Below are 244,246 nucleotides of genomic sequence, written 5' to 3'. Positions count from 1 at the left end.
CCCATTTCCTCCCTCGACGCCCACCCCTCGCGCGGTCTCTTCCTTCGCGGCTCACAGAACAAGGTGCCCGGGCCCCGGGACACGAGTTCTGAAACGGGAAGGAGGGAGAGGCATCGAGAACTGGGAGGGCAACGGGGAAAAGAAGACCCTCCCGTTTAGAAGTGGGCGCGAGGGGACTCGAAAGGAGTAATATTCTCCCCACTCCATCCCGGTGAGGTGAAAAGAGACCCAGGATGAGATTACTTTTCCCTACTGAAACTGCCCAGAAGGGGAGAAGGGATGCGCGCCTGTCCTAAAGCCAAAGGAAGGAACGGGGAAGAATGTTATAAACTGTCAATTTGGGGACATGTTAGATTCAGAGAGGGCATGCGATCTTCTGGGCAGCTCTGCGTTACAAACTCAAATTGGTTTCATACTTTTAACTAGGCTGGCCTCCCCCGATGAATCGTGTGGATTTTTGTTTAGTGAGGGGAGATCCCCTATTTACACCTGCAGAAGGGTTATCAGGATTTACTGGGAAGAGGGACTGGCTGTTAAACCAGTTTAACACTTCAGTGCTGAAGTGACCTCTAGGTATAGACAGAGCTTAGCCAATCCTTGAGGCTTAATATGAGCCAAGGGTCAGCCCCAGAACCTGCTTTCAAAGCCAGAGGTCTGTTGGTCCTGGAATATAAGACATAACAATAAGGGAATGCTTCTAAAGATAGGCACACTGCCTTTGCTTTCATTTTGGAGTAACCACAGACATCAGGGGTAGGTGGGTCAGGGGGATACATCAGACAGCCCACACATGCCAGGGAATTTGAGGGAAGAGCATCTAAGGGAATGGTTGTGCCTTCACAACAGCTTGAGGCTTTCCAGTTCCCAGCCACTAGACAGATTTGCAAAACATAAGTACTTGCAGCCCTTCCCTAAACCATGTCACAAGGGCAGAGGGGTGGGGTGTTCATTCCTACGCATTGCAAGGAATCATTGCTGTTGAGTCCCTCTAGAACAACCTTCCCCAACCTGGTGCCTGCCAGACGTGTTGGACTGCAACTCCATTGCTGACTGGGAATGATGGGAATTGCAGTCCAAAACAGCTGGTGGGCACCAGGTTGGGGTAGGTTGCTGTGCACCTATTCAAAAATGACAAGTGTGGTCTGAACTTTAGAAACAGTGCAGGTATGTGCAGTATTGTGGCATGTGCCTGTTAATTGGTGACAGAGGGAAAATGGTGGTGGAGGGATGTTAACAACTTTTTCCTGTTGTTGTTCAGTCGTTAAGTCGTGTCCGACTCTTCATGACCCCATGGACCATAGCACGCCAGGCCTTCCTGTCCTCCGCTCTCTCCCGGAGAGTGCTAAAGTTCATATTCATTGCATCGGTGATGCCATCTAGCCATCTCATCCTCTGCCGTCCCCTTCTCCTTTTGCCTTCAGTCTTTCCCAGCATCAGGGTCTTTTCCAGTGACTTATCTCTACACATTAGGTGGCCAGAATATTTGAGCTTCAGCTTCAGTATCTGTCCTTCCAATGAGCACTCAGGGTTGATTTCCTGCATTCCAATCCCCTATGATGAAAAGGACATCTTTTTTTGGTGTTAGTTCTAGAAAGTGTTGTAGGTCTTCATAGAACCGATCAACCTCAGCTTCTTCAGCCTCAGTGTTTGGGGCATAGACTTGAATTACTGTGATGTTGAATGGTTTGCCTTGGATTCGTACTGAGATCATTCTATCATTTTTGAGATTGTACCCCAGTACTGCTTTTCCCACCCTTTTATTGACTATGAGTGCTACTCCATTTCTTCTAAGGGATTCTTGCCCACAGTAGTAGATATAATGGTCACCTGAATTAAGTTCGCCCATACTTGTCCATTTGAGTTCGCTGATTCCCAAGATGTCGATGTTCAATCTTGCCATCTCATATTTGACCACCTCCAGCTTACCTTGAGTCATTGACCTTACATTCCAGGTTCCTAAATAATATTGTTCTTTACAGCATCGGACTTTCTTTTCACCACCAGACACATCCACAGCTGAGTGTCCTTTCGGCTTTGGCCCAGCCGCTTCACTCTTTCTGGCGCTACTTGGAAATACCCTCTGCTCTTCCCCAGTAGTATATTGGACACCTTCTGACCTGAGGGGCTCATCTTCCGGCATCATCTCTTTTAGCCTTGTGATACGTTCCATGGGGTTTTCTTGGCAAGAATACTAGAGTGGGTTGCCATTTCCTTCTCCAGTGGACCACATTTTGTCAGAACTCTCTGCCATGACCTGTCCGTCTTGGGTGCCCCTGCATGGCATAGCTTATGGCTTCACTGAGTTACGCAAGCCCCTTCGCCACAACAAGGCAGTGATCCATGAAGGGGAGCTTTTTCCTAGAAGGAGACAAAAGTGGGTCTTGTACTAACATCTTTGAGATGGGGATGAAGACAACATATGCAAGCATCATTTTTCAAAGGGGAGAGTGGGTAAAGCAAGTACCACTCTTTGGGGGTTGGACACTAGCAACATGGCAAAAGGAGGGGAGAAGGCTTGAACCAATGTGACTGTCCCGAAGGCAGTACTGCACACTTCCATCCTGTAGGAAGAATGGCAGCATTTGGGTAACTGAATCTATTAGGTTGTTGCCTGTAAAAGTTCAATAGTCAGATCAAACTGGAAGGGACTGCTGTGTGGACGTTGGAGGAAGTGTAATGGCCAGAACACTATACTGATGGGATCACACTCATGACAGCTTTGGATATTGCCAAAGTGAACTGTAATTGTGCAGACATTATGCTGTAAAGCTTATAAAGGCAATTTTTTCTGCAAAGATACACAAGCTGTATATGTACCTGAATATTGCATGTCTGTGCTGCATACATTGTCCAGGCATTATCAAAGAAGTGGAAGCATGAGACACTTGCCCATTGGCTTCTCTAACATCCAAAGCCAATTGTAATTTTTTACCTGGGGCCTCATACATATGATAACAAGAGGAGGACCAGATAGAACCTTGCAGAAGTCTACAAGAAATAGGCTATCAACCATTTCAGTCCTCTGGGGCATCCTTGCCAGAATGGAGCAAAAGATCAATAGTATCAAAGTCTGCAGAAAAATCAATAGGGTGAAATGCTTCTTCTATGTCTATGTGACAGATGCAGTTTAAGAATCATATACGACTTGAAAGCTAGACTCTAGAAGATCAAAGACATCCAGGTGCAGGAGTCAAGGTAAAAAAAGGGGGGGTTGGTTCAACATCTCACCCCATCCCTGGGCCGATCTACATTGCGCCCGCCATCACAATGAAGTTGGCGTACTCTCGGGTTAAATTCAATCGCATTAAAACGTGATTATCCACACTCACCCCATTTCCCAGTTCCAGTACTTCGTCGAATGCACAAGCACGGTTCACACTCCGGTGCCGCGCTGTTTTCCAGCTCTCCAGCGAGGCGGCTCTCATTGGAGGAGCGGCAACTTGTCCTGTTTTAGCTGATCCTCCATCCACCGTCCCTCTCTTCCTCTATCCCTGTGTGTGTAGGGATGGTGCAAGTGTCCTGTTGGGGCTCAAAGCCCAGCAAGAAGTTGCCAGCCCCCCCCCCCCCCCAGACACCAGTTCCCTCAGCAAGAAGAGGGGAAGAAGGCAGTGCCTCTTGTCTACCCCCCATCATTGCTACAGTGGCAGTGGCGCAGGAGAAGCGGCTCGTTCTCCGTAAGTTCTCCTGGCCTTAGGGGAAACTATCAGCTTGTCCCTCGCTGCTGCCACTGTAACAGGTGGGGGTGGAGGGAAGAGGGAGGCACCCAACCTCTTCTCCCCCCCACACCTGCTGGAGGCCAGGGCGAGAGGCTGGGGGGTGTCTCCTGATGCTCTTTTCGCTGCACCTGCCCTTGACAGCCAGCATGAGGAAGAGGGACAGCAGCGGCAGCACCCAGCGCTCAGGTTGGAGGGGGGCTGCTAGCGATTTCAAAGACTGCCCTATGTTTGTCCGCCGCTCATGAGATGATGCTAAAATTGTCCACGGACATTTTCATTATCTTAGTCCATGAGTAGTGATGACTGTCTGCCTGGATATGTGTGTGTGTTTCTTTCCATGCTGTGTGAGCATGATGGGGACCGTGAAAAAAATCACACCTGCCTGGGCTTGCCCGGGCAAGTGTGCAGAGAAATCGTGCTGAAGAAGGTATGATTCTTCGAAGATTTGAAGATAATGCCTTAATTTTTATTTTGTTTTAAGGCAAAGCAGGGGATTGAAGGAGGTAAAACTTAGTGTCATTTGAAGGGAAAGAACAAGCCCCTGCTCACTGCAGGAAGCCTGATTCCCAGGCAGTCGCCCATCCAAGTACTGACCAGGGCCAACCCTGCTGAGCCTCCAAGATCAGACAAGAGCATGTGCCTCCAGCCATTTCCTTGCAGGTGATAAAGCTTTGAGTGCTGAGGAAGCTATGCAATCAGTATCTGGAAGACTGCATGGGAGTGTTTAGAGCTGTGATTGGACAGGAGAGAAATACAAACACCGCCGCATGTGGGCAGGCGTGGGAGGGGACTATGACGTTATACAGTGACGAACACGGAAGAGCAGAGTACATGAATGGGAAATATCAGAATTTCAGGGTATTGAAAGCGGTAGCAGGGAAGCGGGAAATTGTGGTTCCAATATGAGGTGGGGACAGCGTAACGTGAAAGACGGAGGGCATAAAAAAACCGTAAGTGTAGACACATCGGCCCAGAGCAAGGAAGCAAGCTTCTGGCTATCAAAATGGATCTCTCCCCCAACTGATCTCAGAGTATAAAGTACATCAGTCTGTATTCCAACCAATATCTCCCAATTCATGTAGGACACGAGCCATATTTGTTTGCACAGTTGGTGGCAAATTCAGGGGATGGCTTATTGTCCAAGAAGAGATAACCAGCCTGTTCATTACCTGGAGCAGCTGCATCAGTTGCAGTCAAACTACACATTACGTGAATTAGTGGGTAGCTGCAGCTTGTCTTTTTTTCTCCTAATGTAAGTGCATGTGGCACTGATTCAGATCAGGATCACCATGCTTTGGGAGGGGAGGGTTAAACCTCCCCCCGTCCCCCCCCACAAATCCCCCCTCCATTAAAATAAAAGAAAATGAAGTCTCTGTTGATAGCAATGGGTTTTTTCTTTTTAACCCCTCTATGGGGGCGGGGGGGAAACCATGGCTGGAGGCTTAACCCTCCACTCCCAGAGTGGAGTAGTTCCAGTCCTAATTGGAGCCATGTGTGCTTACTCTAGAGTAAAACAGAGAGAGAGAGTGCTCAGCTACATGCTACGCGATTAGCGTAATGTGTAATTTGGATCTCAGTAGAGCAGCAAACATTTTTTTCACCACTGCCACCTCACAGTCTCATCTTTTTAGGCATAATTAAGAAAGAAATGGAAAATAAAACTAACAATGCTGTACTTCCCTTGTACAGATCTATGTTGTGACCACAGTTGGAATACTATGGACACTTCTGGTCACCACACCTAAAAAAGGATATTGTAGAGTTGGAAAAATGCAGAAAAGAGCAACTAAAATGCTCAAGGGGCTGGAGTGACTCCCCTATGAGGAAAGGTTACAACATCTGGGAGTGTTCAGCTTAGAGAAACGACAAGTGAGGGGAGACATGATAGAGGTGTACAAAATTATGCATGATATCAAGAAAGTGGATAGGGAGACATTTTTCTCCCTCTTTCATAATACTAGATCATCCCAAGAAGCTGATTGCTGGGAGATTCAGGACAGATAAAAGGAAGTAGTTCACACAGCACATAGTTAAATTATGGAATTTGTTACCATAAGATGTAGTGATGGCCACCACTTTGGATAGCTTTAAAAGGGGACTGGACAAACTCATGAAGGATAAGGCTATGGATGGCCATTAGTCCTGATGGCTATATGCTACCTCCCGTATCAGTGCCAATGGACACTAGTTGCTGGGAAACATGGGTGGGAGGGTGCTGTTGTACTCATGTCCTGCTTGTGGGTGTTCTGTGGGCAGCTGGTTGGCTGCTGTATGAACAGAATGCTGAACTAGATGAACCTTAATCAGCTTCAGGATCTGTTCTCATCTTTTAAAAAACAAAAACAAATGTGTGCCACGATTTGTTGCCTTCGGCAACGGATGAATGTCTCCAGTTCTCTGCTCATCTGCCATCCCACTTTATCCACCTTAGAGTCTTCATATAGAGATGACCTACATATTCAGAGTAATCGCATGCCACAATCCTGTTGGTCAATGGGCCTGGTAAGGCCCACAAATGTTCCCCATCTGGCCTGGCAACTTCTTACCCTGACCCCACCCTGTCTGCCACAGTGAAAAGCTCTTATACCTGGTCAGCAGCTGATAGAAGATAAGTGCTTTCCCCTGCTTAGCACTGAAAAAGGCTTCCTTTCCCAGTGCTTAGCAAGGGAAACACTTATCTGTGATAAACTGCTGATTGGAAAGGAGAACTTCTCCCTGTGGGACAAAGCCGGCAGGGGCAGGGGTGGAAGCTGCTGTTTCAGTCCTGCTTTCTTCTAAGCGCCATCCTGCAGACATTTGCCCTGGTCACTTCTGTGTAGGCATGCAGAGGCTTTCCCTGCTTACTTGTTCATAGACATGATGCTCATGCTTACTTCTGGGTAGACATGTTTGCTACAATTATTTGTTAACAATACAATGGGGGGGGGGGCTGGATTTTTCAGTCCTGCCCACTTTTACTTTGTGCATCCCCCCACACACACTGCAATGCAGTTCTTGAGAGCTTCTCTAAAATGGAATTTGCACTTGGGCTTGTCACCCCTGCTGTAGGAATTGGTCCTCTGGATAAAAAATATACCTGAACTTAGAACACTAGCACATGGAGAGGGAAAAGTTCTAGCCCAGCTCTCTTCCTGGTCTTCCAGATTTCTGTGTGCAGGGCCTTCTGTTTTTGTTTTGTAATGAGGGGGAGCATTCAAACATGAAATCACAACCTACATTCTGAAGCATTACAGGCCCAATAAGGCTCTGCTACATTATTATTGTATAGATTATTTTTTGAGTAGACATAGAAGTGTGTTAATAACATCTTCCAGAGAGTTCTGGAATTCAACTGGCTGCAACAGTGTCAGAGAAAGGACCATCATAACGGTTGACTTTGAGGCCCCCACATTGAGAGGCTATTCCACAAAGAGGATATAACATTTGATAATTATCCATCTTACAACCCTTATCCATCGTACATTCTTTGCTGGCACTGGTGTCGACACTCGGTCTGCAGTTTTCAAATGTTACAGACCCCAGAGGGTGCTCCTACCAGTTCATTTCCAGTGGCCTACAATTTGGGTTTTCACAACAGAACGGGCTGTAACAAGTCCACCATTCTGACAAAGTGCTAGGAGGGTGGCAGGGATCTTCACCTTGGACTTGGAGCCCTTGCTGGACCGTATATATATTTACGAAATGGCTTATCCAAAAGCATAAAAGGGTGGAATCCTATGCATGTTTAGACAGAAAAAAACTCCTGGCTGGCTGAAGAATGCTGGGAGTTGTAGGACTTTTTTCTGTCTAAACATGCATAGGATTTCGCCCTGAGGAGTCCAAAGTGAAAGCAATATGGACACAGAAATTGAAATGGGTTGCTGCAACCATATCATAGCAAAATGGTTCTGAACCAGATTGATGTTTCTGGGCCCCTTTTTTCTTTCTCCCATTCCAACTTTTGTCCTCTCTACCATGTTTCTTTCTATAGCTAAAACAGTTTCCACCTCTCCAGCCAATTGCTTCTCTTCCTCTTACTCATCCCTCAAAACTGCTTGTTCTACAAAGTCAGTCTTGAGCAGCCCTATTGAAATGTAATCAGTTCCCTGCTCCTATCTCCATTGTTTTCTCAAACCCTGAATGGCACATTTGCCTTGTTCTTCTCACTACTGTACTTTGCAATGCCACCAATATGCAGTATTTGCTAACATTTCTGTTCTTTGTTATGGATTGCGGATGCCTCCTTAGCAGTTTGACAGAGTAATCAGACAGAACTGCTAACTGATGATGGAATGGCTGACCTTAGACTTGTACCTGAATGCCCAGCAGCTATGGTTGTGATGTATATGTCTGAAGTCTTAAACTAATATCAAGGATTTGGGCCAGACGTACTTGATATGCAGTTCCAAATCTGCTAGGCATTCAACTTATTAACAGGAAGATACCAAGACTGCTTACAATCTATATTCTCTCACTTGGAAACCCTTCCTCTTAGTGCCTGATATAAAGGGCTGGTGATAACAGAAATGCACTCTGCAGACATCCCCAGACACACTCCTATTTTTACTCCACATGCTCCAAGGCTGATCCTTCACATTCGAAATAGGTTTTAGGCTCAGCCCTCCTGAGTCTTCGGGCCCATCTACATGGGAGGTTTTCTCCAATGCTGCTGTGGCTTAAAGTCATTACGGACACATGATGTCACAGCCACTGTGCAGCCACTCCAGAGTTTACCTGTGGGGAAGCTGCATTTTTGCAGAGTACTTTCAGTCTGTTGTTTTTCTTTAATGCAGCTCCCCTGCAGTTCAACTGCTGTGTGTCCATCCCTCCACTTTAAATTTGATATGATAGGGGCTTTCCTAGGGGTGTGGCCATACCCTCAATAACCTAGGTAATTACAGAAACTTACCTGCCTTTCCTACACATCAAAGCCCTAGAGCACTCTGAGCCTTCAGAATTGCCCTGCCCCTCCTTTTCCCCAGTAGAAGCAATTAGCCTCAGTTTGCATTACTTCTTTGATGTTATGTAAAGTTGCTTCTCTGATGCTGTGTAAAGTTGATTCTCCACTTTATTGCAGTACCAATCTGGCAAGGCCTTGGATGGGGCCTACATTTGTGAGCAGTGAGGAAGTGCCCAGAGAAGGAGAGGGGGTATATGTGGAAGCTAGAACTCCACAAGAGTTTGCTGGAATGGGGCGAAATTGTGTGTGGGGGGATGTTCTTAGGGTGCATCTTCAGATGCTGCACTCAGGAATTGGGGATTTTGGCTCCTCAAGGCAAAAGTGCGCATATAGGGGGAAATGGGGTGGGAGCAAGCACTTTGCGGCAGATTGCTGGAATGCAGCAAAATGTGGGGGAATGCACTAATAGGGAGCCTTCAGATGCTGCACCAGAGAACTGGAAATTTTGTCTTCTTCAGGGAAATCTGCACATATTAGGAAAAATTAGTTCACCATAATAATGTAGTAGTGGGGAGGAGCCTGGAGCAGGAAACAAGCCTCTCTCATTTGTTGAGCAGCCCTGTCAATCTGATGACATTCAGTTCTACTCCCCTCACCCCACCCAGAAGTATGTTCCTTTCAAGCACTATGTGACCCCTGTAAACCGGATTTTAAAGGTACAGTACACTCATCTGATTTCATGTGTTCCTGACGAACCAAAGCTGATTCCATGAAAATCCAGATAATACTCCAACATGCTTCTCATTCCATTGTCGTGAAGATCCCCCCCCCCATTGAAATTAAGGGTGCTTCTAGAAGGAAAGCTCTAAGCGCTAGCAATTAGAAGGTGCTGTGCAGCAATTCCATCCTTTTTTCCTTAACAGATTTTCTTCAGAGGAAAAAGATAGAAGAAGCAATAGGAAAACACAGGAGGGCTGTGAGTGAAGACAACAGTGTCGGGACCTCCTGTAAGGGCTATGATGAGATAAAAAGCCTCATCTGGAAACATCCTATGACCTGATTCCTCCTCTTCTAATGTACTTGATGGCCACTGCTAAAGACAAAATGTTATGTGAGATGCACTGTGGTTCTGAATAGGCTTAGGGGAATACAACAGGATTTCTACACTCCACTTCCAGTTGTTACAGAAATGCCAGATCAGTCAAGATTCCAAATTACCAGGCCTCAATGAGGACAGTTGCATTTTCCTGCCCTTACTGCCCTGTGTCAAAACCCAATTTGCTATTCTCTGCTGCCACTACTAAGTTAGCAGCAGCAGTAGTAGTTTATTTTCAACAGTCTACTGAACACATACATAGAAATAAAGAATATGCAAATATAAAATGCATATAAAAAGATATAGTACATTTTTAATAATTTTATTGTAACATTTCAACAAAACAGAGGAAAGGGGAAATTTAGTTACATAGATTTGAATACATCAGTTTCAATGTATGCATATGATATATATCTATATCTATATCTGAAAATTCAGCTTTCTAAGAATTATACATAAACTTCAACAAAAGCAGACCAAATATCCATATATGTGTCCATTTGCAAGTGGCATCTATATACCACCCGTTCAAATGTTGAAAGCGTTGTTAGGTCCTCCATCCAGTGCATTATAGGAGGTGAGTTTATCCTTCCAATGTTGCAATATCAGTCTTTTAGCTGTTGAAACGGTGCAGAAAATCCATTTGCGTTGACTGTACACTAACTTCCTGGAAGCATGTACATCAGTAAATATTAAAGAGTGTGCCACTACAAAGTTTATCTGTATAAGAATCTTCTCCCCAAAACAGAGAACTATTGGGCATTGCCAAAACATGTTTAAAAGAAGCATTAGCTGTATTACGCCTCCAGCAATTCACCAACTTAGACGAACCCTTATTAAAGAGATGTTGTAGCATCCAATACACACTGAACAAGAGTTTTTGCTGAATAGCACATAAACCAAGATCCATAGACACTTCAGATAAAGATGCTGATGCGGTGATCCATTGGTTAGACAAGATGGGACCATTTCCCTATTCCATTCCTGCTTAAGAGTCTGTTTCCTGCCTCCCAGCTGAGCAGAGCAGAGCAGAGCAAGCTGCTCCAGCTGTTCCAGGGACTACAGAAGCAGGCAAGCTCCCAGAGAGCGAGCGAACAGGGGGAGCAAACAGGGGGAGCAAACAGGAGTTGGCCAGGGGAGTTGCAGTGGTTGAAGAGACAAAGGAGACAAAGGTGACAGAGGCTAAGAGGTAAGTGGGTTGCAGGAAGCCTAGGGGGCTGCCCTTTATCCTTCTGATTGGCTGTGAGCTCACCAGGTGCTTCTGAGAGCTCCAACTGAATTGGAGGGGTGTGGCCTGAGTACTCCCAGCAGCTGACTGGGCGGGAAGCTTCAGTCTGTTTCCCGCCTCCCAGCTGAGCAGAGCAGAGCAGAGCAAGCTGCTCCAGCTGGTCCAGGGACTACAGAAGCAGGCAAGCTCCCAGAGAGCGAGCGAACAGAGTGAGCAGACAGGGGGAGCAAACAGGAGTTGGCCAGGGGAGTTCGGCAGGGGAGGTCAAGGGGGAGGCCCCTAACATTTTTTTTAATTATTTTTATTTTTTATTTTAACTAACTTTTTTCCATTTATTTGTCTTGTAACACACACTTTCACACCAGTGGGACTCTGCTTTTAACCTCTACTGAGTAGAGGAGCAGGCACAGGCTAGTCTAGAACAATCACAAAGCTAGACACAAAAAGGGAAAAGAGGCTATGGAAGGACAAGACTCTCCAGTGGTGGTGACCTGCAAGGTGTGTACCATGTTTGTTTTCTTGCCTGAGAACAACATGGCCTACACCTGCAACAAGTGCAAGTTGATCATGCTGCTGGAGGAAAAAGTAAGTGGACTGGAGCAGCGACTGTCGACCTTCTGGGGAATAAGAGAACACAAAGAGTTCTTGGACAGAATGGGGGAACTACAGCAGCAAAGGGCAGACCAGAAGCTTGAAGAGCAACAGCAAGATGAGGCAGTGGGAAATGCTGAGGTGAAGAAAAATGGAATAGAGGATACTCCTTGGAAAAGGGTGACAGGAGAAGAAGAACTAGACGCCACTCTGCACCAGTGGAAGCAGTGGAGCTGTGGAACTGATTCCAGGTACTTGCGGATGAGACTGGAGGACAGCCTGCAGAGGAAGAATCACAGGGGAACCTGCATGAGAGTGAGCAAGAGGCTAAAGGTCAGTCAAACAGAGGCGATGAAACCCAGGCCTACAAGAAGAAGAAGAAGAGAAGAGTGGTAGTAGTGGGAGACTCCTTGCTGCGTGGGATCGAGACCCAAGTATGTCGCGAAGACCCATGGATTCGCCAGGTATGTTGTCTCCCGGGAGGACAGATTAGAGACGTGACTGAAAGGTTGCCTGCACTCATAAAGCCCACTGACAGGTATCCCTTTCTTTTCATCCATGTGGGAACAAATGATACCGCCAAGCAGAGCTACAAAGAGATCATGTCAGACTTTGAAGCTTTGGGAAGGAAACTCAAGAACTTTGGGGCCCAGATAGTTTTCTCATCCATCCTTCCAGTAGTTAGAAGAGGGATAGAAAGGGAACGAAAAATACTCCGGGTGAATGACTGGCTACGAAGGTGGTGCTGACGAGAGAGATTTGGATTCTGGGACCACGGGCTATACTTCCTGGAAGATGGGCTGTTGGCTAGGGATGGGTTGCACCTCACAAAGGATGGGAAGAATGTGTTTGGCCACAGCATGAAGAACTTCATCAGGAGGGCTTTAAACTGAATCCTACGGGGAAGGGAGATGTAATGTTGGGGGTAACAATGGACATAGGCGCATGCACTGCAATGGAGAGAACAGCTCTGATAGCGCCCAATAATAGTCTTCAGACACATGTAGGAAGAAAGCCAGACTATGAAGCACATGGTCTTCGATGTCTATATACTAATGCCCAGAGTATGGGAAACAAACAGAACGAACTGGAACTCTTAATACAAGAGGGAAATTATGACCTGATAGGTATAACTGAGACTTGGTGGGATGACTCTCATGACTGGAATACAGCAATTGAAGGATATAACTGTTCAAAAAGAACAGGAGGAACAGAAAGGGAGGTGGGGTTGCACTGTATGTGAAAAATACATATCTCTGCACAGAAATACAGGAGGAGGAGCTTGGTAGCCCCATCGAGAGCATCTGGGTTGAAATAAATGGAGCAAAGAATAAAAGGAACCTGGTGGTTGGAGTCTACTACCGGCCACCCAATCAAGGAGAAGACAAGGATGAAACTTTTGAAAAGCAAATAGCCAATGTTTTAAGGAAGCATGATGTAGTAGTAATGGGGGACTTCAATTTCCCCGATATTTGTTGGGAGACAAATTCTGGAAAACATGGCCCCTCCAGGAAATTCCTGACTTGTGTGGCGGATAACTTCCTCCTACAGAAAGTAGAGGAAGGAACTAGAGGATCGGCTATCCTTGACTTGATCCTAACCAACAGAGATGACTTAGTGGATCAAGTAGCAGTTACAGGAACTCTGGGGGAAAGCGACCATGTTGTACTTGAGTTCTTGGTTCTAAGGGAAGCAAAAGCCGAGTGTAGTCAAACGCGTACCCTGGATTTTAGGAAAGCTGATTTTCATAAACTCAGAACAATGATCAGTAAGGTCCCATGGCAAGCGATGCTAGCGAGAAAAGGAGTCCAAGATGGGTGGGAGCTTTTAAAAAAGGAAATTCTCAAGGCACAATCACAAGCAATTCCAACAAGAAGAAAAGGTGGAAGACAACAGAAGAAGCCAATGTGGCTTCACAAAAAGCTTAGGGATGACCTGAAAACAAAAAAGGACACATATAGGAAGTGGAAAGAAGGTCAAGTAACAAAGGAAGAGTACAGGCAGATAGCACAGAATTGCAGGGATGGCGTCAGGAAAGCTAAAGCTGAGAATGAGCTGAGGTTAGCGAGGGATGTTAAAAACAACAAAAAGGCTTTCTTCAGCTACGTGCATAGTAAAAGGCAGAGGAAAGAAATGGTGGTTCAGCTATTAAATAAGGATGGAAAAATGATAACAGATGACAAAGAAAAGGCAGAGGTGCTCAATTCCTACTTTGGCTCAGTCTTCTCCCAAAAGAGGGTCTATGACCCCCCCTGGCAAAGGCAAAGTACAGGCTGAAGGGGCAGGATTGCAGCTTGAGATCGACAGGCATATGGTCAAGGAACACTTCATTACTTTGAATGAGTTGAAATCTCCAGGGCCAGATGAACTGCATCCTAGAGTAATAAAGGAACTGGTAGAAGAACTCTCAGAACCGCTGTCTATTCTCTTTGAGAAATCATGGAGGACGGGGGAAGTGCCAGATGACTGGAGGAGGGCTAACATTGTCCCTATCTTCAAAAAGGGTAAAAAGGAGGAACCTGGGAACTACAGACCAGTCAGTCTGACATCAATCCCTGGGAAAATTCTGGAGCAGATCATAAAGCAATCCATCTGGAAACACCTTGACAACAACGCCGTGATTACTCGACGCCAACATGGATTTGTCAAAAACAAGTCCTGCCAGACAAATCTGATCTCATTTTTTGATCAAGTAACCTCCCTTGTAGACCGTGGGAATGCTGTAGACATCATATACCTCGACTTCAGCAAAGCTTTCGACAAAGTGCCCCATGATATCCTGATGAGCAAACTAGCTCAAAGTGGGCTAGATGAAACAACGATCCGGTGGATCCACAGTTGGCTACAGAATTGGACTCAAAGAGTGCTTATCAATGGGACCTTCTCAAACTGGGGAGAGGTAACAAGTGGGGTACCGCAGGGCTCACTCCTGGGCCCAGTGCTCTTCAACATTTTTATTAATGACTTGGAGGAGGAGGTGCAGGGAATGCTGATCAAATTTGCAGATGACACAAAATTGGGCAGGATAGCTAATACTTTGGAAGACAGAAACAAAATTCAAAGTGATCTGGATAGACTGGAGCGCTGGGCAGAAAACAACAGAATGACATTTAATAGGGACAAATGCCAAGTTCTGCACCTAGGAAAAAGAAACCAAATGCACAGTTACAAGATGGGGGATACGTGGCTCAACCACACTACAAGCAAGAAGGATCTTGGAATTGTTGTCGATCACAAGCTGAATATGAGCCAACAATGTGATGTGGCTGCAAAAAAGGGAAATGCTATTTTGGGCTGCATTCATAGAAGCATCGCTTCCAAATTCCGGGAAGTACTAGTTCCCCTCTACTCAGCACTGGTTAGGCCTCATCTGGAGTACTGTGTCCAGTTCTGGACACCACACTTTAAGAAGGATGCAGACAAACTGGAGAGGGTTCAGAGGAGGGCAACAAAGATGATCAGGGGACTGGAAACAAAGCCCTATGAAGAGAGACTGAAAGAACTGGGCATGTTTAGCCTTGAGAAGAGAAGACTGAGGGGAGATATGATAGCACTCTTCAAGTACTTGAAAGGTTGTCACAGAGAAGAAGGCCAGGAACTCTTCTTGATCATCCCAGAGTACAGGACACAGAATAATGGGCTCAAGTTACAGGAAGCCAGATTCCGGCTGAACATCCGGAAAAACGTCCTGACTGTAAGAGCAATACGACAATGGAACCAATTACCTGGGGAGGTGGTGGGCTCTCCCACACTGGAGGCCTTCAAGACGAGGCTGGACACCATTTGTCAGGGATGCTCTGACTTGGATTCCTGCACTGAGCAGGGGGTTGGACTCGATGGTCTTGTAGGCCCCTTCCAACCCTACTATTCTATGATTCTATGATTCTAAGACCCTGTGTATCATATTTCTTCACCAATAATAAATATTTATAAACATGTATCATGGGTCGATATAACTGATGGGCTTCAATAAGCGCTTCCAATAGCAACAGAGACTCTGAATCTGTAAAAGCGGCAGGGCCGAACCTAGATTCTAACAAATGTTGCAATTGCAAGTATTGCCATTCAGCCATAGCAGGCAAATTGTATTTGTCACACAAAGCTGAGAATGACAAAATGAATGTCAGTGACTCATCCACTAGTGGATCCAAGGTAAAAATCAACTTATCCATCCAAGTCCACCACAAAAACATTTTCTTGCCAATTTTTAAATCTGGGTTTCCCCATAGAGTCAATTTAGCATGAGAAAATGGATTAAAATGTAACTGATGGACATTGTACACCACATGTCTCTAACAGCCATAACTATGGGAGGAACCCTATCCATTTAATGTGCTGAGAACCTAATGCCATCCATTTAGAGAGAGGATCCAGGCAAGAAGATCCCAAAACTGACCAAGGTGGAAAATGTAATGTAAGTGGAAAAAACCGAAATTTAGTATAAGTAAAAAAATAGGTCCGTGATATAAGGCAAGATACAGAAAGCCAATGAAATTCTTTAATTGCAAGTTGCATCCTTTTCAAGGATATTCATGGTGGGCAGGAACCACAAAACAATTTACCAGACAGAGCACTGAGTTTTTGAAAATATTTGCCAGGTATAGATAGAGCAATCCCGCGTATAGCATAATCAGTCCAAGATATAATATTCATCTTGAGTGTACATAAAAATTAAGACCAGAATCATGAAACAATCGTAAAGGGCCTAATCCAGATAGCTACATTAAACATTTAGCAACTTGTTCTGTAGGTGACATTAAAACCCTCAAAATAATCTACAGGGACTCCACCACTACTAAGGATATGATGGGATCCCTGGTTAAACCTTCTTAGAAGACTAAGAACCACTTAAAACTCTTCAATTACACACAGAGACCCATTTGATGCTTTCCTTGCCTACTCACCCAAGAGCCAAGATCAAGCAGTCGGTTGGGAGTCCAGCCATTTTGATACAAACCTACATACAATATGTGTCCACATAGTTACCAAACCCAAGACAAGATGGTCAGTTTGGTGTTTGGGAAAGATCTCATAGCATGAACTTGCTTCTAGTCTTTGGGATACAGAGTTCAAAGATGGGCTCGTGATAGTCTTTTATATCACATGTGTCTTCTGAACTACCATGCAGTAAGTTCACCTTTTGATTAGAGTCTTGCTGTCCCTGTTTTGATGGCTAACAAGCAAGACAAGTGCAGAACAGAATGGATTCTGAATCCTAGTGTGCTAACTATAGCTTAATTTACCACATTGCTCAGATACAAAGCAGCCATGGCACAATTTAGGCTATGCTCAGGGATGGTTGCAGATTTCAAGGGGGGGCAGCAGGTCCGTTCCCCCCAGACATACCAGCACCACAAACCACAGTGGGCAGCTGTAAGTTGTCTATGGTTATATATCTGTGCAGCATCATTCCAGGGCATCATGGGAAATTTTAAATGGTGGGTGGCTCATAGCGATAAGCCACCAGATGCTGCTCGATCAGGGAGGGTAGGTGGGCCCAGGGAGGACTCTGCTGTGGTGCTGGGACACTGGCAGCTGCCCAAGGATGCCAGGGGAGGTGTCGACACAGCCTGTCTGTACCATACAAGGCTGCTAAAAGCAAAGAAAATGGGCTAATTTATTTATACAGTACACTGCTTTCTGAATTGGCCATTCCCCTTACAATATGGCTTCACAAATTTTATTCAGAATTGCAATGTTAAGGTGGCAATCCTATAGACCGGGGTAGACAACTGCAGGAGGCCATTTTTGCCCCCTGGGACACCCCCCCCCCATGGGCTGCACCCCCTGTGAGCCCTGGAAATCAATAAAATAAAACTAAAACATTAAAATGATGTCCATAGTGGCTACAGAGCACCTGAAGTGTCAACATTAGCTTATTTCCAAGCTAAATTTGACCCTGTGGACACTCTTTGGCAGCTACGGAGTGCTAAATGTGTCAAATTTAACTTGGAAACAAGCTAATTTTGATCCTTTCAGTGCTCTTCAGCTGCTACTAGCACCTTTCTTTCATGGGGGAGTCCCCCCATTTTGGAGAGCAGCAGGAGGTGGGGGTGCCACATGTTGTCCTCCCCTACTATAGACACTTAGAAGTAAGTCCCATTGAACTCAAGGGACTTCTTGTAGTGTGAGACTACCATCCTAGATATATTTACTTGGGAGTAAGCTCTGTTGAGCATGGTGAGATTTCTGAGGAAACATGCCCAGGATTGGGCACTATGCATATTTTGTGTTATTTATTTTCATGTTTCCTACTTGTATTTTACAAGTAAAATACTCAACCTTATTTTCAAGGCTATGCTCTTTGCTCATAGTTATTTCCTTATACAGATACTATTTTTCACCTTTATTATTTAAGTATTATATAAAGGTGTGATAGGCCAAGACATGTAATACTTTTAGGACAGTGATTGCTTATTATGTTTAGTGGAGATGTGCACATTTTCCAGTTTGCAGTGGGAGAGGAACATGGGTTCATGTTTCATTTCTTCTCTGTTTGACAGCTTGTGTGGTTAAATCCAAGATTGTCACACTTGCAGATATTGGAATGTGAGATCCAAGTTATATTATTATATATACACTGGCAAATAAATGTAACATTATGGTAAAAAAAAAATCAGACTAAGCTAGGCCCTTTCTGAGAATATGAGTTAGAGGCTGGAAGTAATACAGAGCTAATCTTAGGAACCTGCTGAGGCCATGTCTGTTTGTTAGCTTAGCAAATAGAGTTGTATCTTCAGCCAAAACATTTTTCAGCCCTAAATCAATCATCAGCTGCTTTGTAACTATCATTAAGCCAAGAATTTCTACAGAATTTCCATTAAGGTGTCTGAGGAACAAAGTGTCTGCAGTATATATTTTGCCGGAGAAAAAAGGATGACAAAGAAACTCAAAGTTCCTGAAACTTGAAAACAATGAATATGTAGACATTTACTGACAGTAAATGTTTACATATTCTCTCTCTCTCTCTCTCTCTGTATTATATTATATTCAAACAAAAAACATGCCCACAGGCTTACAATCTAGTGTGTGTGTGTGTGTGTGTGTGTGTGTGAGAGAGAGAGAGAGAGAGAGAGAGGAGGGGAATGTCACAATGGGCAGGTTCACCTGTAACAAGAAACCATGGTTTGGTGTTATATAATTAAACTTTGTGCTCACACACTCCTTTATCCTCCTTCCCCACTGCCCACCTGTCATAGCACACTCAATAAATTACTCCCTCTTCAATACAAACCATAGTTTCTTGTTACATCAGAGTCAGCAAACTATGATGTGCATTTGCCCTTTAAAGAGTAAGTAATAAGATGCTGTCTTGAATGGGTAAGTTAAAGCAGGACAGCACCAGTTAAAGTTAAATGAATACATTAAAGCAGGACATTAATATTGGATAGAGTAGATGTTTAGGTGGCTTGTTTGTCATGATTTGTTTCCTTAGAGAAGCCAAATCTGTACTATTTCCAACTGTATTATCTTGTCACAATCATCACTGCCAGAGGGACCAGTACTTTAGAATCATGGCATTGCATGCAATAAATAAAGAGAGCAAGAAATGCAGGGAGGGACAGCTCATAAATGTTTATACACAAAGGGTTAGGAATTACAAACACATGTTGAGGGACAGGAGTCACTAAACAGGTCAAAGGTTAGAAGAATAAGGGAAAGAGGAATGCAATAATAAAGACAGCCACTGTAGTTGTCTCACTACCTCTTTTGGAGATATTTCCACATAGCTCTGTTCTAAAAACCAACATACAGATATAAGGTATTTCTACAAGAGTCTGGGCTAGTTACACCTAATGTAGCTCCCAGCACAACTAGCTGTGGCTGTTCCTCAGATCCAGATGCAAGTTTGACAGGAGCCTTAGCTAAGTGCCCTCACTCAGGCTTCTCTGATGTAGTAGGTCTCCCTAAGGTTCACAGGGGACTTACCCTGTAGCACAGCAGAGCAGCACACTTTTAAAAATCTCCTTTTTTAGCTGTAAGAGTAGCAAAGCCAGGGCCATCTTCAAGGGAAGGCATGATCAAGTACCTGCAGAGGGAGGGCCCACACCCCAGCAGGGAGAGCCCCCTGAAGTTACTGCTCTTCATCCTTGCAAACTGCTTGCTTGCCTACCTCTTGCTCTGGCAAAGGCAGTGGTGGTGGTGAGAAGGAGCTCCCACTGCCTACTTGCTGGCTGGCTCTGCCTGTCAAGCCAGCAAGTGGTATCAGTGATGAGAAAGAAGAGAAGGAGCAACAGCAGCAGGTGATAATGGCAGTGACAAGGTAGACCCACTAAGGAGGGGAACACACTGAAGGTGTCTTGTCCAAGGGCCCTCAAAAACCTGGAGCTGACACTGAGCAAAACACCTGTGAATGGCAACCACTGAGTGTCCACCACTTTTTTCTCTCACAATGCCCCAGACCAACACAACATTGGGACATTGTGGGGGAAACAAAATGGTAGCCACCATCCACATTGCAACTACTGGAGCTCAGACTCAGTACTCTTGTGGGCAGGGAGGGAGGGAGAGAAGGGAAGCATTAGAGGGGTGTCCCCCCCCCCACACACACACACAGCAGTTGCCCAAGAATGCTGCATGTTGATGCTGGGCCTGCTGTTCCTTACAGCCTTTTATCCCAGAACTAATAGGACGTCATGAATGGCATACTGTATTGAATATTCATTCAATATGAATGGCATATTTGTTGTTCAGTTGTTAAGTCATGTCCGACTCTTCGTGACCCCATGGACCATAGCACGCCAGGCCTTCCTATCCTCTGCTCTCTCCCAGAGTGTGCTCAAGTTCATATTCATTGCATCGGTGATGCTATCTAGCCATCTCATCCTCTGCTGTCCCCTTCTCCTTTTGCCTTCAGTCTTTCCCAGCATCAGGGTCTTTTCCAGGGAGTTTTCTCTTCGCATTAGGTGGCCAAAATATTTGAGCTTCAGCTTCAGTATCTGTCCTTCCAATGAGCAGACAGGGTTGATTTCCTTTAGGATTGACTGATTTGACCTCCTTGCAGTCCAGGGGACTCGTAAGAGTCTTCTCCAGCACCACAGTTCGAAAGCATCAATTCTTCGGCGCTCAGCCTTCCTTATAGTCCAGCTCTCACAGCCATATGTTACTAGTGGGAAAACCATAACTTTGATTATACGGACCTTTGTCATCAAGGTGATGTCTCTGCTTCTTACTATGCTGTCTAGGTTTGGCATAGCTTTCCTTTCAAGGAGCAAGCGTCTTTTAATTTCATGGCTACAGTCACCGTCTGCGGTGATCTTGGAGCCCAAGAAAATAAAATCTGTCACTGCTTCCATTTCTTCCCCTCCTGTATATCCACAGGAAAGTTCTAAACATAGTAGTGTTCATGCATATTTGTAATTGATAATATTTATGTTTCTAATCCATCAGGTTGTCTGCCTGGAACCTACGGTCTTGGTCTCAGGCAAATATGCCACCTTTCCCCATCTTAGAATTTCATGAGAATTCAAAGTAATGAGAGTATTTGGGATAGAGCCTCTATGGCAAAACAACCATTCACTAGGATTTCCCACTGCTAACATCCACCAAATGTAGAAGGACCACCCTTGTAGGGTATCCCACCACTAACATCCACCAAATGTAGCATAACCAGGTAGGTTTTCCACCACTATTCCTTTCTCAAGTACTTTGAAACTTGGGTTTATGGAACTCCTTGCCACAAGCCCATCTCAAGTATAAGAACTCTTAGTCATAAAGCTTCTGCCACCAAACCCTTTGTATCTTATATTCCTCTATAGCCTAGCCACGGCCAGCATCAAGGATAAGCGTAACTGGGTTCCTGCAGGGGCCCACTTAGGGATGGTGGAGAATTCCACCACGGACTCCAGTGAGGAGTCCCCCAGAGTCCATGGCGGAATGGACCAACTCCCATCTGCCACCCTGCGAAGTTCTCCCGGACGGACCCTACCTGCTGCTGGCCGGGCCCGGGTCCGTCCGCTGAGTCCACAGCCATCCACTGCCGGTCTGTGGACGCAAATGGCGTCTGGCATGGCGGACGCTATTTGCGTCCCCGCTCTTTTCATGATAGGCTACTTAAATCTTTACGTAGCCTATCATGGCAAAGAGCAGGGACGCAAATAGCATCCGCCACACCGGACCAGACATTATTTGCATCCGCAGCCCAGCAGCGGACGGCTGCAGACTCAGCAGATGGACCCGGCTGGCAGCTCCGCGGACTCGCTGCAGAGTGGAGCCGGCTGGGGAGGATTCCGGGAGGAGGAATGGATCGCCTCCCCCCCCCGCGGACCCCCAGGTGGACTGATGAGTGGGGTTCATACACCCCTTGGCCCACTAATAAGAACTCCATGGACTTGTTCCTTCTCTTCACCACTGCAACCTATTCATCTGCCTCTCATTCTCTGGCCCAGAGAAAAGTGATGGTGAGAAGGATGAGCAGTAGATGCAGCTGCCTTCATGCTTGCTGGTTCTCTGCTTGCTAAGCAAGCAGGTGATAACAATGGCTGTATTCAAACAGCAGGATAACCGACACTCAACGGTTGAGTGTGGGTTGTTGCTGAACCATGGGTTATTATGTAGTCTGAACCCAGCAACAATAACAAACCATGGTTTGTTAACTATAAACAATCCATTGTTTGTTCACAACCCAACAACAAACCATGGGTTCTCTTCATGGGTTGTTTGTGCTTAACAAATCATGGTTTGTTAGCATGGCTGGATGATAACTGACGTTTCAACAGTAATCCATGGTTTCACAACAACCTACACTCAACCCTTAAGTGTAGATTATCATGTTGTCTGAATCAAGTCAATGATAATGAAGAGGAGGCAGTGAGATTGTAGACTAACTGAGGGGACGGGGTTGAGGTTGTCTCAAGTGTATTGCAGTAGTCTAATCGGGAAGTTACCAGTGCATGTACTACTGTGGCTAGGTTATCCCTGCCCAGGAAAGGCCATAGCTTGTGGATTGTCCAAAGCTGGCCCCAAGTACTCCAGGCCATGGAATCCACCTGGGGCTCCAGTGACAGGGATGGATCTAGGAGTACTCCCAAGCTATGCACCTGCTCCCTCAGGGGGAGTGCAACCCCGTCCAGGATAGGTCACTTACCCAATTCCCGAATTTGGGAACCACCAATCCACAGAGCTTCCGTCTTGTCAGGATTTAGCTTCAGTTTACTGGCCCTCATCCAGCCCAATACAGCCACCAGGCACTGGTCCAGCACCTTCACTGCCTCAGCCGACTCCGACAACAAGGAGAAATAGAGCTGAGTATCATCAGCATACTGGTGACACCCCACCCCCAAACTCCTAATGACCTCCCCCAACAGTTTCATATAGATGTTAAACAGCATGGGGGACAGAATAGAACCCTGTGGCACCCCACAGTTTAATAGCCATGGGATAGAATAGGAATCCCCCAGTACCACTCTCTGGAATCGGCCCTACAGGTAGGAGCGGAACCACTGTAGCACAGTGCCCCCAACTCCCATCCTGCAGAGTTGATCCAGTAAGACACCATGATCAATGGTGTCAAAAGCTGCTGAGAGATCCAGGAAGATCAACAGGGTAGCACTCCCCCTGTCTTTCACCCGGAGTAGGTCATCATTCAGAGCAACCAAGGCAGTTTCAGTGCTGTACCCTGGCCTGAAACCAGACTGAAATGGGTCCAGATAATCAGTTTCCTCCAAGAACATCTGAAGCTGCCCAGCCACCACATGCTCAAGCAGCTTGCCCCAAAAGGGAATACAGATTCATAGAATAGTAAGGTTGGAAAGGTCCTATAAGACCATCAAGTCCATTTTAGCAATGGGTTGATAGTTCTCACATATCTCTGGGTCCAGGGAGGTCCTCTTCAGGAGAGGGTGCACTACAGCCTCTTTCAAAGTGGCAGGCACCACCTCCTGACAGAGTGAAGCATTTACCACCCCCTGGACCCCCCCCAGTCAATCCACCCCTGCTAGATCAGATTAGCCAAGATGGGCAAGGGTCAAGCTTACATGTGGTGGGATGGGCTGATTCAAGCATCTTATCCACATCATCAGGTGCAGAAATTGAAACTGATCCCAGGAAACACAACCAGGTGGATCACTGGACACCTCCCCAGACTCTGTGATAACTGTGGTGTCAAGTTCTGAGCGAATACGAGCGACTTTCTTCTCAAAGTGCCTTTAACAATATAAATGTTAACAATATTACGTATTAAGTGTTTCGATAAACTGAACAGTATAATTAATAAAAATGAACAATAGTAAACAATAAACAAAAACTAGACAGCTTTCTAGTTCTACAAAATAGTTAACATTATTAATATATTATATGTAGATGTAAAGAGGCTGGGGTTTTTCCACCACTCTTGCCTGCTGCCTCTGTAGCCTGGCAAAATAACCCATGAACAACCTACAATTCTGGGTTCACATGTAACAACAACCCATGGTTTAAACAACCATGGGTTCTCTTCATGGGTTGTAATGACAACCCATGATTCAATAAACCATGGTTAATTAAACCAGGGCTGTGTGTTGGTGGGGGAAGTAGAAAACCAGGAAGGAGGGGGAATGGAATGGAGTATTCTGGAAGAGTGCCTGATGAGTTGGCTTCTGAACAGGACCACTCCACAGCAGATCATTTTGTTGCTGGTTCCATTTATGAATATATTAACATTATAATATTAAGAGAAAAGGTTATTTAAAAAATTTACCACCCCCTGGACCCCCCCCCAGTCAATCCACCCCTGCATCGATATATCCATTTATGAATATATTAACATTATAATATTAAGAGAAAAGGTTATTTAAAAAATTGTCAGGGTCCTGTGCTCACTACTTACTTTCTTGTGGCTTGAGTAAATTCCATTAAATGTTCTAACTTTTTGTTATATATAGCCTTGTACTTAAAAAGCTTTCTTCTCTCCTCTATTTCAGGCTCATCTGAATTAGCTTCATCTGTCCTAGTAAAATTTACCAACTGTGTGTTCAGCTTTTAAAACGATTCCTTTCCTTTTGAGACTCCAGAACTGTTTTTGTGGTGGTGGGGAATAGAATTATCACATAATATATATCCCACCCCACCCGCTCTTCTTAAATTATGGAGCCAGGAATATGTCATGCCAGGGCATGCATTAACTTCTTGGTATGCTGATCAGCTGGTTGAAAAAATACTCCAAACTGTTAAATTTGCGTTACATCAGATTTGCAGTATAAGCCAAAGGGAGCTGCTTTTTCGCACGGTACCACTGCAATGTTATGTTTGTATGTTAGCAAAACTCATGTTGTGTACTGGTACAACTGCCATAAAAGGTAAGGAACTACATCATACAGAAATGCCTGAAGGTAACTAACTAAGCACCAGGGCAGGTACTGTCTTATATGCTCTACAGCCATATAGGCTCCATATGCTAAGGTCAGAACTGCAGAGAGAGAGAGAGAGAGAGAGAGAGAGAGAGAGAGCTCGACTGGGTGAAAGGATGTTTTTACAACCTCATGCATGTTCTCTTAGGAACTACCATCTAGAGAGGAGACTGCAAGATAGAGACATGTATCACTGAACAACAGGACAAAAGAGTACCAGATCTGCATAAGATTTGTACAGGCTAATTTATATGTATAGATGCACATTTATAAATAAATACTATGATTACAATAGAAATACAATACATCTCTCCCTAGTGGGGGAAACTGTGACCGGGTGACCTGTGTGCCTGTTCAGCCAGGTGATGACTGGCAACTTCAAGGCCCCTTCTGCTCCCCCTCCTTATGGTTCTTTATCTTCAAACTGGACTTGGACTGGGCAGCGCTTCAAATAGAGGCCACCTTCAGGTAGAAGCCTATCTTATAACAGTCCTTCTGACAGAGGACTGCCCTCTGCAAAGTAGGACACATGGCTATCCTAGGAGAGGTAGCAAGTAGGACAAAGATCTGCTCCTACGTAGCCTGGTAGCATCAACTGGCAAAAACTGCTATATTCAAATGCATCTGTACTGCCATCACAAGAAAATTATAGGTTTGGCTAATTTGATGTCACAGTGTTCTGTTCATGAGATTTCGAGCAAAACCACTTATCAATCCCCACAGAGAAGTCTATAAAAATGTAGACATTCAGATAGCTATTTTAGTTCTTCCTAATTTTTTTAAAAATAGAAATATTGGATGGAGCATTTATTTACAGACATTTACCAAAAGATGAAAATACTTCGGTTTTTGGGAACCAACACAATAATTTAAAAAATAAAAGAAAATACCATTTTAAATGTAAGGAATTATGGATGCAGTGGAACCCCAGTTAGGCATGCAATCCTATACAGGTCTGCTCAGAAGTAAGTTCCATTAACTTCAAGCATGTGTAGGATTGCAGCCTTAAGTGTAATTAGTTTCAGTGAGATAGTTAAGCACATGCTTAAGTCAGCAGTCCTATGCACACGTGCTTGGGAGTAAGTCCCACTGAACTCAAGGGATTTACCTCTCAGTAAAGATGTATAGGATTTCACTGCAGTGCACATTTCTCTCACTGAAATCACTGGGCCATATCCATTCTTAATCTGGGCTAGATCAGGCTGTATATCTTTAAAGTAAATTTGTTAAAGAAAGGCAATTATTCTAATATTCCAGCCTCAGGCCATTGAGGGTTTAAAAATTAAAACCAGCATTTTGAATTGAGGCTGGAAACCAGCAAAGATTTTTCACCATGTGAATAATATGTTCAATGGCAGTCAATACTACTTAACATTCTGGACACCGTGTCCTGCATCAGTTGCAATTTCTGAATACTTTTCAAAGGCAATTCCTCGTCCAACACATTCCGGTAATCTAGTCTGGATGTTACTAGAGTGCCAGCTGTAGCCAACTGTAGCCATCTCTCCTCAAGAAGGGACACGGTTGGCAGTATGGTGATTGTAGTTGATGAAGGGCACTGTGAGATATTGATATGACCTATGCATCTATCATCAACGCTAGGTTGGGTAATCATTTTCATGGGAGGCTTAGAGGACACACCAGTCAAGAAGCTAGAACTTTATTGTCTCTTTCCAACAAGAATAGAACAGAAACAGGAAACTCCTGACTCAATCCAGATACAGCTAAGCCCCGTGCCACCTAGTGACTAAACTATATAGCAGCTCTATCCACACAGCAGCAACCCCTAAACCAGGGGTCTCCAACTTTTTTGCACCCGTGGGCACATTTGGGAATTTGAGAAACTGTTGTGGACAGCACCACAAAATGCTAATCAGTGGATGGATGTTTTGGTATCTACCTGTCGCATCTGTGGATCTCCGACTGAATCTTGTTGAGCAAAAACTTCTGTTTCATGTCTACTGCACACTGCAATGTCTCTTTAATAAGGGATTGTCTAATTTGACTAATTGCTGCTGGTGCCATACATCTAACACTTCTTTTAAACATATGTTTTGGCAATGTCCAGTCGTTGCTTCTTTTTTGCGGGGAGATTATTACACAGGAAAATTTTGTACTGGAGCAGTCTTTAATATTCACTGATCTACAATATGCTCTTTTAAATTATTTACCTGCTTCATAGAAATTAACAAATGGTCAGCAGAAATTGATTCTCTGCACCCTTTTGACAGCTAAAAGACTGATATTACAACACTGGAAGGATAAATACTCACCTCCTATAAGGCAATGGATTGAGGATTGGGGACCTTGCGACATTTTCAGTATTTGAAAGGGTGGCATACAAACATCATCTTCAAATGGATACTTATTTCGGTATTTGGGCTACTTTTGTTGCAGTTCATCTATAACTGCTAGAAAGTTGTATGCATTCCATACAAATCCATATATGTATATTACAAATTAAAAAAAATGAAAATAAATTACAGGGGCCACGGACACCACATTGGGGACTCGCAGGTGCTATGGCACCCATATATGTATATTGTACCTGATGTTTAAGGGAGAGTGCCACCCCATCCAGAACAGGCTTGGTAAACCATTGACAAAATAATATCTTCCCATCACACAGACAAGACTTTGAATCACACTTTTATCTATATCTATATCTATATCTATATCTATATCTATATCTATATCTACAAGATGCAACTGCCTGCTGATGGTCTCTTTTAGCAACAGGCCTAGAATACATGGCTTAAGCCAGTGTCACTGGAGTTGGGATCACAGCCCTAGTAAATATTCATAATCCAAGAACTACCTATGCACAAGTAGCTCATTGATGACTCTTGAGTAGATGGTTTCAGGGCTGCACCCCTCAGTAAATGCTTCATTTTCTAAAGTACCATCCACCTTGATTAGTACTGAATCAATTGAAATATGAAAAGCTAAATAAATAAGCTATTCTGATTGTATTTCCGGCACGTAGAGCAGGTTGCCTATCCAGTCATTAACAATGTGACAGGTTGTGGGATTTGGAGAGGCTTGGAACTGATATACTGGGAGAGTGGGTTGTTGTTGTTGTTGTTGTGCATGTTTTATTGATTCACAGAAGAGCAATAGCCACAACATAAAGTGTAACTGCACCACCTTGTGAAGCAATATTGTGGTTTCAGGTGGCGTTTTCTGGGTGCAATTTGGCCTGTACTCTTCCTCAATGCAAGCGTTCTTATTTATAAAGCTAGGGAATCAACTGAATGGCAGTGGGGAGACATTTCAAGCAGCTGTATCATGATGTTTTATGAGGTTAGTTATTGGAAATTCCATCAGGGTACTTGAAAGCATTTGCTTGTGTTTGTTGCCTTCTTGCAACAATCATAATTTCACCAGCACAAATTGAGGAAAGACATTAAAAAGCTCTTAGAAATGGGGATCTCTTGCAACAGTGTCTTCCCTCTCTGGCAAAAAAAAGAAACCCCCGTGCTTTGAGGTTCCCCGCCAATAATATTTTGAATGCTGAAATGAACCAAATACTCCACAGAAATGGGAAGATCTCTGGGGAGAAACAGAAAGGGACTTGACTGATCCTTTTTTAATGTTTTCAGAAATTAATGCATCTGGTGTTTATGCATTATTTCCCCCTCCTCTTGTCTGGGACTTGGATTCTTGCCCTAAGGTGGTTGCTTGTTTTGCATTGTCATAAGCAAACATAAGTTTTAAACTGTTTATCTGTACTGTACTGCAAAACAGGAACTCAATTAATGTTACAGCTCCCGCAGGCAGGCAGGCAGGCAGGCAGGCAGGCAGGCAGGCGTTCCGTCTCCTCCACCCGCCTTTCGTTCCTCCAGACTTGTTGCCGCTCATTCTAACACTGCACATTAGCAGCCATGCCGCCCTGTACTGTCCAGGACTGGGTCTGTGGTAGAGCCAGGGCTTAATTTCAGCCAAAGCGTTAGCTATGAAATTGTGTTTGAATGTCAGGGCTCAGCTCTGGAACGTGTGATGTAATAAAAGAGAATTCCTGGGATTGAAGGGAAGGACTCCCAGAGTTGTGCATCAAACCATGTTCTTTTGGCCACAATACTGCCTGTTTAAATTTAGAGCTGAGCTGAAATTTCTCAGAAGACATTGGTCTGAGAAGTGTCTGAGGTGTTTTTCTATTTCCCACCCCACTCATTAAAAAAAGGGCACTTTGCATAATTTTCTCAAAATATCCTCCTCCATTATTTTATTTTTTGTGGCTGCCATCATTTTAGCCCAAGCTCCAAGGCTTTCTCTAGAGGTAGTGGGGCATGCTGGTGTAGCTCAATACTGTGGCAAAGGGAGAGAATGAAAAAGAAAAAAGGAAGCTGCTACCTAACTCCAGGGCACCTGGTAATGCTACAGTCCAGTCAAGCTTTGTATCGCATTAAACTCTTTTTGTCTGTTCTGCGCCGTGCATTTCCATTCGGTGTGAGAAGTGTTAATATAAAATAAATAATTCAGAAAATTGTTGGGGGCCTGTGGAGGGAATGTTGTTGGAAGGGAGTATATGGGATCCTATATTTGGGCAAGTACCTCTTCACTCTCGGTTCGCCTCTAGCTGTAGAATTGGCATGCCAGCAACCAGGAATACATTTTTATAACTGTATGGAATAAATATGTTAACTAAAGATATTCAGGTAGAGCCACGTCAGACTCTGATGGGAGTCATTCTTGTAAGTAACTAAAAAGAAAAAAAAATCCATCTCATCTCAAAATTCTCAGGTTTTGGGCAGGCAGAACCCAACTTTAGCATCCTCCTGCCCCCCCCTTCTCATTCTCTCACATAATACCATAAGCCACTTAACCTCCGAAACGTGCCTGGGACTGTTTAGCTGTTACACTACCCAGTTATTTCCCCCTCTCACCTCAGGCATATAAGCTGACTCTCATCATGCTTAACCTATCTTAAAGGGATGCAAGATAACACCCCATTTAGACTATTGCACTGTATTGTACATAGGGATGATGACAGTTCAGAAACTACCACTTGTACAAAATACAACAGGTACATTAGTAACTGGGACCACAGGACTTATTGGGGACATCTCACCAGCCTAGGAACAGCTGCAGTGGCTCCTGGTCCATTTCTGGGCCCGATTCAAGGTGCCGTTTTTCATTTGTTAAAGCCTAAATGACTTGGCACTGTGATACCTCAGGGACTACCTCCTCCCACATGAATCTGCTCAGGTATTCAGCTCCTCACCAGAGGCCCTTTCACAATCTCTCCCACCCATGCACTGACCCCACCATCTGAGGTGAAGCAGGTAGCAACCCATAAAAGGGCCTTCTCTGTTGTGGCACCCTATGTTTGGAACTCTGTTCTGAGGGAGGCTTGCCTAGCACCAACTTAAGATACTTTGGGGCACTGGGTGAATATAAAGGGCTTCACCCGGGACCAAATTGTAAGGTGCCAGGCGAGCCTTCCTGGGGAGGCTTTTTCACAACTGAAGTGCCACTACCAAGAAGGCCCCCTTGCCGGTAGTCACCAGTCTCACTTCACTTTCCAGGGACACATGGAGCAGGATCTCTGAAGAGGATGTTAAGGTACACCTATGTCTATGCAGGAGAAGGCAAACTTTCAGGTAATCTGGTCCTTATCTGTTTAGGGATTTAAAGATTAAGACTAGCTGGAGTCTGGGAGCCAGTGCAGCCAACATGGTTCAGGCATATTATGATCATAATGCCCGGTCCCAGTTAATAACCTTGTGGGCCTGTTTTGAGCCAACTGCAGTTTCTGGACTGCTTTCAAAGGCAATCCCACATAAAATGCATTACAGCAGTCTAAATAGGAGGTTACTAGAGCATGGGTAACTGTAGTCCAGCTATCTCCATTGAAGCTGATAAAAGGTACTTTAAGCCACTGAGATCACTTAAGCCTCTAGTGACAATGCTGGATCAAGAAGCAACCCCAAACTGCGAACCTGATCTTTTATGTGGATTGCAACCCCTTCCACAATGGGTTGAACCAGGGCTAAATTATCCATTAGGCACAATAAGCACAGGACCTCATGCCACAAAACTCTCAAGGGCCTATGAAAAATGTTGGGACCTACAAAAAGATTCAGTTCAATTAAAGCAAATTATTATTTGATTTGGAAGTTTACTCATACAGGTGTAATGTATGTAAGTACAGGTTACATATATATGAAGTAAATATAAATTAAGCATTAACTATACGGCTGTTCTACTAATACTAATACTAATACTAATACTAATACTAATACTAATACTAGCTATGGCAAACCTAGACAGCATAGTAAGAAGCAGAGACATCACCTTGCCGACAAAGGTCCGTCTAATCAAAGCTATGGTTTTCCCAGTAGTAATGTATGGCTGTGAGAGCTGGACTATAAGGAAGGCTGAGTGCCGAAGAATTGATGCTTTCGAACTGTGGTGCTGGAGAAGACTCTTACGAGTCCCCTGGACTGCAAGGAGGTCAAATCAGTCCATCCTAAAGGAAATCAACCCTGAGTGCTCATTGGAAGGACAGATACTGAAGCTGAAGCTCCAATATTTTGGCCACCTAATGCGAAGGGAAAACTCCCTGGAAAAGACCCTGATGCTGGGAAAGACTGAAGGCAAAAGGAGAAGGGGACGGCAGAGGATGAGATGGTTAGATAGCATCACTGATGCAATGAATATGAACTTGAGCACGCTCCGGGAGAGTGCACAGGACAGGAAGGCCTGGCGTGCTATGGTCCATGGGGTCACGAAGAGTCGGACACGACTGAACGACTGAACAACAACAACATACGGCTGTTCGTTAGCAAAGATTACATCTTTACATGTGTTTTTTCTTCTTTTTTTGCAAAAGCTCATTCTCAGTTGAGAGCAGTGCAAGTGAAGATGGTCGTTCCTGTCCCATGGTTGACCTAAGGCAGTTCCTTATACGTTTCGGCTTTGAAAAACACGACTTGTTCCAAAAATGCCAAGATACATTCTATAAGCAATGTCGACATTTGGAAAACGTGTCACCAATTTGTTCATTATTTGTGCAGTGATCACTTCTGCCACAGACTTCCTGTCTGCATGCATACATGACAAGACAATCTGTGCATGCACGTTCAAGATCTGATGGATAGGTGTCTATTAATGCCCTTGCTCTAGAGGCCACCTCATCCCTGGACATAGACCTATCCACAAGAAAACTAAACCTTTCATTAAGTGTGGCACATGCTCCTCCCATCTCCTTATCTCAATAATAAGTTATTTCATTATAGGAAATAAGGACCGTGTGTGGAATTTGCCACTGGCACTTAAACCCGAGTCAGTATTATCCGTGCTGACTTCATTAAAACAAAACAAACAAAAAACAGGTTCTCAGTCATTTGCATTGTGTAGTCTCACTGTAGTTAGATAGTATGTGTTCTTTTGCAACAGCATTCTCACTGGCTTATGGTTAGGCAGGACTTTCAGACCTTAGCCTTGCCAAATTTTGTTAAGGGTGGGGTGGTGCCATATGACTGGTCCGAACTGGTCAGTGTTCCAGCCCTTTTGCAGACTGACTGTAGAAAAAAAGAAAAACTACCTGGCAATTCTTTGCCCTCCTGGGGACAAGGGATAGGACTAGAGCTGTGCGCAAATGCCCTTTTGAAATTCTCCACCATACTTGTGGGCAGAGAAATTTGGGAGACAATTACATCTAATTTCTCCAGGGGGACAAGAAATTCTCAGCAGTTTCTCCCAGAAAGGGATGCCTCTCCGCAGGGCTCGTAGCACAACTTCTTTCTTTTTTGGTTAGGGTTTGCAGGGTCTTCATGCTGCAACAGCATCAACTGTGTTGGCAGGCTGGCCTCCATTTGCATCCACTGCAATGCAGGTGGGGGCAGTGTTGTGTCCAGCTCCAGGAGTTAGGGCTCTTCCGAAATCTGTCCTCCAGTTTCCTGAAAGTTTTCTCCCCCTGTCCATGAAAGGGGCTTCCATTGTTCTGCCTCATTTAGGATATTTTATAATTTATTTTTGTGGTGCTTTTGAGCTTTCCTAATCACAGCTAGCCTCCCAGGCTGTCTGCAAGTCCTAATCTGAAAAAGGCCTGTGGGAGGAATTACCTCATGGTGCCTTAAACTGGGCTTTAATTGAAGTGTAGAAAGCTGAGGAGGCTACAGGCAGCCAGAGAGGTGATTGTACAATGAAAAACAGGACGCTTGTGCTCACTCCTTGGCCACTTCCTAAGTAAGGTAAACCCAAGAAACCCAAGCCCATCCCATGAAAATTTCGCCGAAATTTCTTCACCATTGAATTTCTTTTCGAAAGCAATTTCTCTTCTATCAGATTGAATGAGAATGCTTGAAAAAAATGTGGGCGATATTTTCAGCACAGCACTATATAGGACTAGGACTGTACCCTATTTGGAGCTTTGGAATCAGCCCTGACCTGCCTATACCCAATCCAGAACCAGGCCAACCTGCTTTGGCCTTGGGATCCAAAGCAAGATCTGGACAGCCGAATGGCCTGCCCCCACTGCCCAGCCACCCAGGCCCCACCCTCCACCTGAGCCCCCCACCTGAATCCCCTGCCCTCTGCAGCCAGCCGCGTGAGGTCCCTGCTCCCTACGTAGACCTGTGGGGAGCACCTGCGGCCATCAGCCTCCTTGAGGGCATTGCAATTTAAAAAAAAAAACATGAGTTGTCTTCTTCCTCTTCTTCCATAAATTAAATCTTACGAAAATGGCAGCAGTAAGGCCATCATGTAAGCAATATTACAGGCATAAATGGCCCATTTACACCTGTAATATTACATACATGATGGCTTTATGGTCGCCATTTGTGTAAGATTTAATTTACGGAAGAAGACTTGAAAATCGCAACTCCCTCAAAGAGGCTGACGGCTGTGGGTGCTTCCCACAGGTGAGGTAAGGAGCAGGGGGCTCAGGGGGCTGGGTGGGTGTCCAGATTGGGCCAAAGCACTCCGAAGCACTCTGCTTTGGTTTGGGATTCAGAAGATTCAGAACTGAAGCAGTGCACACCTCTAGATAGGACCTTTCTAGGCCACCATAGCAACATTTCTGATAAGCCCTGGTATGTAAGAGCAATTGGTTGTAACAGCACAGGTCAGGAGAAAGATAGAAAAGTACCAGTATGTTTAAAAGAAAATATATGAATGTGAAGGAGTATCTGGGGAATCTGGACTATTGTTTTGGGTTTCCCTGAGGAAATTTTGGAAGCTAGAGTCATCCCATGGTTGTGCCCCACTACCCCAAGGTAACAAACACATACTGCCCTGGCCGTGTGTATAGGTCTATGATTATGCAACCTAAACAGTGTAAATATTTATCTTTGGATCTATCTTCGAGGCCTACAATTATAAAACTGCACCCAATCATGTCATTCTTTTCCTCGTGGGCTCTTGCCCTGCTACAGCTAATTGGCTGATTGCTTCTGTGTTCTCTTCTCTCCCCCTGCCCCGCCACCTTACAATTGATGAGCAGAAGGTATCTTGGCTCCCCACCTAGAAAGCCTCCTCCAGAGGCCCAGATAACAGCAGCCGGCCCACCCATCGCTAAAGCAAAGGCAAAGCTAGAGAGCCCCTGCAGAGAGCGAGCAGCTACTGCAAAGAGGCAGAGGCCTGGTTCACATGATCAGCAGGCAGTCAACAAGCCACAGTGGCTTGTCCACTATGCTGCAGGTGCCAGTCATGTCTTGGGGAAGATTGGCATAGTTACCCTTGGTGGCGCAGCTTGTTGTGTCATGCGAACCCTGCAGGGTGGCTTGTTGCCATGGGTAACTCGCCACCCAGAACCCTACAACAGCCCATGGGTTCTGGGTGGCTTGTTACCCATGGCAACAAGCCACCCTGGCGGGGTTCGCATGACACAGCAAGTTGTGCTGTCAAGGGCAATTCCCCTGGCACGCAACTGGCACATGCAACATAGCCTAGAAGCCACTGTGGCTTGTTAACTGCCTGCCGATGGTGAGAAACTGATCTTTGAGAGTGAATGAGAGAGAGAGATGTTGAGAGCTGCGCTTGAGGTGATGGGGATCCGCCAGTGACCCTCGGGCCTTGCAGAGAAGACCACTGATTTAGACCTTCCTTGGATGAAGCATGTACAAAAGAATACAACAGTCTGAGAAAGCTTTACTTTGGGCTGCAGGCTGCGTAGTGTCACTAGGTGGCAGGCGTGCAATACAGATCAAATTAAGGAAAAATGGCTGAGAGTGTATTGTTTTAATCTTTTCCTATTTCCCACTAGATGGCAGCAGTGCAACCCTCTTAAAATTTTCAAATTATGGCCTTAAAGATGAAAACGATTTTTATCCCTACTGTCAAACACACAGAAAGAAGATCTGTTAAGAAATGCTCATTATTGGCTGCTTTCCTGGAAACTACAGAACTTTTGCTTTTAGGTCTCCACCCACCAACCTCAGTAATGTATACAAATACATTTATTTTTATGTTGCTTGCAGTCCACTTAAATGTACCAGGGCTGAGGGGGGGAAACCAGTTAAGCAGTTATTTTTAGTGATAATTATTGTTCCATAGTGTGAAATATTTACTGCCTACAATTCCACAAGGCATCCCAGTGGGGATTTTAAGCTCGTGCATTGTGACCGGCTTATACACCGCTGTATGCGATAGTGGCTCTTGTTAGTTGTTCAGCACTGAACATATTATTTCACCATAAATTATTCCTGATCTCCTTTGGTGTGGATCTGCTCCAGTTTCTGGTGTGGAATTCGAATGTCTGTTCCGCATGTTTTGCTCTGCTGTCTTTGATATACCCTGACCACTGGTGTTTTAACACAGCACAACATGTGTCAGAGGTCAGTCCCACAGAGGCGTGCATAAGGCTAACGTGGTTTGCATGTATTCAGAAAACACATGGCACAACTCAATGGACGCCACCCTTGAGCCATTTGCATCACCTCATACATGCATCAGAACGGTGTTAAATGCATTTCTCCTTGAAATCCCCATCTTAAAGCCAAGACTGTACTCTAGTCATTTACAGACAGAGCCACCAATGTACAGTATAAATGAATTAATCCATATTAAGACATCTTGAAGAATTTCTTCCGAAATTTCAATTCACTCTTCCAATCACTCACTCTTGTGAATGAGACAGAAAAAGGGCTAGTGTTTCTATTCAATTAATCCAAAGTAAAAGGAACTGACCCCTTCATGGATCACTGCCTTGTTGTGGCGAAGGAGCTTGCATAACTCAGTGAAGCCATAAGCTATGCCATGCAGGGCCACCCAAGACAGACAGGTCATGGCGGAGAGTTCTGACAAAATGTGGTCCACTGGAGAAGGAAATGGCAACCCACTCCAGTATTCTTGCCAAGAAAACCCCATGGAACGTATCACAAGGCTAAAAGAGATGACGCCGGAAGATGAGCCCCTCAGGTCGGAAGGTGTCTGGGGAAGAGCAGAGGGTATTTCCAAGTAGCGTCAGAAAGAGTGAAGTGGCTGGGCCAAAGCCGAAAGGACACTCAGCTGTAGATGTGTCTGGTGGTGAAAAGAAAGTCCAATGCTGTAAAGAACAATATTGTTTAGGAACCTGGAATGTAAGGTCAATGAATCAAGGTAAGCTGGAGGTGGTCAAACATGAGATGGCAAGATTGAACATCGACATCTTGGGAATCAGCGAACTCAAATGGACAAGCATGGGCGAATGTAATTCAGGTGACCATTATATCTACTACTGTGGGCAAGAATCCCTTAGAAGAAATGGAGTAGCACTCATAGTAAGCAAAAGGGTGGGAAAAGCAGTACTGGGGTACAATCTCAAACATGATAGAATGATCTCAGTACGAATCCAAGGCAAACCATTCAACATCACAGTAATTCAAGTCTATGCCCCAACCACTGAGGCCAAAGAAGCTGAGGTTGATCAGTTCTATGAAGATCTACAACACCTTCTAGAACTAACACCAAAAAAAGTTGTCCTCTTCATCATAGGGGATTGGAATGCTAAAGTAGGAAGTCAAGAAATCACCGGGATAACAGGCAAGCATGGCCTTGGTGTACAAAATGAAGCAGGACAAAGGCTAATAGAGTTTTGCCGAGAGAACACGCTGAACATAGCAAACACTCTTTTCCAACAGCACAAGAGGCGACTCTACACATGGACATCACCAGATGGTCAATATCGAAATCAGATTGATTATGTCCTTTGCAGCCAAAGATGGACAAGCTCTATACAGTCAGTAAAAACAAGACCTGGAGCTGACTGTAGCTCAGATCATGAGCTTCTTGTTGTAACATTTCAGCTTAAATTGAAGAACGTAGGGAAAACCACTAAACCATTCAGGTATGACCTAAATCATATCCCTTATGAATATACAGTGGAGGTGAGGAATTGATTTAAGGGATTAGACCTGGTAAACAGAGTGCCTGAGGAACTATGGACGGAGGTCCGTACATTGTTCAGGATGCAGCAACTCAAGCCATCCCAAAGAAAAAGAAATGCAAGAAAGCAAAGTGGCTGTCTGAGGAGGCTTTACAAGTAGCTGAGGAAAGAAGGGAAGAGAAAAGCAAGGGAGAAAGGGGAAGATATATCCAACTGAATGCAGAATTCCAGAGAATAGCAAGGAGAGACAAGAAGGCCTTCTTAAATGAACAATGCAAAGAAATCGAGGAAAACAATAGAATGGGAAAGACTAGAGATCTTTTCAAGAAAATTGGAGATCTCAAGGGAACGTTTTGTGCAAAGACGGGCATGATAAAGGACAAAGACGGCAGGGACCTAACAGAAGCAAATGAGATTAAGAAGAGGTGGAAAGAATACACAGAAGAACTATACAAGGAAGATCCTAATGTCCCTGATAGCCATGATAGTGTGGTCACTGAACTTGAGCCGGACATCCTCGAGAGTGAAGTCAAGTGGGCCTTAGGAAGCATTAGTAACAACAAAGCTAGTGGAGATGACAGTATTCCAGCTGAGCTATTTAAAATCCTAAAAGATGATGCTGTTAAAGTGCTGCACTCAATATGCCAACAAATGTGGAACACTCAACAGTGGTCACAAGACTGGAAAAGGTCTGTTTACATTCCAATTCCAAAGAAGGGCAATGCCAAAGAGTGTTCAAACTACCGTACAATTGCGCTCATTTCACATGCCAGCAAGGTGATGCTCAAAATCCTACAAGCTAGGCTTCAGCAGTATGTGAACCGAGAACTACCAGAAGTACAGGCTGGGTTTCAAAGAGGCAGGGGAACTAGAGATCAAATCGCCAACATTTGCTGCATCATGGAGAAAGCAAGAAGAATTCCAGAAAAATTTCTATTTCTGCTTCATTGACTACGCTAAAGCCTTTGATTGTGTGGATCACAACAAACTCTGGCAAATTCTTAAACAGATGGGAGTACCAGACCACCTTACCTGTCTCCTGAGAAACCTGTACAAGGGTCAAGGAGGAACAGTAAGAACCGGAAATGGAACAACTGATTGGTTCAAAATTGGGAAAGGAGTACAACAAGGCTGTATATTGTCACCCTGCTTATTTAATTTATATCCAGAGTACATCATGAGAAACGCCGGGTTGGAGAATCACAGGTCGGAATTAAGATTGCCTGGAGAATTATCAACAACCTCCGATATGCAGACTATACCACCCTAATGGCAGAAAGCGGAGGGGATCTAAAGAGCCACTTGTTGAGGATGAAAGAGGAGAGTGCAAAAGCTGGTTTGAAACTCAACATTAAAAAAAAACTAAGATCATGGCATCTGGCCCCATCACTTCCTGGCATATAAAAGGGGAAGAAATGGAAGCAGTGACAGATTTTATTTTCTTGGGCTCCAAGATCACCGCAGATGGTGACTGTAGCCACGAAATTAAAAGACGCTTGCTCCTTGGGAGGAAAGCTATGGCAAACCTAGACAGCATAGTAAGAAGCAGAGACATCACTTTGCCGACAAAGGTTCGTATAATCAAAGCTATGGTTTTCCCAGTAGCAACGTATAGCTGTGAGAGCTGGACTATGAGGAAGGCTGAGTGCCGAAGAATTGATGCTTTTGAACTGTGGTGCTGGAGAAGACTCTTACAAGTCCCCTGGACTACAAGGAGGTCAAATCAGTCAATCCTAAAGGAAATCAACCCTGAGTGCTCATTGGAAGGACAGATACTGAAGCTGAAGCTCAAATATTTTGGCCACTTAATGTGAAGAGAAAACTCCCTGGAAAAGACCCTGATGCTGGGAAAGACTGAAGGCAAAAGGAGAAGGGGACGGCAGAGGATGAGATGGCTAGATAGCATCACCGATGCAATGAATATGAACTTGAGCACACTCCGGGAGGGAGCGGAGGACAGGAAGGCCTGGCGTGCTATGGTCCATGGGGTCACAAAGAGTCGAACACAACTGAACGACTGAACAACAACAAAAGGAACTGAATTTAACACTTAGGTTATGATTAATTTCCTGCCAACCTAGCAGTTCGAAAGCAAGAAATTGCGAGTAGATAAATAGGTACCGCCTCGGCGGGAAAGATAACAACGTTACGTGCACCTCGGTATTCAGTCATGCCGGCCACTTGACCACGGAAGTGTCTTCGGACAGCACTGGCTCTTCGGCTTAGAAATGGAGATGAGTACCACACCCTAGAGTCAGACACGACTGGTTGGGGACACCTTTACCTTTACCTTTTTATGATTAATTGTTTTTTTCCTAGTTTGCACTTTGTTCAAGCCACTGCAATTGCACAGCAGTTTTATCTGAAGTGTTCCCATGTGCAGCTGCCATTCTCACAAGCAGCATCTCTGCATGAGTAGAGCCCATCATAAGTTGTAGATCCTTCACTCTTGAGTGGTCTTAAGGTATGTGTGAGTCAGACTAATGAGTTCTAAAGTTTTTTTCCTGTTGTTTTAGAAGGAGGGATGCGATGCAATAATGTACCCATCTCAAAAAGGTAAGATGAAAATCATAATTGCTGGAAAAGGTGCAAAAAAGGGCAATCAAAATGATTAAGGGATTGGAGCACTTTACCTACAAGGAAAGGCTAAAGCATTAATGCAGGGATGGGGAACATGTGACCCTCCAGATGTTGTTGGGCTGCTACTCATATCAGTCCTAGCCAAAGGTGAGGGATAATGAGAATTACAATCCAGGAACATCTGGAGGGCCACACTTTCCCCGATGAATGGCTTTTGAGTTTAGAAAAAGAAAAAAGAACTGTGGCGGGCAGGCGGGGGGAGAGATGATAGAGTTTTATAACGTTATGTATGGTTTGGAGGACATGGATAAGTTTTTCTCCCTCCCCCTAAAACTAGAACTTGGGGCCATCCAATGAAATTGATGGGCAGGTTCAGAACAAATAAAAGAAAAGACTTATTCCCAGCATTTGTAGAGTTCATTACCACAAGATGTGGTGAAAAATCCAGGTTTAGGTGGGATTAAACAAACCCACAGAACAGGAGTAGACAATCTGCAGCTCTAGGGGTGTATGTAGCCCTGAGTCTAACTTAAAAGGCGCTAGGTCAGCATGTCATCAGTTCAGATTTTTGGCAAGAGCAACCTGTCCCTTCCCTGGCATCCCTCTGGGTGGAAAGGAAGAGGGAAAGAGAAAAAACAGGGTGGCAGAAAGAGAAAAGGGCCACCCACCTCCTTTTGGCTCCAGCCCTGCCCAACAATGGCTTTAGTTCTGCCCAACCACTGACAGGTCCCCCCCGCCCCCACAGGGGGATGCAGCCCTCAGTGGGAAAAAGCTTGCCCTCCCCTGTCACAGATGGCAGGTCTATCAATGGCCATTAGCCAAGATAGCAAAGAAGGAACCATCATATCCAGGGTCAATAAGGCCCTTGATATCACTTGATGGGGAACTACAGTGTGAGTGAGCTATTGGTTCCATGTTCTGTTTGTGGAGTTGGCCGCTGTGGAAAACAGGATGGTGGACAAGATGCCCCCATGGTCGGACTGAGTGAGGCTCTTCTTATGTTCTTAATGCAAAAATCCTCACGTTTCTGAGAACGTTTGTATCTTAGAATGTCTTTAGAGGCACAGAATAGATTGGCATTTACTTCTGCAATATAGGCTCTATTCCAAGCTGTCACTGAGGAGAATGAGTCGATTGTTGAGTAACATGCACTAGACAGATTCCATAAGAAAAGTGTCCGCTCAAGCTGTAAGCTTAAAGCCATTACACTCAGTAGGTACCTTGCTGTTGATTTCAGATATGGACTGCAATGCTGGGACAATTGTAGCTTGCAAAGAACAGCTGAGTGTGCTGTGGGATGTTTCTAGCCCCTTGATGAAAAACAAAGTATAAAATGGGATCCGGACTGAAGTTATATGCACTTAGATCCCACTGAACTTCAGTTAAATCATGACTGATTTGTTCTATTGGTCTCAGTGAAAACGAGATGCAACTACCTAGATTTGGATCCAACCCATAGTAATAATAACATTTCAATTTCAATATAATATCAAAAAAGGAAAGTATTGCCCCAAAACATGTATTGGCTGGATTTGGCTGTGTCAGGTAAACAGAATGCCAGCAGTCACTGTAGCGATCAGGATGCAAACCACCAATACCAGGAGCAGTGTAATGAGACAACATCTGGAGCGTTCTCTCTCTCTCTCTTTCTTTTTCAACAAGGTATCATATCCTGGTGTGTAAATATCTTCCATCCAATACTGTATATCATTGGGATTTTCCTACAAAAAAAAATTAATGGGGTTCTTTTTGGTGTTTAGACAGAAAAATACAGAGAATTGATTATAGTTTGCAGGGCCAGCCCTACCATTAGGCAGACTGAGGCAATCATCTCAGGTGGAAGATACTGGGGGGCAGCCGTAGCAGCCTCCCGGATGTTCCTCCTGGACTCACCAGCTGTTCCCTTCTGTTGGAGGACAGAGCTGGGAATGCAACACAGCCTGTCCTGGGCCCCCAAAACTAGCCCCATGTGAGGTGGAGGGCATTATTCCATTACCAGTGTTTCAATTGCAGCCAGATTGTATACATGGGATGGGGAGGGGATGCCATCTTATCCTTTGCCTCAGGCAGCAAAATGTCTTGAGCTGGCCCTTGTAGTCTGGCTACCACTGTTCACTTAAGAATGAATTTCAGCCACTCTGGATACACCTCACATATATGGACATATGTGGCACAAATCAGAGCCTCTCTCCTGCCTCCTGCTTCTATTTAAGAGCACGAAGGCCCTGATCCATGCCAAGAGAGGCGCAAGGTGCACATCAAACTCTGTGTCACATACTTACTTGCAGAACTTTGCAACCAGTTTTTAGCCCAGAGGCTCATAGAGCAGCTAAAGATAATTAAAAGAATAAAAACTCATTGGCTTAGATTCTAACTTTTTGCCCCATGAACAGAAGCTCCTTCCATTCATGGCGTCAGGGTTCCCCTGTTGCCTACTGAATATTCAATAGCCAAATCAACACTCAGACGAAAGGGCTGCTTTCCAAGGCTTTAATTCCATTTACCCGAATGAGGCATACAGATGCTAATTGCTAGAGACTCAGAAAACTACCAAGGAACAGCCATCTAGGAGTTCAAAGGGAAACTATGTTAGTTGATCTCTGTTTGGGAAAAGGGCGGCAATTCTCTGAACTTAAGGTGCGGGAGGGGAAGATCTCATCTCCCCCTCTCCTGCAATGCTTCTGGGCACAGCTGTTGCTGTCGAGCCAATCGGGCTGAGCACCGAAGCTCAGCCCCTGTGATCATTCGCTTGTGCCTGCGTCTGCTCCTTGTGTCTCAAAGTTCAGGTTGTCCTTCCCTTTCCATGCCTTGTTCGCTGTCACTCCCAGGGATGTGGGGGGGGGCTCCCCCTCCAGCTGCGCCTCTGAAGTCTGGGGAAGTTCCTCCCCCACGAATTGCCTCTCTTCCTCAGAATTAGAGCTGCTTTGGGACTCTATGGGCTCAGATATAACCCTGACACATGGAAAGACCCCTTCCTTGAGCAAACCCCCTTCTATTTATGGAGCAAAAGGTAAGGATCCAAGCCAGTGAAGAAACATGCTAAAAGAGCAGGGAAGCACAACATACATGAAGAAAAATCCAGTGTCATGCCAAGTTAAAATGACAATGTTGAAAAGAATAGATCTAAAAGGCTTGGCCGGTGAAAAGGTGCTCACCCAAAAGACATTATGGTTGGAATCAGGTAAGCCTCCCTGAGGGAGAACATCCCAGCGATGGAGCAGCTCCAGTGAAAACGTCCTGTCTTGGGTCTTTTCCACATGCCTCACTGCTCAAGGGAGGGGGACCTGCGGAAAGGTCTCAGGCAGAGTTTGAAATCTAGATGGGCCTCTTAGCCCCTTTGCACACCTGATGACATCAACAGGCATGCAAAGAGGCTTTGAGACCTTTGGTGCATTTGTGACCCTTTTCAGACATCTCATGATTTGATTGGCAGTCCAAAATGGGTCCGAAATCATCTGGCCACCACAAATTTGGCAACAGAACAGCCAGATTTCACTAGCATCTCTTACTACTTTTCTCACATGCGTATGTGTTTATTTGCCTACATAAATGTATCCCAGCCAGCCCCAAACAGGTGCCTTCCAGGTGTTTTGGATTAAACTCCCATCACGCCTGGCCATCTCCATTCCCTGTCCTTCCACTTTATGACTCTCCTTTGCTCTGAAATTCTTGCCCTATATTTGATTTTCCCCAAGGACTTGGCCGGTGTCTCAAGCCCAAAAGCAACAATATTGCAGCTCCATTAGGGAAGGTGTAATTTTGTGGGATTGTACCTTTAGATAGTGAGCCAGGCTAGAGTTTAGGGAATGCCGGTCATAGTCTTGAACCGTCCAAGACGGGTTGTTTTTCCTTTCCTCCCAGCTATCATCGGTGAAGACATCACTGTACAGAGGATTACTCTTGATGGTCGATCTCAAGGTGACAGGCGTAATGTGTTTTCCAAGGGCTTTGTCAATCATTGCTGGATGCAGCTCACTGACTTGCACAACAGGTTGCTTGTGTACATTCATCTTTTCTCTCTACAAGATACACCAAATAAAAGAAGGCAGTCATCACCGTTCATCTCTGAAAAGATTCACTTTCCCACAGACTGCATCGTGGGCATAAAGCCCTTAACAGTAATTATCAGCCAATCCTTGTAGCTGATCCCTCCCTCCCACTCTCTGCCCCCCGCTCCACAGACACACTGCTATTGAGAGAAATGGTACAGTCTCTTCATGTGATATGGTTAAATTACTATAAAAATATGAATGGCTCTTTCATAACCTTGTCACAGGAAACCCTTGATGATGATGCAATGACTGTTCATGGAATTCAGATTAAAATTCAGAATGAAGACAAAGCAACTCAATGCCAAAATATATATTTTAAGAGAAATTAACCTACACATCTAGCCCCAAAGCTCTGAGAAGGCAGAAACATTTCAGTATTCATCACCACCATCGGTATGTAGAGTAGGCTGCTATTACCTCCATTTTCAAACAAGGAAAACAGAAACTGAGTGTGGTTTGTCTAGCAGTACTCCATGGGACCATTTTGGAGATAGAATTTCAATCCAAGGCTCCCATTTCTAAATTCAGAGCTTTAGGCACTGGGCCATAGAAGGCAGGAATAGTGAATTTCACAACAGAGAGTGAATATCACAAGCGCAGATGTAAAGATGTAAGAAGTAAAGATGTAAGCTGAGAATATGATTTGGGGCTTTTGTAAAAGTGAAGGGGAGAAGGAACAAGTAGGATGAATCTAAAGGAAGAGGTGCTGAGTGGATGATACAGCTGCCCATATGATGGACTGCCTTGTCCATCTTGTCCACAGACTTGTGGAACAATAGATTGGAGGAATCATGGAGTTGAAAGTGCTGGCTGATTCCACCACCTTCAAGAGAAGATGAGACATTGCTGTCAATTCCAGGAGGAGAGGAAATTTCCACACACACACACACTGGTAGAGTCACTCGCTACTGTTGCCTATACAATGTTATGAGAGCATGGCACCCTGTGCCTCTCTAATATAGAAGGGTTAGAAGACATCACATGCTACTGTGTTACCTGACACACCCGTCTGCAGAGTTTGCTGCTGGAGTGGCCTGCTGGTCCAGCTGCTGACCTCACTCTTGGGTTGGGTTCACTGCTCTGCTGCTGTCCTAGTGACTAGGTTCCAATGATAACATAGAATTCCCCACAGATTTCTGTTATTACTCTGTGATAAGCCATAGCTGTCAGGGCTGGGTGGGAATGTCATGTCAATCCATTTTTTAATAAGGGTTTACCAAATTTGCAGAGTTCTTGAAATTATTATTTTTTAAATGGAATATGGGAGAAACCAAAACTGACAGATTTGTCCATCCCAGCCCAGGGCTCTGAGTGCCTAGCTTTTGAAAGTCTGGCTTTGAGTCCCTGTGCATTCAGTTACGGTTGTGGTGCTGAATTAGGGTTGCCACCCCTTGGGGAGGCAGGTTCCTCATGTTCAACGGCTGCATGGCAGGCAGGTACCTCATGCTGGGAAGAGCTGTACCTATTGAATTTGGCTTTTGTTTCTGTTCATTTTCGAAAGGAATTTATGAAAATGTGCAAATTTCTTCATGTTTGGGAGAAAAGGGACTTGAGATTTTTTTAAAAAAATCAGAGGTAAGAGAAAACAGAACTGAGAGATTCACGCATCCCTCTGTTGCTCTATTGAACTAATGTGGGCAATTAATACTTTACGGAATGGGATAAGAAGTACTGACATAAGATATTTGAATTAACTAATGATTCTCTCTCTCTCACTCATTCACTCACAAATGTATGAAAGATAGGACTAAAAACAGAATATTAAAAATATATTTTAAGCCAAATGTTTCAGCTTCCGCCCTCATCAGTAGCTGTGCCATTAACAGCACAGCAACTGATGAGGGCAGAAGCCAAAACTTTTAGCTTAAAATATATTTGTAATACTCTGTTTTTATTCTTCCTTTCTTATACATTTTACCTGGCTGACAGCATCCACAGTGGATCCAGAGCCTCCTTGTTGCTTTGCTGTTGTGCCACTTTACACCAAGCCTCCCCTCTCTGAGCAGTTTGGATGGGGTGGGATTTGGTGGGTGGTAACGCTTCCAGGCTTTTTCCACCATGAAAAGTAGCCTCCCTATTCTTGTGTATTTCACATGGGGTAGAACTGCCTTCAGAAGAGCCTAACGTATACTGGGATGGATCCAGACCTCGTCATGCTTAAAGAAGACCCATTGAAATCAAAAGGACTTAACCTTCTCATGACTAACTTGTCTAAAGGCACAATTCTATGCATGTTGAGTGGGGAATGGTGGGAGCAATAGGACTTTTTCCTGTCTAAACATGCATAGGATTGTGCACTAATTGATTTTAATGGATCTACTCGAAGCAAGTCCGAGTCTGGATCCAGCCCTTCATCTAGTACCCCAGGAACTAGATAATCAAAAAGTTGTGGGGGCGGGAGCTGGAAAGACCCAGTTGCTGCCCACGTGAATTGGCAAAAGAGTTGTATCTGGAGGCAGCTCCACATGGCCAATTGGGAGTTTTACCTCTTCCTGAGAATTTAACCGTTCCAATCTAAGCACCTGGAGGAGATACATTCAGGAGAAAGTATTTGCTTCTCATTTTTACATGTAAACTTGAATAGTGGCGATTTCATAGCAAGGTTCACAGTTCAAGGCAAAGCTATGGCCATGAACAGTTTTGCAATCCTGTATTATGAATTATGATAAATCCACCTTTTCTTCACCTCGGAAGCAGAAAATGAGATCTCTGAAGGAATATGCTCCAAAAGATTTTCCCGTGCTGGAGTCATGGTTGTAAAAGTAGCACGGGCACAAGGAGGTCTGAGAAGGCTGGTTCTGCCAAGAAACAGCACTTCTCGGGGTAAGTCAGACGAAGGAGCACGTGGGCCATGGACAACTGGAGGCAACTCCACCCTGAGTCAAACAGTGTGCGCGCACCCCCCCACCCCTACAATGTTCCTCAACTAGCGCTGGAGAGGGAATTGCTCTGCAGTGCCTGCCAGCTCCAATTTTAGCTCCTGTCAGTTTCTGTATGTCATTCCTCAGCCCTAACATATCCACTGATTATATTATCTTGCATGTCATATTCGTGGATAATATTTAGGGACCTCTGTTTTATGAGCCTGATTGAAAGTACATCAGCATTTTAAATGCTGGTGCCTTCATTTCATTTTGTTACGTGTTTTAAGTTCTTCAGTGATGCTAATGATGTTTCAGGCTTGCTAGCTGGATGAGGAAGAGGAAAGCTATTTTACCAGTGGTACTATTTTGTGAAATTAATGCGACTTAACTTAGTAACTAAGTTGTCCCATTTCAGTGGGACTAAAGCATGACTGACTTAGTATGGATCTGACCCAATGTGATTTGATTGTGACCATTATTATTAAGCATTGCACACACACACACACATACACACATTTAGAATTTACTCTAAGGGGCAATGTGGGGGGCAATCTTAGGTGGCACATGGGCTCCCAGTGCCCACATAATGAGGGGTCACCGTATCTCAGTGGTAGAGCATGTGCTCTGCATGCCGAAAGTCTCGGGTTCAGTCCCTGGCAACTCTAGCTAAAGGCACAATCCTATGCAGGTGTAGACAGTAAAAAGTCCTACAACTCCCAGCACCCCCCCCAGCCAGCCATGGTGGATGAGGCATGCTGGGAGTTGTAGGACTTTTTTCTGTCTAAACATGCATAGGATTGCACCCTAAGGGGATCCGGTCCCAGGTGATGGGAAAGATGTCCTTCTCCCATCTTCTCTCTTGTCTGGGGGCAGATTAACAATATAATAAGCAAACAAACAAACCTATTGGATTGGGGAGCAAGCTGCTGATGCATACCATATGCCACATTTTAAAAATAAAAAAAATTGATTGGTGGAAACATGAATGGAAGCATTGTGCGAGAACCTGCATTACAGTCAGTCTTCACCATGACTACTACATAGACAAGGCACATAATTACTTATTATGGAAGCCAGATGTTAAAACTAGGTGATCAAGCAAGAAAGGGAAAGAGGAAGTTTACCTCCATCACAAAATCCTCAACCTGGACTTCTGGCTGCTTGCCACTTAAGGGAAAGCCTGCAGGCAATTGTTTGTTTGAGGACCAGACATCCTATAGGCAATGCAGCTTTGGGGTTTGCTTATGCAGTGCATCTGTAAATTCATCCAGACTATGCGTACAAACCGATCCTACACATTTTCCTGGAAGGACATTCCTATATCTATTGGGGCTTACTGTGTAGTGTTTACGGTAATCGTGAATGTTCTTTTAGTCCTTCAGCTCCCTGCGGTCATGTGTGTTGGGTGCTTGTGATGTTCCAGGTCCACATGGCATGGGTTACTGTACTCACTACAGGGATGGCCTGTCAGAAAATCTATTCTCTTGAAATGTGGTGCTGGCTCAACCGGGTGTGCAGAAGCTGCTATCTGGAACAGTCCTAAATTGGGGGTAGACAGAGTTTAGCTGATGAGTGCAGGAGAAGCAATTTTGTTGGCCTTTGGTGTCTCACACAAACTAAAGTGGGGGGGAGACAAACAACGGTTTATTTGGTTTATTTGCTTTTGTTTTGTTTTGCAGCAGTTCATATAAAATCCACCAAAAGGCAGAAGGTCCATTGCCAAAAATGTCATCTTATAGGCACTCTCAGAAGAATGCAAGGAATTATGTATGTCCATTAAGCCTGCCCTAGAAAAGAGAATACCTGACTGAGACAGGAGCTATGAGTTTAAAAGAGCTCTAGAGCTGGAATGGGGGATGCGTGGCCCTCCAGAGATTGTTGTACTGCAACGCTGATGATTGGCTATACTGGCCAGGGCTGATGGAAGTTGCACTCCAGCAGCCTCTAGAGGGCCACATGTTTCCCACCCCTGCTCTAGAGTTATCCCATTTATTTCGAGTCACACCTTATTTGACAGCTACAATGATGGATAGCAATGCCAGTTTATAGATGATTCCCATAGTTATTTAGGCTGAATGTTCTTTTTATAGTGCTAGACCTATTTTTCCATCTCCTTCACATTATTTGTCTATATTACTCCATATCAACGCACGCAGAACTAACACGGTCATTTGAGAGTGTTGTTTTTAAGCTACGTTCGGTTATGATTTGCGGCTGTTTCTGCAGATTAGAGTAGGTGGGGAAGAGCCTTTGCTTGGTAGTAGAGCACATGCCCTGGATACAATAGTTCCCAGGTTCCATCCTGGCATTTCCAGATACATTTGGTAAAGACACCTGTCTGAAATCCTGAAGAGCTACTACCAGTTGAGTCAAAGCAGGGGTGGGGAACCTCTTTCAGCCTGAGGGTTGAATTCATTTTTGGAGAAGCTCTTGGGGCCCCCATTCCAGTGATGGGTGGGGCCGAAGGCAAAGGGGGCGGGGCCAAAAATACCAGCTTATTATAGTCAGAAGCTCTTAAAGCTCCACCTTAGGAGAAGCACTCTGGTCTTTTAGAATGGAGGAAAAACTGCGCAAAAGCCAAGAAACCACCAAACCGCCAGTGCTTGGGGGAAAGAGGATGGGCCCAAAGGAAAGAGAATGGGGTGTGGCCTTCTGGGAAACCCCAGAGGGCTGGATTTGGTCCCTGGGCCTGAGGTTCTCTGCCCCTGATTTAAACAACACTAGATGGATTTCAGTGGTCTGAAATCATTTCAAAGCAGCCCCCAAGAAACCAAATCAAGTCACCTTAAAAACCTTTATCACCTTTTCTAGCTATTGTGATGCTCTACTGCAGAATGATACTTGGAAAGGGAGAGGGCCTTTTCGGTGGTGGCTCCCCATTTATGGAATAATCTCCCTGATGAGGCCTGCCTGGGGCAAACATTGTCATCTTTTCGGCACAAGGTTAAAACTGCCCTCTTCTCTCAGGCATTTGGCAGCGTATAATGAGTCTCTTGATTGTCTCTGGCTGTTTTAAATTGTTTTAGACATATGTTGTTGTTGTTGTGAATGGTTTCTTATGTGAATGGTTTTTATACTTTATATAATGTATTTTAATTTTTTTTAATTTTTGTGAACTGCCCAGAGAGCTTCGGCTATGGGGCAGTATAGAAATATAACGAATGAATGAATGATTAGCCAATAAATGCCATAAATGTGTTGTTTCATAAAGGGAGTCATTCTGTGAATGCCTAAGTGATACTGCACAACTGTGGAATTCGTCTTGGACTGTAAGGGTGCAATCCTATGCATGGTTAGACAGAGAAAAGGCCTGCAACTCCCAGCATGCCCCAGCCAGCATGGGCTGGCTGGACATGCTGAGAGTTGTAGGCCTTTTCTCTGTAGGGATGTACGAATCCCTTACCTGGCTTCACACCGGGGCAACCACGGTGGGGGGAGGCACTCCGTCCCTCCCCCCGGAATCCTCCCCAGCTGGCTCCACTCCGTGGCGGTTCCGTGGAGCCGCCGGCCAGGGTCGGCCAAAGCCAGAGTTCCGGCCGTAGCCAGGCTGCTGCAGCCGCAAATGGCGGCTGTCGTAGTGGCTGCCATTTGTATCCTTGCAAGCAGCCGTGATAGGCTATGTAAGTATTTACATAGCCTATCACGGCAAAGAGCAGGGAAGCAAATGGCAGCTACTACACCATTTGTGCCCCTGCTCTTTGCCGTGATAGGCTACGTAAGTATTTACATAGCCTATCACGGTAAAGGCAGCCACGCAAATGGCGGCCGCTACTCCATTTGCGTGGCTGCCTTTACCATGATAGGCTACGTAAATACTTACGTAGTCTATCACGGCTGCAAGAACGCAAATGGCGGCCACAGCAGCCTGGCTGCAGCTGGCCAGGAGACCAGCCGGAGCTGCCGCCGCTGGAGCCGCTGCCACCACAGCTGGAGCTGCCCCAGGTAAGTTCCATCCTGGGGGGATTCCGCGGGGCGGTGGGGGGGCAGGAGGCCATTCCGCCACGGATTCCGGGCGGGTGGATTCTTTAGAATCCGGCCTCACTGAAATCCGTGGCGGAATTCTCTGACATCCCTATTTCCCTGTCTAAACATGCATAGGATTGCGCCTTAAATGTGGCTGTTCCTTGTACATGTGGCGATTGAAAGAAATCCATTCCTTGATCCAAGACAGCATTTCAGAATGCCCTGAGATAAGAACTACCCTGCAAGGACAAAAGGTGGATTCTAGAAAGAAGTCTTTTTGTGGCTTTGTGCCAGGAAAGAAACTGAACATTAAACTCTACATCTGTAGAACTTATTCTGAATCCAGATTCTTATTTTACTTCCAAGAATCCTAGGCCCTCTGATTACATCAGTATGGTATTGTGGAGTGGACCTGAGAGCCGAGTGCAAATCCAGTTTGAGCTATAAATCCATTGGGTGGCCTTTGGAAAAATCACTATCTTTCCCATCCAGTTTGCCATCTGGAACATTAGGAGAACAGCTCACCTTCTTTCAGGTTTCATGTACATGAACAAAAGTTGTAAAAATATTTTTAGGGAAAAGTGCTATGGAGAAGGTTAATCATAATCACCCTAGTCCAGCTAGTGGCCATGTGCTTGGAAGCAGACTTCCCACCAGAGAGCTAATTGTCGGGGTGATTGGTTTGCTAACAGGGCTCTGCATGCACAGCCCCAACATGTGCACATAGTTGGATCAGGGCCAAACAGCTAAAGCGTGTGTTGTAGCAAAGAAATGGAAGGAAGCTCTCGCTCAAGCAGGGCAAACATTATTTTAAGTGTAAGTGCCAGTAGAACTTCTGTTGCTTTATGGATTATTTTACCCTCCTATACCTGATGAAATGAGAGGGGGAGAGAGGGAACAGACTGCCCCAAAGCAGCTAAATGAAGTCAAAAGAAAAACAGTCTGAAATGCAAGTTACTTGTCATACTGGCATCTGAATATAATGGAAATAAATGAAAACACTTCTAGGTGGAGGAAACGCTTTCATAAGCACATAAAAGGAAGGGCACATTCATCTGAACGATCTCTCAGTAAAGGTTCTGACAGTGTCACATACACAGCAGTGAGGTGGTGAGTCCAAAGAGGCAACTATTTGTTAAAATAAAATGAATTCCAGGGCGGAGAATTTAGGTTGATCTCAAGGTTTAATGACTTCAGGAACCAGGAGGTCACTCACATCTCTTCTGAAAAGGAACACACAACCCCTCCTATTCCAGTATTAACTAACCCTTAACCTCATTAGCCCCTTCGTCCTGAAACAAAACATGCTATTCATCAACCATTTGCTCTACACATTGTACATCATGTTTCGTTTAATACCTGGAACTTGTAATCTATTCAGTTTCTCCTTGTTAGAAGTTTGTTTGTTTTTAAATTAAGTCTACAAACATAAACATATTTATTTTGAAGTAAATCTTGCTGAAATCAATCAGTAAGCATGCCTGGGACCAGGCCATATATTTTGGTTCTCTATCAGAATTTATTTGGTCCACTAAGGAATGTTTCTGATTTATTTTACATTTTAATAGTACATTCTCCCAGAATGCTCTTTGAATGTTTAAAGTGATGGGGGGGGGGTGTTAATGGATCTCATGGCTTTTAAAATTATTTTGCTGGGTTGCACAATACTTTCTTCCACTTGTTTTAGAAGAAGAAAATCCTCTGAGCTTTTTGAAGGAAAGAAGGATGGATGGATGGACAAATAGATAACCTCTTATTGGGATTGGGAGTGACGGAAAAGAAGCTAATCTGAAAGATGTAGGAGATGACCATTTTGATGATCTACAAAAAACACCTGTTGGAAGAAAGGATCCCTAAAAATACCTGTACCTGGAAAGTATCAAAAATCAAACTTGAATATAGTTTTGCCTTCATGTGTTTTCGAAGGGTGTGTGGCTGCTGTGGGAGAACACTTGAAGTCTGTACTGGATGTCTCCCACCACGTAGCAGGCCAGTCTTGTTCCCCTACCACTTGGTGCAGGATCCAGCACATTGGCAAGCACTGGGAAAATACTTACCAATGACTGCTGAAAGCTGACTAGTGGTGGATGTGCATACCTGGCTTGCAATGGGCTGCTGGCCAGCACACACAAGCTTCTCCTGTACCTACAATGGGTTGTGTGATAATAAGCTTCAAATCTTGAATGCTGGAAACCAAGAATCCTTACACATGTGTCCTAAGTGTTCATACAATTAAAGTGAGATGAATGAAGATAGCATTCAAAGAATCTCCACTGTTAAAATTATTTCTTCTTTTTCTATCTTTTCTCTACTAATTCCATAACTACTTAAAATGTCCCTCCACCCCAAACAGCAGCCTTGTGAATAGCACAATTCATAATTAAAGTGTACTGATGATTATTTTGAAGTGGCAATAACGGGTTAACAGTGGACAACCTCTGTTTTCAAGATGTATATTTCCCTACTCTTAGACAGACAGACAGACAGAAAGTTTGTCTGTGAAACACTCCGATTATAATGCCATCTGGCAATATGTACCAAGATTTTATAAACTATTGTGCCTTCATAAGTGCAGTTATTAAATACTGGATAGCAAAAAACAAAGGAGCAATACAGATCAAAAGAACCCTCTTGGAATTTTCCAAGATGAGATATAGAATTTTACAGTCTGTGGGCATTCTCTGTAGTAGCTACAACAACATAATGACTGGGTTCACATGACACAACAGCGCACCGAGCGTATTGAATTGTAGACAGGCAAGTTTGGTACTCATGGTACTTACCTGTGAATAAACTCTGTTATGCCACTGCTGTGCCCCAGAAAGATGTGCTTCTGGAATATTTGCCAGCCAGGTTTGCAAAAAGGCTGAAGTTTTTGCTAAGGATTTTACATCTAGCTGAAGGAATTTATCAGGATGGTTGTTGTTTGGCAATACTGAGAGATCCATGTTTCCCTCTTACATATTCGTGAAAATGAGTTGCTGTTCCACAGAGCAACTACTCTATTCTTCTATAATTAATGAAATGAACAACGATGCTGCCTTTCTCTTACTTGAAACTGTAGCTGACCCTGTTTAATGTCAGGCAGGCTCATTTCCTATTGTCTGCACATGAAAAGGATTAACTCTGCTGCTCCCTTTCATGGGTTAGTTTATGTTTTCAAAAGCAAGTTTGAATTGCAAGGACAACTATAAATGTACCCATTAAATGTGATTGTCAATAACTGGATGCCTGTGTCTTTGAATGTAAAGCAGCAGTACCCAAAAGTAGCCTTTTGGGTTTCAAAGGAGGTTAAGACAATTTAAAAGCAGTACATTTGATCAAGGAATATAAAAGGAGGAGTTTTCTGTAGCAAGCAGGCATAACAGTGCCACTGTGATTTGCAATGTGATGTTTAGAGTTTTTGTGTGTTTTTTATAATTTATTCTATTGCTAATTCAGTATCTTTGATGTCCATTGAAAATACTCTTGTGATAATCTAGACTGCAGTCTGGCCTGGTAAATGGTGTTACCATGGCACTCCCACAACATGGGAACTAAATGAGTCACAATGGATAGTTCCTTATTTAGGCTGGGGTGGGATGTAGAGTCCTGGGCAAGGTATAAGTAGAGGATCATAGGCTAAAGTGCTGAAAAACCCAACCAGATGCATGGGATGCTGCTGTCTGGATGAGCCCTGGGATAGCCAGATTCAGCATGGAATGGTGCAGTGTGGCATTAGTAATTTAGAATGCAATCCTATGCATGTTTAGGCAGAAAAAAGTCCTACAACTCCCAGCAGTTGTAGGCCCTTACAGTGCAATTTTACACATGTCTGTTCAGAAGTACCATTGAGTTCAGTGGGGTGTACTCCCAAGGAAATGGGTATAGGATTGCAGTGTACTTCTCAGAATAAGTTCTATTCAGTTCAATCAGATGTACTTCCAAGTAAAGTGTGTATAAGATTGTAGCCTTCGTGGACCTTTTCTTGGTGCTTTTAGAAGGAGTCACCATTCCTCTTCCATGGCTTTTCCTGAATATTCCATAGTTCTGATCAGATTGTTACATCAGTGTAACAGCTATGGTCAAAACTCAAAAGTATGTCCAACAGATGGCTCCTAGCACTAATAAATCAGAATCGCAACTGACTTTCAGACTATTTGGGGATAGTTTGCATTTTCTGTGTGTACATCTATGTTCTGTCCACACTAATGCCCTTAGCGGTACTCCGCCTATTTTAAGGGGCATGGTTTTGACATGGATACTAAGCAGCTGAACCTATCACAGCTCAGCACACATTCATTATACTGTCTGGGTTGGGTGCCATTTTTATCACTCATTAATTTTTTAAATCAAAATTTTTAAGTAACTCTAAGGCACTTTTACAGCTATACATATATATTTTTAAAGTAAACACGGGGCGGGGGGGGCTTTCCAGTCACCGCCACTTTAGCATGGTGGTTAATGGACAAAGCGACTACAAATAGATTTTTTTAAAATTAGAAGTATAAGAGCTATAATCTAGAATCACAGAGTGGGAAGGCACCATTTAGGCCATCGAATCCAACCCCCTGCTCAGAGCAGGAATCCAGTTTAAATCATCCCTGACAGATGGCTGTTCAGTTTCCACTTGAATACCTCTCCCCTTAGGAAGTTGGTTCCACTGTCTGACTGCTCTGACCATTAGGGTGTCTTTTCTGATGTTCAACAGAAATTTGCCTTCCTGTAACTTAAGTCCATTATTTCATGTCCTACAGTCTAGGTTGATCGAAAACAGACTGAGGCCCACTTCTGTATGACAGCCCTTTAGGTACTTGAAAAGTACTATCATATTCTTTCTCTGTCTTATCTTCTCAAGGCTAAACATACCTAGTTCCTTCCATCTTTCCTTGTAGGACTTAGTTTCTAGTCCCCTGATCATTTGTTGCCCTTCTCTGTACTCATTCCAATTTATCTGAATCCTTTTAAAAGTGTGATGTAGCATTATTCTATTTTTTAAAATAACTTAAAAAAAACCCTTTCCAGTCACCATCATTAACCACCTTGCTAAAATGGCCATGACTGGAGTTTAGCGGTACTTAATAGACTTTTTTTTTTAATGGGTGAAGAACATTGAGCCCACTGCAAAGGTTTAATGAAGTGTGTGCTGAGCTAGGATAGGTCACTTCCCACTATGTCTCTTAAAAAAGACACAAGAGTAGCTCCAGTGGCATCTTCACCTGTGGAGACTGTGTTACTTTTCCATCGTTTTCAGAAAGTTCAACTTTCTCCAGTAAGAAAAAAGATGGATGCAGCACTGGAAAAACACAGAAGAATTACAAATGGATGACAACACTGAGTGGACACCCCATAAAATGTGACTGAATGAGCTATGGAGATTCCAGAATAAATCCACATCTAGAAGCAGCCAAAATGAGATTCATTAGCCAAATCTGTTTTCTAGAATTACTATTAATTACTCTGGGGTTTCTTCCACACTAGGATCCTTTAGCATTTGTGAAGCATTGCTTTTACACAGTCGGTTGGGAGTGGACACTACATATAACACTGTATTGCCCATAAAAATCAGATTGCCTATTCCCGTGGGCAAGATGTTTACTCAGAATTAAGTCACATTCAACACAGGTACACTTCTCTCTGCAACTGCCCCTTTAATTAGTGGTTTCCTCCTTTCTATTCTCCTTTAAAGCAGCTAATTATTTGCTGCCTATTCATTTTTTGTGGGTGCAAGATTCCTGAATTGGCAATTCCTGTTCCCTTTGATGGCAGGGGGTGCTTTAATGCCTGGTTTCTTCTTTATAGCCAGAACAATTCCTCATTAATTGCAAGATTCTATGCAAATAAAAAAAAGAGCAATTGTTCTGGCTGCAACAAAGAAATAAGAAGTTAAAGCTGCTCCCTTTGCAGGAAAAAGGTACTGACAATTCAGGAACTATGCTTATAACACTTCTTTTAAAAAATCAGTCAAGTCTATTAATAGTTTTATAGGACCTAAGAAAAGGGAGGGACCATAAACTGAATGAGGCATACAGAAGGTCCCTGGTTCACTTCCCAGAACCTCTAGTTAAAAGGAACAGGATTGGGAAAGACCATTGTCTAGGATCCCAGTTAGCGACAGCCAGTCAGAGAAAATAGTATTGTGCTAGATGGACTAGTGGTCTTAGGGAGAAATCCTATGGCCACTAGACAGCAGCTAGACGGCCATAGGATATGTCGTTTTCCGGGAACCAACCTCGGAGCCCACGGTCCGAGGTCAGTTCCCAGAGAACCGACCTCTACCCACTTCCACACTGCCTCCAAGGCAGCATGGAACAGCCCCGTCCTCCGCACGTGCAAGAGGAGCATGGAATGGCCGAAAAGGGGCCTGGCTGGGAGTGTTCCGGGGCTGGGAGGGCGGAAATGCCTGTACGATACAATGTGTCAGACAGCCCCCCCCCCGCTCTGCGCCCCCACTCCCCGCGGCTAGACAGCTGAAATCGGCTATCTAGCAGAAAATGCAGGGCAGGAGAAGTGCGGAGGGAATGATCCCCTCTGTGCTTCTCCTGCCCTGCATTGGATAGGCGGTCACCTCCGAGTTCAGAGGCGGCCGCCTATCTGAATAGGACTGCGCCATAAATCAGTAAAAGGCAGTAAGTGTCATGTGCTAAAGGTCTGATCTTCTCCATTGCCTTGTTATTGTCAATAGAAAACCACCAACACAAGAAAACAGGAAAAAGGCACACACATTAAAGAATTTATATATAATATATATATATATTTATTGAAGATGTAAAAATCAAGTGACTCATGTACAATATTTTCTCACAAGGAAAATGTTGTCTTGTTCACATTTCACAAAACTGTAAAACTGCATCTTTATAAAGATCTTAAAAAAACAACAAAGAAGACATTATCTTCTAAAACTTTTTTTAAACCTGAAAAGTTTAGCCCAATTCATGGTAAGCATTAGATTTCTCCTCACTGGTCAAACTCCAAGAGGATACGCATGAGCACAGAGAGCTAGGTATGGATCTCTTGTTTAAAAGACTTAATAGCAAATGCCATGTTAAAACAGTACAGACTTCTTTCATAGGATGTTATAAGCTCTAGAACGGTGTTTCTCTATACTACATCAAACAGTGCAACAGAGATTCAGTGTAAATCTTTACAGTGTTTAATTGATTCAATACTTGTGTTCAAGTATATGTTCATGCACATGATTAAAATCCCCTACTTTGCCATTTTGTCTATTTTTGTTCATAAAAGTTTATAAGTTACAGTAGATCATTTCCTACAGTATGTTTCTAAGGGCATGGAGAAATCCTACAAACATGAGGTGTCCCAACCGTCCTCAGGGTGCATTCATATGGAGAATGTACAATGTGATGCAGACTGTTCATGCAGGCTGTCCACAGCTTCCCAGAATTGATCCCCTTGACTACTTTGGTTGAAAAATGTGCTGCTATGGTTATGAGAAGCTGAGGCTATATCCAGAGATGTTCTAGGTCAAATATTACATCTGCCAGGCAAATACATCCCTTGGAACGGTTTTGAATGTCTGATATAGCCCTTAGTAAAATAAGAATTGATTTCCCAATACATTCTGTAATATAACCTGTCCAATGTTGTTAGCTTAACTCACCCCAAAACCTGTTGCAAAAATATCTGAAGTCAATCTGACTCTGAGCACCAAAAAAATCACAATAAAATTAAGTGAACTTCACTTCTGTATACAGCAAACCTATTCATCTAAATAAAAAGTAAAGTCAGGGTAATATGATGGCTTATCATCTAGCACAATGCAGTGGCCAGTTAAGTGTGTTTAATTCCCATTAACTTCAAGTGATCAGGCCTACAAACTCAACTGTGTACAGTATTGTGCTAATTATTTCTCTATGAGGGTGGGGGGTGGGAGAAAGACAGATTACCCTAATGAATATAAACATTTAAAATAGTAATTTTAAAAAATTCTGATAAATGTATCCAAAATAATTCATATAAAAATTAATCATGGAAACTCTGAGCATAAAACAAAAACACCAAAAAAGCTATTTAACCAAAACAAAAAATGTATGGGCAGGCAAAAATAAATTAATTTGATTAAATTATATGTAATCTGATAATATTTGGTCTGAAGAAGCGTGCCGGTGTGTGTGTGTATAAATAATGTGACTGTGAACTGCTGAAAGCCAGCCAGCCTGCCTGCCAGGGGTCAACTCTTCTGCTGCATTTTCTGCGCATAAAAGTCCCTGCATGTCTCACAGCAACGCTGATACCATCTCATGTCCTGACAGAGGTTCTTCTCTCGTATCACTCTGCAGTATACAGGCCACTGGTCTCCCAGACACTTGAAGGTTAAGGCAGCTGTGAAACAATACAAAACCAAACCAGTGATATCAGTGTGTGTATTCACTGAAGACCCGAAACTGCATTTCCAAGGTGTTATAACTTAAGCTTATCCATACAGCGGGTGCATAGATTGATACGTGGTATGGGAAGTCTCTTATCACATGCACAATTAAAACGCACACACAATTTAGGAATCAAATGAAGCTAACAAAATTCCAAACTCTGTAGCAGCAAAAAATCAAAAAGTGTTTTGGCATTTAGAGACTGCAATCTCTAAATAAAATCTCTAAAAAGGCTGCAATCCTAAAAGGCTTCAACCCTAGGGAACATGCACCATTGAACAGAACTGGATTTACTTCTGAGTAAATATTCATAGGGTTTCACTGTAACCAATTTATTGTGGCATGACCTTTAGGTAAGAACTCTGGAACATTTAGACAAGATACATTCCTGAGAATTGGAATCTTTATATATGAAAATATAGCAGATGGTTTATCATACCATGATCTCCCACAGAGGTCCCATAAGGTGCAGACCCTGCCTCTGTCCCATGTAACCCCCAAATACATTAAACAGTGCATATAAGTAGAGTTGCACAGAGTCTATGGGGCAGTTGCTTGAAGTCAGATGGATCTAGAACACAGGCCTACCATTCCTCACCCCCACAATGAGCTGAGGTGGACGGAAGCCAGGGGCTCTGCAATTTTGATCTTAGAAGAGTTGGGGAAACACAGCTATGCCTATGAAAATGACAAGTCAGGACTAGAATGTCCGTTCCTGCATGACAGCGCAATCACTTACCTAACCTAGGAGACGTAATGGTATTCACATTAATTTTTTCATTGCAGGGCTGCAGGTGACAGGGTCTGTAGGCTGCAGGTTTTTCCGAGGAGAAACACTCATTGCCATGCCGTCCTGTGATCTTGTGCATGCACTGGATGACTCGTGACTGCATCCCTTTGCCACAGGTGATGGAACACTGCAAGCCATGTAAGAGAGGTAAATAAGGGAAATGCTTTTGTGTCCACAAACCCACACTTCACTCAAGCTGGGTATTATGAAATTTTAATTAAGCCCTCAACTGATTTTAAAACAATCAGAAAATATCATAGGCCCTAATATGCTGAGCAGCAGTATCAAACTAGGCTTATGCCACTTATCCCATTCCTGGTATGCCTGTGACAAAAAGTATAAGTGGGACTTATACACCCAGCTTGAATGAAGCTGTGGATTAAAAGCTAATGAAAGAAAAGCTCTAAAAGCTTCCTATCACTTTCTTTTTGCAGAGCACAGTTACACTTCGTCACTCACACGGCATTTCTACACCAGCCTAAAATCCTGCATTTAAAGTGGGGATTTCTGCTTCCATTTTAAATGCAGGATCACAACTGACTCCCTTGACACGCACTCCCTTTCCCCCCTCCTTCCCCCCCCCCCCCCCCGTAGCTGAGTCTTCCATTATCTTTCATTGATCTCTCTCCTCTTCTTCCCACTTTTAACTCTTTTGAGGAAGAAACTGAAGTGGAACACAACGGGGTAATTTGATAGCTCATTATCTGTGATCTATTTAAAAATGGAACAAAAAGGAATTTAGTGCAGGAAACGCCCTAGAGGTTCACAGCATCATGTAAAGAGCCCACAAACTTCCGTGAAGGAGCAATTTCATTTGCAGGATAAAAGCCCGGTGTAAAGGAGCCCACTATCTTGTTCGAACGTTTATGTAAAAATGCCATGTGAATTACTATCTGCATATCTGCTTCTGAAAGAAGGACTGCAAGCCCTGGAATGGCTTCCAGAGTGTTGCTGTTGGCATTTCCCCACTCAGACACATATCACTCCCTCTATTAACAAACTCAGCTTCTGACTTCCAACAGGAGAGCAGCCAAAAAGGGGCCACTATGAAGCATGAAGGAGTTATCAGCATGCTGGGTTGTGGTGGGGGGGGGGAACCCCATGGTTTGCAGAAGTACAAATGTCTTGAGGAAAAAAAAAAAAACCTTAACGGGGAAATAATCCTAATACAGCCCAAAAGAACTGATCATGCCTGCTGGCCATGGAATGCCATGTGTAATACATATGCCCAATAGTTGAAAATGAACACTACTTGCTCATCATAAATTCTGCAAATTTAGTATTTTTATGAAAAAGTGCACAATAGTTATATGTTTTATACCATGCCCAAGCAGCAGGGTTGCATACATGTGTAATATTAATAGCAGAAGACAGCAGACTGTTCCTTAATAACATGGAAGGTTGTATATACAAAAATAATTCATTTCAGTGTTTAGTATAACCAGTTGGAAATAATCTTGTTCCTTGCCCTCTCCTCATTGTCATTATTACAAGTGTAGGGAACCTTTTTCAGCCCTAGCCACAAATTCCCATGTGACTACCTTTCCGAGGGATGAGGTGGCACATGCCAGCAATGGAGAGCTCCCACCAAAATGTGGGTTGGGCCAAAGCAAAAGTAGGCTAAAGTTGGTGGAGCCACCCACATTCTCTCACATAATCCTCTCGCATCCATACACACCCACACATAACACATACGATTCTCACACTAATCCACATCAATTCATTCACACATACCCATTCTCCTTCTCCCTCCCTCCCTCCCTCCCTCCCTCCCTCCCTCCCTCCCTCCCTCCCTCCCTCCCTCCCTCCTTTTCTCTCACACAGAGACTCATACACATACACTCACACACCCATCCAGCCACACTCCCCTATCCATCTCTCTCTGCCTCTCTTTCGCACACTCACACAGCTGGGTGGTGGGGAGATTGCAGGGAGGGAACGCTTAAATCTCCCCTTCTCCCGATCCTGCCCCCAACTGCTCAGAGGATGGGAAAATACCTGAGCAGCGGTGAACGAGCAGCTGCTCCGGCAGTAACCTTGTGGCGGGCAGCTGAGGGGAGCCTTTGGGAACCAACACTTCAGGCAGCTCCAGGTACTATGAGGCATCAGTGCCTGACAGAGCAGGTTTCCTCACTCCTCATCTTTCCCATCAGGAAAGAAGAGGGAAGACTTTGGGAACCACAGCTTCAAGGTTCCCCAGGTGTCTTGAGGTAGCTGCTCCTGATGGAGCTGGCTTCCTTCTCCCTTCGCCTTTCCAGGGGATGGGGCTTTGGGGAGGGCGTGAAGCCTTGGCTAGTTCCTCTGTGGGGCAGGTGGGGAAGCTCCACCCATCGTTCTCTAGTGTTAGAACCGATGTGATATGGCAAAAGAACTATCAGGTGTCTCATAAAGAATCTCGAAAGCCAAAATGTATGGACTTCTGTTCTTTTACTGAACACTACATTCAATAATAATAATAATAATAATAATAATAATAATAATAAGCCAGCTTAAGACCAGATTTAAGTCTCACGTCTGCTCAAGCTCCGCAACACCACGAAATTCAAAATTGGAAGCTGATACCTTAACTGACGGGCCCGGTGATCAGTGATGATGTTGTGCGATGTCACAAATTGTGCTTGCTTACAACTTACCCTTACCAGTTTTAAACCAGCAGGTTATTCGATCATTGAATTTCTCTGGTTTCAAAAAAGAAATGTATAATGATAGTGTTGGCAGATAGTGTTGACAGGGAGATACCCTCTCCCCAATGTATTTTAATCTGATTTCTTGAAAGATTTATTATCACCTATTTGATAAATGAGATTGCAAATACTTAACTAATGGGAATCATGATTTCATTTCATGAATAAGGATTCTAACATTTCGAGGAGAGCTTCCACAGACAGAGGAGGCTGTCCTCTGAAGGCAGCTGCCCTCCACATGTAGGAAGTGATGAAAACAGCAAGGGAGGGGGTGGAACTAGCGAGCTCATCCCTGCACACATGATGAGAATAACTGAATAGGGTTACATGCTCACAACCATCTCAATGAGCGTACATAGAGTGTGGATGCACATTCAGTGTAATCTGTGAATACACCCCTAGTGAGATACATAATCCTTCCATGTCCTTTTGCTGCTGCACAGAAAGTAAGAGCAAATATCAGAGCGCTTGTGCTGCTGCATTTCTGCTTCCAGAAAAGTGGTGTGAGGCTCTGGATCCTTCAGTCCCCGTCCCCCCACTCCGCGCCACACACACACACACACACACTTGTGTATTCCATCCCCAGCCCTCCCAACTTCCGCATGTTATTTCAAACTGCACATTACTTTAAAGATGTAGCTAGTTTGTTGTTGCTGTTTCATTCAAAAGTAAGCTCATGGGACCTCATATGGATCAGGACCCTTAAGTGGTGAGTAGAATTCTTTAATCCTTTGCCCTATGCCTGCAATTTACTTTACAACTGGATGCCATTTTAGTAATGTATATTGGAGGAATAGGGCCCTGATTGGTTTGGGACCACAGCGGGGTGGGGTCAAAGTCTTAAAGTCTCCCTACCCCCCCCCCCCATAGGATCCCAACCTGTATAGTAACATGTGAGGTCACCTTGTGAGGTCTCATTACATTACTAAAGGAATAGGCCTTGCACATAGACACCCTGTGTAATAGAATTCCATTAGAAAACACTGGGATACTGGCAGAATTCTAGCTTCAGGGTGAACCTGAGCATGCCCGACAAAACTCTGCCAGCAATTGCTACCACAGGCTTTCATGGGACAGAAAAAACTTAGTAACTTTTGAACTGCTGCTCAGAATTTCACCAAATCAATAAAAAGGCACACCTCCCTGACAAGCCAGAATAACGTACATCAGTAGTTTTTATTAACATTTGAAAGAAATATATGATATGCTGAGTTGCAGCTTGGAGAAAAAAGTACCAATGTGTCAATGTTCAGCACTATTTAATTTGCTGTACCTGTGGTCATTTTTATTGGATCAGTTTGAAATTTTGCACAGTTGTAGAACGTATCAGGTAGATCATAGATTCCAAGTTTCAAATTATTAGCTTAACAGGTGTCATTTTTATAAGTAGTAGACTTTTGAGGCTTATAATGGCAGAACCCCCCCCCCCTTTGTGACTAAGGGTGCAACCCTATGGGGATAGGCGGCCACCTCCGAACTTGGAGGCGACCATCTATCTAATGCAGGGCAGAAGAAGCATGGAGGGGATCATTCCTTCCGTGCTTCTCCTGCCCTGCATTTGCGGCTATACGGCTGATTTTGGCGGTCTAGCCGCGGGAAGGCGGAGCAGGGGAAGAGGCTGCCAGATGACACATAGGATGTGTTGTACCGACATTTCCATCCTCCACGCCCTGGAACGCTCCCTGGAATACCCTGTTTGGGCCGCTCTGCACTCCTCTTCTGAGTGTGGAGTGTGGGGATATTCTAAGCTGCCTGCGAGGCAGCGCGGAACGGGGGAAGGTCGGTTCTCCAGGAACTGACCTCGAAGCACGGGCTCTGAAGTCAGTTCCCAGAAAACCACATATCCTATGGCCATCTAGCCACTGACTAGCGGCCATAGGATTGCTCCCTCCCTCCCGTGCACCTTTAATGCTCCATTGCATGGTAACTGGGATAACTGATCCAGAAATGACTTTCCTACTGGAGCGCCATCAATGAAGTTGCCTCACAAGCAGAAACCTACATGGATGGTTGTATATATGAAGTGTATTTCAACTTGCTGCTGCAAAAGTATGCTTGAATCAAATTTTGACAAATGTCTGGCAATTCCATATGATGCGAAAACTACCTCAAATCCATCCTTGAATTGATTACAGGAGTTACACAACAGGCTTACAACAAACTTGCCTCTTGTGAGTTCTGCTGAATCATTCAGTTATAGTAGGTTATTTTATATATAATTGAATTGAGGTGTGTGGTTTGCAATTTGCCTACTTAAAAAAGCAACAATCCAGGTAATCTAGAACATTTTTTAAAGTAAACTAATGACATTAGTTATCACTTATGGTAAAATGGCAGTTTGCTCCAAACTATGATTTTACCATAGGTAGGTAGAACATGAACTGATTTTAGTAAATCAGATACAGAGTGCACCATCAACAAAAATGTATCACATATGCACATAGTGTACTTTATTATGCACCTCGCTTAAGAGTGTAGCTGATTAGCAAGAATTCCTATACAAAAAACAGATGTAAGTATAGACAAAACGTTCTAATCTGTAGCCAGATTTTATTTTTAATTAAAAAAAAGAAGCAAAAGCTTTGCTGTAAATCTCTGTCCTAATGGTACTGTAAAATTGTTCAAGCACCAAGTCAAGCAGAACATTCTAGTCAAAGACTCTACAAAAATGAATCCAGGATAAAAATACTTGAAAGCCATTAAAAAAGAAAGATGGGTGGTAATTTTCTGCAAAAGTAGTGGCAATCTGTTTCAATTCTCTCCTTCGACATAATTCAAAACACTGAACTATAAACACTTTATCAAACAAACCATCTTTCATCTTGGCACCCATAACTTTTACCCAAGATTCTCTCTTTTCTCTGCCTGCCAGGGACATATATTTTGAAGTGAATACACAATCCTTAGACCAACAGCTGAGGAAGGTGCTGTAATGCCATAGCCACTTCCAGCTGGCCTCAGTAAGAAGTAAATTAAGGGAAAAATTGTCACTGGCAGAGAGCAGCATTTAAACTGTGTACTTTAGCCAAGATAATAGGCAATGACTGCTGAGCTTGATAAAAATCTGCAATTGGAAGTGCCAATCTGAAACAGTGTTAACAACATAGACTTGGACAACTTCTTCCAAGAACAAATGATCATTCTGGTTGCAATCCACAAATCATTTGTTCCAGAATGATTACACAGAGAACATAAGAAAAACAAGTATTGCCTTGCTGGATATCACCAAAGGCCTCCTGAACACAAACCAGAACAGAACCTTAAAAAAAAAAAGGAAGTTGCTGCAAGCTTGCCTTAAAGGGGTGGAATCAAAAAAGAAAAGAAGCCTGAAGTTGTGATATGCTTTCTGGCCGCAATCAGAACAAATCATAAGCACATAAAGCAATTATCTGAAAGGATTTTAAAATACATGTTGAGTTTGTCCAGGCTTCTGTATTCTGCTATGTTCAAAGGCTGGACAGCAGCAGGCAGGATGGAGCCCTGCTGCTATAAGTCTGTAATCCACTGCAAAGCAGACTGTGATGATAAGGGGGGAGGAAAACATTTCTGTGCCCTGCAGACTGCCTCCCACATACTGTAATGCTCAGCGAGTCTCTGGAGTTTTAAAAATTATTGCTGAAACCATTTCTTTCTAGGTTTGTACCTCAATGCCAGAATATGCATCTCCCTCCCTCCCCCCCCCCCTCTATATATTTAAATAAGCTGCCTCTGAGTAGGAATCTCACAATCCCACATGAAAAGAAACCCCACCTTCCTTTACGTAGAAAACTAGGATGTCAGTGAGAAGGGTGGGCTAATATATTTCTCTCCAACATGCTCTCTTTCCATCTTTATGAAGTTTTTCTGATGTATATGGAAGAGGGAATCACATTCTGTACTAAAATCACAAAAACTGTATCTCTTATTCTACTCTATATGGAGGATATTTTCACTGAAGGGTGTGGGTTGTCTAAATTTCAGAGAAATCAGATAAAAATGGCTGAGTTACAGGAGTGAAAAAACTGGAGGCAGAAGAGTTTTTACCCCACCCCACACACACCTTTTTTCAACCGAGTTTTTTTTGACAGGGTAAATATGTTTTCACGTTATCTGTCTGCAAATGCAGATGATAAATGTTTCAGACAATGTAATTTTGCTGCCAATTTTCAGTTACTTCTTTAAGTTTTTGGTGTACTTTACCATGATTTTCAAATTCAGTGAGAAAGATGGAAATGGTAGGTCCTACATGCACAATGGCAGCTGTCACAAGGTGCAGCGAGTCTGATAGTAGAAGGCAGCTTCCTATGTTCCTGAGTCAGACCTTTGGTCCATCTAGCCCAGTATTGTCGACACTGACTGGCAGCAGCTCCACAGGGTTTCAGACAGAAATTTTTCCAGCCCTACTTGGAGCTGCTGGGGATTGAACCTGGGACCTTCTGTGTACAAAGCACATGCTGTACCACTGAGCCACAGCCCCTCTCCAATCTACCTAGCTTCCCCACAGTCCCCATGCCTTGCAGCCTTTGCCCTATCCTTCCACACCTCACAATTAACTAATACGAATTAGCATATAATGCGAATTAGTGCAAATATAACAAAAGTCTGGTAAAAAAAGTCAGATTCCATCGATGAGTGGATGATGGAATGAAAGATGCCTGGTAATCCACAAAACATAGATGGAACGTACAGACAAAATCTGTAACAAAATCTGTACATCTCGAATTGGCATTGCTGGTTGCATCTCTGTAATTTAATTTTAACAAATGACACATTCTTATTAAAAATGTATAAAGCAGGGATGCCAGGTATGCCCTAGGAATCATCAGAATATGACCAAGGAGACCCAGTATCAAATGCCCAGTCCGCTATGACGTTAACTGGGGGACGGTGAGCTAGAAACGCTCAGCTAGTCACCCTATCTCATAGCGCTGTTATGGGGACAACATGGGGAGGACCCCTGAGCTCCTTGTATGAAGGGTGGGATAAAACAAATGAAGTGGGTACGATGTGCAAGAAGGTACAACAACATTATTGCTTACATGGCACAGAAGTGAAGGCTTTAACTTTAAAATGCTGGTAATTACCTTTACATCCCTAAAGTCAGCGGCTAGATGGCCACAGGATATGTGGTTTTCCGGGAACCAACCCCCCCTTCCGCGCTGCCTTGCAGGCAGCTTAGGATGGCTCTGCGCTACACACTCAGAAGAGGAGTGTGGAGTGGCCCAAACGGGGAGTTCCGGGGGGGCGCTTTGGGGTTGGGAAGGCAGAAATGCCAGTACAACACATCCTAGGTGTCATCTGGCAGCCTCCTTCCCCACTCCGCCTTCCTGCGGCTAGATATAGATAATCCCCTCCATGCTTCTTCTGCCCTGCATTGGATAGGCGGTCCGACACCTCTGAGTTTGGCGGCGGCTGCCTATTCCCCACTTGCCCTAAATGGCTTGGGACAGGACTGAAGGACTGTCTGCACCATGCATGAGCCTTAAGATCAGCCACGGAGACCCTACTTAAGGACCCACCAACAAGGTTTATTAGGATGTTGGCCATAAGAGACAGGCCTTTCCTGTGGTGGCCCCATCTTTATGGAATGCCCTTCCTCAGGATGTGCACTTGGCACCCGTCCCTGTTGCTTTTAAAGACCTGTTCCCTTAAAAAACTTGGATGTCCCAGTCGACTTTTAATTTTAACTGTTGCTGATATTTTTATTTTGTTTTATATTGAAATCGAATGTTTTATGCTGCTGTTTCAGTTAATTATATTTATATCACAATTTTTATGGGATTAACTTGTAAAGTGCCTTGAGATCCTTTTGTCTTGAAAGGCGGTATAAGATATTTAAAATAATGAAGAAATGTACAGTTTCCATGTTTTTTGAAACAAGAGTGAATTTTAGGAGATTTCTCTTAAACATTTTTTTATCTTAGAATACAAGCTTCTTTTAAAGATGTTTTCCTATATCATATTCCAATTTTCTCTTATCGTTCTTAAATTACATAGCACTTGCTATACTAATTTTCAGTTTCATTATAAACTAGCTAGGAATCTATCTTGCTTTTGTGTAAGTTCCTAGCATTCAATTAAACTACTTCTCATAGTTATAGATGTTCTTTCAATTTAAAAGCTGAAGTGTCTCCTACAGCAACCTTTGTATTTATTCTGATTGCCTTACACTCTTCTCCTATATTGTTTACACAGAAGTCCCATTGGATTCAATTAGATGTTCAAGTTACTATGCTTAGGCTTGAAGCCTAAAATTTCTTTTTTCAAGCTGTTCCCAATTTTCTCAAAGTTCATTCAGAATTTCTCAAAAATCAGATGTCACAGGTTTACCAAATTAGTATTCTTCCCTTGCAAATACATTATGCTTGTTTATACTTTGTCACTAAAATTAACTTTCAGCACCATGTTCTTTACTCGATGTATCTCCATTAAGCAGCTGGATGCCTCTTTGAATGAGTTCTACCAGCTGTTTCATTGCTTCAAGATGGGATGCTTAATCTTGCTCTGATCAGCCTCTTTAGAAACCTCCCCACTGCCAACAGTTATGGCAAAGCCTTGTTTCAGTTCTACGTATATTGCCACCTACCACAAGCTGATATGAATTACAAAAAGATGGGGTTTAAAAACATAATCATCATACATGTAAAACGGTTGAGTTAACTGGGCAAGCAAAGAGCTGCTCTGGTCTAAACATATGGTGCAGTATGTTAAATGAACAATTTATCTGCTATTAACAACGAGTACATGGCTGTGCCATCTAATTGATCACCATATTAGGATGCTTAGTCTTAGTTCTACTGCTTCATGGTAAAAGGTCTTCGTAACTCTGTGCCTCCTTTAAAAAAAATATTCTGCTCCCTTTGTAAAGTACATCGATGGGGGAACAAATGTGTTAACACAGGCTACAAATTCTACTGAAATATCTTTACTGGGATACATTCTTTAGTAAATTTCTTCAGTATCTGAGCCCAGTACCATGAGTCTGGTGTCTGTAAAGGAATTTGCAGTTGTTATTTGTACATAGTAGCCTTGAGGGCTTAAGTTACTTTGTGTATTAATTAAATGAGCTCCATTAATTTGGGACAACGGCAATGTGAGCAACATTTTATTTTTTCAGTGTAGCTCTTCCCCACTTGCCATTAAAATCCATTTGTCCTTCAAACATCCTTACTACCAAAATAAGGTTTACAGAGGCAGGGTTTCCTGCACTGTGAGTTTGCAGACAGCCATGGAAAAAACTAACACACTAAGGGTGCAATCTTATGGCCGCTAGTTAGCGGCTAGATGGCCATAGGATAGGTCAGTTCCCGGTGAACCCACCCCCACCCCCTCCCGCACCGCCTCGTAGGCAGTGCAGATCGGCCCCACACTCTGCACTCATAAGAGCAGCGCACAGTGGCTAAAATGGGGAGTTCCCAGGGGCGGGCTGGGGCGGGGAAGTCAGAAAACTGGTACGACACATCCTATGCGTTGCCCAGCCGCTGCTTCCCACTCTCCGAGGTCCCATGGCTAGACAGCTGAAATTGGCTGTCTAGCTGCGAAAGCAGAGCGGGGGAGCGAGGAGGAGATCCGCTCCTCACCACTCCTCCCGGCCTGCACTGGATAGGCAGTTGCCTCTGGGGTTGGAGGCGACCGTCCATCTTGATAGGATTGCTCCCTCCAGGTAATTCAGGTGGGGTCAGGAGGCATTTTGCTTCCTACCATCTCCCAAGTTGCCTGAGCTTGGTGATACTTTGACTCATTCCTAATCAGAATAATCCATATGTTTTTTTTCAGAACTCAGCCAATCTGTATGCAGAGAAACAAGGCCATATACCCAGGCATCATTTCCTGAATATAGATATGTAGGTTATTTGATAAAGCTTAGCACCCTCAACCAATCCTGCTCCCAAGGTAATCACTAGAAGCTATGCTCAACTAGAAATGCCTGCCAACCTGTCCCTTCCTTGCTATTTTTGCAGCCTTCCCAGCTGGGAGGGTAGCAGGAACTGGGTAGATAAGTAAGTCGAAGAAATGTTATGGTGTAGTGACGTCTAGGCCATACATTAGATTATGTTCCAAGTAGCCATATTTAGGTCTCAATCCAGTTCATACATAAAACTTTTTTTCTGTCTGTAACTATGATCCATTAGTGCTCAAGGCCTTAAGAAGACATTAGTAATTCTTTTTTCTAAATGGGAAGCATGCAAATAAATGGCTTCATACTGAAATGAAGATAGGCGTATATGGTGTATATCAAGCAACTGGGTTCACAGAAAAGCTTGGTGTTTAAAAACAAGTATGCAGTAATGTGAATGCATAGAGGTATGCGCACATACACGTTTGTGTGAGAGAGGCACTGGTTTGTGCACTGGTTAGGCCTCATCTGGAGTACTGTGTGCACTGGTTAGGCCTCATCTGGAATACTGTGTCCAGTTCTGGGCACCACACTTTAAGAAGGATGCAGACAAACTGGAGAGAGTTCAGAGGAGGGCAACAAAGATGATCAGGAGACTGGAAACAAAGCCCTATGAAGAGAGACTGAAAGAACTGGGCATGTTTAGCCTTGAGAAGAGAAGACTGAGGGGAGATATGATAGCACTCTTCAAGTACTTGAAAGGTTGTCACAGAGCAGAAGGCCAGGATCTCTTCTTGATCATCCCAGAGTGCAGGACACAGAATAATGGGCTCAAGTTACAGGAAGCCAGATTCCGGCTGAACATCAGGAAAAACTTCCTGACTGTTACAGCAATACGACAATGGAACCAATTACCTAGGGAGGTGGTGGGCTCTCCCACACTGGAAGCATTCAAGACGAGGCTGGACAGCCATTTGTCAGGGATGCTCTGACTTGGATTCCTGCACTGAGCAGGGGGTTGGACTCGATGGCCTTGTAGGCCCCTTCCAGCCCTACTATTCTATGATTCTATGAGAGGGTGAGTGAGAAAGTGTTCATGTCGATTGCTCTGGGTGAAGGAATCAGTTGCAGATTCATCCCTCCATCCTTTCCCCACCAGCATGAGTTATCATATGCCATCACTTATGGATGGAACTGGAAGCTTCTACCCTCTCTACTCTTTTCTCTATCAAATGGCTGGTGCAGTTTCCTTATGCAACTTCCTTCCCCAGTGGACTCTATTAGATGTGCCTCAAAGTGCATAAGCATCTTCCTGGTTTGTCTGTTTTTTGAAGCAGGGGTAGATGATGCCCCTCCACAACATATACCATCCAACTCACTTATTTCTAAGGTAACATAACAAAATAGCAGGCCTGCCCGCCCAAAATCTTTATCTTGGCAAGTTTTAGTAGAATAAATGATATAGTGCCTTAGATAGATATTTAATTCTTCAAGCCAAGTCTTTTTTATATTAAAAATATAAAAGCTCAAGTCAATAAATATCTAAATGCTTTACTGTCAAAAAATAAAGAGAAGAGTTAATTATGTCTCAAACGATGGATATTTACAAAATAAAGAGCATCTGATTTTTATGTGCAAAATAGCCAGTTTAGTATATAGTTCTTTGAATTGTATCACCATACAAGTCTTCAAATTGAAATGAACAGCATTCACTAATAAAAGAGCTTTCTGCCTGACTTGAAACAAGTCTATACTGATTACACAATAATTTCCACTTAGATCAGTACTCCAGAGTTTAATCACTAGTGTCAGTCAATGTCAATTTTAAGGAATGACAGCCTTGTTTGGAAAATGAAAGACTTATTAGACGGGTTAGCCTCTAGAGAGACTGAAAGAACAACTCAGGATTTGAAAGCTAAGTACTATACACCTAGATTACAAAATACTAATAGATACTAGGGCTATTCTAAAATGGCCCCCAAATATTCAGGCCCCATTGGTGGGCTGTGAATTTGGAGGGCATTTATTCAATTTTTGGAGGAAGATTAAGTTATGAAATTCACCCCTTACCTTTTGCCACAGTGGCCAGTGGAGTCTCTTCAATTTTTAAACACTTTTTAAAAAATTCACCATTGTCTTGTTTCCCCCTAAAATGCTGTGGAACTACCCCATGTCCAGGTCATTTGCTGGGGTGGTGCTGATGAAAAAAATGGTCAGTCTAACTAGTTGCACTGCTGTGACCACCACCATAGGCAGTGATGAGGGAAAGTTTTTAGAAGTTTTTTTTTAAAGGTTCTGGCCTAGCCACCAGAATATATGCTGAGTCCAGCATACAACCCTTCCAAGCAACAAATTTACCCCCATTCTGGAGCCTGAATTCAGTTTCCCCTACAGGGATAGCATATCCACAATCAGGGGGATCCACAGCTGGCTGCAGAATCGGACTCAAAGAGTGCTTATCAATGGGAACTTCTCAAAATGGGGAGAGGTAAGGAGCAGGGTACTGCAGGGCTCAGTCCTGGGCCCAGTGCTCTTCAACATTTCTATTAATGACTTGGATGAGGTGCAGGGAACGCTTATTAAAATTGCAGATGACACAAAATTGGGCGGGACAGCTAATACCTTGGAAGACAGAAACAAAATTCAAAATGATCATGATAGGCTGGAGTGCTGGGCGGAAAACAACAGAATGAAATTTAATAGGGATAAATGCCAACTTCTGCACCTAGGAAAAGGAAACCAAATGCACAGTTACAAGATGGGGGATACTTGGCTCAACAACACTACAAGTGAGAAGGATCTTGGAATTGTTGTAGATTGCAAGCTGAATATGAGCCAACAATGTGATGTGGCTGCAAAAAAGGGAAATGCTATTTTGGGCTGCATTCATAGAAGCATCGCTTCCAAATCATGTGAAGTACTAGTTCCCCTCTACTCAGCACTGGTTAGGCCTCATCTTGAGTACTGTGTCCAGTTCTCGACACCACACTTTTAAGAAGGATGCAGACAAACTGGAGAGGGTTCAGAGGAGGGCAAAAAAGATGATTGGGGACTGGAAACAAAGCCATATGAGGAGAGACTGAAAGAACTGGGCATGTTTCGCCTTAAGAAGACTGAGGGGAGATACAATAGCACTCTTTAAGTACTTGAAAGTGTGTCACAGAGAGGAAGGCCAGGATCAATTCTCGATCATCCCAGAGTGCAGGATACGGAATAATGGGCTCAAGTTACAGGAAGCCAGATTCTGGCTGAACATCAGGAAAAACTTCCTGCCTGTTAGAGCAATATGACAATGGAACCAATTACCTAGGGAGGTGGTGGGCTCCCCACACTGGAGGCCTTCAAGACGAGGCTGGACAGCCATCTGTCAGGGATGCTCTGACTTGGATTCTTGCATTGAGCAGGGGGTTGGACTCAGTGGTCTTGTAGGCCCCTTCCAACCCTACTATTCTATGATTCTATGTTCATTCAAATGATACATTTGATAATCCTTGTCTCACCCCTGTTAGATGCTAGCATCGACAGTCATTTCTTACAGTGAATTCCCATATTGTATTCTTGTATACACAGGTCCACTCACGTACTATGTGTTTTATAATAGTGACATAGCCGTGTATATTTTTCCTTCAATCCAGTAGCACAACCATTCATATTTTACAATATACATGCATTGTTGTATACATGTAAGCTACTCCAGTATCCAAACACCTGGAAAGTAGTGAAAAAAGATCTGATTTGAAGTGGAGAAACAGCAGATACCACTTTGCAACTGTTCAGTGGAGACCTGGAAGATATGAATGTGCATGTGTAATCCTGCTTTATGCTGCATGGAGCAAACTAAATCTGCAGCAATGTGTGCCATTTAAAATGGCAACTCCTGTGATACAACTCAGTGTACCATCTTTGTTATCTGTACAATATACTATGGAGAACAAATGGCAGAACCACTTTCTGATGTTGCCTTCTCACTCTTGAAAGCTTTCATTTCATTGAGATGATTTCTAGAATGTATAATACACTATATTCATTGTGGCTATAGGATTCTTCTACTAACCTGTGGTTCCCTGTACCTGTATGATGCATCATTTCATTTCTCCTCAGTCCTTTTCAGTCAATCTATTCATTCAGCTTTCTTCTATTTTCAGTTAAAGCCCTTTCTTTTTAACTCACCATGGCAATTATTTAAGGCAAAAAACTAACGAGTTTCTTTTGAATCTGTCTCTAGGGAATCTTTGTTTGAAGCAAATTATGCTAATTGTATAACATAAACAAACAACTCACACTCTTCTGACTACACTGACAGTTCACACATAATTTGCTCATTCTTATTCTCTGGAAACAATGATACACCTCATTGCTGGAACCAGGCTGTTTTATTAACATATATATTATTAAAATTACACTAGGAATATTTTGACTTCAACTACTTCACGAATGTCATGTAATCTTTATGAACATATATCTACCCATTATGTCACTTAGATATGTGCTCTAGTAAATTATGTTTCCAGAACTGAAAAGAGCTAATAATTTAAGATTAGAAACCAAAGAACTAAACCAAGGCTAATTACCTTGTCAGTACTTCTAATGTCAAATTATGTTTCCAAGCTTTCAATTTCCTTTTACATGTCAGTTGGATGAGACAAATCATTTGCAGCTAGTCCACCTAAAGTCAAACTCCCTGTATGACTGAATAGTGCACTTATTTATTTTTTACCCTTGTTTAGCTACAAGATCTGTTGAACTGACTACACGAAGAAGCATGGATGTGCAGGTAGTCACAAATTTTGTGTAATTTGAGATTTTAAAAGTGAGAACATAACAGTATGCTTTTAGGCTCATACCTACAGTTCATTAGAAATTGTGGCGGGAAGCATGTGTCTGGGCCAGTTCACATGTAACAACAGCCCAGGACTTAAACAACCCATGGGCTGTTGGGGATGAGCAGGAGAGAGTGGGAGTATTGCTTGCAGTGCTCCCGCCACTTCCCCTTTTACACAGCAACCCCTGAGCAGCTCTTTCGTAGGTTGCTAAATGTGGCGTACAAACTCAGGCCGCTGGGTTGGTTAGGGGCTTAACAGCAGTTAACCCATGATGTGCTGTTAGCTGCAGACAGCACGCCCACTCTCTCCCACTCATGCATGACAGCCCGTGGATAGTTTAACCCACGGGCTGTTGTTATGTCCGAACCAGGTCTATGTGCATTATCATATGTTCCTATTCTGCAACCGTCATTGACAACCTGGCTAATAATTATGAGACAGGAATGATTCCCACCATTCCCTAATAATCTTGCCTGTACTAGACAGGAAATTATAATACTGCAGCCTATGAAAATTTTTGGATTAGGGACATAAGAAAATGCATCTGTTTTCTTATTTGAATGATGTGTGTTTAATCGTGAACTTCTGTTTTGGGCAGCTATAAAAACAGAGTTAACAAATAAATAAATATTTTATTCTTTGCATGGAAGGTCACTTGGAAGGACCCATTTTTCTCTTCTGAGGTAAGGAAACAAAGAAGCAATTTGACATCAGCAGTCCTCTTGTATTGGCAGCTTTGTTTTCAAAGCTCTCTGCTCTAATAGCTCTCTCTAGACCACACTGCTTGTTCAGTGACTCCCCAGGTGACTGTCAATTGTCAGGATGCATTTAGTCTCATATGTTCAGTGTTTTCCTTTGACACTAGCCTCAGGCATCTGGAATGCAAGAAAGGTATGGTCCTGTGAAGTTGCTGAAATTGCAAAGGGAATAATATATTTCACAAGACCCACAAAAGAAAGGAATTGCAGCTAAGCTGCTTAACGATACGCATATTTTTCCATCAACTGGTAAGCAGTTTACCATTGCCTAATAAAGATGCTGGGGTGGTTTACAAGCCACCCTGAAACCGTAGCTTGTTCTAAGGTTTCAGGGTGGTTTGAACACCACCCCAGCCACCCACCATCACAGGGTTTGGATGTCATGACAACCTGTGCCCAGCAAGTGTAATTATGTTAATTAAGCAGCTTGTGACCAGCACATATGGGGAAGGAAAATAAGCCGCCATAGTTTATTTTCCTTCCGTGATCGTGCGAACCCGCCCTATCGGTTGTATCCAATATAGCACCAGCAGGAAAAGTACAAGAGATCTCATTGTTCCCCTAGTGGTTTCACAAGTGCTAGTAAAACTAGTGCTAGCAGCACTTAGCATAATCAAGTTTAATGAGTTTGGAAAGTGCTGGTGCAACAGTTCGTGCACTTAGAATCAAAGTATTGGATTTTACACTTGTGCAAGGATGAGAACAAGGTTGCTACAAACAGTAGAAGCATTGTACTAGCACAGGGATTCCCAGCATTTTGGGGCTGGTCGGCACATATGGAATTTTGAGAGTGTGCTGTGGGTGCTCTCACAAAATGGCTGCCGTGGGGCTTGTACATTCACAGAATGGCTGCCATAGTGGGAGTAGCCAATTACAAAGCATTCATTTCCCAGAAGGCAAACTGCTGAGGTTAAAATAAAAGTAATTTGCCCCAAAACCTAAGTACAAGGCAAAGGTGACGTGTGACATCCAAAAATCAAAGCCACTTCTTTGAACCCACAGGTTTCTGCTTCAGCACCCAATTCACAGAAGGCAAACGGATGAGGCTCAGAGACGAGTACAAGGCAAAAAACAAACAAGCAAACAAAAAACCCTGGCAAAACAAACTCCCCCCCCCAACAAGCAAAATACACCACACAAAAAAACCCAAGCACAACAATACCACACTAAAACCAGCTAAAGCACACACATTTAAACAATAACAAACATAGCAGGCAAAATTCTCTCTCTCACACAGAGAGAGAGAGAGGGAGAGCGCACAGGCAAAACACACTCGTTCTCTATCACCCCCTCTAGTCCCCAGGATGCTCCTTACCACCACCGCCCACCTTGCCCTTTTCTTTTTTTCTAGGCAGCTGGGCATGCTTCAAAATAAAGTACTGGGCTGCAGCTGTCTGCCATTTTTATTTTCTAAGAATGCCTCTGGGGCTCATGTGGAGCCCAGGTGCATTCCTAGGAGTAAAGAATGAACTTCACTTTGCAGCATTCCAGCCTCCTGTTAAAAAGATAAATCAATGTTCTTTTTAAAATTGGGAGGGGGAGGGGCCTAGTGGGTGCCAAGGGAGGGGCCCAGAGGCACCACGTTGGGAACCCCAGCACTAGCAGAACCTTTGGTTAACCGATACACTTAACTTTAGTAAATTCTCTGCCTGAGGCTGCAATATTATGCATACCCCCCAAGTCAGTAGAGAGTAAACCTGCTTCTGAGTAAACCTGGTTAGGATCAGAATGTTAGAGTTATAGGTATTTGGTATAACTGCTATTTGCGTAGAAAAAAACCCTGCATATGGTATAACAGGTATTAGCACAGAAGGAATTTCACGTTGCCTTCTAATGTATCAGCTTTCAATGTCTTGAAACTATATTCCCTCTGCTAGTTATTACCTACAGGTTTCAGATAAGGATAAATAGCAATTACTTGAGTCTTGTATATGAATCTCTAAAACCATTCGCAAAACAAGGTTGGTAATTGGATCTGCTCAGTACTACCTTTCCCATTGCCCCCGTGTCTTTTGCATCCTGCTGCCTGACATCACTGTAGGTACCATTTTTAATTTTGTGCACAATAATCCACCTGCAGATAAATAGCCACTGCATGTAAACAGACATGGCAGCAACCTTTATGAGAAGTGACAATGGGAGGTACAGCAATAGGGCAGGGGACAGCACAAGAAGAGAGGGCACCGATGCCTCCGGCTTGCTCACTTCCAGCCCTTCTGTACAGCCCTTTACTGAAAAATAATAAGCTTCATGATGATGCCTCCCCATTCCACTCAGCTCACATCTGTATGCCCATTTAAAAAATAAATACATCTGAAATATTTGTCCTCATGAATGTGAAAAAGCATCCCACCTCTAAGCTCCTTCCCGTTCTTTCTAGCCCTAAACTCCTAAGTAAATCTCATTTATACACTGAGTTCTATGTACATTGTACCCCACAGTGGCCCATTTGATGTAATGAATGCTAAACCAGGACAACTGTTAAATGCTTTGCTTTCTCTTAGATTCTTCACTGCAGTCATTATGACAGGCACAGAACACAGACTGACACTGGTTCCCACATTTACTCTTTAGAGCGACTTTGTTTGCTACTAGCATCACTTAAAGACCTGCAGATATAATGTCTAAGTTTTAGTGAAACTGACAGGTCCGCTGAGCCTGAGGAACTAGTGATTCTGTTTAGTACCCATTTTATGCTGTTCCTATTTTACTGAAATGACAAACAATGGAAAAATAATCTAGGTTATATATATTCTCTGAAACATTTAAAATCACATTTAATCTCTGGTTTGATAGTTATATTGTCTTATGTATTACTACTCCCCTAGTTCAGATTTAAAACATTTCAGTTTCTTTGCTTAATTGCAGATACGTTACAATGTATGCCATGTCTTCTTCAAATTCCTATGTACTAGTCTGAGAGCGGAACAGTGTGGTTATGGACAGAAAAAGATTGGAAATCCAAGCACAGTTGAAGATAAACTCATTTCTCTGTAGAGAAATTAGAATACATATTGCTTTGATCTAAATCTTGGAAAATCCCAACCGTACATGCCGCAATGAAGTGAAATATCCATGTAAGTATACTTATAAGTATACTCATTTCTCTTACAGTCAAAATACTTGTTTGCACCTATTTCATAAGCGACAGCATAGCAACTCTATAATGTTATACACTGCTTTTGTTGGTTTTTTAAAATGCAAATGATACATGTTCATTTAATGATTTTTTTGCAAGTATCTTTTCGTCATTTCTAAAAGAGCAATCTTTCTATACATAAAATAGGGTTCTGAATTATGCGTGTGTGTGTGTGTGTGTGTGTGTGTGTGTATACACAGAAAGAGAGAGAGAGAGAGAACAGACTGGGATGTGTTGGTTCCATGCTAGAACGGAATCTGCCAGTTAGCACAAACTTCAGTATACTGAAAACCTCAGCACATTTCTAGCTCTTATAGTGGTGAAGACAGACCTGAAAGTGTGTCAACAATACCAAGTAAAATCTCAGGAGCTGGGCATTGACTTGAGGTGGGCTGAAATGGCACATTTTGGGTGGGGGGATTTTCATGGGGTAATATATTCTGAAACTTTGGGGAAGGAGGGGTGGTGCTTACCTTTTCCAAGCTTTAAAAGTGTGCGCTTGGTCCCTCTCTCTGTTGCAGAGAGAAAGAACTTCTCAGGAGATCAGGCTGCAATTGTCTCCTTAGAAGGTGTCAGAACTAGGTCTTCATGCAATATGTAGCATCTCGTCCATCTGGAAGGACAATAATGGTGGCAGCAGCTAGCCATTGGCCACCCTGACAAGCTCTATGTCTCCACAAGAGAGAGGCAGAGTGGCTTCTCTGTCTGTCTGTCTGTCTGTCTGTCTGTCTGAGAGAGACAGAGATAGAGAGAGCACACTTTTTAAAGCTGGGAAAGGTAAGTGCACCCAAAACATTTTGGGGCATATTCCCTGCTATTGCTAATATGGAGAGCGTACATGCGCATCAATAAAATCCTGCACAAAAACTATCTTTATGCAATCATATGTACAATCACATCAAGCTTGCTTCTTTGCAGTGTTTTATCAATGCACATCAGCAGAGTAGATGGAGTGAAAAGTGCAAATGAATTGAACTAAAAGCTTCAGCAAACTGCATATTCTCCAATTCCAGAATTAGATTTTAGACATCCTCCCAGTTGCACAAATGGTATCCCTAGCTTTTCTTCTTTCTTAATGGCTGAAACACCAACTGGGAGGGAGTGAAACTTTCGTCCTGCATATATGCCTAAGTACATGGATCCTAAAAGTTGCATCAAGAGACATGGCCAGTTCTAAGCAAATCTGCAAACAGAAGAACTTAAAATAAGTAGTGAAGGAGATTATGTAGCAGAAGTAGTCTCTACAGCATCCAGGAAAGATTTCCCCAGTTACACTTTGGGAGCAAAGTTCCTTGAAACCACAATTTTGACAAGCACAGACAGAAGTCTTAATTAAACAGTGAAAGGTCATCCCAGCATTTTTAGCAGCCAGGGCTGTGGAGCAGGTGTCCTAACACAGGAAAAAAAGGCGATGGGGGACACAAGAAAGCCAATCACTTTGGGCATCTGTCTTTCTCAGGTCTGAATAAAGCCACCCTGGGGGTCCTTTTCTTAAGGCAGGCAGCACCTACATAGGGTCCCCTCCTCAACAAGATATATCTTAAACCAGTTTTCGTCCATGTTTGCTTGTGGCACTTTCAGTGCCTTCTTGAGCACTGAAAATTAAGCTTAACATTTAATAAATAAATGGGCCTTATATACATTATAATACTGTTTAGGACTCAGACCTGAAACTATGTAAGCACAACAGTTTATCTATGATGCCTTATTTTTCTAATGCAGTGTTCCCCAACCTAGTACCTTCCAAGAAGGCTGTTCTGGTTGTAAAAGGCTATTCTTGCCTGTAGTTAAGAATTTAAAATTATTTTGTATGCTGCTGCTGCTGCTGCTGCTGATCTTTTATTGTTTATCTTGAAACTCCAGTCATCAGTTCTGGCTTTGATGCAGTTGATTAGCACTTTTGATAATTTATCTGGCTATTCAATTAATGGGTCAAAGTCTAAATTGATGCCGACTGAGATACTATATCTCATAGTATATTAGCTAATTAACAATTTTAATGCTGCCCAGATGTTATTACTTATTTGGGAATACTTATTACAAATAAAGAATAAATACTTATTTCCAAATACATATCTCAAATGATTAGGCTTAATCTGAATAAGTTGATTAATGAGTTCTCATGGGATTTAGAGAGATGGGCATCTTTAAAGTTGAGTTTGTGGGGTAAAGCAAATACATTCAAGATGAATACTTTACCTATGATTATTTATGTTATACATGGGATTCCTTTATCTATGCCTGGCAAATATTTTCAAAACCTCAATGCTTTGTTCCTCACCACAATGAATATCGTTGAAAACGATGCAACTTCCAATTAAAGAAAGTGGGTTTGGCTTTCCAGATCTTGCTTTATGTCATCGGAACTACTTGTTAACTTGTACTAAATTCTGGGCTTTACCACTTAGATCAGAGGTTCCACCTTGGTCAGCTTTGGGATCTTCTTGTCTGGATCCTCTCTCTAAATGGATAGCATTAGATTGTCAGAGCTTTAAAAGGATAGAGTTCCTCCCACAATTATGGCTGTTAGGGACGTGGCATATAATGTCACATCAGTTACATTTTGATCCATTTTCTCATGTTAAATTAACTCTATGGGGAAACCCAGATTTAAAAACTGGGAAGAAAATGTTTCTTTATGGTGGACTTGGATGGATAAGTTGATCAAATAGTGGGTGATGATGAGTTTTTGTCATTGTAGGCTTTACAGGCCAAATATGACTTGCCTGCTACGGCTGAATGGCAATACTTGCAATTGCAACATTTGTTAGAATCTAGGTTTGGCCCTGCCGCTTTTACAGCTTCAAGGACTCCTTCACTATTGGAAACACTTACTGAGGCTGATCAGTTATATCGACCCAATACTTATTATTGGTGAATAAATATGATATACAGGGTCTTAAGCAGGAATGGAATAGGGAATTGGATTAACCTATTTTGCCTAATCAATGGATTGCCACTTTAGCATCTCTATCTGAAGTGTCTGTATCTGAAGTGTCAATGAATCTCAGGTTATGCCTCATTCAGCAAAAACTCTTGGTCCGTGTCTATTGGATGCAACAGCATCTTTTTAATATGGGTTTGTCTAAGCTAGAGAATTGTTGGAGGTGTAATACAGCTAATGCTTCTTTCAACCATATGTTTTGGAAATATCCAATAGTTGCTTCTTTTGTGGAGGAGGTATTATACAGATAAACTTTGCTCTGGAACACTCTTTAGTATTTACTGATGTACTTGTCCTTCTAAATTATCTACCTGCTTCCCCGACATCAATGCATGGTCAGCGCAAATGGATTTTCCATGCCTTTTTGACAGCTAAAAGACTGATAACGCAACATTGGAATGATAAATGCTCACCTCCTATAATGCATTGGATTGAAGACCTTACAATGCTTTCAACATTTGAACAGGTGGTGTACATGCCACCTGCAAAAGGATACTTATTTGGATATTTGGTCTGCTATAGTTCAAGTTTATGTATGATTCTTAGAAAGCTACATTTTCATATATATGCATTCATTCACACACACACACACACACACACACACTTTGACTTAGATTCCTGCACTGAGCAGGGGGTTAGACTCAATGGTCTTATAGGCTCCTTCCAACCCTACTATTCTATGATTCTATGACACACACTTCATAGGTATGCGTTGAAATTAGTACATTCAAATGTTCATAGCTACAATTTTTTTCCTTTCCTCTTTTTGCTGTGTTGAAATTTCACAATAAAAAATGAATTTTAAAAAAGGCCTATAATCTGCCTTGCCACAACTTCCTAGTCTGTACTGGCTTTGACCCTCACTGGAGATATACTGCACTATATTTGACAATGTGAGTATTGAAAATGTCATACAGTTAGTATTAAGCATGCTGTACCTTAGACCAATCTCCCATTCTCCAGACATAGCATTTGGAATAGTCTTCACAATCTTCTGCTTCTCTGGGTCTTGTAGATAAAACACACTTCTTCCGAGGATTGGTGCACCTTACAGTCCGATGTCGTACTCCTTTGCCACATTTTACAGAGCACTGTAGGAAGATATTAAAAATGATAAAAGGTAGTACACACTACACATGTAGTTATTTCACACAGGGACCCATATCTCCCCCCCCCCCCCGCATAATTAAAAACATCTCTTAGGGAGCAATGCTATGGCTGCTAGACAGTGTCTAGACAGCCATAGGATTTTTCGGTTTCCCAGAATCCTCACTCCCTGCCACTTCTGCTGCTGCCTTGTAGGTAGCGCAGTTCATCCCCGTCTCTGCATGTGCAGAGCAGGCATAAAAGGGGAATTCCCGGGGTTGGGGAGGGGAGGAGACGCGGAAGTGTCATTACAACACTTCCTATGTGCTCTCCACCTTCCCCCACTCCTGTTTCAATGCGCCCCAGCTAGACAGCCGAAATTGGCTGTCTAGCTGCAAATGACAGCTGGAGTGCAGAGGAGAGGATCCTCCCCATGCTGCGCCCACCCTGCACTGGATAGTCGGTCGCCTATCGCCATAGGATTGCGCCCTTAAAGAGACATTCAAATGGGCAAAGTGCAGATACAAAAGGAACATTGCAGCAGCTAGCACACCATACAAAATAATAGTTACTCTACAATAACTATTCCTGTTTGCTATGTAACCTAACAAAGTTTGCCATGCTTTGATCCAGTAAACTTGCAATGGTTTTGAGCAAGGCCTGGGAAACACTTCTGGGGCCAGCTAGCTTCATCTGTTCAGGGGCTAGTTGGTCTGAAGGCTGACATTCTGGCTTCCCCGCTAACTGGGACAGCTAATATACATGTGAGGGAAACAAGCATTTATTTTGTTTCCCTCACATGTTTATATTGCTGGCATATTTATATGCCGGTTTTTCAACCAGAGGTATGCTGAATGAATTTCATTCTCATGCTGCGTATACAAAATTATGTACATTACCAAGTAATATTTACAGATAAACCAAAAACTCAGCGAATGGCCCAGCTTAGATGGTCAAATCCTGGTCTAATAAGCCAGGATATGCATGAGCTTTGTACGCCTGCATGCAACCTGTTCTCTTTCTTTTCACTCATCCCTTTGTGAGCAGGGAAACAAATTGGAAAACTAAAGTAAAACATAGCTTCCTGCTACATCTGACCCAGGAAACTATGGTTAATAGTTTCCAAACAAGCCAGAATGTGAAGCCAGAGTTTAAAGTTGGCTTCCAAATCTTGTTTAGTAGCCATTAACCATAGTTTCTAGTTTGGAAGTAATGGGAAGTGATGGCTAACTGCAGCTTCATGGCTTGTTTCACTGCTTGCATGAAGGGATGACCAAAGTAGCTGCATGAAGCTTATGCATATCTTCATGCTTACACATATCTGGGCTTATTATGTCAGGATTTTACCATCCAAATGCAGAATTTATGTTTTCCCTTGGCTAGTTGCAAACACAATCCCTGAATGTGGACAAGATAAACAAACAGGAAAGAGAGGGCCTTTCCTGCAGTAGTGTCCAACTGTGGAATGATTGGTGCCGACTTTACAGTCTTTCCAACCCCAGGTTTTGACCTGTTTAAAAGGCCATGTTGTCCCAGTCTTCTTATAGTTTTTGTAGTCTTTTTCTGCCTTTTAGTATGTAATTTTATGAAGGATAATGCTTTTAAAAAATTTTATGTCTTTTGAACACTGCTCTAAAATCCATTGGATGAAGGGCAGTTTAGAAATATTTTAAAACAAGTAAGAAATGCCAAACAATGCATTTACTGCACCTCGGACCACACTCCAGCTTCCCACACCGTCATGCAATCTTGGCCTTCACACCGCTGTGCTGAAGTGGGTTTTGGACCAAGACAGTCTCTCTCACGGGCTCGGATTAAGGTCCCGTTTCTGAGTTGCTGAGTACAGGCTACCTGTCTATTCTGGGTCCCCTTCCCACATGTCCTTGAGCATGGAGTCCATTCTGTCATCATCCATCTACATTAAAAGAAAGAAAATGCTAATTAAAGATTATTACCCTTTCCTGCCAATGCAGAATTATTACTTTTGGGGCAGTATCCAATCCTGCCCATCCATGTGTGAGGCCAACTGCTGTTTTCATCCCAAAGGTGGCCAACGCCATCGATTCCATTGTGCAAGTGGTCCCTACCATGAGCATAAGTGAGCATAAATGCATAAATGAGCATAAATGCTCATTTCTAGAACGGGGCAGGTTGGGAGAGTTCCTTTATGCAAGCTCCCTCCCCATTTCCAGAAATGAATGTTTTTGCTTGTTTCAGGTTGCCCTGGAATTGCTAAATCACAGTTGCACAAGTTTGGGGGCTGCTTACGCAACAGAACTGGTGAGACTGGCCACACATGGCTGCCCACCGCTGGGTAATGCCCATGATATTTCCTAGTGTAGTTTGATTTTAAAGTATTTACTTTTGAGGCTATGAAATTGTAACTTTTAGGCTACAGTCTTCTTTCTACACATAATTAATATTATGTTATTTTTATAATACTATTTCTGTCATCTAAGAAACAAAGCATCTGTATATTCTGTAGGTTTGTAAAGATATTTATTCATATTCTCACTTCTGAGATCGTCTGGAGCAGATCTGAGGAACATGTGAGGGTCTGCAGGGAGGAGGAAGGGATGGGAAACACCTGTTGCTAGAGAGGAAGCCCACTCACATAAGGTTTGCTTTAACCCGATGATCTTTACCTAACAGAATTCATTTGATTTTATGATTACATATTTTTAGCACTGATTAGAACTTCTGATTAGTTTTTATTTGTGGCACTTTGCCAAAAAAAAGATGTCTGCATAATTATCAAATATAATCTTGCAATCATCAGCTCCAATAGTAACACCAGTTTAAAAGCAAGTAAAATACTATTTATGATTGCTCTGCCCATACAGCAAAATTTCATAATGAGGACAACAGTGAGGAATTATTTATCAACATCCACATTGTTTTTCTGGTTTGATGAGTACGTAGTATTTCCTATCAAATATGTCATCTTTGCATTCCATAGTGCTGAAGAACAAAGATTTTTTCATTTCATTTTCATTTCTATACTGCCCAATAGCCGAAGCTCTCTGGGCGGTTCACAAAAACTAAAACCAAACAACACACAATAAAACAATTTAAAATATATAGAACATTAAAACCACAATATAACAATACAACCACAATAAAACCTAGCAGCAGTACAGGAGTTTAAAATACAGATTTAAAACAGCAAAGATAAAAATTTAGAAAGCTAAAATGCCTGGGAAAATAAAAAGGTCTTCACCTGGCACCGAAAGGAGTACAATGTAGGCGCCAGGCGAACCTCACTAGGGAGCTCATTCCAGAGCCGGGGTGCCACAACAGAAAAAGCCCTCCTCCTAGTAGCCACCCACCTCACTTCCTTCGGCAGGGGTTCACGGAGAAGGGCCGCTGATGATGATCTTAAGGTCCGGGCAGGCACATATGGGAGGAGGCGATCCTTCAGGTAACCTGGCCCCAAGCTGTTAAGGGCTTTGAATGTTAACACCAGCACTTTGAATCGGGCCCGGAAATGGACTGGCAGCCAGTGCAGCTGGAAAAGTACTGGCGTAATATGAGCTCGCAGGCCAGTCCCTGTTAACAATCTTGCTGCCCTATTTTGGACCAGCTGAAGTTTCCGGACCGTTTTCAAAGGCAGCCCCACGTATAACGCATTGCAGTAATCCAGACGAGAAGTTATCAGAGCATGGATAACTGTAGCTAGGCTATCTCTGTCCAGATAAGGGCGTAGTTGGTATACCAGCCTAAGCTGATAAAAAGTGCTCCGTGCCACTGAGGTCACCTGTGCCTCAAGTGACAGTTCTGGATCCAAGAGCACCCCCAGACTACGAACCTGATCCTTTAGGGGGAGTGCAACCCCCTCCAGAACAGGTTGAATATCACCTAGCCGGGCAGACGAACCACCCACTAACAGTACCTCCGTCTTGTCTGGATTGAGTTTCAGTTTATTAGCCCTCATCCAGTCCATTACCGTGCCCAGGCACTGGTTCAGAACAGCCACTGCCTCACCTGGTTTTGATGAGAAAGAGAGGTAGAGCTGCGTGTCATCCGCATATTGATGGCACCTCAGCCCACACCTCCGGATAACCTCCCCCAGCGGTTTCATGTAGATGTTAAACAGCATGGGGGATAGAATAGAGCCCTGTGGAACCCCATGGCACAATTGCCATGGTACAGAGCAATAATCCCCCAGCACCACCTTCTGGAATCGGCCATCCAAGTAGGAGCGGAACCACTGTAGTGCAGTGCCTCCAACTCCCAACCCAGACAACCTATCCAGAAGGATACCATGGTCAATGGTATCGAAAGCCGCTGAGAGGTCCAGGAGAATCAACAGGGTCGCACTCCCCCTGTCCCTCTCCCGGCAGAGGTCATCCCACAGGGCGACCAAGGCAGTTTCCGTTCCAAAACCAGGCCTGAAGCCCGATTGAAATGGATCTAGATAATCCGTTTCATTCAAGAGTGCCTGGAGCTGTCCTACAACCACCCGCTCAAGCACCTTGCCCAGGAAGGGGATGTTGGCCACTGGCCTATAATTGTTAACATCCTCTGGGTCCAGGTTAGGCTTTTTCAGGAGTGGTCTAATTACTGCCTCTTTTAAAGCAGCAGGCACCACTCCCTCTCTCAAGGAGGAATTTACAGCCTCCTGGACCCAGCCGGACAACCCCTCCTTGTTTGATTTAATAAGCCATGAAGGGCAAGGGTCAAGCATACAAGTGGTCGATCGGACTTGGCCAAGCACCTTGTCCGCATCCTCAGGCCTCAGTAACTGAAACTCATCCAATAAAACTGGACCAGACGGTGCTCTGAACGCCTCTACCAATGGAACTGCATTAATGGTTGTGTCCAATTCATGACGAATCTGAGCGACTTTATCCTCAAAGTGCCGCGCAAACACGTCACAGCATGCTACCGAGGGTTCCACCGTCTCTCTCCCTGGCCCAGAATGTAACAGGCCGCGAACCACTCGGAAAAGCTCCGCCGGATGACACTGAGAAGATGCAATGCTGGTGGAAAAGAACTGCCTCTTTGCCACCCTCACCGCCACAGAGTAGGCTCGATAGTGGGCTCTTACCTGTGTTCGGTCAGACTCAGCACAAGTTTTCCTCCACCTGCGTTCTAGCCGTCTCCCCTCTTGCTTCATTGCCCTCAGCTCAGGTGTATACCAAGGAGCTGGCCGGGCTCTGCTCAGAGGGAGAGGGCGCTTGGGTGCGATCATGTCAACCGCCCGAGTCATCTCTGCATTCCACAGAGCGACCTGGGCTTCGACAGGAGCACCAGCCATACCAGCAGGAAAATCCCCCAGAGCCCTCTGGAATCCATCGGAATCCATTAATCTCCGGGGGCGGACCACTTTAATAGGTCCCCCACCCTTGCAGAGGGGAAAGGCCGCCAGAAGTCTAAACCTCAGCAGGAAGTGATCTGACCATGACAAAGGGACAGATGTTAATTCCTCTACTTTCAGATCACCATCCTCCTGCCCAGTCGAGAAAACCAGATCAAGCGTGTGTCCTTTTATATGCTTTGGGCCGATGACATGTTGGGACAGCCCCATGGTTGTCATGGCGGCCATGAAGTCCTGAGCCGCCCCGGATACAGCGGCCTCGGCATGGAAGTTGAGATCCCCCAGGACCATCATCCTGGGGGTCCTCAACACCAAGTCCGAGACCACCTCCGTCAGCTCAGGCAGGGAGTCTGATGGGCAGCGGGGTGGGCGGTACACCAACAGAATCCCTAATCTGTCCCGGGTACCCAACACAAGGTACAGACACTCAAGATCTGCACTCGAATGAGCAGGAAGCCTGGAGAGGGAGATTGAATTCCTATAGACCACAGCAACCCCCCCTCCCCGACCCTCAAGTCGGTGTTGGTGCTGCACTGAGTACCCAGGAGGGCACAGCTGGGAGAGAGTGACCCCTCCCAGTTCCCCCACCCAGGTCTCAGTAATACATGCCAGGTCAGCCCCCTCATCCACAATCAAATCATGGATGAGGGAGGTCTTATTTTGGGCCGACCTGGCATTCAGCAGCAGCACCACCAGACCCGAGGGCAGACTGGTAAGGCTGCCAGGAACCATCAGGTTGGGGGAAGAACCAGAAGAGGGGACAGCTGTAAGGTGTCTAGCCCCTCTTCTCCTCAGCTGGCCTGTTAATCCCCCAACGATTACAAGATAGTATCTATAAATAACAATAAAGCTCTGAAAGGCCATTTAGAGACTACAGGCCACAGCCAACTCCCCGCCCTCCGCCCCACTCCAATTTTTTTGCTTCCCATGCACAATTTCGTACATAAGCTTCCAGGTTGGGGTGGCTGGCATCCCCTTTCAGTGCCAAAGGAAAGAATATCCCAGAGATCTCCGAGCAATTACAAGACACTTCTGGAGCATCCTTTCATTTTATCTGGGGTGCCCACTGAGTCAGAAGTGGGCACTCTGTACAGTGTTCTCTCTGAACCTCCATTATTTGACTCACTATCACCTTGTCTGGCATGGCTGCTCATTGCACTTTCGTATTTGTGGTTCAGGTTTTGTTAAATATTTGCATTTCTTGTTGTCCACAAAACTGATATTCTTATTCAAAATCTTTGTGCAGGACACCGTTGTCTTTCTTTCTCCTGATAAAGACACAAAACAGACGTTTGTGGACCTAAAATAAACTTTTTTTAAAAGGTTTCCTCAGGCAACTGTTTTCATTAAAATGCTGGCCAGGAGCCAAATAACTACTTCATGCATGGCCAGGCACAGCTTCCTTTGAATGGCAGCTCCTCTTGCCATATCATAATCTGATTTTTGGAGGTTTCAAAAGTGATTAAAGCAGAGAGAGCTAGTCTCAAGATGCTGAAAAAATAGTTTTATCCTTTAAGAAGCCCAACACATTTCAGCCCAATATATTATTAACGGCCTTCCTCAGGGGCTATAAAAAGAGACAATACATTTGTATGTCATTAATAAAATTGAACAAATAATATAAAATAATACATATTGCAAAAATTGCCTATGTATACTTACAATTCTTTAAAAAGAGAACTCTGCCAGGGCGGTCTCACACATTTGAAGATAGGTGGGTGAAAACATAGTTGAAGGTGATACATTATATATCATACAATAGAAATTATCAATCTGCTACACAGGTGTTAATCATAACTTGAGATTAAGTGTCAGGGACGAACTGGGTGCTTTACTACCCAGAGGGGGAGCGTCTCTAAGTGCATGATCTCCGTTACATGAAGGGGAAAAAAGAACCCATCTAGTCATTGGGGCTTTGTGGAGCTACAGTCTGAAGTTCCAAAATCCATGCTGTTCCTTTTCTGCTCAAGATCTTACCTTTATCTACGTACATCATTTCTAATACCCAGCATTTCACATATATAGCACTGTGTTTTTGCTCTATAAAGTGAGTGACAAATGGGGTGCACATTCTTTTATTCCTGGTATTAGAAAGGTGCTCCCCAATTCTCTTCTTGTGAGCTGTAGATATCTTGCCCATTTAGAATTTTCTACATGGGCACTGGATTACATATGCCATATTTCTGGTGTTGCATGTGGTGAATTGGCTGAAAGAATGCCCTTTTCTTTGGTCAGCTGTTTGACCTGTAGCTTCACATTCAATTATGTAACTAACAACTTACAGGAAAACATAAACAAGTATGGCACATTCTACAAGATATACCAGGCTTATACTGACAAAACCACTGATTTCCTTTAAAACAACTCAAAACATAAGGGATTTTCTAGTCCAGAGTGAGTTTGATGAGAACAAACAGACTCATGTGAATGTGTTCTCAGGAACAACAACACCTATAGGTCATAATCCCTGTGGACACTGTGTATTCTGAAAGTATACTTGTAAAGTGACTGGATCTGAAGATTTTCTGAAACAAATTTTGTCTCTAGTACATCGGATCACAACCATTTAGGTCTGGGCTGTATGTATATCCATGAAAGTTGATGGGGCAGAAATTTTAGTCATAAAATCCAATCCAAAGTCCATGCATACAAAGTTTTCCCGCATTCTTCTGTGAAGGGGAACAATTTGCACATGCATTCTATTTGCACAAAAGGCATTATCTATCATGGAAAGGTATAGGAAAGGCCCTGTGTCCACGAAACTTTGTGCATGCTTTAGAGATGCTGGATCTTATCTAGAATTTTAGGTTGAAAGATATGCAGCAATTTTGAGTTCCTTTTCAAGAACTGTATTTCTGCTTTAAGTAGACATACATGCCTATATTGCCTAGCAGTAAAAACAACAACAACAACAACAACCCTCCTGTGATTGTAACTATTTTAAGCAAGATAAATCATTAAGTTGCATACAGTGGCTGGAATCCAATGTTGTATGAGCAGACGTCAGTTCAGATGATGGGACTTTCTTCTCCCCTTACACACCACCTGAAAATCTGCTCTAGAGCAGATTTTGAGAGTGCACAGGGGTGGAGGTTGAATCCTTCCCTAGTTCTGCTGATGGGATAAGTACCATCAGCAGAAAAAAGTCATTGGATACCACCCAGAGTTTTGATCTTTCCATGACAACAATATTGTCCAAATAGCAATAAAGACAGCACTAGTACATTAGCAGCAGCAGCAACAAATCTTCAAACATTAACCAAATGAATATTTACTTATGCCACAGATTTTAGAAGACCATTACCTCCTCCACATACAGCATCACAGTCCTCCCAACCTGAGTGTGTCCACATAAAAAGTGGTTCAGATACTTTTGAGCTCTGATTCTCAGGCAAGGGGTCCAAGGGAATAGTGTATTCATAGTGTAGCCCATAATTCTGATCTTGAAAAAGCAGGACCTGTAACATATACAGAATGGAATTTCTGTGTGGCGAGAGGGTATAGCTCTGTGGCAGAGCACACACTTTGCATACATAAGATGCCAAGTTCAATCCTCTGCATCTATGGTTAAATAGATTTCTGGAGCAGAGCTAAGAGATGCTCCCCCTTGAGTACCTCAGCAGCAATACACAGTTTGGGAATAGATGGATGAATGGTCTTAATCAATATAAAGTAGCTTCATCTGTTCATATGAACAAAGAAAAATTACTTGCACTGTTCACAGTCTGATCAATGGCGGAGAGTTGCTATTCATTCTGACATTCACAAAAAGACATTAAATAGCATGTTTAAAATCTCATAGGTAAAATCAGAGGACTGCTACACGTGATGTTAAACTTCTGTCTATGCATGGAGGCACTTTTTGAAAATGGCTACTGTTATAGATCATTCCACATAAACCATAGTTAACTTCCTGTTCATTTTAACAGCACTCAGAGAGAGACAGACAGACAGACAGACAGAGAGAAGAGATAAGACAGAGAGAAATGATTGTCAATAGGATTTTCCTAATTTTTGGATTATGATTGTCAATAGGAAAGAGAGATAATTATTTGTGTAGGTATCAACTCCAAAGCAATATATCCTCTCCAAACAAATCTAACAAGAAGAATGTGTATATGCATTACACAAAGTTTAGAGATGTCAGGAGAGCTTTAGTCATACGGATACTATCTGCAATAGTCATTAAAATGCAAGAATATAGCAGAAGTGTAATGTGGTTACTTCTAGCACAAGAACGTAAAACATCCAGTAAGCATATATTTATAGAAATACATTTTTAGAAATAAATTTGAATCATAAAGTAACTTTGCTTCATGAGTAAACTCCTGCTACACTCCAATCAAAATAGCAGTCAGCATTGTTTGGTTATAGGGAAAGCCATAGTTTAGACAATGGTTAACACCATCACCTTAACTAAACTTCATTTTTTCATTTTATCAACTCCCTTGTGCTCTTCATACTACCCCAAGAATATTCCACATATCACAAACATATCTTCTCTGTGTGTGAGTTCCCATTTACTTAAATGGGAAGGGCTTATTTGCATAGATTTTGCACAGTCTGGCTTCTTCCAGTGAAATGAAAAGTATTCAAAGTGGAAATGTGTTGTGGGAAGATGTTTTGTAATTTCACATGTGCTCTGAGCACAACAATATAGAAATACCTTTTATCCAATACTACTAGGGTATGATGAGCATATCTGGAGCTGTGAAGATTTAAAAATAATCTATATGTCCCTAAACTATCCAGATTCTTGCAGAAATATATGTGACTTTGATTACTGGGTTAATGGATAATATCTCAAATTGCTGACATATTTGATTGCAAATGTGTGTGTACATGCATATCTATCTATCTATCTATCTATCTATCTACATACACACACACAACACACATCTATCTATCTATCTATCTATCTATCTATCTATACACATCTATCTACAGTATCTATCTATCTATCTATCTATCTATCTACACACACACACACACACACACACACCGAGAGGTTTGGATCCTCTGATCATGTGACAGGACTTCCATGTCCTCTTCTCTTCCCTGCAGACCTCTGTGCATGCCCCAGTTCTGCTCTGGAGGCTTCCCCAACTCTACGGAGCAGATCTGAGGAGTATGCATCAGGAAGGGAAAATCCGTTCTGCTGGTGGAACAGCACCATTGGATATAACATATAGGCACCAACTTTGATATATTATACTTTACAGAGTAAAACAGTTTAAAATTATTATCCAGGCTATCATACCAATAAATGTAAGGGAGATGTGGTTGGACCTTTGGCAGAGATTTTCTCCCATAGACCTCTCCTAACATAATGGACAGTGGTACCAGCAATATTGAATGTTCCAGAATGTTCTATCCTCCAGTCGCTATTAATAGACTGTTTGCTGGCATCTCGAAGAGCTGCAGATATATTAAGAAAAAGTATAGAAAAGAATGGTTGATTTTCATTTTCCTGCTTTACTGTCAGAATGTTTTTTCATGCTGGTGGAGCCACAGCTTACAAATTAAAAAGCTATTTATTTTTAAGCATAATAAACAAATCTCAGCAAGAAAACATTTTGTCTGTTTCCCAGCTGGAATGAATGACAAAAGCCGTATACATAATAATTATCAGAATTCTGTCTATATTCAAGACAGAGTTCATTAAATAATGAGTGAAATAAAGGGCTCTACAAATTAGTCCATAATTATACAATATGGATAGTACAAAATATACAGTATCAATTTATTGGTTATATTACATGAAGATTCTTGGCCATATTTTTAATAATACTGACAGGATCTAAGACAATACAAGTAGATAAAAACATTAAGAAAAGCTATGTTGAAAAGCCCATCTAGTTCAGCATTCTTTCATACACTGGCCAACCAGCTGCCTATGAAAGGCCAACAAGTAGGAAAAGGGTGCAATAACACCCTCCCAGCGTGTTCCCCAACATCGAGTATACCAATTGTTGCCAATTGTTTTCTGGTTCCAATTAAATGTGTTGGTTTTAACCTTTAAAGCTCTAAATGGCTTAGGGCCTTGCGAACCTCTTTGTTATTAAGATTAGCAGGAGAAGCCCTTTTGAAGGCCCATTTGTCATGCAGGTGGGAAAGGGCTTTTTCCTGCATTGCTCTCAAACTCTGGAACACACTCCATTTGAAACTTGGCCTTTTAAGTTGTTATAGTTTTTAATGTTGTTTTTAATGTTTTACTGTGTTTTATATGACAATGTCTTCTATGTTTTGAATTTTTTGTAACCACCTTGGTTGCCTCAGAAAGGTGACATAAAAATACAACAAACAAACAAACAAACTAAGGCATACTACCTCCAGTACTGGAAGTAATGTATAGCCATCATTCATGACTAATAGCCACTAACAGCATTATCTTCCATGATAAGCGGCAGTCGTTACATTTTGTAGTAGTGAATTTCATAGTTTTAACCATGTGCTGTGTGAAGAAGTACTTCCTTTTATATGTCCTGAATCTCCCATCAATCAGCTTCATGGGATGGCCCTGAGTTCTAGTATTATGGGAGATCTAATGTCATACTTCCAAAAATCACTGCAAACCTCCTGTGTCAATATAGCTAAATCTTGAAAATCCTCTTTGAACAAAACCTATTGACATAAATACTAGAACTCTGAAATTGCGAACTACAGAAATATGTGGTGATAACAACTAGCTTAGATGGCTTTTAAAAAAAGCCTAAAGACAGGGAGTTGGATTAATAATTATGGTGTATGTGAAACTCCATCTCTCACATCTACTTCATTTTGCAATAGACCTCATCCTACACTTTATGATCTTGGCACTCATTGAGTTCTCATGACTGCCAGGTCACAGAACTCCAATGACTACAGAAGCCACGCTTAATGCATCTTAGGGATGGACTTAATCCTGCAGAGTTTAGTTAGGCTAAACCATTCAGCAAAGTGGTACTACTTTAGCAACTGACCCCCTCACACAACTTCAGGTCCACCTGGTTCTGGGCACATTCCAGAATTGCTTCATTTCATACTGGTGACAGTTGCATTGCATGCTGAGCCACCTGGGTCTGTGATGTTGAACCTCGCAGCTTCAGAGGTTCAGTCTCCAAATCTTCCCATAATGGCATGCCCTAGAGTGCTCCCCACAGTGGAGTTCACTGTCACACCTACAGCTGTGGTGGCCACCTGATCCATCAAGCAAGGGGGCAGGAGAAGCCACTACTAAAGCAGGAGTGCTGGCTACAATAGGAACATAAGAAGCTGCCTTATACTGAGTCAGCCCATTGGTCCATCTAGCCCAGTATTGTCAACACTGACTAGCAGCCAGGGATTGGACCTGGGACCTTTTGCATGCAAAGCATGTGCTCTGTCACACTGAGATACTATGGTCTCTCCCCAATGGTGGTGTGTGCATATGGTGGTGGTGCAGCACATCACAATGGTGGCACATTGATGGCAGGTGACACCATCCTGTTCTTCCTCGGCATAATTGCAGTGGTCCTTTCTCTCTTCTTGAGTTGTTTTCTGTTCTCCACAAGTAACATAATTTCCCTTGTATGCATTTTGTAAAGGTACAGCAGCCCTATCAAGCTGTCTGTAGCTAGCAAAATTATGTTCCCTGGCTCATATTCTCAAGCCCTCTAAGCCTCTCTTGCCTGTGCACTTCCTTATGTGTTCATTGGCGTTTTCTTTCATAAACTGTCTGACTTCTCTTCCCTTTTCCTCAAGCCTCCTCCTCTGATATGTTCCTTTCCATCAGGCTCCCGATTATCAGTCCATTGTCTGCCCTGAATGTTTTGTTCAACCAGTCTGCTTCCTTGCACTATGCCTGTTTGCTTCTCCAGCTTCTCAGAATTCAGCCTGCCACACAAAGCTATTCCTGCCCCAAGGATCTGTGTGAGGTATTAATCTCAGGCAAATCGACAACTTCTCCTTCCTCCATAGTTATTGGAGTGCAAACAGTGTGGCGACTTTGTTTCCTGAGAAGCTGGAATGTTTGTGAACACTGTATACCAGCTCAGCCAACTGATGTTAGACTTCACTGCTGGAAATCTGATACATTATAGAGCAGACAAATTCACGGGGGATAAGCCTATCAACAGCAATTAGACATGATAGCTGTTCAAAACTCCCATGTTCAGAAGCAGTATTAAGTGCAAGGGACAAGTAGCAGGAGACAATAATCATAGGACTAGGAACAGTCATACTCTTGTTTTCAGCTTCCCAAAGGCACCTCTTTGGCTACTGTTGGAAACAAAATCTTGTATTGGTTGGAAGTTGGTCTGCTCCACCAGGGAAGCTCTTAGACTATAAGAACTGAAAAATGTAAAACTCTGTTTAACTTTGTTCCATGTCTATTTCAATTCACTTATCAGGAGAACACCTAGCAAACTGTGATTCAATTGACATGGCCTGTTTTCCACCATCAGTGTTCTGACAGCAGTACATCCAAGCTCCGAGCCATTGACGTGAATACTTAACAAAGTCATTTTTAAACCATTTTTACACCTGTGCCTGATCAACAACCTGTGGGATCTGGATGCTTGCAAAATTGTTAAGAACTTGTTTGATAATGCTGTCTATCTGCATTTAGGTTGGTGTGATGAGTATGCCTACAAATACATGATCTCCTCTTGCCTCAAATGATGTTCAATGTTTGCACTATATTTCTAGACATTTCTAACTGTGGCTTTGCAAATAGACATTAATTTGATCTTTGAGGCCAGGAATAACTTTTTTTGGCTGACTCTTTTCCATCCCAGGCTCAGTCAATCCCCACAAGCATTTAATGAAGTCAAGTTAGATACACTACAAGGAACTGAGGTTATACAACTTTGTCATTACTGATACATGATTCTTCATTTTTCACCCTGTAATGTGAATTATGAATTTCTCAGGCCCCTTAATCAGATATGTGAAGTCAAATCAGCTTGAAGTCATCTTCTGGACAAGGTTGCCCTAAACATTCTTTTTCATCGAAATTTCATGCTTGGCATCAGTGATGTGAAAGGGCCTCAGCTACTCCATCCTTGCCCAAATCTCTTCATAAAGTTGTATGTTAATGTGAGTCATTCCTGGCAATCAATTCCTCTCCTATCCATATTTGTACTGTTTTGTTATGTTTCTATGGGAAACAATGGCAATAGCACCATCAACTGGAAATAATACAACTACATTATCCAACAATTATGCATGCCAATAAGGCATGCAATACAATGAATCCAAATAGAGTGAAATGCTCTATAACAAGGTGGGGAACCTCTTTCAGCCCGAGGGCCAAATTCAATTTGGAGAAGCTCTGGGGGGTGGCATTCCAGTAGTGGGCAGGGCTGAAGGCAAAGGGGGTGAGGCCAAAAATACAAAAAATATCAGCATACTGTAGCTTAAAGCTCTTACTGCCAATAATCAAGCCATAGGAAAAGCCTTTCAGCCTTTTAGAATGGAGGAAAAATCTGCACAAAATCCAGGAAATCACCAAAGAATCGATGGTTGGGGGAAAGGGAGTGGGCTATGGGAAGGAGGTATGGCCATTTGGGAAACCTAGAGAGCCAGATTGGGACCCGAGGCCTGAGGTTGCCCATCCCTGCTCTATAACATTCTTGCAATGTCCATTAATGTTACTGTTCTAAGAGGACTTTTTCCTGCTGCAATATCTCAATGTTTTAAAGTATTCAATTTAACAGTTGAATAAGAGTAGACAGTCCTCCACCCAATGAACAAACATTATTGGAACATCCACTAGAGAACATAGAACCCAGCAGCTTGTTTTACAGGTACAGCATTTTGTACCACCTTCGGATTCTGTACAGTTGTCAAAGGAAGCCACAGATAGAACATAGTTCATTAGTCAAGTTACAAGTTCAAGAACCTGGTCTTTTAGAAGGGTCCATCATTGTTCTGAGAGCAAAACATCCAGTTGGGATATCAGATACTACTAGGAAAGGGCACTCTTTGCCATAGCTGCAACCTGCATATCTACTAGCAAAGCTAGATCCAATTGTACCCATAGCTGTGAACCTGATCTTTCAGGAGGCATGCAGCCCCTTCTACAACACACTGCACCACCACTTCCAGACCTCTGTTTAACCCTGTCCAGTCCACTGCTTCTGGACATGGAGAGCAGCTCACTCTGGGGTGGCTGGGTTGTCCATATGGGTTCAACAACTGGAACTGATCAAAACAAATGCAACAAGAAGGGGCCATGACACTTTCCTCATAGAGTCCACTACAAAAGGAGCACCTAAGTCAGAGGAATGCAAGTGATTTTATCTGCAAAGAGCTTATGTGTCTGAAACATCCCCCACGACGTACCTGAAACAAGGATGTAGAAATCCCATTAACGCTCAGGACAGCTCAGATAGATGACATTGCATGGATATAATTGTGGCAGAGAAGTAAGATTTCTTAACCAGCTGTAAGGTATCTAAGGAGGAAACCCACCTAGGGCCTGCTGCTAGGGAACAGCCAGAGGGTGAGGCACCTCTCTATAGTGGAAGCTGAAGCCAAAAACAGTTGGAGGGTATGATCAACCTGCTAGGCAAACTAATTAATAAGACATGGGTGGGTGCAGGTAATGGATTGCTGGATGAGAAGGATTATAAGGCATGTATGGTAAGTGATTTAGGATACAAAAGTACAGGGGAAATAGCCGGAGGGGAGGGGAGCGGAGTTTGGGAGATGGAGGAATAATTCTCCATTGTCAACAACCTTATACATTGCTAGACTGGAGCTGTCTCTCAGTGTTGGTGATTGCAAGGAGATGGTGGCAATGCTGGGTGAGTGCTGGAAAGCCCATCCTCACTCTAGAATGAGCTTACGAGCTCTGAATTGTCTGCGTACTCTTCGCTCAGCTGCATGTCCTCCATATCCTCCTCTCCTCCTTACACTTCCAATTGGGGCACTACATCCCTCCCTGTCAGGCCTGCTGTTCTCATATTGTGCTAAACACATTCCCATACTGCAAACAAAGCAATACTCTATTGACATAAGCAGATATAGATATTATATATGGACCGGGTCAGTCCACATCTTCCTTTACGAATTGTACAGTTGGGTCATATATGCAAAGAGTTCCATTTTAGGAAACTGTGAAAAACGTCTTGAAACCTTCCTGCATCCTACAGTTTGTGAAATTCATCATGAAATATCTTAAGAATATGCTCTTGTACATTACGTCCCCAGAGCTGTAAAGCAGGGTTGAAGAACATGTGGCCCTCCAGATGTTGCTGGACTGCAACTTCCAGCATCCCTCACCATTGGCATTGCTGGCTAGGGCTGATGGGAGTTGCAGTCCAACAACATCTGGAGGGCCACATGTTTTCCACCCCTACTGTAAAGAATGCATTTTAGTTTTAAAATGTTTTAAAGCAAATAATTTTCTTCTGCTCTGGAAAAATGCTTGGATGCGATCAAGCCCTGCAGGCAGCCTACTGAACACTTTTGTGAAAAGTAAAATTTTAGCTGACCTTGCCTGCCTTACTGGTACACTGTCACCCAGTCCAAAGGCAGCTCTTTATTCCTGCTCAACTGACTTTGACCCCTGAAGCCATAATGGTGAAATAGTGGTTGGATTAAGGCACACTTTAATCTGGGTGTGTTTTTTTTAAAGAAGCAACACACAGTTTTTAAGGTACCACCATGTGGGGTTACAATATGTTTGCATTTATGAATTTAGAGCCTATGATTACATGGACTAATTGTGTAGATATTGCATATATAACATCATAGGTAAAAGGGCTGTCATCATATTCAGATCCAGTAGCATGGGAGCCACTTCCTTGTGGTGCAACTCCCCATTACTGGTTGCACCATTCTAAACCAGCTGAAGTTTCCAAATAGTTTTAAAGGCAGCCCCATTTTATAGTCAAGATGTAACTAAGGCATGTGTCATCATAACCAGGTCTGATGTTTCAAGGAATGGGCACATTTATTTATTTTAAATGTTTCTATACCTCTGTACGATAGCATCACCGATGCAATGAATATGGACTTGAGCACACTCCGGGAGAGAGCGCAGGACAGGAAGGCCTGGTGTGCTATGGTCCATGGGGTCACGAAGAGTTGGACACGACTGAACGACTGAACAACAACAACAACACCTCTGTATATCCAAGGATTTCTAGGTGGTTTACAAAATATAAAAAACCCAAAATGTTAGAGCACTAGCCTCAGCTGCATGTAAGGGCTCCTGGCCATCACCACTACCTGGCAGTCCAAGCTCAAAGACAGATCCAGGAGCACACCCAGTTTGTATCCTTTCTGTCAACTGGCTCCCACACTGGTGTGTATGTGTATGTGTATGTGTGAGACAGACAGACAGACAGACAGACGTGAGCTAAGGACAAAGCATCTGGTCACACTAATTCAGTCTTTGTTAAAAATAATCACACTCATTCAATCTATGTTAAAGTGTCCTCCTTTAGTAATAATTCTAACTACTTTACAAAGTATTATATGGGCCCAAAGTTTTAGACTTGCAGACTGATCCTATGCATATTTACTTGGAAGTAAGTCCCACCAATTTCAAGAAGACTCACATACAAATAGCCAACAACAGGTTTGCAGATTTTGTGACTAAAAAGGAATATAACTGCCTTGTATCACCTTTCAATTTTCGGTCTACTGCTCTGGAGAACATAGATCCCACTAAATATTTCCATAAGGCATAAGCAAATATCAATTGAGCATGACAAGCCTTAATACTCATAATTCTGGATATTTTCCAAAATGAGTTTTCAGTTGCTGTCAGTTTACCTATTTTGTGAGTGATTAGAACTAAACTGGAAGCTGAGACTCTGACTGCCAGTTTTCTCCTCCAATATTTCCTTGATCCTGTGATTGATTATTAAAGACAGCAAGCCCCACAGAGACTTCTTTGTTTCCATGTTTTACAAAAACAATTTGCAACCCTTTAGTCATGAAAAGATCCTATAGATCTTTGCAACTTTTGAATCAATCATTATAAAATGGCAAAACTTAACTGCTAACAGCTTGCAAAGAATAAACATCAGCTAATTCTTAAAAACAAAAAGATGCTAATGCTAAAATTGCACTAAAATTGTTTGTTTAGCAAATTTATTCTCTGCTTTCAACAATTGTTCTTAAACTGGGTTGCAATTAAAAGTAAAATAAACTACCAATGGAATTACAGCCATAACAATAAAATATTATAACATGAATAGATTAAAAACAGAGATCTGACAATAAAACAATGTCTTAGTCATAAATGGCTTGGCTGAAAAGAAAGGTCTTGACAGTTCACTGAAAAGGGCCAAACTCTCGGATCTATTGTACAAACTTGGTAACTGCAGGCCAAACTGCATACAATATTAAGCATGTGGTTTAACATCACATATATTTTTTAAAAACTACAAATAGCAGCTGCTGGAGATCAGGACTACAGCAGGCAGGGAAGGGGTGTTTAATACTTTGGGAGATAGCCTGAGGCTTTTCGAGGGGGATTTGTGTACTTCAGTATTTTGCATGTTTTTTGACCTGGTGTTTCTGTACTGAATGTATTTATTTTACAACCAGTATTTGTAAACCATCCAATAACTGACATTCGCCTGACAGTTAATAATAAAAGCAATACCTAAGTGATACACTTTAGCAATGACCCTAAAACCAAGGGTAGCAGCCAAGATGGCTGACACCAACGCTTTAACAGCATATAGTTACGCTTGGAGCCACATCGCTTAATCAATTTCATGAATTTTTGAGACCAAGCTAATATCAGGCCTCATATTTTAAGTGATCAGAGTTACCAAAGGGATTCCCCCTGCAAGCCCCGGCTGAGTCCCTTTCCATGTCCCTTGCTTCCCCACTCTATGTAGAGAGAAGCACAGTAGTCCGTGCCTTAGTATGGATAAAGAAAGTGACTCACCCCAGCTAAGTCCCTTCCCATGCCATTTGTGCCCCACCTGGAATGCGACAAGTGTAGGAAGGAGGCACCTGATTCAGCCAGGTCTTGCAGGATCTGGTCCTGCAAGCCCCTGCTGAGTCACTTTCTCAGTGCAGAGAGGCATGGAGCTCCGTCCGTCTGTGCATAGAGAAAAACCAAAACACACAAAATTAAAAGGGGTGGGTTGGACTCAATGACATCACAGGAGGGAGTGGAGCTTGGGGGGCTCCATCCCATTGCCATTACCCAGCCTGCTGCCTTAACAGCATATAGTTGCCCTTGGTGCCATACAGTTTAACCAATTACATGGATTTTTGAGGGCAAGCTAATATTAGGCCAAATATTTATCCAGTCACAGTTCCAGTGAAAAGCACAGCTACACAACTGGTATATGCTTTGGAAAGGAAGTTCCCATTGATGGAAAAGGGATCTTCTTCTCTAATGCAAAAAGCAGTTTTGCAACTGCAATTTCTGCTGGGACCACAACAGGGCGGGAAAGAGTTAACTCCCTCTGCCTGCTGCAGTCTTTATCCTAATCAGCCCCCTCGGAATTTAAAAGGAAGCAAACATAATATTAAATCACATGTTTAATGACTAGGGATAAGTGAGAATTTAGTTTAAGTTCAGCTCTGGTAAGAATTTACCAAAATCCATAAAGTTCACCATATTCAGGACTAAAAGAATTTGAGATTTTTCAAAAATCTCCGAACTGACAGTTTCATCTATCAAGACCCAGGGCTTCTATTTGTTTGTTTGTTTATTGAATTTCTTAATCGCCCATCTCGCCGGTCACCTGGCCACTCTGGGCAATGTACAGCAATAAAATTTTAAAACAATAAAATTCCACTTTAAAACATAATATTTCTAAAAATACCCTAACCCACCCCAAATGCCTGCCTGAGCAACCACATTTTTAATGCAAGGCAGAAGCTCATTAAAGAAGGGGCATGGTGGAGTTTCCTAGGGAAGGAGTTCCACAGAGTGGGGGCCACCACAGAGAAGGCCCTTTCCCTCGTCCTCACCCTCGTCCTAGCTGATGGGATAGAGAGAAGGCCATTCGAGGCTGATCTTGTTAAGCAGCCTGTCTGGTGTTGCTGGAGGCGGTCCTTAAGATAGGCTGGGCCGGAACCGTATAGAGTTTTAAAGGTCAAAACCAACACCTTGAATTTGGCCCAGAAAACAACTGGTAACCAGTGCAACTCCTTCAGCATTGGAGTGATGCCATCATGCCGGTGGCTGCCTTTAATCAGGCGAGCCGCCACGTTCTGCACCAGCTGCAGCTTCTGAACCGTCTTCAAGGGTAATCCCACATAGAGCACATTACAGTAGTCTAAATGAGAGGAGACCAGGGCGTGTACTACCGATGGGAGCAGATGGTCAGGAAGGTAGGGGCGCAGCCGCCATATCAGATGGAGTTGGTACAGCGCTGTCCGGCTCACAGCTGACACCTGAGCCTCCATGGACAGCTGGGATTCCAAAATGACCCCCAGGCTGCAGACCTGGTCCAGGGTAACCGTACCCCATTCAACACCAGGTCAACATCCCCCAACCTCCTCTTGTCTCCCACCAAATGTACCGCGGTCTTGTCAGGGTTCAGCTTCAGCTTATTCTTCCCCATCCAGCCACTCACCGTCTCCAGACATTTGGACAGCGATTCTACAGCCGACCTTGGTGAAGATTTAAATGAGAGGTAGAGCTGCGTGTCATCTGCATATTGATGACACTGCACCCCAAACCTCCTGATGATAGCCCCCAGCGGCTTCACACAGATGTTAAATAGCATCGGGGAGAGGATGGAACCCTCTGGCACCCCACAAGTGAGCGGCCACGGGTCCGAAACCTCCTCTCCCAGTGCTACCCCTGGTACCTGCCGGAGAGAAGGACCGGAACCACCGTAATACGGTGTCTCCAATGCCCAACCCCTCCAGGTGGTTCAGGAGGATACCGTGGTCAACGGTATCAAAAGCCGTTGAGAGGTCAAGGAGAACAAGGAAGGAGCATTCGCCCCTATCCAAAGCCTTCCTCATATCATCCACCAAGGCAACGAAGGCTGTTTCTTCTCATGCCCAGGCCTGAAGCCCGATGGAAATGGATCTGGATAATCGGCTTCTTCCAAGCGTGCCTTCAACTGGATCACCACCACCTGTGTGCTTTGGTCTTAAAAGTATGGGTTTGAATTCCTGTGTATTGAACCATTGTTAGTGCTGAATTAGGGTTGCCGCCTCTTTTTTCTGACAGACTCCTCATCTTTAGGGATATTGGAGAAATCCTCCATGAACCCCAATGAGGCCGGATTCTATTAAAGCGGCAGATGCAAGCTTTGATGATTTCCTCCTTCCTTTGCAGCCCCCAGTGGCATCTCCCCCAGTGTTCTGGAGGGGAGTGAAAGGGGAGGGGGGAATCAATGAAGATCACCACTGCCTCCATTCCACTAGTGGGATTCTTCTGCTGGATCAGAAGCCCCCCGCAGTCAGAAGGAGCCCTTATAAATCTGTGCAGTGTTGACTCTTCTGCTCTCAAAAAGGTAAATCTCTGAAAGGAGACTTAGTGTGAAAGAAAAGTCAAAGTAATGCACTTAAGCGCTGCAAATGCAAACAAAGAATTTTTCTCTCCATCTTGCTATGCAGAATGAAGATTTTTAAAACTATAAAGTCATCACACGGTTATATGCTATTATACATTATTATTAAATCTTTATGATGGTAGATTGTGTCAAGATCTTGTATATTATTGCCGCCCGAGTTTCAATGAGTTTTAATGGATTAGATATCCTAATGACTAAAGTTTGCCATACTGGTATGGTCTTCAGCAAAACTGGATATTTAAAATATCCAGAGAGCCAGTGTGGTGCAGTGGCTAGAGTGTTGGATTGGGAGCTGGGAGATCCGGGTTCTAGTCCCCACTCGGCCATGGAAGCTCACTGGGTGACTTTGGGCCGGTCACAGACTCTTAGCCCAACCCACCTCACAGGGTTGTTGTTGTGAGGATAAAATGGAGGAGGAAGAGGAGGACTACGTACGCCGCCTTGAGTTCCTTAAGGAGGAAAAAAGGCGGGATATAAATTTAATTAATTAATTAATTAATAATATAGCAGTACAGCAATTCCATAAAACATTAAACTGACGACATGTTACCAATACTTTTATCTTAATTAAAAAGGAAAGTTAATAAAATCTCACAGAATCAGTTTTAACATGATCATACCTGAACTGGATGTAACTGGGATGTAACAATCTTAAACAATCCTGAACTCCGTTTAGAACACTGTACTTTTTAAAGTAATTGGATTTCAACTGAAGAAAATGCTTTTGTCTGAATGAAACAATTCCCTTTTTATGTCTGTGAATATTATTTCTATCCTCTCACACGAAAAACATGCTGAATCAGCATTTAAAAACACGTACAGGTATAATATTACATAGCTAGTGATAATATTACATAGTGTTATTATTACATAGCATTTATATAGCATAAGTGTTCAACTCACTTCCTGTACATGATTGTGCAGGGCAATCCTTGACATTTCTACTCAGAGATTATTCCCATTGAGTTAAAAGGGACTTACTCCCAAGGAAGTGGCTTATAGGATTGCAAGCCTGTAAAATAGGTCAGTGTTATTATCCCCATAATAGAGATGCAACCCCTATACCCCGATCTGATTGAGGCCGAGCAATTATTGTCTTGCCAAAAGCTATCTAGCAGTGATAGTTGAACTGGGGCATATTCCAGAATCTCTGCTTTTGCTTTAAATCTATTAAGACTTAAAATAAAGTCTATTTTTCAATTCATATATTTAGTTTTAGTCAGCTACAAAGTAAAGTTATGACCAGAACACAACTTACCCAAGTAGCTGTGAGCAGGTTTTTCTTCCACAACTTTGATTCTTCTTGCTCCTGCAGGTATCACCAAAGCCTCCACGTAACCTAATTACAAGGTGACATATCCCATGTGACGTGCATAACCAAATACTGAACAATTTTTTTTAAGGAATTGCAATAATGTTCATGTTTGATTTGACTCTAGTTGTTCATGAAGTCTTGAAATCATACTTGCCCCTGGATCTGTAACCTGCTATTTGAACCTAGGAATTTTGTTCTGACTTTGGGCTTGGCATTATTTTCTCCTTATTGAAATCATTCAACATCTTATTGAATGTTCTGCTTGACTTGGTTGCAGGGTTTGTCTCTAGGACTGGTTCCATGGAGGATAAGAGGAGGAAAAATCTTCACCCTTTATGAACATTTTTCATGAATTACAGTGGTCGTGAATGTATTTGCCAAATCCTTTTTATCCACTTAAGCTATAATTATCCAGAAGAACTTTCACAGGCCAACTTTTCCACTCTTAGGTGAGGATCCCCTTTGTGCAAGTGCTGGGGACAGAGGAGATTATAACTGCTGGGGCTGCACATCTGGCAGCTGCTTGAATTGGGGGCTTTAGGCCAGCTCCACAATGAGCTGAGAGCACCCCACTCTCCAATCAGCCAGCACAGGACCCAAAGGGTGGCCAAGGTAGACCAAAGTGAAGATTTCTCTCTGGTCTGTGCCTGAGAATAAACCAAGACACAGGGACTTCAAGGATCTGTGCTTCTACACTAGTCACCATGTGGACTAGTGGCCAGCCATACTCCCAGGATGGTCATGGTGGGCAGCTTGAGCCACTCACACCATCTGCTGTCTTCCTCCTGGTTCACCCAGTAAGCAGGCAGGTTGTCAATAATACTGGCATTTTGCTGTCAGCACAGTGCAAAGTTCTTGAATTCTGCTTTAGGTTAAAAATTTGTGGCTTGTTCCATTCCAGTTCTGTGCATATTCCTGTCCTCTCTGCCCACCCCCACCCCACACACTAACTGTGGCTATGTGAAAGAGTAATTAAACCTGAGATTTTAAATCTGAGGGGTCTCAATTTAATTCTCCTAATGCTTGTATTTCAGAAAAGATCAATTCCCTAATGGCTTTCTCCAGACTGCTGATGAATTAATATACTTCTAATGTATTATCCCCTTTCAACAACATTTCTACAAATATTATTGCTTATAGCCAGAGGCCACCACAAGCCAAAAGTAAAAGGAACAGCAACAAAGCATCTTTGCTTTGCATCAAAGCTGTTGTAAAAACCACATTAAATTATCAGTATAGATTTCCTATTTCTACTAAATATTTTTGCCAGAGTATTGCCTAAACTGCACATAGTATAGTTGATTTGATTTGAGTAACAAGTATGGCATTTCTTTTCTATGCTAAATACCATGATATTCTAATTAAACAGTAGAGCATTCTGCAACGTCCAAGAGACACACAAATGATATTCTCACTCATCTCATTCACAAATGTCACAAACTTCACTTGGGTTTATTCACATATTTTAATCCCCTTCAAGATCAGGCCACACACATCCAGTGTGTCTATGAGAGAACATAATGCCCAAGTGCATTTAATATTAAGAACATAAGAAGAGCTCTGCTGGATCAAACCAACATTCCTGTATCAACAACAGATTTCACAGATAAACTTCAAATGTTTACTTTTCTTCATTGTGGGTGGGGAGGGGCAAGGAAATGGGGCTCCCAGGTTTCCTTCCCGACTCATCAGAAATGACTTGGCAAATTCTGAGTAGCCATATCCAAAATAAACAAGTATATAGGCAAGTGTGTTATACATATATACAATGATCTACAGTTAAATGAACATAACAGAGTAAGTAAGACATTCCTTCAAACATTTCTTTAGGCAGAAACCACAGCTATGATGCTGATTCAGTAAAAACAAATAGTGCTTTATCATTAAGACCACAGATAAGCGCTGTGGTTGCAAATGTCCACAGAGTTATGCATGCATAATTCTCCCCCCAAAATGAATGGGATTTGTATCTGTATAAGCAGGCATAGATTGTACTCAGTGTTTTTATAGTCCTTTAAGTTCATTCCATTGAGTAATATGTACATGGATCTGACCAGCAAGCTATTTCTGAAACTCAGGGGAGGGGAAAGGCATCACAAACAGTTTGGCTAGAATGCTGAAATGCACAGAAAATCCTGGGTGTTCAAACACAATCCCTTTTGTGTAAGTAAATAAGCTTGCTTGATCATGGCTAACATGCTTTAAATTTGAGGTCTACATTAGGAGGAATTTCTGAAAAGGTTCACATTTCAGTTATTAAAAACAGGAAAACATTGCCCTGTATAATTTTATGTAGTTGACAAGCACTCAGCCACAGAACTGTAATGATTTAAAAATGTTTGCTTATTGATATTTGTCACGTTTCATTTGGAGGTTTAAACTTTGTATATAATTTAAATATTCAGTCTCTCCAACTTTCTGTCCTGTTAGACCTTCAGACCCATTTGTGTTTTTGCTTTCTTTATCTTAATTTATCTCCATCCTAGGACACAGCCACATCCAAAGATTCAAAACCTGTCTCTAATTTTCCTTTCTGAAGTACTGTTTGGTTTAGTATAGATTGTGATGTTTATTGCTTTTTAAAATTCTCTGCTTCTAATTAAATTATTTGTACTAGATTACTTACTTTGAAGCCTGAAATTTAACAATTCTGAAGGGAGAAGTTTAAATTATAGCTCTGCAAGTGTTTTCCTCCTTGTTTCCGAAAGATATACTGACAGTTGATGCTTGACTTGCTAAGATTTGGGAAATGCTGAAATCAATTATATTTATATATCCCTTTGCATTTTATGCAGGACAGAGTAAAAATCCTAAACTGAGTGGAAGCCTGCGGGAGGGGTCCATGGAGAATGAATCCATGGAGGATGTTATTTCCCCTAATATGTTCCCTGCCTAGCACATTGGTTTATTTTAAAATCCCTCCAGTTGTCACCAATGGAAAGGAAAATCAGTGCCAGCTCCAGGCTAGTACAGTGTGAGGCCCGATACATGGGCATGTCGGGAGAATGCGGGGGCTTTTTTATCCAAGTCCACCCATGACACACATCCATAATGCCCATTTTTGGCCGTACTGCCAGCGGAAATACCACGGGCATTATTTCTGCACTCATGGAGAAAGGAGGCCTCCAAGGTGAAAGTGCCATCCAGCTTGCAGAGAGGCACTTCCACTGCATCCAATGATCCTTCAGCCTGCCTTTTGCAGGGGTTTGGATTCGTCTGTAATTTTGTGGATTTTTATAATCATAGAAAAAAATCATAGAAAAACTGAGAGAATATTTGAATATTAAGGTTATATATGAATCTTGCTTATTGATTAGAGATATGTGTTTTATGTCTATGTGCATATTTCCCCTTTTAAATGAAAAATAAAAATTGCTCTTCTGCAAAGTAAAATACATCAGAATTTGTACAACTGTTTAGCTTCTCAACTATTTCAACTATTTCATGCTAAGTATAAATACTGAATCAATATAGGTTTAATAATTTTCTTTGGATATATGATATTTTCTTATTTCCTTCATTTAAAGTTTCAGTGTTGGTAAGATGCTAATCCAGATAAATATTTATGTTGAAGTACAGTAAATAAACCTGAGTATTGTGTATCAAAAAGTATGCAGAGGGGTTTACTAAATACTTATTCCCATCTGTTCCTAATCACCCTTGTCTCAGCAATAATAAGTTTGAGACTGGGTAAAAGTACAAGTAAAGTGATTTTCCTCACAACCACTTCTTGCCATGAACGTTGTTCCATAATTCAATTAACATAAAAGTTGGGAAACTATTAAACCATTTCTTCACTCTGGAGTGCTCATAATATTTACAAACTTTGCAGAAGCATTTGTTAAATTGAAAAGTGGTTTACCTGCTCCTCGAGTATGATTAAAATCTCCTTTAACAACTCTACATGATTTCCCATCTCCATTGCAGACACCACAGTGATCTTCCCATGCCAAAGATCCCAAAATGCCATCACATCCAAACTTCTGAGGTAAAAAGGAAGCATCATAATATTCTTATGAAAGGCTCTAGTATGTCTTAATGTAGCTTGCAGTGAAACAAAAGCTTAACATTACACTAATTTAATCCATCTCAGGAAAACACCACAAGACTGTGGTCATGGTAAAGTGGAATGGCCTGTGGAGGTAGTCACCTATGTTCGTTTTGGCAGTCACAGACCTGGGAAGCCATTTTTGTTTCCCCCTCTTTCTATACTTTTGGGGACATGGCATCCAGCAACATAACCTTCAGGGGCAAAGTCCAACCTAAGTCTAGTTACAGAAGAACATTTCAACAACATACCAAGTTAGCTTATAATCAGTATATTATTTTAATTATTCATAATTAAAGTTCAAATGTAGTCATTTGTTTTAAACTAATTTTGTATACCTGGAAAATAAATGGAATCGAATATATATATTCTTATATACCAAAATGTTATCAGTTAGTTCCTGAGAGGTGAGCTTTACTATATACTTCTTCAGAGCTGTAATTCTCTACTACCTGACACAAAAATTACAATTTTATTAGCCCCTTCTCCTCATTGTTCTAAATCTGCAATGTCAGAAACTTAATATTCACCTTCAAGACAGCCCTGATCCCACTGGGAGGTCCAAATAAACTATTTAGAAACTTTTATCATTGCTATTTCTTCATGCATTTAAAGGAAGGTATGCTACTAAATGGAATGCTTTTAAGGGATTGTCTGGACCAGCTGTTTTTAACATGGCATGTCACTTAATATATTGAAAACAGCTGGTACAGTCCATGCCTTATCTCTGTCCCTTTGGGAATCAAAGCGATGCACTGTTATTCTTCCTGTCAAATTATGTGAAATGATGTAGGGCAACGTAATATTCAAATCCTCCATGGGGCATGCTGCTTTGCCTTGACTTGAGTAAATTTATTCAAGAGGAAGTACAGCAATAAATACAACAAACAAGCCCTGATGTAGATGTATCCTGAGCTAAAAAAAAACAAGATGTAGATGGCGGTCATAGTTAAGTCACTTCCACACTGTGAGGAAAGCAAGCTAGCAACCATGCTTTCACAGAATCATAGAATAGTGGGGTTGGAAGGGGCCTACAAGGCCATCGAGTCCAACCCCCTGCTCAATGCAGGAATCCAAGTCACAGCATCCCTGACAGATGGCTGTCCAGCCTCGTCTTGAAGGCCTCCAGTGTGGGAGAGCCCACCACCTCCCTAGGTAATGGGTTCCATTGTCGTATTGCTCTAACAGTCAGGACGTTTTTCCTGATGTTCAGCCGGAATCTGGCTTCCTGTAACTTGAGCCCATTATTCCGTGTCCTGCACTCTGGGATGATCAAGAAGAGATCCTGGCCTTCTCCTCTGTGACACACTTTCAAGTACTTGAAGAGCGCTATCATATCTCCCCTCAAGTCTTCTCTTCTCAAGGCTAAACATGCCCAGTTCTTTCAGTCTCTCTTCATAGGGCTTTGTTTCCAGTCCTCTGATCATCTTTGTTGCCCTCCTCTGAACCCTCTCCAGCTTGTCTGCATCTTTCTTAAAGTGTGGTGCCCAGAACTGGACACAGTACTCCAGATGTGGCCTGACCAGTGCTGAGGAGAGGAGAACTATTACTTCCCGGGATTTGGAAGCTATGCTTCTATTAATGCAGCCCAAAATAGCATTTGCCTTTTTTGCAGCCACATCACATTGTTGGCTCATATTCAGCTTGTGATTGACAACAATTCCAAGATCTTTCTCGCTTGTAGTGTTGTTGAGCCACGTATCCCCCATCCTGTAACTGTGCATTTGGTTTCTTTTGCCTAGGTGCAGAACTTGGCATTTATTCCTATTAAATGTCATTCTGTTGTTTTCTGCCCAGCACTCCAGTCTATCCAGATCACTTTGAATTTTGTTTCTGTCTTCCAAAGTATTAGCTATCCCACCCAATTTTGTGTCATCTGCAAATTTGATCAGCATTCCCTGCACCTCCTCCTCCAAGTCATTCATAAAAATGCTGAACAGCACTGGGCCCAGAACTAAGTCCTGCGGTACCCCACTCGTTACCTCTCCCCAGTTTGAGAAGATCCCATTGATAAGCACTCTTTGAGTCTGATTCTGTAGCCAACTGTGGATCCACTGGATCGTTGTTTCATCTAGCCCACTTTGAGCTAGTTTGCTCATCAGGGTATCATGGGGCACTTCATCGAAAGCTTTGCTGAAGTCGAGGTATATGATGTCTACAGCATTCCCACGTTCTACAAGGGAGGTTACTTGATCAAAAACTGAGATCAGATTTGTCTGGCAGGACTTGTTCTTGACAAATCCATGCTGGCTTCGAGTAATCACGGCATTGTTTTCAAGGTGCTTCCAGATGGATTGCTTTATCATCTGCTCCAGAATTTTCCCAGGGATTGATGTCAGACTGACTGGTCTGTAGTTCCCAGGTTCCCCTTTTTTACCCTTTTTGAAGATAGGAACAACATTTGCCCTCCTCCAGTCATCTGGCACTTCCCCCGTCCTCCATGATTTCTCAAAGAGAATAGACAGCGGTTCTGAGAGTTCTTCTGCCAGTTCCTTTATTACTCTAGGATGCAGTTCATCTGGCCCTGGAGATTTGAACTCATTCAAAGTAATTAGGTGTTCCTTGACCATATGCCTATCGATCTCAAGCTGCAATCCTGCCCCTTCAGCCTGCACTTTGCCTTTGCCAGGGGGGTCATAGACCCTCTTTTGGGAGAAGACTGAGCCAAAGTAGGAATTGAGCACCTCTTTTCTTTGTCATCTGTTATCATTTTGCCATCCTTATTTAATAGCTGAACAACCATTTCTTTCCTCTGCCTTTTACTATGCACGTAGCTGAAGAAAGCTTTTTGTTGTTTTTAGCATCCCTCGCTAACCTCAGCTCGTTCTCAGCTTTCGCCTTCCTGACGCCATCCCTGCAACTCTATGCTACCTGCCTGTCTCTTCCTTTGTTACTTGGCCTTCTTTCCACTTCCTGTATGTGACCTTTTTTGTTTTCAGGTCATCCCTAAGCTTTTTGTGAAGCCACATTGGCTTCTTCTGTTGTCTTCCACTTTTCTTCTTGTTGGAATTGTTTGTGATTGTGCCTTGAGAATTTCCTTTTTTAAAAGCTCCCACCCATCTTGGACTCCTTTTCTCGTTAGCGTCGCTTGCCATGGGACCTTAGTGATCATTGTTCTGAGTTTATGAAAATCAGCTTTCCTAAAATCCAGGGTATGCGTTTGACTACACTCAGCTTTTGCTTCCCTTAGAACCAAGAACTCAAGTGCAACATGGTCGCTTTCCCCCAGAGTTCCTGTAACTGCTACTTTATCCACTAAGTCATCTCTGTTGGTTAGGATCAAGTCAAGGATGGCCGATCCTCTAGTTCCTTCCTTTACTTTCTGTAGGAGGAAGTTATCCGCCACACAAGTCAGGAATTTCCTGGAGGGACCAGGATGTAACTTTTCTGATTTTTCAAGTGTAACTTTTCTGATCCTCCAGAACTGCGGTATGGAGGATTGGGAATAAGCCTTATCCTTGCAGTTTCTTCCTCCCCTCGCATGCTCAGAATCAATGTTACTTCCTAGTTTCTTGAACCAGCTGTCAATACCAGCAAACTACAGTTGCATTTGCCCTCTAAATGATTGTTTGAAAGTCGTTTCTCATCTTGGTTTGGGGGGCAAGCACAAATAGTTTGCCAGTTTGGACAAATTATGGCTTGTTCCAAAGCTGAAAAAAACAGATCAACTCCAATGGACAGACTAGAGGTGACATTAATCATGTGACTGGCTCTTGTGTGCTTATTTAGTCTTCATTAAATAGCAGCCATGGGGGCGAGGGGATTGCAGTAGGGGGCGATGTGGGGCTTCAACCCTTTGTCCCTACCATGGTTCCAAAGCTTCCCTTGGTTTTCCTCCCAGAGCAGAAAAGCCATGGGGACCCCAATCCAAATTGGAACCACTGGAAGGGGAAAGGGTTAAAGCCCCTGTCAGGAACTAGTGACTACTGCACTACTTGGTGAGCCGTATCACTGCAGCTTCTCCATGAAGACCTTCAGGGAGAGCAACCCTATGGTCCCGGAAAGCATTCCAAGAATATCAAGAAGATAGAATTTTATATACAATGTTTATATTGCTCTACCTCCTAGCTCTACCTCCAAGCTCAAACTACACTCATATGGGCTGGGGTAAGCTCACAGAAAGTATATAAAATGCCGCAGGCTAAGCTGCAACTCATTCAGGAAGGAGCTTCCCAGAGCTTGGTCAAACAAGCCTGACATTGCACAGGTCCTTTCCTACCAAGACTTGGGAGCTTTCCTCAACTCTGCCTTGTGGGCCAATAGCTGTGCCCTGGCAACATTTGCTCAGCTCTGTCTGAGCTCTAATTAGAGCTCAGGATTTGAACAAAAACAGACTTAACCAAGAGCTGATTCATGGCAACCTATCATGGGCAGCCAGGCATGGTTGGCTGTCGTGTTGTCTGAACCCAGTGTGCTTTCTGTGGGGTGGCTTATTTTTCAGGGACAAGCCACAATGAGAACCTATGGTTTGTTGTAGGGTTATTTTCACCCCCAATGGGTTGTTATGTTGTCTGAACCTGGGAGACTGAATGTATCGTGGGTTGCAGCGATTGGCTACAGAGTCGCTCAGCAAGAATAGTAAAAAAGCCTGTGCCGCTAGCTTTTCGCAATCTCACAGTGACTGTCAGGGAATCACAATAACTGCAGCAATAAGTGCTCCAAAAAGGAGCCACAAAAACAGGAGAGGGTTAATATCTCCCCTTTCTGGAGTAGCTGGAGAATAAGGATAGTGCTGAAAAGGTGGAAAACACTGAGAAGTGTCAGTCCAACACTTAAAATCAAGAGGATCACATCACTAAGGGGGAGATATTGTCATCCCCCCTTTTGGTTCACTTACTCTTTTTTTCCTCACCCAATTTTCAGTGCTTCAGCCTGCTTCTTAATTACAGTACCAAGTCTCTTCTTCCCCTTAGTATTAGGGCTCCTTCACAAAGAGCTTTTATCCTGCTATTGAGATTGCTCACTCACAAAAGTTTGAGGGCCCTTTAGATGACATTGTGAACCTCCAGGATGTCTTCTGCATTAAATGAGCTATATTCCGATTTTAAATAGATCAGAGATAATGAGCTATCAAATTACCCTGCTTGTGTTCTGCTTGAGTTCCCTCCGTGAAAAAGAAACAGCTGCAAGAAGAGGAGCGAGATCAATGAAACATATGGAAGACTCAGATAAGGGGGAGGAGGAGGGGAAAAGGAGAGGGAGAAAAGGAAGCGCATGTAAAGGGAGTCCATTGTGATCCTGCATTTAAAATGGAAGCCAAAAGCCCAGTTTTAAATGCAGGATTTTAGGCTGGTGTAGAGATGCTCTTATTTCTCTCCTGGTCCTTTGCAACTGTCACAAATCAGCCAGTAGGCAACCTCATATTGTCAATTTCCTTGTTACCTACTCCCCTTCCCTGCTCCCTTTGATAGCTGAAACAGACAAGGAAATTGACCAGGCAAAGCTCCACATATCAGACAGCTGTAAGTGCACCCTTGCGCACCCGCAAAAGACTGGTAAAAAAACCCAATTGTGATCCTAACTGCACATTTTCAACCAAAAATAATTTTTAAAAAGCCGGGGAACAAAAAGGGATAGCGATCAGAATGGAAAGGGAGAGACAAGACAGGTTTTGCCACAAAGTCCCCTGGGATATGTGCTGGAGCTGGCTGGAGGGCTGAGGGGAAAAGAGGGGCAGAACAAGCCATAGCAAGCCCAATCATCCCTTGGGCATATCATGGGTTGTTTGGTGAAAAACCCGCACCGTAGGTTATTTGCAGGGTGGCTTAGCATGATGTACAAACCTGCCCAAAGGTTCTCCCTCTCTGAATATGCCTGAATACAGCTTTGTCAGTACATGTACAGAATCTCATTTTACATTCTGAGTTGTAGAAAAATAGCTCAGGTAAATGACATTTGATTCATGATACATCTGAACAGTGCAAGACAGACATTTGAACTGGGTATTTATGAACTGTGACAACATAATAAAATAGTTTGGAGGCTTGCAAGGCCTGTTCCCAGATAGAGGCACGTAGACGAGTAGATCTGCTTTTACATGCTTGCTTTATCCATTTTTGACAATATGAGTACAACCCTTGTATTCCTTTCTTAAGGCAAGAGGGAAATAATTGTCTATCAGTACTTGGCTGTCCCTATAACCCTTATTAAACAATTGGGAAGGGGAAAGGAAAAGTTCTGGATAAAATAAAAACAATCCTGATGGAAGTAACTAGAGCAATTGAAATGAAATACAAGGAAAGGTGTCCCTGATTGTATAACAGAAAGAGATTAAGGGCACAATCCATGCATGTTTAGATAGAAATAAGTCCTAAAACTCCCAGCATTCCCCATGCTGGCTGGGGAATGCTGGGAATTGCAGGAATTATTTCTGTCTAAATATGCATAGGATGGCACCTAAAAGGCCTATAAAGTTCATTGAAGAATAAAAATTCCACAAAGAAAGTTTTTATTATGCTGCTGCTATTACTACTAGTATGTGGTCAAAAGAGAACTGGGCAGGTTATTGCTTGCACTCCTCAAGGCATGCAGATGAGGTACAAATTCCCTGCTCAAGTGGGAGGGGCTATAAGCATTAATGTAAGCCTTAGCTCTAGGAAGTTTTGATGTTATATTGCACAGGTGCTGCGTGGGATACGCTTACACGTAGACCATGAAGAACACATGCTTGGTACTAGTTTATCCCCACCCCCAAAGGTAGAATAAGTTTAAAAGCCGAGTCTAGGGTCTTAAAAGTCTGAAAAAAATAAATAGATATTAGAAGTTGGCTTTGAAAGGTTGATTTACCTGACATCTGCCATTTGCACATATATCCAGTTCCTGGGGGCCACATGAAGTTCCATCCATCACTTTCTCTGTTACTAGGATAGGCTGATCTTTTCCATTTGGAGAGCAAAATAATGCACAAGGTTTTTCTATATGAATAAGTGAAAAGAACGTGTCAGCTTGATAAAACTGTTTTCACAGAAGCACAATTCTCCCTGTTCTAGTTGACACTCCAAGCTATACTCCTGCTATATTCCAGATAGTAATTACTGATATATTCCAAAGGTAATTTCACTTAGATATGCCCCATTCAAATAAATGGCAGTTATATAAGACTGTGAAGTCATTTTAATAGGCTGTGCAGAAGACAAGTTCCCCTTTCAACCAGAACTTCTAATGAAGGACATATGTCAAAATCTTCCTTGTTTTCCTGCTGAGAGATTGGATGGGTTGAGATATACAGAACGGAAGTGTTTTGCACAGTGAAAGAAGGTGAGGGACTCTTCCTGAATGAAAACAAATCAGGGATACCCTCTACCAGAGATATATAAATGATGGCTTGGCTTACTAGCCAAACATTTTTTTGGCAGCCACCCCAGCAGATTTCTCTAGCATCTGCAATGAGGCTTGAAGAAAGGCAATTCTTTTCTGAAGTACACTGCAGCTAACAGAAGGTGAGAAACAGGTGTTTCTTCTGATCTGCTACTGTATCTTATCTTATCCAAACCTACACACAGATGAGAGAAGACCCTGCCTCTCTCTCAGCCCTATAGCATGTGTAGGGCGCTTGGGAGAAAGGTGATGGTTGATCTTGCATGTACACTGCAGTTTCCAGGAATTAAAAAAAAAACAGTGCAAGTCTCTCCTGTTGCTCAAAATAAACTCCTACCATTTCATTTCACCTTGTGCAAACTGAAATGCAAATGAGAGCTCTGGGGAAGTGGTTTGTTCAGCTGGTGGGATTTCTGGCTGTCCTGTTCACCAAGGGCATGCCCCTTGCAAGCTGGCAAATTTGAAAGGCATTTCAAGCTTATTCAATTTACCTTAAAGATCTTAAAAGGATAAAAAGTCATTTCCTGACCTGAGAACTAAAATTCTGTTTCTTAAAAACTATATTTGAATATCCCACCTACATAATATTAATATCATTAAGGGTGCAATCCATTAAGGTTGCAATCACCTATCGGGATAGGTGGCTGCCTCCAAACTCGGAGGCGACTGCCTATCCAACACAGGGCAGGAGCAGCACGGAGGGGATTTTGGCGGTCCAGCTGTAGGAAGTCAGAGCAGGGGCCAGGGGGACGCAGGACAACACATAGGAAGCATTGGAACTGCTCTTCCGCCCTCCCCAGCCTACCCCCAGGAATGCTCCATTTGGCTTAATGCTCTTACGAGTGCGGAGGGGGTAGAGGTCAGTTCCTGGGAACCGACCTATCCTATGACCATCTAGCCACTGACTAGCGGCCATAGGATTGCACCCTAAATGCATAAAATAACATGCATGTTGCAGGAGGCTAACATTCTGGCAGGAATAGGAATACATCTTCTCTGTTTGCTGGTTTTTCCACACACCCCATTCATAAAGGTACCAAAAGCTATCTATAGAAATAAAAGGAAAATATAAAAGCTATTTTGAGCAACCCACAAAGAGCAGGTGCATGCACTGCAATGCCCAGAATTTAAAGTAAAATACTTTAAAATGTATTTCTATTCTTAGTATCATGAATATATCTTATATCCAAGGTTCTTTGTGACAAGATAATTTTTGAAAATGGACCATGAAAAATGATGGAATACCAGTATTTAATAAAACAAAGAGCCCCTGATCTATAGCTCCATGTGTGGTCTGGGGTGTGTGTGTGTGTGTGTGTGTGTGTGTCTATCTCTATCTCTCCTATCCTCTCCTTTCATGTCAACAGATGAATCAGATCCCCCTCCACATCCCTTTGTTCCATTATTAAAGTGACAAAAGTGGTCATTGCCATAATCCAGGGGATCTTTCAAAGTATAGGAACTCTGCACAGATGGAACATTCATGTAGAACTCCCACACCCAGAAGAAATTCAAGCAAGTTATAACAGAGGGAGGTGACAGAGCCATTCCACCAGCTCAGTTGAAAGATGAATTACTTTTCCCTTCTTCACTTCTGCTCCCTTTTTTTCTTGTATGTTTTTTTAGATTGTAAGCCTGTGGGCAGGGACTGTCTTGTTTAATTGATTATATGTAAGCCGCTCCGGGATCCTTTCTGGCTGAGGAGCAGGATAAAATTACTTTAAATAAATAATAAATACATTAGTATTTTGAAAACAGAGAGGATGCATATGCCAAATGCATCAGACTTTTCCATAATTACACTGATGAAAATTTAATGATATTTATTTGCAACAAACCTCTTATCGAACTTCAAAAGGTGACCATTTTTATCTCATTATAATTAATGGAATTTACATGGCATATTCTGATACTGTGTGAAAGTAACAAGGCAATATCAACATGGAAATCCTATCCTTTTATTGAGTATTTGAGGCATTTGGGGTTTAAATCTTTTACTTTTTGAGTAAGAAACATTTTTGTTGGCATAGTCATATTATGCTGACTGTCCCATGAATTGTGTGAATTTCTGTTTCAAATATGTCAGCATTTACTATTTGTTTCAGGTTATTATAGGAAACTGGTCTAAATATTAAGCACAGAAGAAACTGTAACCAAATGAAATGGCCTCACATTTGTGTTTAATACAAATCTTAAAAGTAGTTAAGTAAAATATAATTGTAGGTGGAATCTACATTTCATTTAATGAATGGCTGGTTAACTTACAACTAGGGAGTTGTACTTAAGTTGTACTTTATGATTTTAATTTCTGTGAACCGCCCAGAGAGCTTCAGCTATTGGGTGGTATAGAAATAAATAAATAAATAAATAATATAGGGATGTCCATCACTGGGAAATCCAGCTCCTTTTGGCCTGGCCGGATTTCCATGGCACTCCTGACTCAGCTTGCATTTGCAAGCCGAGCCACAGGTTTTCCTGGAAACTGGAGAACTTTGAAGTTTTTTTTTAAAATTAGCATAGACATTTGCGCAAATTGCAGCCTTCTCCAAACCTTAATATAAATGAGAGTTTGGGAGAGGAGAGGATCTGGGTACTACTCAGCATCCAGTTTGCCCTTGTCCTGGCAAGCTGGTGGATGTCAGGTAGTGCTTCATGCAATATTCCAAGGCTTAGCTTGGCCATCTGTTGATACTGGATTTGAAAGAAAATGTTCCATGGTCTGTATGCATTAGACTTGATTGTGCAGGGTATGTAAAATAATTAAATGCTAAAAGCCATGCTCCCTTGTCCTCCTTTGAAAATAAATGTCCGCACTCTTCCTTATGCATTACAAGGATTCACAACAGTATTTCCTTCTCTTTGTTTCTATTGCATTGACGGGTATGTAGTGTAGTTGGACTTTGTGCTAAAGAGCTAAACTCAGGTCCTGTTATTATGTAAACTGAAATGTTTGGGTACATTACAAAGAAGAAAAGATAAAAACCTTCAGGCTTAAAAAAAAAAAAGAATTGTTAATCATCGACAACGATATAACATAAAAACACAATGCTCGTAGTAGGAATGTGGGTCATGCTTACCTTCGTCTATAACAGCCTGCCATTGGTGTGCATGTTTCTGATATGATGGCCTGACACCGAAGACCTGACACTGCCAGTCCCTGAATGCAGGTACTCCAGGAGGACAAGAGGGATTCTCACATATTTTATACTGTACTCTGGAACCATGGCATTCTCCCCCTTCATGAACTGGTCTAGGGAAGACAAAAATAAAAACAGTAACTGACACCTTGCTGAATTCCTATAGCTTGCACAGATTATGTTTTACCCATTGGCTGTTGTATCACTGTATGTTTTACAATTCCATACAACGATCACATATGAAATTACTTCAGTTCTAATAACATCTGAAGAACTACAAGTTAATGCCACGTGAAAACTAGAAACAAATATAACTCATAGAAACAAATTTCTAACATATACTCAGATTTCCTATCTGAATCTATCCACAATCCGGAATATGAAATTGTTTATTCACTTGTTTGTTTACTTAAGAACATTTCTATACCACTTTATATTAAGAAATATATAAAGCAGTGTACAAAATAAAATTATACAAAAATCGGCAACAATAAAACAAAATAAGCACCCAAACATTTAGTAATAAATATGCTACGCAATTTGGTGGTAGTGCATACTAGCACTGTCAATGGTGCCACTATCAATGGTCCTGGATCGACTCCATGGGATGGGTATCGGAGGCACTGTGTTACAGTGGTTCTGGTCTTATCTACCGGTTTGATTTCAGACAGTAACCTTGGGTGACTATTCCTCAGCCCCTTGGCAATTGAACTATGGGGTTCTGCAGGGCACCATCTTGTCCCCAATGTTGTTTAACATCTATATGAAGCCACTGGGAGTGGTCATTAGGGGATTTGGAGCTAAGTGCCATCAGTATGCTGATGACATGCAGCTCTATCTCCCTGTGACATCTGAATCAGGAGAGGCCGTGCAAGTCCTGGATCAGTGTCTAAACTCAGTAATGGGCTGGATGAGGGCCAATAACCAAAGCTGAATCCTGGCAAGACAGAAGCCGTGTGGCCGAGTGGTTCCTGAGTCTGGGAGATAGGTACATTGCCTATTCTGGATGGAGTTGCACTCCCTCTGAAAGATCAGGTTCCTAGTCTGGGGGTACTCCTAGATCCATCATTGTCACTGGAGGCCCAAGTGGCCGCTGCAGCTCGGAGTGCCTTTTACCAGCTTCGGGTGGTTCTCCAGCTATGGCCTCTCCTGGACAGGACATAGTGGTACAGGCATTAGTGACCACAAGACTGGATTACTGCGACATGCTCTATGTAGGGCTGCCCTTGAGGCTGGTCTGGAAGTTGGAGCTAGTGCAGAATGCAGCAGCTCAGCTGTTGTTGGGAGCTGCCTCTTTTCAGCATGTAACTCCTTTGTTGAGGGAACTGAACCGGCTGCCTATGCACTACTGGGCCAGGTTTAAGGTATTAGTACTAGTGTACAAAGCCCTAAACAACTTGGAACCAGGATACCTGAGATAGTGTCTTCTTCTTTACCAACCTGCCCGGTCACTGAGGTCATCGGGGGGCTTGCTCCTGGTGGTTCCACATGGACCTATGGCCCGGTTGCAGTCCACCAGGAAGAAAGCCTTCAACGTAGTGGCCCCTGCCTTTGGAGGTCAGGCAGGCGCCAACGTTGTGTTGGTTTCGGTGCCTCCTGAAGATGTTATTATTTTGAGAGGCTTTCCCCGGGTGACCAGCAGCAGTTTATTATGTTCAGAATCTGTTCTCTTAAAATGTTTTAATTATTTGAATTATGGGGTTTTATTCTTTTATCTTGCTGTTCATTGCTACGAGATCTTTGAAGTGGAGTGGCGTATAAATATTGTCAATACATACATACATACGTACATACATATCAATGGTCAGAAAATGCCCACTGAGATGAATATGCTTCCAGCATGCAGCAAAATGATAATACCAGTAACGCATGTCTTATCTCCAAGGCGAGGCTGTTCAGAATGTAGGTGTAATAAGGGATCGTTTGTGTAAAAGACCAAAACTTCCTCTACACTACAAGGTGTAAGACAGTGGCTAAGATACTGAACTACAAATCAGGAAGTCCCTGGTTTGAATCTGGCCTCTGCCATGCACTCTCAGCCTCAGTATCCCCACCTGCAATATGGTGGAAAATAATATTAACATACGTTACAGCAGGCATGGTTATCCTTTTTCAGCCTGGGAGCTGAATTTCAATTTGGGAAGAGTCTTGGGGGATGCATTCCAGCAGTGTGTGGGGCTATGAGCACGAGGCTGGGGTTAAGGACAGAGTGAGTAGGTCCAAAGCAAAGTGACTGGGGCTGGATGTAATTTATACCAATTTGGATATTTTCTCACCAAGCACTGCTCAATTCTCTGCATTTCTACTCGGGAATAAACCCCAATGCAACAGCTTTTAGGCATACAAGCCACTTCTAAATTCTAAAATGTAAAGGTATTTAAACCTTAAATCCTGAGCAAAATATTGAAAGTTTAAATGCTTTTAAATCATGGTTACCTGAGTGGGGTTTCCTTGCACTGTGCTGAAGAAAGGCTGTCTTTATTGGGAAAAGCCAGCTGAGATCAGATCGGTGACTGAAGATAAGAGCAGGGGATCCCTGAACAGAGCTGGAGGGAGAAGCGGCAGGGCCTGAGGAAGAAGCTTGCAGGCTCAACAGGGAACCTCTGCAGTTCCAATGTGGCCTGTGGGCTAGAGGTTCCCCATCCCTGTCCTACTGAGTTGTGGTAAGTATTACAACTACATAATGCATATGAAGAGCTCTGTACACTTGAAAGAGCAATACAAATGCTAATTATGATAAGGCGTCCAGTTTGTATGAAGTTTGTGTCTCCACTGTAAGACTTGCTCATATGTTACACATCTCAGCACAACCAAGTTGAAACAGAAAGAAATATAAGAAATATTACAAGTACAAAAAAGGTAAGCTGTTGTTTTTTTTACCCAGAGCATCTACGCTGTCGACTGCTGATTCCAGTGTTGCAGGTTCTGCTACAAGAGCTCCATGTACTCCATTCCACCTCCATGTGTCCAGCGAAAGATGTCTTACTGGTGCATTCTCCAGCCTTACACCACTATTGTAAAAGTCAGCTTTTAAGTTAAAATATTTGAGGTACATCCAAAATAGTTCATTGTGTTATGTATTCAAACAAGCAAAGATTGAACTTAATATACATGCACATTTTACTACCCTCCTACTTCAAATGTACTGTTCGGACACAGCTTGTAATACTTCATACATATTCACTAAACTGCCCTATCCCTAAATTCTGTGCATTAGGGACAACTGTCCCATTTTCTTTTTTTTAAGTCCTGCATGTTTCCTGCTAGTGCTGAAAGATTGCGCTTACCATAGATCTAGTACTAGTAGCATAATCCCCTATGGGGAAGGAGAGATAGCTGTTTTCCTGTTTGCAGCTACTTTTATTAGCAGCATGTAGTCTTCAAAGAATGAAATTAATTAGAAAAGCACAAAAGGCCCACAAAATGGTAGGGCATTACTGCAGGGATAAGTGAACTCCTCTTGCTGGTATTAGATGAGTGCTCCTGTACAGAAGTGGTACAATGGGAGAGAACTTACAGATTACAGTGTAAACTATAATCATCTGCTAAGGCTCTAATAAATATCAATGGAATATCTTCCAGAAATAGATCGTTAACATACCACATTTAGAGCAGAACAGTTTGGAATGAGTTACATATAATGTAGGTATGGACCAACTATCATTATGTTACTTTCAACCTACTGTAACTCAGTTATGCTCGAGTACTTCAATCTGAGTTCCATTTAATACATTATGCAGACAGCATGACTGCCATTAAAAACTATTTTTGTGCGGTGAGAGCATCATATGAGTACCACAGCTCATATAAACAACCTACCTTATGAATTGGCCCTATCACATGAAAACAGAACCAGCCCAAGGCATTTTGTTGCAAGAAGCAGAACAGCAAATAGCACTCCCTACCCCAAGTCAAGGGGCGTAGTTTTCAAGGCAGGCCAAGTTATTCTGGCACTTTAGAAGAAAAATCCTACAAGCATTTCTCCATGGGAATAATAGTAGTAATACTAATTTAGATACTAACAATTTGCTCCCCTTAATGACACTCTGCTAGCTGAGGTGGCTGCCCCACTCTGCCTAATGGTAGGGCCAGCCCAAGTCATCACACCAGGACTGCACCTTCTTCTTTGACCACTGACACTGCCATGAAGTTTTTCTCAGCAACAGGGCCCCATCTATTTGGCTGACTACTTACACATCTTATGGCAGCCATTTGAAACCCCTGCTATGGAATTCTGGATTTCAACAGCAACCATGTTGCCCTTATAACTTATGAAGTGGATCTACATTGACTAAACTGCATGGAGACTTAGCAATAACAGTTGCTCTAGTTTGGAAAGACAGAGAGATAAAACAGGCACCATGCTTGCAATTTCTTCCACTTGGAGCAATTTGTTTCCACTGAAAATATATCTGGATATTCTTTCAGTCGCTTGGGGCTAATGCAAATACAATTTCTATTCTATTCTACCTGGATTTTCTACACTGGGTCTTCAACCCCACTACTTTATGATTACACATAGTCAAAAGATATTCACAGCTTGGGCAAAACTCATGAATATTCCTTGTTAAAGGGGTTATTTTTATGCTACTGTTTCCAAGTCAGTTTTAATAAACCATGACAATAATTCAGGAGGAATAAGATGGTGTTTTTAGTATCCTTAATAGGCACTTGAGAATCATTTGGTAACACAAGTTTTTAAACATATTTGTATTAAAAGACAAACAAGTGCAAAATCCATCAGACAGACACATTATGAGGATTTATAATATTCTGGGTGAGGCTTTGGGACTAGAAAGCAATGAACTGATTACAATAATCCAGAAATAAGTTTTTTCCCCTTGTCAAATGTATGTGACCAACAACAAAATTCCCATTGATTTTTATAGTTTTGGATTTCAGACAATGCTATTATTTCACTCCATTGCTTTTGCCTTCTGAAAATAAGGGTCTCAGTTTCCACTACTGGATGTGCTTCACAAGGGAATAACAAAATGAGGTGCCAGCTTTTATCCTGCAGCATGACTATAAATCAGTATTTTTATTCTGTTATAAAACATAGTTATATGAAATTGCCATGCATAATACACATGCAGAAACACTTGAAATTACAGTAGGTCCTGAGTAAAGAAAGAATACATTGTATGCACAAAGGACAACCCATGTCTTGTAGTCTAATAAAGTTTGAGATCATGAAGTTCTTCTCTTATGCTTTTTCATCATAGGCCCATAGCTCTCTAATTAAGAAACAGCTCCTTCTAAGAAGGCAGAAGCACTTGCTGGGGAGAGATAAAAGTGTCCCAGAATCTTTGTATATTCATTAGGGCTGCAATATCAATTAACTGGTACATTACGATCTTTTTGTTTTAAACAAAAAAATAAGATGGATATTGAAGGGCAGAATTAAGGTCACAACAAAAACAACTGTTACACATATTCCACTTATTTAGAATAAGTGGTGTTACAGTGTACCTTTCCGGTGTCACAATCAGTTCCATCCATTGGTGGATCCAGCTTAGTTTTACATTCCTTCTCTCCTTCTACCTTACACCACAACCCAGTGCAAATAACATGCTGGAAAGAAACAGGCACTTATCATGTAAAAGCTAGTATATAAATACTATATTCTTCATCAATTTCACAAGTTTTAAAAATATAATATGAATGAATTCTGCCAAGCTGAAACATCAACAACATGTATACTTGGCTACAGAATAAACCCTCTTTCCATGCCATCAGTCATGGATGCTATAGAACAGTGTTCAAAATGAGGAAGGATTTCTCTGACTAGCCATGTCATTCTTTCTCCTTCCTAATTCTAGCACACGAAGGATCCAGGCATAATGATGATAATTGGCCAGTAGTCCAGTGCCCAAAGTCAGCCTTCCCCAACCTGGTGCCCTAAAGATGTTTTGGATTACAGGTCCTAGAATTCCTGACCATTAGCCATGCTGGTTAGGGCTGATGGGAGGTTGAAGTCCAAGACATCCAGAGATCACCAGATAGGGGAAGGCTGCCCTAAGCTGATCCTGGCAGACTGAAAGGAGAGGGTGTTCTTCAAGTCTGAAGTTGCTGTGAGAAAAGATGGCTGGGAAATTGAACGTTTGGGTTTGGAACAGAGAAACGGAATCAGAGGCTCAGAGCTGCACATGGAGCAGCTCCAACCCCACACAAATTTAAAAAGTGGACTTTCCCCATTCCTCTTGTAGTTACACATATGGATTTCTTGCTCCATGGGGTCTCCATAGCTAGATTAGGAGGCTTTAGGGGACTATGGGCTATTAACTGATTATACAGTTTCAACTATAGTTTTTTAATAATAAAATTATTATTATTATTATTAATAATAATAATAATATATGCTAACTCATTGATTTTCAAACAACACAGGAACTAAGTGGACTAGATGGACCAGAGATATGTTACATCCTTAACATGGTCTCAGCATGGAAGAACATGAGTTAGTATAGCCTAAATCTGGGGTGCAGAACCTCTTTCAGCCTGAGGAGATGCTTTCAGTGGTAGGTGGGGCAAAGGCAAAAAATACCAGCATTTCTTAGCTTAAACCTCACGGAGGTTCATCACACGAGGCTGAAATCCCACATCCTTACTGGGGCGTTCTGCTTCCGGATTCTTTGCGGAATTAAGATTTGCTCCTTTACACGGGCAGACATGTGGTTTGAATCGAGGAAAGTCCTTTCTCGGCAAGTTCTATATGCTTCTGTACATTTCATTTTACAGCCACTAGATGGCACTGTGATAATAGCGCTTTGCCATCATTACAATTTTTACAAACAGCTGATAGAATGGATTAACATCCCTTGTTGGTTTATCTCCGATCTTTTTAAAAGCAGGATAAAGGGGGGAAGTGCAGGAGACATCCTGGAGGTTGACTACATCAGGTAAAGGACCCATAAACTCCCGTGAACAGCCAGTCACGAGTGTGCAATAAGTTGCTCGTGTAGAAATGCTCTTAGTGCCAGTCACTAAGCCTTAGGAGAGGCACTTCAGCCTTTTAGAGTGGAGAAAAAACTGCACAAAGCCAGAAAACCATCAAATGATTGGTGGTTGGGGAGAGAGAGGTGGGACTAGGAAAGTGGGTATGGCAATCTGGGGTACCCTAGAGGGCTGGACTGGGACCCAGGATGGCTGGATTTGGCATCTGGGCCTGAGATTCTCCAGCCCTGGACTAGACAACAGCATATATACTATTAGTATAGCATATATACTGTCAATATGTGGAAGTTTAAAAACACCCTGCTAAAGAATGCTGGACTAGATGGACCCTTGGTGTGATCCAGCATAGCTCTTCTTATGTTCTTATGTAATGCTAAATGAAACATACATGGTTTCTGTGTCCTAGACTGTTTGGGCTTCCTGCTATTTTGCCTGACCAATTGTCTGTTCCAATTACATTCCTCCCCTTGGAACATATACCTACTGTGAGATATCATGCAAGTATCTCTCTCTCTCTCTCTCTCTCTCTCTCTCTCTCTCTCTCTCTCTCTCTCTCCCTCTGACTGATGTACACAGGTCCATAATCCAGTTCATGCATCAGCTTCCTTGGGGCAAAACAAGCATTTGTAGCAATATTCACAAGTGATGGTGTGGATGCCCCCCCCCCCCCGCCCCTACACTAATATCTCCTAAAAAAAGATAATTGTAAATTGATCTTTTCCACAGTGACTGGGAAGAAACTGGTTGTCTGAAGGGTACATTTTATGCCCACAGTATGAATTTAAGACACACACAAAGACACATGACATTAGAACACTAGACAAGAACACTGTAGAGAAAGAATCACCAAGGACTATGACAGCAGTCTAAAGTCATTCCTGGTATATTTTTAACACAAGTAGTGCAGGCTCCCTAAGGGTTGTTGTTGTTGTTCAGTCGTTCAGTCGTGTCCGACTCTTCGTGACCCCATGGACCATAGCACGCCAGGCCTTCCTGTCCTGCGCACTCTCCCGGAGCGTGCTCAAGTTCATATTCATTGCATCAGTGATGCTATCTAGCCATCTCATCCTCTGCCGTCCCCTTCTCCTTTTGCCTTCAGCCTTTCCCAGCATCAGCGTCTTTTCCAGGGAGTTTTCTCTTCGCATTAGGTGGCCAAAATATTGGAGCTTCAGCTTCAGTATCTGTCCTTCCAATGAGCACTCAGGGTTGATTTCCTTTAGGATGGACTGATTTGACCTACTTGCAGTCCAGGGGACTCGTAAGAGTCTTCTCCAGCACCACAGTTCGAAAGCATCAATTCTTCGGCGCTCAGCCTTCCTTATAGTCCAGCTCTCACAGCCATACATTACTACTGGGAAAACCATAGCTTTGATTAGACGGACCTTTGTCGGCAAGGTGATGTCTCTGCTTCTTACTATGCTGTCTAGGTTGGCCATAGCTTTCCTCCCAAGGAGCAAGCGTCTTTTAATTTCATGGCTACAGTCACCGTCTGTGGTGATCTTGGAGCCCAAGAAAGTAAAATCTGTCACTGCTTCCATTTCTTCCCCTTCTATATGCCAGGAAGTGATGGGGCCAGATGCCATGATCTTAGTTTTTTTAATGTTGAGTTTCAAACCAGCTTTTGCACTCTCCTCTTTCACCCTCAACAAGAGGCTCTTTAGATCCTCTTCGCTTTCTGCCATTAGGGTGGTATCGTCTGCATATCGGAGGTTGTTGATAATTCTCCCAGCAATCTTAATTCCGACCTCTGATTCATCCAACCCGGCATTTCTCATGATGTACTCTGCATATAAGTTAAATAAGCAGGGTGACAATATGCAGCCTTGTTGTACTCCTTTCCCAATTTTGAACCACTCGGTTGTTCCATGTCTGGTTCTTACTGTTGCTTCTTGACCCTCGTACAGGTTTCTCAGGAGACAGGTAAGGTGGTCTGGTACTCCCATCACTTTAAGAATTTGCCACAGTTTGTTGTGATCCACACAATCAAAGGCTTTAGCGTAGTCAATGAAGCAGAAATAGACGTTTTTCTGGAATTCTCTTGCTTTCTCCATGATGCAGCGAATGTTGGCGATTTGATCTCTAGTTCCTCTGCCTCTTTGAAACCCAGCTTGTACTTCCGGTAGTTCTCGGTTCGCATACTGCTGAAGCCTAGGATTTTGAGCATCACCTTGCTGGCATGTGAAATGAGCGCAATGGTGCGGTAGTTTGAACACTCTTTGGCGTTGCCCTTCTTTGGAATTGGAATGTAAACTGACCTTTTCCAGTCTTGTGGCCACTGTTGAGTGTTCCAGATTTGTTGGCATATTGAATGCAGCACTTTAACAGCATCATCTTTTAGGATTTTAAATAGCTCAGCTGGAATACTGTCATCTCTGCTAGCTTTGTTGCTACTAATGCTTCCTAAGGCCCACTTGACTTCACTCTCGAGGATGTCCGGCTCAAGTTCAGTGACCGCACTATCATGGCTATCAGGGACATTCAGATCTTTCCTGTAGAGTTCTTCTGTGTATTCTTGCCACCTCTTCTAATCTCATCTGCTTCTGTTAGGTCCCTGCCTTCTTTGTCCTTTATCATGCCCGTCTTTGCACAAAATGTTCCCTTGAGATCTCCAATTTTCTTGAAGAGATCTCTAGTCTTTCCCATTCTGTTGTTTTCCTCGATTTCTTTGCATTGTTCATTTAAGAAGGCCTTCTTGTCTCTCCTTGCTATTCTCTGGAACTCTGCATTCAGTTGGGTATATCTTCCCCTTTCTCCCTTGCTTTTCGCTTCCCTTCTTTCCTCAGCTACTTGTAAAGCCTCATCAGACAGCCACTTGGCTTTCTTGCATTTCTTTTTCTTTGGGATGGCTTGAGTTGCTGCATCCTGAACAATGTTACGGACCTCCGTCCATACTTCCTCAGGCACTCTGTCTATCAGGTCTAATCCCTTAAATCTATTCCTCACCTCCACTGTATATTCATCAGGGATATGATTTAGGTCATACCTGAACGGTTTAGTGGTTTTCCCGATGTTCTTCAATTTAAGCCGAAATTTTGCAAGAAGCAGCTCATGATCTGAGCCACAGTCAGCTCCAGGTCTTGTTTTTACTGACTGTATGGAGCTTCTCCATCTTTGGCTGCAAAGGACATAATCAATCTGATTTCGATATTGACCATCTGGTGATGTCCATGTGTAGAGTCGCCTCTTGTGCTGTTGGAAAAGAGTGTTTGCTATGATCAGCATGTTATCTTGGCAAAACTCTATTAGCGTTTGTCCTGCTTCGTTTTGTACACCAAGGCCATGCCTGCCTGTTATCCTGGTGATTACTTGACTTCCTACTTTAGCATTCCAATCCCCTATGATGAAGAGGACATCTTTTTTTGGTGTTAGTTCTAGAAGGTGTTGTAGGTCTTCATAGAACCGATCAACCTCAGCTTCTTCGGCCTCAGTGGTTGGGGCATAGACTTGAATTACTGTGATGTTGAATGGTTTGCCTTGGATTCGTACTGAGATCATTCTATCGTTTTTAAGATTGTACCCCAGTACTGCTTTTCCCACCCTTTTGTTGACTATGAGTGCTACTCCATTTCTTCTAAGGGATTCTTGCCCACAATAGTAGATATGATGGTCACCTGAATTAAATTCGCCCATGCCTGTCCATTTGAGTTCGCTGATTCCCAAGATGTCGATGTTCAATCTTGCCATCTCATGTTGACCACCTCCAGCTTACCTTGATTCATTGATCTGACATTCCAGGTTCCTAAACAATATTGTTCTTTACAGCATCGGATTTTCTTTTCACCACTAGACATATCCACAGCTGAGTGTCCTTTCGGGTTTGGCCCAGCCGCTTCACTCTTTCTGGCGCTACTTGGAAATACCCTCTGCTCTTCCCCAGTAGCATATTGGACACCTTCCGACCCGAGGGGCTCATCTTCTGGCGTCATATCTTTTAGCCTTGTGATACGTTCCATGGGGTTTTCTTGGCAAGAATACTGGAGTGGGTTGCCATTTCCTTCTCCAGTGGACCACATTTTGTCAGAACTCTCTGCCATGACCTGTCCGTCTTGGGTGGCCCTGCACGGCATAGCTTATGGCTTCACTGAGTTACGCAAGCCCCTTCGCCACAACAAGGCAGTGATCCATGAAGGGGTCCCTAAGGGTAAAGCTGCATTAATAGCCTATCAAATGAATTGAAATACACAAATTCTAAGAGCAGATAAGAGTTGAGGCTAAGGTAGCAGTAATGCACTAGCTGAACTTAATTTAGCCTGTGTCACGTTGTTCAATACTACAACTACAAAAATACAGTACAGATAGCACAGGGGTAGTCGTTTTAAAATTAGTGAAGCCAACTGCTTAAGTTGGGCGAATGAATGATACTTTGGTACTTAAGAGCAGATATTTTGAATGGAAACAGATGTTGAAAAGGCTCGGAGCTAGACACGGGCCACCTTCCCATGGCTTACATTGAATTGGATTGGAAATTAACTTAAGCCATTTCCCCCCAAATTGGAAAATAGCTCAGCCAATTTCTGAACCAGAATGAATTTGCTAAGAGTTTTCCTGGGTGCAGCCTTTCAAAGCAGCCTCTATGCAGACAGATCAAGATAGCACACACTTGCAGGAAGCCTAATGATCTCAGACTCAGACAAAGAAATCTTGCATGTTTCATTAGCTCTTCCCCCACCCCAACAGTTTACAAGGCAGCAGCCTCTTTTATTTCCCTGATAAAATCAATGAAGAGCTCATTCTCGCTTCCAACAACATTTAGGCTGCAATCATATACACTCAATAGGAAAGACTTCTGTGTATAGGATTGTTAAAGTGGGTGCAACCCAGAAAACAGCTGGTGAGAGGCAAACACTAACCCATCACTGAAGATCCTCTTTTGCCAACTGTCTTCACATTTCTGTTTGACTCCACAGTGTTTGGGGGCTGAGTGGGTAATGTGCTGGGAAGTTTTGTTTTGTTCTCTTTTACTCCAAGGGGGATAAGAATTCAGGGGCTTCTAATGCTGACTGTTCTTTAAGGTGAGTATTACCGAGCCCTAAGAATGAATGGCTTTTGTTAAATCCATTCTGTCTTTTGCTGCTTATCCACTCATTGACTGATTCAAATCCTCCCCCACCCCCTTCCTTGGAAAAGTATACAAAAAATCGGCCACAATTTAGGGAATTTTCATCGGCACGTAACATTCTGCATATGAGCAGCATGCACAAAAAAAGACTGCTACACAGCAAAGGCTGAGGAGAGGGTGAAGAGAAATCAGAGGTGTATACAATGCATTTTTAAAAAAATTTAAATGATATATATATTCACATATTTCCAGCAACTTTTGTATTTTTGTACAACTAAAGTGTATACAATTCTGGAAAGTAAAAAAATGGGAAAAGTGGGTTCATTCTGAAATCTGTGGATCGGATTCATAGAAATCCGAAGTAATTTGAATCCATTGTGGATTTCGCTAACATCCCTACTGAGCCCCAAACCTAGGTTTAGTCCTCAAGTATGCCCCAGCTTCACTGGCATCTCTACTTGGAACACAGACACAATGGGCCTGTTTGCATGTAACTGCAGTAACTGAGGCAAATCATGGGTAACATTAGGATGTCCAAACCTAATAATAGGTTAACAGTAGGTTGTTTAACTTACAATTAACCTATAGTATCTGGGTTCAGATGTCACGTCACAACCTCTGATCAGCCTGATTGAAGGCTGAATATGCAAAATGGCTGCAGAACATGCCTGGCACATGCTGTGGCAAATCATGGGTTAATTAATTAACCCATGATTTGCTCCTGTTACATGCAAACGGGATCAGAATTATAACCTTTCCTTTTAAATTCAGTTTTCATTTCTTTACTTGACATGGTTTTACCTCTTCCAATATTTAAAGTTTACTACATATAAACAAATCATAATTGAGTATATACCCAAATAAAATCTCAGCTTTATTCAAAATGCAAATTAACATCTATTATTTTGTGAATAATGTACAAAACCTTCAGATCACGATTACGGTCTGACAGAAATGACAACAATTCTAGTTTACTACAGCAGCCTTGTTTTCTAAAACAATAAGATCAGGAGAAAAATTAATATCAAGTCAGAAATGTATAACTTTTAAAATAAATGTACATTAAATGAGCTGTAAGAACACAAGACAGGAATACAATTACATGAAGCTGCCTTATACTGAGCAGACCCCTTAGACAATACTATGCTAGATGGATATTCTAGTAGTAGTGATAGTGACTAGTAGTGACAGAGTCTCAGGTAGAAAGAAGGTCTTTCCTATCACCAGTTATTTGATCCTTTTAAACTGGAGATGTCAGCATTAAACCTGGGAACTTCTGCAAGCAAGCCAAACATGAACTCTGCTACTGAGCTATAGCTCCTTGCTATGATGGTGATGGGTGGGGGTTATTCTATCCCTGAGCTGTCCATACCATATGGTCAGTAACATTCCTTTGACCTTGTATAATTTATTCCAATTAAGAAAACCCATTCAAAGTTCAAGTCCACTCTGGAAAACAAAGGAATATTTTATTTATTTCTTCCATTTTGTACAATACAAATTTATGAGACTGTAGTTGACAAATTACATGTTTCCTTGTGGAACAGTAAGAATTTATCCATAGATACCCAGCCAGCCAGAAATATCTCTCTATATATTGCTTCCTTTCAGACATCTTATACACTGTATGAAGCTAAGTTTATATACAGAGATAGGTACTACAGATGTTCAGGTACTAATATAGCTCCTTCCATGTGTTTTGCTCTTAATAATCTTATCCTTCTGACCTGAAGTAAGATCAGCTGTGATATTGGATAAAGCTCTTAATATATTTTCTCACAATCTTACCCTGGGCCTTATCCAAAAAAACCCAGGATTATTTCCCCAATGACAGAAATTCTAGATCAGTACAGCAGCCTTGATTTCTAAAAACAATGGAATTTGGGGACGGGGGATAAAAGAAATGTAAAATATATTCCAACCTGGGAATATGAAATCTTGCCGTGAAACACATGATCTTAATGTACAGAAAAACCTGAGACAGGATGGAAACAATTTGGGATAGCTTGGGCAGCTAAGAGTGCAACCTTGTACGTATTTAGACAAAAAAAGTCCTACAATTCCCAGCATTCCCCTGCCTTTTCTGTCTAAACATGCATAGGATTGTGCACTAATAGAACAAACACTGTAGACACACTAAATACTTCCTTAATTCTTTGATCCCTCATTCTTCTTTTTCTATCATACAATGCAAAAAAGTAACACCTGGATTTATTGTGGGATAAGTTAAAATATTTCATTATTTTTACCTGCATTTCTTGGCAGAAAGAGGCTGTTGGTCCAAACAGAATCTGACACTGTTCATCTGCAGTGTATGTCATCCCTGGCAGCTTTGAAGGAATAATCACGGAATTGAGGCTCTGGGGATTTGTTTGCAGTAAGCAGTTACTGGCCTTTGACCTAGCAACATACAGAGGTTAGAAAATGGTGAATAGTGACAGAGGCTGGTTATTGCACTGACATATAATGTATATGTACTACATAGATCTTAAGATGAATGCTTAAAATAACCATGAGGTTAAATGATTCAGATGTTGTTTAAATTAACAAGTTATTAAACATAAAGGAGGGGGCAGAAAAACTAGAACAAACAAAATCTAATGGAATAAATTTTCCTTTTAATGAATCAAATTCATCCAGGTACACATCTGCATTCAATTCCAATTTTACTGCACACAGTCCCTAATCTAATCCAATACTAGAAAATGCATGGGCAGCCTCGAATCCTACCAAAGAATTCATGCATGCAGTACTATGTGGATCTTCCTTGCTGGATTGGACCAATAGCTTGTTCTTTACTATTCTAAAAACAAACTCTGAATGCATTTGCTGTGTCTTTTTAATTTCTCACTTTTTCATTTTGAACACAAGTCTCTTTGCACACCTAGAATTTTTAAAACACCAAAAAAGTAAAAAAAAAATGTAGCACACTACAGCCTTGGTTAACTTTTCTGTGTTGGCAGAGGGAGACTGCAGCCTACATTTAAAAACAACAACAACCAGTGTAATCTTTTGTACCGCTAACACTAGGCTTACCAGTTTTTTGAGTGTCAGGTGGCTGCACTTGTTTGATCAAACTTCCAGTAGCCTGTACTTTGGATTCTGTTACCTTCCTATGAAAGTGTATCATTTCTCAGATAGTACAACTGCCCAAAAATGGTGGGTTTTGGGGAAATGTAAAATAAGTCCATAAAATAAGTTCTAAAATCAGATTCAGAAAAAACAGTAGACCACCTTGTAATAAATTCAAGACCAAAAAGTATAATATAATATACAGTTAACAATCTGTATTATTTCCTAGTGCAAGAAAGCCAAAGATCAAATGTGCTGTACTCTTCCAAAAATTCATTGATCATTATGATACCATTTAAGGTTTTAAATAAACAGAGATTTTGATTAGCCACCACAAAAGCATCTGATCATATTTATGCTCAGGTGACACTGGCAGCTTCTTTGTAAAAAAAAATAATAATAATACCCCCTCCCCCCACCCCAAAATCCTGGATGTATTCAGTCCTGTTGACCAGTCTGAGCCATGAGTTTCAGATGGCTTCTTTGATAGTAGCAGTAATAGTAGTAGTAGTAGTAATAAACAATATTCACACATCCCCAATACTGGATGTATCAGTCCTGCAGACTAGTCTGAGCTATGATATTTTCTTTAGAATAGCTATCTAATAGAAAATTATGCATTATTGCAGCCAAATGCCTCTTTGAATTATGATGGGAATTTGCTAAGCTTCTCCTGGCCACATCTCTGGAAATGTTCTCTTCCTGAAAGACAGTGACTGGGTTCTGATAATTAGTAGAGGAAAAGAAGCCACCATGGCTTCTTTTCCCCACCTCGCATGTGCCACTCATGCACCCGCCATTTCCTTAATCACCCTGCTGTGTCGTCCAAATATGGCAAGAGGCATATCAGGGGTTGCTTCCAAACCACCCCATAAGCCCTACAATAAGTCATTGGTTGCAGGGGGGTTTGGAAGCCCCCCCTGCCATGCACCTCACAGTGAGGGTAATTAGGGAAATGGTGGGTGTGCAAGTGAAATGCACAGGGTGGGGCAGGGAAAAGAACCCAGCATGGCTTCTTACTCCACTGGTTGTCCAAATCCAGGCAATGACTGGATTCACACATCCTGGCTTATTTAAGCCCTGATGAGCTGCAGTACCCATGGGCACCATACTGAATATTCAGTTCATGGCCATGGGGACTGAGGGATATGCAAGAGTTAATTTAGTTTGTATCCCTGCTGGCACTTTTCTCTTTGAGCAAGTTTGGACAATCAGCAGGGAAAACAACACAGTGTTGGTCGTTTCCCCCACCCCTGCCAGTCACAACATTACCCTAATTACCCACGCCGTGTCATGGGTTGCCATGTCATCCTAACTTGGAGCATGGCATGGTCATAGCTCATTTTCACCCACCCTGCAACCCTAGGTACAAGGCATGGGTTGTAGGATGGGTGAAAATCAACTATGCCAATGCCATGCACCAGGTTCGGGCAACATAGCATGGATAATTATAGTAATCCCAGTTGCGCAACCAGTGCACGGGGGGGGACTGATGTTGTGTCATTTCCCCTGCTGACCATCTGAACCCAGTCTTTTGAGTGTCAGTCCCTCCAGCCTAAATGGGGGAACAACTGAGACATCTTTTTTTAATTGTCTCCCATTTTTTCAAGCAATTTTAAGGATCCCTAAAGTTCAACTTCAATCTAATTTTAAGCCTATATACATACATACATATATACATACATACGTGTGTGTGTGTGTTCTCTGTAAACAACCCTCTTTACACCCCATTGTGTATCTTTATGTAGTTTTTAATATGTTGATGGAAGTATGTATAGTTTTTAATCTGTTGCTGGAAGGATTCTCAAAGTCACACAGGTATACATGGTGTTCCATTTCCCTGCTACTCCTGTATTGTTTAGGAACTTAGGAAGCCACCTTATACCATGTCAGACGTGTATATATATTTATATATTGAATACAGCATTAACAAATGTCTGTCTAGCTCAGCAGTGTCTACACTGACATGCAGTTGCTCTCCAGAGTTTCTTCCCCATGGAGAAACCGCTCTACCACTAAGCTATGCCCCTGCAAAGAGATGCATTACAGACATCTCTTGGAGCTCAGACATGAAGGGGTACTTTCCTTCAAGTAGCACTTGAAGGAAATATAATATTACCTTTCTCTTCAAATTGTAAGTAGATCTGTCGCCAGCACCAAAATGAGAAAGCCCCGTATTCATTAGGGCCATACTGTATGTTATGTTAAATCCATAGTGTGCAACTGCCCTTCTACTTTTTACTTGCTTACAAGCAAGGGTGTGGGCTCCCAATCCATATCAGGACCACCACATGAAGGGAGGGGAGGTTTAAATCTTTCCCTCAAGTCTTCTCTCCTGATAGCCACTTCCCTATGTGGTTCCCCCGCCCCTTTATTTTAAACAAGTGCTGGGGTACAAATATCAGGAAGGTAGAAGCTGCAGGAAGGTTTGACCTTCCTCATGTGTGGTGGTCCTCCTGATCTGGATTTGGGCCCCACATGCTTACTTGTGAGTAAGTAAAGAGTAGAGAAGTAGCTGCATGCTACAGAGTGAATATAACCTTGGCCCTTAGGAAGAGTTATACAAATGGAATTCTCCCCAGTTTAAGGTGTTCCATATAAGAGAAAAGGATTTACAGCATATGCAGAAACAACCAGAAATAGCATTACTCTGGAACATCAATAAATAGCTTTTCTTTGTTCTCGCAAGTTGTAAGATTTTCCTTAGTTCTGTACCTAATTCTGTACCGGATTTTTGTTGTAATGACCCATCAAGTTCTGCTAAAGCTTGCAGGTGGAATTACTGTGCAATCTTATCAGATATTTGTACCTTCTCCTCTCCCCTACTTTTCTACTTCATTGGAGATCTATGGGCAGTATCCAACTGTGTCATTCTGCTAGCACAAATGACATTGCACTTGCAGAAACTAGGTTCCAAACTACATGCGAGGGGGTACTCCAACTAAAGTTCCACTTGTTCAACTACTTGTGCAAGAGGTTGCACAACCATTTGGGATATTCATTAACATTTTGCAGAATATGTCCAACAACACTGAAATCAGAGAAGATACACTTTTAAAAACTGTTGCTTCTGCCTGATCAACACCAGCCAGTAATGTTGTTTCTGGGGAGTAGTAGGTAACCTTCAAGAACAGTTCCTTTTAAATCTGATACAGAAGCTGCTGCAAGGTGCTGATAACTTGGCATATCCGAAATTTACAGCCATCAAGAAAAATAATGAATAAATGAAAAGGTTGACATTAAGCAATTCCACTTCTTAAATGAATTACCTGAGAAATCTTTCCAGATCTTCTCTGCTGCACCGGGACCATGAAACATCTCCAAGATTCTGCCCTTTGATCCATTCTCCAGACATGATATGGAGACCATCTGCACAAGATGGGTGGTCATTGTCATGATTTATTCCCATGCTAAAAATGTGAAAGTATTGAAAATAGAGCTTTTTTTAAAGAGGGGAAAAATGTAAGAATAGTTTTTAAAATGCTCATAGGAAGGTAGCATTTTCCTCCCAATATAGGCATACTTCCCAGTAAGAGACACTAACATGCACATTAAATTTAAAGAAAAACTTGGCAAATAGTATTATTTTTTGACGAGAGTTTGAAGGTGAAAACATACTTATTGACACATAAATGAAGTCTAACATATCTCCTTCATTCCTGGCAACATGTTTAAGCCATTCAACATTATTTAACTACATACAAAGCAATGGTTTTACCCAAGGAAAAACCCACTTTACATATTTGTGCCTGTTTACTCAAAAGTAAGTCCCACTGAGTTAAATGGCATTTATACCCTGGTAGGTGTGCATAAGATTGCAGCCTTTGTTAAGCAAACCTAACAAGCTTATTGGCTGCAGTCCTTCTCACAAATTAGGCTGCTTAAATTTCAAAGAAGTCTCTGAGATATAAGCAAATTAACCAGTTTAGGATTGCAGCCAATGTTGGCTGCTCTCCATTGTCACAGATAAAAATCAGTATTAAAATATTATTCAAATATTAAGAGTATGATCTGTTTACAGTAGACTCCTGCTTTCAGAAATGCACAATGTCTGCATGACATTTTTTTTTCATGGAAAGATCATGTTGGTGTAAATTGCAAGGTGAACCTCACACACATTCTCATACTGGGTTCTTTAATTCAGAATGGCAAGTATTCTAAATGAACTGTTGTTTTTAAAGTTACAGGGCCTCAGTCTAATGGCAGCAGCTTGGAAATCCAGGAACCTCCCTTGAATGGGTTCATTTGCTCTTAGTTTTAATCTGTTTCACATCATTTCTAAGATTTACCTTGTTTTCTTGACAACAATGGAAATGGATATGGTTTTAGCTGAACTTTCTTACATAAAGTCTAACTTGTAAATCTTTTGACTAACATAACTACAGAAAAGAGATATAATTAACACAGAGTGAAATATGGATCAAGACTGAACTCAAACTTGACTTGATTTGTGAGATCAGTAAAGAGAGAGAGAGAGAGAGAGAACAGAAACTAGGGATGAGTGAGCAGTTCCCCTCAACAATGAATTGGGCCCTTAAGGGTTCTGGTCAAGGGAGTGTTTTAGGTGTTTGGAAGAATGATCAAAGTGGCCAGATTCCTTCACCACTACCCCTTCCTAATCCCCAAGGAGGAAAGGCTTGCCTTGGAGCCAGGATGGATAGCAGGCCGTGGTGAATTCTTCAAATACAAGGGAGGCCTGCTGGGCTTCTCCTCTTTCTCCCTTCTTTCTAAACTGAAGACACTTGCTGGCATAGTGACTCCACTAGCATATTTTTCTTCAGTTATACAACCTGTATGATCCCTGGTGGAAAAATGACACTGGCAAAATTGAAGCAGGAAGCCTGCTCAGCCTAGATTGTGCTACATGCCCTGTTTCTGTCTGAAGAATTAAAGTGGAGGAACTCATATGTGAACACCCCTACTCAATTTTTCATAATAATCCTAAGGAAAAAAAATATTTAGGTTGCAATCCTATACCTGGTTTTCTTGGGAGTTAACTCCATTGAACTCAATGGAATTTACTTTTGAGTAGACATGCATGGTTATTCTTACAGTGCAATCCTATACATGTCTATTCAGAAGTAACTCCCATTGATGTCAATGGGACTTACTCCCAGGTAAGTGTATATAAGATTACCTTACAGAGCAATCCTAAGTGGGTCACAGTTGGGGTGGGGAGTGATGAGGCAGCTCTACTGTCTCATCCAGAGCTCTGACAGCTCATGCCAGCCAGGGGGGGATGTGTTTTTCTTTGTGTCCTTGCAAAGTGGGGTTTCAAAACCGTTGGTCACAATGGAAGGAAACGTCCTTGTGCCAGCTCCAGGCTAGCAAAGATGAGGTTTTGGATCCAGTGGACTCAAAGCTGGCTCCAACTCATCCCAGAACAACATTGTGAGGCTTTTTGCCTGCTACTACCAGTGATAACTTTCCACATGTGCAGTGGAACCCCCCCACACACACACCAGCCGTTATTCTCTCCAGGGGGCCATCTCGATGACATCTTAACCCCCTCCAGTCATTAAGAAAGTGGGTTAGGAGGACTACTCTCTTAGTTACCTGCCAGCATGGGCAGAAAAAAAATTTTCCATCTCTGAAAGGCTAATATCCCATAATTGTTTGGTAGAGGAAAGAAAGAAGGAAGGTTGGAGGAATGGAGGCTTAGGAAACGAATTGGATAAGCAATGTAGCTGAGGTAGTATATAATTATTATATGTTGTGTAGGTATCTCAAATTACATAAACAAATAATCTAAGGTTGTGGGAGCAATGCAGTTATTAAGGCATTGATTTAATGCAAATCTCTCTCTTTTTCCTCTCACACACCCGGCCCTTGCAACTGCAGCCCACTGGCCTAAATTCAAAGTATGTCAATTCTGTACTTTCCCTCCTCCAGAGCAAACCAGCTCCCCTTCCATCTGCCAAAGAGATTTTCTTGCCAGGCTCTTTAGGCCCATCTTTACTTTAAAACATCCGCAAATGACAGCATAACTAACTCCTATCACTCAAGAATCTGGCTGAAGCGAAAGAAGAACAAAACTGGTATTGCCATCATGATACAGGTATATCAGAGTGGTTGCCACTGACTGTTTGTAAAACATTTTTACCCCTCTTCAGCTGAAAAAGGATGCCAGAGTGGCATACAAAGTGCAATAATAGGACAGTCACTGTTCTCAGACCTACCAACTAAAACAGGGGTGGCCAACTTCTGGGGGTCAGATGGCTGTATTGGCTTCCATGGACCCCCTGGGGGCCAACCCCTGCTGAATGTGCAGGAGCACAGTGGTTCCAACAAAGGGATGATTTTACTTTTAAGACAAGTCATGTCTTGTTTTCAAGCAAACTCGTGTTCTGGCAGAACTGCTTGCCCTGATATATAACCCACATGTAGGGATGGCGGTGAATTCCGCCACAGACCCCAATGAGGCCGGATTCTAAAGAAGCCCACCCCCGGAGTCCATGGCGGAATGGAACACTTACCTCCACCTCCCCGTGGAATCATCTTCGGCCGGATCCTCTGGCTCCAGAGCACCAGCGATACGGCCGCCATGCTGTATCACTGGCTGAAGGGGATTGATTGCAGACGCAAATGGCGTCCCGGACGCCATTTGTGGCCGTAAAGGTCTTAGTTTAAGGTAAATGCAGCCATAAATGGCTGCATTTAGCTTAAACTAAGACCTTTACAGCCACAAATGGCGTCCCGGATGCCATTTGCATCCCTGCTTTTTTCCCATGCAATTGGCTACGCAAATATTTGCATAGCCTATCACTTAAAACAGGGATGCAAATGGCATCCACTACGCCATTTGCGGCCCCGTTTTTTCACACAATAGGCTACGCAAATATTTGCGTAGCCTATCGCGTGAAAAAAAAGCAGGGACACAAATGGCTGCATTTAGCTTAAACTAAGACCTTTAAGGCCGCAAATGGCATCCTGGACACCATTTGCATCTGCAGTCAATACCCCTCAGCCAGCGATACAGCATGGTGGCCGTATTGCTGGTGCTTTGGAGCCGGCTGGTGGCTCCGTGGAATCACCGTGGAGCGGAGCCGGCCAAAGAGGATTCCAGGGGGAGGAATGGATCACCTCCCCCCGTGGGCAGATTCCCTACAGACCAGCATGTAGGGAATCTGCCCATCCTTACTCACATGACAAAAGTATTAAATAATACCCAAATACACATTAGTGTAATATGTTTATTAGGACAATTACCTTTGCATTTTGTATTAACAATAGCTGATTATACATCAACAATTTGGGCAGGATGAGGTACAGCAATCAGTCTAAATGCAATCAATATCTGACCTTTCTCTGGAAATACCTCATTGGGACTTTGACAAGTGGAGTACAGCAGCATAAAGTAAAATATCAATGACATTTCTTTTTTAGCTGGTAGCTTTTATTTAAGTCACACTATTTATATTAGGAGTGTTCAGGTAAGTCAGAAATATTTAATCAATTACAGTATGGTCTGGTAAGATTCTATTCATGGTTAAGTAAAGAGAGCCTTTAAGACCTTCAGGCATCATGGAGAGTTAAAAACTGCCCAGATATGAGGTGGCGGGACTCCACTGGCAGGCCATCCCAGCAGGGGCTTCCCCAAAGGGGGGGCACCCCTTTGGTTTGCCCTTTTGGCTTGCCACGAGGGCAACGGTGCCTCTTATTGTGTCTTTCCTCTTTGGTTTGTTGACTTCCTGCTTGATCTGGTTTTTGCGCCAAGTTGTGAGACAGGTAGTCTGAAGATTGGGGTGGGTGGATTTCCAAGTAAGCCCACTGTCATGGTCAGACCATTTCCTGGTGAGATTTGAACTTATGGCATTACTCTTCTCCTGGGGGAGTGGGGGACCTATTTGGAAGGTCTGCTCCAGGAGACTGATGGAATCCAATGGAATCCAAGATTTCTGCTCTTGGGGATTTTCCAGTGGAGAGAGTTAGTGATTCAGCCAAGGCCCTAGCCCCACTGTAGAACAGTAAGATGTGGAGGGCCATCAACCTGATTGCAGCTGAGTGCCCTCTCTAGCACTGTGGAGCCCATTCTGCTGCAGTCAATGAAACAGGCTGGACATCAGCTGGAGCACAAATGGCACAAGACTCAAAGTGATGATGACTGGGCATCCTCTAGAGCACATAATTATGCCTATCACATGGCACTGCGGGCAGCAAAAAATGTTTATTGTGCTGCCTCCACTGTGTCCTCAAGTAGCCATCCAGCAAGGCTCTTCTAGGTGGTCTGGGGGATGTTAACATCTTCCCCAGTAAATGAGGCCCTGACCCCATCGAGGACCTGCTGTGACCTCTTTGCATCACACTTCGAGGACAAAATCACTTGTCTCCACAGTGAACTTGACGCTGTTGTTAGTGCAGTTCAAGTAGAGGTGTCCGATGCCACCATCTGCCCAATTTTGTGCGACCTGTTGATGTGGACAAGGTGCTTGCAGCAATGGGACTGACCACATGCCATCTTGATCCCTGCTCCTCATGGCTAATAAAAGCTAGCCAAGGGGGTGTGACTGGGTGGGTCGAAGGAGTGATAAATGCTTCCCTACAGGAAGAGGTGGTCCCTGCTATCCTTAAGGAGGTGCAACCAGTGCAACCACTCCTAAAGAAGCCCACTCTGGACCCAATGGTATTAGACAACTACTGCCCAGTCACAAATACCCCTTTTTTAGGGAAGGTACTTGAGAGGATTGTGATGGAGGAACTGCGGGCACTCTTGGATGATACTGATTATCTAGACCCATGCCAGTCTGGGTTTCAATCTGGTTATGAGACTGAATCAGCCTTGGTTGTCCTGATGGCAGACCTTTATCAAAAGAGGGACAGGGGAAGCAACCCTGTTAATTCTACTCAATCTCTCATTGGCATGTGATACCATCGGCCAAGGTATCCTCCTGGATCGACTCTGTGGGATTGGTATTGGAGGCACTGTGCTATAGTGATTCTGGTCCTATCTACGGTCTGATTTCAGAGATTAACATTGGGTGACTATTGCTCGGCCCCTTGGCAATTGAACTATGTGGTTCTGCAGTGCACCATCTTGTTCCCAATGTTGTTTAACATCTATATGAAGCCGCTGGGAGCAAACATTAGAGGATTTGGAGCTAAATGCCATCAGTATGCTGATGACACACAGCTCTATCTCCCTGTGACATCTGAATCAGGAGAGGCCGTGCAAGTCCTGAACCAGTGCCTACACTCAGTAATAGGCTGGATGAAGGCCAAAAAACTGAAGCTGAATCCTGGCAAGATGGAAGCCCTGTAGGTGAGTGGTTCCTGAGTCTGGGAGATAGGTACATTGCCTGTTCTGGATGGGGTTGCACTCCCTCTGAAAGATCAGGTTTGTAGCTGGGGGTACTCCTAGATCCATCATTGTCACTGGAGGCCCAAGTGGCTGCGGTGGCTCAGAGTGCCTTTTACCAGCTTCGGGTGGTTCACTAGCTATGGCCTCTCCTGGACAGGGATAGCTTGGCCATAGTGGTACAGGCATTAGTAACCTCAAGACTGGATTACTGCAATGCACTCTATGTGGGGCTGCCCTTGACGCTGGTCTGGAAGCTGGAGCTAGTGCAGAATGCAGCAGCTCAGCTGTTGTTGGGAGCTGCCCCTTTTCAGAGTGCACCTCCTTTGCTGAGGGAACTGCACTGGCTGCCTATTTGCTACCAGGTCAGGTTTAAGGTATTAGCACAGGTGTACAAAGCCCTAAACAACTTGGGACCATGATACCTGAGATAGTGCCTCCTTTCTTACCAACCTGCACTGCACTGCACTACACTGCACTGCAGCTGCACTGGCTGCCAGTCCATTTCCGTGCCCGATTCAAAGTGCTGGTGTTAACATTCAAAGCCCTTAACGGCTTGGGGCCAGGTTACCTGAAGGATCGCCTTCTCCCATATGTGCCTGCCCGGACCTTAAGATCATCGTCAGCGGCCCTTCTCCATGAGCCCCTGCCAAAGGAAGTGAGGCGGGTGGCTACCAGGAGAAGGGCTTTTACTGCTGTGGCACCCCGGCTCTGGAATGAGCTCCCTAGTGAGGTTCGCCTGGCACCTACATTGTATTCCTTTCGGCGCCAGGTGAAGACCTTTTTATTTTCCCAGGCATTTTAGCATTCTAAATTTTTAGCTTTGCTGTTTTAAATCTGTATTTTGAACTCCTGCACTGCTGCTAGGTTTTATTGTGGTTGTATTGTTATATTGTGGTTTTAATGTTCTATATATTTTAAATTGTTTTATTGTATGTTGTTTGGTTTTAATTTTTGTGAACCGCCCAGAGAGCTTCGGCTATTGGGCGGTATAGAAATGAAATGAATAAATAAATAAATAAAAAAACAAACAAACAAATAAACAAACAAACAACCTGCCCAGTCACTGGGTTCATCAGAGGGCATGTTCCTGGTGGTTCCACATGGACCCATGGCCCGGTTGGAGTCCACAAGGAAAAGAGCCTTCAGTGTGGTGGCCCCATTTCTGTGGAACTCCCTGCCTTTGGGGGTCACGCAGGCGCCAACACTGAGTTCCTTTGGCACCTCCTGAAGACACTGTTATTTTGAGAGGCCTTCCTTGAGTGACCAGCCACGGTTTACTGAATTCGGCCTTATTGTAACTTGCCTTTTAAAACTGTTTTAACATGGTGTTTCATTCTTTTATTTCTGCTGTTCACCACTCCAAAAACTTTTGATGTGGAGCAGTATATAAATATTGTAAATAAATAAAATAAATAAAGACAGGAAACATGAAATATTTATTTATTTATTACATTTCTAATCCACACAATAACCAATGTCTCTGTGTATACATGTGGGAGAAGAAATCATAAGGAATAATGGATTCCCACTCCCTTTCCCCACAAATCCTTGGGCAGATGCAACTAGTGTCAAGGACACTACACCATGCTTGGCCATTACCTGAAGTAAGAGGGCTGTCCATGCCTCCCATCTTAGAACCAGTAGCCTTATCCCTCCCCCAGGGTCCCAGTTCTTAATTTGGCCCTGCTAAGCCCAATCAACCACTGAATTCAGCAAATACAGTGGACATTGACTAACAGCAATGTAAAAGTTCAGCTCTGTGCAAGCTGCTTGTAAATTCTGCTGAAACATAAGACCTTGGCACCTAAGTTCATGATAAGGATGGGAACAACATCATATATTATAGGTGGCCAAGAATACCATTGCCAGGCAACAGATGGTGAAACCATAATTTTGAAAAGGTGCTGATAAGATGTGTCTGCATGATTTACATGACTTGCATGCCAATGGAAGGCAATGGCAAACTGCAGGACACCCATTCCACTTTCCAAGGAAGATTTTAGGCATGTATGTAATACGGAACAGCTAATAAACGTAGGATGCCTTTAAACTTGACAAGCTGGAGGCAGGAGAGAGCGAGAGAGAGGATAGATAGATAGATAGATAGATGATAGATAGATAGACAGACAGACAGACAGACTTTCTCTCTCTCTCTCTCTCTCTCTCTCTCTCTCTGCTGCGTTAACAGCACAGCTACTGTTGAGGGCGGAAGCCAAAATGTTTAGCTTAAAATCAATTTTTAATACTCCATTGTTAGTCCCACTAAACCCACTAGACTGTAGTTTTGAATCCAGATTAACACCGGTATGCAAGTGGCTCATGCTCTGAGAAATTAAGGGATAGGAGAAACAATATGCAAGAAAAATAGAAGGCTGTTTAGAAAAAAGCAAAAGAATGATAAATATTGCTGATCTGTGTTACTTTCTTGGGAAGTTACAAATTTTGTCCACACTCTTGGTCTCCAAATCAAAGTACAAAAGAGAACTGCCAGAAACAAACACACAAAGAACAACCTAGCAGAGAACTTTTCATATTTTAATTCCTACCATTTGTAAGTCGTCTGGATGATATAACTAGGACACTATACTCCAGCATTCATAAGCAAAACAGAACATTTAGAGTTTGGTATAAGTAGATTATAAATTGTGACAAATACATGGCCCTTTTGTGGATTGTTAAATTAAGTATCTAGTACATGGAAAGCAAAACAGGCAAATAAAATGCTAATGCCAAGTTGTGTGAGCTGCCGTATTGTAAGATAAACTGTTTGGTTTAAGGTTTACATCCCATGTCCTAATGCATAATCACATAGCTATATTTTCAAATGACAGGTATTGAATAAATAGAAAAAATCGGGGCCATTTGATACTCTGTCAATAATAATAATAATAATAATAATAATAATAATAATAGATTGCTTCCCAGTAGATTGCTGAATGGGGGAGTAAGATCGTTAGGTTTATTCAGCAACCTCCACACACAGACCACAGCATTTAAATTCGCCCTAAGAGAGGGTTTCTGTGAATACTTTTAGAGACACAACAAAGAGAAGCCCATTCTGTCATTTCCATGTTAATTCCACACAAATGATTGCATTTAAATACTATTTTAATGTATTTTCCCACATATGCATTTCTAAATTATTTTATCTCAACATAAACATTTTAAATGCATTTTATACATTTTGTGAACTGAAAAATGTATCGCAAAATTCAGAAGTGTACAAAAACTGAATTTGCACTTTAATCCAGGAAGTGTGAAACACATCAGTTCATATTAATTCACAAAGATTGAATCAGACTTATACTTACTTGGGAGCAAGTCGCATTGAACTGAATGGGACTGGCTTCTGAGTAGTCATGTATAAGTTTGTACTGTATGCTTATACAGGTACCAAGACACAGAAATATTTTGAACCTCCAGCTTGCCACTGCAGAAGATCTATTTGTTGCCAATTGAATAGCATTACTTGTATAAAGTAGCAGTTAAATTTAACTGAAAGGAAAACAGAAGATGAAAAGCCAAAGTCTCATTTTAAACAGCAATTTAGCTGTTAAATGGGGAAGACTGAAACTGGCCAGAGTTAAAAACATCTGTTCAAAAGGTCAATGAACATGGAAAACTCTAGTGAATCCCAGTTGACTTGTATTTCACTGTGTCATTTGTCAGAACAAAATGTGTGAATATTTGTGGCTGACTAGAGAAGACTATATGACTGACTGAAGATTTATAAAGAACCTGAACAAGTGATGACCCCACAACCCCGGTTTGTATAATTCCAAAAGACATTTGTCTGTGTTATGTATTTTACAGTGTACTCTCATTCTGCTGGTTTTTTTTAATTCCAGGAGAGTTTGCTGGATTTAGACAGGGCTATACTCCCCTGAAGAACCAGGTGCACAATGTGGGTGTGCGGCTGGATCTGGAACTGTTACCAAATGGCTAGGTTGCAGCAGTAATTTTTTTTCACTTACATCTCATTGGCCAGGTATGCCCCGTCCTGGAATACAGGGTTGCAGACACCAACATTTTTGCTTTGTAGCTCTGGCTTCCAGGATGCTGCCAAGCACTAGTTGTTTCCTCTAAATCCCTAAACTGTCTGGTCACAGTCTACCTTAAGGACACCTACTCCCACATCAACCTCCCTGGTCATTAAGGTTTGCTCAGGAGGCCCTGTTGAGGACTGAACACTAACGTGAGATTCAGACTGCAAGTATATGATGAGGAACCTTCTCTGTTGTGACACCACAATTACATAGTTCACTGCCTAGGCAGGCCTACCGGGTATATTTCTTAGGAGCATTAAGAAATTAGTAAAGAATTTCCTGTCCATCTAGGTTCTACAGTGAATCATCAGCAAAGTTATCACTTCTGATGATTGCTTCTTGGGGAAGGATCAAATGGGGGCCTACCGTTGGCAGCCATGATGTAGCATTTCTATTTCTGCTCATTTCCAGGCTTGCCCCTGGAAGCGCTACATCGCAGCCACCAGCGATAGGGCCCTTGCATGCACCGGGGCTGGCTAAGCACGGAAGGCCTCTATTGGATCCTGCCCTTGATCTTTTGTTTTTATCTGCTGACTTGCTTTATGTGCTGTTTTACTTTTTCCAGTTTTATTGGGAATCTGTTTTGTAATCTGAAATACTGTCTGCTAGAATGTTCCTAAGAATGATTCTATATTTATTATTCACTATGTTTCAACATATTAAGGTGTAAGTCTTTTGTTTGTGTGAAAGAGGGGTGCCCTACCTCCCACCCTCCACACATACACACACATGTCCTGATCTGGATCGGGGGCTCCACAACTACTATAGAGTGAAAATGGAAAAAAAGAAGTAGCTGCTAGGTACGTATTTAAAGTGATGTCTATTTTGGCCCTTAAGACAGTCTCCAAAGTAAAAAGCAGTCAGGACCACATATAGGTTAAACACTTCAATAATCCTCAGTCAACAGCTTGAAATGCTCCCCCGCCCCCAGCACAGAGAGATTGAGAGAGACAGAAAGAGAGAGAGAGAGAGAGAGAGAAGAGAGCCTGCCTCATTGTGCTTTCTGTTCATCTCATCTAGGATAGGGCTGAAATGTATTATTTCTCTAGATTGGTGATATAACTTTCCTCTATATTTAGGATCTTAACTTAAAGGGATACAAGCATAGAAATAACACACAGAAATAACTAAGCAGGTAGCCTGTTTTCTGCTACCTTGTCTCACAGCCTTTTGTAACATCCAGTGTTCTACTACTTGAAAACCTGAATTTGATAAACTGAACAGGATTAATGGGTAGTTCTAATTGCTGAGAAGATTAACAGGAAATAAAGATCTGGGATAACAGCCATGTCAGCTATACATAGTGTAAAGTGACCCTTATTTTTCACATTTTTAAACATTTGTATATTTATTTATATGACATTATTACATTTAAGAAATGTGTTATTTCCCGAGATTGTTTTCTTTTTCAATTACAGTTGTCTTCTTGATATCTATTATTCCCTACTTCATTTAAATCCACCTGTCAACTTGGAGTATTTAACATTTCCTGTTTCATTATTTCCTTCTGAAAAGCCAGACGTTACACAGTCTGTGTTTTAGCCTGCATCAAGTTGCCCACTTGTTGATTACCCATCCAAGGACACAAAGCCAGAACTGTACAGATGCTAAGGAATTCATATCCTGTAAACCAACTCAAATGAAGATATAAGTAACAGCTTCTGAAACATATGTGGTAGTATTCACCATACCATACTCTTTTTTACGGCTGTTCATGTTAGCATGGTGAAACCTCTGTGGTTAGCTGCTATATACTTGAACAGGTTCCAATGCAATAGCAACCAGCATGTGAGTAATTAAAGTGGCCTCCTTCACAGGGTAGCCATAGCACAAGCTTTTAATCTAGTGGGTTTAGATATATTTTATTTTTTTTACAGAATCCCACATGAAAATAAGATTTCAAATACTGCCATATTTTTAGTTTGATTGCATGAAGAATGCTAAAAAAAACACACCTTGGTAATGTACTGACTACATGAACCAGCCTTTTGGCAACAGCATTGGGAACTGGATGAGCTACACAGTGACACAGTACTGAAAACAAGATTACAAGGTCTGTTTTTCTTCACTTTTGGGGCTTTTCATCATAACTATTTTTTCAAAAAAATTAAAATGTTCAAATACAGAGATACTAGTTCAAGCTAGTATTCACCCACATTAACTGAAATAATACTTTTATAAAACAAACTTGGTAAATTTAATACATGCTGACATGGTTCCCTTGACTCCCTCCTTCCTCAAGCACTCACAAACACACAAAAAGAGAGGCTTCAGTCTCATGCCTTTAATTCATTATTCACAGGTTCATTACAGATGCAAATCCTCGAAGACTCTCTGGCTACAAAGAAATGCCTCCAGGGGATTCAAATGGGAATAAACAAAAGTTGCATGCAGCTTGAAAGGGCGGCTGTTTGACTAGGCTAACTTAGAGAGGGAGGTTCCGCCCCTCGCCTGCTGCTCCCCTGCATAGCCTCTCACGCATTGCTAACCGGTTTGAACATCTAAGCTCCACTCCTGACGTTTCCCTCTTAGCTCTGCGTCTCCACCTGGCACCCCTAAGGTCACAAACCTCAAGCTCTTCCTCCTCCTCCTCACTGTTTCTCACAGAGGAAGTGAGGATGAGGTTTCATGCCCGGCCACCTGGGAGCTGGTAACCTGAGAAGCACGCCTATCCATATCTGAACTGGCCTGTGAAAAAACCTCCCCCAGTTCTGGCTGCTCCTCTTCTGAATTTGAGCTGCTAACTATCTCCCTGCGCTCAGAATCAATCCTGACACATGAACTGAGAATCTAGCAAAGTGGCAACATACTTTTGAGTTTATATTTTTCCATATACAAGGTAAGAATTACAGAGGCGCAGAACACTCTCATTTCCATGTTCCCCTCATAATACTAATGCAGGGATCGTATGCACTTGCAGGGAATAATTGGTGGACAAGAGGAGGTATTTAATTCCCACCTGCACAATTTCCTGGCCACTTTTTGACCCCCACCTCACCCCAGTCAGGATCTGAAACAGGAAGTAAGCCCAGGTAAAGGCAAAATACACAGGCGGAAGACATTTGCAGGATAGAATCTTTGGGTAACAGAGGCTTTAAGAACCCCTTCTTCCTGCCCACTCATATTCTGATCTCAGTGCCCCCACATTCACATTGGGTGGGTTCAAATGTCATGCTAAGCCATCCTGAGAATAAGTCACAGTGGGTCAGTTGTTCACAGAGGAACCCACGGTATGCCTGATAGATAATTGGGCTTGTCATGGCTTGTTCTCCCCCTCCTTCCCCCTCAGTCCTCCAGCCAGTTGTGGCACATATCCCAGGGACTTTGTGGCAAAAACCATCTTGTCTCCCCCTCCCAGCTCTAATCACTACCACTTTTCATTCCCCAGCATTTTTTTCACCTAATCAAAACTGCACAATTGGGGTTGCTCTGATCGCTACCCCTTTTCATTCACTGGCTTAAAAAAAAAAAAATTATGTGCTTCAAAAATGCACAATGGTGGAATCACAATTTGTTCTGTTATTTTTTGTCAGTCTTTCGCAAATACGCACTTATGGCTATCCCATATGCGTAGTCTTGCCTGGTCAATTGTTGTCTGTTCAGCTGTCAGGAAATTGACCAGGATATTGACCAGGCAAAACTATACATATGAGACAGCCGTAAGCGTGCACTTGTGCAAGACCAAGAAAAATAATAATTGAAAAAAATTACAACCCCAATTGCACCGTTTTGAGGTACTGAAAAAAAAATTAATACCAGGGAACAAATGACAGTCCTTTCAAAGTGCCATTTGGGCATCTGTGGAAGAGTAGTCACTGGCAAGCAAGTGGCACAGGCTGTTTTGCCACTCTTGTTGAGAAGCTCTGTAGCCTCTCACCACAACCCACAATAAAATTGGTCTCCTGGGTTCAGATGACATGACAACCCATGATGGGCATGAATAACCCTACAATAGCCAAGGGATATAGGTGTGGCTTGTTCCTGAAAAATAAGTCACCCTGTGGAAAACATTCCAAGTTCAGATGATACAACAACCCACCATAGATGACTGCCCATGGTGGATTTTCATGTCATGCAAACTCAGTTCAGACAACACAATAACCCACACTCAAGGGTTGAGTATGGGTTGAGTGTGGGTTGTCATTTAACCATGGGGTGTTGTTGAAATGTGAGCTATTGTGTTGTCTGAACGCAGCCATTATCTTGACTCACATGGGTTTGAGAATTCTCATACGGCCAGAAAATATCTAATTCCAGGTTCAGAAATTTTAAAATATACTCATTTTTTGTGAAATGTATTCCTTATCTTCTTTTCTAATCAGATGTGTCAGTTTTACTGAATGTTAAATATTTCAAGCATTTCTGAGCCAACTGCCAATTGACATTTCATTTGCTTTCTATTTCATTGCTAGTGTAATTCTAGTTTTCCATTCCTAATATTCTATTAAGTTATTCATTGAATTATACTTCATTTTTACAACAAAGATTAGGATCTTTTCTATATCTCTGACTAATTACTTTCACATAATAATCAGATATTAAAGAACAGTACTAACTATAATTACAAGAAATCTGAGTGGGGTGTGGGAAGAAAGGGTTTCTTTAAGTAAATGTTTACACATCAATCCACATCCCCAATGTCAAACAATCAGAGCTTGAGTTTACTGCCAGGATTAGTGTATGCCAACATAAAGTTAGATATTGTTTGTTTCGTTTACTTACTTGTGGCCCATCTCATGGGCAATAGTAAATGCAAGATTCAGGCCATTGTCCTCTGCGATAATACATTTTCTTTTTTCACTACACATCCCATTCAAATATGCTATACCTAGAAAACACAGCAATCACAATTAATCACTCCACTTCATATTATTATTATCATGATCATGATCATCATCATCTTATATAGTATCTTATATCCAAGTGCTCTTTTAGAATAGGATCTTCAGCAAATCTGCAAACATGCTGGCTTGACTTTATAAAAGGCAATGTGCAACAAAGGAGGGTTGATTCCTGCAAGTGTGCCAGTGAGTTCACCAATCATATATCTTGTTTGTGAACCTGAACTTTCTCCACTGAAAAGTATTTGGGGGCAAAATCCAGCCAGTTAAGCATTTTTTAAAAGTTAAGCATATGAACAAGCATACTGCCTCTGAAGAAATATAAACTAAAGAAATAAGTTCAAAAAAGTGTCACTCACTATATGAATTGTGAAACTCACTATATTACAAATGCTTTGGATACTCATATTGTTGTATTCCACACCACATTTTCCCAATTAGAAAACAACTTGATTTTAATACTTGGAAAATGCAATCCTGCAATGCGAATGCAGTCTGAGATGTTGTGTAGGCAGACAGCAACAAATGGGAAAATGCCCATTAATAACAAATCAATCCATTACAGCATGAGAGCAAGTATCTTTTCTCAGTGATCCTTACTTTATTTTTGTTGAGATCTAGAAAAAGAGGGTGTTTCATGTTTATCTGGGAATGAAAAACTACATAACCATTCTTAAAAATACAATTTCTGCTCCAGCAGGAATTCAGCAGCTGATTTGTGCATCTGCCAATGGCTGGAATCACACCAAACTAGAGAGGGAAACTCACCAGAATCTAGAAGGTTGCAGTGTGGGTCTGGAAGGTTGCAGGTTCAATGTACTGTACATGAACCAACCTGGCAAAATGACATCATCACAGGAAGCCCATGTGCATGCATGCTGCTGCCTGTAATATCCCTGAAGCCTTCCCTGTTCATCAAAATAACCGGATTTAATATAAAAAGCAAGGTGTTGGTGCGTAGGGGAAAAAATCCAAAATCCATCTTAGGGCAATATCATTATTAGGGCAGCAAATATTTCACAAAATATTGTGCAAGATTTAGAATTTTCTAGAACTCTTCAGCTGGATTTTACATTTTCAAAAATGGGGATCAACCATTGTTCATCCTGTCATCCTGGCAGTCCTAGGGACAGTCCTAGGTGTAACCTGAAACCTGCATAGCACCTCATAGAGCCTTATTCGAATATCTGCTACTGCCTCCCAAATTCCATCTTAAGACTGTGATCCAGTTCGGTGTCACAACTACCCAGGAATCCAGGATATGTTGAAACTCTGGGTTTTAAAAGGGGAATTTTTGTGATCAACTCCTTCACTCTAAACAGGAAGGTATCTTCACCTTGGAGATTGAGCATGCTCTCATCTGCAACTACTAGTCTTTGACTATTTGAGCTGTAACTTTCCTTTTTTATTTGTTAAAAGTTTTGCATCTGATAGTTTGAGCAAAGGGCTGGATATGCCTGATCTCGTCTCATCTTGGAAGCTAAGCAGGGTCAGTCCTGGTTAGTACTTGGATGCCTAACAGTTCAGGTAAGACATTTTTGAGATGCTTCTGACATTTAAAATGTCCTCACTCACTGTTTTGGAAGAAATTACTTTTCTGGAATCTAAACGTAAGCAAAATATCAAATGAAATCAGAATTTTATTACTTTATTCCTTATTAAACAAAGTTGACCTTGGACTTGAAAGCCACATCAAACACTCGCTACTGAATGTAAATCAGCCAGCTACCAGTTGTGAACTAGTTTCAAGTCTTGTCCTTTGTTATTAATTTCATGTGTTAAGAAACAGAAACTGGCTTCAAGTGAGCAGCTGCTCCTGCTTAGCCATCACAGTGTTAGGTAAGAGAAAGATTTTCTTTAAATATACATATATGTTCTCTGCTTCTTCCTGTGGCTTATTAACACAGCTGGAACAGTTCCAAGGTTAAATCCATGAAGGAGGGGGAGTGAACAATTGATCTTCTGTAATGGTTAAACCTTTTCCAGTCAATCCTATAGATTTTCTACAAAACTGCAAATTAACACACTTTCCCCATGAAACATCTCTGCTTGAAATCAGTGGCAGCATTCCACTGATAATTTTTACAAAAACAGCAGTGGTGGGGGGTTGAAAGAACTCGTGGTTTCTGTATGCCAGAACATGAAGCAGTACTAAAGATATAAGCCAAATTCTATGGATGTTTACTCAGAAGTGACTCTCAGTGAGCTCAACAGGAATTGATCTCAGATAAACGTGGATAAGATTGCAACCTTCATGTGTGAAGAAAGCTTTCACTAGTAAGAACAATATCTGAAAGTTTTATCCAAGTACAAGAATAACCTGAAAAACACATACAAGTTGATAAAACAAACTGTTTTGTCAGCTTATAAATACAGATTCATTTACATTTACAGATCCATTGTATATCATACGTAGTGGTCATCCCTGAGCCTCAGAGAAAGGGGCAGAATACAAAAACAAAAAGGGCCCAGTTCCTCAAATGCTGCTGTCCTTGTCTGTTTGCCAGGTCCATTTCTCCCTCATCATAAAAGTAGCACTGCTGCAGTTGCTCTCAAAAAAGTGGGCCTGGCTGAGTTTCCTAGATTTTTTTTTAATTTTTATTTGTTGCATTTATACCCCGCCTTTTTTCCTCTTGCAAGGAACCCAAGGCGGCTTACATTATCCTCCTCCTCTCCATTTTAGCCTCACAACAACAACCCTTTGAGGTGGGTTTGGCTGAGAGTCTATGACTGGCCCAAAGTCAGCCAGTGAGCTTCCATGGCCGAGTGGGGACTAGAACCCAGATCTCCCAGCTCCTAGTCCAACACTCTTGCCACTATACCACACTGGCTCTCTACTACACTACTCACTACACCACACTGGTGTAGATTAGCATCAGAGTGGATTTTGCTTTTGACACCGGCCAATATGCCATCAAATATGCTGCCCTTTCAACCAATAAAGAATGCAAATATGGATAACATTTGGTCATTGTCCAAAGACTCTTGGTTTGCCTTGATCAGGGATGGGGAACTCATGGCTCTCCAGATGTTGTTGAACTATGGCTCCCATTATCCCCGACTGGCTGGGGCTGTTGGAAAAGCTACAAGTTCCCCACGCCTGGCACTGATAACATTTAGAAATCAATGTTCAAAGAAATCAAAAGACTTGTTTTAGATATTTGCCAATCTGCTACAGTCAGTAAATGTCATCCAGTTCTAGTGCAAAAGCAGCCCAAATTAACAACCTGCACATTAACATTTAGATTGTCTACCTAATTACTTGAAGCTCATTACTTCTGACACTAATACATGCTGGATGTGCCCTTTGTGTCCTAATGCAATGTTTGCCAAAGTGAGAACAGACAGGGTAAATAGGAAAAGTCTTGAGAAAAGTCTAGGAGTGAAAGGACAGGAAAGAAGGTTATGGAAGACAGAAAGAAATAGTGAGCCTGTTCACATGTCACAACAGTCCACCATGGCTTAATTTACCCACAGGGGCTATTGTGTTGTGCCGGGCGCCCATGAGTGCCATTTTTACATGGCCCCCGCGGGTACCCGGTTTGTTGTGGCTTGTCATGTCATGTGAACCCAGGTGAAAGGGGTTATTTCTGGGTTAGACAACCCTCAAATAATCCTAAAACAAGCCATGGTGGGCTGTCATGTCATGTGTTAACCAGGTCAGTGTCTCAGCACACCTAACACAACAATCCAAATGGGGATTAGTGGTCACTGCTGTGTGCAGCACAGTAGCACAGCAACTATAGTGTAAAAAAATGACAATTTCAGTGTCAAATTCCTGTGCAAATTGAGATTCTTCTCATGTGATGCTATTTTCTGCAACTTCCTGTTTACTGCTACAATTGCTTCTAGTAGCCCAGGGAAACTGCTACCTATACAGAGAATTGGAGATAAGAGACTAGACACAAGTTGACAAGGTAGATGTCATTGGCATAGAGGTCATTACAGCTGAAAAAAGGGAATGAACACCCAGAAAAGGAAATGCTTTGAGTGAAAAGGCAGACATCTGGACTGCTACAGTCACTGTATAGGGCCTGAAGAAATGAGTAGCCAGGAAGACAACCAGAAGTTCAGAGAGGGGAAAATAATCAAAGTAGATGGGCAATGAGAAGCAAGCAGGTCTATGAGAATAAGGATAAGGAAGAACCCACTATATATTTGGCAAGGAAAATTCCTGCTGAGAGTGTTCAAGGTCATGCAAAAAGGGGGAAAGTGAAATTTGAGGTAATAAAGAAAGGAAATGGAGGTCAAGGTCCAGTAACTCTACCATATGGAATGGGTAGACACTACATGTTGAAGACATCGGGGTGAAGGGAAGGAAGGAGAGAAGATCTGGAAATATTTTTTTAAGTACATGGATAATTTGGGTGTGGTTGAAAGCAGGTTGAGAAGGGTTGTTGGAGCGGAGGTGGGAGAATGTGAAGTTTTGGGGGCAGGAAGGGAAAAGACACAGTAAAAGGTGGGAAAAGGAAATGTGGGCAGGTAAGACTTCATACCACAAACAGAGGCTGCTAAACCAGAACCAATGGAGCAGTTAGTGGGGAGGAAAATACTTTTAGATGGAATTAAATTGTGACTAATACATTCCACGCTGCCTGCATGCCAGATTAACTGCCTTTGGCTAATTTCATGAAGTCTGAAAGTATATTTTTATTCATCTATTTAAAAAAAAACTATTAACACCATGTTTAAAACAAAATTAACACTCCTTCAGCTTACGGATTCATCAGTTGTTACGGATAAACACTACTAGTAAACATTACTAGAATTCATCATGCTCATTTTGCTGGATTAATAACCTTTTGTATACAGTGTCTTTGAATGTGAAGTTCAATACGTTGAAACAACAGAACAGCTATGAGGCTTTAGTTTTCACAATCTTCCCCCAGAAATACACTTGAAATAGGCTGTCAACTGAAATAGCAAATATGATATAGATTACATTCATATGTTTCTGTTTTGTTTTTGTTTTTAATTATATACAAGTGTTTCTCAGACACACACACTTCAGAGCATGACTTGGGGGAAATTAACTTTGACTTGGAGCTCTGTTTCTAAGGAACTAATATTCATTTTCTTTCAGAACACCAAGTGTTTTCCATTAGGGAAAGGGGGAAAACAGGGAAGATAAAAAGCTTTCTACATTGTTGCTGCTTAAATACATACTTCTTTCAAAGTGTTCTATGCTATGGGATTGTCTGAGAGAACATCAGTGACTTATCTGTCACTTACAGCGCAATCCTATACATGTCTACTCAGAAGTAAGCCCCACTGAAGTCAATGAGATTTACTCCCAGATAAATGGCATAGGACTGCAGCCTTAAATTATAAATTAGCAACTAAACACAGAAAAAGCAGCAACATGATGTGTAGCCAAGTATTGGGGCATCTCTATACCAGCCTAAAATCCTGCATTTAAAACAGGGCTTTCTGCTTCCTTTTTAAATGCAGGATGACAACAACTCCCTTTTTTACCTGCTTTCTTTCCCCCTTCCCCCTCCTTTCCCTTCCATATGTGAGTCTTCCATTATCTCTCTCCTCTTCTTGCCGCTTTTCCTCTTTTCACAGAGGGAACTCAAGCAGAACTTGATAGCTCATTATCTGCAATCTATTTCAAAACGGAACAAAGGGCATTTAGTGTAGGAGATGCCCTCGAGGTTCAAGGAATCATGTAAAGAGCCTGCAAACTTCCTTGAAGGAGCAATCTGAATTGCAGGATAAAAGCTCCGTGTGAAGAAAGCCTTGGAACAGATGTGGGCAACTCGGCTACAATGGCAAGCATACAGCACCTCTAGGATATTTTTGATTATTGCATGTTGGGTTGATGGGTTGCAGCTCATTAATCTTAGTTTATTTATTTGTTTAGAAAATTAATTTATACACTGCCTTTGGCTCTAAAAAAAGCCCCCCACAGTGGTTTACACAACTAAAATTTCATTACAAATTAAAATTGGAGAGCATTAAAGCAAGGCAAGGTAAAACAATTAAAACAATACATAACAGGTAAGATTAAAATACTCAAAAAGCTTGGCAGGATAAAATAACGTATTGACTGCCCCCCTAAAAGAAACACACACACACACACACTTTCAGCTTAGTGCAACTTAGACATGTTGACACATCTTGTCATGCATGCCGTACCCCAGGTTTCCATATGTGCAATTTACTAAACTAAGGAAGAAAGCTTTATCTTCTAGAACTGAAGTCCTTCTTTTGATGAAGTTGAACAACTATCAGATGAAGAGCAGTGGATTAATTTCGAACTGGAAGAAGGGAAGACAGAGGAAGCAACACATGTCTAATACCTTGCCTTTGACATTTTTCTTACCGAGGCTTTTAACAACCAGAGTGCATATCATGATTTTCAGGGTGACAGTCTGTACCCAGTTCCATCACTTAAACTTTTAAGTAAGATCTGGTAACGCACTTCCATGCCTAGCACTCTCACTTACACATAGTCAGTTAAGATTTGGAGCAATAGTGAAGGAAATTTGGTCATTTAACTTACAAAGCAAAGAAATACAAATGATGGTCATTGTCCTGTCTAAAAGTTCCAGCTGGAAATTATTTGGGAGAGGTCACAACTATTTTGTTAACTCTGTGATTTGTTCTTCTAAGACAGTACTTTACAACTGGCTTACGTTCTGGTGTTGCTTGCTCTGTGTTCTCTCAGCCTGTTCTCTGCAGCTTTCCCACTACTAAAAATACAGTTCCTTTGACTATAGTTTTTCCAGGGGATGGGCTGAGTCAAAGAACACATTACGTGCACATTATCCATTTCAAGCCATGATGATATCCAAGCATATGGCATTCCTCTTCATGAGATTTGATGCAGCTGCAACAGAAGCCAGAAACTCCTTTACTGAGTAAAGGCAAAGTAGTTTGAATGCAAAAATGTTTGTTTCTTTGTTTCATTAGAACTCGTTTTGAAAACTTTGCACTCTTCACAGCATGGGGAAGGTTTGCTATACAGAATGACTGCAGCCATTGCACCCTGTTTTATAGTAATATGATCATTAGTATAATTCACAAATCAAAGAAAAGTTTAGCTCAGCATACAGAGTAGCAATTATGTGAAGAGATTCCGTATGTCCAGTGTGCTGCCAGTATTTGTATCCACTTACAAGATCCTGTGGTAAGCTGATGGGGTATTAAATCTTAGAAATAAACAAACAGGAAGGGACATGAAATCCAGAATCATTTCATCATGGGCTGTATCCAATGTGACAGGAGCATTAACCTAAATTACACTGTGCTACCGTACGTTAGCTAGTGCAACAGGATTTCCTGGAAAACCCATCACACCACATAATGCTATTGTTGTTGCACTACAGGTCCCTTACATTAGCACAACATGATTTATATGAGCACTCGTGTTGCACTGGATACTGTTCTCTGTGTGTCTTCTCTCTGAGACAATCACAACTACTACGATTCAAAATTTATATTATGTTGCTTCTTGATACATACATGGGTCTGTAGAGTATACCTTCAATTTTCAAAGTTATACGAAGCAGCCATTCATACAAAACTGAGAGTGAAACAATGGGTTGGATCCAAAGTGTCCCCTCCATGAAATCCAGTGAAGCCTCCCCACTGGAGCGGAGGAGGCAATTTTTACCATCCCTCACCTTACTCCAGCTTGATCAGAACTCCACAGAGCATGCCTGGATCCAACCTAATGCCTTGAGACATAGATTAATTATTAGGCTATAATTAAATAGGTACCATTCTGCAATGATATAAAACAACACAACATTTAAGCAATAATGAACTGTTTACGAGGAGTATCTAATCATTTCACTACACAAATCAGAATACTATATCTGAAGCTGTTAAAACACTAGAAAATGTGAAAGTTAAGCACCAGTATGTTTAATCTGTTCAGTGCAAAACATTTTATTTAGTACATTCTAGAACCAGGACACGTAAATATGCAGAAGCATATGAGTGGTAAATCCAATAAAGTAATTGACAGCACAATCCTGTACTGTCTACTTGGAAGTAAGTCCCATTAAGTTCATTGGAGTTTACCCCCACGTAAATGGATATACAATTGCAGCTCAAGCATCTACGTGTTTTTAATCAACCAAAATTGGCAAATGAATTTAACAAACAGCGTAATTTGGAACTTTAGCTTAAAAGTGCTTAGAGACTCAGACCGTAAATGTATGTTAGTCCTTTGTTGATAAAACTAGTAAAAATTAAGGTTGCAATCCTATCCTTATTTGGAACAAATGGTACTCTGGGACATGTTCACATGTACTCTTCTGACTTGGGACAGTACCAGCTGGTATACTCCCAACTCAACTTCATGTGTGATATATTCATCTTAAATCACCTGCATATGAAAACTTTTTCATGCCAGAGAGAAAGCTGGCTTTCAAGCCTTCTTCTCCATCATGATCATTTTTGCAGTTTTCATATGGGGACAATTTCTAAAAAGTGTTTCCCCACATTAAGTCTGCATAGTACAGTCCTTGCATCAGGACTTTTCTAGCTAAAGGGGCACATATGAATAGGACATTATGGTGCTTTTATACAATCAGTGAGTTATTTTCTCTCATTCCACAAAAGTCCTTAATTTCTAATAAAAGTAGAAATCTCTATGCATGAGAGGGTTTCCTACCAATTTGGAGCAGTATTTTGTATGGGCAGGCCATCTTGCATGATTGAACTTCTCTAACTTCTCCCTCAAGTGTACTTATTTGTGTAGAATATGTTCATTCACCTCCAGGACCTAAGGTATGATTTGTCCTACCACAAATAATGAGACTTCAATGGGAGCTATTTTCTCCTGGCAGAACAAAAGTTATTCCCTCATGGTGTGATCATATTCTGCAGAAGCATGCATGTAAATAACACCATCAGTGGCACCAATTGTGTGTCTTTCCCATCAGTTGGCACCCACCTGTAGAACACCAACTAAAAGAGGGAGGAGCACCATAAAGGTACGCATGTGCTACAACCCTGTTGATTCTTCTGAACCTCTCATGGTGTTTCAGTACCATCAGCTATGGTATCCTTCTGGGCAGTCTCGAATAGATGGGGGTTGATAGTAGGTTGAGCAGGTTCCATTCATCCCTGACAAAATCACTGCTCTTGTGTTGGAGGATCACTGCTCCATCCTTTGGCCAGCGTCTTATGGGGCTACAGTGGGTTCCACCTTGTCCCCCATGCTGTTTAACATGTACATGAAACTGCTGGGTGAAGTTATGCAGGGATTTAGGCTGAGGGGTCATCAGGATGTGGATGATACCTAGCTCTGTCTCTCATTTTCACCTAATTCTATGGAGATAGGGTAGAAGTGCTGAACCAGTGTCTGCCAGGGACTGGATGAAGCAAAATAAACTAAAACTTAATCCTGACAAGATGAACACGGATGGATTACCTGACTCAGAATTACCTGACTTACTATTTTCAGCATATTATGAATGCAAGCTGGTTTGGATAGGTTGCATGCCCTCTGAAAGATGAGGTTCATAGTTTGGGGTGTTCCTTGATCTGGTACTTTTGCTAGATGTGTAGATGGTGGTGGTGGTGAGAAGTGCCTTCTTTCAGCTTTGGCTGGCTCACCAGCTACAACCGGTCCTTACAAAGGATGACCTTGCCACAGTAATTCATGCCCTAGGTATTTTCAGGTTACGTTACTGGAACACACTGTACATGAGGCTGCCCTGGAAAAGTGCCTGGAAACTGCGGCTGGTAGAAAATGCAGCAGCTAGCTTGCTGGTAGGAGGCAGGCATTTTAACCATGCTATACCTATTTTAATTGAGTTGCACTGGCTGCGGGTTTATTTCCAGGCTCAATTCAATGTACTGGTGTTTAGCTTTAAACCCCTAAATGACCACTTCCTTCCATATGCTTCTCCCTGCCTGCTCTGGTCATCATCTGAGGCACTACTTCAAATTCCCCAGCCTCATGAAGCTAGGTAGGCAGCCACAAGATCTAGATCCTTCTCTGTGGTTGTGCCCACCTTGTAGAATGCTTTGCTGAGAGAGATACAGATACATCATGCCCTGACACTGCACTGTTTTAGACGGTGTGTAAAAACGTGGCTCTTTAAGAAGATAGCTGGTTAAAAGTTTTAATAGCCCTTGGATTTATTTTTTTATTTTTTTTTTAGCTTTTATGGCTAACTGCTGTCCCTACAAATTGTTACTGTTATTGTATATTAATTTGGGTTCTTTAACATATAGTTTCAAATATTGACAATTTAGTCTGTCAGTTCCCTCTCTTGGAAATAGGTAGGATATAAGCTTTTTAAAAAATTATAATAAAAAGGCACAGATATGCAGCCACACATATAGTATAAACTCATCCATACTTTCAAATAAGTATATTTAAAATAAGGTGGTGGTGAAAAGTCCTGCAGCAACCTTCTTTAAGCTATCAATTTTGTCAAACCACTATATTAAGTTCCATCAATCTTTCATGAAGAATAACAGCAAGCACAAGATTTCAAATGCCACAGCCCATATGCTGTACACCTATGGATATTTGACAAAGGATGCTAAGATACAAAGAACTCAAAAGCCCCATAGTTTGTGGGAAGACGATTAAGGTACATTACCAACTGGAGTTTGAAACAATACATCTTTTTTTTTTTTTAGCAAGGACAATGCCTCCAGTGAATACAACTGGCAATTTATTTTAAATTAGAACAATGACACTTTCAAAAAAGTTTAAGACAATAGTGTGTAGTTAAACTATGGAATTCACTACCTCAAGATGTAGTGATGGCCACCAATTTGGATGGCTTTAAAAGCGGGTTAGATAAATACCTGGAGAAGGTTATAAATGGCTACTAGTCCTGATGGCTATGTGCCACCTCCAGTACCAGAGGCAGTGAGCCTATGTATACCAGTTGCTGGGGAACATGGGTGCGAGGGTGCTGTTGCACTGATGGCCTGCTTGTCGGTTCCTGGTCAACAGCTGGTTGGCCACTGTGTGAATAGAACGCTGGACTAGATGGACCCTTGGTCTGATCCAGCATGGCTCTTCTTATGGAATAGACAAGGATTTGTTGTTGACTAATGAATTCTGGCTTATTTTGGAGCAACTAGCTGGTTTCACATGTCACACAAAGCTCTCTACTTCTGGTATGTTTTACACACTCACACACTCAAGGGAAGAACAAAGCAGGAATGAATGGGCTTGCCTTTACCAGCAGATTGCTCATTCATAGTAACAAGGATAAGCTGGCAGATAGATCAGGAGGAACTCTGTTTTCTTAACATGCCTAGTTTGGCCCTAGTTGGATGTTGAAAGCAATGGAATAGGGGTTTGTTACAAGTAAGTCTCACCAATTTGAAAATGCTGAGCCATGACTAAAGTGGCTCAGTTTTTGCTAAAGTGCCAAATATGTCATCATCATATATAATTTTGCAATGGGCAAGAATTAAAGCAGGGCATCACTCCTTTTAAACTGGTTAAAAATATTCACTCATCTATATTATGATCAACCTTGCACATCTCTCCACAGTGCTATATTTTAAAGGCCTTAGATCAATCTTTTAATTGCTGTTATTTTTTGCTTCACTTACCAACAGTATCACATGGTTCATCTTTATGTACACAGAAATCCTTCCTAAAATTGGGAGAAAAAAAGACAAACCCTTAAGAAAATATTGCTGTCATATCATTAATGATTATGTAAACCATTTACATATCTTAATGGCTGAATAAATGACAAGACTCCTCTATTCCAAAAAAAAAAATATACCGAAGGAAATCCTGAAATTAAAAAATTTCAAAATTAAACCTACTTAGAGCACAATCCTATGCATGTTTAGACAGAAAAAAAGCCTTAACAATTCCCAGCACGACCCAGCCAGCATGGCTGGCTGAAGGGATGCTGGAAGTTGTAGGACTTTTTTCTGTCTAAACATGCTTAGGATTGCACCTTTAGGCTGCAATTCTGTACACAGTTACTTGGGAGTAAACCCCATTGAACTCAATGGGCCTTAATTCTGAGTAGACATACACAGCACTGCACTGTTAAGAGATGTAAAATTTATCAAAATTTTGAACCCATGGGGAAGAAAAACAGGTTTTTTCGTTGGGTTTTTTGGAGCGAAAAACAGAAATTTGGGGGGAAATTGAAAAATATGCAATACTTATTTTTATCGCTTATTTTTAGTCACTTTGTATTATGTATAACATGTACTATTTATAACTTGGTTTGTTCATAAAATTATAATTAAACGTTTAAAAGTTTAGAAGTACATTTAGTTAGTAAGGGTGCAATCCTATCTGGATAGTTGCCAGCCTTCAAAATCGGAGGCTACTGACTACCCTATGCAGGTCAGCTGGAGCACGGGAGGGATCCTCTCCTCCGTGCTCTGCCCATCCTGCATTTTTGCCTAGATGGGCAATTTTTCCATCTAGGCATGGCTTCAGGGAGGGGGAGGGAAGGGGCCTGGAGACCCAATAGGAAACTGTGTAAAGCAACTTCCATGGTCTCCTCCCCTCCCTGCCCCCAGGACCACCCCCTTTCCCCATCTTCGCACTCTGTTTCCGAAAGCAGAGACGTAGCCAGCACAGAGAGAACCACATCGTCTATGAGGAGGCAGAAGAGAAGTGGGGGAGGGGAGTGTCATTTCTGGGAACCGTGGTCAGAGCCCTGACGCCAACCTTGGTTCCCAGAAACCAAACAATCCTGTGGTCCTCTAGACACTGTCTAGTGGCCATAGGATTGCTCTCTCTGTATGTAATTACTTGATGAAGAAACTATACTTCTTAATGTAATATACCAAGCATAATTTTATGAGAACCCCAAGTCATACATAATACATTTTAGATTCCTATTTTATGTCTGACCAGAAAGAACTTCAGCATGTAGTCCCTGAAAGATCTGAATCATCCTAGAAGCCAAAGGAAGCAGGAAGAGCTGGAGGCAGAAGAAGACTAGCAAACAGCATCTGTTCCCATTTGTGAGGAATTGACTGGAGTGGAGGTTAGAGTAATCTAGTCTAAAGGAAAAGCTACTGAGAGCTTATTTAGCTATGGCAGACTCTATTACCTATTTGGAATTGCAACCAAACATATTTAATGAATGAAATGTAAATATTTTAAAAAGTCTCCAACAAAGCAAATGGGATTTCAGGAAGCAAAAGTAAAAGATTTAATCTTCTCCTCCCAGTATGTTCTGATCCCAATCCATATCAGGACCACATGCAATTACTCATGAGTAAGAATGCAAAAGAGTGGTCAGCTACACACTACATAATTAACTTAATGTGTAGTTTTGACCCTCAGCCTCAGAACTTGGAACTGACACATATTATTTCCCTTTTCACCCTTGCCTCCATAGGCCTTCCCACTTTCATTATAACTGTGTCAAATTTGTTTACTAATTTAAACATATAAATCCCGCCTTTCTGTGATTAAAAATCAAACTGAAGGCAGCTTACAAATAGATTCACAAAAATGAAGAACAAACAGTAAAACAAAACAAAGAGCAAAAAGCACCACATCATAAAGCATCATCATAACATTTTAGATTGTAAGCGCCTCACTTACAGTATCATTTACACTGATGTCTTCTATAAATTCAATATATTAAATAAGAAAATTATCTAATTTTTTGTTTTAATCAAGTGAAAAACATACTTAATAGGTATCGTTATTCTTTGAATATTGCATTAACAACTCATTTAGTTCTCATACAACATAATGAAATGAGATGTAATGTGGATATTAGAAATCTAATCCCACACAGTTTACTAGTGTGGACTAGTGGAATACGTGCAAAATTGAGATTTCCATGACTTCTCTGAATTACATTTTGTAGCCAGCTGATATACTCTTACCCAGTCTCTATAACAGATATGACATTACATATACACCATTAATGCGACACGTGAGCCCTGTTTAGGGCTTAGGCCTGAAAAAGGTAGAGAAATGCATGTAAGGGGCACAGGACCATGTCCCCTGGCTCCACCTCCAATGCCCCCATTCATACTCAACTCTTGCCCTTCCCACATTGTGTGGGGAGGTCTGAAAGGGCTTTGACTTGCATTCACTGGAACGCAAGTAGAAGCCTCCATGTGATCAGGAATCCTGCTTTACCAGAGTTCCTGATCATGCAAAGGCTTCTACTCACATTCAAACAGATGCAAGTGGAAGCTCCCTTCCTACTTCCCTGCTCAATGTAGGGAAGTCAGAGGCTGAAATGGTAGATGTAATGCCCAAAATTGCCTTAAATCAACACTACATCATTAGACAGCTAAAGCACTAAAGAGCAAGTGATGCATGAGCTTTTCTTGCTATGATGCATACCATCTCCCTATAATCTAGGAGGGTCTCTAATATTAATAAATAACTAATTATACCAAAGTCTGCTCAGATAGTGTAACTGGCACCACTTCCAGTTTGGCATATTCCCCTGGCTGGATCTTTATAAATCCAGTCACAGTAGGCAGGGTTAAGGAAAAGGCATTGTGGAGGAGGTCTGTATGGAAGTAATCTCGAAAACCACACCACATCATTCAGTAAATGCTCAAAATGAGTTAAAAATGGGCATAAAGGCAGGGATTACAAATGGAAAATAAGGATCAACATAAGGGGCATCTCTACACCAGCCTAAAATCCTGCATTTAAAACGGGGCTTTCTGCTTCCGTTTTAAATGCAGGGTCACAACGACTCCCTTTTTCATGCGCTTCCTTTCCCCCCACCCCTTTCCCCCCACCCCTTTCCCCCCACCCCTTTCCCCATATCTGAGTCTTTCATTATCTTTTATTGATCTCACTCCTCTTCTTGCCGCTTTTCCTCTTTTCATGGAGGGAACTCAAGCGGAACACAACAGGGTAATTTGATAGTTCATTATCTGCAATCTATTTCAAAACGGAACAAAGGGCATTTAGTGCAGGAGACGCCTTGAATGATCACAGCGTCATGTAAAGAGCCCACAAACTTCTGTGAATGAGCAACCCCAATTGCAGGATAAAAGCTCCGTGTGAAGGAGCCCACAGAATATATAACAACAGCAAATGAACATTTTTACAACCTATAACACTAACTCTAACCCTGGAGTCATTTAAAGGGTAGTACAACTAGGTAGGGGTGTGTGTGTGTGTGTGTGTGTGTGAGAGAGTGAGAGAGAGAGAGAGAGAGAGAGAGAGAGAGAGAGAGAAGCCCTCTTCAGGCATTCTCCTGAACACACGAGGGCTTAAACTAGGGTCAGGGCAAGCATGTGTGACCCTGACCTAGTCCTCAATTAAAGCCAGATTTCCCCAACCTGGTGCCTTCCAGATGTTTTAGATGACAATTCCCAGCATTCCTGGCGATTGGCTATGCTAAATGGAGCTGATGGGATTTGAATTCCAAAACATCTGGAGGGTACCAGGTGGGGGAAAGCTGGTTTAAGCCCTCACACATTTAGGAGAATGCATGAAGAAGGTTAAGGACAGGCTTAGATCGAATCCAGCATCTTCTCTCTTAGGGTTACCACCTACTCCCAAACTGACAAATCGTGAAACCCAGCTCTCGGTGAGGCTCTGTTTTCTCCGCCTCCCCATCCTGATTCTCTCATGGCGAGGAGCCTCCCTCTTGACAGACAGCTTCTCAGGCTTGCCTGATCACTTTGTTTAAACTTGCTATTTTAGGAACAGAGAAGCATAATGACATAAGAAGAAAAAATAATGATGTGAATTACAATTTAATTGGTTTAATCAGGAAAGTAACCAACTAGAGTGTAAGTTGATTAATTGGTGGGGAAAAACATAATTACCCAATAATTAAGGGCATACTTTGGGTTTTTTTAAAAACTCTTCAAGTTATGATGTACCACAGTAATAGGAAATGAAAAATAAGACTTTTCTTCTAAACAATGAATGGTATCTTTTGCTTATTGAATTAGAAATTGTCTCACACACTCCTTCAGTGTCGCAAAGACGAACCGATATTGGGGTTTTGGTAACATTTCATTTATTGACATACTGCCCAGTATGTAAATTAATGTAAATTTATTTGCTTAAACAACCAGCTGATTGGTTAACAGGCAGACAATTTACTCTTGTATGCTAATGGCGTTGCTGTGGACTGGACCCCAGCAGCTGTTTGAAATATTTGTAAAAAAAAAAATTCTAGCAAACCTGGATCACTTCATACTCCATGTACCCCTCAAGAACTATAGGGTCAGTTTACCTGTGGCGTTTTGTCTCCTTCCATCTTTTTAATTAAAAAAAAACTAACTTTCTAAGATATCAGGGGTCTAATTTACATCTATTCAAATGAATAGGGAAGTGAAACTACCAAATACCTAAGTTAGGTGGGGTCCTTCCTATCCCCAGTAACTTCTCAAAGTAGGATAGGAAAGCTTAGTGTTTTGCCAGTGTCAAATTTCATTTTTTATGCAGTTACACCAGTTCAAGAGCACTGGACTATATTTTTTCTGGTTTTGTATATTTTTGTTATACATTCCTATGTGTAGAAAAAAATATATAATGGGCAGCAGGGATTCATTGAACTCCATGTGTACATTTTAATATAGGGTATTAATTCTGCTCCAAGTTGGCTTTACCTTACACAGGAGTTAACATTCTTATAGTGCAAACTTGCAACACTGATTTCTTATTTATAATGTGCTTATGGGGGAAACTGCTCTTAGGCTATTGGGGTACATTGGACCCTTTTCTGTTATTTACCATGAGACTTAGGCATTTGAGGGGTTCTGTTTTGCTTCCTCCTCTGTTCAAAGAAAAGAGAGATCCATGAAGGAAACAATACGAATAAATATGGAAGAGTGGAGTTATCTATTTTTAACCTCTATGACAGAACTCAGGGTACCAGCTGACAACATGTCAGTATTTGTCTAAAGTACATACCGCAAGAAACCAATTCTGCTGATAAGGTTGATGCAAAGATATTAGTAATTTGATACTAGTCCAATGAATGCAAGCTTGAAAAAAGCCGAGGAGTGTCATGAACGCACCTACATAACTGTCATTAACATTAATGTTAATACGTTCTTCAAGAATGAGAAGGGGGATAAAAAATGTTCAATATAAAAGCTCGAAAATAGAATGGAATTGTACTTTTCAAAATTTTGAGATTTGCATTTATACAACCTAATTCGATAGACTATGTGCAGGCTGATGCTTTCATTTTGGCTGATTTTTGTTCTGGTTGAAACATACTTCCAAAAGTTTAATTATGAGAGTTTAGGGAAATAGAACTGTTAAAGTCTTGGCAACAGTGAAGTGCACTTTTGCATCTTGTTTTGCACTGAAACAAATGTAAAACATCTCCTAATTTCCAAGAATAAGGACTGTATTCCTTTGAGAATAGGCTGCCCAGTAAAAGTTTATGATACTCTAGATACACCTATAAATGATTCATTATTGATCTGTTTCCTCATTTCTACACAGGACAGTTGTAGGAGGATCATCATGTAGCATGTGAATCTTAAGCCTGTATAAATCCTTCAAGAGGATTTGGTATTATCTGAAATTAATCGGCGCAATAGCCAGCATTTGCAATTTTCCTGAAAATGTAGTGGACCAACAGTACAAAATAACCAGGAAAGCCTGGAAGCATACATTTAATTTCAACTTTAATTAAACCATGCATAAATATGTACCTGCTAGAGAATATTTCACAGAAAGGCACACGCACACTCACACACTCGATATACCCTAATTTCCCTTCCCTCCTCTTTTCTACGGCCCCTGAACTTTATTATCCCTAGCTCTTCTCCCCACCCCTCAGTTTCACCCAGCCTCTCAACTCCAAGCCACCTGCCTTTCTCATCCAAAATTCTCCACCCTTTTGCCCTTCACTACCAACCCCTCAGTTTCTAGTCTTCTCACCTCTATATACAAGCTGTTGCTCTTCACTGTAAGGTGGGACATTTTCTCTTATGTCAATTTGCTAGTGAAGAGGGCAGCCAGTCTGCTATGAAGCAGCTCCACTTGAGAGGAACTTGGACAACCTGAAGTGTTTTTCCTCTCCGTCCTTTGTCCTTCAAAGAGAGCACAGCTCTGTTGGCTGTTTACTGTGCTTAGAATGACAGAGGATGGGAGAAAGCCAGGCTCAGCATTGGATTTTTCTTACCCTCTAAGAGGGCGTTTTCTGCCCCAAACACATTTTTGCGAACCTACAGGGCCTGAGTATTGTATCAAGCTCTGAAGAAATTGTCTTCACCTAGTAGAAATATTTAAATCATCAGATAACATTGTTGTTGTTCAGTCGTTCAGTCTTGCTGAACAATAAAAATAAATGTATATGTAATAAATGAGAAAGGTTGTAGTTCACCTACATGCAGTCATGTTTACTAAAACACCAAGCTCCATTTTATGCTATATTTAATAAAATAATAAAATACTGTTTTAATCTGAATAGTACATGGTTGTATAGATTAAGCATTAAATTTAGGATTATACAGTTACACAGTCAGGAGGCAGCAGAAGCTATATACCACTATACACTACACCATAGTCTTACGTGTTTCATTTAGACATCTCTGGCTTGAAGCACAATGGACACTACCAACTCTCACTGTCATAGCTCCCACTTTGCTGGAAAATGTTGCCGTAACTGGACATGAAATATGAAATATGTCCAACCTTTTGATTGAAAGCAATAAAACTTCATTCAGTATTGCTGACTTAACATTTGCTTGCTTCACATTCATAGTGCCATAACTCCCTCTCTCTCTCTCTCTCTCTCTCTCTCTCACACACACACACACAGAGAGAGAGAGAGAGAGAGAGAGAGAGAGCGCTAAAACTTTCAAATCCCAGATTGCTGCTAGGCTAGTTTTTAACACATATCTACTCATAACATATATTTCTAAATTTTCAAATCAAATGCTACATTATTCTGTTCTACCTTCTCATTTAAGTTACTACCAGTTCTTTCTCTAGACTAATATCACAGTCTGGAGGCCAAAATAAGGCAGCACTCAGCTCTTTCACTATCAGGGCAAGCCTACATCTTTTACAAGTGAATTACCAAGCTTATAGAGGGAGTAACAGGCCTTTATTCAAGTGGGAGTACAGTAAAACTTTTAAGAGATTTATGACAGATTTCTAAAGCTTAAATGAGATGACTAATGGCAGAAAAGAATCTGAGGCAAGAATGGGCAACTACTAGTCTGTCATTTCCATAAATTATACTTTACTCATAAACTTTTAAATCTATTAAATACAGGATTGGAAGAGGTCCTTGGGGCAATGGAAAGCTTAAATATTCAGTTCCTCGAGATAAAGCCTACTATTATACAGGTATCTCTTCAAAGAAATGAATAAAATAGACAGCTAGGTATGTGAAGGGGGAACACATAACAAATGACAAGAAAAATACAGCAGATGAGAATTATATATGAAAACTCTCCTATCTAATTTTAGTGGGAAAGTACTTGAGATAGCTATTTAGATTAAACTTAATTTTTACCTGCAATTTAAAGTAAAAACAAATATTAGGAGAACAAAAATTAAAGTAACAAATTACAATATTTTTAATTAATCTGAAATATGGTTCATCTTAAACCTTTACCTTTATGATTAATCTTAAACCTCACTGCTGCAAATTTAGGATATAAAAAGACTTTTTCCTAGATTAAAAATGAAGGTTCAAGTATGTAAATACAGAATAAAGGGTGTATTTACAAGCAAATGCTTCATTTCTATGAAAGCTAAAGAAGGATTCCACATGAGAAGGATATTTTTGGTATTAGCAAAGCCCATTGTTTCTTTGATTTGACATGAGAACTTCTCCAAGACAATAAGCTCCCACACCTTGTATAATCACTGGATCATAGTGCAATCCCATTCATGTTTATTCAGACATAAGGCCCACTAAGTTCAATGGGACTAACTCCTTAAGAAATGGGATGCAGCCTCAGTGACAGAATTTTATTAGGCATCCGTACCACCAAAGGCAGAGCATCCATGTACTGAGAGTTTCCTGTAGGGAATAACAGTTTTCCCCCCTTTCTTCTAAGCATGCGTATGGGCATTCAGTACTCCAGACTTATTGGAAGTAGGAAGCCTGTGTGCATTTCTTTTACCCCTATCTAGCTTGTCCCCTCTGCACCTTGACCGAGTGGAGGGGAGGAGCGATGAGGGTCATGGAAAGTGAGCACAGGCCTGTCTTTCCCCCAAATGGCATGGCACACTAAGTGTCCTTTGCTGTGGGGGACAAGGGCTCTATCATAACCTATGGGAATCCCTTTGAACATAAGCAGTGTTCTCCTGTGAACCGGATCAGGTTCATACCCATAATTTCTAAAGAGCATGATCTAGCCAAGATGAAGCACTTGTGCTTAAATATCTCTCCCTGGAAAAACAGCGCTTGTAAGAGCTTAACTGTGGCTGAATGATGCCACTTCTTTGGATTTTTTCCTCATTTATCTATTTGTCACATCACCATTATCTATAGAATTTACATATTTGCACAGCAATAAAACCAGAACTACTACCACAGTGCTTCCCATTTGTGTGGGATTCCTGGAGATGGTCCTTGCACATTTTAGAATTTTGGTAACATGCTTTCAAAATGACATAACTTGTAGTTCCAGTTACAGCTCATATTGCCTTCTATACCATACTAGCAAAATCTCCTATTTTTGTATCACTGTCTCTGTATTAGGATGTTGGAAGAATTGCTTGCCTATGCTGGATTCTTTATCGTAAACATAACTCCTCCCCCCCCCCAACCTAAGGATGTTTTCAATACATTGCATTATCACAGTACATCCATAATGACTTTAATTGTGTGTTTTAAAAAAAATACAGCAAACTGTGGGGGACAACTAACAAACTGAGGGTGGCAAACATCTTGTTGAAACACATTCCTCTTTAAATCTCAATGTTTTAATGCTGCAGGTTAAAATATTTAGGCCACTTTTGAAGATTAACTATCCTGAAGCTCATGTCAGAACACTTAAAGCAATTATTCTACAAGAATTCTCTTTTCTTTTCCACAAGACCAGCCTTTCCCAACATGGTGCCCTCGAGATACTTTGGACTACAACTCAACAATCCTGACCACTGGCTATGTTAGCTGGGGCTGAGGGGATTGAAGTACAGAATATCTGGAGGACATCAAGCTGGGGAAGGTTGCACAAGACTTTATCTCTCATGCTTCTAGCAGGCAGATAAAGCCTGGCTTCAGTGATGCTAAGGTGCTTGCCCACAGGATAAAATGAATCAATTGCCAGCACTTAACACCCCTTCCCCCACCATACACTAGTCTTTATCCCCTATAATGCCCCACAGTGACTGCTGTCAAAGTGGGGAGTCAAAGTAAAGCTTTAGGCATACCAAACTGAAAGTCCGAATAGTTCCTCCTCAGACCTGTGTATAATATATGATAAGCAAAATGTGCAACACTAATTTAAACTAAATTATCATCTGTAATCATTTAATTGGTTGGCCAGGAAAAAAGATCTTCCCTCAGGCAAGAGAAAGGGAAATGGTGATTGAATAGAGCACTCAGGTGCTGTAGAGTAACCATGATTTCCTGACCAGAATGACATGCAAAACTCCATATGGTCAGAATACTGAAAATGTTCAGTTTCAGCCCTTGCGTCTGCTCTTCATGGCTGTAACTTTTCATCCGTTAATGTGCAGTGACTGTACAGATTGCCATCGATAACACATTTTCAAATATTACAAATATATGGCAAATCTTCATATATCTTATTCAGCTCTTTAAAAAAAACAACCCCAAAACAAATTGAGATAGTGTGGATTTTTGGTTTCTTTTTGAAATAACTGAAATAGAGTTGCTTCTGAGGAACATTTATAATACTTGGAACACACTAGGCAATAAATTGTCTTCTGTGCATCTTTTGACATTGTCTTCTCAATCCCTTTCATTCCTGCCTTGTCTTCTTTTGCCTGTTTGTTGAATGTTTGATCACAGATTGGCATATCAGAAGATGAAATCCAATGTCGCACAACCTGGAGTCTGATTGCATGACGGCACTTTCTCCTCTTCTCCTCAGCCCTGTAGGCTACTATGCCCCTCACATAATCTTATTCAGAAGGTCCCCCAACCCTCCAGAGCAAATTTTGCAGACATGCGGGGGAGAGGGGTGTTGCAGGGCATAGGAGGAATTGCTTCCCTCCCTGTTCACTGACAGAAGCAGTTCCATAGCAGGAAGACTTAACTGGATACCAACCAGAGTGCCTACAGAACTTTGCAACAGGCTCTCTGTCATTACTATAAGTGAGGAAAATTTGCAATTTACCTGGTGATTAATATGGCTGCGTCTACTGGTGACACGTCTTCACCCCAGCTTGTTGACATCTCTACATGGATGTCATTTTTCTTACCAAATTCTTCGTGTTGCCATTTGCAAAAACTCTCCAGCATTTTTTCACCATGATGTCCAATATACATGTCTGTCTGAAAGTTGTAATGCTTAGTTTACTGTAATGTATGTATCTGCATGGCTTTTTATAACAAAAAAATTGTCCCCAAATTATACATATATTAACAGAGAACTTTGTTTCAATATAAATATTCAAATATCTGTTGCTAAACCACAATCTTGGTTTCAAATATATATTGCATTAAAACCACCATAATGCTCCCCCTCCCAGCTTACTGTAAACCTTTATTTAAATAAAAGTCCTACTTATCTAAACTTTTGATTGTTCAAATATTTTTATTTCCCTCAGGTAATCTGGATAAACAGAATCATACTGTTTACAGAGCTGTTTGACCTGACTTACATTTTTTTAAGATACATACACAGACTGTTCTGTATACCTTCAAACAGCTTCAGAGATTAAAGTGCAATGTTCAGCTATCATTAAGTTTGAAGTTATATCCTGGTTTGGGGGTATCTTGTACATCCATGCAATAACTGTATTTGTTTCATCATCATCTGACTAACATTGCCAAACTAATTCCCATTGTGCATTGAAAGCTGCTCCTGCAGCAGCATATTGAAATAGATGAGGAAACCTACACAGACCTGAACACAAACTTACTTTGTGTTCCCAGTGGAGTGTACATACAGTTTCAGAATGGAATGATAGTGTCCAAACATAATTTATAATATATGGCAACAACAACTGGGCACAATGCAGGATTAGAATGTTTTATCAGGCAAATTTATTTATTAATTAAATTTATATCCCACCTTTCCACCAAAAATGGCACTCAAAGCAACTAATAATAACATCAATATTAAAACAAATTAAAAACACAACAATTAAAGAAATAAAAAGCATCAAATCCATTAAAAAACCCTTGCAGACATGCCAAAGCCCTATCTGAATAAAAATGTATTTGCCTGCTGGCAGAAGGACAACAGAGAGGGAGACAATCTAGCTTCTTTATCTGGACAGAGGCAGCCTAGCTCTGGTTATCCATGCTCTGATAACCTCTTGTCTGGATTACTGCAGTGTTATACATGGGGGTGCCTTTGAAAATGGTCCAGGAACTTCAGCTGGTCCAGAATAGGGCAGCAAGACTGTTAATGGGGATTGGCCAATGTGATCATATTACGCCAGTACTTTTCCATCTGCACTGGCTGCCAGTCCATATCCAGGCCTGATTCAAAGTGCTGGTATTAACATTCAAAGCTCTGAACAGCTTGGGGCCAGGTTATCTGAAGTGTCGTCTCCTCCTGCCCAGGACCTAAGATCATCTTCAACAGTCCTTCTCCAGGAGCCCCTGCTTAAGAAAGTGAGGTGGGTGCTACCAAGAAGAGGGCCTTTTCTACTGTGGCACCCCAGTTGTGGAATGGGCTTCCCAGAGAGGCTCACCTGGCACCTATGTTGTGCTTTTTCCTGTGCTAAAGACCTTTTTATTTTCCCAGGCATTTTAGTCTTTTAGTTCTGTTGTTTTAAATCTGTTATTGTATTTTAATCTCTGCACTGCTGCTAGGTTTTATTTTGGTTTGTATCTTTATACTGTAGTTTTACTGTTACATTTCATATTGTATTTTATTATGTATTTTGTGGTTTTAATTGTTGTGAACCGCCCAGAGAGCTTCAGTTATTGAGCAGTATAGAAATGTAATAAAAAAAAGAGTTTCCCTTTGCATAGAGTTCCAGCCTGAGAGGGGCTACCGAGAAAGCCTTCTCTGGCATCCCCACCCTCCCCAGAGAGGTTTGCCTGACACCTATGCTGTTATCTTTTCAGCACCAGATGAAATGTCTTATTCTCCCAGACATTTTCATATTTCAGTTTGGGTTGTTTTAAATCTGTTATTGCATTTTTAAATCTTTACACTGTTGCTGGGTTTTACTTTGGTTTTGTAGTTTTAAATTTTTAAGTTTTATATTATATTTTATCACACTGTATTTTCTGGGTTTAAATGTTGTGAACTGCTCGGAGAGCTTCAGCTATTGGGCAGTATAGAAATGTAATAAATAAGTACAAAAAAAAAATTAATAGCCAGTTAAGTTGTTGTAACAAGGCGTCACGTGCTTCCTGTAACCGGCCCCAGTCAATAGTCTGGCTGCAGTATCCTGGACCAGCTGAAGTTCAGAACACTTTTCAAAGGCATCCACATTTTAAGTTAGACTGTGCTAAAGTCCACAGCCAAACATTTCACAGCCAAGCCACCCCCCACCCCCATTCCGTCACTTGCAATGCCTTTTGCAATGCCTTGGAGCCTCTTCACAGCCCTCGTTCACACCATTTCTTTATTTCAAAATCATCTTCTCTGTCCTAGGAATAAGTGACTTCATCCTGTTGCCAATCAGATTTGGCAACATGACAACATCACTGAGAAGACAGAAAGCTAATTCAGAAAAAAATATTGCTTAGCTGGAAATAGACGCCCGTGAAGCAACAGTCAAGCAGAGGGCTGCTTTTTACTGCTTCGGAAAGGTTCAACAAAATGTGCCCTCCCTTTTTAGCTCCACCCTAACTATATGTCTTCAGGTACTGCACGTCCCTTATCTGTATTGTTGTTTATGCTAAAAAAACTTTACATGGAAAAGGTAAATGCAGTACTTTCTTACTGGAGTCTCATGAAGCAGAATGAGCTTAGTCACTCGAAGGTTCACTTGAACTCCAAGGCTCTTGTGTTGAAAAAGATTAAACACCTAAAAACAAGAAGAAGGGAAGAATGGAGTTAAAATATTAGTAGAAAGCTAGTAACTTTAAAATCACAGAATGATGGGAACAGCATCATAATGTTGTTATCTGATTAGTTGTTCTGGGGGGGTTTCCCACAGTGGCCCCCACACAGCAGTCTGGTCTGGGCATAGGATGGGCGGGGAGGCCATCTACATTTGCACACACAGATCAGCCTTCTTTTGTTGAAATCAGAATATCATGTTCATATCAGAGCACACACAGAACTTTATATTAATGGAACATGCTATTGGGCTCTGTTTTTTTCTGAACTTCCACAGGATATCATACTGAACTAATATAATGAGGCTGGGGTGGGGAAAAGACAGATTGTTATATCTCATAACCTGCCTATGCCAACCTAGCTGACAACGACTCCTATGGTCCGAAAAAAATGGTCCTGCACTGAAGATGGAGATGAACTCAGATATAAGTATTATCATAAGTGTACTAGTTAGGGTTCTGCTCCACACTGGGACTCTACTTTCCAATCCTAATGGCTCACACAATTAAGGCTATATGCTGTACTTTACTGACATTAAAACTGACTTTAATGTATTCTCTTGCTGGGAAGTTCAAAATTTCCCTACCATGTTTAGAATTGTTAGAATGAATCTCCTAGCTGCATCTGCTCCATGATATGAAACCATAGCTGGATCTGCAATGACTACAGTCTCCACATTATATTCTTGAGGTAATTTATAGGAATATCTCTTTCCTCGTCCACTTTCTGTTCCTTTTTGACCCTTGGATCTTCTTTTCTCTGCAACAGAAACAGGTGACACATAACAACATATGAAGTTGCCTTATGCAGACCATTCATCCATGGAGCTCAGTATTGTCTACCCTGATTGTCAGGAGCTCTTCCGTGTTTTAGACAGGAGCCTTTCCCAGACCTAAATGGAGGTGCCACGGATTGAAGCTAGGTTCTTCTGCATGCAAACCATATGCTCTATCAGTGACATAAAATCAGTGCATACTCTATTATCTTAGCAGAGGTGTTTCACCAAAATACATTGTTTTTGAAGGTTTTTGTTCAAACCTCTAACAGCTGCCAACATATAACTGGAATACATTTGAATCAATGATACAATGCAAATAAATCCAGTGTTACACTCCCCACTGTAATTTTTTGGTATAATTGGCATGTCAGTTCATTCTAGTCGGTATGTCTTAAAAAGAAAAGCCATGATCGACTATGTCCAATGGACAATCTACTGGCCTCAGCAAGATGCAGCAAGCAATTCATTGCTCAACTCAAGAGCAATTTGCCTTAGCATGGGATGAGTTCTATGCTGCTTTACATTCTCCTGGTTGCAACTCTGCTCTCCCCTTAACAAAGACTAATGGCCCCCATCCCCAATTATGGAACAATCTCCCCAGTGAGGCCTGCCTGTTATCTTTTCAGAGCCATGTTAAGACCTTCCTCTACTCTCAGGCATCAGACAGCCTATGATAGGGTTTTTAACAGGTCCTGGGATTTCTTATTGTTGATTGTTAAAACTCCCTCTGTGTGTGTATTTATATGCTTGCATGTAAATCGTTTTTATATTATGTTACAATATTGTATTTTTAAGATTTATAATCTTTGTAAACCACCCAGAGAGACTGGCTATTGGGTGGTACAGAAATGTAATAAACGAATGGGGGAAAAATGAAGATAATTAATGGTGTACACATAGTTCAATACAGCTTAAAAGATCTTAGAGCTACTTTATGTATTTACAGTAGAAGCTGGCACATATTATAGATGTAACCTCCCCTTGCATCCAGCTTGCCTGGATACAGGAGGGATTTTGTGGGGGGGGAGCAGAGATGGGGAGAACGCCATGGGCGTTCAGACGTGGCATCACCAGGAAGGGGAGGGGCTTACCAGCTGTGTTAGGCTGTGGAGCCCCTTCCTTCTTCTTCTTCATTGCGTGGCTGCAGAGTGAGGAGCATGCGCTTCTGCAGCCGGGTGAAGCAATGACAGCGTGGGCAGGAATCCTCAGCCTCCATGTCAGGTGGCTCCTTACTCTCGGCTCCTGTGAGCCATGGACAGCAGGCTCAGCCGGGTGGGGAGTAGACCAGCAAACAGCAGCAGCTCTGGTCTCCGTCTCTTCGGCAGTGGCATTCCTGCTCCCACCTCACGGCCTGGGGGTTCCTGCTGCGTGCACAGCTTTCATGGCAGGAAAGTGGCCTTCTGGCCCAGTCTGCTGGGGCCTGTAGACCTGAGGTTTGTTGGTGGGCCAATAGGGCCTCACCCCCCCCCTTTTCTCTTCAGGAATCAGTGGTGCAGCTGCTTTTGCAAGCCCCTTCCATTTGGACTCTTATCTGGCCTCGTTGTGTTTCCTACCTCCGCCACCCATTTCCCTGTGATTCGCTCTTCCTTTGCCGAATGGGCCTAAGTTTTTCCAAGTCTCCCCAGTTTCTTTTGTGGGGCGGGGGGGGGGGGTTGAGAAAAAGAAAAAAGGGGAAAGGAAAAAGAAAGAAAAAAGCACATTCACAGGCATAACTCATGGTAAGGAGTGGGGAACTCTGCTATAGCTGTTATTTTTGTGGTTGTTGTTTTTAACACAATTTTTAGGGAGTGGGGAACTCTGCTCTAGTTGTTGTTGTTGTTGTTTTCAATACAATTTTGTCTGGCTTAATGATGCCTCCTAAGAAGGGCCTTGGGGGAAAGAAGGGTAAAGGGAAGGCCCCCCACCCCCCAGCTAAGCACCATCTTCATAGGGCCGATTCATCTTCATCTGAGGAGGATGGCTTGGATATGACCTTAATCTTATCCAGGCTGGAGGCAGTAGAGAGGGATAAGAGGAGCCCAGCACCAGTCATCCCAGTGCAACAGGGTGTTCAGAATCCAGGTCTTGGGTGACCACAAGGCAGGCCCAGAAAAACCTATTGCTTTCTATTGCAGCAAGGCTCGATGCTATTGAGGCTACCTCCAATTCTGCTGCAGCGCAAGCATCATTGCCAATGGATCCTTCTTCCAGGAATCCTATCCCTGACCAGGCTCCTGTTCCTAATGTAGTTCCAGCCTCCTGCAAGTTTGCTTCCATATCTTCTGCCCCAGCAGACCCTGGCCCACGCCAGATTCCAGATTCGGTGGCAGCTTCTCCAGGCTCTTCTTTTCAGGCCTTGTTTGTAGCAGCTGCATGTGCTGTTGTTTGGCGTAGCCCAGAGGGTAGTGATTCTTCAGTTTCAGCTGAATCAGCCGGAGGAGATAGTGATTCGTAAACCAAGTTGATAAGGCTGCAATCCCAACTGGAGTGATATTTACCTCCCTGGATTATTACCTGTTACCGGCAACCAGGGAGAAAATATTAAAGGGGGAATTTGTAGATGTCTTTTCCTTATTATTCCAGGAGTCTGAAGCAAAGGATAAGGAGAAATCCAGCGATAAGGAGCAGGAGAGGGTCAGACGCAAGAAGGTATCCTGTACATAGGCCAATTGGTTGCCTGGTTTTCTTATTTATATGGGAGTCATACAACAAAAATATCTGGGGAGGAATTGGGTCCTGACTAAATATCTGAATATCATATACAGGGTCTATACTGAGTATGAGAATGGGGCTTGGTTGGTTTATGATGAATAATTTCATATGCGACCCACCTTGGACCCTGTCTTGCAGTGGGATGCTGAGGATCAGGACCTGTGGCTCCAGTTTATGACCCCAGCCAGGCCAGGCTTCGGGGACAGGTCAGATAGCGGCCACATAACATCCAAGCAGCTGCCCACTTTAGTCCCTAAGGTTGGCGTGGGGCAAGTGGTTCAACACCGCTTGTTCTGTTGGAATTTCAGTTCCAGGAGTGCCTGTTCTAAATCCCCTTGCAGGTTCCACCACTAGTGTTCCATTTGTGGGGAACAACATGCTTTCATTAGTTGCCCCAAGACTAGAGGTTTCTGGGGTCCCAATCAATCAAAGCCTGGACCAAGCAAGGGAAGGCAGCTGGAACATCCAACAGAGGCTGGTGGGCCAACTTACCACCTTATTGGCCCTGCCTGGGACTGTGTGGCTGCCAGTGAGAATCCACCCCCTGGCTGGAGCTGAAGAGGGAAAGAGAAAACTCCCCCAGGCTGATTATGGCTGATTTGAGCCGGCTGGGCCCAAGCTCCCTGGGAAGACTCTTATCTGCCCAGCTCTGAAGCAGGGTGGCAGCACCCCAAAGGCAGTGATGCCGAAGGCGGGGTTTCCCCTGTGGGGGGAGCCGCTTCGGGGGCGACGCAAGGGCCACCCCCCTAACACTGGGTTGACTGGTTCTTGTGGCTTCTACGTGTGGGTGTTGTTTGTTGTTTGTTTTGTGTCTGTTTTGCTTAGGATCCTGTTCTGTGCTTCGGTGAGAGGATATATGGCCAAGTCGGGGCACTTGAGGAGGCTCCAATTAGTGTGGTTAAGGGTCAAGGGAGATATGGCATTGGGAGGAGGGCTAGCCAGGTTAGGGGAACACGGCCCAGACAGTTAACAGCTGTGCCATGTTCCAGCCCTCCCCCCAACCACAGGCCTGGTGGTTGCCCTATCAGCCTGCCCTCTGGACTTCGGATGCTGCTTTTAAATGCCAGATCGGTTCAAAGTAAGACCTCCCTCATCCATGACTTAATAGTGTATGAGGCGGCCGATCTGGCATGTATAACCAAAACCTGGGTGGATGAGCAGGGAGGAGTTAGTCTCTCCCAGCTCTGCCCACTGGGGTGCTTGGTTCAGCATTAGGGAAGACCTGAGGGCCGGGGCTGGGGGGTTGCTATGGTCTATAGGAGTTTCATCTCCCTCTGCAGGCTCCCTATCCATGTGACTACTGGTGTGGAGCGTTTGCACCTTGTGTTGGGCCAGCGGGACAGATTGGGGACTCTGCTCAACAGACTCCCTATCTGACCTGACAGAGGTGGTCTCTGGTGCACTGTTGAGATCCCTCAGACTGTTGGTTCTGGGCGATGACAACGTTCATGGTGAGAGCACCTTGTCTGGGGCGGCTCAGGATTCCATGACCTCCATGATAACCATGGGACTGTTCCAACATCGGCCTGACGCAAGTAGCGGGGCATACTCTAGGCTTGGTTTTCACAACTGGACATGGAGATGGTGGACTGAAGGTGGAGGACTTTGCATCAGTCCCCTTGTCATGGTCAGATCATTACCTGCTGAGGTTTAGACTTACAGCTGGGGATGTACGAAAGTCACTTACCGTTTCGCGGATCTGCTTCGCGGTGGGGGGGGGAGGTGCTCCGTCCCTCCCTCCAGAATCCTCGACGGGGGGGGAAGGCGCTCCGTCCCTCCCCCCGGAGTCCTGCCCGGCTGGCTCCACAGAGCCACCGGCTGGCTCCGTCCGCAGCCGGACATCCGGCCGCTGGGCAGCAGGGATGCAAATGGCGGCTCCCGTAGCCGCTGCCATTTGCATCGTTGTATTTAACCGTGATAGGCTACGTAAATATTTACGTAGCCTATCACGGCAAAGTTTTTTTAAAAAAAATGCGTACGCAAATGGCAGCGGCTATGGCGGCCGCCATTTACGTTCCTTTTTTTCGCCGTTTTAGCCTACGTAAATATTTACGTAAGCTATTACGGTGGGGGGGGGAAAGGGGAACGCAAATAGCGTAGTGGACGCTATTTGCGTTCCCCTTTTTTTTGCCGTAATAGCTTACGTAAATATTTACCTAGCCTAAAATGGCAAAAAAAAGGAACACAAATGGCGGCCGCCATAGCCACCGCCATTTGCGTACGTGGTTTTTTTTTTACCTTGCTGTGATAGGCTACGTAAATACTTACGTAGCCTATCATTGCCTCCGCAGGGATGCAAAAGGCATACGTATTTACGTAGCCTATCATGTCTATGAAGCATTCGCTAGTCGGCGCAGACGGCAGCAGGTACGTGCTCCGTTTCGTGCGCGTGTAGTGGGTTGGGGGCTCCGTTACGGGCCCACTTTGTGGGGGGGGGCTTCGTTCCACCACAGATTTCAGGGGGCCAAATGCACTGGCATTCAGCCTCACGAGATCCATGGCGGAATTCTCTGCCACCCTTACTTACAGGAGCTTTTCCCCTCCGCAACGGGGGGGGGGGGACCTATTAAGATGGTCCACCCCCGGAGGCTAATGGATCCGGATGGTTTCCAGAGGACTCTGGGGAGATTTCTGGCTGATATGGTGAGCTCTCCTGTCGAAACCCTGGTTGATCTATGAAATGCAGAAATGACCCAGGCGGTTGATATGATTGCTCCTGAGAGCCCTCTCCTAAGTACAGCTTGAACTGCTCCATGGTATACCCCAGAGCTGAGAGCGATGAAACAAAATAGGAGATAGCTTGAGTACAGATGGAGAAGAACTCCTAGCGGATGCAATAGAATGCTGATATATGCCTATGGGTAAAGTATATTCAGGCGCAGTGAGGGCGGCAAAAAAAAATAATCTTGCTGCCTCTATTGAATCTTCTGTCTGCCATCCAGCGGAGCTTTTCAGAGTCATCCAGGGGCTATTACATGCCAGCCGTAAGGACGTGAGGCCTGCTGTAATGTATGTGCTAGGCACTTCCAGGATAAGATCTCTAGCATCCATCAGGACTTAGACTCCAGTGTTATAGCAGGTGAATCTGGTGAGGTATCCAGAGCACAGCCTTGTCCTGTTCTCCTGGTTGAGTTTCAGTTGGTACAGCTCGAGGACATTGACAAGGTGCTTGGACAGGTTCGTGCAACCACTTCCGTTCTGGATACTTGCCCCTCTTGGCTGATAAAAACTGGCAGGGAAGGAACAACTGGCTGGGCCAAGGAGGTGATTAATGCCTCTTTGTGAGAGGGGGTGGTCCCATGCTGCCTCAAAGAGGCAGCAGTGAAACCACTCCTAAAGAAACCCTCCCTGGACCTGGAAAATCTTAGTAATTTTAGGCCAGTGGCAAATGTTCCGTTCCTGGGCAAGGTTCTTGAGCAGGTGGTTGCCAACCAGCTCCAAAGACTCTTGGATGAGACAGATTATCTAGATCCATTTCAATCAAGGTTCAGGCTGGGTTTTGGCACAGAAACAGCCTTGGTTACTCTGTATGATGACCTATGTCAGGAGAAAGACAGGGGGAATGTGACCTTGTTGATTCTCCTTGATCTCTCAGCGGCTTTTGATACCATCGACCATGGTATCCTTCTGTGACGATTGTCTGAGCTGGGAGGGGGAGGCACTGCATTGCAGTGGTTTCACTCCTACTTGGATGGTCGGCTCCAGAAGGTGGTAATTGGGGAATATTGCTCGGCCCTGTGGATTCTCCAGTATGGAGTGCCACAGTGGTCAGTTCTGTCCCCCATACTATTTAACATATACATGAAACGGTTGAGCGCGGTCATCCAGAGCTTTGGGGCATGTTGTCATCAGTATGCTGATGATACACAGCTCTATTTCTCCTTTTCATCTTCTTCAGTTGAGGCTATGGACATGCTAAATCGGTGCCTGGCTGCGACAATGGACTGGATGAGGGCTAATAAACTGAAACTCAGTCCAGACAAGGCTGAGATGCTGTTGGTGGGTGGTTCTTCTGACAGGATGGAGGGTGCTAAACCTGTTCTGGATGGGGTTGCACTCCCCCTGAAGGAGCAGGTTCATAGATTGGGGGTTCTCCTTCAGCCATCTTTGTCACTTGAGGCTCAGGTATCCTCAGTGGCATGGAGTGCCTTCTACCAACTTTGGTTGATGGCCCAGCTATGCCCCTATCTGGACAAGGATAACCTGGCTTCAGTTGTCTATACTCTGGTAATCTCCAAGTTGGAGTACTACAATGCACCCTACGTGGGGCTGCCTTTGAAGACAGTTCAGAAACTGCAGCTCGTGCAAAATGAGGCTGCCAGATTGATAACGGGAACCAGAAGGTCTGAACATATAAGACCGACTCTGGCCCACTTGCACTGGCTGCCTGTATGTTTCTGAGCCCGATTCAAGGTGCTGGTTTTAACCTATAAAGCCTTACACAGCTTGGGACCACAATACCTGATGGAGCGCCTCTCCCGACACGAACCTACCCGTATACTACGCTCAACATCTAAGGCCCTCTTCCGGCTGCCTATACTGAGGGAAGCTCAGAAGGCACCGACAAGGGAGAGGGCCTTTTCGGTGGTGGCCCCCAAATGGAATGATCTCCTCGATGAGGCCCACCTGGTGCCAATATTGTTATCTTTTCAGCGCCAGGTTAAGACCTTTCTCTTCTCCCAGGCATTCAGCAGTATATGATAAGTGTTTAATCAATCCTGAATGTCTTATGTGTCCCTGCTTTTTCACGCAAATATTTGCGTAGCCTATCGCATGAAAAAGCAGGGGCGCAAATGGTGTCCACTACACCATTTGCGGCCATAAAGGACTTAGTTTAAGCTAAATGCAGCCATTTACGGCTGCATTTACCTTAATCTAAGACCTTTACAGCTGCAAATGGCATACTGGACGCCATTTGCATCCGCAGTCAATCCCCCTCAGCCAGCGATACGGCAGCGGCGGCCATATCACTGGTGCTTCGGAGCCGGCCTGCAGCTCCGTGGAATCGCCATGGAGCAGAGCTGGCTGGCCAGGATTCCAGGGGGAGGAACGGGTCGCCTCCCCCCCGTGGGCGGATTCCCCCCGAAGCAGCAGGTAGGAGTTTTCTGCCTTGGGAGTTTTCAGCAGTGGGAGTTTTCTGCCTTGTCTGAGGAACTGGGTGTTCCTTTGGCAATGGAGAAGACAGAGGGCCCTTCATCTTGTTTCTGGGAATTGAGTTAGACTCCGTTAACCAACTCCCTAGTGATAAGCTGTTGGCTTCAAAGGGCAGGAACTCTGGTGTGTTGAGACCTAAGAAAGTAACACTGCACACCGTCCAGGAACTGGTCAGGCATCTCAGTTTTGCTTGTAGGGTGATAGTGCCTGGCAGGGCATTCCTCAGGTGCCTGTGTAGCGCTATGCAGGGCTTACGTCTCCCACACCACCATGTCAGAGCGTCTTCTGCCATGAAAGAGGACTTGCTAGTGTGGCTGCATTTTCTCGACGAGTTCAACGGCATTTCCTTTTGGAGGTGGGAGTTATTATTGGAAGCAGAACTGCAGATACACTCTGACACGTCCAGTACTCTTGGCTTTGGAGTTATTTTCAGGGATTGTTGGTGCTCTGAGTGGCGGCCTGAGGATTGGTTAGTATGGGCATTAGTAAGGACTTTACATTTTGGGAATTTTTGCAATATACATGGCCGCACATCTGTGGGCCGAACAACTATCCAATTCTGTGGTGCAGTTTTGGTACAACAACCAGGCCACATCCAGGTCATCAATTCCCTGTCATCCCGCAATCATAAGAATTATGGTTTTGGTCCAGGCGTTCACTTTGCACTGCCTACAGTTTAACATTTTATTCCATGCCCAGCATATCCCTGGCCTGGACAATGCCATTGCTGGTGCTTTGTCGTGTAACCAGGTCCAGTGGTTTTGAGACCTTGCCCCCTGGGCGCAGGAATTCTCAGACACCTGCCAGCCATGCTTTGGGAGATTGGCAGGAGGAGGCAGAGCAGGCCATGCTGCAGTCCATAGCCCCTAGCATGAGAGCTTCTTACACCAAGGCAGGAAGGGAGTTCTTTGTTTTCAGGGCTACTTTTCAGCTGCAGCAATTGTGGCCCATTCCGGTGGATCACTTGCTGCAGTTTTGTGTACACACTAGCAGAGAGGCCTTTTGGCACAGACCATTGGAGGTAGGCTATCAGCACTTCCCTTCTGGTCTAAAATGAAGGGTGTGGACAACAACACAGCTGACTTCAGGGTCTGGCAAGTTCTTCAGGGCTGGTCCAGGGTGTCTCCAGCAACTCCTGACTCAAGGCTTCCCTTGACACTTGATATACTACTGGGACTGAGGGGCCAGTGGCCTTCCATGTGTAACTAGAAGTATGAGGCTGCCCTGTTCCATGCTGCTGCTTTGACAGCATTTTTGGAGCATTCAGGATTTCTGAATTGGTCATTGCAGCCAAGGGTGATCAGTCTGGGAGAGATTTACAGTTCAATGATATTCAATTCTCTCAGCAGGTTATCCACATCTGGCTAAGGAAATCTAAGACCACTCAAACTGGTACAGGGGTTAGGGTGTCACTTTTACCTGCCCCAGGGCAGGAGTTATGCCCGGTTATGGCTTTGGGGGCACTTCTCAATGCATGGGAATTTGCCTGGCCCTTTGTTTTGTCATAGCGACTCTTCCCTCCTGACCAAATATCAGTTCTGGACTGTCACAAGGCTGGCCCTGAAGGGTTTGAGACTGGGAATGTTCCGTTTCTGTACACATTCATTTCACATTGGGGTTGCTTCTACGGCAGCCTCTATAAGATTCACAACAGACAGGGTACAGTCAGTGGGTAGGTGGCACTCCAAGGCTTATCGGGTCTATGTGAGGCCTCTAACAGGGCCTAATTGTTTTTCCTACATTGTTGTTCACATGTTGGCTTCTTGTTCTCCTAGATCACTGGAGCCAGTGTGCGTGCTCATCTGTGGGCATAGCATGGTCTTCTGGGCTGGATGGAGGGCCTCCAGGTCAAGCTGCAGATTTCAACTCAGGCTCAGCCAGTATGTCCACATTCAATGGTTAGGCAGAGGCAGCATGTGTTGGGAGCGTCTCCTGCCCATGTTATTCCAGCAAGGTCTGGTTAGGATCCGCCCAGCAGGTTTTGGTCTTGTGCTGGGGGAGGGGGCGATTTGGGTTTGTTAAAGGGCAAGGCCCTGATTTTACAGGCTTTGAACAATATAAGAGTTATATGGCATTGCTGGCCAGGGATATCCATTATATGGTCCTGCTTATTGCCAAGGTTGGCATGGAGGATTGGGCTTGGCCCTCAAGCCCTGGATAGGGCCCGTAAGAAGGTGAATAGAGAAATAGGTAATTATTTATCCAGGTAGGGCGATGGGATTACAATACATACAGATATTTCCCATGCGCGGAGGGAGCCAGGATGCGGTCCATTTATCCAACTTGGGCAATGATTTGTTTTTGGCTGATCTGCAAAGGGGTGTTCTGGAATTAATTCAGCGCAGCGTGGCTGGGGGACGGCTAAGCAGAGGCTTTTTGTCCTCCTGTGGTGGTTATATGCGGGCACTTCTGGTAGGGTATAAGGCTGCTGAGCATTTGGAGGCACTGTTTCAGGTGACTGGTAAGGCCTGAGGCCTCCATCTCAGGGTTATGCGGCCCAAGTTGGAGGATACGGATTACCTTTGAGGCCAACTCTCTTCACCCACTCAGAGTTTTGCAGCCTGAGGGGGGTGACGGAAAGGCTTCCAATCCCCAAAATTTGGGGCTGTTCTGAGGGTGGCAATCAAGGATACCACTTCACAGGCATCAAATGTCTCACCCAATACAAGGCCAGACTAGTCTGGTGTAGAGAAGTGCCCACTTAGGTTTCCCTTCACAGAGTGAACCAATTTTCAATAAATGTGGTCTGATGTTTTACACCAAATGCTTGTGTCTCGTCACGTTATTTTCCCTCCTCCTTTCACCTGCAATGAACATGTACATGTTTCTACCACCTGAAAACTGGGCAGCTACATGTATTTTTTCATCATGGATACACCACAGGCACCCTGATACAATCACAGCTCCCTAAAATGAATTTCCATAGCATCTATGAAGTAAATCTATTACTATAGTGGTACACAATATCTAAACTGCTACACACTAAATTCTAATTTAGATTCAAAATTAGAGACAATAAGAGTAAGAATAAGAATTTCAAGCTCATATTTTGCTTTAGTGTTGAAAAACAGTAAGATAACAAAATGCTCTAAAAATCTGTAAGAAAGATTTACATACATTAATGTAGCTAGTTGTTTAGAAGTGGGAGGAAGTATACTAATAAAATATAAAGCAGTCTCTTTACATTTTCCCTTCCCTTAATCTGTCAGTTCTAAAAGAATTACCATCCAACAGTTAAGGTTGCTAAGAAAGAAAAGAATGCATGTTAAATCTAACAAATATCTTTATGTGATAAAAAGTTAGTGAAAACATTTTTCACCCACACACCCATTCTGCAACTCTATGGTTCCACTGGTGGTTCTGGAGTACTTTATACTTTAAAAAACAGTGCAACAAAAAGGCTATTATGTATACAACTGTCACATTTAATAGTCTTCTTCCATTTCAAGAGATTACTGGGTCCAGCAACATTCTGTTAAAATTGTTCTATTTCCCCTTAGTCTCTCAGTGGGAATCCTTGAAAACTGAAGAGCCTCTAAGTGCAACCAATGCATATAGAGTAAGTGCACCACAGACCACACAGATGAGAGAGAAAAACAAGAAAGGGTATGTGTGTGAAAGGATTTAAAAAAACAACAGCCCAAAAACAAAAGTGCCTAAACATACATTATTACAGTATTCCATATGTCATTATGAGTTAGATGGTAAACTATGATTTGCTTTTGGTAAAAGAATGAAAGGGTAAACGTCTTAAACTGCCTACGGTGAAGTTTCACAGACAGGTCAATGTAATTAGTTTATGACCATGCCTGCCACTTTTGAAAATGCAAGAGAGGAAGAAAGAGATTAGATCCTCAACCTTTTATCCCCAGTACGTCACATATAATGAAAGAAATGACAAGATAGATAAAACACATAATGTGATATCACCATTCATTCAGATCATATTCCTAAAAAGATACAACCCCCGCCCCCCCAGACCACTTAAAATGATTCAGATTTCAATGTTTGAGGCTGAACAGGAGATCAGACCTTTATGACATTCTATTTAAAATTCTAATCCAGCAATCTTCATTCTACTGAGCTTGCAATGTCTATGAGCAAGACAGATCTGCACTACCTAGCTATCTAATTTGCAGTTATCTTACATGGAAACAGTTTGCAAAGCTCGAAGACAGTAAAGTTGTTTTTCACAGCACTGTACTTTCACAAAACAAGCTCAGCTCATCTCTTGAGCAATTCATCTTAACTGGAAAACACAGCATTCTAGAACCACAATATAGAAGAGGCAGACCAGAACAAAGACAAAAATGAAATCAGTTATCAAAGCAGGAGAGAGAGAGTTCCCATCTAAAAAGGGAGTAGGCAGATTCACTTGTGACTTGCCCTGTTAGACTCCTGGCATATCAATTTACTTGGATGTCTCACTGTCTTCACTTAAAGTTATTTCCAAGTAAAGGAGTTCCTGTCCATTGATTTTAAACAGAGACAGAGGCTCTATGTATTTGGAAGTAAATCTAACTAATTTCAGTGAAAGTTACTTCCAACTAAGTGTGCTTAATATGAAAGTCCTAACTACAGACCACTGAAATCAATGAAGACATAAAGGATAGGAGTGTTGCTGCTTTAAGTAACAGGACTCAGGAAACCAGATCATTCATCATAGAGGAAGGTTTACAAAGAATTCTTATTGGATTAAAATATTTTAACGGAGATTACTTTACCAGTAAGAACACCACAGTACTGACTATGAGAAGTGGGCTTTTCAGTGGCTCTCTCATGTATGGACCTTTTATGTCTGTATACCCGATGTGCATGACCTGTCACAGCCAAAGTGTGATTGAGTGGTTCAATAAATATGAAGTCGTCATTCATCTGCAAAAAGCCCATCTGCAGGAGAAAACAAAAGCAACAGCGGTACGTTATTTAACAAGACTCCATCATGCCATGTACAAAATAAATTTTAAAATACTTTTAATATGAAAATTGCTGCTTTAAGAATTGCTGCAACATCAACTAAGTGCTTATGATGACACCGTAAAGTTTTGCAGGTAGCTCCAGCAGTGCAGACACAGAAAATTCAGGTGCCACACGCTTTTGGGAAAGATGCCATGACAAAATCACAATGCTTGCCATGTAGAGTTTATACTAATGTTTATATGTGTTTGCTGTGTTAAATATAACCCAGGCAATTGGAGTTACTTGTTTAATAGTGAGTGAGTGAAAGACAGGAAGGGCTTGTTTGTGTGAGTGAAGAGACTGAGTTTATAAAAGGCAGGAAGTGACAGCGTGCAATCCTATCCAGATAGGCGGCCGCCTCAGAAGTCGGAGGCGACTGCCTATCCAAAGCAGGGCAGGAGAAGCATGGAGGGGATCCTTCCCTCCGCACTTCTCCTGCCCTGCATTTTTGGCTAGACAGCCAATTGTGGCTGTCTAGCCGCAGGAGGATGGAGTGGGGGAGGAGGCTACTGTACGACACATAGGATGTGTTGTACGGGCATTTCCATCCTCCCTGCCATGGAACACCCCCAGCCACGTCCCTTTTTGGCTGCTCTGCACTCCTCTTGAAACCATGGAGGACGGGCTGCCTCCAAGGTTTCAAGGTTCAGGGCTGCCTCCAAGGGGAGGCTCTGACGTCCGTTCCCAGATAACATGATATCCTATGGCTGTCTAGCCGCTGCCTAGCAGCCATAGGATCGCTCCCTTAGTTAATTAGATAAGGTTTGGAGATAAAGATAGGGCCTTAGGGTTTGATTAAGCTACATCTATACAGTAGAATTGTGAGAATAAGAGAAGGGGTAGAGTAGGCAGAGTAAGACTGAGAAGTGAGTGATCAATCATAAGATATAACATCTATTGCATTAAATAAACTTTAATTTGTTTGTTTTTAAATTATACAATCCCACATTTGTTCATCTTTCTAGGCTACCAGTAGTGTTCATATTTCCTGGGTACTTTTCCTAGTTGAGTAAAGAGAACCAATTAGGCATATTAGGTGTCTCTTTTACCTGGTGAAATTAAGGGCTGAATCTGTGGGACAGTGAGGACAGCTGTCCCAAAATGGAAGCAGATGGACCTGAGAGAGGGTTATGTCACAGATGTCTGTCCTGTTCTCTTAGCCCATTTCCTTCAAACACTAAAGTTAATTTCATTTTCTTTTGACTTAATCTGTGTGGATGGGTGGCTGCATGTCAGTAGCAGATGCAACATGAAACATCTGGAATGTTAAAAGCTTGTGCTGGGAGACCCTAGAGGTCGTTTAAGTATGTACAGCACAAATCTATAGACTTGTTTTACAACACACTGCATTATCATGTATTTAAACACACACACCACTATCGTGTATTTTTTAAAAGATAGGAAAATAGCTAAGTCTGCTTCGAATGTTACTTCTCTCCCTACATGGAAACAATCTCTGCATGGGGAAATTTTATGCTACGAATACAGAGGCTGGGAAGCTAAAATGTGCACATTCAGTTCTGAAACTCATAAAAACATAAGAACAGCTGTGCTGAGCAGGCCTAAGGCACACAGTTGCCAACCAGATGCCTATGAGAAGCCCACAAGCAGGACATGAGTGCAACAGCACCCTCCCGCTCATGTTACCCCAAAACTGGTATTGAGAAGCATACTGACTGTGATGCTGGAGATACTATATAGCCATCATGACTTGCAGCCATTGATAGCCTTATCCTCCTTGAATTAATCTAATCCCCTTTCAAAGCCTTCCAAGTTGGCAGCCATCACTACATCTTGTAGTACTGAATTTCATAGTTTAACTGTGTGAAGGAGTACTTCCTTTTATCTGTTCTGATAAGTATACTGGTGGCAGAAAAATATTGGTGCCACACTACATATTATTATATGTACATAGCCTTCTTACATAGAAATGATCTCCATGTACGAGGCAAAAGAAAAGGACATTTGATATGAAAAGGTGGATTGAACATCCAACTGACAAAATGGATTCAGACTCTTTGTTGTTTTCCCCAATAAATGTTTTAAGGTGCCACAGGACTCTTTGTTTTTGCTGCAACACATTAACATAGCCAGTCCTCTGGAATTTGCAATTTTCATTTGTAATTCAGTTTAAATAATGAAAGGACTTTTCAGGCAAACTATTCTCAAAGTACTATTTATACAAGGTTAGGATGTGATGTAGTTTAGATACCACATTAGATTACACAACTTGCAGTTATTTCCAAGACAAAAGACACATTGGTAAAACACTATTTTATATACTGACCTGAAGTTTTAACAGAAGAAATATATTTCTATAAACATCGATCGATGATTTTGATAAGAACACAAAAAGAATCCTGCTGAATCACACCAAAGGCCTCTCTAATCCAGGGGTAGGCAATGTGGCACCTGTGGGCACCAATGCTCCCCAGGACACCTTTTTTTGGTGCTCACCAATGTGCCCTACCCCTTCCACTTTAAAACACACACACACACACCATTTTCTCACCAGCAGAGATTACTTCAAAGCAAAGTGAGGGCCTTCAGCAGTTGCCATCTTCATTTCCCATGAACATAGCCTCTAGTCATCTTTGTGACTAGCCATGCCTCTCATGGCAGATATTTTGTGGTGGTGCCCAGGGCAGTTTCTCAAATTGCTGAATGTGGTCATGTGCCCAAAATGTTTGCCTAACTCTGGTCTTATCTGGTATCTTGCTACCAACAGTGGCCAGCCAGATGTCCCCAGAGGCCCACAAATTGGATGTGGAGGCCACAACCCTTTCCTATAATTACCCCCCCCCTCCAGCAACACCTGATATTCAGAGATACACTGCCTCTGGACATGAAGGCATTATTTAGCCATAATATCTAATCGCCCTCTAAATCCACCTAGCCATATCTTGTGACAGGAAATCCCATAAATTTTGCTACCAGGCCAGGGTTGATTTTGTTATTGGTGTATAAAGTCCCAAACAATTAGAGACCAGGGTATCTGATAGTGCACCTTGTCCCGTATCAGCCTGCCCAGTCATTGAGGTCATCGGATGAGGCATTCATGGTAGATCCTCATGGATCTGAGGTCCATTTAGAGTCCAGTCAGAGTAGAGCTTTCAGTGTATTGGCTCCCTCTGTGAATTCATGGTAGCTGATGTCTTTGTTTTTTATTTAAACAATTTTAAATTGATTTTAATTTGATTTTAGTATATTTACATTCTTTTGTATTTTGATTCCCTTTTTTGTTACTATTCGCCACTTAGGAATCTTGTTTTTTAGATATAAAGTGGTTATAAATTTTGTAATTAATTAATTATATGTGTATTTCTTTTGTCTGCCCTAAACCTACTACTAATCTTATTTACTGGGTGACCCCAAGTACAAGTTTAATGAAAGAGGTTGAAAAAGTTCTAAGTATTTTCTCCATGCTATGCATAATTTCATAAATCTCTAGCACATCCCCCATCATTGTTCTCTAAATAATTTAAAAAACCCAGATGCTTTAGCCTTTTCTCATAAGGAAAGTTCTCCAACCCACTGGCCTTTTTCATTGTTTTTTTCTGCACGTTTTCCACATTTCTTTCTCTGCCTGGTAGAGCACTGGATAGTAATTTGCATCTGTAAGATTCAGGTTCAGATCCCAGCTCACCCATGAAGCTCCCTGGGTGGCCTTGGACTTACCACTGTATCTCAGCCTAAACTACCTCATGGAGTCTTTGGAGGATAAATGAAGTAATTGTAAACAACAGAATGCTTTAAAAATGATAACAACAAAGATAAAAGGAACTACTCATTTTTTATAAGGAGAATGTCGCCTTTTTTTGCATGACTCTCATTAATGGACCAAGAGAAATAACTCTAATTGCCTTAAGTAAGCACTGCATCTAACAATATATCAATGAAGATAAGAAACAGGTTTGTTTTAAAGTGATTCCTCATGAGTAGCAACAGTCAATGCCATTAAATATATGAAGAGAGCAACCCACTTGTTGCCCACCACATGTTACATAATCACATTTTTATTTATTTATTTATTTATTTGGATATTTATAAATTGCTCTTCATCAAACAATTTTGGGGGGGTGAACAATAAGTATAACAAAAAATGGTTGTACAACCACAACATGAAATAAAAAATTATAATACAAACTTAAAACAATGATAGTACAATCAGCAAAAAACAAACAAGACGGACTGACCAGGTTAAAATGGTACCTGGACAAGTTCATGCAACCACTTCCATATTGGATCCTTGCCCCTCTTGGCTTATAAAAACTGGCAGGGAGGGAACAGCCAGCTGGACCAGGGATGTGATTAATGCCTCCTTGCAAGAGGGAGTGATCCTGGGCCACCTGAAAGAGGCGGCAGTGAGACCATTCCTAAAGAAACCCTTCCTGGACCCAGAAAATCTTAATAACCTTAAGCCAGTGGCAAACATTTCTTTCCTGGGCAAGATCCTTGAGAGGGTGGTTGCCAACCAGCTCCAGACTCTCTCGGATGATATAGATTATCTGGATACATTTTAGTCAGGGTTCAGGCTGGGTTTTGACATGGAAACAGCCTTGCTCGCCCTGTATGATGACTTATGTTGGAAGAGAAACAGGGAGAGTGTGACCTTGTTGATTCCCCTTGATCTCTTAGAGGTTTTTGATACCACCGAACATAGTAACCTCTTGGGATGACTGTCTGAGCTGGGAATGGGAGGCACTGCATTGCAGTGGTTTCACTCCTACTTGAGTGGTTGGCTCCAGAAGGTGGTGCTTGGGGAATATTGCTCAGCCCCATGGATTCTCCAGTATGGGTTTCCACGGGGGTCATTTTTGTCCCCCATGTTATTTACATCTACATGAAACCGTTGAGTGTGGTCATCCGGAGTTTGGAGTACATTGTCATCAGCATGCTGATGACACACAGCTATATTTCTCCTTTTCACCTCTCATCAGGTGAGGCTATGGATGTTCTAGATTGGTGCCTAGCTGTAAAAATGAACTGGATGAGGGTTAATAAACTGAAGCACAATCCAGATGAGACTGATACGCTATTACTGGGTGGTTCTTCTGACTGGATGGAGGGTGCTCAATCTGTTTTTGATGGGGTTGCACTCTCCCTGAAGGAGCAGGTTTATAGCTTAGGGGTACCTTCTACCAACTTCAGTAAGTGGCCCAGGTACGCCCCTATCTGGACAGGGATAACCTGGCTTCAGTTGTCTATGCTCTGGTAACCTCCAGATTATATTACTGCAATGTGCTCTACATGGGACTGCCTTTGAAGATGGTTCAGAAGCTGCATCTTATACGAAACGTGGCTACAAGATTGATAACAGGGACAAGAAGGTCTGAATACATAACACCAATTCTGACCTACTTGTACTGCCTGACTGTATGTTTCCAAGCCTGATTTAAGGTGCTGGTTTTGACCCATAAAGCCTTACATGGCACCGCACCACACTGCAATACCTCGTGGAGTGCCTCTCCTGGCATGAACCTACCCATACCCTACAATCATTATCTAAGGCCCTCCTCCAGGTGCCTCCTCTGAGGGAGGCTCAGAAGGTGGCAACAATGGCCCTCCAATTATAGAACAATCTCCCCAGCAAGGCCTGCCTGGTGCTAATGTAGTTATCTTTTTAGTGCAAGGTTAAGACCCTCCTCTACTCTCAGTCATGTGGCAGCATACAATAAGGTTTTTAATTCGGGTTCTAGATTTCTTATTGTTAATTGTTAAAATTGGGGTGTGTGTGTGTGTGTGTGTGTGTGTGCGCATGCTGTCTGTTTATTTGTTTTTATGTAAACTGTTTTTATATTAAGTACAATATTGTATCTTTAAGGTTTTTAATCTTTGTAAACCACCCAGAGAGCTTTGGCTATTGGGTGGTATAGAAATTAAATGAAAATGCCCAGGCAAACACAAGTTTCAACCTGGTGCTGAAATGATTGCAAGGTTGACACCAGTTACACGTCCATGGGCAGGGTGTTCCACAAATGTTGCGTCACAACACAGAAAACTTAGGAACGGGCATGCTCATATAGCACCAAGGAGACAGCTTTCACCAGAAGTGTACAGATGCTGGAGTCAATCATGCCTGGAATTTATAATCCTGAGTTGAACTTCATTTCCATCCGAGCCCAGATATACAGCAGGTAGTTTGGGTAGTTACTCCGGGGCAGTGCTGAAGAAAACACACTCTGTACATGCTGAGTCACTTTTTCTTTATCATTATTTTCCATGTGTCTTATTCGTTCTTACACTTGGTAATCTGAATGAGATCTGGGATTAAGACCCAGTGAGCCCTGGTACAAAATAAATTAAGACCTATTCGAAAAACTTTAGGCAGGAAACCTACACACACTACATGACTTGCCACAGTGCTTCTTCCCTTATGCCTGAAAAATCTTCTCGCACCACCCCTTCTATTAGTATGGGCAGACAAACACATTATTATCTTCAGAGTTCAAACAAGAGATCACCATCAAAAAACTTACTTCCGTTATATAAAGACATGATTTTAGATTTTTAAAATTTAATAATTGTGTATCTTGCCTTTTAGGAAAAAAAACTTTCTTACAAGGCAGCTTTCAATAATATACAACTTCAACAAATTAGGGCACAATCCTATCTGGATAGTCACCAGCCTCCGAAATTGGGAGTGCTGGGCTGCTGGAGCATAGAGAGCATCCTCTCCTCTGTGCTTTGGCCACCCTGCATTTTTGCACCTTCTAGGTGCAGCTTCGGGGAGGGGGTGGGGAAGGGGCCTGGAGACCTGATATTAAGTTGTATAAAGCCGCTCCTCCCGCCCCCAGGACTGTCCCCTTTCCCTCATCTCCATGCTCCATTTCTGAGTGTGGAGACATAGCTGGCACAGAGAACACCACACTGGCTACAAGGGGAAAGGAGGGAGTGCAGTTTCTGGGAACCAAGGTCAGAGCCCTGGCTCTGACCTCAGTTCCCAAAAACCAAACAATCCTATGGCCCTCTAGACAGTGTCTAGTGGCCATAGGATTGCTCCCCTATTAATAATATAAAAAAAGTTATGGTTAAAATGAAAAACACAATCACAGTAGTGTTAAGCAGCAACAGCCAATGGTAACATTAAAACAGCATGCAGCCCAGTGTAAACCGTGATCACAAAATAAACTAGCACCACAGGAACAGCAGCTCAATTAAATCCTCCAAATTATGAAAAAGCAGCAATAAACAATTACATGAAGCCTGTCAAATCCCTACTACAACAGAGTTCTACAAATTTGGGACCACCACTGAAAAAGCCCTCTCCTTGGGCCTTCCAACCGAATTGCTTTCACAGGTGGGCATAGAAGCCAGGCCTCAAAAGTGGATCTCAACATTCAGGCAGGCTGATATGAGCAAAGGTGGTCCTTTAAATAACCCATTCCCACACCTTTTAGGGCTTTGAAGATGAATACCTGAAAACACACTTGACAACCAGTATAACTGGTACAATGTAGCTATCACATGTTCCAACTGCCTGACATCCACCAGTACTCAGGTTGCTACACTTTGCACACTTGTAGTTTCCAAACAGTCTTTAAAGGCTGCCCCACATAAAGCATATGACAGTAGTCAAGCCTGGATGTCATTAGTGCACAGATAACTGAGGCAAGGCCCATCATCTGCAGTTAGCATACCAGCCTAAGCTAGACAAAAGCACTCCTGGCCATCACAACCCATGAACGCCAAATCCAGGAGACCTCCTAAACTTGGTCCTTCAGAGAACTTGGTCCTTCTGAGGGACTGCAACCCTGTCTAAGACTGGTTGCAAGCTTCTATTTGGAGTATTTGGGTTTTCCACCAACATTACCTATGTCTTGTCTAGATTAAGCCTCAGCTCCTTTACCTTCATCCATGTCAAAACTTCCTCCAGACACTAGTTCTATTCATCAGCCTCCCCGGGATAAGTAGATGGAAAAGAGAGGTAGAATTGATTGTCATCCACATATTGATCCCCCAGCAGTTTCCCATATAAGTTAAAAAGCAGGGGGTACAAAATATAACCCTAAGGCATCCCATAAACCAACAGCTATGGAATGGAACAGAAGTCCCCCTGGGACTGATTCTCCAAGAAAGCCCAAAATCATGCCTCCTAAGCCCAACTGAGACAAGTGGTCTAGAAGTACCATGGTTGGTGGAATCAAAAGTCACTGAGAGGTCCAGGAGAACCAAGAGGGCTGAGCTCCCCCAATCCATTCCCCAGCACAAATAATCCACCAGGGCAACGAAGGCTGTTTCCACCCCTAAATGGGGCCTGAAACCAGATTGGAATTGATTGATTCAGTCAGAATCATAGCTGTGGCATAGAGCTCTGCAGGGGTTGTATTTCCCAGATGCTCTTTGTAAAAAAATAATAACTTCAGTAAAGCATCACGGAACATTTGCAACCCATGTTTTGCGTCCAACTGTGCCTTTCTGTCTCCACCCACAGTGCTGATAGTAATACAGCCCTTTATGTTTCACTAGATAATTCCAAACAGAACACCGGCAAGACAAACAGCATGAATAAAACTAAACATACCCATGACACAGTCAAGATTCAGCCAACTACGTTTAGATAAATAATAGAGTCAATCATGCTGTTCTATACTCATCAGCTGTCATCAGCTTTCTTCATTTCAGAAGACTGAAGAAATGATACACAAATGGTAGCCAGTAATCTCTGTCTTTGATTAACTGTACTTCCTAATATACTTGCTATGCTGGATCTGTGCAACATCTTTTTAAAGGTTCTCTGTCTATCTACTGATGACTTTTCTACATTCATTGGATAAAGAAAATGTCTTGCCTCTTTTTTTTTTAATCTATGTTAATCCATCCCTCCTGAAAAACCATTGTGGGATTTTTCAGCTAGTTATACAATACAAGTCCTATTTAGGCGTGAATAAAAGTGGTGAAACTCACCATGTGAGCAGGAATGGGGCTGGGCTGGTATAGAAGATGGCTCAATGTGCTGCCGGAGAATTAGTAACATTCTAAATCATAGTCTCATTCATAGTTCTTCAGTTAATGATGTTCTTATTTTTAAAGGATATTTTACCATATGATGTTGTTAGGTACTGATGGAATATTGAAAAAGTTTGGTTTAAAATGTAATCAGAAAAGCTGATTTTCATTTTTCTTTTTTTTTTTCTTCCTAAGTATTCTCAGAAAAAATGCTTACTTGCTGTGGCATAAAACTTCCTGAAGTTTTAATCTATAATTTTTATAATGTACACCAAGTACAGGCATGGTTTTAGAAAGAAATAATATTTTGAATAAGTGTTCAAAATTCTTATTCTGTCTACATTTTAAAAATTTATACTACAGTTATGATTAAAATATAAATTTAATTTCCTTCTTAATAAAACAGAAAAGTTATAAAATACAAAATTTTATGTACATTGTGGATTTTGGTCTATTAAAATTACTTAAGAACAGGAAAATAAGATTTAGCTCTGTGTATTATTTTACGTTCCTTATATGCTGTTAGATGTTAACACTGCCAAAAATGAAAGATGGGAGTCTTTTGGTTTTCTTCTTTGAAGTCCATATAGTATATCAAGGCTCAATTGCTAGCATTCCACAGCCAGAGAGTTGTAGGACCTTTGTCTGTCTAAACATGCATAGGATTGTGCCCTAACAATACAATCCTATACATGTCTACTCAGAAGTAAATCCTATTCGACACTACTGCTAACACAAACCACACTGCGCTAACGTAGCACCCTCTACTGCAATGCCAATAGCATTTGCTGGTGCAACAGGTTTTCCGGGGAAATCCGTTGCGCTAGCAAACCCTATTGGTGTTGTGCTAGTGCAACATAATTTACATTAGCAGTAGTGTTGAATAGGATACAGCTACTGAATAGGATTCAGTGGTTATTGCTCTTAGGTAAATGGATATAGGCTTGCAACCAAAAAGGTTCCTGCTTCCCCCGCCCCCTGCATCATGAAATACCACGTGAAGGAACCATCTGAAATCAAAGTATAATTGCATCTTACCTACTTATTGACAAAAAGTCCAAACAATTTTAAAAATAGGGTTCTAGCTAGTAGAGCATTCTGTTTGGACAGTGGCTAATCAGGAAAAACACACACATCCAAACAAATTATTTAATGGCTGGGATCTAGAAAGAGTCCCCCACGCAAGCACACAATGGAGAAAAAGTAGAGTTTGGTTTTTCCCTTCGCTGGCTGTTAATAAAATACCACTTTTTTGGGGGGGTGTTAATCTGGTACTAAAAGGGTTAACAAAGAATAAAGAGGACTGATTTGATCTGGGAGAGGCCTACAAGAAGAGCTCCTGGTAGACCCCAGATTTGTAACCAGCTTTATATTCCAGACTCTTGACCCCTGGGCGAGAAGACCATGAAGTTTGATTCTATGCTAAATGATGTTATTTCACTAACTGAGACTCTAACTGAGCGTTTGCAGGACTGTCTTTGAAGAAGAGGGGGAAAATGCAGCTGTCTTTACAAGCGGCTTCACAGAGCTTGCTCAAGGCCACGACATGCTGGCAGAGTGTCTAAGTGAGATGAACAGCAAAACTGAGCATGCTCAGATGCCTACTGAGAGGAGGAAAAGTACTGTTTTGGCATCTCGTGGTGTACACCTGCTGATAAGAGAATGTCCTTACTCGATGCTAGTTGGGCGGGGAAGTGTAGCCCTGAGCATGAGCGACAACTAGGAGGAGGAGTTTGGGTGGATATGACCAAATGGCCAAAGATGACTGGGAGTTCAAAGAGGATATACCAAAGCAAAATGCGTCAATCAAGATAACATGCCCAGATGGCAGACTTTGAGTCATTTCAGACACGTTCCCCAGACACATGAATTTGTGGGCGATAGATGAGACACCTTGCTTCTGATTGGTGAGCAAATGCTCTAACCACATGCACCCCATTTTTATTGGAGACTGCTCGTCTCATTGCTCCTTGGGCCCCACCTTTGACCAGAGCAGGGGTATGGAATGGGCGCTCCGGGGTGGTGCTTTTGTTCCTGTTGCTCTGGTTCCTACAGCTGCTGCTGCTCCACTTAACCCTTTCTGCCATGCCACCAGACCCAAGGATTTGGGTAACTATGGACCTCTTTAGACTCTTAGGCTTTGGAACTTAGGCTATTTTCTGTAAAAGGAACTTAGAATTATTTCTGAGTTTAGGACTTAGAGTGTTTCCTGCGCTTGAGACTTGGAGGTTATCTCTGAGGAGGAGATTTGGAATCCCATCTTCAGAGGTGGCAAATGGAATTATTTCCAGGTCTTGGGTTTTCTGTTCACTCTAACTCCTACTCCTATTCTTCATATGCCTGGAGGAACTTAGTAATGCTTTAACTTTTGTATGCAAGTAAGAAGCATGAGGAGGTAATGAGAGGGTTAACACTTAGTTTAGGTTGTTTTGGTTTAGCTTTGAACCGCAAGTAGTAAACAGGAGTAAGTTGGAAAGAGGAGTCATAACAATGTTAGAAGTTCAAGCCATTATCTTATTGGCCAAGTTCAATGTACCAGCTTTGGCAATTGCAGTTCTTTTGTTTTATCTTTTATTTTTGTTGCATTCTCTTTCCCTGTAATTGTAGAGAAGTTTCTAACGCTCGTATAACCACCATGCCACTTTCTTTATTTTGTATTTTTCCTAAAATAAAGCCTTGAATAGATTTCAATCTATGCTTTTGTCTGTAGTGATGTTTGTCCGTTGGGATTAGCTTGGTTACCCACTGGGGTGCTTCGGACCCATTTGGTGCAGGTTCTGAGGTTAAACAGGACCGAATTTACACTGGTGCATTGGCCGGGAAACCAAGCTATTCCCACGGTATTTCCAAGAACAGAGCTGGCAGAACCAGGCAAAGCCAAGCCAATCTAAAGACATAGTTGTTGAATATTTACTGTGTCTAGAGATTGACCCCAGGATTGTCTCCATGATGCCAGGTTTATTGAAAAAAGCTGTTTCATGCTAAGAAAAAACCATGCTGGGTTGGATGCTGTTTTACTCTATTATTATTGTGTTTTTCATTGTGTTTTTAATATATTTGTTTTATTATTGTTCGAATCAAGGTTTATTTAAATTTTTTATCGTTCCCATGATTGTAAGCAGCCTTGAGTGCTATTTTCTTGGTAGAAAGATGGGGTACAAAACAAATAAATAAATACCTTCAGAAGAGATACACCACTGAAACTACTTGAGTACTATAGTCATGGACCCAGTGTGGGATATAGGTTTTGGGGAGGGTCTTGAGCAAGACACCTTCAATGGGCCCTCCTCTCTCAGTCTGCCTAGTCCCACAGCACCATGGTCATCAGCTGCTGCTGCTACTCCTCCTCCTCATTTGCTTGCATGCCAGACAGAGGGCCAGTGAGAAAGCAGCAGTGCCAGTTGCTTCTATTCCTTCTTTCCACTGCTGTTTGCTTGCTTGCTTCCTTGCTTGTGTACACCCCCCTGGCCAGAGAGAAAGGTGGGTAAACAAGCAGGCTGCAATGGTAAAGAAGAGAAGTTTGAGAGGACTCTTGTCAGTGGGACCCCTAATAACGTGTGGGCCCTGAGCAAGTGCCTGACCATGCTGACCCTTCACATCAGCTGACCCTTCACACCTATGACTAGGATTGTAATTTGATGCCCTGAAAGTTTTCAAGCCCTATTTATATTATGGATACTGTGGGCAGTATCCAATTGGAGCCTTCCACGCATGGCCAGCCTGCTAGTTCCAGTCCGCACGTGGCCAGCCTCACTTACCCCAGTCCACATGTGGCCCCTACCACTTGTGTGATGCAATATAGCACTTCCAGGGGCAAGCCCCAAAATGAGCACAAACACTCATTTCTGGAAGGGGGGAGGTCACTAGAACACTGCTTGTTTCAGGGCTTGACCACATTTCTGCTCATTTCAGAGCTTGCCCCCGGAAGCGCTACATCACGCCGTGCAAGCAGTAGGGGGAAGCTTGCGGACCAGGGCTGGCCATAAACCGCCCCAATTGGATACTGCCCTCTGTCCTACTATAGACTTTGGAGGGGGACAGCTAAAAATGTAAACCAACTCCTTGCTTTGTTGTACCTATATGCTGTGTTTATTCTTTCCACAGATACACCTTTTAAATCAGTCATTCTTTTAAGAAGGCTTAACTTTAATTTAATATATGTTAAGGCTGGTTTACAGAAAATGTTATTCTTTTCACAGGACTATTTCTCCAACAGTTTATTTTTAAGTAGGCTCAATTGTATACTTTCTTGCCAGTAATTACTCAGGGGTGCCATTTAAATTTTGCTATAACAAAATCTTGTTGAGAAACTGGAAGAAACCCAGCATATAAAATCCCAAAGCTCACCTTGAACCCATGTAAGTCCCTGATAAGTTATGCACCCAAAAAGTCTAACACATTTAACCCATATATCACATTGAGATAATAATTACTACTGCATCCTATCTAGCATTCCAAAATACTAGAGGCTATACAGAAATAATTCCATATGATGCAAGCCAAACTTCATAGTTAATAACTTGGCTTTGCCTTGAAAAATAACATTCAGAAACAATTATTACCCCACATATAGCATTCCAGCCTGCAGAATGCATGACAGATTTATATACTGCTTTTCTTTTTTTACTCCTGAGACGTGCACCTGGGTGTGTTCCAGTCTGAGGTAACTTAAGTCAATGTAATGATAACACAGGATCCACTTAGGAAGGATTTGCAAGGTACAATTACCATGAGTGCTATTTTCAACATACTGTTAATCAGGATATGCATTCTCTCTATGTAAGAATATGCATAGTACATAGTCCAAGGTCCCACAGTGGAGCAGCTGACCCCATAGGAAACCTAAAAGAAGCTTGTGACACCTTAAAAACTAATGGATTTATTATGGCAGAAGCTTTCATAGATTACAACCTACTTAGTCAGAAATGGGTTCTAGACCACAAAAGCTCTAGACTACAGTGAATCTGTCAAGGGTGCCACAAAACTCCCTATTCTTTTAATTATAACAATTATAACAATCTAGCACAGCTACTCATCTGGAGGAAGAAACCTTGTCAATTGGTGACAAGTTGGAAAAATTCCTGCTGGACGGTCCTCCTGCAGCATCATACATATGTGCAAAATCTAACAATTGTAAAATATACAATTTTTCTAGAGCACATCTGAATATGCTATGTTCAGCATTTCTCAAGGGTCGTTTTAAGAGAATCCCATTGCAAAATTATGCATGCCCATCAGGAGGTGGCAATATTGAAATAGTGGATCATGTATTGCTATTCTGTTTGTTTTATAGAGATTTGTGGAAATAGTTAATTACTCCACTATTATTACCTCTCCCAGGGTGTTGTTCTTCTTTGTGTCTTTTCTCTGGGAAATCTGGTGACAGTAAAGTCTGCAAAGGTTTTAGTAGCTGCTATTACGATACAATTGTCTATGGTGTTCTGAGTCTTAATTTATTATAATTTTAAATTTGGAAATGTTATCTGTTTAAATTGCCTGCTTATATTTTATAACAATCCCAGATATGCAGATGATACCACTTTGATGGCTGAAAGCGAGGAGGAGCTGAGGAACCTCATGACGAAGGTGAAAGAAGAAAGTGCAAAGCTGGGTTGCAGTTAAACCTCAAAAAAACCAAGATTATGGCAACCAGCTTGAGTGATAACTGGCAAATAGAGGGAGAAAATGTGGAGGCAGTGACAGACTTTGTCTTTCTAGGCGCAAAGATTACTGCAGATGCTGACGGCAGCCAGGAAATCAGAAGACGTTTACTTCTTGGGAGGACAGCAATGACAAATCTTGATAAAATAGTGAAGAGCAGAGACATCACACTGACAACAAAGGTCCGCATAGTTAAAGGAATGGTATTCCCCGTAATAACCTATGGCTGCGAGAGCTGGACCATAAGGAAGGCTGAGCGAAGGAAGATAGATGCTTTTGAACTGTGGTGCTGGAGGAAAATTCTGAGAGTGCCTTGGACTGCAAGAAGATCAAACCAGTCCATACTCCAGGAAATAAAGCCAGACTTTTCACTTGAGGGAATGATATTAAAGGCAAAACTGAAGTACTTTGGCCACATCATGAGAAGACAGGATACCCTGGAGAAGATGCTGATGCTAGGGAAAGTGGAAGGCAAAAGAAAGAGGGGCCGACCAAGGGCAAGATGAATGGATGATATTCTGGAGGTGACAGACTTGACCTTGGGGGAGCTGGGGGTGGCAACGGCCAACAGGAAGCTCTGGCGTGGGCTGGTCCATGAAGTCACGAACAGTCAGAAGCGACTGACCGAATAAACAACAACAACACACACACACACCTATATATCTATATCTATATCTCAACTGCAGTAGCTGGTGACTGATACAAATACATATCTGTCTATATGAATGAAACACGCAATTATGCAATAGACATGGAAGACAGATAATCCAACTGATCTTGACCAGATGGGAAGACCAAAGTGCAGGGTGTGACGGGAGCCTTCTCCCACCCACCCTATATCTGCAGGAAAAAAGCATTAAGAGATCCTAATTAAACAAACGATATTTTGCTTACTTTTAACTTCCTTATTGCCGAAATAACCTCTTCATGCATGGAGGGCACAATCCTATCGGGATAGGTGGCCACCTCCGAACTCGGAGGAGACCACCTATCCAATGCAGGGCATGAGAAGTGCGGAGGGGATCGTCCCCTCCGCACTTCAGCCATCTTACATTTACGGCTAGACAGCTAATTTTGGCTGTGTAGCTGTGGAACCTCAGAGCATGGGAGGCGGCAGCCAGACAACACATAGGATATGTTGTACTGGCATTTCCGACTGCCCCACCCCACCCCAGAGAACGCCCTGTTTTCTCCACTCTGTACTGCTCTTATGAGCGCAGGGCCATTCTGCACTGCCTAAGAGGTGGCGCGGGAGGGGGTGGAGGTCAGCTCTCAGGGAACCGACTGGGCTCCGAGATTGGTTCCTGGGAACCGACCTATCCTCTGGCCATCTAGCCACTGACTAGCAGCCATAGAATTGCACCCTAAGAAAATAATAATTATCAGTATGCTCTGGTAATAAATTCTACATAGCAGTGAAGTGGATAAAGTAATATATTGTTTGGATGTTTTATTCTGTTGTTCTCAATGTCTTTCGAACACCCCGTCAATGAACAAAGAGAAAGTAATTAAGACACATACACACCCAATGTTGATGGCTGGAGGAGCTTAGGATGCTGCTCTGGTGCCTCACTGCCAGCCTCCACCAGCAGAGAGGAGCACTGCCAGTAGCTATGTGGATTTTCTGGGGGGGCGGAAATTGATGCAAATTAGGTGCATTTGGATCAGAGACTTTTCTGATGCCCTAAAGAGTGATCAAATTTAGCATGTTTATTTTACTTGTATTTAGTAAACTTTTTTTTAAGTACCCCATATTTATTATTTATTTATTACATTTATATCCCACCTTTTTTCTTCCTTAAGGAACCCAAGCTGATGTACATACTCCCCCTCTTCCTCCTCCATTTTATCCTCACAACAACAACCCTGTGAGGTAGGTTGGGCTGAGTCTGTGACTGGCCCAAAGTCACCCAGTGAGCTTCCATGGCTGAGTGGGGACTAGAACCTGGATCTGCCAACTCCAGTCCAACACTCTAGCCACTTTACCACACTGTCTCATGTTAATGTTTGTCCCAATACACCACAATTATTTGACCTGAAATGTTTGAGAGAGAAAAATTAAAGCACCCTTAATGTGATTTAAATTTTATATTATGTAGACTTTTTAATTGGAATACTTGTAAAAAATTAAAGACAATACAATGTACTTCCCTTACATTGTTTAAATATAAGAGAGAGAGAAAACAAGGGTACTGAAAACTGTTGACACACTAATAAATTCTAGCAGCCCCCAAAACCGCATGATATGCTGACAACCACTCATCAGATTTCAACTCTCTTCCACTGAGGTTGCTGGGGCACCTCCAGATTCACTGTCAATTCTATTAGTTCTATTTCACACTAAGACATATATGTATTTCAGCGACATACATGTATTCTCTCACATACTTGCTGGGGATAATCACCTGAAAATATTAATTACACCTTTGGAACTTTCAAGCTTGCCTAATACTATATTTGCAATTGGCATCTATTCGTGGTTACTAATACACTTATGAAATGGGAAAATTTCCACAGAAAAATGAAGCAATGGAAAAATTTCCAGTTTGGAGCATTTTCCACCCCTCCAGTAGGGGGGTCTCACATTGCACATAGGCACATGGTAAGCTACTGCAGGCAGTTCTCCCACCACTGGCAGCTAGCAGAAAGTCCCAAAACAGGGCATTCCATGGGCAAGGAGAAGGTGGCTTTGGATCCACTGGGTCCAAAGTTGCTCTTCTCCCCCAGGACGTGCCCAATTTGGATCTCTTTGCTACGCCAATTTGGAGCTGGCACAGAAAACAAAATGGCCAAAAAACTGTTGCCTCATTTCCACCTTGGCCAGTATGAGCCAGCAGGGCTTGGCATGCAGCAGTGGATCCATCACTCCATTCCTCCCCAGCCCCACTTTGGATTGCTCTATAAGGCTGCAAACCTACATACACTAACCTGGGAGTAAGCCTCATTAAACTTCTGAATAGACATGAATAAGGCTGCACTGTAAAAGGCAAAATTCAAGATGGGATCTATAAATGTACATGTGCAGGACACAGTAACAAAGGTTTTCGCTTATGAATTCCATAAATATTTTTATTTAATTGAAATGATATGCATAAAATGGAACATAAAGTAATTATTTTAGTTAGGGCTTCCTATGTATGTAATAAATCTTTTCTTTTTCTAGATGCAGAGCTCTTAAGACTCAAGGGAGTCCCTAGCAGGAACAAACATAGCCTCTTACTTTGAGTTCAATGGAAAAACTGCATCAGTTTCCTCTTCCTATGGGGTCTGTTCTCAAGAGAACTGAGATCACAGAGGTTTTTCAGTGGAATTGGTTGAAGCCATTTGTAATAAACTGATCTCATACAATATTACCAAGAAACTTACAAGTACATAAAATTCTATTTTCAACTTGCCTTCCAATAACTTAATTATAAGTCAACCTTTTAAAAGTCTGGAGCCATGTTTTGTGAAAGCCCCTTCTCATTTAGCTCCTTCTAAATAAATGCCCCCAAAGTACACAAATTATATTTACTGCATACCTTAAGTAGAAGTATTAATATAAAGTTTTCAAGAACACGGGAGAATAAAGTAACATTTCTATAGGAAATTAGTATTTGAATGAGTGAGTATAGTAACCATGTGTCAGTCTGCTTTTTAGTTTAGAATTATTATTGGGGTAGAGGGAATATTGTTAAAAAAAGTACTTTGTCTCCCCAATATTGTAAGCAAGTACATAGTCACCCCCACTTCTGCCACTGTTGTCCTTGCCAGTGAAACAGAATACTAGCTTCCTGTCAGAAGGACTCAGGCCCATAGTGGTTCTTGAGCAGGCAAACTGATGGATGTCAAGTGGAGATTCAACTTGTGCACCAGATTGCATACAAATTTTCATGCAAACTTTGTAACAAATAAAAACATTTGAGACAAACTGAACATAAGAATGGAAAAGTGACAAACTGAGATACCAAAATTGACACATTTCTACATCCCTACACAGACACTTGAACTGGTTTGCATATAACACTATGCCAAAATTCCTGGCTGAATAAGCCTATACACAAGCAGCATGCGCCCAGCTTTGCATGAGCAAGCTAACAAACCAGGATTCAGCACTTCACTATAGATTCCCATGGTGTGCCAGGACCTATGGTTAAGTGCTTGTAAACAAGGCAGGATTCATAAGCCAATTTCAAACACTAATTTAAAGCTGGCTTCCAATCTTGCCTTGTTTCCAAGCACTTAACCTTACTTCTGGGTTTGCACATAATGGGAAGCTATGGTTAACGGCTGGATCCTGCTTGTTTTGCTGCTCACGAAAAGGGAAGAGTAAAGTGGCAGGAAAGAGGCTGCATGTGGTACATGGCACTTACGCATAACCTGGCTTATTAAGCAAGGATTTTTGGTTTAGCATTATGTTTTGGCTTACATGGTCAGTGATTTTAAATACCATTGATCATTGTTCTTTATGGATCCTCTGGCTTGGCTGAGTTTAGGGGACATGGTATTACGGTGACTCCATTGCTACCTGGCTAGTTGGTTTTACTTACTAATCTGAACAAAATGAAGCTTAATTCAGACAAGATGGAAGTATTCTAAGTGGGGAAATCTGCTGATCTGGCTAGAGGGGTTGAACTGGTATTGGATGTGCTTCCACGTCCCCTGTAGCATCAAGTCTGAAGATTGGGAGTCGTTCTGGACTCTTCACTGATTGTGGAAGCACAGGTTGCCAGGAATGCCTTTCATCAACTTCAATTGATATATCAGCTGCAACTCTGTCTAGAGAAGGCAGGCCTAAACTCAGTTATGCATGCCCTAGTAACATCTAGGCTAGATTACTGTAATGTGCTTTATGTGGCATTGGCTTTTAAAATGATTCAGAAACTTCCGTTGATACAGAATGCATCTTCTTGCATCCTTGTTGGATCTAGATGGTCAACGCTTATTAAACCAATTCTATATCAGCTGCACCTATTGCTAGTGTGTTTCTGCCCAGTTCAAAGGGCTGATATTGAACTTTAAAGGCCTAAACAGCTTGGGTCCAAGTTATATGAAGAACCACCTACACCTATATGAACCTGCCCATACTTTAAGATCATCTTCAGATGCCCACTACTAAGATCAGTAAGGTTGGCAGGCACTAGAAAGAAGCCCTTCTCAGTGGTGGCCCTACCCTATGGAATTTCCTTCCAAGAGAGATATGGCTAGCTCCATCTTGGCTGCTTTTAACAGGACTTTAAAAACATAACTATTCTCTCTGGATTTTAATTGAAAAGGTATTATGGTATTTCCTGCTGTTAGGGCGCAATCCTATTCAGATAGAGGGCCACCTCCAAACTCAGAGGCGACCGCCCATCCAATGCAGGGTAGGAGAAGCACGGAGGGGATCATTCCCTCCGCTCTCCTCCTGCTTTCCATTTTCAGCTGGACAGCTGATTGCAGCTGTCTAGACACAGGAGACAGCAGGGGAGGAGGCTGCTGTACAACACATTGGATGTGTCGTACAGGCATTTCCACCCTCCCCACCCCAGAATGACTCCCAGAACACCCCTTTTCCGCCGCTCCACACTCCTCTTGAGAGCGCGGAGGACGGGGTTGTTCTGAGCTGCCTCCAAGGCAGCACAGAAGTTGGGGGGAGTTGGTTCTCCAACTCCGAGGTTGGTTCCCAGAAAACAAGATATCCACTGTCTAGCGGCCATAGGATTGCTCCCTCCAAGATTTGATATTTATTTTATTTTAACTAGCTTATTTTAAAATCGTTTAAATTTTAAGGTGCTTTTTCAACTTTATATTGAACTTTATTGTTTTATATTGTAAGCCACCATGGGAAGATCATGGTCTTGAAAGGCAGCTAAGAAATATATTAAATAAAGAAAATAAACATCTAAACATCGCCGACTTAAGCTGCCTGGACTGCCAATGCGTGCATGACCAGTTGCTAAATAATCTCCCTGCCCTCCCAGGTCCCCCATGCATTCTACAATATTTCAAAATGCCATGCAAGGAAAGTGCAGTGTTCCACTGGCAAATGTTTTTCTCTCCACAGCCCACGTCGCATTAAGTCTACTTTAAAAAACAAAAACAAAACACTTTTTCTTCCCAATGTCCTCAGGACTGCACAGTGTACAAAACAATACAAACTACTTGAAAGAGCTTACAACATGAACTTTTGAAGCACCTCAGCTTCAGCCTCACAAAGGACCAATTCAAATGTGCATGTTCATCATGTGATACCTGCAGCACCACGAGATAACTTGCATGTGTGAATGGGCCATCAGATATATAAACACCACAGACTGAATTTTCGTATCACTTGATGTCACATTTAGTATCTTTTCTTCCTTCCCTACCCACGTCTTAGATACAAGTAGGAAAAAGTAGTAATGAAGCAGCAACACTTAATTTCAGTTAGAAATGCGCCCATACCATTGAAGTATCTCTAACTGCAACTTTTTAGATTCCTACATGGAAATCATTCTTTCCATGCAGGGGAATTGTCAATTCCAAAATGTAGATCATACATCCCTATACACACATGTGGATCATTTCATGTGTACGTGTTGGGAAGCTAGGCCCTCACCATCTCTTGCACAGTAATACACCAGATAGAAGGACTGAATATATATCTCAAAAATCTTTGTTTGATGACTCTATCACTACTTGAAGCAACACTGACTTTTATGCCAGTTACAATAGCCTATTTATTCTATGCACCAATGTTTGCCACACCACATGAAATATAATAAATAGCATTTTTTTAAGTTTCAAATCAGGATAGGAATGATATTATGATTATGGAAAATAGTTTTAAAGATGTAATTTATTAAACTGCTGTCCTAAAAGTCAAAAGCCAAAATCTGCTCTAGCCAATATATATTCACAAATGCATGATGCAGTATATCGTGCCCTTGTTCCCAGATTTATGATGCAGAAATCCATGAACTCTCATTTCAGATAAAAAATATAGCAATGTTTATTCCAACAGCTTCCAGCTCTTCTGAAACAGGCATTAAGTGCTGTTTAATACACAGCTCACAGCTCACTACTACTCCCTTAGATATGTTCCCTTATGTCACTACATAAATCACACTGTGATTTATCTAGTGCAAAAACCATGTAATTCAATGATTTTTTAAAAAGTTAACAACACAAATTTTTGCATTTAAATCAATGAGTTTGTTTTTTAAGATTATTCACCTCTTTAAAATGTCCTGGTTTAAAATAAAATCTGTTTTTAATACAAACATGCTAAATGCAAACACTAATAATCTTCTAAAACTGAATCCAGTGGTTTAAATAATGTTTGACGAGCAAAATCATTTCATTTTTGTGGTCTAGCATTACAAATACGGGGAAAATGTCTTTTATCTTTATGCTATTTGCGTTGCCCTTATTTTCGCCGTAGTCTACGTAAATCTTTACGTAGACTAGACGTGCCAAAATAAGGAACGCAAATGGCGGCGCCCATGGGCCACCGCCATTTGCGTACGAGCTTTTTTTTCCCCCCAAAGTCACCCGTGATAGGCTACGTGACGATTAACTTAGCCTATCACGGCTGACTTTGGAAATCTAGCTGTGATAGGCTACGTTAATCGTTACGTAGCCTATCATGGGGTTTTGGGGGTTTTTTACTTTATTTTGTAATGGTGGCGGCGGCAGCTGGTCGGAAGACCGGCAGCTGCCCCCACCCCCGCCGAAACGCCTCCGAAACGCCGCCGGGAGCCGCCGCCGAGAGGGACATTCGCAGGAGGTAAGTCCCATCTCGGGGGGGGGCGGGGGGCGGAGAATTTCACCGCCAATTTCGGGGGGCCGAATGCGTTGGCATTTGGCCTCACCGAGATTCGTGAAGAAATTCTCAGAAATGCTCCGCCATCCCTAAGAACAGTACTTTCATAAAACCTGACATGCCCATATTATGGTTCTCCAGGAGACCAGCTCCATTCACATGAACAGGATATGTTCTGGATGAATCAAAAATTATTCAGCTGGAGCCATTTAACTAACCTACTGGTAGATGATCTTCATCCTCATTGTGGGAAAGGGGGAGTGTGAATATTTGTCAGGCACTGAAACTGTCAGGAGCGCCCTAGCGGCCTCTTTCAGTACACTCCAATAGCCAACTTAAGACACAGACGAACGGATTCTTTTCAAGGCTTTAATCCTTTTACAACTTAATGACTCTTTCAGATGCTAATAACCAGTGACTAAGCAATGAACAGCAGAGTAGCCTATGCTCCGAGTAGGCAGTTTATCCCCGTTTGAAGGAGAATCACTTGAAGACCCTGAGCTTATGGGCTAGGGAGAGATCCTCCCTCTTTCCCTTGGGTCCACGGGATGCGGCCGTTGCTTGCGCGCCAAACGGGCACTACGCCTCCTTTCCGCGCCCTCCATCGCTTGTCGCTCCCTGCGTCTGCGTCGAGCGTCTAGCAAGCCCCCCTCCCACACTTTCTCACTGCTAGGATCACTATCTATGTCAGGAATGCCGGCAGGAGGAATCTCTGCCAGCTGCTATGCCTGTGAGAGATGAGCTGGCTCCTCTTCCACGGATTGCTGATCCTCCTCAGAATCAGAACTGCTCTAGGGTTCTATCGGCTCAGTTTCCACCCTGACAGAAACCCTGTCTGTGTTTGGATTTAGTAATCTCAACTTCAAACTAGTGGGAATAGATGCTGCACCATGATTGCTTTGTAAAACAGGGGTTTTACTGTTTTACCCTGAAGAAAACGAAGAGAGACTTCTTCTCCTTCTTCTGTTCCACAGCAATTACATCAGTGTTCTTTTTTCCCTTTCCAAAAGCTAGTTAGGTTTGCAACTTTTCCGAAACCTTGCCTATTTTACATTATGGCAATTTCATTCGAAATCAATCCCCCTCAATCCAAAGAATGGATTACTGAACAAAAGATGAACCACAATTTTATAGGCAACACATCCACCGATATGTAGAGTTATACATTCTACCGCAGCTTGTACCGCGTAATGGTTCTCAAAGAATGTCATTTGCTGACTAGCTATAGCTCCAGTACCTGGTTTCTCCCAAGAGGTGCCCCATCCAAATAGTACTGGCCTGACTTGACCTAGCTGTGCTTTGAAGATCTGGTAAGAGTCCAAGGCAGCACAGCTGAGGTAATTAAATAAGCACATGCAATTGTTGGAAGAGTCACATGAAAAAAAAAAATGAAGTCACTTAACAAGTTGGCTTTCAGCACATTTTTACATTTTTGGATATTAAACTCATTCAGAAAATAAATTTTGACTTAAGTATTGGTGGACCCAAGAAAAATATTGTGTAATATACAGCATGTGTCCAAAAATTCACTTTTTTATGCAACTACATACAAAGAGAGGAGGAATCAGCAACTTAAAGGCTGTGAAATATAGTGTCATAAATGTACAGCTCTACAATTATTTTGGGAAACAATTTTATGGCTCTTTCTTCACAACTAACACTTCCAGAAATGTAAGAAAATGCTGTCTTTTCTAGTCTTGCTTTATAACTGAGCAAAGTTATACTCCCAGTTCGCACAATCACCATGGCTTAAACATGGTGGCTTGTTTAATTTGCAACGCGTGCCTAACTACCCGCCTGGGCACTGCTCATCACATCATCCGAACCCAGGCAGCATGGCTTGAGGGGAAAACAACCTTCAAATAACCCAACAACAGGCCATGGGTACTTGAGGGGTGTTTCCCCTGGCATGCACTGTTTGTACCCAGGTGGGTAATTAGGCAAATGGCATCTGGCATGCACTGGCATGCACTGCAGCTTTAAACAAGCCACAGTGGCTTGTTTAAACTACAGTGATCGTGAGAACCAGGTCACTAACTAAATATTTTACATCTTTACTTAATTCTGTAAAAGGTTTCTTCCCAACTTAATATTTATAATCACTATGAAGTGCTAATTTAAAAACCTGAAATGGTAGATACACATTAAATGGCTAAAACTCCAAAAGAACCTTGGTGTTTGGTATGTGGAAGCGGCAAAATAGGAAACTGTCAGAAGAAGCCTTACAATGCAATGCTAGATGTACATACTCAGAAGTAAGCTCCACTGATTTCAGTTGGACTTACTCCCAGGTAAATGTCTGTAGGATAGCAGCTTTAATGTGCATGCGCCATTTCTTGTGTGTGCACATGTAAATGGCATTCCTATTTATCAGAACGTTTTGGATGGCTTGCAAAGCATCAGGAAGAAAAAATCAATTATGTGTATAATTTATTTTAAAAGAACAATACAGAACCTGGGTTCTGGTAACCTGGAGTGGTCTTACTACTAATTTTAGATGTTAACGCACTCTTCATGTAATCGTTTACATTCCATATTCATTAGAGAAAGTCCTTGGTTACTTTGGAGAATAATTTAGTAAAAGACAAAATGCTATTTTCACAGAGACTTAGCAAAGCAGTTATTCCACCTCCATTCGGGTATATCTGGATAAGACCACATCAGAGAGTGAAATGGCTACCCACTTTAATTATAATTTAATACCTTAAGTAAATGCTGCCACCATCTGAGCACATTTTTAACCTTAGATACTTTAGAAAAACAACAACACATGAATGATCTGGGACTAACATGAATTGTAAGCATTCTGTACTGTTTTATCACTGGGGCCTTTCCAAACTTGCCATCTACACACCTTTAGACTATGGATAGTATACAAATACGCAGCCTGTGTGTGCAGAAACCAGGATGTGGAGTGTCTTCCATAGAAGTCCCTCCTCACCTATCAAGCTGTGGCTGCACTAAGGACACCCTGACACACCCAGACAGATACAGATCAAGCAGAGACCTCCCACACATCACCTCGGAACATCTAGCAGCTAGTTATTCCCAGGAGCCTCACAGGCAGCTCTGCTCCTACTTCTCCTGAGACCAGTCTGCACACTGGAGACTTGGGGAAGAACAAGTGGCTGGATACATCTAGAAAATGCGCATGGGAGCTTATTCTTGGTATGTCCTGCCTGGCTTTGACAGGGTGCACTGGGTACAGCAGCAGGATACCCAGCAGAGTGGCAACATTACAGGAAAGAGAAGGCCATCGCAGAAATCTGTGGAAACTATTTAATACCCTATTGAGCACAGCATGTAGGACTGCAATCTCTGTTACCATGCAGCAGCTTCCATATCAAAACTGTACAAGCAAATATGGGATGGATAAGCTTGCTATAATGGAAATGCAGAGAAGAACTTAGGCATTCTTGAACAAAAGCAACATTTGTTTAGCTAATGTATGAGAACATAACATTTCAGGTATCAGAAGAAAGGATGCTCTAATGCATTTAGATGTTAACCTGCAGAGTTACTAAAACAAGATCAGTTAAACCTAAGATTAGAGTCAAGTAGTCCTCCAAACTCCAATATTAGATTTACTGGATAGCTTGTCTAGTTACAGGCAGCAGCATAATAAACAGGTGAGATTCTCCCCAAGAAAGTGAGAAAGCTGTTCTTTTGTAGTAAGGTCTCTTTTAATAGCAAGAGAAACAATAGCATGGGAATGATCTTCTTACAATCCCTGTGGTCTTGGATTGGACCTCTCAAACAACATCTCACAGATAGCCCAAGAGGGAAACCTATGTGGGTTCCCCCTTCCTTAAAGAGCTCTTCACAGGTGAGAAACCTATAGACAGCACTATGCACTTCCTCTAGTAGGAATTTGTCTGGTGGAAATTCACCAACAACAGAACAGGACTTAAGCCTTAGTAGGCCACTACTGGGCAAAGTACAAACGAATGTGGGGGGCCTTTGGCATAAGAATAGAATGAAGTACAGAGAATGTACAACCTGACCATATTCTCCATTCCCTGTTTAGTACAGCACTGATACCAAGCCTAACCTGGTGTACTAGAGCAACTGTAAAGGAGCAAGAGGTCTGGATAGAAACACAGGGCTGTAACTGACCCCTTGTGTCAAATTCTAAAGAACATAAAAAGTGCCCCATAAAAAGCACCACAGCAACTTTGCTGTAGCAAAATACTGAAGCACAGGGGATTTAGGAATTATATGAGGACTGCTTGACTGTTGTAGGATGCCACATTCGCTCTAGTGACACAAATCTCAGCTAGCACTGCACAAGATAGAGCAACAGCACAGAATCATACCAACAGCCTTTTCCAAGCCTAGTTTTCAATGGAGAGCAATGACTCCCCACTGTCAAGAAGTATAGCCCTCCTACTTGTGGCATATTACATCACCAAAGACAAGCCATAATGATCCAGTTAGCATTTAAAAGAATAAAAATATATATGCTCATCAAAACTGTTTAAAAAATGAGGGAGGAAATAAGTGGAGTGTCAGAAGCTAAGAGGAATTAGCTCAGGGAAGTCTAACTTCCTGAGAAGAAGGAAGAAGGTACTGACCTGGTTCACATGTAACACCAATCCAAATATGGGTTGAGTATGGGTTGTTATTGTATCATGGGTTGCTGTTGAATTGTTGGTTGTCGTTACGTGCGAACCCTGCACTACAGTTTAACTATGGGTTGTTAACCATGAACAACCCAGAGTTCACAACCCAGCAACAAACCATGGGTTCTCTTGCTGGGTTCCATGGCTACCAACCCATAGTTAAACCATAGTGCAGGGTTTGCACGTAACAACAAGCCATGATTCAACAATAACCCACAATTCAACAGCCCATACTCAACCCATACATTGGGTTGTTGTTACATGCGAACTGTCTGTATATGTATTGAATCGCCCTTCCCTTCTTTGCATCTTGTTTTGGCCACACATCTCCTCTTCTGGTTTCAACTCACTAGCTGTCTCTTTTTTTCAGTGCATAAACTTTAAATTTCTTCTTGTTTACAAATGCTTACACCTCCCTGCTCAGTTTCTCTCCGTTCTGTTCTTTCCACACTTTTACTTGATCTTTCTTGTTTCATTCATACCTTCCTATTCTACTGAACCAAAGGCACCATTTTGCTCTTGTAGTAGTGAACATATGAAAAACACAAGAAGCTTTCTGATACCAAGCAAGAGTGCTAGTCCAGGTCATTTTAGGTAAAAGATGCAAGGAACTGAACCTAGCATGTTATCATTACTCTACCACTTTGGGTTCTTCCTGGACCCTTTTATATGGCATGTTATTTTGCATAGCATTTCTATACCACTTGAACAATAGTCAAAAAATCATATTTTCACACAGGCTATTCTACTTAAATTCAGTTCCTCTTCTCCCTCCCTCCCTCTCTCCCTCATGGCTTTTCCAACCTTTGAATCTTATTGGTCTTTTCAGATTGTAAATTTGTGAGCACAGTTCTTGTACCACAGCACTTGAAAGTTGATACTATTATTATTATTGATCCACAAACAATGACTCTGATAACAGCAAATCAAAAATTGTCTTGATGTAGTTGCATTTTGTATGTTTGGCTGTAGTGCTGGAAGTACCTATGCTAAATCCATTCAGCTCTTAGATTTATAGTACACAATAACTAAGTTCAGGTCTCCATCACACTGTACCTTCAGAGCTGTCCCCAGAGTTCTGGGATAAAACAAATCTGTTTTCTGTTTCCATCTGACATTTCCGTTGATGTCCTCCTACCTAGTCAATTTCTTCTGATGGTAAATCTGATAGCGCCTGTCTAAACATATCTATCTGCAATTCAAACAAGTGATAAATTAAACAAAGAAAAGCCTTTTGAACTCTGTAACCGTTCAGTAAGGTTATATTCCCACTCATCCCCATGCCCTTATGAACAAAACTTACCCTTGGATTTTTTTAAACTACCAAATGTACAATGAAAGCTATACAGCAATGCCATGCAGTAATTTACTCTTCAAAGAAGTAAATTCCTATTAAGTGATCACTACCAATGTTGGACAGAGAAAAAATTTCAATTAAAAAGAAAGGAAAGAAAAGTTATGGATAAAAATGAGCATATACGTCTAGTCACGTGACTGACTCAGATTGGTCATAGTCAGCGTTGACCATTTTAGTGGATAAATATGAACACACAATTAGAGGCAGCATATCACATAAAAATACACTGAATCTGTGTCCCTTTCTTATACCAGGTTTCAGTCCTATCAATTTGTGCACACTATTTTATGCTCAGTGTCTACAGGTAATGTCCAAACTGGGTGAGATGAAACCTTCAAGGTATTTTCTGATACTGTCTCTATATACATTTATTTATTCAATGTATTTAAAATATTTATAGGCTGCCTTTCAGGGTAGGAGCCCTCCCAAAACAATGTACAACAATAAAATGCATATAATAAAATTCATAATAAAAAAGATGCAGTAATAAAAGCAGCAAAAGTTCCACGAAACAACAAATATCAGCAAAAGACACACAATTGTACAACACAAATGCATCTATAACCCAGTTTGATGAAACATAATCAGGTGAAGGTGAAAGTAAAGAAGTAAGGCTTCATAGCCTTCTTAAAAGCTTGCCCCTGATGGCAATTTACTCCAGAGGTGTGGGCCCACTGCAGAAAAGTCCTCTCTCGTGTACTCGCCCATCTAACTGCCCTGACAGGTGGACAAGTGAGAAAAGCCTCTCTGGCTGAGTGAGGGCAGGCTGATAAGGGTGAAGGCAGTCCTTCAAGTAAATTGGTCCCAAACCTCAACTTAAATGTGTTTATTTTACATATCCCCATTCTCCACCAGAATTTGTTTACTGTTTAGATTTGACAGAATTTGGAGTTTACTCATTTACTTTGAAGGAGGAAAGAATAGAATCATAGAATCATAGAACAGTAGGGTTGGAAAGGGCCTACAAGGCCATCGAGTCCAACCCCCTGCTCAATGCAGGAATCCAAGTCAGAGCATCCCTGACAAATGGCTGTCCAGCCTCGTCTTGAAGGCCTCCAGTATGGGTGAGCCCACCACCTCCCCAGGTAATTGGTTCCATTGTCGTATTGCTCTTATAGTCAGGAAGTTTTTCCTGATGTTCAGCCGGAAAAGACATAGGATAGAAGTGAGAAAAGTGAAATCAAGACTTTTAAATCAGACTAGTAGACAGCTGTCACCACATGGCAAGCTATGTGTGCAGAAACTCACCACGGATCAGCGTGATCTTCCCTAGGATACCATAAGCAGCAAAACAGGTCTATGATGGTGTAGAAGTTAGTCACCCAATGTACACCAAGTAGAGCAATTTTAAATAACATTTAGATTCTATGCAAGCCATTCCACATGGAAAAAGCAGCAAATGCCTAAACCAGTTGTAGGTTATTGTTAGCATGTGATAAGGCATGCAAGCAATGACCACTGTACATATGGAGCTATAAATAAATGGGACAATCTGCCTTTAGCCTAGGCCAATTTCACCTTCTTCTTATACAAACAAACACAAAACTAGTTGGGGAGAGGAGGAGAAAAGAAAGACAGGTGACAAAAATTCACCAGGTATACATTAGATAAACATCTGCAAGCACGCTGACACAAAATCAATCAAACCAGAACAATAAAACAAGGAATATTAGTCACATGCCTCCCAATGATATTCATACAATACTTCGTTTTGTGTTTTTCCACAGTCAGCATTGTACCCATATTCTGGAAAACTGAAAAGAGGCACCAACCATATAGGTGCATAAAACCTGGCAGTTACACTTCATTAAACAAGTATCAGTTAATATATCTTCCCCCAACCCCAACAGTTTCAATCTAAACAAGCAAATTGAACTACAGCTTAAAGCTCACCATTTTTACCAGATTTCACTTTACAAACCCTATCAAATCTGGCAACTCCACAAGATTTAACAGGAATAAACTAAACTAACTCAAGTCCCACAAAATGTTGGCAAGCTATTTTCAATGTTCTTCAGTTGAAACCTGACTTTGGAATGAAAGCCAATGATGTCTTCACAGCTGTAGCGCTGTTCCATAGATTACAGCCAGCCAACCACAAAGAGCAGGATATGCTCATTTGAGATGCCACTGGCTCTCTTCAGCCTCATAGCCACTGTCAACAACATCCCTGTTCTTGTTCTATATGGTTCTGCAGGCGTGCACATTAATAAAAAGCCAACGAGAAAGAATAATTGCTTTGTTTTAAACCATTCCAGGATTTTACATCATCCCAGCTGCCAATAGTCTATCCACCCACCCTTAAATATCCTGGGATTTTTGTTCATTGCAAAAACCACTGCTGTTGTCACTGGTTCTAATTCTGACATCCAACTGGTGTAATCCAGGATTATATCTGCTTAAATCATACCAGCAGTTAACTGCCAGCACCAAGGATCTGTTTATACAATCAAAGATTCAGAGGTTTCTTCAAGCCTGGAAGATCCTAAGCACAGACAGCTGGACATAGTGAAAGGTCATCCTATTCCGTCCACCATATTGCTCTCAGGCTACTCAGTGACCTGATTCACACATTAGCACTATACCATAATTTAGCATTAGGTACGCAAGCTCCGCTGTTCTTCCAGTGCAGTAACAAGGATACGATTGAAAGCTTGTGTTTAGTTATTTTCAATTAACCATGGTTTCTGGTTTTGTACATACCTGGGGCTCTCTAGGTTCCAGTTCCAATATCAAGAGAGTTGGCTCCAGCCGATCAGGACACACCAGCCCTTACAGCCAAACCAGCTTATCAGTCCAAAAAACTGTTTTGAATGCAAGGATTATCCTGCATCCTTTTCCTGACTGCTGCCTAGGATCATGATCCTTGCCTGCATTTGACCTCATATCTACTTCTCGTTCCTTCAACCCTATGCGGCTACATTGGAACTTAACCTTCTGCCTGACTCCGATTCTGCACTTGCCTCTGGCACTTTGATCCTCATCTACCTGATCCAGTGTCTGGCCTCCATCTCATCTGTGATCATGTGTGTTGCCCTTCTGGTCTTTGTCTGCTGGCACCTAAACTTGACCCCAGCTACAGCCTGTCTCAGAGCTAAGCCAAGGCCTGACAACTTGACAAATAGTTGTGTATCATTCTCCTTCTTCTTTCAGTACAGTCTTGGGAGGCTCACCTGGAGCGGCTGGAAGGAATGGGGTCCCTTCCTTGCCAGGTTTTCCCATTCTAATACCCCTAGTAGCATGAGAAGGGTGATTTTGATAATGAAAACAGCCCGTGTTAAAAAAAAGTTAAGCATGCCCATCCTGCTACTCTCAATCCCAACTGGGAGCCTATTACAAGACTGTATAATACTAACAACAACAATAATTAATGATAATAATATAGTAATGGTAGGGAAAACAAGACATGCATGAGTCTCCAAGCGACAGGAATATTACTGCACAGCTTGCTTTTATAATGAAGACTCTTACATCATATCAGTTTGTGACACATACTGCAAAGGCAATCTGAAGCCGAAGTTAGCTGTATTAGAGGAACAGAGCCCTTGGATTATTGGGAGCTCTTGGATGTAAGTGGCTGTGTAAACAAAAAGTACTGCCACTAGTTCCAGGAGAGTGGGTAGAATTAAAGCTGTTAACAGAAACACAGAGAAACCTAATAAAAGGTGTGCCGCTAACTCTCTTTAAAAAAAAAAAAAAAGATGACTGATGATTCACAACCCTGAACCAGCAATGCCTTAAAGTTTTACTATGCTTTATCATGTAAATGATTTCTCAGGGTATATTTTCTGGGGCCATTTACATACAAAATAGTTACTCTAACACAGTTAGTCTGTGTACTGATCTCACTCAAGCCTCATTTACATATGGAAAGTGACCGCTCAGTCTCTGCTCCACACAGGAAGCCATACCATCATAAGCTGCTGTAACCATGCCATCACAACCTGAAATCAAGACTGTGATGGCATTGTGGAAGTCACTGGTACTTCATGATAAAACAACAAACAAACACAAACAGTAAGACCTGTGAAGCAGTCTCCACATTACTGTGTTTCTTTCAAGTAGCAACCCATGCAAAAATCTGCATGTGTGGGACATGCCTGGGAGAAGAGCTAAAGTGGAGAGAACAGAAGTAGTTACTGTTCTCTCCACTTTACCTCTTCTCTCAGGCAAGTACCACCATGTTCAGCATAGCCATGCTGACTCGGGGATCTTGAAGGCACAAGGCTGGTTCAAGACTGTACACCAGATATTAGAGGCAAACAATAGGAAGAGGCCATCGCTTTCATACCTGGTCTGAGTTTCCAGAATAGGACTAGTCCAAGATACTTTGCTATCTGAGGTGAAGGTCACGATGGAGCCCCTCCCCCATTCCACATACAGAAGCCAATCAGTTGACTCTTACGTGCTGTGGAAGTAAGACTGTGGCATCTCAGGTGCTGTGGAAGGGGGGACAGCACCCTTCCACAGCACCTCAGGACAACAAGCTAGCTTAGGGGCATAATGCTAAAAATGTGGAACACACACCTTTGTCCTCCAAGACCTTGCCACTGCTTCCTGCCCTTTGGCATCTGCTGTCTGAAGAAATTGACTCAGTGTACCTAATAGCAGCTATTTTACTGGCCAATGTTGGAAACACAGTTAACTAGATAGACTTTGGTCTGATGACCAAGGTCATTCTTAAGCATAGGAGCAGGCTGAAAGTTCCACTCAACCAGCTTGAAGTGCTTTGGTCTACTACATATAGAAGCAATGAAAAACCAAAGGAGAGAAGAATTCTGACATATCCTCATGAGCCCCCTTCATGAGGAATGTACTCCATGAACAGTACACCAAAAAGTAAAAAGCACATACTTCTGAATAACCACCACAGAAATATACTTTATACTGCTTGCCTTTGTTCAGGTGGATGCAGCCTATGTCAAGAACTGTGTGTCTACGATCATACATGTGAAACTAACAATTATGGAAAACATAACTTTAATTGAAAATAATGAGGAAATGGACCAAATTATTATAATGAAAAGAGAGCAGGTGGTTTTCAGATAGGAAAAAGGACAAAGTAAACTAGAAAATGGAATAGGGTAGCTAAGAACAACAGAAAACAAGACTATAAACTAAGGAGGAAGAGATAGCATGAAGAAAATGTGGAAAGAAAACATTTTACAAAAGGAAAATAAAAGGGTGGAGGAGGAGGAGGAGAAGATGAAGAACAACAACAGACTGGGAGATTTCTAGCACCACAAGCCTTACCAAACCACCACAAGTGCTGAAGGATGCAAAGGAACCAGGATACTGTAGCACAGACCCGCTGTAGTAACATGATCTCTCTGTTTGGGGCTGGGCAGAGTTTGGGAGACTCCTCCTCTCACTCATTAGTCGTTCTTCCACTGCAAAGCCGGGTGCCAGGAAGCGGCTGTCCCTCTTGAGAAGCAGATAGAGCTCCTGAGCAAAAGCTGGTATTTTCAGCAGCACCTCATCCCCATCCTCTGGAGAAGTAGATAGCGGTGGGGGAGGTGGCAGCTGAGAAGTAGCACTAGATCCCTGAAGAAGAGGAGACCAGTGGTAGAACTCCTGAGATTCATATTCATCCTCTGAGCCCTCATCCTCCAAGGTCTCCCCAACTGGCTGTAGCTGCCTGTCAGATGAGGAAGAAACTGAGCGGATCTCACGAGAGCTGCCCACCACCTGAGTGGATGCAGAGGTAGCACTAATATTGCTGCTGCTGTTCCCACAGTTTCCGTCAGTGCTGCAGCTGCCTCCCGCACCGCTGCCTCCCGTGGGTTCTTGCTGGCCCCTGCTCCATAGTGCTGGATAAACAATCTCCCACTCCTCAGAGTCTCCCAGAGGTTGCAGACCTGCAAGAAAAAAAAATACAGACTGGAGTTTAAGCATATGCAAAACCACTCACTGATCATAACAGTTGCCATATATCAGGGATGCAAAACATGTGCCCTCCAAGCCCTGTCTGGCAGTCCCCCAGAAAAAAAAAGGAAATAAACAAAAAATGTTTTAAGAATGGGCTCTATACTTCCTGCCACAGATGCCTTGTCTGGACATCCCCAGAGCACCCTAGGAAGCAGTGCTTGAAGGCTCCTGTCTTCTTCCCAGGATACTCTAGGAATGGGGCTTCTATGGCAAGAACCATGCAGCCTGTTGGTAGACTTTTTTTTCTGAAACCATTCCAAGTAACAGTGTGTGAGATGTCAGGATCCTTCAACAAGAGAGTGGATTAGAGGAGGGAGAAGATCTAGGAGCCATATTCCTGGATGGCTGGGTGGTTTGAGAACTGAAGTTTCTGGGAGAAGTGTTGGTTTTATCTGATCAAAGCAGGTGCCAGGCCTCTGAAACACTCTTGGGCAGGAGTTGGATTTGAGTGAGTGAGCAGTGTGTGCATGTGTGTTTGTGTGTATGAGTGAGTTATATGTTCCATGTGCATGCATGTAGCAACCATCAATATGGTAGCCAGACAATATGATTCTTGGTCTCATTTGTACCACTGCTACCCAGCTATAATCAGTCTCCCTACATATTGCCACAAATATAGTTGGCTTTGCAAGTAGTATTTTTTATTTCCACATGCTAGGCTGCAGGATCTCAGACAACATATGACCTATGTTAAACCAGGTGAAAATACTAACATACATGACAGTATTGAAAGATGTTGCAGCTGTCTCCTAATTTATTCCTTAATAATATTTATTTAAACACAATATTTATTTTTAAGACTAAAATAGTCCATAGCTTCTATTTTAATTAAAAAGTATCAAACAGACATCCTGTATCATCCATTTATACAGTTCTGTTTAATGTTGTGAGGTGGTGTGGAGCATTCGCTAAGAGACTGAGCTCAGCTAGTCCCCAATTTAAATCTCATCTCTGTCATGAGCTCACTAAGTACCCTTAGACAAGCCGGTTTCTTTCAGGTTCAGCCCTCTGCAACATGAGGGTAGACTTTCCCTTTAATCATGAACCTGGGTGGTTGAGTGCTATCAGTTTGGAAGTGGAATAGGCCAACACCCCACAAAGAAATGTGGGATCTACATACAGGGATTCCCCTAGGTATACAGAAGTATACAAAAAGTTTGAAACTTACAAGAAAAAGGCACAAAAAAAACCCCCAACAACTGCTTGACAAAGACCTGTGAACTTCCAGGGTTTATAGAATGTTAAAATACTAGTTGAGAGAAGGAGAAGAAAACTGGAGATTAAGGAGAGAGAGAGAGAGAACTGGCCTGCTGAAGCCCCTAACAAGACCCTCAGGGGGGAAAGCTCCGCACCCTGCACTGTACAAGGAGGTAGCCTTAGACAAGCCAGTTTCTCTCAATCTCAGCCCTTCATCTGGAGGGGGGAAGGTTGCATTAATATTTTGTTGCAGACCCTATTTCTAATACTAATTTATTTTATAGGTAGATCAAAAGAATTACAACAATATAATGCAAATAACTTTGGACACTCTGAAGTGCCAACTAGTAGTAGTAGTATGATTTCATAGCTTATGAAAACAGATTACAAACTGCACACCATACAAAGAGGTGCAGAACATTATCTGTCAAGCCTCTCACACGACACATGCCATATTCCAGGCACCAGTATAGCGGCAATCCTAATTCAGTGTTCAGTATCCCACCTCACCCCCCAACACATCACTATATGTGTTCATTTGTTTTATCCTGCATAGTCTTCCACTAATCATAGATGCCTCATGTTGCAACACAATGCCCCCATTGCACAGGAACCAGCTGTAAAGCACTCTGCAGCTGCCAGGTGAAGCATGCAATGCACTAAACAGAAATAAAGGAGGATTCTGTTACATTTTACTATCTGGTGTTGTCCATGAAAGAAAGCAATATTAAAGAAGTAATACAGTTTATTAAACATTGGACCTTAATGCTTGGCCTTAATCCATGTGGGTGGGGAGAACAATTTAGAAAGCTCCTGCCTCTGGAGAATGTATGTTCTGTCTCTTGAACAGTGGGAAGTATGGAGGCATTTGACTAAGGAAGAGAAAGAAATTAATTTGACCAATTACTTTTGTAAAAAAATAAAAATAAAAATTAAATACTATTGCATCCAATGTACTCCCAACCACTGAGATATGTATACTTCCCACTTTTTAATGTGCCCTTTTAAAACAGAGTGTATGGAGACCTATACTTCAAAGATCTCCTTATGGATCATAAATGCAGATGAGGAACACATAGATCACTCCTAGGGAGTATAATGAAAATGTTACATATGATACATTCTGGAGAAACTGATTTTTTTCTTGAAAAGTTTACAAGAATAAGTAAACCCTGCCAAACCAAGATACTGCCCTATGATGCACACAGAGGATTGAAAAAGTTACTGGGCGGGGGGGGGGGGGAGGTTTTCACTATACAGAGGACAGAATGTTACAATCAGCACTGAAGTTAAGCAAGGGCTTCATTTTCAGTATGAGAATGCCAACACTAGAAAGCATTTCCATGGTTATCTTCAAAATAGCTGGGGAAATAACTGCCTCTGAGCATGTGCAGAGTAACTTGTTCTTTACAACCCTACCCTAGCCCTGTACATTTGAGGTTATGGGGCAAGGATTCCACAGTCTCGAGCTGCAGCAGCTCAGGTAGATATAGCTGTGTGTAGTAGCAGTGCCCTGTCGAGAAGGTGGTGTTTATTCAAGACCTTCCTCTCGAGTCCTATCGCTCATCTCGCAGCCCTGGCACACACCTATAGGCACAGCCTTTCTGTCACGCTGTCGGTCCCGCACAATCACTCCGCGTCTGGAGATCTCAGGGAGAGGGGAAGGATCCCTTCTGCTTCTTGAGCAGACACGATTCAAACCAGAAAGAAACCAAGCGGGCAGGCGGGAAGAGGGAGAAGGCTGGAAGTACCTGAAGTGATCCCATTTGACAGGAAACACAGCTGATAAAAGAGGCAGCAAATATGGCTCAGTCGCATTCCTCTTTTCTTCTCCATCCACTCCCACGAGGGGGAAGCTCCCGGGTCACTCCCTTCCTCTCCTGGTGACTTTTGGGTAGCGCGTTGCTGCGGATCCTCGCAAACCGCCGAAAGGCTGCGCGCACCGACGTGGAGCTTGTAAAGCCGCCTCTTCCCCCGCTCCGTGGGAGGAGGAGGAGGAGGAGGAGGAGGGGGGGGAGAGCGCGCGCGCGGAGCGGGCTCAGGAGCGGCAGCGGAGCAGCCTCTCGCTCTGGTTCCCCAGAGACGCTGGGCGAGGAGCGAAAGCCGGAGCCCCGCGGAGGGAAGCCACCTCAGGGGGTCGGGTCAGGCGGCAGCCACGCCAGCAGAGGTCAACTGAGGAGGGCGGCCAGGCTGAGGGAAGCCCCGGGCTCGCCCTGCGTGAGGAAGAAGCGTGACCGCGGGAAGAAGGAGCCCGACGCGACGGCGAAGCAGAAGCGGGGGGGGGGGGGGCGCGGCGGCGGCGGCGCGGCGGCAGGTCCCAGCGGAGAAGTGGTGGCGGCCACGCGCGCCCCCCGGCAGTGGTCGTTCACCGCGCTCGGCGAGCTGCAGACAGCTCTCCCTGGGTGGGAAGTGGGCGGAGGAGGGCTAAAAGAGAAGGCGCGGGCTCCCCAAACTCCTGCCGCTCGTGCCTGATTGGTTGTTCGTGACGCCTCTATTTGCATGCTTCTCTCGCGCGCGCTCTCTCTCTCTCTCTTCCCCCCCCCCTCTCTTCATACACAAACATAACGAAGCCTGAGGTGCAGGCAGGTATTCGTAAAACAGCCCCGCCGGAAGAGCTTGGGAGAGGCAAGAGGATTTGAGTGGGCTGCTGCAGAACTCCGAGCCCAGTGGCAAAGCCCTTGGAGGATTCGCCTTTCCGCTGGAAGGATCCAAGTGGGGAGAGAACGGGATTAGCCACGGTAGCTAAAACTATCTCAACCCTTGCACGCCGGCACACTATAGGTTTATAGGACACAAAGCTCACGCAAGGCTTATATGCTTGCAGTATTCTCTCAGGGAAACCCTGGAACAGACATACAGGGCAAACACTACCAATATATGCTTGGCCAACGTCTCACTTCGGACTCTGCACGTTGTCCAATGTACAACAACAAGGCCTCTATCGCACACACGGAGAGATGATATATCCCCGCGGTACGTGCCATCTGTAACTAAAAAATTACATGGACCGTAGTTGCCGATTACTGTCTACTTCATGTCAGATCACTGGTACCTCGGAAAGCCATGCTGCTTCATCTTTTTGAAGCTAATGATCCTGGATTCCTGCATAAAGGCTTTCTTAAGCAATTCTATACACCTGCAAATTTCACTTCCTGGCATATAGAAGGGGAAGAAATGGAAGCAGTGACAGATTTTACTTTCTTGGGTTCCAAGATCACCGCAGACGGTGACTGTAGCCATGAAATTAAAAGACGCTTGCTCCTTGGGAGGAAAGCTATGGCCAACCTAGACAGCATAGTAAGAAGCAGAGACATCACCTTGCCGACAAAGGTCTGTCTAATCAAAGCTATGGTTTTCCCAGTAGTAATGTATGGCTGTGAGAGCTGGACTATAAGGAAGGCTGAGCGCCGAAGAATTGATGCTTTCGAACTGTGGTGCTGGAGAAGACTCTTACGAGTGCCCTGGACTGCAAGGAGGTCAAATCAGTCCATCCTAAAGGAAATCAACCCTGAGTGCTCATTGGAAGGACAGATAATGAAGCTGAAGCTCCAATATTTTGGCCACCTAATGCGAAGAGAAAACTCCCTGGAAAAGACCCTGATGCTGGGAAAGACTGAAGGCCAAAGGAGAAGGGGACGGCAGAGGATGAGATGGCTAGATAGCATCACGGATGCAATGAATATGAACTTGAGCACGCTCCGGGAGAGAGCGCAAGACAGGAAGGCCTGGCGTGCTATGGTCCATGGGGTCACGAAGAGTCGGACACGACTGAACGACTGAACAACAACAAAAATGGCAGTCCCCAAAGCAATCAACTAAAGAGCAGTGGATTGATAAAATTTGGGAGACTATGAGTATGTATAAACTTGCTCAGCAAGTGCAGAAAGCAAGGGATCCTAACTTGAAGAATGATGTTATGGCACTATGGTTTGAGGCCATATATCCTATTGCCCCTTCATGGATCACTGCCTTGTTGTGGCGAAGGGGCTTGCGTAACTCAGTGAAGCCATAAGCTATGCCGTGCAGGGCCACCCAAGACGGACAGGTCATGGCAGAGAGTTCTGACAAAATGTGGTCCACTGGAGAAGGAAATGGCAACCCACTCCAGTATTCTTGCCAAGAAAACCCCATGGAACGTATCACAAGACTAAAAGAGATGACGCCGGAAGATGAGACCCTCAGGTCAGAAGGTGTCCAATATACTACTGGGGAAGAGCAGAGGGTATTTCCAAGTAGCGCCAGAAAGAGTGAAGCGGCTGGCCAAAGCCGAAAGGACACTCAGCTGTGGATGTGTCTGGTGGTGAAAAGAAAATCCGATGCTGTAAAGAACAATATTGTTTAGGAACATGGAATGTCAGATCAATGAATCAAGGTAAGCTGGAGGTGGTCAAACATGAGATGGCGAGACTGAACATCGACATCTTGGGAATCAGCGAACTAAAATGGACAGGCATGGGCGAATTTAATTCAGGTGACCATCGTATCTACAACTGTGGGCAAGAATCCCTTAGAAGAAATGGAGTAGCACTCATAGTCAACAAAAGGGTGGGAAAGGCAGTACTGGGGTACAATCTTAAAAACGATAGAATGATCTCAGTACGAATCCAAGGCAAACCATTCAACATCACAGTAATTCAAGTCTATGCCCCAACCACTGATGCCGAAGAAGCTGAGGTTGATCGGTTCTATGACGACCTACAACACCTTCTAGAACTAACAACAAGAAAAGATGTCCTCTTCATCATAGGGGATTGGAATGCTAAAGCAGGAAGTCAAGAAATCACCGGGATAACAGGCAGGCATGGCCTTGGTGTACAAAATGAAGCAGGACAAAAGCTAATAGAGTTTTGCCAAGAGAACACGCTGATCATAGCAAACACTCTTTTCCAACAGCACAAGAGGCGACTCTACACATGGACATCACCAGATGGTCAGTATCGAAATCAGATTGATTATGTCCTTTGCAGTCAAAGATGGAGAAGCTCTATACAGTCAGTAAAAACAAGACCTGGAGCTGACTGTGGCTCAGATCATGAGCTTCTTGTTGCAAAATTTCGGCTTAAATTGAAGAACATCGGGAAAACCACTAAACCGTTCAGGTATGACCTAAATCATATCCCTGATGAATATACAGTGGAGGTGAGGAATAGATTTAAGGGATTAGACCTGATAGACAGAGTGCCTGAGGAACTATGGACGGAGGTCCGTAACATTGTTCAGGAGGCAGCAACTCAATCCATCCCAAAGAAAAAGAAATGCAAGAAAGCCAAGTGGCTGTCTGATGAGGCTTTACAAGTAGCTGAGGAAAGAAGGGAAGTGAAAAGCAAGGGAGAAAGGGGAAGATATATCCAACTGAATGCAGAGTTCCAGAGAATAGCAAGGAGAGACAAGAAGGCCTTCTTAAATGAACAATGCAAAGAAATCGAGGAAAACAGCAGAATGGGAAAGACTAGAGATCTCTTCAAGAAAATCGGAGATCTCAAGGGAACGTTTTGTGCAAAGACGGGCATGATAAAGGACAAAGAAGGCAGGGACCTCACAGAAGCAGATGAGATTAAGAAGAGGTGGAAAGAATACACAGAAGAACTCTACAGGAAAGATCTCAATGTCCCTGATAGCCATGATAGTGCAGTCACTGAACTTGAGCCGGACATCCTCGAGAGTGAAGTCAAGTGGGCCTTAGGAAGCATTAGTAACAACAAAGCTAGCGGAGATGACAATATTCCAGCTGAGCTATTTAAAACCCTAAAAGATGATGCTGTTAAAGTGCTGCATTCAATATGCCAACAAATTTGGAACACTCAACAATGGCCGCAAGACTGGAAAAGGTCAGTTTACATTCCAATTCCAGAGAAGGGCAACGCCAAAGAGTGTTCAAACTACCGCACAATTGCGCTCATTTCACATGCCAGCAAGGTGATGCTCAAAATCCTACAAGCTAGGCTTCAGCAGTATGTGAACCGAGAACTACCGGAAGTACAAGTTGGGTTTCGAAGAGGCAGAAGAACTAGAGATCAAATCGCCAACGTTCTCTGGATCATGGAGAAAGCAAGAGAATTCCAGAAAAACGTCTCTTTCTGCTTCATTGACTACGCTAAAGCCTTTGATTGTGTGGATCACAACAAACTGTGGCAAATTCTGAAAGTGATGGGAGTACCAGACCACCTTACCTGTCTCCTGAGAAACCTGTACGAGGGTCAAGAAGCAACAGTAAGAACCAGACATGGAACAACCAAGTGGTTCAAAATTGGGAAAGGAGTACGACAAGGCTGCATATTAAATAAGGCCTGCTTATTTAACTTATATGCAGAGTACATCATGAGAAACGCCGGGTTGGATGAATCACAGGTCGGAATTAAGATTGCCGGGAGAATTATCAACAACCTCCGATATGCAGACGATACCACCCTAATGGCAGAAAGTGAAGAGGATCTCAAGAGCCTCTTGTTGAGGGTGAAAGAGGAGAGTGCAAAAGCTGGTTTGAAACTCAACATTAAAAAAACTAAGATCATGGCATCTGGCCCCATCACTTCCTGGCATATAGAAGGGGAAGAAATGGAAGCAGTGACAGATTTTACTTTCTTGGGCTCCAAGATCACCGCAGACGGTGACTGTAGCCATGAAATTAAAAGACGCTTGCTCCTTGGGAGGAAAGCTATGGCAAACCTAGACAGCATAGTAAGAAGCAGAGACATCACCTTGCCGACAAAGGTCCGTCTAATCAAAGCTATGGTTTTCCCAGTAGTAATGTATGGCTGTGAGAGCTGGACTATAAGGAAGGCTGAGCGCCGAAGAATTGATGCTTTCGAACTGTGGTGCTGGAGAAGACTCTTACGAGTCCCCTGGACTGCAAGGAGGTCAAATCAGTCCATCCTAAAGGAAATCAACCCTGAGTGCTCATTGGAAGGACAGATACTGAAGCTGAAGCTCCAATATTTTGGCCACCTAATGCGAAGAGAAAACTCTCTGGAAAAGACCCTGATGCTGGGAAAGACTGAAGGCAAAAGGAGAAGGGGACGACAGAGGATGAGATGGCTAGATAGCATCACCGATGCAATGAATATGAACTTGAGCACACTCCGGGAGAGTGCGCAGGACAGGAAGGCCTGGCGTGCTATGGTCCATGGGGTCACGAAGAGTCGGACACAACTGAACGACTGAACAACAATCCTATATTGAGGCACTTCAAACTTTTGATAAAGTTCCAACAAAGCACAGTAGTTTGTATTTTTTTCTGATTAATAAGCACAAACACACAAAATGACATAGACTTACACATGCTCCTTTTAGATGTTGTAGAACTTCTATTTTTACTTCCATTACATATTGAGCTCCTACTTAGGTGTTTTATTATTGATGTTCCATAAGCATATCTGTTATAGATTAAGATTTATAATTACTGAATTCCTTTGTTTCTTTAGTGATTTTGATTTGTTATTATGTACGTTTTTCTTCTTTTTGTTGCCTTTATTTTGTTAACCTTATTTCAAAATAAAATAAAATTCCATGAGAAAAAAAATTACATATATATTGTAACCCCCATAAAGCACATGTTCAAACATGCTAGAATAATATAGTCACAAAGTTCTGAAATATACATCCCAGTATACAAATGAGCATTTTGAGTTAGCTCATCAATGCACAACAGACTATGCAAAATTGTAAGTGTATCTCCCTTGTCAATAGCGAAGTCACAGTGATTCATTAAGACTTAAATGTAATAATACCAAAAGAAAGAAACATGCAAATGCAAAATGGAACAATCCCTGAAGCAGTTGCCTCACAATTGCAATCAACTGCCTCACAGTTACTTTACCTCAGAATTATGAGATGTTGGATTTGATTCAGCATCTGCCTTCCGCAACCTTCTGCAAAATGAAGAGCTTCACTTGTGGAAGGTCCCTCCACCCATTTGGGGAGGGGATCCCCCTTCCCTCACCCTGTTTAGCAGGATCTCCTGAGTCTCTGACAGGGTTCAGACAATGACAGGGGCAAAATAACCCATTGTGGGGTTTTCCCTGCCCCCCACATATGGCAGTCATGCGACCGCAATTTGTCATCCGAACCTGGGGCACAGCATGGCGGGGGTGGTGTCATACTCATCCTACAACCCACTGCTTACAGTAGGGGTTGTGGGGTGGGTACAAAGCCGCTGTCACTGCGCTGTGGCTCAGGTTCAGATAATGTGGCAACCCCTGCTGCGTCATGGGTAATTATGCAAATCATGGTCATGCAACCCACACAGTGGGAGGGGAACCCATAATGGGTTCTCTCACCCCTGCAATTATCTGAATGTGGCCTCTGTGTAGCATTTTCAGGAGGCTGGAGGGGCTGCCGTGAGTAGATAGGGGTGTGGAATTCCACTTCCATCAGTTGATCCAGCTTAAATCTGGATTGAACCTAAAGTCTTGAAGGAAACCAGTCTCATAATCCAGTTGTTCATTAGACATAATAAAACCTTATATACTTTAATTATGGTCACAGAACAGCTACTAAGCGTACAAAATATGAATCAGGCTGACAAGTACAAGCATGCATAGAATAACAAGTGCAGATCAAAACTAGGTTCAATGATGGTATTTATTAGTATCAGCTAATACTAAGACGGGTTGTAATAAGATTTAACCATCTGATTCCTAATAGTACATGCCCAGGCACAGAATTTTGCCACCTTAAAAGTAAGTTCCTTAGTAGAATCTGAGAAAAGAAGGGCGGAGTAAAATTTAGATCTGCCTGGGAATTTTGTTAAAATCAGTGCAATATAATGGAAAGAAACCTTATACACACACACACACACCTACCTTTAGGCACTCACTGTATACCTCAAAACACTAACTTTACAGGCAGCATACAAACGTGAGTATACATTCCATAACATAGGGATGGTAAACCTCTTTCAAATTCAGTTTGAGAGAAACTCTTGGCAACTGCATTCTAGTGAGTGGACTAAAGGCATAAGAGGTGGGGCCCAAAATACAAAAAATTACCAGTGTATTTTATCTTAAAGCTCTTACTGCCAGTAATGAAACCTTCAGAAAAGCATTTCAGCCTTTTAAAATGGGGGGCAGGGGAGGCCGCAGAAAAGCCAGGAAACCACCAAATGATCGGTGGTTGGGGAAAGGGCATCAGGCCATCTTGGTTTTGGCCCCTGGGCCTGAGATTCCCCACCCTGCCATAACACATGAAACATGGAGTTGCACTCTACACCATTTCAATAAAATACAGAGCATCACACATACCTTCTATATTGCGAGCATTTTATGAACACAACGCAACAAGACCTACAGCAACATATCAAAGATGCTGAGCTGGTTCAGGCTGTGCCCCAGCAGGTGGCAGGGTACAGGAGCAAACCATGGTCCCGTGAACCCTGGTTCATGTTTGATAGGAGCCGATGTGCATATATTTGTACATGACTAGGCCCCATCTCATGATCTGTCCATCCTTTCTTTGCAGTGGACACAAGTACGACATGAGTGGGGACCTACTTGCATATAAATGTATACGTATAAACTTTGGTTCACACTAATTCTGTACATATTTACATTTACTTGGGAGCAAGTCCCATTGAACACAGTGGGGCTTACTTCTGGATATGTAAGTATGGATAGGGTTGTGCTGCACAAGTTATATGAACGGCGCAGAGGTGGGAAAGACTCGAGAGACACCGAACTGGAAAGTTAGCCTGTATGCCAAAAAGGGAACTAACACTCTTTCAAACATATTTACCAATATATTTCAACACTCACTGATATGAGGCACTTTAAAAAATACCAGACCATCACCTTATTTGGGGTGTATTTTGATCCTAGATTCCCCCTTTGTCATCATCACTACACGCTCTATGGAAACCTTACATGCTTCACTCTCCATGAGTCTAGAAATGATTAAGCGAGACTCTTCATTTAAATTACTAACATCAGAGAAATAAATACTCCCAAGTAGAAGTCAGATTGTTTCAACAACAAGAAAGAAAACAACCCCTTAACTTTTTTCAGTTAAACAGATCTGTTTAACTGCTTGATATATTAAAGGTGATTATTACTCCTTCAAGGTGAGACATAGTTGGCTAGTTTTAAAGAAAGAAAAAAAGAGAAGGCATTTCCTCAAGAATTAGTGATTACAAAAATACACCTTAAAAGGTACAGAAGAGTTGACATTTAAGTAAAAGCCCAACCACCCAACCTTGCTCCTAAATTCAAGACAAAAACATGTTTAGACACCAGAGAAGTAAAATGTTGCTTGAGGCTTGGTCTCTGATCTCCATTCTCAATAAACACTTAGAATATATGACAAGGGTGTGTTAGATCAAGTACAGTAACTCTAAACAATATTCGTTAATGAAAAAAAACACACCATAACATATTTCCTCTGGTGGAATTTAATACCACCATCTTTCAAAGCAAGTAAAGTTTTTACAAATAAGAGTTTAAAATGAGAACTTTTTTCCCCATAAGAACTATAGCATAATTATTATATGCATAGAAGTCAAGCAGAGAAATCTTATGCACATTTACTCAGAGATAAGCCCCACTGTGTTTAATGGGACTTTCTCCCATATCAGTGTGCACAGGATTGCAACCTAAATGGCAAGGGAGTGGCACGTTTTTTAAATTAATTTTTTTAATTGTGATTTTAACGAAACAAATCATGAAAAAAAATGAAGAGAAAAAAAGAGAAGGAAAAAACAGCAACACTATACTATATGGATAGAAATATCAGTTTCCATTAAATACAACATTCTAATCAAGACAGGATATTATGCATAAGTGTGAACAAAAGCAGTCAAAATGTCCATGTATATGTCCATTTACAAGTATTCAAATGTTAACAGCATTGTTAGGTCCTCAATCCATTGCATTATAAGAGGTGAGCATTTGTCCTTCCAATGTTGTAAAATCAGTCTTTTGGCTGTCAAAAGGACTCAGAAAATCCATTTGCTCTGGCCATACATTACCTTCCAGGAAACAGGTAAATAGTTTAGGACATGTACATCATTAAATATTAGTGTTCCAATACAAAGTTTATCTGTATTATGACCTCCTTCCAAAAGGAGGCAACTATTGGGCATTGCCAAAACATATGGCTGAAATAAGCATTAGGTGTATTACATCTCCAACAATTATGTGAATTAGACAGACCCTTATTAAAGAGACAATGTGGAGTCCATTAAACCCAAAACAAGATTTTTTGCTGAATAAGATGTAGCCTAAGATCCATAGATACTTCCAGTACAGATGCTAAAACTACAATCCATTGATTAGGGAAAATGGGGTAATCCAATTCTCTGTTCCATTCCTGTCTTAGACCCTGAATATCATATTTATTTACGGATAATAAGTATTTATACACATGAATCATAGGTTCATGACTGATCAGCCGCAAGTGTTTCCAATAACAATGGAGACTCTGAAGCTGTAAAAGCATCCAAACCAAATCTAGATTCTAACAAATGTTGCAATTGAAAGTATTGCCATTCAGCCATAGCAGGTAAAATCATATTTGGCATGTAAGTCAGAAAATGACAGAAACTCATAATCAGGATCCAATAATTGATCCAGGGTAAAAATCAACTTATCCATCGAAGCCTGCCACAAAAACATTTTCTTTCCAATTTTTAAATCCAGATTTCCCCATAAAATCAACTGAGCATGAGAAAATGGATCAAACTATAATTGATATATTATCTGCCACACCTTTCTAACAGCCGGGATTGTGGGAGGAGGGCTATCCATTCTAAAATGCTGAGAACCTAAAGCCATCCATTTCGAAAGAGGGTCCAGACTGAAAGATTCCCAAACTGACCAGGGTGGAAAATCTAATGGGACTGGAAAAGACCAAAATGTAGTACAGGTCAACAAATAATCCCAATGGTATAAAGATAGCTCTGGAAAGCCAAACCCACCTTCTTTAACTGGAAGTTGCATCTGTTTCAAAGATATTCATGGTGGGGAGGAATTTACAAAACAGAGCACTAAGTTTTCGAAAATATTTGCCAGGTATAAGTAGAGGAATCCCATGTATAACATAAACAATCAGAGGTATGATATTTATCTTTTGTGTGTTAACTTTGCCTGGCAAACTCAATTTTAATGATGCTCATCTATCTATGTCCCATGCAGTCTCATTTATCAGCATATTGAAATTTAGTTTGATCATTTGGGATATATCTCTGGGAATAAGTATTCCCAAACAGGTAACGGAATCTGAGCACCATCAGAATTGCCAATAAGCCAACATACTAGAAGATATATTATCTCCAGTCAACATCAATTCAGACTTTGACCAATTAATTGAATAGCCAGACAGATCACCAAAAGTATTAATCAATTGCATCAAAGCTGGAATAGATGACTGGCGTTTTGAGATAAACAATAAAAGTTCATCAGCATAAATAATAATTTTAAATTCTAAACCAGCATGCACAGAGCTGTGAGTACTACTATTCTGTCTAATTGCACATGCTAGGGGTTCCAAACGTAAACCAAATATCAATCGAGAAGTGGACATCTTTGTTGGTGCCTCGCCCAAGCAAAACAAAAAATACAAAGCTGAGAACAGACCATTAATCATAACACTAGCCCTTGGGGTTGAATATAAAACCTTAACCCATTTCAACAATTCTATCAGAAAACCAAAATTACTCAGTGTAGCAAGCATAAATTTCCAATGGATTTTGACAAAGGCCTTTTCAGCAACCTGGTTAGTTCTTTCTGAATTCAATGGCTATCAGATCTAAAACTAATTTCAGATTATCAGTTCCCTGTCTGTTTTTAATAAATCTCACCTGGTCTGGTCTATAGTGTTGCAGTCTATTGGCTAAAATTGCTATTAATATTTTAATATCTACATTAATTAAGGAAATAGCTCAATAGCACAATAACTGTGATCCTTGCCAGGTTAGGAACAACTGTGATATTAGCCTCATTTAACAATGAAGAAAGAGAGCCCAATTCAATGCCCATTCCTGGAATTTTAAATCACTACTACAGCCTGTCTATAATGAAAAAGAAAATGGGATGCATGGAGGAAAGGTTGAAAAATGGTTGTAGAATATGATTGCTATATAGAATAAACATTATAGGGTCTTTTAAATATATTTATTTGTTTGTTTGTTTATTTAAAAGACCCAATGTTTATTCTACATAGCAATGTGTGCACCACATTCTATAGCCATTTTCAACCTTTCCTCCCTCCATGCATCCCATTTTCTGTTTCATAAGTTGAATTTTGTACTTATACCAGATGTGAAAATCAGCAGAGGAATTAAAGATAATTCAAATCTAAAAGAGAAAAGAACATAGGTTGGTCAAAACAGTCACTGAACAGGTAGTCTGTTATTTTATTTTTTTAAGTGTGAAGTTGTTTGTTTTTGTTATAACCCATCATGTGCTATCTTGTGAGAAAAGATACTAGTAGTAGAAACCACTTTCAACTTCGATATAGTAAGGCTGCAATCCTATACCCTCTCACCTGGGAGCAAGACCCAATGAAATGAATGGGACTTACTTCTGAGTAGACATGTATAGGATAGCACTATAGTTATATGGAATAAAAATAGGGAGGGGATAGTGTGGGAGAGTCATTTACAGTGCTACTTATGCATGTTTACTCAAAAGTAAGTCTCATTGTTTTCAGCTAATCAGGTAAGTGTGTACAGGATTGCAGCTTTAAGCAAAAATAGTTGTCTAACTATAAGGTGACTGAGTATACAGATTAAACTATAATTGTGTGTGCTACTTTTTTTGTTTAAGATGGGTATTTCATTATGTTTTCTATGTGTATGGCCTGATTGGTCAACAAGCAATAAACTGAATGGAACGGAACAGAGCTGAACTATGGTTGTTGTTGGCAAGGGTCCTGGCTATTACAATCAAAACACTCTAAGAAGCGTTCCATATGCCATTAAATTTACCTAAGGTATATCTTTCTACAAGGGGCTGTGGTGGCTTAGTGGTTAAGAAGCTGAACTGCGGACCGGAAGGTCGGCAGGACAGCAGTTCGAGACCCGAGTGCTGCGTGACGGAGTGAGCTCCCGTCTTCAGTCCCAGCTTCTGCCAACCTAGCAGTTCAAAAGCAAGAAATTGCAAGTAGATAAATAGGCACCGCTTCGGCGGGAAAGGTAACAGCGTTCCGTGCACCTCGGTGTTCAGTCATGCCGGCCACATGACCACGGAAGCATCTTCGGACAGCGCTGGCTCTTCGGCTTAGAAATGGAGATGAGCACCACACCCTAGAGCCGGACACGACTGGCTGGGGACACCTTTTTTATATCTTTCTACAATGTGTTACTCTCATTCTGTAGAATGATGCTAAAGTCTAGAAGATCTCTAAACCATTCTATAATCCAGGCTGCCTGTAACTTGCAAAAGAATTATGGTAAAAAAAATGGGGACCCGCACAGACACTGTGGTCATAGATACAGGAAGCAGGAAAATGGGGACAAGAACCTGCCCAACATATTGTGATGGCTCAAGCAAGTTTACGTTTTTACCCCTCCCTTATATTAAAATGTTGTCCAGTAAATAATAATTAAATATTGGGACTGCAATGTTATTAAGCAGCATTTCTGTATTAATGCTTTTTAAAACAAAAACAAAAAACAAAATATCAAGTCATTCTTAATTCATTCACACACACACACTTCCAAACTAACAAAATCATGCCAGAGATCTCAATTTTTCAGGTTCACATTTCTAGGTGCATTTTTAAGGAGGAGAAAGTAATCTAGAATAATTATTGGGCACAATTTGCACCACGACTTAGCACATTCTCCAAATCTAATCTTTTCTTTTCTTTTGCATAATCTTGCTGGTTCTAGCCCTGAGGCACCAGCATCAAAATCCCCAGTTACCCTAGAGATCAGGAATAAAAAATGGCATTAAGACACAGGTGCCTGTGGGGAAAATTTTGCTAAACTCAGATAGCTTGGTCAAAGAAGGTATGGCTGCTTGCTCAGTTTTGGCTAAAATGGAAATTTAGTAGTGTTGAGTGCAAAATATGTTAAAAACAGAAATAGAGCAAGTACAACAGTACTTTTACTAGGTAAAGTAGTGCTTAAAATGATGCAAGTGTTTCTCTTATTGTGGGTGGCCCAATCAGGCCACTTATAGTTATGGATGGGAACACCATTTTGCAAGTTTTTTCCCATAGTGGCAAAAAATCAGCTTTGGGAGTATAGCTAAGTTCCCCCTTATCCAATCTGCCCAAAATTTTGCATGTAGATAGCTATGGTAATTTGCTAGTGAATTAGTTAAGTTTGGTGATAACAAAGCTTATTATGAGATGTTATAGGGGAAAAGGATTAGTCCCCCATATAGGGCCTCATGGATGGATGAGGCCCTATAACATTATAGCATTGCCCTTTGAGATATAGGTCCATGGGGAGTCCTTCTAGTGCATAGGCTATGGTAGAATTATTATTTTTTAGTGTGAAAATTCAAGAAAAAAAGTGAAAAGGCGTGACCTATTGCGTGAAAAATGGATGGAAAGCCACCAAATTTGCCAGGCTGGGAGAGAATGAGCCAATTAGATTTGAGGTGGAAATCCAGCAAGATCGGTCAAAGACTGATGATATGTACTTCTCCCCCGAAAAGACATTTGTTTGTATTGAGAGAACTGGGAATTTTTGTGCTGAGCTGTGGTATATGGCCAGAGGGGGAGGATTTAAAGGCCCTCTGGAGCCCCATGGCCAAGCAGCTTGGCCCAGGTCATTCAATTAAGCTTTAAAGCAGGGAAAGGGAATTAAAGGGGCTGTGCCCCATTCTGGCAGAAGGGTGGTTGACTGCTACAGTAATACCATACATCAGGCAATGTGGGTGTGGCCCTACCTGGTACAACTTTTCCTTATTCCTTATCCTTCCCCTCTACCGCAAAGCCTTGAGGTAATGACCACTGCTATTGCTAACAATGCATCAACAGTACTGCCATCAACCAACTTTAGGCAGCTGGTGGACAGCTGCTTAGGCCAACAACTGCTTTCTCTTGCCTGAGCAGCAGGATGCTTTCCAGTTTTTCCTGGCCCTGGTGGAAGCTTTGAAAAGTCAAGGCTGCGATATGTAACCACTCAACCAACGCAACGCAGGATGGGGGAAGACATGTGGCTCTTGCCCAAATGCCCACCAGCCAAACCTGCAAAAACAACTGTGCCTGTTCACCTATTTCCCCACAGTACCCACTTGTATCACGCAGCATTATTTGGGGATAGATGCACACAATGTGGTGGGGA

General features: G+C 42.4%; 2 protein-coding genes across 2 annotated transcripts; both read right to left on the bottom strand.

Annotated features, from left to right (window-relative positions):
• Window positions 1–41,266: 41,266 nt before the first annotated feature.
• Window positions 41,267–53,552, bottom strand: MINAR2 (membrane integral NOTCH2 associated receptor 2). The gene is made up of 3 exons (XM_084829655.1): window positions 53,388–53,552; window positions 43,499–43,744; window positions 41,267–41,446 (listed from the first exon to the last, which is right to left on the bottom strand). The coding sequence occupies exons 1-3, from the start codon at window positions 53,550–53,552 to the stop codon at window positions 41,267–41,269; spliced, it is 591 nt and encodes a 196-aa protein (XP_084685781.1).
• Window positions 53,553–58,774: 5,222 nt separating this feature from the next.
• Window positions 58,775–229,854, bottom strand: ADAMTS19 (ADAM metallopeptidase with thrombospondin type 1 motif 19). The gene is made up of 23 exons (XM_084834003.1): window positions 229,770–229,854; window positions 226,147–226,751; window positions 192,305–192,470; window positions 179,544–179,716; window positions 178,839–178,922; window positions 176,105–176,262; window positions 165,449–165,492; window positions 153,783–153,888; window positions 138,986–139,126; window positions 134,894–135,044; window positions 126,101–126,202; window positions 123,509–123,639; window positions 120,569–120,741; window positions 116,961–117,088; window positions 109,989–110,109; window positions 106,070–106,150; window positions 93,594–93,751; window positions 91,638–91,791; window positions 89,466–89,601; window positions 84,724–84,928; window positions 82,866–83,018; window positions 59,713–59,890; window positions 58,775–58,926 (listed from the first exon to the last, which is right to left on the bottom strand). The coding sequence occupies exons 1-23, from the start codon at window positions 229,852–229,854 to the stop codon at window positions 58,775–58,777; spliced, it is 3,585 nt and encodes a 1,194-aa protein (XP_084690129.1).
• Window positions 229,855–244,246: the final 14,392 nt, after the last annotated feature.

The sequence above is a fragment of the Heloderma suspectum genome, chromosome 2 (genome assembly GCF_057233095.1).
Source record: "Heloderma suspectum isolate Gila_16-S chromosome 2, 16-S_ref, whole genome shotgun sequence".
Classification (NCBI taxonomy): Eukaryota; Metazoa; Chordata; class Lepidosauria; order Squamata; family Helodermatidae; genus Heloderma; species Heloderma suspectum.
The sequence above is the reverse complement of the archived record's forward strand: the minus strand, read 5'-3'. Positions and strand labels throughout refer to the sequence as shown.

Coding starts and splice junctions, on each gene's coding strand:
- ADAMTS19 (XM_084834003.1), bottom strand. CDS start 229,854: ATGGAGAAGAAAAGAGGAATGCGACTGAGCCATATTTGCTGCCTCTTT. Junction 117,089..120,568: donor GCAGGCTGTTATAGACGAAG/GTAAGCATGACC, acceptor TTATTCATATAG/AAAAACCTTGTGCATTATTT. Junction 58,927..59,712: donor CATTACGTCTCCTAGGTTAG/GTAAGTGATTGC, acceptor ATTGTTTCACAG/CTGCCTTAACCTTCAAGTGT.
- MINAR2 (XM_084829655.1), bottom strand. CDS start 53,552: ATGGATCTCTCAGTATTGCCAAACAACAACCATCCTGATAAATTCCTT. Junction 43,745..53,387: donor ATAACAGAGTTTATTCACAG/GTAAGTACCATG, acceptor TGTATCTTGTAG/AGAGAAAAGATGAATGTACA. Junction 41,447..43,498: donor GCCTGGCTCACTATCTAAAG/GTACAATCCCAC, acceptor TTTTTTTTGTAG/GAAAATCCCAATGATATACA.